At 40.5% G+C, this 284,715-nt stretch overlaps 19 protein-coding genes, 1 long non-coding RNA gene and 1 other non-coding gene across 42 annotated transcripts; 11 read left to right on the plus strand and 10 right to left on the minus strand.

The window, feature by feature from the left end:
• Positions 1-2,766: 2,766 nt before the first annotated feature.
• On the minus strand, positions 2,767-17,673 carry cers2a (ceramide synthase 2a). Its single transcript, XM_042435753.1, has 11 exons — positions 17,240-17,673; positions 11,657-11,830; positions 11,383-11,500; positions 11,107-11,225; positions 7,432-7,489; positions 7,144-7,194; positions 6,863-6,955; positions 6,033-6,161; positions 5,467-5,573; positions 4,749-4,902; positions 2,767-4,669 (listed from the first exon to the last, which is right to left on the minus strand). Exons 2-11 carry the CDS (start codon positions 11,827-11,829, stop codon positions 4,523-4,525), a joined length of 1,149 nt encoding a protein of 382 aa, XP_042291687.1. The 5' UTR covers position 11,830; positions 17,240-17,673; the 3' UTR covers positions 2,767-4,522.
• On the plus strand, positions 15,710-25,373 carry LOC121913089. Its single transcript, XR_006100207.1, has 3 exons — positions 15,710-17,031; positions 23,979-24,063; positions 25,290-25,373. It is a non-coding gene; the product is annotated as an uncharacterized LOC121913089 (long non-coding RNA).
• Positions 19,082-53,465, minus strand: celf3a (cugbp, Elav-like family member 3a). 3 transcript variants are annotated; one of them, XM_042435751.1, is made up of 17 exons: positions 53,378-53,465; positions 50,229-50,426; positions 49,956-49,996; positions 46,664-47,239; positions 45,672-45,824; positions 43,451-43,533; positions 34,175-34,223; positions 32,173-32,301; positions 31,469-31,548; positions 30,599-30,742; positions 29,475-29,619; positions 28,074-28,223; positions 27,735-27,794; positions 27,064-27,168; positions 25,626-25,769; positions 25,352-25,484; positions 19,082-22,546 (listed from the first exon to the last, which is right to left on the minus strand). In XM_042435751.1, the coding sequence occupies exons 5-16, from the start codon at positions 45,814-45,816 to the stop codon at positions 25,357-25,359; spliced, it is 1,362 nt and encodes a 453-aa protein (XP_042291685.1). In that variant the 5' UTR covers positions 45,817-45,824; positions 46,664-47,239; positions 49,956-49,996; positions 50,229-50,426; positions 53,378-53,465; the 3' UTR covers positions 19,082-22,546; positions 25,352-25,356. The 3 variants fall into 3 exon arrangements, with proteins under 3 accessions (XP_042291685.1, XP_042291686.1, XP_042291684.1); XM_042435752.1 differs by lacking the exon at positions 46,664-47,239 and having other exon boundaries at positions 32,173-32,298; XM_042435750.1 differs by lacking the exon at positions 46,664-47,239.
• Positions 52,645-69,292, minus strand: rprd2a (regulation of nuclear pre-mRNA domain containing 2a). The gene is made up of 10 exons (XM_042435749.1): positions 68,823-69,292; positions 61,165-61,294; positions 60,725-60,876; positions 60,497-60,549; positions 60,169-60,295; positions 59,876-60,051; positions 58,879-59,221; positions 57,209-57,409; positions 55,582-55,770; positions 52,645-55,463 (listed from the first exon to the last, which is right to left on the minus strand). Exons 1-10 carry the CDS (start codon positions 68,977-68,979, stop codon positions 53,728-53,730), a joined length of 3,264 nt encoding a protein of 1,087 aa, XP_042291683.1. The 5' UTR covers positions 68,980-69,292; the 3' UTR covers positions 52,645-53,727.
• Positions 69,293-71,773: 2,481 nt separating this feature from the next.
• ciarta (circadian associated repressor of transcription a) lies at positions 71,774-78,780 on the minus strand. The gene is made up of 6 exons (XM_042436580.1): positions 78,525-78,780; positions 74,773-75,123; positions 74,595-74,670; positions 74,390-74,468; positions 74,125-74,278; positions 71,774-73,763 (listed from the first exon to the last, which is right to left on the minus strand). Exons 2-6 carry the CDS (start codon positions 75,121-75,123, stop codon positions 73,386-73,388), a joined length of 1,038 nt encoding a protein of 345 aa, XP_042292514.1. The 5' UTR covers positions 78,525-78,780; the 3' UTR covers positions 71,774-73,385.
• A 2,753-nt stretch (positions 78,781-81,533) lies between these two features.
• mrps21 (mitochondrial ribosomal protein S21) lies at positions 81,534-83,739 on the minus strand. The gene is made up of 2 exons (XM_042434486.1): positions 83,606-83,739; positions 81,534-82,191 (listed from the first exon to the last, which is right to left on the minus strand). Exons 1-2 carry the CDS (start codon positions 83,686-83,688, stop codon positions 82,011-82,013), a joined length of 264 nt encoding a protein of 87 aa, XP_042290420.1. The 5' UTR covers positions 83,689-83,739; the 3' UTR covers positions 81,534-82,010.
• A 3,978-nt stretch (positions 83,740-87,717) lies between these two features.
• crabp2b (cellular retinoic acid binding protein 2, b) lies at positions 87,718-91,602 on the plus strand. The gene is made up of 4 exons (XM_042434485.1): positions 87,718-87,973; positions 90,544-90,722; positions 91,049-91,165; positions 91,291-91,602. The coding sequence occupies exons 1-4, from the start codon at positions 87,748-87,750 to the stop codon at positions 91,339-91,341; spliced, it is 573 nt and encodes a 190-aa protein (XP_042290419.1). The 5' UTR covers positions 87,718-87,747; the 3' UTR covers positions 91,342-91,602.
• Positions 91,603-97,054: 5,452 nt separating this feature from the next.
• Positions 97,055-107,702, plus strand: scamp3 (secretory carrier membrane protein 3). The gene is made up of 9 exons (XM_042436579.1): positions 97,055-97,544; positions 97,837-97,926; positions 101,697-101,810; positions 102,206-102,326; positions 102,420-102,548; positions 103,299-103,458; positions 104,419-104,520; positions 105,115-105,232; positions 106,734-107,702. The coding sequence occupies exons 1-9, from the start codon at positions 97,491-97,493 to the stop codon at positions 106,869-106,871; spliced, it is 1,026 nt and encodes a 341-aa protein (XP_042292513.1). The 5' UTR covers positions 97,055-97,490; the 3' UTR covers positions 106,872-107,702.
• A 642-nt stretch (positions 107,703-108,344) lies between these two features.
• Positions 108,345-114,260, plus strand: rnf115b (ring finger protein 115b). 3 transcript variants are annotated; one of them, XM_042434905.1, is made up of 10 exons: positions 108,345-108,587; positions 108,668-108,870; positions 110,320-110,378; positions 110,498-110,555; positions 110,641-110,852; positions 111,650-111,718; positions 111,851-111,929; positions 112,192-112,285; positions 113,236-113,351; positions 113,582-114,260. In XM_042434905.1, exons 2-10 carry the CDS (start codon positions 108,793-108,795, stop codon positions 113,702-113,704), a joined length of 888 nt encoding a protein of 295 aa, XP_042290839.1. In that variant the 5' UTR covers positions 108,345-108,587; positions 108,668-108,792; the 3' UTR covers positions 113,705-114,260. The 3 variants fall into 3 exon arrangements, with proteins under 3 accessions (XP_042290839.1, XP_042290836.1, XP_042290837.1); XM_042434902.1 differs by having other exon boundaries at positions 108,739-108,870; XM_042434903.1 differs by having other exon boundaries at positions 108,345-108,870.
• A 634-nt stretch (positions 114,261-114,894) lies between these two features.
• ash1l (ash1 (absent, small, or homeotic)-like (Drosophila)) lies at positions 114,895-147,265 on the plus strand. 6 transcript variants are annotated; one of them, XM_042434896.1, is made up of 27 exons: positions 114,895-115,735; positions 116,780-116,872; positions 119,952-120,755; positions 121,576-125,977; positions 128,973-129,642; positions 129,817-129,990; positions 130,134-130,228; positions 130,672-130,745; positions 130,915-130,960; positions 131,234-131,342; positions 131,588-131,794; positions 131,964-132,110; positions 134,670-134,778; positions 134,918-135,067; positions 135,513-135,580; positions 136,264-136,430; positions 136,648-136,800; positions 137,775-137,829; positions 138,220-138,352; positions 140,103-140,369; positions 140,841-140,927; positions 141,097-141,187; positions 141,549-141,687; positions 141,859-142,031; positions 142,231-142,397; positions 142,888-143,374; positions 144,708-147,265. In XM_042434896.1, exons 3-27 carry the CDS (start codon positions 120,147-120,149, stop codon positions 144,797-144,799), a joined length of 8,871 nt encoding a protein of 2,956 aa, XP_042290830.1. In that variant the 5' UTR covers positions 114,895-115,735; positions 116,780-116,872; positions 119,952-120,146; the 3' UTR covers positions 144,800-147,265. The 6 variants fall into 6 exon arrangements, with proteins under 6 accessions (XP_042290830.1, XP_042290835.1, XP_042290831.1 ...); XM_042434901.1 differs by having other exon boundaries at positions 142,888-143,347; XM_042434897.1 differs by lacking the exon at positions 114,895-115,735 and adding an exon at positions 115,766-115,835.
• Positions 147,266-148,148: 883 nt separating this feature from the next.
• On the plus strand, positions 148,149-154,108 carry lrrc71 (leucine rich repeat containing 71). Of its 5 annotated transcripts, none has more exons than XM_042436431.1 (17): positions 148,149-148,369; positions 150,096-150,131; positions 150,230-150,364; positions 150,633-150,740; positions 150,973-151,048; positions 151,135-151,209; positions 151,391-151,459; positions 151,579-151,738; positions 151,826-151,909; positions 152,033-152,107; positions 152,185-152,301; positions 152,406-152,469; positions 152,566-152,639; positions 152,758-152,784; positions 152,900-153,008; positions 153,531-153,622; positions 153,739-154,108. In XM_042436431.1, exons 1-17 carry the CDS (start codon positions 148,291-148,293, stop codon positions 153,856-153,858), a joined length of 1,500 nt encoding a protein of 499 aa, XP_042292365.1. In that variant the 5' UTR covers positions 148,149-148,290; the 3' UTR covers positions 153,859-154,108. The 5 variants fall into 5 exon arrangements, with proteins under 5 accessions (XP_042292365.1, XP_042292364.1, XP_042292362.1 ...); XM_042436430.1 differs by having other exon boundaries at positions 148,150-148,369; positions 152,897-153,008; positions 153,739-154,107; XM_042436428.1 differs by having other exon boundaries at positions 148,151-148,369; positions 152,755-152,784; positions 152,897-153,008; positions 153,739-154,107.
• Positions 154,109-154,974: 866 nt separating this feature from the next.
• rps27.1 (ribosomal protein S27) lies at positions 154,975-157,663 on the plus strand. The gene is made up of 4 exons (XM_042436434.1): positions 154,975-155,082; positions 155,722-155,830; positions 155,966-156,076; positions 157,433-157,663. The coding sequence occupies exons 1-4, from the start codon at positions 155,077-155,079 to the stop codon at positions 157,459-157,461; spliced, it is 255 nt and encodes an 84-aa protein (XP_042292368.1). The 5' UTR covers positions 154,975-155,076; the 3' UTR covers positions 157,462-157,663.
• LOC121913867 lies at positions 156,973-157,102 on the plus strand. Its single transcript, XR_006100397.1, has one exon. It is a non-coding gene; the product is annotated as a small nucleolar RNA SNORA35 (small nucleolar RNA).
• A 494-nt stretch (positions 157,664-158,157) lies between the features above and the next one.
• LOC121912456 (small conductance calcium-activated potassium channel protein 1-like) lies at positions 158,158-164,509 on the minus strand. Its single transcript, XM_042434558.1, has 9 exons — positions 163,640-164,509; positions 162,985-163,080; positions 162,164-162,451; positions 161,355-161,476; positions 160,976-161,117; positions 160,761-160,871; positions 160,148-160,275; positions 158,899-158,968; positions 158,158-158,752 (listed from the first exon to the last, which is right to left on the minus strand). Exons 1-9 carry the CDS (start codon positions 164,507-164,509, stop codon positions 158,516-158,518), a joined length of 2,064 nt encoding a protein of 687 aa, XP_042290492.1. The 3' UTR covers positions 158,158-158,515.
• Positions 164,510-164,512: 3 nt separating this feature from the next.
• Positions 164,513-212,714, minus strand: snx27a (sorting nexin 27a). Of its 5 annotated transcripts, XM_042434561.1 has the most exons (14): positions 212,279-212,714; positions 209,071-209,296; positions 208,668-208,860; positions 208,202-208,266; positions 207,302-207,406; positions 206,953-207,031; positions 206,458-206,621; positions 204,759-204,848; positions 203,740-203,889; positions 203,496-203,624; positions 203,125-203,184; positions 202,897-202,945; positions 189,125-189,192; positions 187,978-188,287 (listed from the first exon to the last, which is right to left on the minus strand). In XM_042434561.1, the coding sequence occupies exons 1-13, from the start codon at positions 212,587-212,589 to the stop codon at positions 189,128-189,130; spliced, it is 1,686 nt and encodes a 561-aa protein (XP_042290495.1). In that variant the 5' UTR covers positions 212,590-212,714; the 3' UTR covers positions 187,978-188,287; positions 189,125-189,127. The 5 variants fall into 5 exon arrangements, with proteins under 5 accessions (XP_042290496.1, XP_042290497.1, XP_042290495.1 ...); XM_042434562.1 differs by lacking the exons at positions 187,978-188,287; positions 189,125-189,192 and adding an exon at positions 164,513-164,561 and having other exon boundaries at positions 212,279-212,713; XM_042434563.1 differs by lacking the exons at positions 187,978-188,287; positions 189,125-189,192 and adding an exon at positions 184,131-184,171 and having other exon boundaries at positions 212,279-212,713.
• Positions 169,464-184,168, plus strand: chrna11 (cholinergic receptor, nicotinic, alpha 11). The gene is made up of 9 exons (XM_042434564.1): positions 169,464-169,562; positions 171,433-171,572; positions 172,009-172,053; positions 172,396-172,505; positions 172,608-172,687; positions 175,723-176,199; positions 178,897-178,983; positions 181,698-181,807; positions 183,431-184,168. The coding sequence occupies exons 1-9, from the start codon at positions 169,511-169,513 to the stop codon at positions 184,166-184,168; spliced, it is 1,839 nt and encodes a 612-aa protein (XP_042290498.1). The 5' UTR covers positions 169,464-169,510.
• A 2,574-nt stretch (positions 212,715-215,288) lies between the features above and the next one.
• Positions 215,289-217,558, minus strand: LOC121913116 (ictacalcin-like). The gene is made up of 3 exons (XM_042435790.1): positions 217,486-217,558; positions 215,921-216,066; positions 215,289-215,612 (listed from the first exon to the last, which is right to left on the minus strand). The coding sequence occupies exons 2-3, from the start codon at positions 216,056-216,058 to the stop codon at positions 215,469-215,471; spliced, it is 282 nt and encodes a 93-aa protein (XP_042291724.1). The 5' UTR covers positions 216,059-216,066; positions 217,486-217,558; the 3' UTR covers positions 215,289-215,468.
• Positions 217,559-222,645: 5,087 nt separating this feature from the next.
• s100a10a (S100 calcium binding protein A10a) lies at positions 222,646-224,502 on the minus strand. The gene is made up of 3 exons (XM_042435700.1): positions 224,368-224,502; positions 223,030-223,191; positions 222,646-222,900 (listed from the first exon to the last, which is right to left on the minus strand). Exons 2-3 carry the CDS (start codon positions 223,168-223,170, stop codon positions 222,739-222,741), a joined length of 303 nt encoding a protein of 100 aa, XP_042291634.1. The 5' UTR covers positions 223,171-223,191; positions 224,368-224,502; the 3' UTR covers positions 222,646-222,738.
• Positions 224,503-227,494: 2,992 nt separating this feature from the next.
• Positions 227,495-242,724, plus strand: trim46b (tripartite motif containing 46b). Of its 3 annotated transcripts, none has more exons than XM_042436657.1 (12): positions 227,495-227,791; positions 230,819-231,080; positions 231,197-231,386; positions 232,462-232,660; positions 233,596-233,742; positions 234,276-234,371; positions 235,069-235,322; positions 235,785-235,906; positions 236,112-236,450; positions 239,399-239,628; positions 241,626-241,693; positions 241,819-242,724. In XM_042436657.1, the coding sequence occupies exons 1-12, from the start codon at positions 227,732-227,734 to the stop codon at positions 242,282-242,284; spliced, it is 2,433 nt and encodes an 810-aa protein (XP_042292591.1). In that variant the 5' UTR covers positions 227,495-227,731; the 3' UTR covers positions 242,285-242,724. The 3 variants fall into 3 exon arrangements, with proteins under 3 accessions (XP_042292591.1, XP_042292593.1, XP_042292592.1); XM_042436658.1 differs by lacking the exon at positions 227,495-227,791 and adding an exon at positions 228,233-228,672; XM_042436659.1 differs by lacking the exons at positions 241,626-241,693; positions 241,819-242,724 and adding an exon at positions 238,579-238,643 and having other exon boundaries at positions 239,399-239,622.
• Positions 242,725-253,958: 11,234 nt separating this feature from the next.
• dpm3 (dolichyl-phosphate mannosyltransferase subunit 3, regulatory) lies at positions 253,959-255,538 on the plus strand. 2 transcript variants are annotated; one of them, XM_042435680.1, is made up of 2 exons: positions 253,959-254,038; positions 254,276-255,538. In XM_042435680.1, exon 2 carries the CDS (start codon positions 254,314-254,316, stop codon positions 254,590-254,592), a length of 279 nt encoding a protein of 92 aa, XP_042291614.1. In that variant the 5' UTR covers positions 253,959-254,038; positions 254,276-254,313; the 3' UTR covers positions 254,593-255,538. The 2 variants fall into 2 exon arrangements, with proteins under 2 accessions (XP_042291614.1, XP_042291613.1); XM_042435679.1 differs by lacking the exon at positions 253,959-254,038 and adding an exon at positions 254,045-254,177.
• A 7,022-nt stretch (positions 255,539-262,560) lies between these two features.
• On the minus strand, positions 262,561-276,483 carry efna1a (ephrin-A1a). Of its 2 annotated transcripts, none has more exons than XM_042434510.1 (5): positions 276,127-276,483; positions 265,028-265,323; positions 264,457-264,522; positions 264,237-264,338; positions 262,561-264,117 (listed from the first exon to the last, which is right to left on the minus strand). In XM_042434510.1, the coding sequence occupies exons 1-5, from the start codon at positions 276,222-276,224 to the stop codon at positions 263,993-263,995; spliced, it is 687 nt and encodes a 228-aa protein (XP_042290444.1). In that variant the 5' UTR covers positions 276,225-276,483; the 3' UTR covers positions 262,561-263,992. The 2 variants fall into 2 exon arrangements, with proteins under 2 accessions (XP_042290444.1, XP_042290443.1); XM_042434509.1 differs by having other exon boundaries at positions 262,561-264,120.
• Between the last annotated feature and the right edge of the window lie 8,232 nt (positions 276,484-284,715).

A 284,715-nucleotide genomic window follows, 5' to 3' on the forward strand; every position in this document is an offset into this window, starting at 1 on the left:
CTTCAAACTCACCATTCTTCCTGCATTGCAACAACACTACAGTCTTTGTAGCTGCCGCAGAGTCTTTCCGCCACGTGTCCAAAGCTTTGAAAAGCTTTAATAGCATCTCCGTCTTGGTTCCTTATAACTCACGTTACATAAGACAGTCATCAGTTACCAAAGTCTTTACTGTCCCCCTCTTCTCATCATTATCACGGGAAAAATGAGCAGCCCACAAATTATCTCCTGCACTTACACACACACATGCATACACATGCAAGATACACAAGCATATACTTGCACCTTGCGACCTCCCCTGGCGTGTAAAGCCTTTATTAATACTTAAGCAGGAATTGAATAACGGTCTACACAGTTCACAAGTGAATCAAACACCCCACAGCTTTTGTGCTCCTGTCAGAAGGACCTTCACCGCTGTCACCAATTAGACTTCGCACCACCATAACTCACGCACCTTAGGCGACACTGGGCTTATTCATTACACAAGGGTGAATAGGCAACGGAGGAAGGAGGAGAAACTTAATGTGAAAGGAAGGCAAAGATTTAGGGAGGAGGAGTAAGACTGGAAACAGAAGGGGGGCAGGGGGGGTGGTGGGTGAGGGGGGCATGGAGAGGAAAGCCCAGACGTTGGAGCAGGAGAAACAGGAGATGCATTAGCAATTAAATTGTGAAGCCAGATGCGAGCGCAGGGTGGAAATTGACCCTGCCGCTTTAAAATGGAGATTGTTACAGTGAGGCTGCCAGTGACAAGAACAGTGCGGAGGCTGAACCGCCAGGCACGGATGTAAAGTGATCTCACTCAATATGCAATTAGCCAAGGAGGCCTTTTAGGCTGCAGCGAAAACTAGGGAGAGTGGTCTAGGAGGGAGGAAAAGACAAGAACCGGCTTCTATTAATGATGGACCCTGGTTGACCTACTCAGACTGGAAGATTGGGGGAGATTTTTCTCAATAAACTAGCAGATAATTATAAAAACATGAGACATTTTGACACTATTGGCAACAGTCTGCATCCTAAAAAGTGTGCCAGCCAGGAGCTGCTCAGTATGTCACTACTAGACTGTGCCAACTGGTATTGTAATAGCTGCACGGTACCTTCCGGTACACACTACACCAGCGGAATCAATGACTGATGGACGATGTGCGTGCCAGACTGTGTTTATCCCACTTCCACAGCGACAGATCGTCTCCAAGACTGTGTTTATATGTCAGTATGAGAATTATAAGGTCGGATTTCTCAAGCCGTTCAGAGCCGTGCTGCTGAATTGTGGCTTTATTATTGAGTAGATCTGTCCAAAGAAAGCACTGCACACTCTCTGAATAACAATGTCCTCAAAATGTCACAGGGAATGAAGACAATCACATTCCTTGCACGACGTCTTAAGAGTTTAAGAACAAGTGAAGAATGAGAAAAGATAAAAAAGAAAGAACCTGCAGCTACTTTTACTGCAGTTTTATGATGAGGTTGGATGAGGATGATGAGAGTATCTTGGAATATTATGAGTTTAACGAAGTGGAAAATTCATTTTATTTTCTACTATCTGTATATATTAATTTGCTACAAATGCTTAAAAAAAAGATCAAGTTACAGACTCACAGTTTAGTAAAACTGAAGACGTAGTTTTTATTGAATTCCTCTCTGACATTTTTGCGTTTCTGGGATGTATTTCCAAAGCGTAGAATACAGGTGGAAAGTTATTTACAACAGCCTCATGTGGATTACAGACTATACGTTATTTATTTATGTATGAACCCAATCAGGCTCACAATGTGTTTACTGACATGAATTAGTGCAAAGATACATTTGATTTTACATTAAGTTTAGGTTATGTTTGTTTACTTTTGTATATTATATTTATATCTGTATTTATGTGAAGTTGTGTGCGTATATTATTTCCATTGTTGGATGTCTCCTGGTACGCTACACAATATGTTGGCTGTTCAAATTTATATGAAGTCAATATGCAGTGTTACATATATCAGAACGTTTGTTTTTTCTGTTGACTGTGAATAATCCCATGAGTGATGGGTTGTATAAAGGACCACATTCGAAATGATAAAACTATTCACTCGTTTGTTGACATTTTAGCTGGGGACATACTGCTTTTCACACATCACCACAACACTGGACAATTAATAGACTATCTGACTACCAGTGATGTTGACTTTTTTGTTTTATTTAAAAGATTTAGTTGATTAAACGCATTTATTATTGATTAATCATTTAAGTCATTTATCCAGCTAAATGCCAAACATTCTGTAAATCCAGCTTCTCAATTCTTGTGAGGATTTGCCGCTTTTGTGTTTTATATGACTGTAAATTTAAATTTTTTGGATTTTGGACCGTTGGTTGGACAAACAAGCAATATGTAGACTACATGAAGATTACTTTTCACAATTTTCTGATATTTTATAGTCTTAACTATTAATCAAATATTTAAAAAAATGACATAAAGATGAACTGATAATGAAAGTAATCATCAGTTGTGGCTGTAAGGTTGCTGAAAGACTCTCTCCTTAATTTTTTTGAGAGAAATAAACACTGTATGAAACTGTATGTATTTCTGATGGGTAAACTTCAGAGAGCTCTTCACCAGTTATCGTTCATAGTAATTTTCTTTCTTCTTTGTGCTTTGCGTTTATTTTGCATATGATTTGTTAAAGAAAAAAAAAACTTTGCATGTTAAACATCTGAAACCACACCTTTATCTTCCTGTCAGATGAACATTTTAGATTCAAACCAAAAGAAGGAACAACGAGGGACACAGAGTAGTTATCCACAATTATCTTTATCATCATCGTCATCATTATGATTTTTTAAATCTCAGCAACACATAATGCAGGATAAAAACACTTTGATAGAAGCGAAGCTCTGTGGAGGGAGCTGCGGGCGATTGGTCGTCGTGAGCCGAGGCATTAAGGAAAGTGAGGTAAGGAGAGGCCCAGAGCGTTACAGTGCAGAGTGGTGGATGTGTTGGGGCACAACAATGGCAAAAAATAAGACAAAGGGACAGAAATGTATGCGTTTTTTTGTCTTTTTTCTTTCTTTTTTTTTTTTTTTTTTTTTTTTTTTACAATTAATTCTTGAAATGATGAAGGCACTTGCAAATGACGGGTAAATGGTAATAGAAAATGTAAACCATACTTTGGTGTTTCATTCATTTGACTTCTTTTAAGATTTCATTAAATTCTTCTTGTACGTTTCTTTTTTCTTTTTTTTTTTACAAAATGATCCAAAACACTGACAAAGAGGAAGATCTTGGGTAGATAACAGTGAATAAATATGAAACAAAAATCAAATAATCCAAACCTTTCTAAAACAGAAAAAAAAAAAAAAAAAAAAAAAAATCAGGTTCGGATCCAAATATAATACTATCACTACGTTTGTTTACTAAATATATAGTCAATGCTGATCTATAGAAGGACCCATAAAGTGCATCTTTGGATGGATGGGAAAAACAACACTGAATGGAAATGCTATTGACTCTTCCAGCCCATAAATAATTAATAAACAGTTACTGATTGGTTTGGGTTACACTCAACAAATTGCTCCCAAATTTAAATCGTCGACTGGACTGAAAACAAATAAAAACAGAAAGTAAATAAAATCATACAACTAAAAAGATATTAAGCATCAACGAAAAAACAAAACATTTAAAAATGATCCGGACTCCTGCGCATTCTGCATTCCCAAACAGGTAAACAAACAAAACAAACAAACAAAGGCACATTTCAACACGCGTGACAGATGTAGCACCTTCTCTCGCTGTCTCGAACTGTTAAAAAAAAAAATTATTATTTACCACCAATTATTTTTGCTTTAAACATTATTGGAACAAATATATTTTAGCAACATTTTGGCTCAAAACCGTTTACAAGAACCTAAGTGACAACAATTTCAGTGTCACCAAGAAATTGGCAGCTGCAAAAACTAACTTACAGATTCATTATTACCTCTGGACGTCAGTAAACAGACTTAAATCAGGTCATGGTCCATGGAAAGACAGCGTCTCATTCCCCCCCCCTCCCTCCCTCCCCCCTTGTGTCGCTGACTTCAGTGTGGTTAAGTTGAGCAGAATTCAACAGTCAGGTTTAAAGGCAGTACTACTTAGAAGAGTGTTAACCGACTGTGCAGGAGAGGAAATGCCCGCCCTAACCACAGCACCTCTTAAAACACTTCCAGTAACAAGACATAAAGCTACAAGCAGGCAGATTTGGCATGTGGCAACTCGGGTCAACAGAGCAAAAATCTGTTGGAGGGGAGAGAAAGAGGAGAGGGGTGTTCCTTGTTCTTCCTCTCCTCGTTTAATTTAGTGTGGATTTTAAATTATCCGCATTGGACTACCAGGGTTTCAGAAATTAGTGTATGGATATATATATATATTTGTGTGTGTGTGTGTGTGTGCGCTGCCTGTTGCCTCTTTCTAACATGCCACGCTCCCGTTCTTTGGCTTTCAGGTGACGGCCGCGTGCGAGGGCCCGTGTTCACTCCTCACGCTGCCTCATCTCCAGCTCTCGCTGTCCAATCAGTCCGTCTTACTGCGGTTGTTGTTGAGGAGAGTGTGGCCGTTCTGCACGTGGCCGTTTTTAGATTTGTCCCTCTTCTCGCGATCGTTGTCTTCATCCTCGGACTCTGTTTCCTCTTTATCGCTCCGCTCGTCCTCAACGATGTCCTGTCAGGTTAAAAAAAAAGAGTTTTTACAGCTGTTTTGAGGCGATACTGTTAACATGACTAAAAGCTGCGGTTCTTACGTTGCCTGGTAGGAACTTGATGACCATGCGCAAGATGAGTCCGGCCCAGAAGATGTGCAGAGCCAGGAGCACCAGCATCAGCCCGTTGAAGAAGTAGAACCCGAAGAAGGGGGGGTAGAGGGTCAGGGGGTACACCCACGTCGTGTGCATGATCCTGCACAGGGGACAAAGACAGAACAGAGAGTCTAGTCAGAGCCACCTACACTCGACCATCAAAAGCCCATTGAGCGGGGGCCAGGACCGTAGACAATGTGTCTGTTGTTGTTATGTTTCCATCACAAAAGTTTTGAACAGATTTCTGACATTTCTGCAAAAATAAATCATAAATCAGTGCTTCCATCGTCTACCTGTGTGCTAAAACACTCAAGAGGATGTGACAAGATTATATAATTAAAACTGAGCACCAGTCACTCTGATACATGATGGCAGCTGCTTCCCACATACGATGACATTTGAGCTTTTGTGATGCATGAATTTGTCTCTTCTGATCAACATGTACTCAGCCGCTACAAACGCCCTCACGCTCTTTTTCCTTTGTTCTGTTTTCGGGGGGCTTTCTGGTGGAGTGGAGGCATGTCGCTGTGACTGGCAGCATAACACACTGTAACATGAGTGTTTTGCGTATAGTAGTAGAAGCAGAGGAGGGTACTACAAAGTTGAGTTGTGTTTGGAAAAAAAACAACAGTAAGTCTGATGTAAAAATGTTTTTGTTTTTTACCAGAAGGGGAGGATTATGAGACGAGTGATGATGAAAACCGCAGCGAACAGGGTGAAGATGAAGTTGCAGGTTCTCCTCCAACCTGCGTAGTTGAACATCTTGGCTGACTGGAATGAAAGACAGTAAAGGTCACAATGTAACATTTTCACGTATTCCCCTCTAGAGGGCAGACAGTGAACTGTGAGAGGAGCGCGATGCTCTGACCTAAATATTGCCATCGCTAAGCTAAACACCAATGTGAACTGTTGGAGGCTACACTGGAATGGAGGGCTGTACTATTGATACTTTAATGATGTTTTAATGATAATGATACTGCTGTGTGATGATATTTGAATTCTTAAAAAGCCAGATAACCTGTACTGGGGTAACAATTATCAACTTGGAGAATATATTTTCTCTTTCTTTCTTCACAACAAGCTAACAAAGCTGGAGTGTGGTGGTTTAGTTAACGGAGAAAAAAAAATCTCTGACTCTTTCAACCCAAACAAAAAGAGTTTAAGATCAAATTTTAATCAGTGAAATCCTCCTTTTTTTCGCCTTCCTGCCATGTTAGCATGATGTCATACCTCCATTAGATAGTCTGAGGCATCATGCACCAACATGATCAAAGTCCCTCCCCGGATGTAGTTGACAAGCCAGGAGAAACTGATGAGGAAAATGGTGGCTACGTGGTGAACTATCTGCTCTTTGAAATCCTGGAGAGAAAAAAAAAAGAAGAGACAGAGAGAGATGGTGTAAAAACAACATCCAACATTGTTTGGTCACTTATTGATCAAGCTGTAAAGATTGGTCACTAATCGACAGCGTGTGTCTCATTGATGTTTTGTTTTTTTAAATGATTAACGCTCCGCACAGAGCAGATTATACAGCTTTACAGCTATAAAAGGAAGCAAAATCCATACACAAGGGGGGCAAAAAGCGACTTACAAAACAAATCCTCCAAATCAGAGATCAATTTCAACACAACGGCTGTCTGGAAAAGTCCAGAAAACTGTTGTTTTGGTTTTAAAGTTCTGTGCAATATAAGTTTTATAACTGCAGTTATAAAACAAGTGTTGGCACCGAGGTGAAGCAAGTTGCTGACAGGCTTAAAGGTCTGCCAGCTTTCACAACAATGTTTAGACCTGTGGATAAAATGGTCAATCCGTCTCTCTACAGCGAGAGCGCCAGTCATACATTAACTTGAGAAATTCATCCCTGATCGGAGAGACGGTTTTTGTTTGTTGTACGACGACTTCACCAAACTGACAAATTGGAAGGGATGAGGGGAACTGAACATGGGTATTATCACTACACCCAACTACCAACCCAACTGATTATTGTAAATTATTTGGAGCACTCAGTGGCATCTGCTCAGATCTCTGTAAAAGTTTAGGAGACAACGTGCATCACTTACCTTACGTTTGATATCTGATGCTACGCTAAAAACCAGCGAGAGATAGAAGCCTAGTTCGATCATGTAGTACCAGTACTGAGAAGGCAACAATGGCTGGAAAAAAAAAGAGGAAGACACATATCTTTTAGAATAACAGGTTGCAGTTTAGTAATTTGATAAACAAATAGAATAAAAATAGAAGCCAGGTGTGCATTTTGAATATTTGAGCTATAAACATCTGTAGAAAATGAGAAAATTATGAACATATTCAAATATGTCATTCATTGGAAGCACTGGCATACCATTTTCGGGAAGTCTTCCCACATCTGCTTCATATCGTAGAGCCATGGTTTCTGAAGTGAGATAGATATTCAAAATTAATGATTGTGTTTACAACACAACACTACCAGAACTTCTGTGCACAAACACCAAGCAAAAACCACAAAGGAAAACAATGTTTGTGGGTGGCATTTCAAAGAATTTCAACTATGTTTCAGTTGGTAGATCGATACAGATGTTTCCCAGTTATGAGGAGAGTCTATCTGCTAAAACTTATTACATTAAAAACCAGATTCTGAAGGAGTACTCACGTCAATAAGTGCCGCCAGGCCAGCAAAGAAAGCAAGAAGGTAAAAGGTAAATCTCCAACTGTAAGAGAATGTACAGTTATCTCATAAAACCATTCTAGTGGAGCAGAATTTCACACAACACATGAAAAACCATTAAAACCAGTTATTTGAACATTGTTAGTGCCCTCATCAACCTGTACAAACCTCTTGTTACTTCAAATCACAAGTAACAAATAATAATTCCCCTTATCACAACACACATAAAAAAGTCTGATCACTAAAACATACTTCACTGTAATTTATACCTAAAAAAAAACACTCAGCACTGAACCACACTGGGCAGAACTCTGCCTCTGCGAGCTGATGGAAACTTCTGGTCACGTTCACTGTGGAAACATTTTGCACTGGTTTGCAGCATTTTTCTGTCTGAAGCGGTCAGTACGTGTCCTCCCATCACTGAGGATTGTTTGGCAACGACTTTTGAGAAATGCTCGCTCCCACTTTTTGGGTGTGTCTGTTGAAAACCGATATACTGATGATGAAATAGCCCTCAACGCACAATAGAGCACTTTTTTCTTTTTCTTTTTCAGATTGTACAACAAGAACTGTGACAACAGGATAAAACAGCTGCCAAGGCCCATCACCACCACCACATACACTCCTCCATCTCTGGACTCACTTCCTCATTCAAGTGAGAGGGAGGGTGTGTCGGGATCTTTAATAACTGGTTCTGTGTATATAAACTTGTCGCTGATGTTACTTGTTAAACATTAGCAGTTGTTTTGCATCACATTTGGATATCATCTAAGTCTGTGTAAAATGTCTTGAAGTGAGTTAACTGGACGCTCTTCAGTTAAGGAGTAGAGGTGTTTTGATGGTTTTGTTCAAAAATGTGTATATTACCAGAACTGTGTTTGTGGATGCAGACTACAGCCTAAAGAAACGTTCTAAATAATATAATAAATGTCACATGTCCCAATTTGATAATGTAGATCCTCCGTGGGTAGGCTGAGGCATAAATTGACCCTTTAACTGCACCAGAATAACCTGAAACTAGCAGCTGGTACGTAGAGAGTAGAGTCCGTCATTTAGACAGTTACACATTTAGGTTGTTTTGGCTTTGGTATGTTTGATTTGAAATGAAACCATGACTGAAGTATTTTCGGTGAGTGACGGACCTGCTCAGCTGGACTGAGGTCAGGTGAGGGACACTGACAGTCAAGAACATCCAACTGCTGGGGTCAGAAATAACTCCGCTGTATATTTAGGACCCTCATTACATTAATACCTGCGTTGTCCTAAAATTGTCTTCTTGAAAAAGGAGGCTTCTCTGTTCACAGTATCAGTACGGATGTGATCAAAGTACAACTACTGAAAAAACCAAGTCAGCGCTTTAATTTCATTGTATCAAATGCTTCTTTTACTTAGTTTCAACTCCAAAGCGTGTTAAAGAAAAATGAGCTGAAGCGTCATCACACAAGTATCGATCTACCACTTAATGGAAAGCAACAACAGCAGCAAAGCATATTTACAGTTCCTGCACAGCCAGCATTAGTGCTATGAACTGGGCAGTGTCTTTATGCATTGACGTCGTTTGAATGTGTAAGTGGTTCACAGAAAAGCATCGAAAGAGCGCAAAAGATGTTTTACCCAATATACTAGATGATCTATCTCACATGAATTATGCCTCGTACTCACTGACCTCGATGGCTGTAACCGCTACGGAAAAAGTTCAGCTGTGCTGCAGTGGAAAAAGTAAACAACCTTTCTGTTTCTTGCAAGGAGTCAGAATACCTGCTGACAGCTGTTTTATGATGATTTATGGTTGTTTACAAGTGGTTCTTAGGGTGGCTGTCTGATTACTTTGGAAATCAAATGGGTTTATAGCTGTTTTGATTGACTTCACTCAAACGCGCAGTGAAGAGTTAACCGTCACAGAGAGCGGAGGGGGACGGGGGAGATGCGATATTGTTTAAATACTAGATAACGGTGCATATTTTCAGGCAGTCTCTCCCGGAAGGTACAGTGTGTCAAAGTGTTGCACTCGCTCAATGTCATGGGAGCCTCCGCTTCTGTTTGTCTCACAGTGCTCATGTAGTATAACATTGTTTGTTTTCCAGCTGTGAAGGATATTCACACCATCTGTGGATATCTGATGCCTCTTTAGTTTGATTGAGACAGACCTAGCTTGTCACACAAGTGATTGGTGGTTCGATTACACCTTGGCCAGGTTAGCAAATCAGATGCTGTTTTTTTTTTTTTAAAATATGCATTATTTATTTTTCTATTGGCGTCATCTTTTTTTTCATTTTCATTGACCATCCATTATATAGTGTTTTTAATGGACTCAGAAGCTCATTCAGTGAACGACTAGTGACGCCTCAGTGCTCCACTGAATGACTCAGAAGGTCTTTTGTTCCAGCAGCGGTCAGATTTCTTAATGAACACTTTTAGATATGGTTTAGATCCATAGTACCTTTCAGCTGTCAATCATGTCTCAAATGGCTTTTTATGGTGTTATTTATTTATTGTGTACTGTGAACGCATTGTTTATATTGTTTGCTGTCTGTATGAGTTGATTTGGTGGCAAATGAGTTTCCACTTTGGGGATTAATAAAGCTGTCTAATCTAATTAGTCTAATCTAAATCAACATATTTAATAATTTTATAGCTACATATAAACATTCATTTTTCTCCTAATATAGAAATATTCTTTTTGCCAATTGCCAGCTAAGAGATTCTTTGCCTGATTTTCTTCTGTTGCGTTTTCCACCTCTGACTCGTCCTTGTTTCATTGTCTTCATGGAGTGCAGTGTTCTCGGTAAATAAACGGATAGTAGTCTAGACTACACGACAGATGCTGTGTGGATTCAGGACCTACAGTGGTATAATCGTAGTTTCTGCTTTCTTGCTATATAACCTGTTTACTAGAGCAGTGCAATGATAAGTGGCTTCATTATTAAATAGTGCTTTTATCCACAGTGCTTTACAATTTGACCCTCATTCGTCTATTAATACACATACACATTCACACAATGATGGCAGTGTGCTATAATGACAGGTGGTGTCTGATCATGGGGATAAATTTGAGGTTCAATGTCTTGCCCAAGGACACTTTGACATGTGGACAAAAGTAGCTGAGGATCAAATTGCGTCCTCAATCACCTTGGGTCGGTGAAGTTCTGGGTCTAAACTGCATCAGGGTTCGTTGACCCCTTTATACTTGCCTGCAAGTCTAGTTTTATTTGTATTTATTACTTTTAGTTCTTATCGGTTTGATTGTTTCCTGCACTGATGTAACATGTGAATTTCCTCTCTGGGGATCAATAAAGTCTTATCTTATCTTCTTCCATCATTAAACAGTATTGTAAACAGTATATTTAAAGGGTTCCTGTTAATATTCTGAAGTAGCAAATAGTGCTAAAGTGCAACATGTTGAAGGTCTGCAGCAATGCAGCAGCAGCAGGTTTCTACTCTGTGTAAGATCTGCCCTTGAAATAATCTGAAATTTGCCCCTCTATAAATCCTCTGAACTCGAAATACACCAAATTACAGCATTAAGACGCCATCAAAACTTGTGACTGTATTTCTGATTAATAATGGAAAATCAATCTTCTACATGTCCTTTATGATGCGAGGCAGACAGTTAAAAACAGGGAGATTAGTATTTCGTTTGTGCTGTAGACTTATAGCTACCTGGCTTCCCGAAACTTCTTGAGCTTGCTGGGTCGGTCCTGGTTTCTCCGCCGCCTGAACCACCTCTGCACCTGTCGCACCGAACAGCCCGTCTGCTTACTTAACCTCTCTATGGAGCTCTGACAACAAACACAGGACAAGGAGAGAAGAGTCAGAGCTGTCTTTAATGTCTGGAGTCATGAAATACCTCAACTACCAACATCAGGTTACTGCCAAAGGATGCACAGTATGTATGAAGCTGTGTGTGTAGTTTCTTAAAGTATGCAGAGTGATCACCTGTGTGGGATGCTTTGATGTGCTGCAGAAATGGGACTCCAGTATGGGATTTGGAGGAGCATGAACACGCTGCTTGTCCCTCACTCCCAGCAGAGAGGCCAGAGGAATCGCTACCGTCCTGAAAAGAGAGAAAACACACAGCGTTGGAGAACACTGCTTAAGCATCACCTCTCATCTTTATCAAACTTCTAAGAAAGAAAGATGCAAACATGGGACGGGCAGACAGGTAGATTAACAGGCAAATGACACACAAATGATATAAGCAATGACTCACCGCTCGAATATCTGTCTGATGACCAGGAAGCAGAGAGCGATGGGGACGGTAGCCCAGAGATCCTGCGGTTTAGGGAAGACTTTGCCATCGTGGTCCTTCAGGTCAGCCCAGCCGTGGCCTTCGGGAAACCAGAGCCAGTCCGCCCATATAAGCTCATAAAGCCGAGACAACATCCTAAAGATTAAAAGGGGGAGAGAGAGAGAGAGAGAAAAAAAAGGGGATTTCATGGGTATTTTCTATCTTGCAGAAGGAAATTGAGAAAAAAAAAAACGAGCGTTTGTCTCCTCTGCGATCTCCATTCATGTTCTCCATCAGATAAATATAGCAACTCACTCAGCCGTGACAATATCCTGGGAGGAAGGAGAGGAAACAAGAGAAAGCTGAGAGGAACGAGTATTGATTGGAGGTGATTAATCTCACCGGGCATCTGAAACAGGCGCCGTGCTCGGGCACTTCCTGTTCCAGATGAAGGGTACGATGAGGGCAGGATTTGTTGTCTAACACACAATGCAACCAGAAAACCTGTGAGAATTCATTTTGGCACTAATTCACTAGTTCTCGAGAAACGTTAGCTAGTTTTTGCAGCTGGATGACAGATTTACAATAGTGTCATTTCACACAGCTGCCATGTCGAACATCTAAACTATCAAGATACTGGCATTAGTATTGTGTCTAATAATAATTTTTATGCAATTTAACAATTTCTTAAACATCAGTTATCGTATATGACTTAAGCAACGCAAATTGCACAATGAGTAGACCATGTGCTGATAATGTCTTGAGTAAGGTGATGACTCATCGTACTCGCTGTGTGTTAGTCATTTCCATTATAACCTCTGTAATAAAAAAAAGGAGGCAAAACAGTCACCGCTCTGACAAACATATCAAACAATTAAACAATAATTCTGCTGTGATTTGTCATTCATATAAAAATCTGACATGTGATAAAAGCAGTCTAAGAGAGATTAACCTACTTCAGGTTTGCACTTTGTCCTAAATAAGAGAACTATTGTTCTAGGATCTTTATAAACATATCGAACCCTGTTTTAATAATTCAGGGTAATGATTAGTCGATAAATCGATGGACAGAAAAATAATCGCTGACTATTTTGATAATTTATTAATCGTTTTGAGTCAAAGACAGTTTTACTGATTCCAGCTACTTAAATGTGAATATTTTCTGGTTTCTTTAGTCGTCTGTGATAGTAAACTGAAGATCTTTGGTTTGTGAACAGTTGGTCGGGGAGAAAAAGACATTTTAGTTTAGTATCTGTTGAGGTCGATATCAAAACAATAATCAATAATACTCTTGAAATTGACAAACATGTAAAGGCTTTTCTAAGATTGACCAGTGACCAAACTTTTCCTGTGTGTGAAACAATATAACCGTTTGTTTTGTGAATATGTAGGCTTATTAACGCCAGACCTTTCCTACTTCTCACCTTGACAAGCATAGACTACAAAAAAAAACAAAAGTAAAAAACAAACAAACAAACTAAAAGCTGCAGCGATTAGTCAATTAATCGATTAGTTGATTGACAGAGAATCATTTGGCAACTATTTTGTTTGAATCGAATAATCGTTTAAGTCATTGTTTAAGCAAAAATGCCAAATATTTAATGCTTTTCTTTATCAAACAAGATCATAAACTCAATATCTTTGGGTTTGGGACTTTGAATATGAGAAATTATATTGAGAAAAACAATTTGATTGAAATGATAATGAAAATAATCGTTAGTTGCACCCCTAAAAACACATTTAAGAACTGACGTAATTATCAGCTCAAATTCTGTATTGTGTATCCTTTACATAATATTACATAATCTTGACACTAAACTACAAAGGAACTAACATCTAATATCTGAAAACAGGCTGTTACTGCTTTGTTATTATAGTGCAGAGTCAGCAAACAGGATCTCCTGTCAAACCACCAGGGACACTTAGTCATCTGTTGACTTGATTAGTCAGATCAGCAGATTTTGTGATAGAGTCCAATAATCATAAAACAACTGCACCTTGTTTTTTTTTTGTTTTTTTACTGCAGCCACAAGGACGGAAAGGTTCATGTCAAAGTATGAGTGTCTTTCTGAAGCAGATCATAACGAGGGGAAAATCTTAACAGTTTTTAAGTCAAGAAAAGTGAAGTCAGCGAGTAAACGAATGTGCTCGATATAAAGCAAACTAAGCTGGGGGTAGCTAGTCACACACCTCCCGACAGATCTGTTAATAAGGACTCCGGGTGTGGACTTTAACCTGTTATAAGCCTACTATGGATTAACAATAACTCTTGCAGGCTGCCTTTGTTGGTCGAGGTGTTTCACTTCAACAGGGCCGCTGTTTTAAAGAGAAATCTCACCTCGGAACAACAGAAATCTCTTAAACAGTAATTAAAGTGAGTTCAAGAAGTTCAACCACTATGTTCAGCTGACGGCCGAAGTGCAATCTGACAAGTCTTTTAAGTTTGCCAAAGTCAAACTTTTACTACGTGTGTGTGTGAACAAACGAGAGAACACAGAGTGAGCTCTCTGTGGATTCTGTTAAAATATGTTAATGAGTGCAAGCATGTTTGTATTCTGTCCTGGGCCAATTATGGGATTTGGGTTGAACACACACACACACACACACACACACACACACACACACACACACACACACACACACAGTTCTTCTGTCTAACAGGGGGAACTGGAAACCAACCTTGGGGCTGCAGCAGCTCTCAGGTGTACATCCTCCTTAAATGCAAAATAGCTATTCTGCCTGAAATAATCTGATTCACCAAGAGAGTACATGAGGATAAATTCCCAAACTAGCAACGTTACAAGCAACCAATAGCTGAGGACACGCAACTCCCATGCAGTGAAGCGTCTCCAGATGTTAATGCACGACAGTTACAGCACGTGCACGTGTTTTAGAGCTGTTAACAGTATGGTGTCTGCTCCTGCTGGTGTGTGATTTTCTTAAAAGGGTTTACAGACTTTCTTTGGCCAAAGAACAGGTCTGGCACCGATGGCTTAGCAGGTGCAATTGCTGTGAGCTAAAATAAACTTGCATTTCATTTTGTGGCCAAGCTGTGTTGACAAATCACCAGGTACAAAGTTGAACAAACAAGCAACACTGGCCAGTACACTGGTGTATACAGCTTAGGCTTTTATAAGTTTCAAATGAAAGATATTTTTGGTTTCTAAAAAAAAAAAGCTTATTCTGGACCATATTTATGATATTCCCATAACTTTTTCTTCTCAAACTGGAAACTACAGGCATCTGCCAACTGTATTTTTGAATCGATCACTGAAGATGCTTTCTGTATTAACTAGTTTGTCGTATCATCACCATCTGATCAGGTTCTTTTATTTGTAGCATGCATTTTTTTTTTTTACCTAATCAAGACAGTTTTTGGAAAGACTTATGGCATAAAACACCAATGATTTGGTGTTGAGGAACAGAGGTGGTGTTTTTTTCCAACGAGTACCCAGAAGAGTAACTTCATCACTTTTTTATTTTCATTCACATCACTCCTCTAAGCTCAGAAACATTCCTGTACTAGAAAGACAGTAACTCTCTTCACAGCTGTCTGACTAGCTACAGTTTGCCATTGTTTATAAGTTCTTACATCATGAGTCGCCAGCAATGAACGGCTTCATCCTTCTCTTAGCATCTCTTGCCTCTTTCCCCCTCTGTGTGAATGGTGTTCTTTCCTCTTGTGTGTAAGTGTCATCTATCGTCTTCCCATTGAAAAGTTGTCTTCCTTGATTCATATTCTTCAACTTTTTGTTTTTCTTTTTGGTGTACTCTCCATGTATAACATCTATTTCATATCTTCTTTACCCAGTTAAAAAGGACACTATTTCCTAGAGCTGCCATGATTAGTCAATTAGTCGAAGGACAGAAGATTAATTGGCAACTATGTTGATAATTTAAATAATCATTTTAGTAATTTTTTAAGGAAAAATGCATAACATATTCTGGTTGCAGCTTTTCAAATGTGATAATTTGGAGTTTTTCTTTGTAATACATGATATTAAACTGAATATCTTTGGATTCTGGACTGTTCTGACAAAACAAGACGTTTAAAGACGACACCCTGGGCGCTAAGAAATGATAACATGCATTTTCCGATATTTTCTGCCATTTTATTAAGAAATGAATCAATTCATTGGGAAAATAATTGTCAGATTACTCGATAATGAAAATGATCAGTAGTCGTGGCCCTACTACTTGGTTGGTGCTATTTGAGCAGCCAGAGAGACGATTTGCGAAACTCTCGCGAGATTTGTACGCTTACCCTAACTTTAAACTCAAGCCTTAACCCTAACCGCACTCACAAGAGTTTGTCCCTCCAGCTAATCCAATCTAGCATTTACCCTACTTCTTCCATGAAGCTGGAGGCCTAACAAGAGATGTACTATCCTAACTTTTAGTCAGTAGTATGGGTTAAGCTCTACACACACTGGATCCTACACTACCCATAATGCAACTCCACAGCATCTTTCTTTAATTCCCTCCTTAACCGAACAACATGTGTAATATCGTTGGAATGCCCCTTAAAAGGCAATTTTTGTGATGTATTTCTTAACCAAATCAAGAGTGCTCTTGTGTATTGTACAGATTGTTAAACTCTTGGAGGCAAATGTGTGATATTGAGGTAGATAAATAAGATTGATTTGCCTACAGTACACAAGGATAACTCACATCTAAAATTCTCTAAAACACTCCGAGTTTCTCAGTCTTGTGTGGAGCTGGAGCCTCCAGTATAACTTCAACTGTAGGATTACTCATCGCTTCTACTTTTAAGTGTGTGCCAGTCACCGCTCTCTACGCCGTTTGCGTAAACTCTCTTCTACAGGGAGTGGCTGATTGCGTACACATGGCGCAAGCGGGGAGTCTCCCGGACATAGCGGAACAGAAGGCTCGACTCAGTGAGATGGAGCTTCAAACAAGTTTCCAAAACCCCAAATTACTTCATGCTGAACGCTTATTACTCATGGCCACACACGTTTAATAGCTTCAATCGCCCTAAAGTCCAATAATAACAAAAAAGAAGAGAGGAGCAACTTTGCTTGGCGACATCTCAGATTACGTTAGAAAACTTTTTTGCGCATTCATAATCTGCACCATAAACGGTATAAATGGCGTTTTTTCCCCTCAGCAAACAACTTCTATATTTCCTCAGAGGTGGTTATATGCTTTGTAGCTCAGACATGAATGTTTTAATGACCTTCTCTTATCGCGGTGTCCCTGAACAAACATCGCCGACAACAGTACACTCAAGGGCCTGTTCTCACTAGCTAAACTTTGATGTGCGGGGCGCCTTTAACGGCTTCCAACGACTGAATCCGAGAAGCTTTCAGTTTGAGAGTGTCAGCAAAGTTTGATGGGTAAGTTACCCTCCGGTTAAAACTTCACATAAATCCTCCTGGGAGAATGACTCTCCCATATCTTTCTAAAAATAGCAGCCCAAGGTGTGTGTGTGCCTGAGGAACTATGATTTAAAGCTTTGAAAGGAGCCCGCATCGAGTTTTTTTTTTTTTTTTTACATTCTCCACGTTTAACTGACGTATCGTCCACCATGTAACGGTAACTTACCTCTGTTCAGTTCACTTTCGGCAGACAGGTAATGTAATCTTAAAATGTACGGCGGCGTTGCCGTGCAGCTGCTCTTCCTCGGTTCCTGTTGTAAACTGAGGGGATTTCATGTAGAGCTCGCCATCAAAGACACTCCAACTTGTTGATCGTTCAGTGAGCTGCAATCCGCCTTTTTCTTCTCTCTTCTCTATAGCCTCAGGTTCGCCACATTCTCAGGAGGAAAAAAAAAACTGTGTCGCACTTTATCTTCCCCCCCCCAAACTCTCCCTTGTGGTCGTGATTTTAGGCTGGTCCAAAGTGGAAAAAATATGTTTACTTTTTCACTTTTCCGTCTGGTTAAAGTAGACCGGGTGGGCCTCGGTTTGTTACCGATTAGCTGGGCTGTTCAATTGGTTGGATGTAGTGAACATTATGGTAGTATGTTAAAACAGGGCCGAGGGCGGGGCGGGAAGCAGTCTATTTAAAGTGACGTGAGCCGCTATTCAGTATGAGGTGTGGTTAATGCCATAGGTAGCTTTAGTGGAAAGAGCGGGACACAAATATCCGGTGATCATGTTGTATACAATATAGTGAATATTGTGCTAGTAATATTTACTCATGTTTTCAAAAACTTACACAGGAAGTATATGGAATGTATGAACAGGGGGAACTGGAAATCAAGCATACCTAGCTCTTAAGTGTACATCCAAGCGGGAAGCTCTGGGTTTGAAAAATTAGGGTAATGCGGTTCCAGCAGGGGGCGACATCACTGGTTGCAAAAAGAAGTCAAATTGTATGAAAGTCTATGAGAAAATAACCCTACTTCTCACCTGATTTATTACCTCAGTAAACCCTAATGAGTTTATGGTCTCAATCGCTAGTTTAAAGTCTTCCTTAATACAGCATGATGTTCATTTTGTAAATTATGGTCCCATTTAGAGTAAAACAGACAATCAAGCACGGTATGCTTTAGGGCATGGCTGCCTTGTGATTGACAAGTTGCTACCACAGCAAAACATTGGTTACGTACGTTACGTAACGTAACCCCAGATTAGAATAGGAGTATAAGTATAGTTGTTGCTATTTTTGTGTGTTTTCAGTTCATAACAGTTAATTGTAACATTTTGGTTGACTAAAGTCTTGTTCAGCGTTTGGTTGTACTAAATGACCCTCTAAGGAGTCATCTGTTCAGTTTTTCCAGTAAGTGCATTTTGTTTTAAGTCTGTTTTTCGCTATCCAAAATTAACATTAGCATGAGCATTATCACAGTCACCCATAGACTGTAAATGCACCATGCTAACCAAGCTAGCAGCTAACATTAGCGTGAGGGTCAGCTCCACCCTTCCGTCCAAATATGGTCACTTCTGGCTCCAAAAAACCAAGATGGCAACAGTCAAAATGCCAAACTTGAGGTTTCAAAACGGAAGTCCACCAACCAATGGGTGATGTCACAGTGAATACATCCATTATTTTTTTTACAGTCTATGTGTACATCTTACTCCTTAAAGGTGCAGTGTGTAGGATTTAGTGGCATCTAGCGGTGAGGTTGTAGATTGCAACAAACTGAATACCCCTTCCCCTTCGAAGCATGTAGGTGAACCAATGGTGGCCGCAAAATTTGCGAAAAACTCGAAAGGCCCTCTCTAGAACCAGTGTTTGGTTTGTCTGTTCTGGGCTTCTGTAGAAACGTGGCGGTGCAACATGGTGGGCTCTGTGGAAGAAGACCTGCTCCCTATGTAGATATAAAGGGCTCATTCTAAGGTAACGAGAACACAACAATTCTTATTTTCAGGTGATTATACTCATTAATTTATTAAAACATACTTATGAATATTATATTCTATTTCTTTCAGGTCTGTTTCTCTAGATGCCACTAAATTCTACACACTGCACCTTTAAACACAAAATAGGTATTGTGCCTAAAATAAACCGATGGCCAAGAGAGTAGATGAGGCTGAATTCCTAAACTCGCAACATTACAAGCAACCAAAAGCTAAGAATATACAAGTTCAATGCAGAACAGTGTTTCCAGGTGTTAATGTATGACAGGTACAGTACGTGCTCTGTTTTATAGCAGAAAGACTTTAACAGTATGATGTCTGCTTCTGCTGGTGTATGATGATTTCCTCAGAGGGTATACTGACTGGAGGAGTCAAGAGTTGGCTGAAAAACAGGTGTGGCACCAACAGTTTAGCAGGTGCAATTGCTGCGGGCTAAAATAAACTTGCATTTAATTTTGTGGCTAAGTTGTGTTGACACATCAGCTACAACGTTTAACAAACAAATGAGACTTGGAGCTGGTATGTATGAGCTTCTTGCTTGTATATCACGATTCAAGTTGCAACTCCAACTTCTTATCCTTTACCTATGAAAATAACTAGTCAAGTAATGATGATATGACTGATATGATTAATTCAAATGAAACAAACAAACTATTTTTTGTGTTATTTTTGTTTTGCTATTTCTTACTGGTGTACTGGTTGTTAACCTTGACAGTTTTAGCTGTTGTTCTGCTGCCTTCTGTAGGCCTTGGTGAGGTCGTGTTCACGTTGACATAAGCTCTGCATAAAAAAACAGAGCCTCCTCATTAACTTCAAAGAAACCACTGTGTTGACAAAGTGGGTATGACACGAAGGGCTCCAGTAAAATATGCAGGGTCAGTTGGCAAAAAGTTTAACCTGTCACAACTTCTTCATCCAGGTACACACTGCATTGGTCAATCAAATAAGTGCAGGTGGACATTTCTGACTGATTACTTAATAACATGAACAGCATATTTCTACGGTTTAACTCATGATCATCATGATGTAGGATTAAAGGACTGTCACTGTGATAGCTAGTTTCTAGAGTTGTAAAATCCTGTCTCATGTTATAAACTGTGCTGCAGTGTCTTGACGTCTGATAAGCCTTTTAACTCAGAGATTTACTAAGCAAAATTGGCCTCTTCATTCATTGACACAGTGATGCTGACGCCACAGGCCTCATTATCCTGGTTTTGCTGTCCATTATGCCCATTTCCAGAAGTCCAAATAAATGCTAATGCTAAGTCCAAATAAGTGTGCATCTTGTGCTTGGGTGAATTTATCTTTAGGTGGGAAATTAACTAAGTCAAAACTGTCTTTAGTCTGCTTCACCAGTTATTATTTTTTAATCATTGCTCATCTGAACATCTTTGTGATAGTATGCAACAGTACTACTTCATAGTAAACCATCCTGAAGTGTTAAGGTGTCTGCAGATAAAAGCAAATTTTTACCTTGCTCCATTCACGCAAATTTGACCACTGGACCTTTTATGCAGCCTGTATCGATTCACCCCAAATAGCCCACATACAGACTATACAGACATTAGCTGTAAGCTTTTTCACTCGTCTCTGTATGTTTATGAAGCAGATTCATAAAACCTGGGATAAGCAATAATTTTATGCTCTCGTTGAAACGTTTTCTACTCATGCAGTTGCATCTTTTCCTTTTCTAAAATTTACTTTGCATTCTGTTTTAACACAGAGTTGTCAACAGGGGTGACCTACTATGTGTTGCTATTTTCACAATGGTGCAAAAATATGGTCTGATGACCCCTTTTTTTATGCACACATATTATTTATGTCATTTCTAATCTAAAGTACCTTTGGTTGAATTGTTTCAAAAGTATTATTTGTACTCTTACTTACTGCATGTTTTCCAACCCCAGACATGGTCATGCATTGGCTAATATTTTCCATAATTAGTTAGTTAGTTGTATATTTATTAAGTCTTCATTGATGTTGTCTTCCTCAGATTGCAACAGGATACAAACCCTTTCCCTCATCCCATTACTGCTATGTGACATTAATTGCCCCTCATACACTAAGCATGCCAAAGAAGGCCAAGGCGTGTTTGGACGCATCAGAGCAAGCCCAGAATGCTGTGGCAGTCAGACAAACTCTGCACACCCCAGCTGTGGTTATGGACACCTCAGCCTTTTGCATCATCTGCATATCTGAGCTGTATATTCAGGCATGCAGTGTCATCAATAACTCATGCTGGGAACTCGCTGAGTGACTTTACCACAGAACTCTACAGACTCATGTCCAATTATAGTTAAGAGAGACTTCAGCTCCCTTGTTGCTGCATTCAAGCAACCCAGAAGAAAAATCCTTTTATACATTTTCATCTAGAGATTTCTTATTTTATAATCTTATATAATCACTAGCATGCTGAGTTTGCTCTGTTGTATCTTTCTTAAGAGAAGTCCAGATGTTTTCTACTTCCCTCAGTACTTCTTTAGGCCTACAGAGAGCAGCAAACCCTCCTGAATTGCTCATTTATGGTCAAACACTGAGACAACCTTTATCTTGTGTGTTGCCTGTTTAAACAAGTGAAACAAAATAAACCCCTGTAATTTATGGGTAAATCAAATGACGATAAGCAGACAGTTCACACGTTTTTTTTTTCTAAATTGTACTTTATTTTCTTTTAAAGACATATGTTTTAAAACAGCGATTGTAGAGAATAAATAAAGAAACATTATGTTGTTGTTTTTTTTTTTTTACTTCCATAGGTACATTTATGTAATTAAAAACTCTATAATAAGTGTGTTCATTGTCTTGGAGACCACAGGAATCCTCTTTTTTTCTTTTCTTAAATTAAAAAAGGAATTGTCACATCTCTCCCCGTCATCAAATTGATTACCAAATAAATTAAACGTAAAAAATCAAGATAGAAAAATTCCCAGCCCTTCCTTCCGCTTTGTTAATTTGAAAAGTAGTGGCAGCAGAGAATCTTTAACTCGTGAAGTTTTGTAGTCCTTTTAACTCCATTTTTAAAACCAAGGTATGTACAGTGAGAGGAAATCCATTTCTCTTCCAGTTTAATTACCCCATGTTTTTTAATTTACGTATAAATAATAAAACTAACTCTACATAACAATATTACCAATGGTAATCATACAGAATATTTTCTTTTCCCTCCACCTGTGTAGACTGGCCTTCTGTTAACGCCATAGACCACAAATCACACTATACAGTAGAACCCTGTTCAGTAGAATAACATCAGTGATATGCTTTTTCTTAACATGTAGATCTTGTTGCCGACAATAGAATATGTACATAATATAAATGAATCCAGCTGTGGAATGATAGGAACTCTGGAGCACTTCTGATATTGCAGGTGCTGATTCTGTTGATGTATTTGTTGTTGATATTACTGCTGTTGCTGCTGTTAAGTTAAGCGCATACATGTGATTGCTGCTTTTTGTGAAGTGTTGCTCCTGTGCTATGCGGTTGGTCAAACAACCAAAAAAGGCTGGGGACATCCCAAGTGGTTTTCTTGATTGAACTCTTAGGTTTTTTCCTGGAGGTAAAGAAGAGGAGAAGAGAGAGAGAGAGAGAAAGAGAGAGGAAAAAAAGAACACAGCACATTTTTAAACCAAATTAGAGAAATAAAACATTCATACATTTCAGTCTTTGGAAGTGGAGTGGTGTCTGTAATACACACTGCTTGCACTGATGCCTCAGGGGAGTCTCAGTAATCAACTAGTGTCCATGCAACTCAAACAGTGACAGTCATACTGCTGAAAGTGTATGCACGTTCTTAGAAAATAGTTTGTCATCTCTTTTTGACAGGCAAATTAATTCAGAACATGCACAGTAGGAATTCTGGTGGGGGATCAACTCTCCACATTTTGGAGATTATGTTACATTTATTCTAATAATATTCAAATCATGTCATTCACCAAACTGTAGTTTCTCAGGAAGGTACAATTTCAGATTCAGCATTTTTTTTTTTAAAGTGAACTCTAATCATCCATCAAATAGTTTAACTGTGATGCAGGTTGCTACAAACAGGGCATCTGCAGATACCAGAAAAAAATGTAGACTTTTTCAGACCTTTTTTTTATTTTCAGTTTTAGCTTAATTTAAGATCAATTTTGTGTCAGAGTAGAGAATGTGAATCCTCTGTCCCTTATAAATATTGACTATGTTAAAAGCCCCTTAACATGCAGCGGCCTGCTGAAAGCCAAGTCATTACAAAGTCACGCTGTGCAGCAAAAACTTTGCTCAAACCCACAAATACTAGCTCTAATTTTAGATACCGAAATTTCCAGACATGTCAGGGTGGATTTAAGGTAAACTTGTGTAACATTGATGTGCAAAAAAAAATCCACAATATTCCCATTTGATGTGGCATAAAAAACATAACCTTAACAGAAAACAACATATTGCTTCGATGTTACGTAATGAATGAACGTGTGAATGAATGGATCACTTAATTACTTATTTTCGTGTCATACCATAAAAATGTGCCATCGCACATGGGATTACATGACATGGGATTTACTTAATTACTATATCACTTTAATGCTACATAACAGGGCAAACTGTATGTTAAGGGGTTTTAAAGTCAAATGAAACATATTGCTTTGCTGCAGCAGAGTTTTTGGTTATTGTGGTGCAGAAAAAGCTAGTCTAGGTAGTTTTGAGACTGAAATTGATTCAAACTTTGTATATTTGTGCTTTTTTCAGGACCAGAAACATCTTCAAATGTTAGATATTTATTGGAAGCAAAACATTTAATCTCAGATTTTTTTTAAAGCCTTCATTTTTGTTTTATTTGAACTGATTTCTTACTATTTCAGACTTGTAAATGACCTGCAGATACCCTGAGCCCCTGTGCATTAGACACATTTCAAATTATTATGAATATGAACTGAATATTTTTGGGTATGTTATTTCAATACTATGAGTATTTTTTGGTTATTATTGATATGTTTTTTGTTTCCCAGAATTTCTACAGAGGAATGCAGTTCCTCAGCCAGCAGCACGTGTCACAGGAACCAAACAGCTTTACCCAAAACCTTCTAGATTGAGGTTAGTGTCTCAGTTGGTACAACACACACACACACACACACACACATACATTCACTTACAACACAATTTCCACATCTACTCAATGCAAAACACTCGCACAAATATAAATGCAGCACACACCGTGTCTTCGTCTCCCACTCTGGGCATACAGACAAAAAACATACACAGTCAGTCGTACACAAATACTATCTCGTCAACATTTTACGGGGACACGTTCAAGTACATTTTCAGTCTCACAAAAACCAAACAAAGTTCAGGCACAAAGTCACTTGGAATTGAGTTACAACCAAACAAAAACCCCGCACTCACCGAAAACTACCACACCAACCAACTAAACAAAGGGAATATGTAAGAATGATAATCATGACAGACAACAAAAAGGAAACTAATCAAAACCAAAAAGCCTAAAAGGAAAAAATTCTAATATATCCATATTTGATGGACTAATTTAGCTCTTAGTATTGAGGCTTTTAGAGGACTTAAAAAAAAAAACCAGCATGTCATGATAATCAATTACTTACAGATGCTGAGGTAAAGTGACAGTTATTGATCAGTGTTTGCAAGGATTAAAACCAGGACAAAATAATAAGAGGAAACTCACAACGCACCAAACACAGTTCATGGTCGCCACAGTAACCCGCCATGCAGTTGAGCATGGTGAATCAAGGCAACGGCCCAAAATAAAAATTGCTAATGGCAACCATCACAGGCAATATCGCCACAGCAACCAACACAGGCCAATTAACTTACAACGCAGTGAGAAGGAAGGGGGAGGTTTTAGCGGTTGCTAGGCAACCGTAGCCATAGCGACGCACGTCTCCACGATATATGTATGGACGGGACAGTCTTGAGAGTGGTGTGATGTTTTTTTCAGGAAAAATGGCACATATGGCACAGCACAAAAACAATAAATGAAAAGTAAAACAAAAATTAATGACGGACAGTAGTTGCATTCAACCCTGCGACAGAACACTGGTTAGACAGAACATTTGAACTTCTCGATAAAACTACTTGCTGAACAAAAAAAACAGGAGGAGCCACTTTTATACAACATAGGTATCTTCTGATCCTTGTAATGTATTTCAGACTGATGGTATTTTCAGAGTGCTGCCACCTCATTAAAGTTAATCTACTGCAGGGTTATTGACTTCTTCAGTTCCACATGAAAGACAGCCATTTAAGTACTGAGCTCCCAATTACATCCACTCTGTCTCTTTAACTTCCAGACTCTTTTCAGCTGTCTATCAATCCCTCCCTCAAGCCGATGCAATGCGTCGATACAACTCACCTCCTTCAGTATGGTCTGTTGGCATCCTTGGGCCTCTTCAGCTGCACCTTCAGTCTCTTCATGCCGATTTGGAAGCCATTCATGGCCTGGATGGCAGTCTGGGCGCTGGATGGGTTGTCAAAACTCACAAAACCTGAGTAGAAAAATGACAAAATGAAAGGAAAGAGAGAGAAAATGAAAAAAAAGCCCTTCTGGTAGGGTGGGGCTGTAAAGATGGTGGAGAAAAAAAAGTCCCTAAAAAACCACAGACATTTTTTTCTTCGTTGTCACTCACCGAAGCATTTGCTCTGGTTGGTGGCGCGGTCGACAAAGACCTTGGCAGAGATGACGTTTCCGAAGGGCAGGAACATCTGCAGTATCTCAGAGTCGGTGAACTCCTGTGGCAGGTGGTAGATGAAGATGTTACAGCCCTCAGGTCCTGTATGCAAACAGAAGAGAGTCACACACACAGATATGACATGACGAGACGAGACAAGACAAGACAAGACAGGACAGGACAGGACAGGCAATTGGTGAAATCTGAAGTGTTGAGGAAGATGTGAAAAATTGCTTAGTTAATGCAAGTATCATTACGTGCAACAATAATAATAATTATACATTTTATATATACTGAGTTCTTTTCCAAATACAAAGATGCTTTACATGATAACTTATTAGAAAAATTGAAAACCACAAGCACAGAAATACCAGAAAACAGCAGCAAACTAACAAAGAGAAACAGAACTCAAATCTATTTTCTTCAAAATTACACCTCAGAATTTGTGTTTAATGCACATATTTGTGAGGGAAAATATCTTTCAGACCGCTGAAGGTCATACTGAAGCTAACAGTTTTATAGACTGGATCTTCTGCGTGCCTTAAAGGACTGCACCACTATGTATATAAGTTCAAGTTTACTTCTTAACTACAAATCATATACTGTACTTGACACTTTTTGCTGACCATTTTCAAATGCATGCAGTACAGGTTTAGTTTTTTGGGTGTTTTTTCATACTACAGACTACTACATCAAGTCTGAATCCATTCTTGTTAGTGTTGCCTGGCAGTCAAATACATAATGATTGGAAAAGTCTGCTCTGCATTAGGAGAATATTGGCATGACAATAATGTCATTTTGCCCTGGAGGTCAAATTTAATTAGTCAAATTGGTTGAATAATCGAATAAATTGTTTAAAGTCGTTCTTCAAAGGAAATACACTCTCAGGTTTCAGCTTCTCCGATGTGAGGATTTGCTGATTTTCTTTGTTTAATATCGTTGTAAAATGAATATCTTTAGTGGGTCGGACAAACCAAGAAATATAAAGATGTCATCTTAGGCTCTGAGAGATTGTGATGGACATTTTTTTTTATTATTTTCTGACATTTTATAGACCAAAGAATCAAATAATCAACAATCAAAAAAAAATGGATAGACAGATTTGATGTTTACTGTGATAGATTATATAATTGAAGCAAGTTCCAAAAGTCACTAATACATTTTCGTATCATATACAAATCAATGGAAACTAAAGGAAGCCGCCTAGAAAGGTAGAAAAAAAAACACACTCAGCTTTTTAAGCACAGCAGCTTTGTTTGCAAAATGATTATCTTTGATGTAAAGGTGTGTGTGTGATTCGTGACAAATGGGGCTGAAACCTGCAAAACCACCGGTATGTTGCTTTTAAGATATGGCAGCGATTACCCCACATTTGTACACAGCTCTTTGAGTTTACCTTCTCGTTGCTGCAGCTGCTGCGGCTGCTGCGGCTGCTGAGCCACCAGTGTGGGCTGGTGGGGGAATGGCTGTCCCACCAGGCCGTAGGCAGCAGGGTAGGTGGCTGAGTGAGAGGAGGAACAGGTGAGCAGAGAGCAGCGCTGAGGCAGGCAGAGCACTGCTAACTAATCATTTTTTTTCCTTTAAAACAACATCTAACAGAGCTGCATTCCCACCTACTGATTTGCTAAAACTGGGAAGTGTTTTGCATACAGTTTGTCGTGTATGACTCATTCTATAAGTGCTGCAGGTTATTTACATTTTGTAATATGCGCATGTTTTGACTCTGTATGTATAGTAATTGTATATATGTATGTCTGTATGTACATTTCTACTTTACACATGCGGTGTTGGGTAGTTGGGGGAGTGCAAAGGTGATGTAGCTATATTCCATTATGTTACGTAAAAGTCCAGCTTTCTAATACTTATCAGAGGTGGCAGAAATTAATATTTGTAAGATTTTTTTGTTTGTATGCACATCTTTGAAATCAATTTCAATTTTCTCCTATAAACATTGATACCTTCAATTGCCTCTGCAGCATTATTATCAGTAGTAGCAGTGCAATCCTATGAATACATTTATGTCAAAATCTAGAGCTTCTCTGTAGGACATCTGAAACTGAGCCTCACCTGTGTAGTGCTGCATGCCTGTATAAGCTTGCTGCAGGGGATCCAGGACAGGACTCTGAGCTGTGACACAGTAAACACATCATCACTGACTGCTATATGCATGGAGGGGGGGGGGGGGGGGGGGGGAAATTCCTAAATGCTATTTGGGGCACATCAGCACGCTCCAAATAACATTTAATGCTTTAGTTTCATTTCATTTCCTCTTAATTAGACTCTCGCTGTTGCACATCAAAGAAGGAAGCCTGGGAATCTGTGGAGAAATGTTTCATGACAAAAAGAAAAAAAAAGCCATTCTTTGCTGTCTGGTGTAGATGCTTGTGCGGGATGTTGTGGTTGTACCTTGATAGGCATGAGCCCCATTGGTGTACAGGGCCTCAGTTGCTGATTGGCCGTTGGGTGGAGCTGGCACAGAGGGATAGCTGTTCACTGCGATTGGCGGAGGGAGAGCAGGGACAGGTGTGGCTGCGATGGAGGGCGGAGTGCTGGTACCTGTGGGAGTTCAGACGGCATAAAATACTAAATTCGCAGCAAGAAAAGAGTCAATTCTTGTCATTTATCAGATAAAAATATGAAACATTTGCTGCTCTTTGTTTCACTTTAAGTTAAAGTACTGAATACTGAGTGTTTTGGCTGCCTTGTCAGAGTATGTAAGCAATTTTCAGACAAAACTTAAGTAATTCTGACAACAATTGTTATTTATGACATTATATAGTAAAGACTTTAAGATTTAGCAGTGAATTGGTTCCAAATATGGACCCAACAAGGCCAGGCCAATAAATCTGATTGCTTATTGCAGATACAATACCGTGCAAACATTTTAGGCACTTTAGATGTTTAGATTCTTATCCGTAATGCAATACCATCAGAATGGCATCTGACCAGTCCCAAATATATTCTGCAGCATGACAAACATCCAGCCAGAGTCATAAAGAACTATCTTCAGCCACAAGAGGGACAAGGAGTCCTGCAACAGATGGTCTGGCTTCCACAGAGCCCTGATCTCAACATCATGGAGTCAGTCTGGGATTATATGAAGAGACAAAAGCAACTGAGACGCCTAAATCCACAGAATAACTGTGACAACTTCTCCAACATGCTTGGAACAACCGAACTGTGTGCAGGTGCACTGAGGAAAACTGCTGCTGATTTAAAGGCAAAGCATGCTCACACCAAATACTGATTTAATTTAGATTTCATCTGTTTATTGAACTTTGTATGAAGTTAATTGATAAATAAAAACTATTCATGGTATTATTTTTGAAAGCAGTGCCTAAAACTTTTGCACAATACGGTATATTCAAATGTCAAATATATGTTTGAGGTAGTTCATCCACCAGAGAACAAGTTTATTTTTTTTACTGTAAAATGTCTTGCTCACATATCTTGATCAAAATTCTTTAAAAAAAGTAATTTAAGAGACTCTTTAAGAGATCCTTTTGTCGGCCAATATATTATCTTATTTTTAAACTCTCAATATTGGTATCAGCCTCAAAAATACAGTATTAGCTGAGCTATACAATCAAGCAGGGTACAGAAACTCTAACTCACTCTCCATATTACTGTCATTTCTGCCTTAGATGTAAAAGCTAACATGGCTAACATAATGACAGACTGAGAAAAAAAAATAGATGTTTGTTATTTTGTCCTCTTAGGTCCACCTCTCATTGTGTATCTGTCCTCATATTTCAAGCAGAAATCTAATCAAAGCAGGCCGGGCCAGACATCTCAGCCTCTCATTACCTGAGGAGGGGGTGATGGATGCGATCGGCGTGGCAATGATGCTGCTGGGGTTGAGTGCGGCGAGCTGCTGCATCTGAACCGCCGCCACCGTGGCAACAGGAGAGAGGTAGGCCGACTGCGCCACCAGGGCCTGCTGCTGCATCAGCTGGAGGATGAAGAGGTTGAGAGAAGAGGAGACAGGAGGAGGAAGGAAGGAAGGAAGGAAGGAGTCAGAAGATGGGGAGAGATGGGGGGGAACGAACAAAGTCACATTCACATCGGTCCAGATTCTAGTCATAAAAATCGAATATGCTTAATAGAATTGCAATGGCTCCGGTCTGAGCCTCAATCAGGAGTCAATATGTATGAAGGCCACATCTCTGGATACTGCAACATGACACAGGCCAACTGTCCTTGATGACCTGTTCTGTTTTTGCAGACCACTGCAGACACTTTATCATCTTCATAGTCAGTCATTAAAGCCAAATCAGGCTAATAATTGCTCTTTAAATCATGTATTCCTGGTCTAAGCTGCAAGGTGAGAGCAACAACATTTAATCCTGCCTCTGCTTTTATGTAGTTTTTTAAGTATAGTTACACTTTGGTGATGATTCCTTTTTTTTTTTAAGTCAGCAATTTATTTATTCATTTTTTTAGTTTTTGATGAGGTTTAGTACACATCCATTACACAGTAAAAATGTTGTCAGACCTCCTTTAGCATCACAAATTGAATATATATAAATGAGCCATATCTGAAACCATTTGTACTGAACGGTCAATTAGCAAAGACGAGAGCGGTAATCTGACTTTATTTTAAAATGTAATTTATAATTTTTCTAATTAAAATAATGACGTTTGACATTAAAACTCTTCTATTAGAATCACATGAGTAAGGTTTACGTTTCCAAAAAGTTAAAGGTGAGTACATTTTGAAACAAATATTTTTGGTTTGATTTTCTTTTCTTTTCTTTTTCCTCATGCTTCGTATATGTATTACTGGAAGATGCATGTTTTGTAAAATAGCAGTGTCTTGTAATCTCATGTGGGATGGGTTAGATGTAAAAATAACTAACTAACTAACTAACTGTACTCTTTCTAAACTGAAAAGTAGTGTGTGTGTGTGTGTGTGTGTGTGTGATCCTCACGGCCTGTGTGTAGGCGTTGTAAGCCCCGAGGTGCAGGGTCATGGGACTGATGACTCCCAGCTGAGAGGCCACCTGCTGCATCCGCCGGAGCCCTCGCTCCTTCTCCGAATCAGCAAACTTCACTACCAGACTGGACGAGGCGCCCTGCAGAGGAAATGAGGAAAGAACTCCGTCTGTCTGACACTTTCTCACATCGCCACATCAGAAAAAATATCACCATATAACAGGTAATAGTGTTCTTGTGGTCTCTGGATCTTATACGCTGAACATGTAATCGCTACGTCCCTGGTTCGAGTCTGGTCAGGGACCTTTGTTGTAAGGTATCCCTCCTCTCTCCACTTCTTTATTGTCAGCTCTATACTGTCACTATCAAATCATGGCACAATATCTGAAAAATATTTTTTAAAAAACAGGTTATAGTGCAAAAATCTGTTGCTGATTTGACATTTTTTGTAGGTTACCAAACAACAATAAAACCTACATTTAAAAAAACAAATAAAATATCATAAAAAAGAGTTAAATATATATTTGTGACATAAAGGTAGTTGTTCTTTTAATTTAGTCGACCTGCACCTACAGCAGAAAAAGAGAGATGAGCACATTTTACAAAAACGTGGTCCTCACAGTGTGTGTGTGTTCATGCATGTGTGTGTGTGTGTGTGAGTGTGTGGAGGAGGGGGGGGGACAGAAGTGGTGACTGTTAGCTGAGTCACCATGTTGAGTGTCTTAAATAGCTGGATTTGGAGCATCTGAGTGTGTTTTTGAGTATATGTGTGACCGTGTGTGTAAGTGCAACTGGGTGTAGCTTCATAGTTTCTGTGTGTGTGTGTGTGTGTGCGTGTGTGCGTGTGTGTGTTAACGTGGACTCACCGGTAAAGTACGGCTCCCATGCAGAGCGTTGATGGCGGCCTGGGCCTCTGCGTTGCTCTGGAACTTTACAAATGCACACCCTACATGAAATGACACACCATTAAATGTGGCCTCACACACCCACACCCCCCAACCACACACACACGCACACCGGCACACACACACACACACACACACACACACTCACTGTATACAGAAATTACTTCCCTTTAAAAATACATTAGGAGCCATCTTACATCTAGTGCTTCATCAGTTACTGTGGCATCATTAAACATGGTCCACAAAACATTCATTGCTTCATGAATCACAGCCCGTAAACCACCAAACGCATCATTAGCCATGACCCATAAAACCTATTGCGCCATTAGTCATGCCTCATGCAACAAACGCAGAAAAATCTCACATCTGTGTTTGAACTGTCACCGTACTTTGATTTACATGGCAAATATCATTAGCATTGTTGTTGCTGACAATAGTCATTTACATTCACGTGATGGCAATGTGCTGAAAGGCTTAATGCTCAGGGCTGGATAAAAATCTGAACAGTAAAACAAAGTCAATGTGACTTTTACAGTCATGATCTGGCCCCAGTTGCAATAATTATCTGTGTTTTGGACACTGTGGTGGGTTAAGTTTAGTTACCCTGTTTATTTTTTCCCCCCCTGGTGGAGTGTGTGTCCTTCTCAGACATGATTTGACATTACCTTTGCTGGTGCCATCAGGCCCGCGGAGCACCGTGCACTCCTCTATGCTGCCGAAAGGCTCGAACATCTTTCTCACATCGGTGTCCGTCTGCTGTTTTCCCAGCATACCCACAAATAGCTTCCTGTCTTCTAAGGGGAAGGAGATCGCCAAGATGGGAGAAGGGAGAAAAAACAGGATAATGTGCGGATAGTACAAGATTAAAGAAGGAAAAATGTGGGAGTAGATGTTTTATGAGAGAGGTAATACAAGCAATGAAAAAGCAGGAGTCAACATGCGTACATGCATGAATAATAAAGAAATGGAAGTATGATAAGCAGTTTTCTACAAATCCACAAACCATGCCTGGCCTGCTATACTCGAGAGCGCCACCAGAGTGCAGTAGCATGAACATGACAACAAACAAACAGCATCTGGCGGTGACTCAAATGTTTGTCACCCTCTGTTTTGTCAGAGAAGCTGCTCCGTCTGTCCCCGTCTGTGAAGGATCAGACTCGTGTTTCTGCATGTTTCAGCTCATTCACTACAAATCACGTACACCTTACATTATCGCAGACTACTCCGTGAAGCATATAGTTTTACAATTTTTTTTATTTATTTTTCCTGTCACCCAGGCAGCCATTTCTTTCCCCATTTATTTTAGTAAGGTATGAAAATCATCTGTTGTAGCTCGAGATAGAAAATCGATCACATGGCATTGCCTTTGTTGTTTTGTTACATGATATTGCAGTTGAAAACGTGGACTGGTAAGAAAAGTCTGCCTGTATGGTGTGTTAATGAGGTGGATTTAAGAGCCACCTGCTAAAAGGGTACTGAGTTCACAAGCTATGTTGTCAGAAACTACAAGCCTTTTTCCACAGCAGACATTTTGACTCGTCTTAGTAGAAAAAGCACAGGCGCTACTACTAACATTAACGATGGCTCAGTTCTATTTAAGTGTCCCAGTAAGCCATGACAGTGAGAAAATGAGACTGTAGCAGCTAAATGGAATTTAGCCATCATTAATTTAATTTTTTTTACACCTGTGCTCTTCCTACTGTGACACAGCTGTGGTTCAGGAGGTTAGAGCGGGTCGTCCACTTATCGGAAGATCGGCAGTTCGATTTCTGGCTCCTCCAGTCCGTGTGTGGAAGTGTCCTTGGGCAAGATACTGAACTCTCTGATTGGCAGGTTGGGACCTTGAATGGTACCCCCTGTACCCATTCAGCATATAAAATGTGTGTGAATGGGTGAATGTGACTCGTAATGTAAAAAGTGCTTTGAGTGGTCGGACGACTAGAAAGGCGCTATACGAGTACAGTCCATTTACCATTTACGTCAAAAATGTCCTCTGTGAATAAAGGTCTATTAGAAATCATGGAGGCTGTGAAAGGGAGAATTTTCTCATTACTTATGTGCCAACTCTTAGAGCTCAGATATCACAGCTTTTCCACTACCTACCATCTAAAGCCAGTTTTAAGTGTGCGCAAGTTGATTTTTAAATGAAAGTACACTATGAGTTGTAGAAAATGTGGGAAAAAAACCCTGCAGAAACACGATCCTTTAAGTATTTGAAAAATCTAATTTTTCAATCTTATTTCTAGTCTAAATTAGATTTTGTGCTCACAAATGTTGAAAATGATTAAGTGACTGACTGAACATTTAAAAAAAAATCATCTTAACAGGTGACTAAATAAATCTGAAATCATAGTTTTGTTAACACAATAATCTGCCAGTGGGATGATAAAATCTTGCATGTTTCATATATAAATCAGCCAGTTTCTAGATATTTCTTTTCTTTAATCAAGTGATATTAATTCTGATGACGTGACAAGATATTGTCATGTTCTTAGAAACTGCACTCAGTAACCCGTAAAAGTAGTTTAAGTGAAAACAAGTCCTTAAGCGTGGATGCCAAACTAAATGGCTTGTTAAAATGGACAGTTTGGTGGTTTGCACAGTGAAGCTGTTCTTGTTTGGACAGGTGTTGTGTTCCTGAGTTTGGGGGACAGGTGTGTCTCTTACCCCCTCTGCTCTCGCTGTCTGCCGGCTTCACCTGGATCGGGCGGTTCATCTGGAAAGAAAGAGGCCATGAAGCATTTGCACAAGAAATATAAGAGAAATAAATGAATTTATATGCAAAAAAAAAAAAAAAAGACTTGAAAAAAGACAATACTAAATGGCAATTAATCAAAATGTGGCCACTAAATTACAAAACATGACATTCATATCTACAGACTTCATATAAATGCTTTATTTGTGTAATATGACGTAATAATGACACGTGTTCATGTATGGATGTTTGTGTCATGTGCACCAGCCTCCAACATTCACCCACTAATTTCCCTCCTTCCCTTTTTTTTTTTTTTTTTTTTTTTTGCCAACTCTACTCCAGCTGACACTGATATGTGTGATATTACATTCACGCAGCGTTGTACTCTCTCTCTCTCTCTCTGTCTCTCCCAACCTCCTCTTCTCTCTGAGTCTCTCTCAGAATCTGCTCTAATCCTGCCGTCTATCGCTCCTTCTCCCCCCCTATCACACAAAACCAGGAAAAGCACACACCCACGTGGGATTGGGGAAGTGATAAGATTAAGAACAGTCGCCGGCTAATCTGGATTACAGGAGCACACAGCATCAGAATAGTGAGAGATTCTGAGCCTGACGGAGAGGCAGAGACAGAGAGACAGAGAGAAAGAGAGAGAGACGAGGGGGGTTATAGAGGAAGGAATAATATCTAGGAGGGAAAAAAAACAAGGAATAAAAGAATGACAAGGAAAAAGGAGAGCACACACAACACAGAGAGGGATTAGGCGACCTTTTCATAATTCATCAAAAGACATGCCGCTGAAACGCCATTTTTTTTTCTTCATTTCTCCACAATTGTCGTCCCCATTATTTATCAGAAACCTCCTATATAAAACTGTGCACACACCAGTGCCTCAGAGCCTTGTCTTTCAAATGTATAGAGCAGGAAAAAAAAAAGGTGAAAGGACGTATTGAATGAAATGAAGAAAAGAAGGAACAAGAGGGGCCAAAAGGGAGAAGGGTGGGATTGAGAGGGATTGAGGAGCATATGGAGGAAAGGATGGACGTGGGGGATGTGTGTGTGTGTGTGTGTGTGTGTGTGTGTGTGTGTGTGTGTGTGTGTGTGTGAAGGGGAGGGGAGGGGCGGGTGATGTTGGTGAGGAGTTAGGGTGAGAGCAGCAGAGTGACACTCTGTTAACTGTGGCTTAATGAAGGTCTTAATTATGGAGCTGGTGACATTTCAGCCAGTCACTGATCCTGTGTCACTGATTAATCCGTTGTGATCAGTCACCAGGAGACACTATTGATTGGCGAAGCTGTCGCGCTCAGCCGCCATGACGCGCATGCCGCCAGCATCCGCACCACCGGCTGAAACACCTGCTGCAAAGGGCCCCCGTGTCTCCTCATTGAGAACGTCCAATTGATTGCACCAATTAATAGGACGACGGAGTAGACGGAGGGGGAAAAGTCTCCAAACCATCTTCTAATCAGTCAAGCAAATGCAGTCAGTGAATAGTAATTTATGTTTAAAGTATATTCTACTACATTTCATCTACTTAAAATGATAACATCTTCACTACTCACTAGTCCCACGTGAGAAAAAAAATCATGTACTTGTGGTGTTGTAAGGTGCTTTGGATAAAAGCTCTCAACAAATATCACTTATGTTCTTATAAAAGCCTCCATTCATTGTCTCTTGCCCACTATTTACCACTGTACCAATCTCTTCTCATGCTGTGCACTAATGCATTGAGTGCAACAACTAGTGTGCAGCACTACTTGCTACTGTCAGCCACTAAACTGACATATATGAGACACTCTTATACTGAGATAACGTTTGGACTGTCTGTTGTGTTTTTAATATTAAACTACACTTTGCTCTGTTCTTACTCTTCATTTATACTCTTTTATGTTGCTGTGTGTTTTTGAACATGCAGGACTGCAGAAACAGATATTTTAGACTTTTATACTGAATTAATGAGTCACCCATTCCCTGTTAATACATATTTCTAGCTAGTCTAAGGAACCTAGTAGACTTGTGGTTACTACATGATATTTTTTTTTCATTGTCTGTCTCTCTTTGTGTCACATTTATTTAATCCACAATGCTCTCTGCTTGTTCGTTTGTTTTATTTGTAGGTGCATTCTGTATTTTATGGAAAGAAAAGGTGAGAAAAGTGCCTTGAAGTATTTTTTAAATATAAATATATCAAAAAGAGAATGTGTATGAAAGCAAAGAAGGCAACTTTAAATCCATATTAATAGGTAATTGATAGTTAAATATACATGAGCAATTTTATTTTAATGATGAGGTATGAACCTTTTTAGCCAATTTTCTTTCCACCACACCAAAAAAAACATACATGCACATACATCATACTGTTTGGATCATATAGGCCTACATTACTAAATACTTGCTAATGTTTGCTAGCAAGCTCCACAGCCTATATCCACCAAAATTGGAATTGATATTTAATCAAGGTTGGTAAAAACCCTGGGGCCTTCATAACTAATACTGAAGACAGAATCTAGTTGTGCTCAGTGTTTGGGTCCTGAGAGACCAACATGAGTAGACAATTTTTATTTTCTGAGAAAAAAAATACTGTCCAGCTACAGAAGGAGACTCACAATGCAAAGATGAGAGATAATTTATAGTGAAATATCTCACTGAATTGTAGAAATCAGAGCTGAGTATGGCGACGACCTCATGGCGGTAGTCTAATGTGACATGTTTGAATGATAACATGTTTGAATGTTGGCCCATATTTCAGTGCAGGAAGACAAACAGTGAAGGCCGGCCGTGGTGGCGGTGATAAGGAGGAGCGCGGCAGATGGCTCAGGAGATTGGAATTAGAATATACAAGAGGGGAAAAAACAGTGAGAAGTGGAGGCCATCAAGGCTGTGCCACTTCAGATCGGCACAGCAACCGGCCCCGCTGCTCTGACGAAGACCAAGCTCGCATGGCCATCGTCATGACAACCCCTGCGATGAGCACACACACACACATACACACCCTTACACACACACACACACACACACACACACATCAGGTAAACAAGGTTGCCCTGAACTACGTGCGTAAGAGACAAGTGGAAAAAAAAAAAACAAATGAGGAGGACAAAGGGTGCTTCTAGGTCGGGAGATAGAGGGATTAGATGTACACGTGTGAGAGAGGAAGAGGAGGAGGAGGAGGAGGGAGACGAGAAGGAAAAATGAAAGACATCGGAAAAAAAAAAAAGGATGATGGAGGGATGGAGGGAGGGTTTGTGCCTGTTGAATGTTGGTGCTGCCTCGAGAGCAGATGCAGAAGCAGGGAGAAAAATATCTCCCTCTAAGCCTAAACCACTAACACACACTTTACAGTAATTTGCTCTCTCCCCTCCTCCTCCTCCTCCTCCTCCTCCTCCTCCTCCTCCTCCTGTTGCTCCCCCCCCCCTCCATCCACTCCCCTTTCTCTCTTAGGCTTGTTTACAAAAACAGTCCCATGCTGTGCACAGACAACACACAGGCAAAAACCTGCCTGATCAACAGCCCATTTCGCCAGTGTGTTTTTTTTTGCTATTTGCTATCCCCCCCACATGCACTCTCCGTCTCCAAACACGCGGCGATATCATACACAATCATCCTCCGACTAAAGACACACACATTGTTCCCACACACACACACACACAGTCCTGTCTTCTCCTGGCTGCCTCTCGCTGTCGGTCACAGCAACATGAGCACACATACTTAATCTTTTTCGCTCTGTGATGCCCTGGGGGATTTCTCTTAGGATTATGAGATATTAAATCCATAGATTATCCAATCAAATCACAGTTCGACCCCTTTGCTATAATGCATGACCCCCCCCCCACCACCACCACCACCACCATGCCTTCGATAGGCACCGAGGAGTGGCACTCGCTCCCCGTGTAAATACATTTTCTTCTACTACGGCAGCCTAAATGTGTTTTAGATAGAGGATCGTTTACAGTCGGAGTGAGTAAAGCGTATTGATGATGACATTTTTCCTCCCCTTTCTATTATGAGCCACAAAGTAGATGATAATCTGTATTCCCTCAGATCAACCCGGCCAGTGTTGTTAAGTCTATATAGCGGGGCTGCTGCTGGGTGAGGGTGACACATTTTCTGTCGCCGGTTTTCTCTCCAATTTCAATCCATTTTGCCTTGTCTGCCTTGAGAAGCAGCCGCTCTGAATGGTAAATATATCAGCGGAGACCATCTCCTGTGCTCTTTCAAGAACATTTACAGCAGGGAGGCAGGAGTTGGAGGTGGGTGGGGGGGAGGGAGGGGAGGTGTGGGGAGGAGGGGGTGGGGGGTGGGGGGTAGTATAGCTGGGTGGGGCGGGGGGCACAAAGACAATTTTCCATCTTCGCCTCCCCTCCGCTCCATCACACAGCGCTGGTCATTGCATCGCGCCGGTCGCCTAGCAACCTGGCATCCCTCGTACCAGCCGTCTCCAGGCAACGAGACCTGCGACCGTAATCAACCTGCCACCTCCCGCCTCCCCCCCCCCCTCCCTCCCCTCCCCTCCCCCCCTTCCTCCCTCCCCGTTCTGTTCCTCTTCTCGTCTCTGCTGCTTTCACTCCCTCACTTCTCCATCGTCCTCGTTGCAAATGCACTTACGCTGGGACGCACTTGTGAAACCACCCGGGGGGAAAGAAGAAGCACAGGTGGAAATTGGTATATTCACAGGCAAAAAAAAAAAAATAAAAAAAAGGGGGGGGGGGGATATTAATAGATGCAGATGATTGTGAGCTCGCACACAAAAGAGTTGGAACAAAGCAAAAGAGGCAGGGACAAAAAAAAAAGCATAGATGCACAAGTACGCTCTGATAATGTTTCCATGCGTGGATGCACACACAGATGCGCACACACACACATGGGCGGGCAGGCACACAAAGCGGGCCTCAGAGAGAGAGAAAGTCTCCTGAATTCAGCCAGTCGCTAAATCAATCAAACACAAAAGAGACTGACAGCACAACGCTTGTACAGTTCAATAATATTTAATCAATGATCCGGTCTACAGTGTCAAAGCCGCTTCCCCAGTGTCGTCTCCCTTCTCCTGCAGGGTTCACTAGTCTTGTCCAGGATCAAGCTGACAGTTCTTGAAGCCGACGTTCAGCCTTTTTTTGTCAGACAGCCAACAAAACTCCTTCAAAGTGGAGAAACTGAATATCAAAGAGTAAATTTCTAACAACACTGGAGTTGACTCTCAATTGTTTTGTCTCTTCTGACTGTTAAATATTCATGTCAAGTGTTGTTTGACTCGACTCAGTGGAGCAGAGGGGGAAAAGAACTGAATCATGGACAGATTTCTGTGTGTGTGAGTGTGTGTGAGTACAGATACGGTCCATGTCCTACTTTTCTCTTTTTTTTCTTCTTCTTCTTCTTTTAATTCGGACATGGTTTACACACTTTCACTCCACCGTGGCGCAGCGTGTATGCAGATGCACGCATGCACACTCATTAGATTACCAGCCCTATGCCAGAGTTTAAAGAGCCTAATGAGTTTTGTGACAACAACCCCTTTCCACTTCTGTGTGTGTGTGTGTGTTCCCTTAGCGCACACACAATCACACACACGCTCCCCCAACCCCCCGAAACATACTATTTCTCAGTAACAGATGTCTGTATTTAAGCTGATAAACACACTGCCTCAGTGCACCTCCAACCCCCTCCAACCTTACTGCCACCCACTGTTCATTATGTCAAACTTTCATTCATTTCTTCCTCCCCTCCCCCCACCTCCTTTATTGTCCCCCCTCCCTCCTTCATTTATCCAATTTCTCTCTAATTCACACCCATTTACCACCTCTAAAAATCCAATCTGCATCCATCATTACAGTCGCCCTGGAGTGACGTACAGAGGACGGGCCCCCCTTTTTTTTTTGTTGTTGTTGTTGTTGTTGTCGTCAGCCTTGTCCTGCACATAGAGGTCCTGCATCGTCCCCCGTTGCTCATTGATATGCATGCGTATGTAAATGAATCGACGCATGAATGCACACTTAACTCCAGATAGATTCATCAAGTGAACATATTCGCTCTGAGGCGCGCTAATTGCTATCATCATCATCATCATCCCCGCGACTCGCTGACATGCAAGATATAGGCTACATATGGAGGCGCTGCACTATCTGCTTATTGTCAGATACATGAAATAACATGTTAAAGGGTTACATGCTCATGGTCACATATCATAACAGCTCGTGTTCGGGGACGCAGTGAGCCAAATCTGAACATTTACCTTCTCTACCTTTCTGTATTCTTCTACATTAATTGCCTTCACTATAAAATATTGTCTATAATAGAAAGATTGAATGATGCATCTACAATGCTAACAGGTATATAAGAGACAGTTAGCATCACCCTGCAACCGTTCAAGGCCTGTGTGTATCTACAGCAGAACATTTGTTCAGATATTAAGGCCACAAATTACAGCTTTCTGGAACTACATCCGCCTATCTCATATCCTGCGTAAAAAGCCTGCGCTATATTTAGCATAAGCATTTATTTCAGACTATTGATAAAACCCCTCTGTCTGCTCCGAGTCCTTATGGCTGAGTAAATGTCAGGCTTAGTCAGATGTTCCACTCAAAGAAGGCTCTCTCCTCTCGTATGGACAGCTTAAACAGAGAGAGGGCCCTCGCAGCACAGATTTTACTCTCGCAGATAGTGAATGAAGAAACCTGAGAGGAGCCCGTAATAAACCCAGCAACTTCCATCCATCCATATCTCTGGATGTGTACTCTCCACAGGCACGGGAGAGGGGGGGGGGGGGAGACATGGGCATGAAAAAAAAAACACAAAAGCAAACAGACATTTACACACAGCCGCACACAGTTAGTGCAAACACCTGCCCTCCCTTCCCCCGCTGCACATGAACACACACACACACACACAGCTACTTCCTCACTAGGGCGAGATATTAAATAGTTATTGCATTTAAAATGAACAGTGTGGCATTGTTGCAAATATTAATTCAACTAAGTGAGTGTTGATGAGGGGCAATATATTGTGTCTCTACTGGAGCAGATAGGAGCTTTTAATGGCAAACAGCAACGCGGCTCATTCAACAGTTATAGATGTAGGTTTTGCTTCTTTTTTTTTAATGTGGCATAACTGGACGTTTCTGTCTCCATGAGCCTCACAGCAGCCGACAAGCCAAACAAACTAGTGTCCGCCTGGGACAGTAGAGCGATAAAGCGATAAGAACAGAGGGGACATGAGCACAAGATGTCCAAGCAGGACAGAATGAGACTACAGCTCAGGAGCAAATTCTCTTCCCCAACCTCCATTTCCACACATCCTCTCAGAGTGAGTCTGTGTTATTACTCCTGTCTTTTTTTTCCTCTCCACCTTTCTTTCACTTTTTCTTTTCTTGCTCTCGGCTCAATGTGCTTTTGACACTCTTCCTCCCCCTCTCACTTACAGACGGACTCTCTCACCTGAAATTAAACACAAGGCCAGGTGCCACTCCGATACAACCATCTGTTCGCCCCTGCCTGACTTCTTTCTTTCTTTCTTTCTCTCTTTCTTTCTTTCCATTGTTAGCAGAGAATAGCAAAGAAAGGAAAAAAGCAGTTACTTTCCAGAGAGGAGAAATGCTTAAAAAAAAAAAAAAAAAAAAAAAAAAAAGCAAGAAGTGTTAATGACATCCTTCAGCTTTCTCCACATTCAGGTGTGCTTTCAGTTGAGCTCCCTCCTCACAGTCCTGTAATTGCTTTCATGTTATTTCTTTTGTATCGCCCCGGCCATGAGATGCCAAAGTTAATTATTCTTTGGCAGTGCAGGTGCAATTAGATGACAATTACACCACAGCTGGTAGCAGGGGTGGGAAGCGGTTCTTGTCCGTGTGGGCGTGTATGGAGCTAATAAGATGGTTTTCGTCTTTTTCTTTTTTTCTTTTTTTTTTTTTAGCAAGGGGGGAGGTTGGGGGGGGATTGCGAGAGAACACAGGAGGGTTTAGCTTGTTCCACACGGCTTAGAGGTAAAGAGGTTGTGAGGAGGAGAGCCGCTGGGGTAGAAACACAGGGGGGAGAAGGCTTTTAGCCAAGGGGCATTGGGCCTGCTGATCCCCCCAACGAGAGGTCAGGAAGGTCATGCTACTGTCACGCTAACAATGGGATTTCTTTTGTTGCCAACCCAATACCAGCCTGCTCCTTTAAACTGTCTCTAGGTCCCCTTCTCCCAAAAAAAAAACCCCTTCCTGCCATTACAACAAAATACTAGTACTGAAATGATTAGTCAATCAACAGAAAATGTATTGTAAAAAACAACAAATCAAGAAATCATTTCAAGTCATTTATCAGGAAAAATTAAAAATATTTGCTGGTTCAAGCTTTTTAAATGTGAGGATTAGCTTTTTTGTGGTTTTATATCCTTGTAAATTGATTATCTTCCGGTTGTGGACAAAAAAAACAAACAATCTAACAATGTCAGCTTTGAGAATTAATCAAAAAATATGAAAACAATCATTTGTTGCAGCCATGTGCTTGTTCACCTGCTTCCTCATTCTTCTCTCAAAAACTATGGCCATGAGCTGCCATTCAGTAGAGGAAGAAAAAAAAAAAAAACAGAAAAAAAAAAAGAAGTGAATGATGTAGATTTCAACAAAAATAACCAAAAGGAAACAGGGGTGAAGCCTTGTTAGTAAAAGAGGAAGCAGCAGCAAGTCTGGGAGCACACTCTGTCTTAGTAATTCCTTGCCTTGTCGCCTTGTCTCTCATACAGTCGGTTATTATAGAGACGCGGCTGTCATGTCATATTTAGCTCTGGAAATGTCATTTGGCAGCACACCTGCTGCCTGGCTATGCTAATAAAGCTAGGTATAACTTTGATTAGAATTCAGAGAGAGAGATGGATAGAAACAGAGGAGGGTGACGGAGAACACGGAAAGGGAGAGCGAATGGGAGAGAGACATCAGAGAGAATACGAACTGGCAAAGTCACTCCAGCAGCGAGCCTCATAGCTGTCTCTCTCGACCCGTGACATGTAGCAAGATGACTCATGCCTTAACTGGATGGATATGTCTGGATGCATCACATATGAAACATAAGAGGGAGAGCAGCCTCTGACCTTTATTGGAACATATCAGCTAAAGGGGAAGTTTGGCCCGCGTGTCAAACTCGGTTAATTTTTCTGTGTCACTCTTTGTCTATGTGTTTGTCCGTGTGGTGCGTTCACATAGCCCGGCTTTCCAGTTATTCTGCTCCCTTTACATACATACATGTGAGCCACTGAGGGCTCTGAGAAGACAACGACACACTCACCCCTGGTAGTGTCTTCTGCTCATGCAGTGCATTCTGGGCTTTGAGGGCGGACTCACGTGCACAATATGTCAGGAAGGCACATCCTAGAGACAAAGACGAGCGGTAGAAGATCAGCGAACTATAATTTTATGTCATTTTAATGTCAAATACATATGCTACTGTATATACAGTATAATGTCACTGTTATTGTTAATCTAAGTGGCCATTTGCCCTCAATGCCTGGAGGCAGAAACATGCTGCTGGAGTTTATTGTCCTTTTTTATGAATCTGCCATTTGAACATTTGTACTTTGGTTTAATTTAACAACAGTTCCGGCTCAGCATTTGTTTAAATATGCTAAAAAATGTCTCTCGCCTCTAACCAGGCCATCATTGTTAATATGTATTTAAGGTTAACAGGTGAAACAGAGGTAAAACATAAAATAAAAACAACTCTCATTTTGTTAAATAGCACAGGAGATCTGTGGGATTATTAAATCATAATACCTGGAAACCATTCGCAGACAAGCAGTCTGAATGAGTATTTAATATCACGCTGTTCAAGCAAAATGTATGCAGTCCCACATAATAGAGAAAGGCCTTCATTAACCTTTAGGGCTCCCACAAATCATGAATATGTAAATGTATGCAGAGTAGGTGTTATAGGTGTTAGAGGACTGATACCACCTGGCCTATATGTCTCCCAAATGACTGATGGTTTCATGTGGATTTATAAAAGCCTTTGTTTTCTGTGCTCAGATTTGCATTAGAAATGACAGCGGGGATCATTGTTTAGCTTAGATCACTTTACCAGCTTTAGTCCATCTGTCAAACAGGATATTAAACATGTTGGGAGTTTTCTTCTAAAATGTGAGAAGCCTGTTCGCCATGTGACATACAGTGGTGGTAGTAGTAGTAGGTGACACTCAAATTGATTGATGGGACTACATGAAACCAATTATGTACTGACAAAACACTGGTTTTAGTCTGATTTTTGCCTTTCTTGTAATGACAATTTACCACAGTTGATTTTACACTGAAAAAATGATATTACTCTTATAGTCTGAGATTTTTAATTTTAGAGTTTGACTAAAGTGTTATTTCATAAATGGTTTAAATTAAGTTGGCAGTGGAGGACAAATATTGAACATTTTTATTGGTTTGTTTGAGTTTATATTGTAGCATCCAAGTAGGCTTAGAGGGAAACATCCCAGCATGCACCGGGGGCGACAGACTCATATATGTAGTTTTAGTAGTTTTATGTGTTTTAAAGATTGCTGATTGATTGACTTTATTTGCTACTTTGAAAAGAAAACATTCAGAAGCCAGCTTGTTATACAGATATTCTTACAATGTTATCAAGATAAAACACAATAAAGCTAGAAAGCTTATTTCTATTATGGTCCTTAACTGGGGGAGAAGTGGGGCGGGGGGGGTACACTGAGCAGCATGCTACTGCTGGCGTTGTGTTTTATATTGTGTTCAACAATGTCTCTGCTGTTTTTTTTTATAGTTCCACTGTTAGCTTCCCAATCTGAGTGCTAATACATTGACTAAGTTTCAAGAGTTCATTGGAAATCCATTAATGGAGTGGGTGGCAGAAAACCATGACTCTTTCTACTGTTTTCAGTCAAAACGCTGAACTTTAAATGGCTCACGATGAACAGGCCAGAGCTTGCAAAACACGGCAATGTGAAAATACAACACTGCATTCTCATCTGTGGTCATATTTCTAATAAATAAGATTAAAATGTTTGCCCAATTCTACTAAAATGGTTGGCCTCGACTTAAACAACTGAGTTTCAGTGAGATGAATGGAATTATGTTGATTCAGCTTGAGGACATTGAGTGTGAGTCATTATCTTTTTTTAAAAAAAAGTTGAGTCATGGTTACAATTTTTTTTTTTTTTAGTGTAAGGCTACAAAACAGAATCCAAAATCCAAACTCTCCACCAACTGTGGTGATCTGATTCCTCTTTTAGATCAGTGGTGGTAAATTTTGGGTCTATGGCCTCCCAGGGGTCTTTAAAGAGGCTCCAGAGGGGCAAATGAGGAATAGTTCGACCTCACTGATATTTACTGGGATCCAAACTGGATGATATATTAATACAAAAGCCCTTGCTCTGACCACTATCTTCCCACAAGATAATAAATATGTATCAACATTGTTTTCCATATTGGGCTCCTTGTGATAAAAGCTCAACTAATGAGAGTCCTTGGCCTGATCTGGATGCCTCCCTTACCTTTGTGCATCCCTGTGTACTTGTCCTTTATCACCGTCAACTCATAGATCTTGCCAAACTGCTCAAAGATGGGCTTCAGGTCCTTCTCCTCCAGGTTTCGGGGTATCTGCCCGATGAAGAGCTTGATTGCGTCAGGCTCCTTCATTGAGAAGTCTGGGGAGGAATAATAACACACAGAGTGGAGGCGGTCAGGAGGAGCAGACAGGAGCCTGCGGGCTTAAATTCACACTGCACAGGAGGTGCAAACAGGAGGCCCGAGGATGGAGGTGCAGATGGGAGCGTTCGGTGAAATAATAGTTTCTACTCCCCTGGAGATATGGTAGTCCTAATCCTGTGGTAGATTTTAGGAGCATGTAACACATACATCACAGTAGATGACAGAAGACTATATAGATTATGGGTAAAACGCTTACTAAGTGATGTAAGACCACTACGAGCTCACTGTTGACTATCAGACACATTATAAGATCCATAAATATTATAAATTCTGTGGGATTTATTATGTGATGTTACTTTAAAAGGGTTAGAATGCAATAACACACATTTTAAACACAATTTCAAGCAGTTACGAGCATTATTTTGTGTTTTATTTGCATAAAACACAGAATAAAATACAAATAAATTACAGAACATCAAATTACAATGCCACAAATTTCATATTCTTGGCATGACATGAACGCCAGGGATTGAGAATCATGCTTCACAGCTCAAGAGATCAGATATATTGTCTTTGCCAAACATAAAAATCATTAAAAAAAAATGACAAGTTATATAAATAACAGTGAACACAATCCTTCCCTAATTCGCGTCTGCATGGGCCGCCTGTATTCAATCCCCTACAGAAACATAACAGTGTGTCTGTCAACACAGCTGGAGACCTGCGCTCTCTTTGTCAAGACAGGGTGACAACAACAATGACCTGAGCATGATTTTACACATTTGAACAAATACACACAACAACAAAGAGTTAATTAAAAAAAACAACATCATACCTGTGGTGCTTGTTCGTGGCAAAGAATCGGCGTAATCAGCGGATGCCTTTCTTCTTTCCCGCCCGCTATTATTTAGTTATCAAATCTCAGTTATTCAGTTCATTTGTCTGTAAGAGCGTCTTTGAATCCTGTAACAAGTTAGGCCTGCACCCCCCCTATAACAACACAAGTAACATCCAGCGACGGTCCTTTATTCGGCATGAGCGTGTTTTTCTTGATCTGCTTGTTTTTTCCCCCTTCTTCTCTTTCCTGAGAGATGCTCCGTATTTTTTTTTCTTCTTCAGATACAGTTAAATAAAAAAATAAACAAATCTCTCACTGGCTTTGCTGAATGAAGAGTGTTGTGATAGATGGATATTTAGGCTTCCTTCAGTAGACCGTAGGGAATTGGCAGTCTGCTTGGTTGTCCTCTCCTCTCTCTCTGTGTGTGTGTGTGCGTGTGTGTGTGTGTGTGTGAGTGTGTGTCTGTACTCCTTTGACGTCGTAAGCCGGTGTCTCCCTCCCTGTCCATCCCAGCTCCATCCCTCCCCTGGGCTGTACGAGGCGTGATGTCTGCCGCCAGGGACCGTCGCGAAACTACCAGCCCGGTGTCAGGCAGGAGGGGGAAAAAAATGGAAAACCAGAGTATAATCACTGTGCTTTGCTCTATTTCTTTCTTTTCAATACATCCCAGTACTTTGATCTGCTTCTGTTTATTTAGTTGATGTTATTTTCATTCATTCTTTAAGCCTTCTTTCCAAAAACATGGTGTATATTTTCCTCTTTGAGACTTGTCAAACAATGTTCTTGAATGTTGTTTCTATTTATCACGTTAAATTAAATTTGGAGCTATTCATATATTAATAATTAATATTAATCCATGAATGTGTCTTTTTATATTGCCTTAGAGTTATAATGCCTTTGTATGTCATATGAAAATGACTTTGAATTGCCTTGTTGTTTAAAGTTGCTACACAAACTTGCCTTTCCTTTATGTTTAGGGAAAGATGGTAAATGTGCTGCATTTATATAGCTCCTTTCTAGTCTTCCGACCACTCAAAACGCTTTACACTACATGCCAGCATTCACCCATTCACACACACATTCATACATTGATGGCAGAGGCTGCCATGCAAGGTGCCAACCTACTCATCAGGAGGAGTTTCTAATCATTCACACACACTCACACATCGATCGCACAGTCTTCAGGAGCAATTTAGGGTTCAGAGACTTCAACATGTGGTCTGGGGGAGCCGGGGATCAAACCGCAATTCTTCCGATTAGATCCACTCTACCGCTGAGCCACAGCCTCCCAAAGACCACTTTGTTAAGGTTAGAGAAACATGTGGTGTGGGTTAAAGGCGACCTTCGTCGTCATGGCTACAATAATAACCACTGGGTTAAGGTTAAGGGTTGATTATAGTTATGTTTAGAAAAAAAAAAAACTCTCCCAACTCGCATTTGGAAATGTAACACACAGGAAATGAACCGCGGTATCCTGTGGCAAAGTTCACTGCCAAGTCCAGTGAATTTATTTATAGAGCAGTGGTTCTCAAAGTGGGGTCCTTGAAGGGGTTCCAGGGGGTCCCCCATCAAAAAGGGGAATCATTTTTCACTGTAATTCCATCAATAAGTAACACAATGACAGAATGTATGACTATTTTAGTCATGGATATCATACATTTTCTGTACTAACACATCTAAAAGCAAAAATTTAATCAGATAGATCTAATAAATGGGGGTCCGTGGTCTAATTTGTGTCAGTTTAGGGGTCCTTGATGTGAAAAAATTGAGAACCACTGTTATAGAGCATATTTCCAAACAACAAATGTGTTTATGTTAGACAACAGGGAGTCAAATATTAACAAAGCCTGTTTCCCTAATAGTGACAATAATACAAGATATAAAGAGAGCAGGAGACATTTACTCTGAGGGATTTACTACATTTTTCGTTTTTCATGCTGACAGATAAAAAGCAGACGGTCCCTGACATCAAGAGATGCAAATCCGCCTTTTGTTCTCGCCGTGGAGCTGACCGTGGTCCTGAAATGGTTCCACGTAACTCGTGTCTCACATTACCAGACCTACAATATCATACATGTATTATATAATATCTGAGTGGAAAATAAATGATCTCCAAGGGTGTATTCGTATATACGGAGACGTAATTTCACAGCACACACACGCCCTATCTGAGAGCTCGGCAGCATGTAAACAATGAGCCCACATGACAGCAGGCTGCACACACCCGACATGCGCACACCGACACTTCAAAGAGTCACGATCTGGACCTGCTTGGCTTAAGCAATGACAGCAATATTAGGCCTGTAGTGTTTATTTAGCAACCCTCCAAGGCACAGATCTCTCTACGGCTTCACCATTAATTCCTTTTATTTCCAACAGCAGAATATCTCCTCGGCTTGCCTCTAATGTTAAGACTTGCCATCTGTCCCTAAATCCTATCTGCTTTCCGCCCTTCAACCCCAATATAAGCCTACAGTGCAGGCGTGGCAGAGACTTTAGTTCATCTGGCTTTGTTCAGGTACAGATGGATATACGTGTAACTGCGCTTCAGAAACGTGATTTCTGTCATTTTCACAATGGATGTCATTTTCTTTTCTTTTCTTTTTTTTATTTGTGAGTGTGACCAACGACGACATCTGGTGACGAGCTGCACACATGTAAAGCCAGTAGTGGTGATGTTTAAGTTGCTCTGTGCTCTTTTAAGTATGATTTCGTGACCTTGTCCACAGATATCTGGGGGGGATTTGAATGTGCTGTAAATTAATGGGAAACATGTTTCCAGAGGTACTGAAATGCACCACAAACAGCCTGATCCAACTCAGAAAGAGGGCAAAGGTCATCAGGGTTGTTTGCTTTGACTTAAGTGGAAAACATGCTTCTCCATGTTTGGTGATTTTTTAAAAATTTTCATATTAACTTAAGTATTAACTGTTTCAACATGTGTTTAGGAAGTTCTCTTACTTTTCTGGCGAACAAAACTATTTTAATACAACCGGATTGTCACAAAGTTTTTCTGAGCCCCATGAAAATAGGAGATTTTGGAGAGGCATGGTTCTCACATGACATCAAATAGCTAATTCACATGACTGGTTGTAATTAAATAAACACACAACACAACATTGTTTCATTTTGATGTGAGCAATAATCCTTTATTTCACAAAAATAAATGCATTTAATTTTAACATTTTTACATATTAAGTTGCTTGTGTTAAGTGAGATTGTTGTGATGTATTTGTATGAATAATATAATATGTTTAAAAAGGTATTAAATGATCCTATCTGTACTTACTCGAGCTGGTCTGTCAACCATTCTGCTCTCCTGCGATTCCTCTAAAACACACACACACACACACACACACACACACACACACACACACACACACACACACACACACACACACACACACACACACACACACACAGAAAGAGAGAGAGAGAGAGAGAGAGAGAGAAAGAAAAACAATTTCAACATTTTCTGTTCTCCCACCCTTGTATTGATCGTTTTTGATTTCCTGCTGGTGGCAGTCTGTTCAGTTTCTGATGCATTAAACTGGAGGCTTACTGGGCTGCTGCAGCGCATGTCAGACCGTGAAGAAGAGCCATCAACTGGGAGCGGTGCAGGTTTCAAAGAGGAGAGCCACCACAGCATCAGCCTCTCTCCCCTCCTCCTCCTCTTCCTCCTCCTCCTCCTCTCTGCATCAGTTAACATGTGGAAAAGGTTCCCATCACATCAGAAACATCAAAGTGTGGCTCTGGATCCCTGAGGAGGAAAACAGGAGGAGGGATGAAACAGGAAATAGGTTTCATTCAAGAGGGAAAACAAATAAATATGTTGCGGGATAACATTAAAGAAAGCTTACATAATTTCTCACACAGCATGGAAGACACATAAACAATATAAAATATTGATAAATAAAGCGAACTAAAAGCTTTCGAGCGCGATAAACGACATCAATAATCTCTCGGACAAAAACGCACAGAATCTGGATGTGGAAATATCTTACTTTTTTTAAAAAAAAAGCAGCCTAATAGAAGTCAAATTGCTCCCGAGAAGATCCACTGACATCTGGCGACAGCTGGCTCACCTGAGCTGACTGTAACTGTGTACAGGAACATGTCATCTGTCTGCCTCACTGTCCACTCCTCATAAAATCCGCATAATAATTCCGCCCTACTTTATTACGCATAAAAAAAACACAACGAGTAAAACTAAAATGTGCTGATTTGGCTTTTTTTGCTTCACTTTCTCTTTCAATAATTTAATCTAACATCGCATTTTGAGCTACAGGAGCTTTCTTTTTTTTTTTTTTTTTTTTTTAAACCTGGTTAAAATGGGGACACTTTTCCCTAAAAGTTGGCTGCAATGATGAAAAAAGGGATTTTTTTTATTTCATCCGGGCGGATTTAATCAGCGAGAACTTTATCCAAATTGATGTTTTTGCTAAAGCATTCAGAGCTAAAATGTGAATTGAAAACATATATTCCTGTAAGTTTGAGTTGATCCATATCAATGAGACTTTGGGGGTATAAGCTTCAATTAGTACTATTTGGGTATAAAAAAAAAAAGGCTTACTAAAGAACTCAAAGTAAAAAAACAAACGCATTTTCGATTTTGATAAAGAAGTCTGATTGATAGATGATTATCAAAGAAAATAATTTAAATCGTGATATTTAAGGCCAAACGCCTAATTAACTACATTTGCTATTTAGCAGATGGATTAATCAAGAGTATTTTTAAGACTTGTTGTTTTTTTTTTAAATGACCTAATTAATCTTAGGGATAATCACGTCGTTTTGCAAACTTGTCCTCACATTAAAACCTGAGATTAAGTGGCCCTCACAGTCTCCTCTTGGATTAAGGAGGCAGGGATGTTTCTGTGCGATGAAGGAAACAAACAGACACCTGACCACGAATCATCGACCAGCAGTTTGTTCATCACATCTCCCAACAATGAGGAGGATGTGAGAAAAGGTTTGAAGGATTTTAAGTTGAACCACAACGACAGCATTTGTGCTCAAAGTTGTCAGACTGCGTGAAGGAAAAGTACAATAAATGATTTTAAAACTTTAGCTCTATGATTTGTTAACTATTAAGTCCATAGGGGGAATGAATTTCACCTACAATATCAGAGTCTCAGGCAAACTGAAATCACTCAACATACATATTCTGTATTATTTACTACACTAAGTAACCTAAACAGACTTTTAGGTTTAGTTGAGGTAGCAGAGCTGCTGTCCCTGTGAGATTTTCAAGACAACTAAGGTCTGAGAAGCCACATTAACATATTGTTTAATTCATTAAACAAACACACTGATATTAAATAATGGGAATGTCCACACAGGTTGAGGCATGCAACCTCAGTGTGGACATTACCTATAGGTGATAAGTGTAATTTCCTACCTTACAAATATATATATATCTTAATTAATTCATTTTAAAAAACTCATTTATTGACAATTTATCAAGAGCAAAAACAACTTTCAATTTTTTTTTTGGAGGATTTTGACTTGACCTGTTTAAACATTTTCTTTCCATTAGAAATGGTCATGTCTTCTTTGCAAGACCAGCAAGTACGTAATTGGCACAAAAATGTATTTTTAAACGCACATTATTCAAATACTAGTTAGTATTTAAATATGTCATCAAGTTAGAGGAGTTTGACCCATTTCTGCCTCTGTGTGCAATGATACAGTGAGGCCAACCTATTTTAAACCTTATTGGAAACTTTGGTGGATCAAACACAGATTTATGACTTCTACAAAATTATTTCTCTAATTATTCAAATATTAAATATTGCGTTGACTCGCATGTCAATGCATAATTCTATGGAAATGCATTAGACTGGGTGTAATTTGTACTCACTTTGATCAACATTTTAATTTATCTGTTAATGACTGAAATGATCATGTTTTAGTTTCGGCACACTCAAATGTTGTTTATAGTTGATGGCTGATGGCTTCAAGCATGGGGCAACACTCCAAGGATCAGAGGAAAGAAAAAACAACACCATTTTTCAAACTCAGATTTTTATTTGTCAGTACAATAAAAACGTAACTGAAGACTGAAGAGTATCTTCATCCCCTCCAAAAAAAATGCTGCTTCTGCGACGGTGTCGGGAGGCTGAAAAAAAATATCTCTCACACCTCTCGCTCCCTTCAAGTAGACTTGTGCCGCTCTCCTTAATAAGGAACTTAACGAGACGTGGAAACTACCGCCGAAGGGATGTTACGCACTAGTGGAGAAAGCATTGCTTCACAAATATAACATTCGGAGTTGGAACAATGAAAAATAATTTCCCAATATGCTAACGTGTATAGTAGAAGGAACAGAAATTCTATAACAAACACTCCCCCCCCACCCCACCCCCCCAAAAAAGTTAAATTTAAATTGATGTTTTACCAAAAGCTGCTGGGATATTGCTGATATGGAAGAGAAGTAGTCAAAACTGCTCACTGAAAAACTAAATGACAGCAGAAACATTGCACCAACTACATTCTTTTGTTACTCGCTTAGCAAAAATAACTATCTTCGGAATTAACTTGGAAAAAAATGAGGAACGGTCTGTGACTATTTGACATACACTTGACCGCATGCACACGCGCATACCATGCACACACTCTGACCTATATCAAACTGATGCTCAATTACATATTTAATGAAATGCTTCATACTGGAGCAAATAACACAAAAAGTGAATTATATATATCCACCTCTTATTTTCTTTAATCTTCTGTCTTCACTTTTCAGCCCAGCAGCGTTCTCAGAGCCCCCGGGTTTCTTTTACATCTCTCGGTGTTCTTCCTCAGCCTTCTAAACATCTTTTATTCTTCGCCATTTTTAGAAGATGTGGTATCTGCTTTCCGTCAGGTAGCTGTTGATTTCTTTCTTCTTCAATATAGTATAATATACTCTGATGCCCACCTCAGTCTCTGCATGTTTATGCACCCCTTTTTATATTTCAGATCTCTCTTCCAATGCCAGGATGTGGATCTCAACACAGTCCTGCTTCAGCCTTCATGACACCCACAGCGGTTTTCAGAGCTCAAAGCTATATGTTCAGTCAGTACCGTGGGGGTGGAAAAGGTCTTTTCGGGGGGAACATTGGTCCAGCGTTTCCCCTTCCTCCTTGAACTGGACGTTTGCCTCTTAACCTTGGATCGGGCCCATGGAAGCGAGGAAATGGTGCCCGTGGTGGTCCTCTGGGGTGTGGGTGGTGTGCTGGGTGCGGAGGCCGATGTGGAGGCCGCATGCCAGGATGACGGATTTCAAGATGAGGTGGTGGTCTCCTAGGAGTGTAGTGAGGAGGAGGGGGGCTATGCTGTTGGTAGTCAGGGGCATAGTAAGCGTCTTCTGAGGGTGAGAGTGGGGGAGTGAAGCGCCCTCGATCTCGGGGGTAGTGGTGTGAAGGGCTGCCTGGCCTGTAGTATGGATCCTCTGGGTGGCCGTAAGGATCGTCTTGAAAGAAAGCGCCATCACGATGGCGCAACTCATCATGGTACCTCTCGAGGTCTTCCTGGTAATGCAAGTCGTCTGGGTGAGGGTGTAAATCCGCAGGGTGATGCCGTTGTCGGTCAAGGTCATACGGCGGATCGCCTGGATGAAACATGGATTTGTGTTGATGGTCGTGGATCACCATCCCACTGATGACGCTGTCACCTCTGGTCCTAAGCATCTCCCCTGTGTCGGCGTTGGGTGCTTGCTGCTGCTCTGGGAGAATCATTGCACTGCTGCTTGCGGAAGTTGGGTCGTCAAAGCCAAGGGGAGGGGGAGGTAACTTAGGGACAGGAGGAAGGGTGTTTCTGTAGAAACCAGAGGATGAGACGGAGCCCTGCTGGGAGGCCAACTCTTGAGGTCCCTGAGGTTGTTCTGCTTGGTACGGATAGTGTCCTGATATTTTGTTTTCTCCAGCCCCTCCAGGCATTATCACATTGTAGCCTGCGGGTTGCTGAGAGCTCCCCTCTGGGTAAGTGTCACCATACCAACCCCTTTCACTCACCCCCTGAAAACCCCCAACTGTCTGTGTACAATTGGCACTGCCTGGGGCTCTTTCTCCAGGCACAGGCCCTCCACTTTGTGCAGAAATCGGTTGGTACCGTGCAACAGGTGTTGTAATCCCATGCTCTGACATCTCCTGTTCACTATATGGGTATGGCTGGTAGAGCTTCCCATTCTGAGCCACACCCGGCTGCAAGTGGGCTTGCTGATGGGGATTGTTGGGGTTCTGCTGAGTGCTGTTCTGATAGGCAATGGGAACTGTTTTTACAGTTTCTCCAATAGATGATGGCTTTGAGCTGGAAGTGAACGGGAGCCCCACTGGCTTGTCCATGATCTCATCTTGAGTTGGGGTGCCTCCACCCTCATCCCGCACTGGGGTCCCATCCTGAGTATCTGTTCCAGGTACCGGGCTCAGGTTATCCCCTCCACCAGCTGGGTTTGCGGAGAAACCCAAGTCAAAGGTACTGAAAGCAGGGTTACCGTGCAGAAAGCTGTGGATTTTAGACTCTAAACTCTTAGAGGACAAGGAGGGTTCTGTCTCTGTTGTCAAATCCATGTCTCTATGGAGAGCTTGTACCAGAGCAGAGGCTGGGTTGGTAGTCTGAGGGGGAGCTTGGGAGCTTGGGGTCTGCCTTACAGTGGAGCTGGGTGAAGAAGGCACAGGTGGAACAGAGGAGAGAGACAGGCTCTGAGAGGGTACTGCGGATGCAGATGTGGATGCAGAAGAGGGAGGAATCTTGCCTGTACTTGAAGAGTCTGAAGAGACATTTGTAGTTGAGCTGCTCAGAAGAGAATTGATGCCTGAGTGAAGAAAGCGGAAATACAGAAATACATTTTAAGCAATGTATGATATAAAATAGATATATAATCTAAAATCTAAAGTTGTCGTCAAACTAAACAAATGACTCTTTATTCTCACCCTCAAGGCTGCCTTGGCTTTGGCCTTGGACTTTGGACAGAGCACCAAGAAGCTCTGCAGGACTCACGTCCACCTTGGAAAGGATGTTGACCAGAGAACTGGCATCTTGAGAGGCCACAGAGGCAGCAGGCTTGGTCTTCACTGAGGAGCCAGTGAGGGCAACTGCAGAAGGATTCTCCACTAATGGCCCTGCATGTCAGAGAGGGACACTCACTTTAATTATGAATCCCCACAAGTTATCATTTAGATGTTAGGATTTAAAACAGTGATGGCACTTGGAAGTTTCAAAGAAAATAGGGTTAACTTTTTTTTTTTTGGTAGGGTAAGTTGAGTCAAATTCAGTCTCATCCAGTTCATTCCGGTTCTGTTCCCACCACACGTTACATTTGCAATGTTGGTTAATTAAAAAAAGTTAATTTTAGATTTGTTTTTTTAGCCACATAGTCAGTAAAACTCTAGGGATTGCAACATCGGTTGGTCCACCACATTGGTCAAGACTGAAATATCTAGATGGATTGCCATGAAATTCTGTACAGACATAAATTGTACCCAGAGGATAAATCCTACTTATTTTGGTAATCCCCTAACTTTTTGTCTCGTGCCACAATGACGTTGACATTTGTGGTTTTGAGTGGAATGTCTCAACTGGCATTTGATAGACGTTCCTGTTTTCCTAAGGATGAATTGTAGTAACTTTGGAAATCCCTTAACGTTTAATGTATGCCATCATCAGGTCAAATTTTTTATCATTTAAGAATTTATTAACAAATACCTGCAAAACTACTTCCCATGAGCACTTGCTTGTGTTTAGTGCCAATTAGCAAATGTTAGCATGCTAATTTAAGAACATGGTAAACACTATACATACAAACATCAGCATGTTAACATTGTCATTTTGAACATGCTAGCACGCTGACATTAGCATTAAGCTCAAACACAGCCTCACTGAGCCGTTAGTGTGGCTGTGTACTCTTAAGTCTGGTTTCTTGGTACACGCCATAATAAATACAGTCCATAATGGTGTTGCACCTTTATACAAGTTATTTTATTTTTAAAGAATAAAGTATTATGACATCAGAGAAGTGCATGAAGGCATTCTGTGTAATGCCACGGACACACTACATGACTTACAAAGTCGTCAGATCACTGTACTGTTCACACTACACAACTTTCTGTCTTGTAATCAGGAATCTTGAAGTCGTGGTTTAGACAGTACACGACTCATTGCCATTCACAACACTTTTCACACCACAGGATTTGGACTTCCCAACAGGTCTAGATATTTAGCCTGATTGATATCTTTCCAGCATCTGCGAGGCATCGGTGAGCTCTCGGATCGCATCTTTGAACAGTTCACACATAGCAATCGAGCACTGATTTGCGAGCCCTGATTTACCTCTAATCTGGGGCTTTTGTCAGCAATCTCCAAAAACTGTCAGTGAGTGGAAAATCAGGTCTAAAATCGTGTAGTGTGAACTCGACACAAGACGTCTCTATGAACATGGCTGTGAGGTAAAGACAACGGAACGAGTGCAACATCAGAACAGTTCAGGTTTTTGTTAAGTTTTATTATGATCTCATAACTTCCAGCAGGTTTTACGATGTCAGAGTAGACACCAGCACTCACCTGGGTTCTTTATGACCGAATTTAAACTGTTGAGGATGGAGCCAATTTTACTCAGGTCAACACCTTCCACACCCGCTGCAGGAGCTGCTTCAGGGGTCGTGGCCTGTGGGACTGGGTGCTCTGTTGCTACTGATGGCTCAGTGTTTGCAGAGACTGGAATGGAGACCTGTGTGTTGGCGGGGCGTTCAACCTGCTCCTCGACTGAGGAAGAAAATATGGCGATGAGAACAGTGTTTGGATGTTTTCATATAAGCAATCTTATGTTATTAGAATAGACAACTGTTATTATACATTTGTTGTCAGGCAACACAAATAACTACTTTTGAAGCTCTTTATAAGCCCAGAGACATCGCTGCTTATGAATGAATGGAAAATAATCTTAAAGGGGACGTATCATGCACATTTCCAGGTCTATATTCATATTATGGAATGTTTATATACTGGAATATCTTTTCATGATTTACAGTTAAAAAAACTTCTTATTTTATCTTATATTGGCCTTTTATGCAGCCCCTCTGTTCAGCCTCTGTCTGAAACAGGTTGTTTTAGCTCCCGTCTTTTTATGGCTCCCTTCCCAATGAGCCCACTCTGTTCTGATTGGACAGCTAGTGGAAGCTGCCCCTCGGCAGACTTCTGGTAATTTCGGAGGCTACGTAAACAAATAGCAGTAGGATTTCGCTCCTTTTTCTCATTCTTGTCTCAAAATGGAAACTTCCCAACTACATCTGTACATGTTCAAGCCGGAATCTGATTGGAAATATGCAAGTAGACAACACAAACAACCTTCGCAACGAAGGCTACAGAACGGACGGCTGTTTGTGGGCATGTGCAAACAATCTGACGTCATCACAAGGAGCAAGTAGAGGTAACTTTGCAAACAGAGTGTTCAGAGCAGGCTGAAGCCCTGGATTTTAACTTGCAGGGAGGATTCGATAACATCGACATCTGACATCATAAGTATAAAAATAATCACAAAAAGCAAAAAGCTATTACTGTTTGATATTGAACTCATATTCATATTATGACTTGGGCATGAAAAACAAATAAACTTTTGTGGTATTCAACAATACACAAGAAACAGTTCACCAGAGCACACCCATATAAATTACAAACTCCATCCACTGATGAGGAGCAAGAGATACGGTTGAAAGTCCCAGAAAAAGCTAGTAAGTTAATCTTGAGTTAATTTTGTCAAAATATAAATCATTTTTACATGTGATTATTGTGAGCAAGTCAAAGGTGCAAAAACAAATTTAAGTACAATAAACAGTTGCACTCCCGGCAATAATAACAACAGTGTTGTATGTATGGCAAACTGTGCCAATAGAAAGTAAACTGGACAAAAAAAAAAACCCTGACACATTTATGGCAGCCTGTAGTTGTTAAAATGTGCCTAATTTTGGTTGGATGGCTCTACGGGTGGTGAAAAGTGTTGCAGGGAAACTGGCTGGAACCCAGATTTGAAGAGAAATGCTTTGATTTTCTTCACTAATATGTGGAGGTTGTGATAAGGATTGATTCAGTATCTTGCCTCTGTAGTGTTCCTAGTTTTTTATTACGTGAGCACATTTTCATCATAACTCTGCTACAGAAAACCAGGAAGAATAATCATAAATATCTTTAAGAAGCTCTCAGCCATTAAGTCATTTTTCAACAGCACACTGGCTCACCTATAATGCCCCCACTGTCCATTTCTTCGTCGGAGAGCTCCATGTCCTCCACCTCACGATTATCATTCTCCCCGAGCGTCACGGTGTGTTTGGGGGATCCTCCAGGTGAGGACAGAGGGCTCGGAGCCGGTGGCTCCGCTTCATCATCCATCGCGGAGCCATCAAGATCTGGATCAGGGCTGGTCAATCCTAGACCGTGGAAAGGGGACTCAGAGCCCGTTGGAGACGGTGCGTCTGCAGAGGGTGAAGGAATGGGTGACTCATCCAGGTCTGGTAAGGTGGCCTTCAGGCTGTCCAGCTTGCGCTTCAGGTGGGACACCCGGTTAGCAAATGTTTGGTAGGCCTTGAGGGGAAAGGTAATAAGAGAATCAATAAATTAACAGAACAATAAAAAATACGATCTGCCAACAGCTTTTATAGCCAGCTTACAATTCCCACCAACCCATTCTAATTAATTGTGAGTGCAATATTTATATCTGTATATTTGTTACATCATGTATGACAACTTTCCTGTAATTTTTAAAAGTTGTCATGTTTGTGTGTCATCTACTGTATGTAAACCATAGATTATTTTCATTTTTTTAACTTACTTGTCCACTGAGACCTTTTACACTTGAACTTTGCACATTACATCGCATCTTAAATTTAATTTATGTCCATACTGCCAGTTTGTCAACACATATCATTCTCATGTTTGTTCTGGATGTATCCACGGGTCCAAAGTGATTATCTGCATGTTAAGGCCGATTAGAATGACTGCAAACAGAGCCTGAACAATTTTTTGCCAGGTTAGACTAACAACCAAAGCTTGCATAATTTAATTTCAATCAGTGTGTTTCATGTTTAAGTATGTAGCACAGTAAACAAACCTATAGTAGCAAAGGTTTTATTCAAGTTAGAACCATCAAAAACTAAAGAACTAGACTAAAGATTCAGGCAAAAACTAAAACTAATATAATACACCAAATGGCTGACTACAAACCCATCTGTCACTTACATTAGCAACAATCTTGACCTCCTTGTACTGCGTCTCATAGAAGATATCTGCGTTGCATAAAGCCTCCAGGAGAGGAGGTCCTGTTTTGCTTTTTTTGTCAAAGAACTTAACAAATTCCTGTAGCTGTGCGCTTCCTTCCTCAAAATCCCTTGAAAACTTCTTTCCTCCTGCCTTATCTGTAAGAATCAAGAATGTAAGGATTATTATTTCAGAGGGTTTGTTAGAAAGAGAAAAAGACAATAATGATAACCATGTGTTGGAGTTGCTTAGATGAAGATGATTCAATCAGGCACCTTTGAGTTTCTTGAGGGCTTCAGAACTGCAGATGTCAACCCTCATAGCTGTCAACTGTTTTTCTCTCAGGTCCACCTCCTCCAGAGATCTCTTGTACTTGGTCAGATGGTCTATTAATGCCTGGGGCTGAAGCAGAGGAAGCACCAACCAATATTTGAGTGAAGGGGGGAAAAGGACAATGTCAAACAACATTTTTTTTTAACACTGTAGCAGCACTGTGTTGACATAAAAATAGGTGTTTTGTAGAAACTGAATGAACTAAAAATGACAAAATATACTAAAATTTGATTGGCATTATTTGTAAATTAATAAAATTTTCTTGCTTACCACAAACTCGGCAACAATCTTGGACCGGAGATCTGCTTTGCACTCAACTGGAGCTTTAGAAAATAAAAATAAAAATTAGAGATCACACCAAATAACAACAGAATTTGCATAACAGTCAGACAATTTAAAAAAAGGGTTACATAAGAATAAAACAGGCTAATACAACAACATACTGTAACAAATAAAGCTCAAATAAAGGCAGACACTGTGTATGAAATGTGAACGTACTTTTTTGCTCCACAGGTGTCTCAGGAGGAGACTCTTCTTTGACTAAGCTGCTTCTGAGCTCAGCAATAAGTGCCCCTGAATATACACTCCTTTCCTCCCAGATGGACAGTATCCTCTCCACTGATTTTATCACCTTGGCGTCACCTTCATAGCTGGTCGAGTGAGAGAGAAGACAGAAAGTGAGACCAGAGATTTATGCGTTTGGTGCAGTGACAGTTGTTTGATTTATTTGTGAGACATTTATTTGAATGAATTAAAAAAAAAAAAAAACAGCAAGGACAAATGAAGGAAGGGAGAGAGGGAAAACAAGGCAATACACAAACAACAAAGCTTTTAATATACATTACATCAGGACTGTCTTGACATAATAGAATAATAAGGACAGTGATTTTTGATGGAGGTGACCCCTCTATTAAACCACATCCCTATAAACTACTTACTTGACCTGCACGAAGGCCTCAGGGAGCACCTCAGCAAACGCAGTGCGGTAAACAATGGCATTTTTCCTTTTACAGTTCTGAATGACATCGTTGGCGAGGTAAAACAGGTTGAGTCTGTGTGCGGCATCAGCTGTTAGAGGAAAGAGAGATAATAACATCAGTTTGACTGGAAATGCAGAGGTTCTGATCTAAGAGGAGTTAGGTCCAAATATCTTGAATACAGGCTCAATCAGAAAGGGATCATGATGAGAAACATCCATATTTGTCAATTAAAAACAGTATACCACTTTAGATGGTTTTCAAACATTGCAACTGCAACTATGCACTTATTTTAATCAGTGGCCTCTTTCACACATAGTTCCCGGTAAATTACTGGGATAACCTCTCAGGCACCGCTATTGATTTTCACTATTCACACAAGGAGCTACATTCAGGAACGTTTCCGTCTTGTGCCTTTTCACACATGCCATGGCAATGCCAGAATAGATAGAGCAAAGGACAGTCCAGCAGATGGCGGACATGCAACACTTATGGATGCCAAACGCCATAAAACTCAACAAACGAAGTAAACGTCTCTTATTATTTTATGGGACATGGTGGGCGAGGAGCTGTTTTTGACTGGTGCTAATGGTCTTGTAATGTATTTAATATTCAACAAGTTTGCGAGACACGAAATTGTTTGCAGACAAAAGAACTTGTGTTGCTTGTTAGTTATCAAATCACCCACATAAGCATAAGCAAACCGTAAACAAGTCGCAGATTCAAGTACATCATCAGCGCAAAGCGTCTTTCGTCAGGCAGACGTAACCCTTTACGTGTTTGTCCCGGCAATGTTACTGCCTCATTCACATCACAGCCGTACTGACATTTTCCCTGAAATGTTACCAAGGTGGGATATTATATCCCTCGTTCACACGTGACCCCATGCAGGAAATGTTCCTGATCGACTGCATGTGTGAAAGGGGATAGTGATAAATGTATCGATTATTTTTTATATCAATTAATCATTTACTCTAAAAATTTAAAAATGACAAACATCCATCATTGATGAGTAGATCCTTAAAACTGCTAACTTTGTCTGACATCAAATGAGCTGTTAAACTTAACATTAAAGTTTGCTTGATAAATTATTATAACGATAAATTACGAAAATTCTGACTCAATGTGAATTTACTTGTTTCAATGAAAATAACAAATGACAAATACATAGTTTAGCTCTTAATCAATTGACTTGTTTCATCAATAATCATCAGAGAGCCAAAGTGATGATTAGGGCCAAGAAACAGCAATTAAACATGAAAGTCAACGGCTACACCATATTTTATGACCCTATGTGACATAAAATTACACCATAATCAAACTTCCAGCTGCCATTTGCATTGTTAAAAATGACGTGCAGGGTGCTAAACAACCATCCTGTAGCTTCAGCAAAATGAGATAAAAGACTGTTGTTGTTGACTCAAGTTTTGAAAATTCAATTTTACAGCATTAACAACACATAACGTCGTTTCTCTGGTGTTTTTTGTGAGGAAAACAGAGCTTTCAAGAAGGAAAGTGAATTAACAGCCTATTACACACACACACACACACACACACAGTGCTGGGTGTCGTTCAAAATTGTTTGATACTGGTGCCAATTTATTACCTACAAATAAATGGTACAAATCACAACTTTTACACACACAGTTTTGTTTAAATTTACTAAAAGAAACCTCACTTCTTAACTGAGTAATGTAATTATCTCATCAAAGAATAAGTAAACAACAACACTAAGAATTGTACAAAGCATTCTGTGCCAACTTATTCTACCTGGCAGTTTTTCAAAATGTGGTGCCATGGACACAGTTTTGTCTGTACTGAAGAAAAGATGCCTCTGGAGACTAATTATCTTGTTTAAAAATCAGTTAAAAACACCTGGATTCAACTCACAGCCATTTAAATTAAATTCAAGAGAACAAAAACATTGAGTATTCTACTGCCGCAACCGGTCTCACTCAAATCTTCAGGAGTTACAACTCTGTGACTGTAACAGGATGAACAAAAAACCTATGTCTCCTTTTTAAGGGTTACAACTGGGTCAACCATAAAAAAAAAAAACCTTAAAGGCACTCATGCACTCATACTGTCAGCCAGTCGGCCACTAAAATAACATCACCAGAAAAATGCTCACATCAGTGCTGAAACAATCCATTTCGATAAACCAAAAAAAATTAGCAAAAACCAGTTTGATAATCAATTAATTATTTAAGTCATTTAACAAGCAAGAAATGCCAAACATTCTCTGGTTGCAGCCTCTATAATGTGAAAATTTGCAGCTTTTCTCAGTTTTATATGATGTGAATATTTGGGTTTTGGACAAAACAAGCAATTTGAAGATATCACAAGTTCTGGGAAAGTGTGACATGCATTTTTTAAAACTATTTTCTCATATTTTAGCAACTGTGCAATTCATATATTAATTGATAAAAATAACTAGCAGCTTTATCATTAATGAAAATAATCGTTAGTTGCTGCCCTTGCAAGACAAACGAGAGGGGTCTGCCTGCAGGTCTCCTCTGTGGGGACGCTTCCGGTGCAGGCTTCTCTCTCAGGGCAGCTCCACTGTCAGGGCAGGAAATAACACTTTTTTCCCCCACCCCACCCACATTAGCAACCATAGAAGAAGATGCAACACATGCCCACAGCTGTTTTCAAGATCCAGTCATAGCAGTGACTGTGACTTGTCTGGTTTAAAGATATTTAATATGGAAATTCATATTTAGCTGTTTCAATAGTAGCTACATCAAAGAAATGTTACAAACGTAGTGTAACGAACTGTTGCTGTGAGTTGCGCTCTATGTGACTTTCCGTAGTTGGTCCTCTGTGTATTCAGTTGCTGTGCTGCATCATTATCAGCAGAGAGTTAGCGGTAGGCTAAGTGATATTGTGACTCAGCTTTTAGTCCTGGGAGACACTGCCTACCTCTACCTGAGCAGCATGTGTGCATCACTGAACTGCTGCAGCGTCCACACAGACAGCATTACTGCTGCTGCGCTGCCAGCCCTATCTTTCTACATGGAGTTTGACTCTAATGCCCATAAATAATAAAACATTTCATATCATTTCATTATAAATTAATTTATATTTAGTTTAGACAGAAAAAGGTTAAGAAGCGTGTGCTTAATGCATGGTGGGGTGTGGTTGGGGTTACCTCGGTGTCAGCCGCTTACACTCCTCACACAGGATGGGTTTTTATTATTGATTTTATTCATTATTCTACCAGTTAAACCCCCACTGTCACCGCTCAAAATGAAGAAAATCCCTCCACGACGACACCAAGTTCCCCAAACGAGCTAAAAACACACTCCGACAAACAAACCTCCAAACTATCTGTCAGGAGGGAAACTGACAACAAATAAGGAAAATAACAACACTAAATCATTGTCTGGAAGCGGGTAAAACAACAGGCAGGAGTCCCGGTTTGAAGTAATATCACAGAGAGCACGCAGGAGTCGAGAAAAGAAGATCCGTGTGTCACCGGCTCTGCATCCACAGTGGTGACATGATATCTTCTTCTTGTCTGTGACATATTCTACAGATATAGACATTGAAACTATGGTGACAGATGTAATTGCTGGAATGATGTTAACATGACTATCAATAGATCATTTTCACTGTCTATTTTCCGCACGTCACGCGGAAAGAACAGGTGGGACGCCGAATCTCCAGATGACGAGCTGCTGCAGCTGCGCGTGGGGCTTTGTGGCTGCTCTAATCTCTTAACATGGGCCCCAAAATAAAAAAGCTAGAGGTTTTGAGACGCACATGTGCCGCTCACGTAGGCAGCATGTCCCAGGACTAACTCTGACTCTGTCTTCTCTCACACACTCAGTATCTTACGCGTAGTATTTACAGAAAATGAGAAATTTTATGGGAAAACTGGTAGTTATTTATTCAGTATAACTATTGACAAGATACTTAAAATACATTGTTTCGAGTTACATACAGAGATGCTTTTATTTTAAAGTTTCAAGGAAGTAATCCACCCTCTGCTTTGTGGCAGCTTTATTTACTTTCTTTGCTGTAAAACTGCAGCATATTGATGACTAAAATGTTCAGTTTGAGCGACTTAAACTGGACTGGTCATTACTTAAAGCTTCCTCTACACAACAGTGACTAGCAAACTGGCATCCAAAACATCAGATAGTCAGAATGCTTTGCTCTGTACTAGTTGTCTTATGTAAATCTAAACTACCGCATGTCATCTAGTCAGGATATCTATTACTCTAACAGTGACATTAGCATTAAGTCAAATTCAAACACACAAAGTAAACTTTTCCTATATTAATATAAAACTCGTTTTGGTGGATTTCTCATATATCAATAGATGTATGTAGGGTAGAGTCTTTAAAGGATGTAAATACAATCAAAACCAACTGTCAGCTTTTCATATTAAATTCACCTGATCACAGTTAAATAGTCTGTCTGCAAAGAGAAATGATGACTCAGACATTGCGAATAAAAGGAGAACAGTGCATGTGTCTGTGTCTGAGACAACTGAAGAGAGGCTTCAAGCAATGAGAAGTGTTTGATGAATCAATGAGCTACTATATTTGTTTGTGAATCAATCAATAAACATATATATTGACAGTGTTATCACTATGTGCCACATTGACAGAATAAATCAATTCATTTAATATTTTAATAATACTGCTACGTTGATAGCCTACAATTATTGAATCTATATGTATTGTTGCATAAGCATTCAATCACTTTACATGGTATGTTGACAGATATATATCACTACATTTAAAGAATTCATGAGATACTATAATGCTACTGTGTTGGCAGAATTATTCAATATATATCATTGACAAAATCATGTTAAAAAGCAACATGTATTTGCTGTGACAGCAGATAGTTCTGTGATCTTCTTTCCTGACAGCGGAGGTATCGTCTTGTGCGTTTTGTTTTAATTTGGTGGCGTTTCCTGTCCTGACAGCAGAGCCTGCATCACAAGCGTCCTCACAGAGGAGCCCTGCAGGCAGACTGCTTTGAGACAAACTGACAATTACATTTACGTAATGTATGACACTAATATTAGAGTTTAAATGTGTGATTCATACAGCAGTAAAAAAAAAAAAACAAGCCTTACTTTGAACTGTTCTTAGTCAAATTTGGATTTTATGTAACTGCGACACAATGTCTGAGGACATTCACAACCCGCTGATGAAAGAGAGAAGAAGCAGGCAATAGTGAGCCATAATGAAAAACTGAATAATAAATGAATAATAAAAACAATGCTGCCAAACAATAGTCAACCTTGACATAAAAGTCCATGAAAAATCTCTCATCTCATGCCACAATGAATGTGAATAATAAAAAATTGCCTTTGAATGTCAAAAACAGAAACAAGTCAAATACACAAACTTATTTGCATCCCACAGAGAAATATTGTAGAACTTTAGTTACATTTTGTTTTGTGTTTATCAAATTACTACAGGTGAGAGAACATTTCCAGCATTAATTACAATATGTGCACATGTTGAGAACTGAATGGGAAATGGAAATTACATTACCAGTTAATCAGTTTCTCATTTATTTAATTTCATTGGAAACAGACACCTGCTTCTATAGGAGAAACCAGACAAATCACCATTTTTTCAAAAATAAGGACCTCCCCAGGCTGGAATAATAGCTTATGCAATAAATGAACAATAAACTTTTCTAGAAACAACCAAACGTAGTTGTCTGTTCAGTGTGTCTTGACTGCTATTGCAAGCAGCTGTACATGAATGGAAAAGGACGACTACTAAAACCATGAGCTCACAGTCTTTTCCATGTTGACATCTACATTATCTTTCTGTCAAATGAAAGATAGGAGATGGACAAGGTTCCAGTGAAAATAATTTACATATCAACGTAAACGTGTCAGTATTATCAATACATTTGAATAAATGCAAAATCCAAACAGATCTGTGGGGTTGGTTATCATGGCCGACTCATTTCAGAACTAACAGATATATCTTTCACCATATTTATTAATTTTGTGTCAAAGACTATTGCCTATCAACATTTCGAATGAAATTAAATGTTGAACAGAGAGATTTATACTTTAGTCCCAAACTGGACCAGACCGGTGACACACTTTATGGCAAATTTACAGAAAACTCAGTGTCCTAGTCACATATTGTACGATCTTGTAGCAAAGGCTCCAACTATGTGTTACAGAGTAAATATATTAATTCAATCTTATAAATACAGATCACGCAACTAAGTCCGACATAAAGACATGGAGTGTTTCAAAAGACGACACCATACTGTAGCTGTGGACTGAGGAGTACAAGGTGATGTGTTAATGTTTATAAATTTACATGCTGACTGCAGTGGGATGGCACGCCTTGCTGCCTCGCTCAGCAAAAGACCAGCGACAAACTGTGTGATGAGCGCACAAAGCCAAACAGAAGCAAAAACACAGCCAGTCATTGCCTCAAGACCTCAACGGAAACAATGCATGGAAATGTCATAAAAGGGGCTGAGTAAAGCTGTATATTGATATCATCTTCTATCGTCATCTTCAGAGAAATTTTAGACATTTCCTTCTGTTAAACCAGAATTCAATTTTCTAACTAATCACACTAAAACCACCAAAGCACCAACAGTCACACAAAAATTCTGTTATACTTTACATCCCAGATCTGCCATAGTTTCCACGCACCTGTCATATAACCATGCAGGTATTTTGAATTTTGCTAGCAACTGCAAATTCTCTCTTTATTATCAACTGTTGTATCTTTTAACCACTCTGTAAAATGATACAATAGTGAAACAAGCAGGTAAGCAGTGAATAGATCAACCAACAGTCTGCAAACATTTTATTATAACTGTTTAGTGTTTAACCAGCTGAATCATTGAGTGTCACAGGTTAAGACTCATGCAACACACAATTTATCAACCTGCAATTAAAGATGCAAAAGTATGAATGAAGTGATGAAAGTGTTGATATCTTTACACGTAAACTTAAAACCTACCTCTTTCTACTGGTTTTTCATTAGGATATGTTATGGCCATGATTTAGTCTGTTTCATCAGTCATTGTATTGTACTACTCATATTTTAAAATGTTTTGTATCCTTGTATCCATTTTATTTGTCATTGTCATTTCTCTGTTTAAAAAAAAAAGCTTTTTTAGTGTGCTTTACTCTCAAATGGTTTTTACTGTTTACATATGTTCAGTTCTATTATTAGCTTGTCAGTTATCTATAAAGCAGTTTGAAATGCACTAACCTGTTTGAAAGGTGTTACACAAATACAGTTTGGTTGACTGTGTTTTACTTGTAAAAACAAACAAGGGAGTATGAGTTTTGCTACATTAGCCTTAGAAAGTGTTATATCTTTGACCTATTTTTATTTTATTTCTATTCAACGAGGTTTTCTGTTAACTAAAGCTATATAGTATTAGTTAAATGTCAGCTACCTACTTCGCTTTAAACCAACCCCCAGTAAACTGGAACATCTCTCGGTTGGCGGTAACTTTGACAATCTCTCGGTTAGTGGTTGCACCTTAAACAGTTAAATATAATTTCATACTTATTTTAGCCATCGTAAGGACCACGATCGTTGAGTTAACCCCCCACGTCACCCACTGAAGCAGCAAGCTGGAAAAGCAAAGCTACTTACATTTCTTCAAGCACTTGGACCAGTGTCGCACGATCAGGCTGTGGTATTTCTTGTTGTCGATGCACCACGTTGACAGTCCTTGAATCGACTCCATCGTGTTTGTCACATTTTGAAACTTCCTGTCTAACGTCGACTCCATAGAGCCGCCAGCTGCCATGTCTGGAGGAGCTCGCGCTGCTCTGTACCATTCCAAACACCAACTGAAAATTAGCCGCGGCTAGCACGTAGCTTAGCCTGCTCAGCTTGACGTAACGCAGACATAGTCGCATTCAGCTGCCATTGTAATGTTACAAAAGCGTAAATTTTGAGTAAGCTGCTTCCAATCACTTCCTGCGTTTAGAAATGACCCACCGCGAGCTTCTGTATTAATGCTAATCGTTTGTATCATTGAATATTTAATGCTAAAACTTAGCGCCTAGCGACATCCTGGAGGTCTGTTTACCCGCTGCTGCTGCTGCTGGAGTGAAGGACACTTCCGCAAACACGACCCGATTATGGCGCCACCTAGTGCCGCGGAAGCTTCATTGACATCCAATTTACCCGGTAAAATAAGTGTTGGAAAGATTTAGGCTATATATGTTTCCCTTTTTTACAACACAAAAAACAAAAACCAACAAATAATGATGACAAAGTTGAACGAAATAAAATAAACAAACTGCCAGCTCACAGATAAAGTGCACATGTCAATGCGTACAATGACTGAAATGTCCACAAGTTGATTGAGGGTTAGAAGGTCGAGGAAGAAGGCCCAAGATGAAGGCTAGAAAACTAAAATCCTGGATCAATCAAAGCACAATACAGTACAGTCAGAATCATCTTTATTGGCCAAGTGTGTTTACACATACAAGGAATTTGACTCTGGTTTAGTGGCTCTCAATGTACTTATACAAAATAACAACACAACAATCTTCAGAAAGATACACAAGGTCAAGGAATGACTATATAGCCCATACAGGTGAAACTGAAACTGTTTCTGTGGACTGTAAACAGGATACATATAGTGCAAAGAAGTGAAGAGTGAAAGGAGTACTGAGATAAATATTAAATAGTAAAAAAATGACATGTTACATAATAGGTGGTTATGTACAGTGTATACAGTCTGTTCAGATACACAGTAATGAGTGAAATGTATTGCACATTTTGTATTTTAAACTAAATAAATATGTATAATTTGTAGGTACAGTGGATATTATAGTGTTAATGTTATTGCACAGTGATTGTGCTCGTGCAGTTATCCTAGTCTTAATATAGACTATGCTTCTGTTATTTGCAATTCAGATGGGAAAACAATATTTAATTTATTTTTTTCCACTGTGCTCATTCAAATGTATTTTGGTTAGATATGCAAAACTTTATAAATAAGAAACAGACTAATGTATTTGATGTTATATTTTGTGTTCAGTGGGTTGGATAGCAATATTACCTACAAAATTCAGCTGCTGATCATTTTTGGTAAATCCCACATCCACAAATCTAAAAGGTCTGGCTCCAAACTTGCTTTCATTGCTTTATTGTTGAACTCAAGCAGTATGGTACCTTACTCGAAAATGTGAAAAACACAAAAGCTAAGAAGACTTTCAATATTTTAAAGGAAGTACATTTTATTTGAACCCTGAAAGGCCTTACAATGAATGGACATTGGACTCCTCTGGCTTGTACAAAGTTTTTTTGTTTTTTTGTTGTTGTAGTTGTTTTTGGGTTTTTTTGTTTTTTTACAGTTTTTGTGTTATACAATTATTATTGTATTTCTGTTGTAAATAAAGAAAGATTTAAGGGAAAAAGAAAACAAAAAAAAGCTTCTTTTGATAGCGCCACCTGCTGCATGTTATCTGTAACACAGGGAAACAGTGGTGAAAGAAGTATTAAGATGTTTTACTTAAGTCAAGCGATACAACAATGTTAAAATAATCAATAACAAGTAAAATCCCTGCATTCCTAATTTTACTTAAGTAGAAAGTACAGAAGTGTTATCAACAAAACATAGCCTACTTTAAGTATATCAAAAGTATTATTATTAGTATAGTATAGTATAGTATTATTAGTATAAGTATTCTGGCCCTTTTCAGTGTTATTCAATCGTATACAAGCTACCATTTGATTATTAATACTAAATAATGTTACTATCTACAGAGATGTATCACGTTTTGTAAGCAGATTTGTTTTGTATGTAAAATCTTTTTTGTCGAGTAGACATAAAAAGTAGCAAAAAACTGAAATACTAAAGTCTTATGTCTTATTAAGTCTTATGGAGCTTAACAATTATAGATTTTTACAGTGTTTATTATTAAGGTATTAAGGTGATTAATGACATTGCATTTCAATTATGCAAAGTAAATAGTAAATTATAACTCAAACTTTGGTTTATATAATGCATAATAATAATCTGTCAGTGTATTTCATTCCAGAAATCAACAAACACAGGGTATTTTAATTAACACATCACTCATTTAATATATAAAAACATGTGCTGTTGTCAATCAATCAACAACAGCGATTTCATTAAAAGAAACATAGCAGAAACAACAAGAAAGAGGAGACACATGACTCGCAAGTAAAATTTTTACTCTACTGTAAGTTTTTCTCCTATTCACAAATAAAAGATGTGAAACACGTTGCCTGTATTGTATTGTAGAGTGCAACATTTTGTATGCCCAAACAACATAAGCATAACTCTACACTGAAGAATTGTTCTCCACCACATGAATACAATTTCCATTTTAAACTCAGTGCTAGTGACGATGAACGGCGAAGCACGAGGAACGTCTATGCAGCAGCACATTTTGTTTGCGGTGTCATATGTGGCTGAGGTCGCAATTTTACTATTGTTACCAAAATAATAACTTTTTGCATGACTGATGATATATTTATTTCTCAGACAAATTTATGATTACCTCTCTATATGTCATATATGTAAGGCTGACTGGTGACAAAACACCGGAGACGAAACGCCATTCAACATGAATGATATTTAATTTAAAACATGGTGGTACAAAAATCAAATGCTATCAGGAAGAAACTGTGTGCTCAGGAATGGAAATATCATTTATCATGTCTCCATGTTATCCCATGTTTCATAATCAATAGTAAAGCACTTTGAGCGATACTTATAAAATTTTTAAGAGCAAGTCAGTAATCCATTTTTATGGTACACTGAAGCTGCTCTTTCCCCTCGTAATGACACAGATCTCATTTGGAGCGTTTTGAAGCTAAAATATTTGATGTGAACAACACCTCCCATATGAAGTGCCAAAATTATACATTTACAAATAAAAAAAAATGATCAAATATACACGTTTTGCCTATAAAATCCGTGAGTCAAACAACTGTGAAGCACTCATCTCAGCTGTCACACATGCTTGACTCCATAAATCTGCCGTTGAAAATCACGGTTTTCAAGTACTGATCCTCTTAAACGGATATAAATATCACAACTCTTTAGTGTTGCTAGATATGTAACATTTCCTCATAGTCATCCAAAGTGCAGATACATCTACCTGTATTCCAATTTACACAGGACCAAACATATTTCGCCCATTTTATATATTTATTTTTTTAAAAAGCAGTTACTAAAAAGTCATGTCTTTAATAAAATAAAGAATATGTGTTTTCAAGTCTTTCTATACAAAACAAGTTCACTCACTGGCTACTTGAAGGACTAACTTACAGTTTAACGTCCAGCTGAGCAGCTTCCATTTTCCTAACCATCTCAAACATTATCTATTAAACAGGTTGTGGTATTTTCTGTGCAGTGTTTTGCTGCTTTATCAGAAGTGCAACTACATATATTCTTATTTATTGAATCAAATAAGTTGTGTTTGTTTAGCGCTCTACGATACAGAATCAGTGACTGTGAATTCTGGTGGGAATGGAAATGCAAAATGGTTTTGTTTGGCACTTTTTGGCAGCGGATACATATCCTTGCCACACTATATGTTACAATCACTAAGGTGGCAATTTTTTCCCTAACTGCCCTTTTGATCATGTGATATTAAGATTTTTTGTAACTGTACCAAGGCTGCAACTAAGGATTATTTTGATTTTCGATTAATAAGCCAATTATTTTCTCAATTCATCATTTGGTCAACAAAATTGTAAAAAAAAAAAAAAGGTGACATTTTCAAATTACCTTTTTTATCTGACTAATAGTCATTTCTGTTCTTCAATAATGCCATGAAATCTTGTACTTTGTGCTGTAATCCATGATATGAAAAAATATAAAACAGAGCTCTGATTGTATTAACAAACAACATAAGTACTTCCAACATTTTCTTTTTTTAACTTAGTGAATACAAAACCGATACTCTTACAAACAATATACGTACAATTCATGGTAAAATAGTGCAATACCTCCAGTGTAATTGGAAGCCACACTGGGTAGTTAGGGGTTAATGAATGTGTCTCTCTGCATTTCCCCTCCTCCTCTTCTGTTTTATGTGCCTTGCAGCCATCACAGACTGGCTAAACGTCTAAATTCATGCTTATGTAATCTATTCCACCCTTTACCCTCACTCTGGCTGGCATACTGTGGCACCTCCATGTGGTAGCAAGGTCAGCTAAGGCCAGCTAAAGTGAGTCAGCTGTAGTAATGGCGGCACTTGTGGATACTGAGCTGTCCTGTGTCGCAGTTAGGTTGGCGCACGGGGAGGCTGGATCAATCTCAGGCTGCTTCGAATTCTTATTCTCTTTCTTGCTGCAAAAATACGACGGTCTCCTTAAAGTGCCGGTGCTCTCTATAAACTCGTGTCGTGCTGCCCAGCAGGCCACAGGTGGTTCAGCTGTTCCTTCCTTGGGAGTTTTCTGTTTTTTAGGTGCTCCAGGTAAACATGTGATGTCAAGTGATGTTTCAGCCTCGCAGCTCCCATGTGTTCCATGTTGATGGTGCGTATGCCTGGGTGGGTCTGTGCCAGTATCGTCAGGTTCTGTCCAGTTCAGCTTTCGCTTCTGGAATGGGAACCAAAAATAACAACCATAACAAATCAAGGTCTTACACACATTATAATAGCTATCAGAGAAACAACAGGCCTGAGGAGTTTGAGCCTACAGACTCAGTATAATTTGTTGAATGAAGTCTTTAAACCCTGTTACTAGCATGCTCGATATAGTTCCTCCTATTGTTTTGCTCTCTCATTTCATCTTGTTATGTTTTGGTACCTTCTTATGTTTAATTATACCAATATATTTCACATGGATGATTTGTTGATAAAGCAATTTGGTTTAAATAAAAGATAATGATATTTGGGTTGATTAATACACACTTGTGAAGGCACTATCAGATGGAATCAACATCAAGTATGAAACTCACCTTAACTGGCATGTGGAGCTGATTTTGGCGCCAGCGTGGTAAGAGTCTGGGAGTCATGGTTTGGGTTAATGTAACTGTGGGCTGAACTGCCACCTGAGGGAACCAAATTTTGAGCATCATCTCTATCTGCAGCAGGTTGTGCAGGTATCTCTCACTGTAGAAAAAATAGGAAGTGAAGGACAAAGCATTAATGAGAATGCTGGATATTAGTGACAATGATAATAGCCCAATTTTCACTACTAATAGGCTTGCTTCTTGGTCTTACCCCATTTCAGGCCTCTGTAAAATTCCCAGAATCCTATGCAGTCTGTCAACGGCAACACTCTGCTGGAAACTGGTTAAACCTGCCACAAGATAGCGTCCAAATGTCAAGTCAAATAGACACTTAGGGGGTTTAATTGCAGGATGGTATGCACTAAAACTTAAGAAAAAGAGATGATAATACTGTTGGATATTGCTCAACCACATACCTTTGTCAAATCGCCCAGCCTTAAGTCCATGTAGAAGCTCAAGCAAAGGGCAGATAAACCTGCGCAAATCTGCACACTGGGAAAATAAGGAAAAGGAATATTATTATATATTACTACTACAACTGATCAGCTATTTGTCTGACAAAAAGACTAAAACAAAGTCATAGATTTTGCCCACCTTCTGAGCAAAGGCCAGGTCTCCAGGTGTAGCTGATGATGAACCGATTGTGGCGATGCCAGGAGAAGGAGCTGAGTCGGGATGCTTAGTTTGGCCAGGACAGTGTCCAGACTGTTCATTCGTAGACCCAGAGTACAACTTAGCTGAATGATTTGGGTAATCACTGTGACTTCCAGAAAGTATCATTCCTTCATCAACTGAGAAAGACTTGTTTGTCCCGCTGTCCCCCTCTCCCTCGGAGAAGATGTCTGCTTCATCCTCAGTGTGCTCACTCTCGCTGAGGAAAACGCTTGAGGTGGAGGGAAGCGAGTCGTAAGATGGCCATTTGGAAGAACTGCCCAGTGAATTCATCTGTGGACAAGAATAGAGAAAAAGAGCAGATTGAGACTCAGACAGTGCTATTAGGTCAATGATGACGATACTGGCAAAATGAAAAGTCACAATATTTTTGAGCAAATATCTCTATATTGATAGTCAGTGTTTTGGGGATGACTGCTAGTACTTTTGGAAATTATTTAAACAGAAGAAAATAACAAGACAAGATTATAATAGTAATATGGATATTAGGAAACATGTAAAGGCAGTCATTGTTATTGGCATTTATGTATATTTGGATTTTTTCTTAATTCAAGTTTAATATGTATGTACATGTTTTTTTTGTTTTGAGTTTTTTTTAATATTTATGTATAATTATTAAATTAAACTGTAACATATCATTCCTCCATTACATATCTTTGTCACAAGTGTTGGATAATCACATTTGAGGGATCATTGCAAAAAATGTGCGTTTATGTGTATATTCTGTATATACAAGATTATCGGCCGATATATCGATATCAAAAATTGCCATTGGTCCCAGCATCCAATCAGTCATCAATAGATACCTCACTCCTTAATTATTATATGCCAATTTCCAAACTCCCCTTTCTTTCTAAAATCTGAGAGTGACCCAGGTAACTGCTCTATCCTCTTGACTTCAGACCTGAGTGCAGCCATTGATGGTTTTATCACTTTTATTTATATATATTATTATTATCCTCTTCACTCTATATTTATTTTCTCTTTTTTTATTGCTGTAAAGCACTTTGGATCTACTGTGTTGTGTGCCTCAGGAAGTACAGTAGAATCAAGACAAGAAAAGGCAAATGATCATCACATTGATAGTTCATCACATAGGGAGAAGGCACATAAAATACCGATACGGCTATCACAAGTTGACTCATGCTGTGTCATGCATAACAGTGCAATGATTTGCTGGTATTCGCTCTAAAAATAAAAAAATAACAACAAATAAACAATCCATACCATAGTTCATTAAGTTTATCTTTATAATTGTATAAACTTCATATCATATCCATACAGCGACTTGGAACATATAGGGTTTAGTCCAACTTCACATCAATATAATATTTTTAAAATATAAATGTTGTCAGTATTGTATTTAGTGACTTTATCTAATATTATCTTATTTTTAATGTAACATATAGTAACATATGTTTTGTTGTAGGAACTCAACAGTGAGGTAATGATATTTAGTGAGTACATTCTCCTTTCTCTTCTATCTTGTGTATTTGTGCAGGATGATTTTGCTGCTAAAAAGAGCATAAACATATTTTTAAGACTCTAGCTGCCTCTGTCTGTTTGTATGTCACTTTCCAAGGTGCTGATCCTGGGCTAATTTAAAGGCCCTGAAAACTTATTTTTTCCCAACAAGATAAGTGTTGGTGTCTTATGAACACACACTCACGTGAGAGATTTCTACATTTCCTGTTTTATCTGTGCCCTTCTCACTGGTTTGAAGTGGGTGGGGCTCTGCTGAAAAAAGGTTGTCACACATATGTCTATGCACCAATGAGAACTTATTGCAACATTTGAATCACCATCTGATGACAGTTGTCACGTTGTTGCCAGGCCTCTGTCAATCAAATCTGATCAAACCACACCCACACAGTCCTGATAAAGCAGGTTAACTATTTTTTTTAATGTTCAACTCATAATAATAATTATAATAACTTGAACTTTGATTATTGTGTGCTTAGTCAAGAGTGTTATAGAGAAATGTTTCAGATTTCAAATCAAGTATTCAGGGGCTTTTAGACTACTGAGAGAAAAATGAACTCACTGTCAAGAAACAAGCAAAAAAAGGAATATTTTACTATAGGATAAAAATAGTGAACTGCTTTTTCATGCATCACAAGGGAATATGTTTGGCATAATCAGTAACATATTTCACATTTAGCCTCGCTTTTTTTTACACACACAGAATTAGAATTGGTTTAACAAGCCATTTAATAAATTGGATACTAAGACGGCATAGTGGACACATTTCCCAAGGTCCGGGTCACAGTTTACACAGGTGACATGTCAAGTAGCAGTCACTAACTATATTATCATAGTGCAGACATGGTGTTGCATTGGCAGTGTGCATGAAAACAAAATCTGATCTGGAATCAAACAGACTCTCTAAATTAATAAACAAAACACTCTATGCACTCAATGCAATGTCCTAACAAGGATAGCTGCACAAAATATGTGTGTGTGCACGTGTAGCCTACTGTCGAGGACACATTTCAGACTAAAGACCAGTAAATTGGGGACGGCTTGTCCAATTGGGGACAAACACATGTCCCCAATTGGGAAAAAGCTGATTATTGGGACAGTGGTTAAATGTTAGGGTTAGGATAGGGTGGGTCTCCAGGATATGAATGTAAGTCTATGTCCTCAAAAGTGACCCAAGTGCACACACTCCAGTGGAAACTTGTTGGGTCATCTGAGAACAGATGTTTATATTCACTATTGACTGGTGGTTACCTTGTGTGACCGCAACAGCAATAATAAACCATTAACATGATAGTTTCACATGAAAAGTCTTGTTTTCAACACAGTTGTGGTGAATTGTATAATTTCTAGAACCAAATTTCACACATTAAGAAAATACTTCTCTAACTAGGGCCCCACTGATACTGAATTTTTGATATCGATATATCGGCCGATAATCTTGTATATACAGAATATACACATAAACGCACATTTTTTGCAATGATCCCTCAAATGTGATTATTAAACACTTGTGACAAAGATATGTAATGGAGGCATGATATGTTACAGTTTAATTTAATAATTATGCATAACTATTTAAAAAAACCAAAACAAAAAAACATGTACATACATATTAAACTTGAATTAAGAAAAAAATCCAAATATACATAGAATGCTGCCTATACAACTTTAAAAAATAAAAAATATGTGTATACAAATAAGCTGATACCAATATAGCTGTGATAGGCAAATATCGGCTGATAATATCGGCTTACCGATATATCGGTCAGGCTGTATCTCTACCTAACTATCGTCCAACATCCATGAAAACAGGAGCAGTTTGATACTGTAGATTCCTGAATCCAACTCGTCAGAAAATGAATAATGTAGTCAGGCAATGTGACAACGTGACAGAAATGTCCCTAGTCTCTGTTAAAAAAGGACCAAAAATCTTTTTATTCAGGAAGGCTTTTTCATCCTCTTAATTTTCTTTGTGCTGTTTGTTGTGTGTTATTAATATTGTAGCACTTTGACTTGCATCATGAATAAAGAGTGCGGAACAATGTATAAATGTATTATTATCATTATTATAACGCTACCGCTTTCTGTTTAACGGGAAAACAATGTAGCACCTATTAGTCTAACGTTATAATCTTAAAAAAAACAGATGACTTTCCCTGAAGACAGAATAAATGTCAGTTGAGAGCTCTTACCTTCTAGACGAATCAGGCGTGGATCCACTAAAACAAAAACAAAACGGCGAAGATTAAGAAGGCACGTAAACGCTGCTTGAACAAATTAATAAAAATTCAAGTCCGTCAGAAGCTACTGCAGCAAAGCTAACGGCATTGGACATAGGCGTCAACGCTTATTAGTCTGTTTACGGTGGGTCCCTCTTTGCTTCTTGTCTCCCCTGTTTAGTTTACTTTTTGTCAGCTCTCCCCAGCCCGCACAGAAAGTACCCACGGAGCGCAACGGGCGATACACGTGCGCAAAACGGTCCAGCGCTACGATTGGCTGACCAGCAATTCGATGTTTTCTCATTGGCCAGGGGGCTTGGCCAATCAGCGGCATCCAGAACGCCGGTTGGCTGGTAAATTCGTGGATCCCGCTGCGCCTGTATAAGCAGCACGTGTTGATGGTGTGGCTGGAGAACAAGACGAGCTGCACGCGGCAGCTGCTGGCATCTGTTGCGGTGAAAATATGGGAATGTCACATTTAGCTCTCTATATCAGACCTGATGCAATAATATTTAAGGGGGGCAGGGGGAATTACAGCATATTTACAGATATTTGTTTCCCACACCATAGCTTTATCCCAACATAAAAACAAACATGTTTTTAATCAATTCATGGCTACACGCTTTTAAGGATAGTGGGCACCTTCAGCAAATGGAGCCGCATGTGACTTAGGTTTCCTCATCGCACACGTTATTATGAAGCAGTTTTTTTGTTTGTGCTCTGGAAACTCCAATCTCTTGTTCATGCTCAAGTAGATAGAACAGACAAAGTTAATGAGATATGGCATCGTAGACATATTAAAGCCAGAGACAGAGAGCTCTGAACACATGCAGTCTTACATAATTACATAATAAGATTGCTATATCCTACAGGAGTGAATCACTTGTTTTGTCACATGCAAAAAATATAATGCTGCCACCTGCAGGAGGATGTGATAATTATCCACTGAGAAGGCTGTTTACAGGGGTGATAATGATGATGTTGATAATAATAATCATTATTATTACCTGTTTAAGTTTAGGAAGCAAGTGGTATAGCAGAATAAAGAAAAAGCTACTGTAAGTGAATGCAAGACATGAAACAAATAAGATGCTGCCACAAATACTGGGTGTGGAGGAGAGTGTCAGTTTCAGTTTGACTCTTAGCCAGGTGGTGAAACATCTTTCAAGACTTAGATACATGTTCAAAAATTGCCACAAATGACTTAATGATTTAAATAAAAGACAGAAGTCCAGACCTCCAGACAATCTAAACTGGGTCCTCCACACCCTACCACAGGGCCTATATGTAATGTTCTTTATATGGTGGATTGTTTTTAGCGTTCTTGTCAGAGTTTCCTTGGTACCTTGCAAAAACAAGCTCAGAGTGTGCTCCTTAAGTTTGCATAGGGACATTTGGATCTAGATTTATTTTTGATTGTAATATAGATACCATTCAACTTATTTATCGCACCAAGGTAACATGTCAAGCACCACTGCTCTTCAGTCCGATGAAGAGCAGTGGTGCTCGAAAAGTCACCTTGGTGCAATAAATAAGTTAAGTGGATATTTGGAGCCCTGTCACGTGCAAGCTGTTTATTTCATTTATTTCTTGATTTTGCTCACTTGCAGCCAAGCACCTGCCCTCTCTGGTTTGGCTGTGCATGCATACTCCTATCTAATATAGATACCATTACCATGCAAACAGTCAACACTATCAGCTCAAAGAGATACTATACAAACAGTAGTGGCCAATACCAATAGCTATCTGTGCAGAACAGTGAACACTTTTTAAACAGTTAAGGGCTGGTTCTGCTGCATGATTGTGCAGATGCTTAACTACATGTGTCTACTGCTGTTAGTCAGCTTATGCACTGAGTATCTGGCTGCAAGTCTGCAGCCAAAATGGTATTGTTGCAGATGATATCTATAGGAAAGTAAACAAAAAAGGGAAAAACTCTAGATATTGATTGGTAGTAACAGGTGGCCTGATAAATGTTTGTAATTTTGTCCACCCTGTGGTAGATATTCTTACTATTTCATCAGTGATAAGGAGGGTGTGTGTGCATGTTGGAAAGGAGCCAACAAAAACATTTGCACGTTTCAAAATATTACTGCTCTTTGACAGCAACAGCACAAACTGAATCAGAAACCTTCTGTGCAACATTCCCTCTTAAAAACCTACTGGTGAACAGAAATAATTGATATCACTTTTTCCAGGTGAGCCCATCCCATTTCAACTCTTAAAGGGTTCAGTTCACCAAAGTTACAGAAAGACATATTTTATCCTTTAACTGCCAGTATGTAACCATGCAGATTGTTTTGGTTTTATTTGCCTATAGTTTTTGAGATAACCTATAACCCAATAACATAGAGATGAATGGAACTTTGGTTGTTAAATATCAACAGTGATATCTCCCCCCCAAAAAATATCTTTGTTGCTGTGATTAAACCACAGAACACACAGTGAACAGTTTACATAGGGATTATTCCTTTGTCAGAAAGTAGTTCCCATGAAAACTGTTCTCAGGGGCTCTGAGGTCTGTGAATGGAAAGACACATTACTGTATACATTTTTTTTTAAATGTATACATTTCACATTTTTCAATGCTGTAAGCAACAAGAATGATCTATCAACCTGCACAAATGAGACCAAAATTAGCTGCACAGCAACAAACCACTGGGGGTAAATGAGAAAATGTTTCCTTCTAATTTGTGTGAACTGGCCCTTTAAAAAGAGGCACCACAGACAGCAGCAGTCATTCTCTTTCAGTGTAAAATATTGCTCATCTACCGTACTGTTCCCTCACCCGCTGACTGAAGCCTCAGGACAGGATATCAACATGACCTGCTAACCTCTCTGACAAGTGAGTGTGGTGCAAATGTTTAACTTCCCCCGTGGGAGAGAAGAGACAACAAGACAGGCCCTCTGAGATGAAAGCTTTGGCTGATATGGGAATTTGCGGGAGTTGGCTGAAATCTTTAGTGGACATTAACACCACACTGGGGAGGAGTGACCTTTAATTGATTTACACCAAGCTCCTGCTGAGCTGAGACCACATTCACACAAAAACATGTCTGACATTAAAGGCATCCACAGCTACCTTTGTTTAATTAACAGTTCAATTGGTATAAATATTTCTTCACCAACTACAGTTCTGTCAGAAAATGTTACACATTTATTAGCTTCTTTACTATTAAGATGGTGTGGGAAGACAAGATTCAAAACACAAAATGTAATAAATCAAGTGTTCATTAACGAAGCGTGAATATTTCTCTTCAAGCACAAGAACTGCACTTTTCAATGTGGAATGAAAAAAAAACAAAATGTGAAAATATGAAAGTCACTTTCCTCAGTATTTCTCTTTTCATTTAGACGTAATAGTGACATTGTGTTGATTTTGTTTGATTCTTCCACTTTGCTGGCCCCCAACTTAACCAGTCCACTGATAGCATCCCTCTTTCATCACAGTCTATTTCACTAGCAACCAACCCAGGGATCATCTCTGTTTGTCCTGGAGATGAAGGCAATTTTCCTCGCCATTTCAGTGTGGTAGATTCGTCTGCAGTTCTCAAAGTTCTTCCGCTGGCGCTCTTGGCAGGGCTTCTCGAAGTAGCGCTTGCGCTTCACTGTTTCAATAATCCCATCCTGGGACAAGAGCCTGGAATATGTGAAAAAAATGGGTGAATAGCTGGAATTTGGGCTGTGAATAAGACTGTCAATTCAACAGGTAAATAAATAATACCAAATAAATGACATAGTGTTCCTCCTAAATGTTTTCTCCTCCTAAATTATTTTCATTTTTAAGCATAAAAGACATAAACCTGCTTCAATTACCAGATATAAAATGGACGTATCTCCAGCCATGCAGAGGCTAATTGCATAAATTGATTGTATCATAATGTTTATCTACATTTACAGAAGCAATATACCACCAGTGGTGTTTTAAAGCTTCATGCAGTGAACTGGAAGTTAAAATTATATTAACAAAGGAGGACACACTTCCTCATCTGCATGGGACTGGTACAATCAGACATCCAGGACACTTTGAACTCTAAATAAAAAGTAACACAAGTGTAGCAGAAAACCCTTGTAACTAGTTCCTCAAATTACCTGACAGTATACATGACTCTCTGAACTACGACTCTTTAGAGAAACCCAAACAAAGATTTATATTCTTATACACTTATAAATAAGGTTTAGACATCAGAAGCTATTTCTTTTCTCAAATCATAAGGTTTGCAACTTTACTTACCAACACATCATAATCAAAATCTAGAAAGCACTCTGCGAGTTTTTACATCAACATAACAAGGCTTTACAGTCTTTTATTTTAATTAGAAATTTTAATGGATTGTGACAAACCATGTGCCATTTTTTTTAACTCAAAAGTGAAATGGTTAGTGAGTAAATGTTCAAAACTATCTTGTGAAAATTACTGGTTCTGCACTTGGATCTGGACCCACAGCGAAAACCCTATGGAGGCATGAGGTATCCTCTTATCAACAGATGGAAAACAACCTTCTTAACAAAGACAATCATTTCCAAAGGACTCTGAAGTGACTATACTGTAAAATAAAGATGGGTGATATTTATATAACGTTATGTCTGTGCTGTCTCCACTTGTTTGGTCCATGTCGTCATGAATTTCTTCCTTCACATACTAACGATTTGGATTTTTTTTAAAAATATGCATTTCAGGTACACAGTAGCTGGCGTCTTTGAACTGTGTTAGTGGAAGCATAAAAATCATCCAACTGAAGGTTGTCAGACTTTTATAACTTGACAACTGCTGCTAGTGCAACACTACTGGTAGCAGTTATGATGTTACTGTAGATAAATTTTCCTTTAACATTTTAAATAGTGCTTATGTTATTTTCTTTTATAGACTCCTGTAAATATCAGACGAAACCGACTAAATCACTAAAACGTCAAAATTAAACACCACTGCGCAGACGCAGCTCTGTGACATTGAGCGGAAGGATAACATAGCTAACATTAGCTAATATTAGCTTGTAAACAACACATTTGACCTTATTTAGCTACTTTAATAAGAATAAAAACAAACGTTTCACCTGTTTAGAGTTGAGTACGCTGCATCGACGTCGCCCTCTCGAACCATTACTGTCCGCGCTACGAAGCGGAGGTGCCTCGCCATGATGGGACCGGTGCTAACGGAAATGCTGGCCGTCTGGAAACACCCAAGTGTAAAAGGTTCCGCATACAAGAAACACTACATAAATCAACGCTAGGTGACGCTTCACTCAACTGTTCTCTTAAATGAACTCGGTGCTGTTTTGGAGTTGTCTTTATAGCAGTTTTTTTTTAGAGATTTCGCTACATATATATTCGTTGTAACGTTTATGTTATTTTTTATTGTTATTTAGAGATGTGCTTTTTAAGATTTACAACTCAGAACAAAATAAATAGCCTACTTTATAAATCTTTTGGTAACCTTGCCAACATTTCAGGTTCATAAAAGTAGATACTGGATTACAATACTTAATCCAAATCATTTAGCACTTTATTATCCCTTAAAGACTCTACTGTAGCCTATGTAACATAATCTTAAAGCCCCCCTCCACTCAAAAATGTGTTTTTGTTCTTATTCCTACAGTTGGATGTTTAAGCCCCACTGTGCAGAATGATGTATGTGTAAGCTTGTTTTCACATTCATCTGCTGAAAGTGGAAATTTCTGTGTCCACTGAAAATCCGATTTTTAGGGGTGGGCCTACAAGCGTGATTTGTGACATCACTACTAGTATTGAAGCCAATGCTGGTCCAATATTCAACTTACACAAATGTGATGTGAAAACTTGAAGCCTCCAGAGAGTGTTTTGATATGTCTCAGTACATGTCTCGATACATGTTTCTATGCTAGAAAATAAGTAATAGCATACATCTCCTGAAGAAGACACACATTTTGAGGTTCAAATTAAGTTTCTACACCCAACGGTGCAGCAATCTCACTAATAAAGAGCGAAGATAACAACAGTGTGATTAACAGAAAGGCAAATAAAAATTCAGGTCCTTACAGCACAGTGAACCAAACAGCAGTTATAATAGTCTCTGTAAAGGGAGATAGCTTTCAGGGGAATCACAGCTTTATTAAACTGTTGTCATAGCAACAGGGACAGAAGTGTCCAGTGTTATCCTTTCATTGGGGTCATTCTCTTCTTCTTCTCATCCCTGGGCTGCTGTTGTCCTTGCCCTCTCTCCATCTGAGGTCAGCCAGCGGTGAATGCTGCCCTGGATGGTATTTCTAATTTGCATTAAAAAGTGCCTTTAAATGTCCTTTCTCTGTATGAAATACCAGGTGAGGTGAACTGCCATGTTGTTGTAACTCTATAGCGTACTGTACCTGCATGGTGCCACAGGGAGGAAGGCTGAGACAACCTGCGCAGATAACATCACACCTCCTTTTGTTGGATGAATGCACTGCATCATGTTTCCAGAGACAAACCTTCTGATCCAGACCTGATGAGATATTCTTGGCAATGTGTGAGTGTGTGAGAAAGAAAGAAAGAATGAAAGAAAGAAAGAAAGAAAGAAAGAAAGAAAGAAAGAAAGGAAGGAAGAAAGGAGAGAAGAGAAGAGAAGAGAAGAGAAGAGAAGAGAAGAGAAGAGAAGAGAAGAGAAGAGAAGAGAAGAGAAGAGAAGAGAAGGAGAGACTAGAAGTTAAAGAAAATTAAGTTTTATTCCATTTGGGGATCAAAATTTCTCCCTGACATACTTAGAGAGAGTTCAAAAAATGTATTTATTAATTTATTTTAACTTTATTTGTTCCTATGTATTTATTTTGTTTGTTATTCCCATTTGGCCTTCTACTATAGTTAGTGATAGTATCATTAAGTCTTGATAAGAAATGAGTGATTGACCTATTTTTTATACCATTACAACACATGTACAGTAGGAGGGGTCACTTGAGGTAATGGAATAGAGACCTACTGGTGGCTTTAAGTAGGTTTTGTTTTTGTTTTTTTAATTATTTATGAACTTTAAAGTTGAGTTTGTTCAATTGAGCAACATTTGAAAAAAAATATTTATTTTGTTGTGTCAAATCTTAAATTTTCATCATACTCTAAATGTCCACTCTACTTTTACATCAACATCAGGTGACGCTAATTAAGCAGAGAGAGATTCACTTTGAGTTCTGTATCAATCAGTTAATTAACAATATTTTGATCCATGTCATTTTGATCCAGGTCAATTCAATTCAACCTCTCTCAGCTTGACTTTGTACAGTAACACAGTACAAAAAAGGGGTGTGTGTATATATATATATATGTACACACATAGCATTTGTATAGCACACACACACACACACGCACACACACACACACACACACACACACACACACACACACACACACACACACATATATATATATATATATATATATATATATATATACACACACACATATGCTGGCCATTTCTTACATGTATTCATTTCATTCATGCACTCATTTATAATTACATTATTAGTGCTACAATATAAGATATATTCAATTAATGTATACTTTTGCCTATACGGTATATACATCATTCATGTCAGAACTGAATGATTTCAGCATTAGCATGATCTGTTCTTTAGAGATGCATTAATCGATTAGTCGATCAATTTAGTTTATCAAGTTTATCCCCAGCTATTTTGATAATTGATTAATTTTGGTTCCAGCTTTTTAAATGTGAATATGTTTTGGTTTCTGTAGTCCTCTATGATAGCCAACTGAATATATTTGGGTTGTGGACAAATCAAGACATTTGAGGTCGTATCTTGGACTTTGGGAAACAGTGATCAACATTTTTCTGACATTTTATAGACCAAACAATAAATCGATTAATCAAGAAAGTAACTGACAAATCAATTGATAATAAAAATAATCATAGTTACAGCCTATTCTTGTATAAATTAAGATGAATTCTGAGTTATACAACGGGATGCAAGTTAAGTGACTCAGAAGGCCTTAGACAGGAAGTAACATGTCTCATATCTCTGTTTGTTTACAAACATAACATGTCGCCCTAAAGATATGAAACTTGCATTGTCCAATTCAGACAGAGACAAAGATGGCGGCAGGAGTCAGCATGTGGCAAATAAAACTGTTTGATTATGTTCCTCCTCTGTCTTGATTTCTCAATTCTTTTGTTTAATTGTTTAGTAAAAAAAATGGTGATTTTCCTGGATAGATGCCTCCAGCTGGATTCCTTATCTTTTGCTCTTTCATTATCAGCTTTCCAACCCCCCACTCTGGACCTGAAAACATGAACCTGCTATCTGATTTCACATTCCAAATGTTTGAAAACTGAACAGATGGCTTCAGATTAAAAAGAAATGTTAAAAGGACAGTTTCACAACTTCTCAAATCTGTCTTAAACAGTCGGGTATCCATATGACCACTGAAAGAAGTTTTCAATCCTCCTGTTCATACTCGGTATTAAAATGCATTTAAAAGGTTTTTTTGAAGCTTATATGAGGCTTCAGCGGTTTGAGGTAGTCATATGAAGTGGATATCTGCCACATTTACAGTCTTTTTAGCATCAAATTCCCTCTTTGTGTTTCCCCAGTGTTTCCCTGTTGAGCTGCGGTGGGAGTATAATAACAAAAAGAGGGACTTTGGCACTAAAAAGACTGTAACTTTGAAAGATATTTATTTGATTTGGGTAATGTGGACGGCTGAAGCTTCACATTAGCCTCAGATAAACTTTTAAATACATTTTTGCGCAGAAGGAGGACTGTGGATTTTGTCTCCATCACTTACATTAATAAATACATTATGAATGGATTCTAATGGTCAGTATGAACAAAAAGAATGATAATGGCAAGAAAAACTTATTATAATGTTCATTTGGGCACCTGACTGTTAAGACAGGCTTGAGAAACTGTGAACAAGTCCTTTAATTATCTACTTTATCTACTCTCTTATTTACTCTCTGCACCTCTTGACAAGTAATCATGACTGACATGACACCATGCAAGAGAAAAAAAACAATTAACACTTTTCCTTAATATCCGAGGCGGCTGCTCATCAACATCAAAGGACTTACGGGAAGTGCATTTTTCCATCTCGTATCCAAATCTTTCACCGTGCCGACAGAGGCGGAGGGTGCAGTAGATTCTGGGGGGGAAAGTCCCTCCCTGCCAGGGCTCTCTGCATTGGCTGGACCTGCATCGGATCCAGGCGAGCTGTCAGCCAATGAGAGGAGGCGCAGATGCAGGCAGAGCGGAGACCGACTTCACAGACCGGTCCGGTTAACGGTGGAGGAAAGACAGGACACGGAGAGGGAGTCTGCAGCCAGAGTCTTCTGCAGAAATTTAAAAAAAAAAAAAAAAAATCTTTAAGTGTTTGCATCAAAATGGAGAAGAAAATCGCAGACTTTTCAGGAAAATGGAAGATGAAGTCTTCGGAAAATTTCGAGGAACTTTTGAAAGCGCTTGGTGAGTAATAAAACATTTAGGGTTTAGATATATATTCTTTCATTTGCATGGTGAAAATGCCAAATATGGTTTCCAAAACAAGACAATGTTGCATTCTTTCTTTTCCTTCTATGAATAAAAAAAATGCTTTACATGCAAAACTCCTCTAACTTGCATGCAAGTTGGCACTCAAACAGCATATTGTTATCTGGTTTACCATCAACCATTCAATCTTTTGTTAAAATGCAAAAAAAAAGGAAAGTGAAGCATCCTCTTTACAAAGACCTGTCAATCATTTTGTCAGCTGCATTATCAGATGGAAATCCAGTTGGCTTAGGGGTCAAATGGGGTGCAGCAGTGTCCTGAAGTGGCTCTCCCTGTGCCTTTCCCTGCTAACTCATGTCACTGGGAATATTAAACTACATGAGGCTGTAAAGGCTCAAGTCCTTTTTGGGGAGAGCAGGAGAGAAAGAGAGAGAGAGAGAGAGGGGTCAGGTGAGGGCCAACCAGTGGCATCCATTAAAAATCTGAAGACAAATAGCCTGTGGAGGAATGTTAGATTAGACTCATCTGAAGCAGGGTCCTCCTCATGCGGTTGTAATTAGAGCCAGTGTAAACGGAACTAAGCCTCGACATGGGCCCCTGTAGCCAGCCAGCTCTGAGACTGACTTTCCTTCACCGCCCTGGGCCTCCCTGACCCAATCTGGAGCTCTGTGTGTGTGTATCTGTGTGTGAGTGTGTGAGTGTGTGTGTGTGTGTTACCTCCTTTAGTACCGCTACATGAGCAAATATGGTCAAATGAGATTTGTGGGTTAGTTCTGATCTCTCTGAAGCCAGTGAATAATGCTATGAATAATGGCAAAAAAAACTCCCCAGGCAGTTTACATTTGTTTTACATTTATCAAACATCACATCATCTCTACTGACCCAGCACATAGATGTTGATATAAGACGTTTATTCCATGTTTCAACCTGCACTATCCTGTTTATCTTGCTGCATAAATCCCATGTTCTGTAACTGCCTTATGTCACATCCATTTAAAGGTTTTTTGATCAATATCCTTTCACCTCAATGTAAGAGAAACCTCACTGAAGCTTCTATCAAACACAAATCAAGTTGTCATTGTTCCATAAGCTATCGTCTTTACATATTGTGTTGTATTTATTGGGACCATGTACAGTGTTAAACATAAATGTTAACATTTGATGTACTGCACCAGATTTAGCTTAAAGCTAATTTTCAGTCCTTTACAATTAAAACATGTAACAGCACAATAACAAACAGTACAAAGCAAAAAACACACAGGACACATTATACAACATACATCACATACACCCACAATGTCAACTAGAAATTAATAATTTAAGTTTGTCAAAATAAAAGTGAGATTATTTGTGTTCTTTACTAGACTCATCTCTTCACAGCTCCAAACAAAACAAAAACATCTTTGCAGTTGTGGAAAGATGACACTTGAAATATGGAGGGCTAACAAACAACATACCAGCCTCAGTCGAGTTGTGACTGACACAGAGCTGTGTGAATGATGACTGAATCATTCTGGAGTGAACTAACACTTTAACAATGTCACAGTCATAAGTCGTTTAACGATCATACCAGTGGTTTTGCATGTTGTAAAACCACATATGCTCCACTGGCAACCATTTTCCGAAGCATCCCACATATTTTAAGATTGATTTCCTCGGTTTCAGCTCACTCAGTGCAGCATTAAGGTGCAGAGACTAGGTAATTAATCATGGTGAACATTTCTTTACCTTTTTTTTTTTTTTTCCATCATGTCATCATTGTGTGGCGATACAGCAGCGCAGACATTTTTGGCAACTTCTCCTTGGTGTTGCATTCAAGTAAGATGTGACATTAAATTTTAATGTTGACATTTAACAGCTGCCAAAAAAAGCTTCACATTCACAAGCTACATTGTTAAAAAGGTAGTGACAGACAATAAGCAGTAGTTTCATTAAACACCAGGGGTGAAAAACTTTTCCAAATGTTCCCTGCTCATAACTGCATTAGCACTAGAGCTGCAATGATTAGCTGATAAATCAGATTAGTCGATCAACAGGAAATCAATCAGCAACTATTTTGATAATTGATTAATCGTTTTCGAGTCATTTTTTAAAAAGAAACACACCCAAATTATCTGATTTTAGCCTCGAAAATGTGAATATTTTCTGGTTTCTTTAGTTGTCTATGACAGCAAACTCTTTGGTCGGGACAAAAGAAGACATTTAAGGACGTTACTTTGGTATTTGGAGAACAGTGACGACATTCTTTTAGCATTTTCTGACATTTTATAGAGCAAACGACTAATCGATTAATCAAGAAAATAATCGTCAGATTAATTGACAATGAAAATAGTCGTTAGTTGCAGCTCTGATTACCACACTGTGATAATGTAACATCCTAATAAAAGTAAATGTGAAAAAATTTTCACTGTGATGGGTCACCTATCTAAAGAAAATATAACATTTCTGCACGTTGGGAAGTGGGAAATTTTGGGGCAATAATGCAAAGCGTACCGCAGCTGCCAGTTTGATATTACTTGTGTTTTTCTTTGGTCCCCTGTGTTCAGGTGTGAATGTGTTCCTGAGGAAGATTGCAGTGACGGCGGCCTCCAGCCCAGCGGTGGAAATCACCCAGCAGGAAGAGAGCCTGTCCATTAAGACGTCCACCAGCGTCCGCACCACCAACGTCTCCTTCACTGTGGGTCAGTCCTTCAATGAGACCACAGTGGATGGGCGTCCCTGCACGGTACACATCACTGTAACATTCCTATATAATGTCAATGCATGCGTACTAGTGGGCTGCCTGGCCAAGCACAGCAGCTACAGTTCTTCTGCACAGAAAAAAAAACATATGGAAATCATTTCAGTGCAACTCGATTCTTGATGATAATACAAGGATCTGTTCTTCGTTTTTTTTTTTTATTCTAAGTGAGTGGTGAAGGACATTGCTTCTGACAGGCCATTAAAATGTTGTAACAGGCAGTTATCGGCCAAGCTTTACTAGCCCTAGCAGTGTCCAGAGCACTTCAATGATGTCAGTTATTCACATTCTTCTTATATGAATCCCTGCAGAGTTTTCCTAAGTGGGAAACAGACAGCAAGATCAGCTGCGAACAGACTTTACAGAAAGGTGAGGGACCCAAGACAGCGTGGACCCGAGAACTGACCAACGATGGAGAACTCATACTGGTAATAAGATTTTCTGGAGAGTGAATTTACATATGAGGTCAAAAAGACACTTAAACTAAACTTAAACTGTTTAGTCTGAGAGCTTCACCATTTTAGAAACAAAAAATCTGTCCCTTTTCTTTCAGACAATGACGGCCGGAGATGTTGTCTGCACCAGAGTTTACGAAAGGGAATGAGGAAATTTCAAGACTGTCATACAATACTCCTGTTTTGTGCCTTACGCATGGTTTACATTTACTCTCCTTTGTTTGTCTTTGGCTCCCCTAGTCAGTCAGATTTCAGATTGTCAAATCTTGCTCAAACAGTGAAAAGCTTCAACCAAAGCTGAATTTACTCTTCATGTATAATATAGAAATGTCATACATTCCTTTTTTTAAAAAGCTTTATTGCAGTGTCTAAATCCTTTCTCACGTTGTTAATAAACTGTTTTATATGAATTAACTCCATGATTTGATTTTTTTTTCTTGAAAAGCTATATGTATTTTCCATTTCAAACAGGCTCCCTTTACGCCGCCTCCTCCCATTCCCTTGTCTTCCCTCTACATATCACTTTACATCGCTGTCTGCTATTTGTACTCTCCTGATTATTCCACACCCTCTCCCCTCCATCTTTCCAATCCACCTTGTCCTCTGTGTGCTCCCTCGTCATCATAGCTCACTACAATATGTGCTCAATTAGCCTGAAAACTCCCAAAGACAATTTTGTACATTTCATATGAGGGCCACTGTGAGACACATTTTGGCAAAGACAAGGAGGAAACAGGGAGTGGAAAGGAAATGAGTGAGGGAAAGAGAAGGGAGACTATTTCATAGCATCAGGAGAAAGTCTGCTTCTTTTTCTCCCTTTTCCCAGCTGTACCTACTTACACAATGAGCTCAATAAAAAAGTCCTTCTCCTCTTTTTCTGGCTTTGCACCCAGGTATTAAGTGGCTTTCTTTTTACCATCCACTTTTCAACATAATGTATACAAAAAAAAAGTAGAAAACCAGTCTTGAAATGTGAGAAGACATGATTATGAGCTAAAAATGATAGATTCAACAGTCTTCAGAATCATTTACTCGCCTAAAAACTCAAGATGATGGTTCAATCTGGGGTGGACTTCACCTTCACCTTGTGAAAAATGAACCTTCAGGGGTCTCTCAGGCACTTCCTGAGGAGAGTGCTGCAACGGTTCACTAGCAGTGATGGTTTTTCCAGGTTTTCAAACAGTGTGCAGACAAGCGACCCTATGAAGTGCTTCCCAGTGTATACACACACACACAGCGCAGAGCAGGCAGCAGAACGACTGGGCCTCCTCCAGGATGAATGTTCTCAATAACCTCATCGTGTAAATGTCCGCACACAGTTTATATGTGTCTATATGAGTGTGAGAGAGGAAGAAGAGAGTGGAAATATTATGTGTGACCAAGTATGCAAGGCTTACACAACTTCCCTCATACATTCTTTTTTGTCTCACAGGCAGAAAAGTATGTTTTCAATGGCCTCAGTGAAGCCAATGTTATTGTGTAAGCGCTTGTCGAAACCGCAGCGCCTTAACTGCACTCTGGGGTGGATGGAAAGTTCTCTGCTATTTGCTCAATCAGAAAATTGAGCATTACACACACACACATTTACACACATACATCCATGTGCACTGTATTCTGTATAAATGACCCCTTTGACTTATGGTTGTTATCCTCGCAGGAGCGGGCCAAACCGCCCGGTCCCTCCTTGTTAGTCGGGTCACTTTCCACACACAACTGTTATGCCAGTTCATTCCTCAGGCAGTGATGTCATTGGAGCCTTGCGTTGCTCGATTGGTCGAGGAATGCTGCGGTTTTTTGGAACCAGGAGACACCCAAGTCCGGCTTTTTTGGTCCGGGGCCATCTGGACCAATCGTGACATGGCCGTGAGAGGAAATGATGAGTCACAGGAGTCAGCTGCCAAACACAGATGCTGCTAAAGAAGGTCATGAGGATAAACGACGTGAAGCCGGCAAGCCAAGCACGTCGAGGCAGACAACACAAGCGATGATACATGCAGAAGCTTTTGTCATTATTTATACGATCTGTTTAAGGTGTCAAAATGGCTTCTCATTCTTTGGTATCTGTTTGGTATGCATGTCACCGCTATTTCCACCCCAGCTTCCACATGTGGGCTTTGTTTCTTTATGGCTGCCCATTAAGTAATCTCATTGGTTGCATTCCTAAATTAAAGTTTCACTTTGACTTGGCGTTACCACTTAGGCCAGTATTAGAAACACCAATTAGACACGTCTTTTAGTTCTTTTGTTTTGCCATCATATCTTGACCCCTGCCAGGACCCCAAAATCAGGGAACCCAAATTGGGGGAACCAGCAAACACACAACCTTTACTCTGCTACTCCTTCCACTACACACTTAATGTACACATTCTTTCCGTAAAGTGTTTTTAACATCTCTTGCACACAGTTTAAGAGTACTGGTAAGGTCAGTAAATATGAGTTTTCCTAGTTTTATTTAAATTTTAAACCTTCTATTTATACCTTTTCTTTCGTAGGACAAAGAGTACTAATTGCACATTTTGTACTTGTACTTGGACTTACTGTATTTTCTTTATATTGCAGATTTGTTTTTGTTATACTTATTGGATTTCGTTGTTTTTTGCACAGTCTTATGATGCTTGTTGCCCCTTCACTTGTCAGAGTACATTCTGTGGTGCGATGAATACAAATCCTTGAATCCTTGAATATTGAGTATTGATAAGTGGTTCCTCACATATTTGGCTTGTGATCTTTTAAATGCAAAACAATGGCTACACTGGACCCCTTCTCATGGGTTACATATATGTGTGTGAGTGAGCATTTCAACATAAGAATTATTTTCCTTTTCAGATTGTGTGCTACGCCCAAAAGGTAAAGATATGCATTATTTTACAAGAAAATTATGAGAAAAAGTGTAGACACGTAGCTATTAAGTTTGTGTAGCATAAATATGTTTTTCTTCTTTCACATCCCATTAAATAATCCACAATTTCTCAGTTTTATCATTTTCAACATCACACATGCTGTGCAGTCAAAAATTATTCAACCCCACAGAACTTTAATTAAGACTCTAGTGGAGATCCTAAAGTTTTAAAGAGATATCAAATATGTCAGGCTGAACCTTGATGTTCAGTGATGCATAAGACATCAAGAACATTCCCAATTAATGGTGCTGCCACAAAAAAACATGGAGTCTTGTGTTTGAATATTTCACTCAAGGTAAACACATAAATCCAGACCTGGAACAAGCTGATAAAGAATATAAATGTGAGACAATGAGGAGTAAGATTTTTTTTTAAGATATATGTTTTAAAAGTTAATTTACAATAATTAAAAAAAACTGGATGTTACAGCATTATGAATATCATTGGTTAGATGATGTAGGTCCTCTGGTTATAGCCCCAGTTTACAAATACTGTATTCATTGTGAGTTAATATGTGAATATTCATGCATAAATACACCGTTCATATGTGTGCAGATGTGTTCATGGATAATCGGGGGTACAGTAACAGGGAATGTACAGTATGTGCACTAACAAGCCTGTATTTGTACTGTATGTGTGCATGACAGGCTGTCCGGCCTATGTGTTTATAATTGAATCATATGACTGCCCTCACCCATGTGACCCCATGTGACTTGTAGGGGAGAAGAATTTTTTTAAAAAGTTCTGCCTGGATTGTACGAAGGCATTAGGCCATGAAATAAGTATAAAGCAGTGAAACTAAAGGTGTAATCCTTCCTGCTGCGGCTCGACCTGTGACTGCCAGGTCAGAGAAGTACAAAGAGAAACCTATCAAGTGGTCCTATTAGCAGGTATTTTGTATATAAGCCACAGCCATAAGGAAACAAGAGAGGTGTGCTTTCCACAATATTAATTCTAGATAAGTCACATTTAATAACTCTTTTAGGTAAAGACAGGATTAAGTATGAGTAGCAAATGTAACAAAACATGAAAAAAGGATCTACTTTTTCACCTGAGTTGCTGCATCTCTAAGTTACCTGAGGTTTAAAATCTTATTTCTGGATTTCAGAGGTCAAAGCAGTGGGAAAATATTCCTTCAAGGCAAAAGAGTGACATCTACTGGAAGAGGAGGTAAATATTTTTATATTATCAAAACAGCGTTATGTGATAATTATCTAACAGTTATATAAACAAAGCCACACAAAGACTAAGATTTAGTCCACAGCAAAATGTTGCTTGCTCATGTTTTCAGTGAGACTTTGGAGTTAGGTGCCTAAATCAGGATTTGTGTGTTGAGTTTTAACCTAAATTATTAGGCTAATTCATTTTCCTAAGTCATTGTTATTGTGACAAATCTTGACACCTGTTGGCAGTAAATTACTCAAATTTAAAATATTACATATTACATTTTCATTCAGAAATATAATGATCTGGACGGTAAAACAATCTTGAAACAGGGTTCACTTGCTATTTCTAAACATAATGTGTTTAAAGTAAAAATGTAAAATATATACAATTATGGCCATTTGGAAATTCTTCTAATAGGGGAAAATGATAATATCTTTGCACAGAATTTCTGACACTGGATTGCAGTGTCTGCACAGTCTATATCTCATATTGTCTCAGAGCTTAAATGACAGTTTCCTTGTCTCACATCCCGTTTATGTCATGTGCATTTTTAATAGAAAAAAAGAGGAACTGTGATTGTGGGCTACTGATTAAACCTGTGTCTCCAGCCCTGACTTCTAATTTGCATAACTGACTGACATACGGGGGGCCGTTGTAAAATAACTGATAAGCACACACACAACATGCATAATGGCCCCTTTAGAGTGTTAAAGTACGGAGTCCATGAAGTGTCCAAAACATGTTTTTTTACCCTGTGTGCACAAGACTACAACTTATCTCGTTTTCAGGGACTTTGGTGGCTCTATATTAAATATATGACATTAGTTGATTATTATTATTATTGTTATGTTACTGTTGGGTTAAAGAACCTGCTAACCTGTGCTCCAACCCCCACAGGTGTCACTTGGTTAAATAACTGTACAGACTGGGCTTGACTGACATGTCAGCCACTCTCCTGTTTGTTTTGCGGTGGGACAAGATGCAACTTCATCAATTTTATTTGTACATGGAGTTTGAACACGTAAATCCCTGTATACTTATTTCTCAAGTATTGTACTTAAGTAGAATTTTGAGGTACTTGTACTTTACTTGAGTATTTCCATTTTATGCTACTTTATACTTCCACTCCACCACATTGCAGTCGGGGTCACATTTCAGATGTCTATGAGTTGTTAACAGCTCCACCAAATAGTGATTTTTCCACCTAAACTTCTCACATGGTTTCATTTCAATAAATGATCCAATATTTCACCAAAAATCATAGATTAGAGAAAAACTCCAAAAACTAAAAATATATTTGTGTATCAGAACTTTGTTTTTTCTTCTTTTTTCTCTCATCAATCATCTCACGACCCCTAAAATTTATTGGGTGACCTTTGGGAAGGGCACGACCCCTAGGTTGGGAACCACTGGACTAAACTAGCTAACTGTATATAAAGTAGTTCAAACTAGCTCCACCTCCAGCAGCTACAACAGTAACATGCTGCTCTAACACTGATACTTCCGTATTAATAATCTATTGATGTCATATATAATAATGTATCAGTCAGGAACAAACCACTACTTTTACTGCAATACTTAAAGTATGTGTTGCTTCTAATACTTATGTACTTTTACTTAGGTAGACTTTTATTTGTAGTGGAGTATTTTACATTGCTGTATTGGTACTTTTACTTAAGTAAAGGATCTGGATACTTCTTCCATCACTGTTCATTATTTTTCTTCACAGACAGCATGCAGGTGTGGCCCCGCCCCCCTCAGTTTCCCACGTGTTCCTCTGCCGCAGCAGCAGTCACATGACCGCGTCTTTGGCTCGTTACTTCCTGTACCACGGTTGTTTTCCTGCGGGAGAAAAAAAAATAACGGAGCTGCGAGCCAGCCAGCCAGACAGACCCCTGACGGTCAGAGCTGAGGAGGGGGCGTGAAAAAAAACCTCAACCTGTCTGTAACGTTTTAATCGTCGCTCACCTGTTAATTTACTAAATTGCGGAGAAATGAACACCGGAGGTTGCGGGTAGCTGTAAGCTGACCACACATCCGACACGTCCTTTCGTTTTCTGAAGAGAAACAAACGCAAGATTTAATCAGCAAGAAGGAGGCCAACTGCTGTTTTTTTTCTCCTTCCCCTCTGTGATAACCGTTAACAGTAGCAGCAAGTGGTGGCTACTTGACGTTAGCTCCGTTTTTACCCCCCCTCCCCAACAACAACCAGCGCTTTCTCTATCAACAATATGTCAAAATATACGAGCTTTCCTGAGCCCACGGACGACCACAACCCTTTCCAGGTGGGTGATATATAACAGCAAGCTAATATTAGCCTCTGTCAGGTCTGTAGTTACGGTGTTGGGTGACGATGAAAGGCACTGATGTTGGATCTGTGTAATAACCGGCGTGTTGTTGCTCATGTGACGTGTGTGGCTTTTTCTGGGCCTGTCTAATCTTTGCCCACTTGTAGCACTTATTTAACAATGAACACATGATTTAAAAAAAAAACTATTTTGTCAAATGAGGATTAATGTTTCTTTATTGCTGTGCTGATTTAATAACTGTTTTGTTTGTCTTGTGTTATCCTTCCAGGACCCTGCAGTGACTCAACACAGCAGCAACACAGGATATGCCACACTGGACCTTTACAACCCATTTGATAATACGACTGGAGTGACTGGGGTGAGCAACATTTGTGCCTTATCTGTCAGATAATAGGAGGGTAATTGTTGCTAATGCACAGATAATGTAAGACACAACTTTCTCTTATAGGGTCATGTAGGGCTGCAACTAACCTTTATTTTCTTTATCAGCTATGAGTGATGAATTATTCATGTGGTCTGTAAAATGTCAGCAAATTGTGAAAAATGTTCCAGGAACAAATGGTTACTCAGAATGTCCTGTTTTATCCGACCCTAGTGCAAAATCCAAAGATAATCAGGAGTAGGAGTATAAATTATAGGGTAGGCATGCATGATAATATCATCACGTCATCAGTATCGACCAATAAAAGCTTTAAAATTAAATATCAGCATTGGCTCCGAAATGAACATTTCTGCTGATATGACAGGCCTTCTCCTCCTCCGCCTGGCTGTCCTTCTCACCCTGGCAATCCTGGTGCTTCCTCGGCTGACAGGATGTATCACTCTGTTTGGAAAAAAAAACTTTTTTTTTTATAATGGTGGTTGGCAACCAGCCTTATTAGGTGCATTGCCACCTTCTGCTTCACAGTGTGGTTCAGAAATAAAAGCCTAGCCATTAATCCTGTCTGTCTAATAAACTCAAAGAAAACTCTACTGCTCGACACACTTGGCAGGTTCATTAAAGTTTTAATACTGAGCTCCTGAACTCCAGTTTTGCTAAGTTCTTCCTTCATACATTGTCTCTCTTGATCATACTTAGTACAATCTATGATTGCATGTGTAATAGTCTTCTCAGCCAGGTGGAAAAAAATACGTGCATAAATTGGCATCCGCAGTCAGCCAGAATATATTGGAAAATATTGGAAATCGGCAAAAAAATTCAATATCATGCATCCCTACTACAGGGTAACCTGACATGCCAGATGGTTTATTACACAGAACTATCTGAGATGTCGTCCTTGGAAACTGTTTGGAAAAGGGTAGGCACTTTCAAAAACTACTCGGCAGGTGATTGGATGAACCATCTGTCTGTCATCGTCTTACCTTGCGAGGCAGCTGGATTCGTGACGCTGATTGCTCCGAACTACCGGTGGTTAAGACACATGCGCATAACTTAAAGCCTGACAAGATGTATTCTCGTGTGATTTTGTGATGTCGTGGCCTTGTGAATCCAGCTGCCTCACAAGGTAAACTATAGGGTGCAACTAATGATTATATACGTTATCGATTAATCTGTCGATTATTAGTTGTTTGGCTATAAAATGTCTAACAATGTCGATCACTGTTTCCCAAAGCCCAATGTGAGTCAAAAAAGTCTTTTGTTGTCCCGACCAACAGTCCACAACCTAAAAATACTCAGTTTACTTTCAGAGACAACTAAAGAAACCAGGAAATATTTACATTTAAGGAGCTGGAATCAGAGAATTTGGGCTCTTTTTCTTAAAAAATGACTCAAAACAATTGATCAGTGATCAAAATAGTTGGCAGCTTCTGGGGAACTGGAACCAATGAATCTAAGCCATTTTTGCTTGAAAATGAGCTTAAATGATTATTTGATGATCCAAATTGTTAGGCAGGCTAATTTTCTGTCCATTGAATGGATTAATCAACTAATTGTTGCAGCTCTAGGAATATGCGACATGCAAGCACAAAAAATGTAGCTCAATTATTGGACTGGATTGGAGTTTTGTATCCTGTCTATTCTTCAGCTCACTGTTGTGTTTGAAGTGTCCACTCAGCTGTAAACTTGGCTGCAGGCTAATAAAGGTTACCTGATGTAAAAATAAATCAATAAATGAGTGGAGTGGTGAATGTTAGAGCACAAAAACACACACCTTTTAAAGATGTGTGTTTAAAGATTTGAAATTCACTTGAAATGTGTGAAAATTATCTTACACAAAGGGCGTTTGTTCTATTTGGGATAGAAATAAACGAAAGGAGCTGACTGCTTTTAACTGTGCAAGTCACAGCAGAGCTTTATTAACCTGATAATCCGACTGAATCTCCATTTTGTTTCACTTCATTCACTTATTCTATTTCAGTTGCTGAACAAATCAGAGATGCGAACAGTGATTCAGAGGTCAGGAACCAGGGAAGAAAAAAAAAAAAGAATGTCTTCTATAATACCTCAAGACTGAATAATAGAGCAGGACCCACCTTAACCCACATTTTGTGTCAGTTGATCTTGTTCGTTTGTGGTGCACAAGATCAACTGACAGAAATTTTAAATTAAATTAGCCCAAATGAGTTGACACACAGTAAAAAGCTGTCAGGGCAGCTGGTGGTTGCCTGGTTGCCTTGAATATAAAGACTCGATTGTACTTGAATGTACATGTCACTTAAATGCAAACAAATCTAAGACCAGTTGCCATGAAAGCAGAGAGCAGACACAAAAGCTGACATATACGCATTGTTATGTGCAGTACACCTCAGTTGCATGTCATATATTACATTGAGTGTAGTCTTTGTTGTTGCTAGGAAACAGCTTAGATCCGTGAGTACTTCCTGTCAGCTGTTTTTAGTATTGCCAAATACTGCAGCGACAGGAAATAAGCTCAGACTTGCTTGGGATGTTTGACTCAAATTGAACTCGTCTGCAGTCATTATGAAACTGTGTACATGAACAGAAGCCGCACGTCCACTCCCAAAATGATCCACAGTTAACGCAGTTGGAACACACCCTTTTGTAACCTTGTTTTGACACAACACAGACTCACTTGCAGCTTCTGTTCTCTGTCTGGTACTGTCACTGTCCTTTAGCAAATACGGACATCCATTATTTACAATGATGTGTCGTGGCTGTGAGCCAAAACAGCGTAATGACTTACGACCCATGATTAAGGCAAATTTATGATCGGATGACACTCTAGAGAGGAAACAATACATAGGCATATACTATAGGTATTTACATATGTTAGAAAGTTAAGTCACACAAATTTAAATGTTATTGCTTTGGACTTTAAGAGTCAGAAATGTCTAACTCTGAAGTATTCTGGTGTAGAGATGAAAGCTCTTCTCTCAAAAGCCTGGAAAAGAAGGCAAACTGGATTATTTATTTAGTATTTTTTCTGATTTCTCAGTTTTCTCCCCCATGATTGATGAAATTTGTTGTGGACATAAAAGGCTAAAAATGATGAAATGTGAAAATTATTCACATTGGTTTTCTTTATTTTTTTAGACTTTTTGCAGTAGTGTAAGTTGATGGGAGATCCATTGTATAAGCCTATGCATATGTGTGCAAATCTGAATATTGTTTGAAAATGCCACATTAGTCTAGCTAAAATGCTTCCTTCATGTGAAGTTACTCATATTTGTCAGCGCGTGTGGATAGCGGTGCATGCTAGGGATGCACTGATCCGACTTTTTCGGTCCTGATACTCGGCAGATACCGAGTACTGATCTGATACCAGTGTTTAATTAATAAGCTGCACGCCTCACTGTGTGGAAGAGACTGGGATCATTCTATTATGTGCAAGGCAAAATCAGGCTTGACTTAAACATTGCTTTCCTAAATTTGCAAAACAAAATGTAACAAATAAATACATACATTTACTGAATTGTTATTTATTAAAATAATAGTATCTAATACCAGATCAGCCCATTGTCACCGATACCCGATCCAGTTATTTGAGTTAGTATTGGATCGTTATCTGATATCAGTATTGGTATCATTGCATCTCTAGTGCATGCATCCCTTTTCTAGCCCCTGACACGATGCTCGACCAAATAAATCCAGGTTTAGCTAAAAGCTTCTGCCACACGACGCCAAATCGGATGTATGATGTTTGTCTTTTGCTAAATATTTTCTAGCCTCCACCACCGTATGAAGCCACCTCTCCTTCTGCACCGTCTGTGCCTGCGCAGACCCCACCCAGCAGGACGACACCCACCGAGCCTCGCAACTATGGCTCCTATAACTCCCAGGTACACATCCTCCAGTGTAAAGACACTTGTTGCTGCACATGTTGTCACTTTAGACCAAGACTCAAGATCCTTGTACCTCAGTGTCATGGAAGTGTTTTTATGGATATGATAATGACTAACACGCTTACAGTAGCCCCACTTCTACTCTAGATGTAAGATCTTCGAAAACAAAAATCCTCAGCAGGACAGACATCCATTTGAATGATTTATTACTGCAAGATTTTTCATGTTTCCCACCAGGATTATAGGAAGAGACAGAAAGATATCCCTGGCACCTTCACCCTGACCTCACTCACATGATCATTTTCATGCTTTTTGACACAAACAGAAGCTTCCTCTTTAAGACGTGACATGCAGTTCTGATACATTAATTTCTTTGCGTCTTACTGTGTTAGACTGCAGTAAATGCTACCACAGCGGAGCTCTTGAAGAAGCAGGAGGAACTCGAGAAGAAAGCCCGGGAGCTGGAGAGGAGAGAGCGGGAGCTCGAGTCACACAGCTTGGGACCTGGAGCCTGTAAGAGAGGGAGGAGGGGAAGTTTCAGCTGAGCATTATGGATTAACGATGGATTTTTGATTGTAAAAATTTCCCCTTTGTTTTCTGTTTCAGCCCGTCAGAATAACTGGCCCCCGCTGCCTTCATTCTGCCCTGTGGGCCCCTGCTTCTACCAGGACATCAATGTGGAGATCAGCCAGCGCTTCCAGCGTACCGTCACCGTCATGTACTACTTCTGGATGTGTGAGTTCCTGTAATTCCTACTATGCGAATTCCCAGCATTACATATTAATGAGTCTTAGCATCAGTGTCATGATGTAATATTATTAATGAAGTGTTCCTCTCTGTGTTTGTGTTGGAGGGAAGTTATGTGGAGTGAAACCTTACGAATGATAAAATCTGTACCTGTTAACACTGAAGATCTATGAGTGGTTGGTGGTGTTGTTTTAAAGCAAGAGAAGCACTTGTGCAGGCGAACCAAGAGCCTACTCACATCTGTGTATCCTCTACTGTACTGTCTGGAGTTGTAATGTTTGTGCAGACTCTGACACTTAACTGCGAGATTGAGGACTCTGGCAAGTACCAACTGTAATCAGTCTCCACTAAAGGTTGAACTCAGACATTTGCACAAGAACCATTTCAAATTGTTATGAATTAATAACTTGCTCTTAATAAAAATGTGTAGTTTTTTGCACTTGAAGAAAAAGAGGCCTCTGAAAATAACTGATATTTGACAGTTATTTTCATGCTTCCTGTCAACATTTTGTGTGTTCTGCAATATGTTTTAGTTCTATATCACTGTTTTTGGATAACTGAGCCTCTTCCTGTCGAGGTTTCAGCTTATGTAGGCAAGCAATTGACCGTCCTGACAACTTCTTAGGAGTTCCAGTTTTCTTCTTGAGAGGGGAAAGGGCAGGTTGGATTTGTGTTTTTATTCTACCGTTCTCATTCATCTCTCTGTGCACTTTTTATTCCTTTTTTATCAATGTCCAGTCTGCACTTGCACGCTGCTCTTCAACCTGATCTCCTCCCTGGCTATGTTCTGCGTGGACCCCTCTGGTGGTGTTGGCCTGGGCCTCGCCATCCTCTGGGCCCTCCTCTTCACCCCCTGCTCCTTCGTCTGTTGGTATCGACCTGTGTACAAAGCCTTTAGGTGAGTACCACCGTCTTTAGGGGAAAAAGTCATTGACCGAAAGTTTTGTGTTGAGCAAAACTTGTAACTTTTAACATTTATTAACTTTAATTCTTCAAAAAGGTGCATTTTTAAGGGTCACCTCAGACCTTGTTCAGGCAAGGTCTTGGGTTCACTTGCTTAGACTAAAGTAGTTACATCTTTAACGGAGACCCTTAAAGGATATGCTCACAATTTTTCAAATCTGTCTTAACATTGAAACAGGTTTTTCTTGCTGCGATCATTCCTCCTGTTCATACTGATTCATTCATCTCATTAGAAGACCAAAGTGTAAGTGATGGGGGACAAAAATTCACAGTCCTTGCTTTGAGCAAAAAACGATTTAAAAGTTTATCTACATATTAATATGAGGCTTCAGCCGTCTGAGTTAGTTAAATAAAGTTGTATAAAATAAACTGTCTTCTGCAGTTACCATCTTTTTAGTACAAATTTCAGTGTTTTACTGTTCAGTTGAGTGGAAGGATCGTAACAAAAAGAGGGAATTTGGCATTAAAAAGACAGAAACTTTGAAAGATATTCTTGATTTAACTAATTTGGACGACTGAAGCTTCATATTGGCTTCAAATAAACTTTTAAATACATTTTTATATGGAAGGAGGCTTGTGGATTTCATCCCCCATCATTTACATCGAAAGTGCATTATGAAGGGATCCTCTAATGGTCTGTATGAACAAGAGGAATGATTATGGCAAGAAAAACATGTCAATGATCATTTGGGCTTCTGACTGATGTTTTAAGACGGACTTAAAAAACATGTAAAGAGAAGCAAACACAATTGCTTTATGTAATAGAGATGCCAGCTTTATTTAACTTTTCATTGAAAGTTTTGATTTCTCATGAGTGCATAAGCTTGTGACTATAAAGCATAACTAGAATTAAGTTGTTGCCTCATGAGTAATGCTTATGTTTTCCCCTCTCTAGGAGTGACAGCTCCTTCAACTTCTTTGCCTTCTTCTTCATCTTCTTTGCCCAAGTGGTTGTCTTCGTCATCATGACCATCGGTATCCCTGGATGGGGTTTCAGGTACGACCAGTGAGAGAAGATTAGCAGGAAAAGCACAGGTGTAACTAATAACCTTAATGATGGCTTTGTCCCATTTAAGTGTCCTAGTTATTCCAGTGAACCAGCATGCACAAGACCAGATCCCCGAAACTAAACGCGGCCATCATTAATGCTATTAATAATACCTGTGCTTTTCCTGCTGTGACATGTCAGCGTCATGGAAAAATAGCAGCGATCAGATCCTCCAGGCTTCAGGTGGAGGTGGTCAGCCTCCACAGTCAGTGAGGGAGGTGTAAATGCCATCAGTACAGCTTGCTTGCATTCTGCAGAAAATATCCACAAGTGGAAAATGGCAGTTAAATGTTATTTGTCACCTGACAGCTGATTTTGTAAACCCGGCCTACCTTCAGTGTCTATGAATACGAAGATAATGAGAGCACGTAATTAATACCAGCTTTAAATGTCATTGTCTAGATAACTTTATTCACACCTACTGTAGACTGTCTTTTTTTTATTTCCAGGTGTAAATGAGGATATTAATTGACTTTTTTTCCCTTCATATCTTTTTAAATCTCTCCATATTTCTGTCTCGCTGTCCGTTTCCACCTCCGTCAGCGGGTGGATTGTGAGCCTGGCTGCTCTGAAGACCAGTGTCCCAGTTGGTGCGATCATGATGATGAATGCCGTCCTCTTCACCGCCCAAACTGCCATGGGAGTTTTCATGCTGAAGAAGGTGAACGCTGAATAGATTTGTTTACATAAAAGGGCCCAGATGAATTTGTCAAAGATACTGGATATTTAGAGTATGACCATAGATTTAGAAATTCCACAGAGCATACATGCAAGTAAATTGGGACAGATTATGAGCCTTGTATAGTGTGACTGAGTACATTTACATGCACGTTAGGTCCCGATTTTGAGTTTTATCCTGGTTTTGATCTACCGGTATTCAGGATGTGACATTTAGATGGAACATAAGAAACCTCTTTATTCTTATCCCTGTTTTCATGATCACAAGGTTTCTGATCATCTGGCAGCAGGTCTGTCTTACATCCTCAACGTATCTCCTACTGATTTCTGAAACACTTTGGTTTCTGAACATCAGTAAACAGAACACGAGAGCATCAGTGCAACTTACAGTCTTCCTTTACCTTCATATTTTTAGTTTTACTGACTAACTACTATATAACTTGAGTTGATAATGTAGCCGCACACATTACACAGAATGATCGGAAACCTGGATACGATGTTTTACATACCAAAGTATCCTGGTTTCTATCTAGTACTTCAGCCAGCATATCCAAGTTTCTGAAACCAGGATATGATGATTACATTTGCAGCACAATATCAGGATAAAAACCCTAAAAACCCTGCATAGTTCAGGAGAGTCTGGGAGAAGATAGAAACTGGATTCAGTTAATGTAGTATTCAAAATGAAGGCAATCGCAAAAAAGGCAGGGGAAAAAAAAATCATAATTGTTGATCCAATCAAGAAGTGAAGTAGAGCTACAACGATTAATCGATTAGTCAACTGACAGAAAACTAATTGCCAAATATTTTGATAATCAAACTGTTTTGAGTACTTTTTTTTCAAGAGAAAATGCCAAAAATTCACTGATTCCAGCTTCTAAATTGTGAATATTTTCTGGTTTCTTTGGTCATTTATGATAGCAAACTGAATATCTTTGAGTCGTGGACTGTTGATCAGGACAAAACAAGACATTTCAGGTTGCATGTTGGGCTTTGGGAAACAGTGATCACCATTTGTCACCATTTTCTGACATTTTATAGACCAAACAATTAATCAATTAATTGAGAAAGTAATCATCAGATTAATGGATAATGAAAATAATTATCAGTTGCAGCCCTAAAGCGGGGACTGACTAGTAGGTCATTAACGTGCATTGTACTTATAAATGTGTTCAGTAACTTTAAATAGTAAATGATAGCAAATACTTTGACATGATCTAGTAGGTCAAATTTTCTAAAATAAGTGAAAAGAAGTGTGGGAAAGCAAAATTATCGAGCTCTGTTTGCGCTTTCCGCCTGCTCTGTGCACCCGCTGTGCCCACAGCTGGTACACCTACCATGAAGCGAATAGATAACATAACGGTCTGAAGAATAGCCTTGATATCAGGTTCTGGGTATCCTTTCCATCCTCACAATGCACATTATAAGATGATGAATTGGTACGTGTATCGAGTGTCAACGCGCTCTGCTCTTCCTCTTTCCAGGTCCACAGTCTGTACAGGCAGACCGATGCCAGCTTTCAGAAGGCCCAGGCCGAGTTCGCCACCGGAGTCATGTCCAATCAGGCTGTACGCCAGGCCGCCACCAACGCTGCCCAGGGGGCCTTCACCGCACCCCGATAGAGAGGGACGAGAGGGGTTGGGAGGGTAAGAAGGGGAGGATGGAGGGCCCTTTCAGCCTGATAGAGGATCTGTTTGATATTTATTTCCCCACTGGTGATTAGAATTTGAAAAGGGGGAGGGTGGGGGGGGGGCGGAAACTGAGTCTATATAATTACCCCGGGGCAACTTAACACCAGGGCACGTGCATGAGACAGAAGTGGGGTTGTGTATTATGTAAAGGTGTACAGGACAAGTTAGCTACATTGCCAAACCAGGAGTCAACATATCATAAGTGTTGATTCGAGGCACGGAACGATGGTGTGAGATGTGAAAACAATAAGCTGTGTGACATTTAGTGCAGTTAAACCAAGTGTCAGTGAATGCAGGGAAAAAGCTTTTTATATCAAAAGAAAAGCTATGTGCCAAGTCGAACATGTTTGGACAGTACTAGCCTGGATATCTCCCTTTTTTTTTTTTTTTTTTGTTAAAATGACTTGGATGTACATTCTGTTTACGAGGAGCCATGTTTAAGACAAAGAGTAAGAGGGGCTGCTGAACACTGAATTATTGCCATTTTAACATTTGATCCATAACTGAGTGGCTCAACTTTATCCAAATGCTCCTTTTTTCTTTTTTTTTTTTTGCATTAAGTGTTAAACTAACATGTTGTTTTTGCTATTATTGCAAATGAGAATGCCTATTTACCTTATTGCCAAAACTTCTCACACTGTAATGAATATGTGTTGTTTTGGTTACACTATCTCTGTCACTGTTCTGTTGGTGCTGCTTGTGGTTATTATGATTATTACATGTCACTGTCTTGGTTTTAATAAAAATATACTGTCATGCTTACAGAGTCTGCTGCAGTCATTGCGTAGTGTTACCGATCAACGACAAGGTACTTTGACAAAACATTTACCTAAAGGTCTTCTCAGCTGTTCTGGAGCTTTGGACTGTATCACCCATTTGTCATGTAAATGTAAATGTCAAATTTGTTTTCTGAGCACTTTCAGGACTTCTAGCTGTTTCTTGGGTAAAGAATAGACATTTTAATCTCAACAATATGTTTACCTAAGGTGAATTTAAGTGTGTTTTATTGTAGGGCAGCAACTGACGAGTATTGATATTTAATCTGCTGATTATTTTCTCAATTAATCGATAAGTCCATTTTGTCCATAGTCAAAAATGACATCTTCCATTGTCTTGTTTTGTCTAACCAACTGCCCAAAAACTCAAAGATGTTCAGTTTACTATCATACATGACAAAGACAAGCATTAAATCTTCACATATTTGGCATTTTTGCTTTAAAAAAATGACTAAAATGATGATTTGATTATGAAAATGGCTCTATTGTATTTATGTTTTTAACTGAGTCAAACCCATTTTAAGCAAATCAGTATCCTAACATATTGTTCGCACTGATTGTTTGGTGGCACTTTGATCAGCTGACATTTCATACAACCTTTGACTGTTATCCCGTTGCTAGGAAACAGCTTGGGTCCGGTTTTGTGCTCCGTCCTCATTTATAAGAGCTGTTCATGTGACTCGAGCATATAAATTTGAACCATATTTGGGCTTAAAAAAGAAATGATCCCCCCCCTCTTTAAGCATTTTTTATTCTCTGGCGACACCCAACACACTTGAAGGAAACTGCATCCGTGATGTCATCCTGACAACTTGTTGCTGCGGGTTTCTTCTTGCATCTTGTGACCAAAGCAAGTCAGATTTATATGCAGGTATATCCTTTTTAAACTTTATGTATAAAAAAAATGACAACGTGAGGATGATGTCTTGCCTGCTTACTGTTAAATGGCAGCATTATATTTGATATTTATGTGTCATCTGCGGCACCAAACCTTCCTGGACTGATCTGACCCGTTGGACAAGCGTCTGAGACTTTTATGGGCACACCGACGTCAGGGACTGCGCTTCACCGTGAAGATGGCGGAGGCTGCGGACAGACCACTACACCGGTTTTTCTGTCACTGCTGTAAATGTGAAACAAACCCCAAACTCCCGGTGAGTCACTTTGGAGAGTGTTTTTCTTCCACACATGCTGGACTGGGTAATGATCATATGGCCCATGGAGGGAGGAATCCAGACTTTTTCCGAGTTCTTTCTCTTTTTAGATACGCAAAAGTAACTTTGATTGGTATTTAAACTGTTTACTATTACAATATATAACTGCTGGGATCATTAAAGTCGCACACATGTGTCAGGCTGCTGCTGGCTGTTAATGTGCGCACAACATGCGCCAAGATCTGACATTAGAGAGAGAGAGAGAGAGAGAGAGAGAGGGAGAGAGAGAGAGTAAAATCTGGCGATTCACGTTGCCATATTTAGAAGCACCACTGTTGGCGACTTTTGTGTCCAGTTGTCTACTGTCAACTGCGTGTGAGAGACGTCAGAGGGGCTGGGAGGCTGTCACCACATGCACCAGCAGCACTTAACGGGGCTTCATATATGCCACACAGCCGCAAATAGATGCGTTTTAACTCCTGCAGCCCAATATCCACCCCCACCCTCCACCCCCCTTTTTTGTTTCAGTGAAGCCCAAGTGAAGGACATAACTGTTTAACTTGTACTTATTTTGCTGTACATGTGCAGTGTTTCTCCTGGGGGGGGGGGGGGGGGACGTACTGTGGAAATCACTGCTGGGGCGCATTTGTTGCGCAACTGAGACTTCTCATTGCATGCTTTACGCACCAGCGTTGTTGTATGAATAGCGCACGTGTCCGTGTGTGTAAGTGAGAGACTTGATATCACCACCATGGCCATAATTATGTAAAAGTATGCGGATACCTCTGTCCACATATTTACTACTTTTGTCCAGATAGTTGACAGTAGAGACATGAAACATGGGTGGAGGCGCTACGAGAATCAGAATTTGGACATTGAGATTACATGTTGTGCACCTTAAACCTCTATTCCACATGGATGCTCAACATTTGAGTATTTTTAGTCTGGGGCTGGTTGTCATGGTTTGAGCAAGGTCTCTTAAACTCTAACTGTAGTAACTCTTAATGTTACAGCATATGTTGATATTTTAGACAATAGTGTGCTTCCAACTTTGCGGCAACAGCTTGGGAAAGGCCCTTTCCTGTTTTGCAATGCTCCTGTGCATAAAGCAAGGCCCGTAGAGAAATGGATAAACTTGACTGGCTTGCACTAAACTCCATTCAATATTTTTGGGATGAACTGGAGCGGTGACTGGGAGCCATGTGGATACCCACCATCAGTGACTGACCTCACTGATGGTTAAATGGGAGCAAATCTTGGTAGTCAGGTTCCAAAATCTTCCCAGAATCATGGAGGCTCAGCAGCTGTTGTGACAGCAGATTAATGCCAATGTTGTTAGGATGAATTGTTCAACAATCACATGTGTGTGTGTGTGTGTGTGTGTGTGTGTGTAATGTTTGGTTTGTCCACATACTTTTGGCAATTGAGTATATTTCTTTTCTCTTCAAGGATTTCGTCTGCCCCAGGTGTGAATCTGGCTTCATTGAGGAGGTGACAGAAGACTCCAGGTCAGTTTGGGGATTTAACTTAAAGTTTAGTTTTCTTTATAAGTTAAGAAAACAGTGATACAGAGTGTCAGGCTCTTGTTTTTCATCTTACTAAAACAGATTTTTGTTTCTGTCCTCAGCCTCCTGGAGAACAACACATCAGGGGCTGGTGACGATTCAAACTCATTGTTCTCAGAAGTATGTCCTGTCAAATGGCATTTTAATAAGAACACTCCTCTTTCTCTAAAGCTTTGACACATTGCTTCTCTGGTTTCCCTCCAAGTTATGGCAGCTGCTGTTTATGGAGCGCTCTGCCCTGCTGTCTCATCCGCCCTCCTCAGAGTCCAACCCAGATGACAGTGAGCAGGTATCTGCTGGTCAGAGCCGTCGTTCACCGGTGTCACCAGAAGCTGCTGAGGTCCGAGAACCAGAGGCGTCTTCTCAACCTGAGCAGGAGAGATTGACCCGGCCAGAACAAAGGCCTCCAGTGGAAGGGTGTGTGGACACTGAGCTTAACTCTGAGAGTGTAAAAATCCCTCAGTTTGCCTTTTATTTCCATATTACTGTGCTGTGATAAACATGGACACATAAAACCACCAACATACAGTGTGAATTTAAAATAATTGGGTGTGTTTTTGCACAGGCATTAATTTATAATTATGCTGTGAACAGAAAGAACAAAACCATTTTTATTGTACCTATAGGTTTGTTACTACAAGTTTCTACAAGTTTGAAACCCCTTTTCCAAATGTATACACATTTTTACATTGGATTGATTTACTTCAAACAGTAAATATTATATTCTATTATAAATATAAAGATTACCAGCCAGTTTTTAGGGCTTTACCCTCAATATGTGTCAGTATTCAAATTTAATCAATTTATACGTTTCTGATGGCTTTTTCCTGCTCATATTTGAATAATAATAATGCATCATAATAATGTGTTTTCACAGTTATTATATTATATATTCAATAAGCTTCAATATGTAAGGATCCCTATGTAATAACTGGATATTAACTACTCAGAATCATTATTCTTTCTCTTGCACAAGTCACGAGTAGTTGTGCGGTTGGCTCAGTATCAGATTATGGTGCATATATGATGTATAACGCCCCTAAACTGTCGTGTGCTTAGCAGAGTCATTTGCAACAGCTGCAAGCACCAGTTGATTTACTGCCTGCAAATGAAAATCATACAAGCATGGCGTGAACAGAAACTGTATGTAGAGTAAAGCATGTTTTTCTGAAAGTACACTAAAGCAGTCATTTTCTGTTTCTGCACTTTCCAAGGATCGTGCAGCAGTTCTTGGCCGGCTTGTTTGCCAACAATGGAAACCCCGGTGCTGCACCAGCTGCACTGTAAACGCTTTTTACATTTTCGATTCACATCATTTACTTTTGATTCAGTTTTCGTCTCGCTTTTTGTGTGACAACCTCCTCGGTTTTTTTTTCTCTCTCTCTACTGCTCTCTTTTCTGTTTCTCTCTCTCAGATCCAACATGCTACAGTTGCACTCAAACCCTGGAGATTATGCATGGGGTCAGGGAGGTCTGGATGCTGTCATCACAGAGGTCAGTGAGGTGATGATTTGAGACATTGTGGGTGTGTTATTCATTTTCTTTTCTTCCCTCTTTTATACATTTTATAAGACAGAAACTAAAAGCAATTATTAATATATTCTGTCCCAATTTTGACACACTTCTCTCTTTGTCTTCACCCCCATAACTGTTATTATAAAGTTTATTCTTCATGCTCTTTTCATTCATTAAAGCTTCCCCCCCAGTCACTCCACCAGTATATCCATAATCTTTGTTTCTCTTCCCACTCACCTAGTTGTTAGGACAGTTAGAGAACACAGGTCCACCCCCTGCTGAAAAGGAGATGATCTCATCGCTGCCTACAGTTTGCATCTCTCAAGAACAGACAGGTGGGAATCCCATCATGACACACTGTATGACACGATCAGTCCAAAACATCTTATATTAAGGGCTTGGGTTGAGTGTTTGGTTTTCCACAGAGGGATTGTCTTTCCTTTCCTTCTTATTTTCTTTCCATCCTCCTATCATTCCCTCCTTGATCCTATCTCTCCTTCCCTTCTCTCACTTTTCCTCCTTCAACCTTCCTCCTCGTATCTCTCATTCCCTTCCCCTATCTTTCCTTCCTTCTGCCCATCCTCTTTCCCCTCCTCCTATTCTTACTTTTCTTCCCCCATCTTGCCTTACTTCTTCCTTGTTCCCTCCTCTTATCTTTCTTAACCTCTTCCTATCTTTCCAGAACTCCTATATATATATTCCCTTTTTCCTCCTCCAATGTTTCCTTACCTCCTTCTACCTTTTCCTTCCCTCATCTTAGCCTAACACTGTAGTTATGAACATTAATAAGTCATTAAAAACATTTCAAACGTTTAAAGGCAGACTGCTTGCAAAAAACTGCTGCTTAAACAGGGTCATTGATTAATAAGGATCTGCTAAAAAAACAAACCAAAGTGAAAGATGTAACTCACTTAAATGTATTGATTCATCATAATGACTTATTACTATTTTGAAAAACATGACATATTGACCATTTATAACATTAAGTGACAACTCATAAAGCCTGTAAAAAGGCCTGTAAAGCGCCATTAAAGCTGTTGAATCTTTACTCGCACGTCATCAAACTGGGTCAACAACACAAAATGACAGACGACTGCATTACAAATGTATCACTGTGTTGCACTGTGATGGCGTGTAGATCTTTCTTGCACATCTGAGGTGTAATGAATCATTAAAAAAGTCTATGACTGATCTTCTCTCTGTGTGTCTGTTTCCTGCACACACACACACACACACTCACATTCTCATATTTTCTGTTTCTGTGTCTTCTGTTTTCCTCACCCAGCCTGCAGACTGGAGTGTCCAGTTTGCAGGGAGGAGTATTCGTCAGGGGAATCGGTCAGGAAACTTCCCTGCCTCCATTACTTCCACAGTGAATGTATAGTGCCTTGGCTTGAGCTGGTAAGGATGAGGAGTGGCTGCGGTTTGCGGGTTGAGGGGTGTGAAGTCCTGTGAAATTCGTCATGAAGGTTTTGACAGTGTGTCATACATCCTGAAGATAACAGAGAAACTTTTTTGTGACTAAAATCTGTACTACCATTTTCACAGGTTGTACCATTCATCCTGTTACACCAATGAGTTCTTGCTGGTTTCTAGAGCTCATGCTTACTCAATGTCTTCCCCTCTTACAGCATGATACCTGCCCAGTTTGCCGCAAAAGCCTCGATGGCGTCGACAACAGCCTCCCGCCCGCATCAGATCCCTTAGAAGCTCGCTCCATCAGGACGGAGCAACAGGAGAGGCAGGCGATCTGAGAAACGGGCCAAGCAACTCTACCTCCTTTACTGTTTTTCAAAAGACACGCTTCTTTCTTGCCTCAGACCTCAGTTTTCCCTCCACACTGACTGCTTTTTAGATAAAAATATACATTACACGCATCACAATCACAACTTGCATCTTAAACTCTTGATTCACGCATCTCTGCTAAGGACCTTTATGTGTTTTTTTTTTTTGTTTTTTCTTTTTCTTCTCCAAAATATTCTCCATTTTCAAGCTACACTACACACTAAAGGACCCGGCAATCTGCTGACAAGATGTGGAGGCTGATGTGTCCTTCTTGCTACACTGCCCCCCTCATAGGTGGTTTTCTGAATGGCTGATTCAGATGAACTAATCACCGCTGAGCAACTGGTTGTTATCAAAAATTACGGGGATTCACAGAGTTATGAAGTATCACTTTTGTACCAAGACTGTTGGTTAGAACAATTTCTCAGTACTTCTGAACGTTGACCTTTTTCCACCCAATTTGATTCAGCGTCGTCCTCCTCTTTATGTAAAGCTGTTATTAAAGCCTAACCCTGTGATCCTCAATCTCTCCCCCTCTTTTCTTCTCCCTCGTCATGAGAGTTTCCAAGGCTTATTTGCTCTTGTCATGGACTTCTTGTTTTGGTTTCCCAACCAATCTGTTCAGTAATCAGATGGGTTAACTTTTGTTTGCACTAGGGAGACTTTTTTTTTTGCATATTTTGCACATTTGAGGCTTTTCTGTTTGGCTGTTGTATTTTGTGATCAGCAGTACACTGGTGTAACTGCTTAATAGATGACAGCTGGTTCGTTTTTTCTGTCAGACCTCAATATAATAAAATGGAATAGATAGTTTACTCAAATATGACAGTAAACGTATCATACTGCAGAATATAATTTAATAGAATAGTGTATCATAGAATAGAAAATAGGCTGCAAATCTTGATTTTAATACACAGTAGAATATAATTGTGCAGAGCAGATCACAGCAGCATAAAATATATTGCTGAAACAGTTAGGAAATATATTTGTCCATGACAGAAAATTGATTGATTGATAAGGTAAAAGTGCCAAACCTTAACTGGTTCCTCTAATGTGCTGATTTGCAATGTAGAGATGTCAGTTTGGGGTCTGGGAACTTGTGGTGGGTATTTTCTTTAAAAAAAATTTTGGACATTTTTATAAATATGCTATATTAAATGGTTCTTTTTAGGGGGAAAAGGAGTGCTGCATTTAATTATCAATTACTCTATCAATAGCTTTTGTGATTAATCTGAAATAAATTGTGAGGAAAAATTAGTCCAATGAGGTCCTCAAAATAGACAAAACCCCAGATATAAACAATTTGTTAAATATATTAAATAGAGAAACACAGGATTTGGTGTTTTTTCTTGACAAATGGTTGAAAATGATCGATTATTAGAACAGTTTAGCATTAATTTTCCGTCAACTAATTGATTAATTAACTTAGCTCTTACAGAACGGATGAACAACTGTAGCAGTAGCCGACATGATGATTTATTTATAGGTTAAAGCGACTCCAGTTGATTTGCCGGGTCTGTTTATATACTGTAACGTTATGTTGACACTGTGGCCGCTGAGACCAGGCACCGCCAGTTTGACAGTTGACTGTTGCATTCCGGCAAAAACACACCCTCCTCCAACCAACCTAAATCACAGCTTTCGGCGGCAACCGAAAATAGTGAAATAATGAAACACAGACATTTTTGTCAATGACCAGAGAACCGCAGCAACCGCGTAGCCTACAACCGACATTTGCTCTCTCCTCCTCTCTCCCTCTCCCCCCTCCGCCCTCCTCGGCTCGTCCTCCTCCCCTCCCCTCCTCTCACCTCCCTCCCTCCGTCCTCTCTCTCCGGGACTGAGAATGCCCGTGTTGTACTGACACAGTAGCGATACGGGCTGAGCAGACATGGAGGCCCGATTAACGAGAGAGGCCCGTGCTGACACATCCAGGCCCAGCTAACGGCGAGGCGAAGTGGATTTCGGAGCATCTCCGGGAGATATTACGGATACCAGTTGCTGTAAGGAAAAGGGGATTTTTTTTAGCAGCGAGGAAGAAGAAATAGAGGGAGATCCATTTCGGGTCTCTGTTGATTCAACGCAGCCGCCATTTTGTTGACAGTTAGTGTTTTTTTAATAACCTACACGGCGCTGCATTTGTTATTTTATACCACTGGAATATAATTCGCCACATCTTTTGCGTGTGTATTTCAGTCGTTTTAATTGTGCGCTTGTCTTTGAACCAACGTCGGAGGATTTTTCTGGTTTAGCTGACCTGCTAGTGCATCGTTAGCCGTCGTAGCTGAGATGTAGTAACGTTAACACGAGTGCCTACGAGAATGTGACGGAGATGTAACATTATGTACATCACTCGTCCCGGGGTTGTGTCATATTCGCTCGGTTTACACATATTGTAGAAAAGCCGTAGGCGTTTACTACTCATTTGCAGCCTACACACAGTGTAAGTTGAAGCTGTGCAGGGCGAAATGCACCTAAATCGTCCCCTCAAACAGGCTTCTGATAGATGGCTAGTTAGCCGCTGCCAGTGCCATTGATGCATAATGTAGCACAGGCTGTCTATCATTGGACGGATGGTAGCTACTAGCTTGTTAGAAAATAAACACAAATCTTTCACGATGCTTGGGTTAACGTTATATTTAACCACCAAAGCGCCGATCCTCACTAACTAACCACCTTGCCTGTTATTATCATAAAATATAATGAAAATACATTTTTTTAGGGGGGGATGCTTTACATGCTTGCACTCTGCTTACACCACTGCAACTAAGGTTAATCAATTTTTTTTTTGCAGGTAGCTAAGAGCTCTGCATTGATTTCGGGCTGAGATTTGTGTCCACGTTCAACATTATTATCTTGTTAGAACCTAGTTGGCACACTTGAAAACAGCACGCACGTTTGTTATGCGATAATAGCGTCATAATATGTAAGACAAATTACTCATGTCAGGTCAGTCACCTTAGCGCATGATGCCAACACTGATAATAATAGCTCATATCTTACCTATTTTCATGTTTTGTTTTTTTTTTTTTTTTTTGCCACTTCAGCACTTGGGGAAAAATATGTGGCCACCACGTTGATACACACCAATGGAGGACACAGCCAAATAATGTGAACACCGTTTCTGGACAATTACACAGGTGAGTGCATACCGGTATGATACATTTTGATAGATTTGCCGTTGTTGTTGACATAGTGAATCACGTTGTTCACTTGTCTTGTTCCATCAGTCTCCGAACAAGACTTTTAACAGCCTAATGTTGACGCACGAGTTAAGCGTGTGTAAAATTATTTCTCGGCTGCATGCAAAGTCAACCCCCTAAGGGCTATCGAAAACAGCAAGAGCATGCCCCAAAGGCTGGGTTTCCTCTCGAACAAGACAGGTATTATGTATATGACTATATAATGATGAATTTGCTGAGTAAATATGAGTAGTTGCAGTGAGGTTTGGGGCTGATCCGCTCGTAGACTCATGAGGGGTAGAGTTGACTGTACAGGAAACCGAAAGCAGATAACGTTATTTGGTTTGCTCAGCCCTCCGCCAGTAAACCACGTTTTTTGCATGACGGGGACAGCGTAATTAATTACAGTTTTGCGCACTGTATTTTAAGCCAGTTGACAGTACGGAATGAACTTAACGAGGCTCCTACATGCAGAAGGGATGTTTGCATGGCCGCTGATCAGACTGACACCTGTCATTCAACCGTATTCATTGATTTCCCTCCCGTTAAAATGGCTTAGGGCTCATGTTAGGCTGTGGTTAGGCATAGCAGAGTAAATAGGTTGTGTTTACGGTAAGGTTTGGGTCTGGTTTAGCATCTCAAAAGATGACTAGACGGGGGAAACAGTCTTCGACACACTACCTATCTGTCCCGATTTATTGCAGCCTTTACTGCAACAATTAGTTGCTCGTTTGTCTTCGACTTACAACCAGTATAGCAGCCTCTTTCCATTAAAGCCATGATCTGTTACAATTATGTTTGAGCACTTCCTCTGGAGGATACATATGATACAAACTAATGATAGTAGTAGTGAAGGAATTTGGCTGCTTTCCCCCAGCACTCGGCTCTGTGCTAATACCGATGGAGTAAAAGCCATGAAAGTGACACCGAGACGCCAGCCCTCATGTGAATGATGTGGGGGGTGGGTGGGTTGGATACTATTGCTATGGCCAAAGGGAAATCAGCAGTTATGAACAACGTGTGCAAAAGTGAGGAGGGAGTGAAAGGAGGGAGGGAGTAAGGGGAGGAAAGAAGTGGGAGGGGGCGCGGGAAGTTGTTTACTACGTTCCTGTCTGCACTGCCATTTCTCAGCTTGTTGGCCTGATATTGATTATTGATTCTATATTTTTCATAGTCATTTCTTGCATCTGTTCTCCTCTAATAAACCATTCTTTCCTCTTGAACTCATGGTTATGATTCAGAAAGTAAAAGCAAACAACAGACATGCATGACTAATATCTGTCTTCAAAACCAGTAGTCTTGTTATTCTGTTGTTTTGCTTTATGACTGTAATAAGCGCAATGACTGTAATGTGTCACCTGCTTTGCAAATACAAAAGTACATCAAGGCTAAACATGAAAACAATATCCTGTAGTCTTGAAGCTTATCAGTCTCAAAATAGAAAGCGCTTCAGCTTAGTATCAGATAATTTACAGGAGAACAAGTGCCAGTAAATGGTCTGGCTTAGCTTGTTAGAGGTGAGAAGAATGTTTTGACTCTCTGAGAGGCTTTTCTCTAGATTTGTGTCAGTAGCCTCTCAAAGAGTTAGGTGCTACAGTGGCTTGTTTTTGGCATAGCTGCTTTCAGGCAGCGGAAGTAGCGAGTATCACTGTGAGCATTTAGTATTAAAGAATAAGGAGAACATTTGTCACTCTGTGAGAAGGACACGGACCAGAGTTAGGGGGGATGGTGGGTGAAATGTGTTTTTGATTATAGTAGGACCACAGTGACTTTAGTTTGTGTGCTGTTACTACTGCTTTCCAAGTTTGTGAAATAGTGGAGGAAGAGGATGGAAAAGCTTAAAGAAAATGGTGAAAGAACACAGAGATTGATGGAGTGTTAAAGAAAAGTGGGAGGTGTGATTTGAGTGTGGTATGTGTAGTGAGGGGGAGTCTGCAGTTTTGAGGCGAAATGGGGTGAGTAATTGAAGTAAACACAGAAAAGAGGGCGTGGGGGAATTACAGGCCAGACTCCAAAAATCGGGCTGCCTTTACGGTGTGGTTCAACAAAAAAAAAAAAAGATCTACTACTGTTTTCCACAGTTGCAATCCAAAACAAACATCGTCTAAGACTGTGTAAGGCAGATTCTTTTTTTTTCTCTCGCTGTGACGTTTTACTGATGTGATGACTTGTATGACTTTCCTGGCGCTCCATTAAGTGGCTCCTTTAGTGCTCTCCACTAATGTAGGGCGCAGAGAAACCGCCGGCAAGTTGACGCTCTATCACTCACTCTCAGTTGCTGCTGGCGAAGGCTGGGAAAGGCGGCCGGATCCTCTGTCTAGTCCCAGAGGGCCCAAAGTGCTGAGGTCACAGTTCTGAATTGCCTCAAAATGACTTCACCCAGGGAAACCACCTGCTTGGGGGCGAATCTGCATTAAATCACTCAGTGGACATGGGGAGCTGTAGACAACTTCATTGAATAGAGCTGTCCTCTAAGGAGCACAATTAAGAAACATGCTGTTCTCTGCTGCTGCTGTGCTAACTGGGGGTATGAGCAGTTTGCCACTTTTACAGGCACCCGTTTTCACTGCAACCAATGAGTAAAGTTAAGGGATTGGTCATTTGGCATCTTATCCTGTAACACCCCGGAAGGATGTGGCAGCACTGTTGGGTTAACTATTGACTCTGAACCCTTTTGGGCTTTGTAGTTCTCAGGTGTGCAATTCAGAGTCCTTGAGCCTAAGGTTACATTTCTCAGGTAGAAGAGCCTTGGCTGTGTAAATAGGTCACAGATTGTTATGGCTGTGAGGACGAACACACCATATAAAGTCACCCAGACAGGATGAAGTACAGCCTATAACCAAATAGATAATAAAAATTGTTGCCCCTCTGTCTGCTCTTCACCATCATTCATTATAAGTCACTTTATACTTCTCAGTTGTAGGGCACCGTTTAAAGTTGATGGTCTGTGTTACGATGACTAATGTGGAATTTGTTTTGCCCCCTCCACCCTCTCTTTCCTTCCCTCTCTCTGCTCTACCTTTCTTTACTACTACAGTTGAAGGACGGAGAAAGAGGGCTGGACAGCCGAGGAAGGGAGAGAAGCCACTTCAAAACAAGGAGAGCTTCACCCTCACCGTTATCCCCCTCCCCCCTTTTCCCCCTTCACCCCTATCCCATTCCCTAACAAAAACTCTACCTGGTATCCACAGCATCCCCTCCCTTGTAAACCTGCACACTCCCTAAAGTTCTGATGGATCAGAAGATTCAGGGGGGAACCGCAACTCCACCCCCTCTCCTCTCAGGTGCTCCCGCAGGGGAGCGAGAGAAGGAGGGAGGGGGTGGAAAGAAAGAGGAGGAGGAGGAGAAGAAGAGGGACAGGGAGAAGGAGGGAGCTGCCACTGTCTCTGCTAGCGCAGGAGGTGCAGGAGCAGGTGGTCCAGGAGGTGCCGGCAGTGACCAGTCCCACTTCTCCATCAAGGAGAGCAGCCTGTCCGAGGGCAATGTCAAACTTAAGATTGGCCTTCAAGCAAAACGCATGAAGAAACCCCCTAAGATCTTGGAGAATTACGTTTGCAGACCAGCCTTCAGGGCCACCGCGAGGCATACAGGGCGTGGAGGAGGTGGTGCTCGAGGAAATCGTGCAGCAGCTACAAGTGATGGGCCAGGCAGTCAGAGCCAGAGTCCTTCACATGGCAGGGAAAAAGAGAGGGAGCAGAGTCCCAGTGTCAACAGACCAGCCCCATCATCTTCATCAACCCCCTCCGCTAAAGCTGCTACACCACCACCTCCTGCTCCTCCTCCCGCCAGCACTACCACCCTGTCACCCTCCCAAGTGAATGGGAGTGCTCCAGCAAAAAGGGTAAGGAAGGAAGACAGCAAATGTATGTATTTTGATTCAGTATTGAATTCACCTCTCTGCCAAAAGGGAACATTCAGTATTGACCGCCAGCATGTTCACCGTGTAATATTTTGTGCACATACAGTTAAAAACTGTTATCAGTCATCTGCAAGGCAGTGGTGCACAACAAGGTTAGCCTAGTAATTACCATGTTATTGCACAGATTAAGAGCAGAGTATAAATTGTTCTTTAGTTTTCTTTGTGTTCTCTGTTGGCCTGTCTCTATTCATCACACACTGCCCCCCCCCCCCCTCCGAGTCTCCCTCTGTCTGTTTCGTCTATCCTCTGTCTCTGCCTGGCCATGTCCTCTCCACCCCCCTCCCGTGCATGACCTCTCTCTGTAGCTCTCCCTCTCTGTCCCCAATATGACCCTGATAAGTGTTATTGAGTTGAGTGTAACTTCCCCCCCTGGGCAAGCTCAGGAAGAATCATTGGACAGAAAATCCTATCAATGAATTGCAGTTTGTAAAGGGTAAAGAAACATATTGCTGATTGATGAGTTTGTACTTCTGGCTGTGGCTGTTTCTGGACAGGATCAGCTGCATTAGTATCATAGCTGCTCTTAATTTCTCCACATTCCTTCCATATTTGTCATTAGATATCAGTGTATGGCTTTTGTACGGTACACCACTTAAAAATTTGTTCAAATGTTGAGAGACAAAGCTATACACATACATACATCTATGTTAGAAATTGGGCAGTGTATTTCTTAAATGTAATAGTTAATTATCAATTACCACCTATTAGCTGTCATTAATCACATCTCATCTGTTTTTTTTAGGGTCCACCAAAGATGGATTGCAAGTCTGATACAAAGCCAGACGCAAAAGCAGCCACCACCACATCTGAGAGACCCCTTAATCTTCACCGCCCTCCACCAGACAGCAAAACACATCCCTTTGGGAAGAAAACACCGACTCCACAACCCAACCCCCGGACATCTTCACCCTCTCCACCACTACCTGCATCAAAGGAACCCAGCTTTGAAGGTGTTAAACCTCCTCAGTACACCTACAGCACTGAAAGTCAGAGAGACAAGGACAAAGGTGTTCAAAGTTGGGGAGCCCCCACAGTCACTGAGAAATTAGCTCAACTCATAGCGACTTGCCCACCATCAAAGACCCCTAAACCAGCCAAACCTGCAAAGACTGACCCTGCTCCTCCTCTCCCAAACTCAGGCTTTATGGCCCCCACAGCCAAGCAACGAGACAGGGCAATGGCCAATAGGAACACATATTCAAGAATGATCCACCTTTCTCCACCACCTCCTGTGTCACGGCCGCCTGGTCGGCCCTATGGTTCTAGGAACAAAGACAATGTTATGGAAAATTTACCCACCATGATACCCCTGAGGAGGGAGGACACAGATGGGGCTGGGAAAGCTAGTAGCAGCAGCATCAACACAAACAGCAGCAACAGCAGTAGTCGCAGCAGCAGCCCAGCACTCACCTATGGCAATAACCGGCTGTCAGCCCTGTCAAAGGACAGCAACAATGACAACAGCAACGTTAGCATTTCTAAGCCACAGTCACGTCCCAGCCACTGCCTACCCCACAACACATCTTCGCCATCTTGCCCCATTTCATCCTCTTCCACCACTTCAGCTGAGCAGAGGACAGTGAGTGCAGTGAGTCACCTGGGCTCCCCTGCTCCCTCACAAGGACACCATGCACGAGAGAGTCCTGCCCTGGCAGAGGAAAGCAGTGCAAGTGAGAGGGAGCAGGACATGGACAGCCCCAGAGACTTAACCAAGTGCCCTCCTCTAACAGGAACAGGAAAGTCAGAGGGGAAAGATAAGGGGGCTAGTAATCAGTCACTGCGAGTTGAGAGGGGGAAGAGTTCTAGTCCAAGTAAGCGCAGTCCCAACCGGGATAGTAGCCGACCTGGTCGGACTAGCAGTCCCCCTGAACCTGTAAGACAAAGGGCACCTTCTCCACCAGAGCCAGATGATGAAGAAAGCCCACAATCGCCTCTTAGAGATGATTCTCCTGATTCATCCCTAGACTCTCCCGCAGAGCAGGATAGCAAACCCCTTAAAAAACGCAGGGGAAGAAAACCTCGCTGGACCCGTGTTATGAACAAGACGCAGAATCAAAGAGCAGGCCAGGACAGCCCCTTCGACCAAACCATCATGCCTTTATCTTCAAGCTTGGAAACGCCACCGCCAGTTAAAAGGCCCGTGGGCAGGCCTCCCAACCCAAATAAGGTAAAACCAAATCCTGTGCCACAAAGTCCAGTGTCACAGCTCTTCCCACCCCAGCCCAAGAAAAGAGGAAGGCCGAAGTCCAAAATGCCGAGGCTTGACGCTCCAGCCCATGGGCGCCCCCCTAATAAGTTGGCTCCTTCCAAGGTCTTTTCATCTTTATTGAAGTCCAAAGAAGAGCAGGACCCCCCTGTTCTTCACCCAGAGGTGGACCTGAATCCCCCTAAACCTATGCCTAGAAAACGTGGACGCCCTAAGCGCCTTCCCCCTACCTTACCCCAGGAGGGTCAGCCTCCCACACTGGCTCCAGAGGCAGGGGACATGGGAGACAAACGTTTTCGCAGCAAAGGAAACGGGCAGCTTATCATGAAAACTATCATAGGCAAGATCAATAAGATGAAAAGCGTGAAACGGAAGCGTATTCTTAGTCAAATCCTGTTAGGTCCGAGAACAGAAGACACCCCTAAAGTGACCACCAGTGGTGTGGTTGGCTCTGTGGAAGTTGCAACCCAATCTTTGTCCTCCCTGGCTGCTTCTTTTGGGGGAAAACTAGGGCCACAAATTAATGTCAGCAAAAAAGGCACAATATACATGGGTAAGAGGAGAGGCCGTAAACCCAAAGCAATGAGTAATGCCTCAGCTTCAACACCACCACCAGAACCCTTCCTGTCGCCAAACACCACTTCCCCTCTCCATCACCATCAATCACAGTCCCAGCAACAGCACCAGCTCTCCTCTTCGGAGGTCTTCCCTTCCCCCTCCCTCTCGCAGTCTAGTGGAGGCCACAGTCCCATCAGTGATGCCAGTTTTGTAGAGCCAGGTTCAGTGCACTTTGCAGGTCACTCTCACTATTCAAACCCCCATCATAGCCACAGCACGTTCTCCTTCCCTCCCCCAACCTTTTCGGCACCTAATCCTCGCAACCCAGGGCTGGGCTCCATGGCATCATCTATGGCCACAGCAGCTTCCCAGAAAAAGTCATCTTGCCGTGGATACCATCATCACCACCACCATTACAGACAGCACTACCACTATCATAAGCTTTCTCCTCCCAGGCCGCTGCATCCCACCTCTCCTGCCCCCCTCAGTGAGCTAAAAGAAGCCACTCCATCACCGGTCAGTGAGTCACACAGTGAGGAGACAGTGCCCAGTGACAGTGGTATAGGAACAGACAACAACAGCACCTCTGACCGTGGTGAGAAAGCTGGAGGGGCGGGTGGCTTGGGTGGAATTGGGATGCCACCCGGGATGGGAAGTGGCTTATTAATGCCAGGGGTCATCGGTTCAGCTATGGGTCCAGGGATGGGCCTCAATTCGAGAGGCAGGCGGCGACACTCCGCTGTGCTTATGGAGCATCCCTCACCCTCTCCATCACCCCACGGGGCAAGGTCATCACCTGATCCCCGGAGACCTCACCCAGCAGCTCCAGCCTCCTCCTTAATGGGACACAAGGAGAAACACAAGCACAAGTGTAAACGCCGTAGCCATGGATGCCCTGGCTATGACAAGCTAAAGAGACAGAAAAGGAAACGCAAGAAGAAGTACCTGCAGTTGCGCTCAAGGCGGCATGACCCAGACTTTCTTGCTGAGCTGGATGAGATTGTTGTGAGACTGAGTGAAATACGGATAGCACACCGCACCACAGGGCACCGCCTTGGCAGTGGAATAGGTATGGCTGCGGGAACAAGTAGAGTGCCAGGAGTGGGGAGCCGGGCCAGCAGTGGCATAGGAGGCACAGGTGGCCCTCCACCACATCATTATGTCCACAGGGACCTCCTGCCTACAATCTTCAGGGTTAACTTTGGCAGCTTCTACTCTCATCCTGCATACTCCTGTGACCCATTGCACTATGTTCGTAAACCAGACATGAAGAAGAAACGAGGGCGGCCTCCCAAACTGAGAGAGTCCATGTCTGACGTTCCCTTTGTACCTGGGCTTGGATTCCCACTCTCCAGTGGGGGCTTCTACCACCCCTCCTACAGCGTTCCTTACTCAGCGTTGAGCTATTACAGAGGCTTTCCTCCAGCTAGCGCTCTGTATCCCCACCCACACCACCAGTCACCCCACACAGCCCCATCCCACCACTCTCACCATTCACCGTCTTTCCCCCCTCCTCCCCCCACATCTTACATGCACCATCACCATCCCTCGCATCTCCTACTGAACCCTTCCAAATTTCATAAGAAAAAACATAAGCTGCTTAGGCAGGAGTACCTGGGAGGAGGAAGGTCCCCTGTCCTTTACCCACCCATGTCCTCTGAGCTTTCCTTCAACTGGCACCACAAACACAAACACAGGCACAAACACAGAGAGCGCTGTGCTGAGGAGGACAGGGAGGAAACAGCAAGAGGAGGATCAGGGAGCCGGGCTAGTGCAGGGATTTCTGAGGGTGGAGCATCAGGGAAAGGAGAGCGGGTTGGCAGTTTGGGAATGGCAGAGTCTTTACAACGATGCCGCTTTGGACGAGACACCTCCAGCAACAGTGCCAGCAAGCAAGCAGCTACCACTTCTGCCAACTCCCCTTCTTCTTCTTCATCCTCATCTGCGGAAAGGTACAAGCGCAAAGAGAGCTCAATGTCCTGTCTAGGGCCCTCCAGGCTAACACTGGGTAGCAGTTCAAAAAGCCACCACCCAGTAGAGTCCTGGTTCAGGATGGGCAACTCTGAGGCAGACTACTCTAAGCTTTCACGGAGTCATGTAGTGCCTGGCCAGGGTCCCTTCTCAGATGGACGGGCTGAAGACCCAGCGGGTTGCTCGGACAGCGAGGATGAAGAGCCACTCACGCCCACGGAGGATGTAGAGCCTAGAGCCCATGATTCTCCAAATCTTACAAATTTGTTTGCCTCTGCTCTCACCCGCACTGCCCTGAGGGGGAGTAGGAGCAGAAAGACTGAAGTAGCCCCAGAGAACTCCAGCTTCTCCCGCATGGAACGACCAGTAAGGAAGGACCGCGCAACATCAGCTGAGAGGAGAGAGTTAGGTAGGTCTAATTTGGTTGAGTTCACTTGTAAAAGGATTTATATAGATGCACACAACAGAGCATCCATTGATCAGCTGATGCATAGGTTACAACAGCATCTGAACAGTTCATTTAATACAAAGAAAAGACTGTCTCATAACCAGTAACTAGCAGAGAGCTCTTTGCATTTATTTATTCTCAGACATTTCATTCACTGCATTAATTCCCTTATCATTCATGTCACCCTCTAAGCTTTTGAGCTTGATGAGATATTCCCGCACAGAAAATCTTTTGACCTAAATTAAATTTGACATTGTGAGAGGTTATCGGAGTCAATTGTGCACCAAATTCATTTTCCAAAAATAGTTCTGACGACATTGTATCAAGAATCCTGTGGCTAAATATGATTGGCTAGTGTCTGATGAGCTTTATGGCTTGGCACAGTTATGGTGAAACTGGCACTGTACAATCAATTTTATCCAGTGCTGATTCCAGGACTATGTATTTGGGCAATAACCCCAGACATTACCATATGGCACAGCAAGTGAGCTTTGAATCCTTGTTTTAATCCTCCGCTCAGTGAAGCCTGTGTATCTCTTGAAAAGCATTCATAGAAGCTGAGAAGTCATGTAGTGGTTACCTCTAGAACCATCCATACCTCAGTTGTGGTTGGATCAAACGCTACTGTAAATAGATATGTTCTGTTTCTTTAGCCCCCTCAGCTGTGCCCCATCTGAATAAAGAAAATACAAAGTGGAACGGGCCACTTATTTTCCTTTTGAAATACATTGTCTGACATTTGGTAGCTCTTACTAGTGGTTACAGGCTTGGCAAAAAAAATGCATAATGACTTCTACTGAATCCACTGTGAATGTGGATGGCCACAGTTGATATAACATTTCTGCCAGAGCTCATCTTACTGAAGGGGTGGAGTGTTTTGTTAACACGCTATATTTAGTAGAAATTTCCCTCAAAAGCCCACAATGTGAGGCCTAGTCCTATCCCTCAGTACACCAAGCACCTGGGCTCGTCAAAAACTGCTAATGTAAGACCGCCTCAGCAATGGTCTTGCTTCATCAGTGTGACAAATGGCCCCTTACTAAGACTGATGCACTTGTGTGTCTGTGTGTGTGAGCAGTGGCAGGGTGCATGTGAGTTTTACCTAATGTTTATGTGCATGTTTTGTAATTGGGATGTGAAGCTCTAGGGTCCATGCTGAGGCAGCATGGTGCTGTTCAAACCAAGCCAGGGTAATCCTGGATTAGAGCTCAGGACTTGGGGTCAACCAACAGTCACAGACTGCACTGTGAAGGTAGAGGAGGCCATGGGTGGGGATTGGGCTGGCGCACAAGACAAGTAAGGAATGATGGAGAGGGAGAGAGATGCACATTGTGAGAGAAGAGAGAGAACGGAGAGTGGTGTGGAAAAGCAGGATTGTATGGGAGGCCAAGGATAAGGTGTAGCATGAAAAAGCAGGTGTTTCCATCCAAATGTGCAGATTTAAAGTGAATCTTCCAGTCAACAAAAGAAAATGCAAATACATGTGTGTTACATCAACTATTGTTATGTGTTACATGTTCAACCTGCTTGCCTAAACACAAGGCTGGGTTTCACACTACACATGACAACCCATCATGACCACATGTCAAACCGTTCACACATGTGAGTAGGACACGGGTCAGTCAGTAGGTGAAATTGTTGTCCGCTCAGATTAGCTAGTTAATCTGTCGTCCCACGTCGACCCTTTCTTACCTGTTAAATTGGGTTACATGTGTGCTCTCTGATCTCACAGTGGGTAGTCTACATGGGTCACTGGACAGGGGGCTACCCTTCTTTCACTAAGCCTCGACTCATTCCTGACACATACCATATGGTGTTTATAGACTTACACCAGTAATATATCTAGAATAGTATTAATGTCCAGTACCGTTCTCACATAAAACGTTCTCTTAAATGATTCAATCTGTTACAGTCACCATTTTGCACATCTTCTCGATATCAATATGCCAGCTTTCCCCTCCCAGCCAAGTGTTTAGACAATTTTGCAATATTTAGTTGAATTTTCACTGAGAATTTCTACTAAACAGATTGCATGTGCACAAAATGGCTGGATGGAAACGTTCTTAATGAGTGTCAGCAGAATAGTGAAGGAATGAGGAGTAGTTTTCAGGAATAACACTCCTTTCTTCGTCGAGTTTGAAGAAGCTACAGAAATGTAAATGTCATTAGGTCATCAAATTTGAAAATGTGGAGGAATATGTGGTGTAGGTTGGGGCTGTCTCTCAAGACAAGGATGAGAAAGGTGAAAGAAGTAGAAATAACAAAGAAAGAGGAGTCTTCTAAGGTCAGACGGGGGGGGGGGGGGGGGGCGAGAATGTTGGGGACACAAGCACAATGTTAATGAGGAAAGAACATGTGAAGAGAGTAATGTGTCAAAAGCAAAGCAGAATCTTGTAATGTCAAAGAAGGGTGGGCAGAAAGGGGGGGGGAAATGTGGAAGTTAAGGGTGAAGTATGTTTAAGATAAATCTAAATGAGGATGAAGGAGAGATTTCAAGAAAGAGATGTAAAGAAGTAGTGGCAGTGGTGATCATTATAAGTGACAGTCAGTGGAAACGAGGGATCTGATGAGTTTAGAAGAAAAGAGGAGAGTCAGAAAATGACCTACACACCTAACAGATGGTGAAAAGGTAGAATAGGCTAATCTGTCTACTTTTATTTGCTATTGAATGCTTGTTGAAAAGAGCGATTTTGCAGGGACACCATGATCTTGTTGTGTTTACTACTGATAAATGGAATATGACTCTGTGCCAAACAAATCCTACTGGATCTTACCTCCAGGTGGCTTGAATACAATACAATATTTTTTGTGCCATACAGTAGATGATCACAGAATTGTATCCAACAGTTACCTGTAATTGACCACTGTCCAAACAGTCATAAAAATGCTTCCTGAATGACTTCCTGAAGGTGTGTGCTTCATAGTCCAAAGCTAATTTTGCTATTTCTTTGACTAGGATCATCAGGTATCCAGACAAGAGGTGGCGTCCTCTCGACCCCCGAGGGACCCGATGGATCCCTGCACCACCGGCAGCAGCACCATCACCAACCTTCTCTGTTTCACTCCCACGGCTCTGCCTCCTCTGCCTGCCTCTCCCCCTCCCAGGACTGTTGCTTGGATTCCTCCCTGCCCCACCACTCCCATAGGGCACAGCCATCCAAACACAGCCTCCACCACGTCAACAAAATCCTGCGTGCAAAGAAACTGCAGAGACAAGCTCGTACAGGAAACAATGTGGTGAAGAAGAGGGGTCCCGGACGTCCCAGGAAACACCCATTACCCTCCCCGCCGCCATCCCCACCCCCTGTCGTCGAGTTAAATCAGACCCGACACAGGGACAGAGGAGGGGACCGGCCAGCAGGGAGCAGGGGGTGGGAGGGGGACACTGTTACAGATGCTATTGAGTCAGTAGTCCAGGGCCAGCGTAGGAAAGGTCAGAAGAGGAAGCACTGGGAGAGAGATGGGGATGAGGAAGAAGAGGAGGCGGAAGAGGACGGGGAGGTAGAAGAGACTGAGGAGCGATTGCAAGACAGAGGAGAGGAGAACCTGGGCAACCTGGTGGCAAGGTCCAGAGCCGGGTCTGGAAGGAGTTGGCTTACCCAGGACGAGCTGAATCACTTTCGTGGGTAAGCAGATTTTCACTACAGTGTTTTTGTTACACCTTCATACTGTAACCTTGACTGTGGGACTCAGACAAAGATTCAGAGTGAGTACTAGTGTAAGAATTTAGTGTTGTTATATATAGGAACATTTATTAAGTCCAGTCGTCACTAGAAACCGAGTCATGGTTCTAATTTTAGCTCAGTGGAGGGCAAGCCAGATGGCCACTGCTCCCCAGAACGCCCAGGAACCGTCTCCAGGGAACAAGCTCCACCCATCCCCATAACCAGCCAACGGGAGAAGAGAGCAGCCAGACCTCCAAAGAAGAAGTTCCAGAAGGCGGGGCTTTACTCTGATGTGTACAAGACTGAAGAGTGAGTCCCAAAGAAATCTTAAAACAAAATAATCTTTTTCTTTGTTTATTTCACTTACAAACACACCACCATATGCAGTTTTTCTGCACTGGCTGCTTGTGAACTGTTTTTACATTTGACTGTTTCTGTACCGTACCTTGTAGCCCCCGGAGTCAGCTTCTGCAGCTAAAGAAAGAGAAGCTAGAATACATACCCGGGGAACATGAGTATGGATTGTTTCCCGCTCCTATACATGTTGGTGAGTCTCAGTTTGGATCTTTTTTTTTTTTACCCAACACCTCCAATTTTTTAAAACACAGGATTTGAGCATGTCATGTTTTTTATAGGCAGAGTTAAAATGGGAGCCTGTCGCATTAAGTCGGATGGATAACTTTGTTGAGTAAAACCCAGAAAAGCTCTCAGCGAAGTTACTCAGATAACTCAATAAACGTGTTTTTGGGAACAGCACTTTCCTTTTTTCATTGAATACAGGCCTGTAATTTCAGCTATGACTGGATGAAAAACACACACATTTTTTCATCAAGAAGTCACACTCCTTATTTATATTTACTGAATATTCATGAATTGTGCTACACTACCACTAATATATTAGTAATTCATATGGTTTAAAATGACTTTCTTCTTCTCTTATGCTTCAATTTTATTTTCCCTCCCCAAATTTTCCTGTCTTCGTCTTTTCAGGGAAGTACCTGAGACAGAAGCGCATTGATTTCCAGTTGCCTTATGACATCTTATGGCTGTGGAAACACGATCAGGTAATCAATCATGTTGAGAACTAAGTGTTTGTTGGGTTTTTCCGTCTTTAGATTAAAGACTGATGGGTCGTTTCAAAAGTCATAGCATCAGTAGAGCCCCTCATAAGTATACTTTCTCTCTCTTTAAGTTGCTCAGTGTTTATCATTCTGTTCTTTTTTTTTGTTTCAGCTTTACAAGAGGCCTGATGTCCCCCTTTATAAAAAGATCAGATCAAGTGAGTACCTGGCTTTGCTCTAGTGATCCAGACAGAATGTAAATTGTAGACTGATCAATTTATGTACTTCCACTTCCTTGTTTAATCCATGAGTCACAGAGATACTTGCTTTATTAGTTACCTTTCGACTTTGACTGTTCTTTGTCATTAATTGTTTGCATTGTTTGCAAAACAGGAATTCAAAGTATTTGATCTTCTCATTGCGGGTCACACTTCACGAGAGAGTGTCGATGCATGTAAATGTGAAATGGTAACGCCCTGTTTGTGTCACAGATGTCTACGTGGATGTCAAGCCTCTCTCTGGTTATGAAACAACTACATGCAACTGCAGACCTCCTGTGGACCTGAATGAAAAAGGCTGCCTGGATGATTGCCTGAATAGGTAAAGAGACAGAAATGTTGGTAGTACAGCTCATAATAATGTCTTTCTGGAATCAATACTCAAGTTTAGTAATTTTATTTTTGGAAAACTTTGAAATTTATTGACAAAAATGTCTGCAAGGAGCAGCTAATACAAGTAAAAAATATACAATTTAATCACAAACACAGCTCAGTTCTTGTTATACATTTGTGGAAATTGACAAATATCTTTAAATTAATATTTTTTTCAATCGCCCATTTCCCCAGGATGAGCTTTGCTGAATGCTCTCCCAGCACCTGTCCATGTGTCGATCAGTGTGACAACCAGCACATCCAGAGACATGAATGGGTTCAGTGTCTGGAGAGGTTCCGCGCTGAGGGCAAGGGCTGGGGCATACGCACCAAGGAGTCTCTCCGCTCCGGACAGTTTATCATCGAGTACCTGGGGGAAGTGGTTAGCGAACAGGAGTTCAGGTGAGACAATCTTGGTCATGTACTGCGCAAGAAAATCTTGTGTGGTAGCTCTGCCCTTATAAGTATGTGGATGTGAGAAGACACTGCCTATCTTTATCTACATATGTAAACTAATGAAGTGCTGCCTTTTCTTTTAATCTTCCACTTCCTCTATATTACCATGTTTCAGGAGCCGTATGATGGAGCAGTACTTCTCCCACAGCGGCCACTACTGTCTGAACCTGGATAGCGGCATGGTGATTGACAGCTACAGAATGGGCAATGAGGCACGCTTCATAAACCACAGCTGTGAACCCAACTGTGAGATGCAGAAGTGGTGAGTGCCATAGCAGTTTTAAGCCAGTTCCCCCCTCTTAATGTCCTTGCGGCACTTTTGGGTTCTCACCAAAGTCCAGCTTTGGCTAAGCTTATTCAGGACAGAGTCTGAGAGGTTGCCACAACTTATCAGATAATCAAGCCAGCCTTGGCACAAACTACACTTGTTTGACTGTGATGACAAAGAAGGTGCACCGCTTTGATTCACACACGATAAGACTAGGCGCAGGATAACAGATTTGATGAAAGCCTGATGAAGAGCCAATAGGGTCGAAACGTTGCCTTTCAGTCCAGTGAAGCTCTCCATATTCCCATTAGGAGTACCAGATGAGTAGGATTTACCACATCGCAATAATTAGGAACTGTCCGGTACATCATCAGTCACATAGAATAACTTGGAGGCAGACACGTTGCTGAACAAGTGAAGCTGAGAGTGTTAGATTTTTGGGAGAGGAGAGTGGGAGATACTGATCGTAAAATGTTTAATAATTTTTGTTTCTTAATGGCAGCTGCTTCTATCACTCGGTTAACGAACTGGAAAATAGACAAGCCTATATAGTTTCCCAAATGGCTTAAATTGCTGTTTTTGTGTCTGATGATTTGGTTGAGATAGGGAATATGTTATTTGCTTTGTAATAGGCAAACTGATTATGATGAAAGTATTAGAAAGGCCAGAAAGATGTTGAGCATAGAAATAATTATTTTGGTACGGTATGATTGTAATAGAGACAAGGCCAGCCAAACCACAAAAACTCTTTTAGTAATTCCATTCATGACATTTCACATGCAATCAGAGAACAGTTTCAATCTTGTAGCTGTGTTTGTATTTTCATGCATGTAAATGTCAGATTGTTTTTCAGTTTTAGGTTCATATATATAGGTTCTTATTAAGACAGAAATTCTCAATTATATCCTTCTTTTTTTGGGTGGGGTGGGAAGGGATTTTTTCATTTATTCATTACAGTTATACAGTGAAGATACTGTAGCTAACAGTGCGGACAAGAGGTAACAGTATATGTTAATTGCTAGTTCGCTGCCCTAGTTTGGGTGTCTTACACGATACCTTTAAAAGGGACACGTGTAGCAGGTGCACTTCATTGTAAACGAGAATGCTCTGCCACTAAACCCCTGGTTGTGTGGTGGTAATCTGATGAGATCAACTCAGTCACTCTCTGCCAGTGTTCAGAGACCTAAATGGCTTAAAGGCCTTGCACCACGCCAAAACAATTCACCGGTTTCCTGGGGGATTGTTCTCACAGCATGGTTAAATCCACTGCAACCGGAGACCTGTACTGAGCAAGCCTCCCTTGTGCCTGACTTTTCCAAGTGAAATCTACTTGATTTGCGGTGGTTCGCCTGAATATGGTGAATGTGCAAAATGTGTCATCGCAGTTTAACGCTCAAAAGGATTTGATTTTGGACGGCTAATGACCTCAGAGAGACGACTATGAAATTGTAGCCTCTGCCCTCCAGCATAGACCGGCTCATAATCTAGGGCACTGGTCGGTGTGTGTGTGTGTGTGTGTGTGTGTGTAATGTAGAGTGGCTGGGCTGAAATAAAAGACTCCGCAAGGATGGAGGATTTTCAGCACAAAGCCTGACGAGTCATCCATCTTGTCACAGAAGAGAGATTACATGCAACCGGGCCTTAGATACAGCTGTAGTGCCTGAAGACAATGCGCTGAACCAGCTTTTTTACCCCTATAGAAGGAATAAATTATCAAGAGGCTGGCAAATAGAATAGTGCGCTTTATTCTTAGAAGAAAGGCGAAAAGCTGGAGCACTGCTTCGTTTGGAGAGGAGAAAAATAGGGATTACTACGTGTTGAGTGGTTGCCAAATCGAGTAAATGAAAACCAAGACAGCCCTTTTCTCTTTTTGTCCCGATTTTAAAATGTCTTAATTTAATTGTCACTCTGATAGGGATAGTTAAACAATATGTTTAAAATCAAGACAGGAACTTGACTTTAAACTTGACTTCAGGGAGAGAATATCGCTCACTTACCCCATTACCCCTTTTATACAAAGCTCCTAATAGTTTTGTTTCCCACGCTCCGGCCCATGGACGAACAATGTAGAGTATGATGTGCTTCCCTTGGTTGTTGTCAAAATCTCTCATTGGAGACCAGAAAGCTTCACCTAAAAATTACGTCATCTGACATGTTCCATTATTTATTTATTTATTTTTCTGATGTGAATTTATAACATTATTTCAAGCGTTCTGGAGCTTTTCACATGATAAGACCAAGGAATATATTTGGAAGTAACTTTATTTTGACCCCCAATCAATACATTTTACCAGAATATGATATTATTTTGAACTACTGCTTTTCAACATAGACTGTAAGATCCAGTAACCTGACTGGTCATGCGCTCATGCCAGAAAGGGAAAATATCTTTCTAAACAATCTTTCCTTTAACCTCCACTTGGCATATTTACAGTAGCTAATTTCAACAGTTGTTTATTTAAAAAAATGTCCTCGTGCTTTATGATTAAAATGATTAAAATTCATCGTGTGGATGCTGCACTCACTCATTTCTCTGTGACTTCCCTCCTTTAGGTCGGTGAACGGCGTATACAGAATCGGTCTCTTTGCTCTCAAGGAAATCACCAGCGGTACTGAGCTCACCTATGACTACAACTTCCATTCCTTCAACACAGAGGAGCAGGTGAAGCACCGTCTCTGAAAACACACATACACACATGACTGTCATAGTAGCTACGTCTATTTTTACAAAACCGTGACCTTTTTCTCACCTACTACAAATCATTGCTATTTTTGCACTTTATTTATCTGTTGCCCTACAGCAAGTTTGTAAGTGTGGCTCAGAGAGCTGCCGGGGCATCATCGGAGGGAAGAGCCAGCGTATTAATGGCCTGCCTGGGAAGACGGGAGGGACTCGGCGACTGGGTCGACTCAAGGAGAAGCGGAAGTCCAAACACCAGCTCAAAAAACGAGTGAGTGATGACTGTATATAGAAATACTGAGAAACTTGTTCAGTTGTCTTTAAGACACTTTAAGTGAAAACTACAGCCCATTGTTATCTGCCTCAGTTATTACCTGGTTGATAAAAGATTTGTCCAGCACTGTCTTGTTAAATATCAGGTGCAGTGTCTATGTAGGGCATGAATGTTTCTGTGTCTCAAAGGAACTCTTAGTGGGCCACTAGGTATCTAAAAAAGCATCTCTGAAAACCTTGAAGGGTATACTGTTGAATTGGGGCTGAATGGTATGACCTAAAACGAATATTATGGTATATTTTGAATATTGACTTTCAGCAATATACAAGTAAGAAGCTTTCAAATAAGTTGTCAAATTCTGATTGAACTTGTTGTTAGATACTTGTTAAATAGATGAGTAGTGTTTAACATTGAACTTTAATCTGACTTCCTTTATCTTCAGGAGGAAGAGTCGAGTGACAGCAACAAGTTTTACCCTCATCTCATGAAGCCCATGTCCAACAGAGAGAGGTACAAACACACACACACACACAAAGCCAACATGTAAGAGAAGCAGAACTCTTCTCAGAGCGATAGATAGAGGATGTTTGATCTAGTATACCTGATCATGCTCAGTCTGTAGGTGCCTGTGTGCAGATTTCTACAACAAAAGGCCGTTACTCAAATCCAGTGGGATGAAACGAATTACTTTTTCCCCCCATATTTTTTTGGCTGATGTCAGACTACATTTTTGCCAGCAGGTGCGAAGCAAAGATTTCCATACATACCTCAAGGGAATCTTATTTTGTTGCTTATTTGACATTTGTAATGAATGACTTCTAGACAAAAGCTCAGAAAAATGCCAGTTCCATAGTTTCCATATAGTATGCCGACATGTTAGTGCATGCTTAAACAGAGTTTTTTGACTTACTGGTGAAATATTACAGCATATGAACAACTTTTTGAATATATTTCAGTTTTACCAAATAAATCCAATGCATGCAGTCTTTGATCTCAATCTCAGTACTTCCTTTACAGAGTGGTTTAATGGTAACCAAGACTACCCCATTTAAAAGAAGAACTTCCATCAGAGAGCAAAGCACATCTGACATATAAAAGTGTGAGGTGTGAGTGTTGATAATGGATACGCGCTGTCTTTACACACAGATGTACAGACGTTAACTCTCTCCTGTCTTCTCTCCTTCAATCATCAGGAACTTTGTGCTCAAGCACCGAGTGTTTCTCCTGAGGAACTGGGAGAAGATGAGGGAGAAGCAGGAGTTGCTCAAAAGGGAGGGTGAGAGAGAGAGGGACGCCAGCAGCCTGTCCATATATACCCGCTGGGGAGGAGTCATCCGTGACGACGGCAACATCAAGTCAGGTGTGTGTGGGAGTTTTAATAATGTGAAGAGAAAGTGATTGTAAATTTTTACAAAGCAAGAAAAACCTGAGCGCAAAGACAGTTGTGAGGGAACTGTAGATTTTCTTGTTGAATGTGAAAGAACTGGACATATAACTTAACAGTAAATGATCAGAAATGAAATAAAATTGAGTAAAAATCTATCTGGTAATAAATAATATCCACTCCCCGTTTCCAGATGTGTTCCTGACGCAGTTCTCAGCCCTGCAGACGTCGCGGTCGGTGCGAACAAGGAGACTCGCTGCTGCTGAGGAAAACACAGAAGTCACACGCACTGCTCGCCTGGCGCACATCTTCAAGGAGATTTGTGACATGATCACCAGCTACAAGGGTTAGTTTTCTATGTGAAGAAATAAAGTATGCGCCTTTGTCTCTGTGTGTTTAGTCACCCAAAGAAATTCACAGCTGTGTCTGTTTGCTCTTATGCCCTCTATGGAGTTTCACATTTGTTTCATATCCTTTACTCGATCCCTGGCATGCACACACACACACACACACAAACTCAACACATATGGCGTCCAGAGCAACAGGCAGTTTTTTTTTCTCTTACTTTGAAACAAGTGGTGATTATTACAATCAGGTGCCAGATAGGGAAAGTAGATTTTTTGACTTTACATCTAAATGTAATGGAAAGACTGCTTCAGGTGGCGTCTAAACTTACATGCACACAGTTAAAATGTAAATATTGATGTAAAAAATGCGATAAGCAACATACAGAATGCTGCATTATTGACCTTGGAAGGTCCAAGCACAAGGTCCACTGAATATTAGTCGTTGATTGGGTTATTGCTCTAAAAATACATGTTTCTGAACATGCAACCTTGAAGATTCAAGATTAAGTTTATTGTCATTTTCTTGTGTATTTGCATACACAAAAAAAACGAAATGCTGTTCCTCCCAACCCACAGCAGTACAACAACAACAACAGAGAGGATAAAGATATACTGTATATCTAAAAATTCCCCTTAATATGATAAAAAACATATAAATCCCAAGAGAAAAACAACAAAAAAGAAAGAGCAGTTCACAGCACAGTGCATTAACATGCATTTAGAGAGTAAAGTACATGTCTCGATGTAGACAGCTCTTGCATGTCAATTAATGACCAGCACCTACTAGATGTTGTACTATTCTATTTTATATCCTCATTAGTGTGACCTCTAGTCTGACCTGAGGTCTTATCAGGCTTCTAAAACACATCTGTCAACGCCTCTACACACAGATCTAATATTCACTGAAGGATCAAGCTCCATGATTGAAAAATAATGACACAAGATTTTTTTTTTTTTTTTTACCTTACCTCAGATTCAGCTGGCCAGACACTTGCTGCTCCGCTGGTGAACCTCCCGTCGCGGAAGAGGTAAGAGAGTAGACCTGCATATCGCCTAGATCATTCATAATGTTTTAATGTTTTCAAGACAGCAGTGTTGCTATGTTATCTGGCCTGTCAGTGTACAGCACCCACATATTGTAACTATTTTATCTTTGCACCACACATTTCAGCCGTGACAGAGCGTGCTTTGATTCTCATCCATTGTTGATGGTTATCACACATGGTGTCAAAACAATTACAGCTCATTTACCGGAATGGGACTAATACAATGGGCTGTTCTAAAAATGTATAGACTCACAGGCTGAAAAACACCAAATGTTTTCAATTTTTGTTGATTTTGCTGTTTGAATGTTTATAAGTTCTGATAAACCAGATTTCCAGAGACTGATGTGGTTGCTTTTTTTGCGTTGCAATCAGGAACAGCCAGTACTATGAGAAGGTGTCCGACCCTCTGGACCTGAGCACCATTGAGAAGCAAATCCTCACCGGCCACTACAAGACTGTTGAAGCGTTTGACACTGACATGTTGAAAGTATTCCGCAATGCTGAGGTAGGCAGGTGTCCCATCAAGTGTTCCCATTATTTCTCCCTTTTCTATGTGACAGTGAAAACTGCAGCAGAAGCAGCTGTTAAACGAACAGCAGTGTACTTGTGCCTTTTACATCCATAATTTCATAGTTTTATTGGTTGAGCAGCGCATGAAAACCAGAAAAGCTGAGTATTTAAAAGGATGACATTCATGAGGATGATTAGTCACCAAACTAGTAGTACTTTAGTCACTTTAGCCACCAAAGCTGAACAGTTTAAAGCCCTTTGTGACCATAAAGTTACAGGAACTATGGAAGCAGAGGATCTAAACTCAGGACTTAAACTAGGAACTGAAAGTCCCCTTCGTGCATTACTCTTTGTGTTTCCACCTCATCTGAGGAACCATGAAGATGAGGCAAATTAGACCCATGACAGGCAACACTTTAAGTCCTACTTTTTAGCATTTATAAACAGTATACAAACATTTAATAAATGGTTTATAACACACTATAATGTGGTTGTTCACAGATATAAGTATAAAGCATTTATAAATGTTGGTATAATGCTCATAAATGTTAAATAGGGGACTTAAAATAAAGTGTTACCCGATGACAGATTAAAAAATGTTAGTGGTGATGGAAACCAGCTCACTTTGTTCTCTCGTCGCCGCTCCCTCTCCCTCATTCTTTTTCTAGCTCTCTCCACTGCTGCTCCCTCTCGCTCTCTCTTTGCTCTCAGCTCGTTTACAATCACTCTCTTTTGAAAACATGTTTAATGTTAATAGACGACAACAAACGTCCACCTCTCGACCTCGTAGTGATACAAGCTGTACTCAGTGCTTTCTTGTTTTATGAATGAAGCAGTACACTAAGTTGTAGTTGCCAGGGTATCTGTGTGTGACCAGTCAGCAACATTCAGCCCTGCATGGTCCCAGAGTAGGAACTCATTTGTACAACTGGAACTACCCTGAAGGACTGAAATGTAGTCCCTGGTTTCTCCGGTTGAGATGCAGGGGAAGTTCCCCTTGGTCCCTTGTGAAATTTCCTGTGGTTGACACCTCATAGCTGGTGATAAAGGGTAAACTCACTGCCACTTGAGAGCCACACCTAATTTTGAATGAATTTGTACCAACATCATTATACTAGTCTAGTGGATCATCATCCTTTATTCGAAAATATTCAGTTGCAAACTAGATGTTAAATCAGTGTCATAGATCCGTTCATTTTGTCAACAATAATCAGAAACACTAGAATTAAGGCTGAGGCTGCCGCAGCATCCAGTCTTCATCGTTTAAAACCGTTGATCACAAGAACACTTGTTACTGTGGGGCTCCACCACATTATTCCTCCCACTCAGTCGGTGCTTTTCTTTCTTCCGCTCTCAACCACAAACACCTCCCAAATGGGATATAACTTCATGACTGCTGATCCCCTGCACACGCGTTGCAGGCCCTTTTGATTTACATCTGTATAGCTTAGCAGTTTAAACAAGTGCCACTTGAAGGCTCTCAGAGGAGCTTACTCTTCCAGTCAGAAGTTTGAAGTGGACATCTAAATTAGATTCACCCTTAGGTCCCAAGGCCCTTTTTGGCTGACTGACAAAAGGGGAATGTGCTTTATTGTTGAATTGAGAGCCGTGGGGGGTAGCCTTGTCGGTAATATTTTGGCAGCTAAAAACACTGTTTGGAATGTATCTTTCTGTGTAATTGTGATTGTAATTGTACATTAAGATGATTTCCTATGAATTTATTTATGTTTTTATTTTCCTACCAGAAATATTACGGCAGGAAGTCATCGGTAGGCAGGGACGTGTGTCGGCTGCGGAAAGCCTACTACAGCGCCCGTAACGAGGCTGCTGTCCAGATCGACGAGATTGTGGGCGAGACCGCCAGCGAGGCCGACAGCTCGGATTCGCTGGAGCGGGACCACGGCCACCACTATGGAGGACCGGGGTCCCACGACAAGGACGACGACGTCATCCGTTGCATCTGTGGAATGTACAAGGACGAAGGCCTGATGATCCAGTGTGAAAAGTGCATGGTAAGAAACAAAGACGAAAAGGCATGTTACTAAAAATGTTAATGGTGATAAAATCTGTACTTTAATTAGCAAAGAAAGAGAAATGTATTTTCCATTTTATAATATATTTCTTGTCTTACTGGCTGATAGGTTACACCAGTTTTAGTGAGAGCATTTCTCACCTAACTAAGGAGTACTTTGTCAAGGATATTTTCCGAAAGAGGGTGCACAGTCAGTCCTTTGTGTATATTATTTATTTTTAGACCAAGAAAACAAGGAGGGTTACAAATATTGATGGAGCTCAAGTTCAGAAAATACCACAGTTGTGAATTAAAACCTTGTGCAGAGGAGATTGATACAAATGTGAGGTGTTCACATCACTCTTATTTTTTAAGAGTGAATCAATGTCAATACCAGCTGCGGTTATAATTGATTGGACAATCTGTTTTTTTGCTTACATGTGATTAAACATTTGTTTTTCTGTTTTTCTAGGTTTGGCAGCACTTTGACTGCATGCGGCTGGAGACTGAGGCGGAGCACTACCTGTGTGAGCAGTGTGACCCTCGGCCCGTGGACAGGGTACGTCTATTCCCTCGAAACAGCCATGAAAGCCAGAGTGTAATGTTGTATCCAAAACAGTTACTCTTCTTAGAACACTTGAGTTAATGTCACCTTTCATGGGCCTAATAATTTGCCTCCAGCCTCCTCCACCTAGCCTTACATATATGTGTTGTTGTTGTTGCTACAGGAAGTTCCCATGATACCCCAACCCAGCTACGCCCAGGCCGGTTCTGTCTACTACATCTGCCTCCTTAGAGATGACCTGCTGCTACACCAAGGTACAGAAACACTAGAAACCAGCAGTCATGTGTTTTTGAAACTGTTTAGTTAAGGCAGTTTAAGTGGACTATATTATTTTAAAGGGTAGACTTTGTCAGCTCCTTGTTGACAGCATGTCACTCAAACATAAAGTTTTATGGAAAAACAACAGGAAAGTGTATTATCCAGGTAAGTCTAGCAGAACTAAGTTTGCTATGCAATCAATCACGCCTTTAAACATTTTGACTTGTCAAAACATGACTCTCTGTAAAGATTCAGACAAAGAACTGTTACAGCCTGTCAAATGAGTTATATATGACGCGGTCAATTTCTCGTAAAATTGTACCATTGTAGACAAGTAACCTGTCAGTCTGTGTGCAGGTGACTGTGTGTATCTGATGAGAGACAGCAGACGCACACCCGAGGGCCAGCCTGTCAGACAGTCTTACCGTCTCTTGTCTCACATCAACCGAGACAAACTGGACATCTTCCGAATTGAAAAACTCTGGAAGAATGAAAAGTAAGTCAATTGGTTGCAGCTTTGTGAACAACTAGTATGATTTACATATAAATAATATGCATATAATACATATAATGTGTAATAAAACTTGTGATTATTGATGTGCTCATAAGTTTGTGTCACATTGTGTTATATTCTGGCCTTTTCTGTGTATCTATTCAAACTCTGAAGGGGTGAGCGGTTTGCCTTTGGCCACCACTACTTCCGTCCTCATGAGACGCACCATTCTCCATCACGGCGGTTCTACCAGAACGAGTTATTCCGCATGCCGCTCTACGAGATCATCCCCCTGGAGGCAGTGGTGGGAACCTGCTGTGTCCTCGATCTCTACACTTACTGCAAGGGTGAGGGGACACATGCTGATGTGGATGTGTGATTAGAGGATGACGGTTTGAATCGTCAGATCAGTTAGTGAATCCTCTCAAAAACTAGAAATTCAGATGTGTTTATATACAAACGTATATATGCATTCACAACTTGAACATTTTCTGAAGACAAATTATGGCATTTCTTGACTAATACAAAGTAAATGTCCTCCTACAGGACGGCCTAAAGGTGTGAAAGAGCAGGATGTGTACATCTGTGATTACCGCTTGGACAAGTCGGCTCACCTGTTCTACAAGATCCATCGTAACCGCTACCCAGTCTGCACCAAGCCATATGCCTTCAACCACTTCCCCAAGCGGCTGGCACCCAAGAGAGACTTCTCGGTGAGTGATGGATGTCCTGACAGCGTGGGGCTGCAGCGCCAGGATCTACCACTACCTACTGATTTATAAACACTTAAAGATATTTTAAGAGTGGATGTAGTATTACAACACAGGGCACATTTTGCCTCGACATCTTGGCTCTCAGTGTTTAGGCTTCCTCCAGCACCAAGCTAACCAGAAACAAATGAGACAAAACCACACCTGCTTGTTGTTTCTGATGCAAACCACATAGTTAGAACTTGCAGTAAACCATCAAAATACCTGTTTTGTAATTTGGTCGCTCGTGTTAGCACGTTAACAGCTTTATATTTGGTTTGGATACTTAAGCACAATATAAATTGTAACGCTTACAGACTTGAGGAGGAGGAGCAGGTCACTGATTAACCATTTGCAAACCTTAACCATCTGAAGCTTAACTTGAATACATCAAACCATGCTAAGTTTTTTCTAAATGCTCTTTGACACAATTCTGATGATGACATTTTTGCAGCCTCACTACGTTCCCGACAACTACAAGAGGAACGGCGGCCGCTCGGCCTGGAAGAGCGAACGACCCAAAGGAGCTGAAGGCTGCGAGGACGACGGCTCTTCCTGCGACCGGGGCGACGACTTCCCGCCGGAGGCCGAAGACAGGAGAGGAGTGGAGGACGAGATGGACATGGCTCCGGAGGATCCCGAACTCCTATCAGGCAAGCCCCGACAAGAGGAACGGGAAGGGGAGGGAGACAAGGACGAAGACGAAGAGGAGGAGGAAGAGGACGGACAGGAGGTTGAGGAGCGCAAGGAGCTGGAGGAGAGTTCCGCAGAGAGGATAGGAGAGATGCTTGAACTCCCGTCCTCCTCGGCCTCCTCGCCGCTACACCCACCGGTGCTGGGCAGGAGGGAGGCCCAGAGGGAACGGCTCAACAAGATTCTGTTGGATCTGCTGCACAGAACACCCAACAAGAATGGTGAGGGACCAAGCACGAAGCAGGGGGGTAGGTCAACAGATGAATAAGGGTTAAAGCTTCAGATCGCTTGCTGTGACGCATCATTTAAACATATTGGATAACATTTTTTTGTACCTTTTCTGAATGGCAAGAAACTGTCCATTAGACGGAGTTGGGGATGAAGAGGAAGCACTATCTGCACTTCAGATTTTGCTATTATTCATATTTTTGTCATACTGTTTTTTTTTTTTAAAGCAATTTTCTTAACAGATGGGAACCTCGTTTTTGTTTTTTTTGTTTTTTCATCCGCTGTTTTTCCATACTTTGTCCAAACTGCAATGAAGTCCCTTCCTCCCATGCCGTGTTTCAGTCTGTTGTTTCATTGCTTCAATCTGCTGGCAAATCTAGAATCAACTTTTAACAATAACTCTCCGTGGCTCTGCTGATATTCTGTATTTTTCTTATTGTCAACAAATTCCATGAAAAAAAAACAACAACAATTAATTGATTCTACCATCACGCACCGTCTGGGTATCCAAAGCTTGATATAGCTTATTTCTCTGTGCCATAAAAACAGTTAAAAACACCTCATGTTCCTTCATCATCATGATAGTTAAATTTGAATCAACCCCACATACTCCATCCTTCTGTCAGAATAACTCACTTGAGAACCAAATGTGTATTAATCCGCTGCTGAAAATAGTCCCCAAACAAAGGCACTACAGTGTCCAGTTGTTCTAGGAAATTACTGAGCCTTTTTTAAAAATGAAACTGTAGATGCGGTAGCTGTTTTTAAAGATTTACATGTTTAAGAGCAACAAATGGTCAGAGTATATAAAGACTAAAAGCATTGTTGGTCTTAAACTCCTTCTGCAGCTGCTTCACAGTAAAAGCCATCCAAAGGCACCATCATGCCTTGTTGTCAAGCGTGAAGCAGCTGCAGGAAGCACGGAGGAAGAGTTAAAGCATTGCAGTGGAACAGATTAAGAAACAATAGGCTTTTATTTGTAGATGATTATTAGGAACAGGAAGAAAAGGAGTGTAACAAAACTTGGAATGACAAGGACTCTAGACCGCCCTGGCCAAAATGACATCTGAACACCTGAGCACGCCTGTCAAAAGTCTGATAGGCGCTTTCAAAAAGTCACAAGACGTTTTTGGACGCAGCTCCCCAGGCTTACAGTTCGAAAGAAGTTTGCCAACTCTATCAGACTTTTTTTTTTTTTTTTTTTTGAGCACTTTGAAGATTAAAGCATCAGTAGCAGAAGAAACACCTTTGCCTACCTTTACCTTTGCTGCTTCTTTGATATGAGACCTCACCTGTCAGCTATTTCTGTCTAAGCTCCTAAGCGCTCCCCCTCTTTCTGTGTTCTTCCAACAGCCATAGATGTCACTTATCTCCTGGAGGAGGGCGCTGGGCGGAGGCTACGGCGACGGACGCTCGGATTCGGTGATTTTGTTGGCAGGAAATAAACCTTGCTACGTGCCTGGCAAGCACACTGCCTTTAACTTTTGTGAGCAAGCGGGCAGAAAATGAAGAGACAGCAAGAAAGGGAAAATGAGCATTGTTGGCTATCCAACCATTAAGGACCACAATGCATCCCTGGGGGCCTCTTCCAGCTTACCTCTTCCAAGACTGTCATCTCAACTCTGAGAGGATGGAGGGGGTTCGGAAGCGCTGACTTCATGGCAATTTCAGCTTTTTAAGAGTTCTCAAGGAGCACGAAGCGGGTGCCGACCCCAGACTTCTTGCTTATTTAAGTAGTGTGATGCAAAACCTTTTTTTTTTTTTGTTTGTTTTTTTTGTTTGTTTGTTTTTTTGGAAAAATGAACATAGGAGAGATAACCCATGCACTTAAATGCATTGAACATTACAGACATGGGTAGATGAATTCCACTAGCAAGCATCAGAAACAAGTGGTACTGAATAGGGACAGATTGAGAGAGGGATGGCTAGTCAGTTTCAGTCAGTGGGGGGGGGGATGAGATTGCTGGAGAATTGTTCCCCCTAGTGGGACCTAGCTGCAATGACAAGATGTAACAAATAAAGACAAGATCTGCGCCGGGACCGATGGGGAGGGGAGGGGATGATCAGATGATATAGGAGAAATGTAAGTTGAGCAGTGTGTGTGCTCAGATGCTGCTCATGAGAAAGAAAGGGTGGTGAACTGCACTTTTGGTACCATGGATATTGTGAAGCTCTGTGTAATGTATCTATAATGAAAAACACACTAACACTCTCACAGTATTGGATGATGCAGTCTGAAAAAAAAAAAAAAAAAAAAAGCGAGTTAAAAAGTCTATTATCTTTTTCCTGTTATACTGTAGTAACTCATTTAGGAAGAGAAGAGGCCAGGGGTGTGTTTGTTTTTTAGAGGAAAGGGAGGGGAGGGAAGATTGAGTGTGCGCTTTTTTGTCAGTCAAAGTGTCTTGTTGAGGTTTTAATTTTTAATTTTTTTTTTTTTTTCGTGAGGCAGTCAGCTTCGCCCCTCTTTTTTGAAGTAACATGATTCACCAGCTTAACTAAATCAGGCGGGCGGGGGGACACCGGCTTTAACTGTAACGCCTTACACAGCCGTGCTCTCCGACTGCCTTGCGTGAGTGTGTGCGTGCGTACACACTTACCGTGTGTGTCTGTACCAGATTTCTTGAAGATATACCTTTTTAAAAAAAAAACGGAAAAAAAAAATTAAGGGCTCGATGGCAATTAACAGTTTTAAGAAACTATGGAAAACAATACTTAACATGAAATGTATCGTGATGGTCATATTTTCTTATATTCTGTGAGACGGGTGGGGCGGTGTATACTGTATATTGGGAGGGGAAGGGACTTAAGATTTTTTCTTTTTGTCTTTCGACTATGTTCCTGGTTGCCATGGAGAATGTTTTAAAAGAAATTGTGATATTTGATGAGATTTCTTCTTCTTCTTTTTTTTTTTTTTTTCCCCCCAAATGCCTCTGCTAAAAAGGGACAGCCTGCAATGTCCCAATGCGGTAAAAACTGACAGAGAAGTGACGAGAATGAGACACTGATAGAGGGAGAGTGAGGGAACGGGAAAGCTGTACAGTGCCAAGTTATGTATATATACACACTTTACATTGAGGAGTGTCTCCAAAAGCAATATCGAAAATGGATTTTGTTTATTATTGTACTGTACAGGACTCAGCCCTAAATGTATTATGATTATTATAATAATAATAATATTATAATTTCTTCTGTTTGTATTACTATAATGAAGACACTTAAGCTCGGAGGAAAATGATTTTTTTAAATGTCCAGAAAATCCCACCATAACTGTCCTGAAGACATGATAACTTGTTGAGTTTTGTTGCCTATAAATGAAATTCATCTATGTACTGCATGAGCGAGAAGAATGTCAAACGGACACAGAAGGCATTGGGACATGACGGTGACTCAGCAACAACACCTTTGTCACTGAATATTGTTAATAATATTACTTTTAAGGAGAAACGTACTCCTTGTTTTTTGCTGCAAAGTGTTGAACACTAAAAAAACAAACCAACATAAAAATGTTATGATATTTTTAAAATGGTGACAGAAACAAAAGTAAAGCTGTCAGCCCAGTATCATGTTATTATTATTATTATTTTTTTTTTTCTTTTAAAATAGGAAATGGTTCCGTTTTGTGATAGCGGTCATTGTATGATGCTTGTACTTGTATTTGTGTGTTTTGTGTGATTCGTTTAGTTATTTTTAGACAATCACAAAATAAGATGCAAGCATTGTAAATGGCAGACTGGCGGACATTTTGTGATGTGTACAGTTTGTCAAAAAAACTTCTTCCACTCGTTAAAAGTTTGTAATTATGATTCTTAAGTCATGGAAAAAAATGCTGTTGGTTTTTACTTTTTTGTTTTATATTTGTTTTTTTGTTTGTTTGTTTTTTTAATAAAAAGCACTACATTATTGTGAATACACTTCATGTCGTTATGCTCTGAATACTCTTTAGATAGTTCACACAAATACAAAACACTGTAGCAACATGTCCAGCTCTGATTTTATTCAAATCCTAAAACTATGATCTGTGAAATGTTTTAAGATATCTATAGTGATATAAAACAAAGGAAAGCATAAAATCCACACATTAAGAGGGTGGATTATAGATGATATTTGCCATTGTTTGCTTGATAACTTACTCAAACAATATAAAAAATATAATATAATATAGAAAATAACTTCCCAGGGATTGGGTTAATTTGTTTCAGCACTAGAGTTTCTCAGAAATAACCAGACAATCAGACTAAATTACTGTTTTCACTTCTAGCACATTTTGAATCTGAGATACTGTAAATAAATAGCTTTAAAAACATCGTAGGTTTATTTTATAATGTGCAATGGTTCAGCTGATAGAGCCTGAAAGGAGAGTTTAAAGTTAGAAGTTAAATTCCTTGATTTTTTATATTGCAGTCTGGTAATTCCTGCTATATTTACTAAAACTGCAGTGCTGTAGTGTAGAAATGAAAGCCTGTAAAATAAACTTTATTTTACAGGTGGTACAGACAATATATAATATAAAAATGGATTCTCACACCAGAGTCAAAAATTAATATAAATGTAAGTTCTTGCTTCAAGTGAGCCGCAACATCCTCAGACTGAACGGAGCAATTTATGGCAACTAACGGTCAAATGACAAGTCTCGCGATATCACATAACTGTTATATTTAGGAGTACATTTATTTAGTTATGTGGGGAGTTTCAGTCTCAGCACTACTACCATCGCACTAACTACTTACATTTTAGTCTACAAATATTTACTAATGCTTACCTTAAGCCCTAAACAAGACAAGTTATGAAGAATTTGCCAGAAAGTCTCGCGTTGGTTGGACTCAGGGTTTCCATAGCAACGCCAGTGACAACCAGTACTTCATTTTGGCTATAGCTACAGCAACACAGCGGCGTTACCTGACTTCTGATGGGTTATATTTAACTTTAAGACACAACAATGTCCAGAAAGAAACACGCAAAAGACAAGACAGAGAAGACGAGTGCTGGGGTCGAGGAAGGAGCCTCGAAAAATGCAGGTTGGAAGACCAGTTATTGACCATCATCATGTCAGAAACTAGCGGTTCACTGTTAGCTGACACTGAGGAGTCAAATGTTTAAATTAACATAATCTGTAAATAAAGTAGAGCTACAGTATGGTGAGTATAAAGTAAACGTATGTAAGTATAAAGCCTTAATAGACGATTTAATATATAAAGCCATAACAATCCATACAGTGTTAAAAAATATGCCTTATTACAAAATAGTAACGTACAAAGTATTTTAATGCTTTAACTTTAATTACTTAATGCACACCTAGCAGTTTATTCTGCATCATATTTTATAGCCTAAGCTTATATGTGGGCTATAGCATGTGCAATATGAATCTGCAAAGTAACTACAAACAATGTCTGTCAATTAAAAATAGTGGATTAAAAAGAACTATGTTTCACCTTGAAATGTATTCATGCTAGTGTAGAAATATAAAGTAGCATGCAATGGAAATACTCAAGTAAAGTACAATTGCCTTAAAATATATATTTAAATACGATTTTACTTAAGCTACAGTAAATGTACATAATTACTTTCTACCACTAAAATCCAAGTAATGTGATTCCATTTTAACAGGTTTGAATGTGCAGCTTTTGAAATTTGTCAGTTTTTTTCCATTATCAAAACAAAGTCAGCTTCATAACACTATTGCATGTGTCTTTCTTCATCGTGGGATGTCATGAGTTCAAATTGTGTACATTTTATTTAGATGTCTGTCTGCAGGATAACAACTTAGGAGTAGGGCTGGGCGATAAGGACAAAATCAAATATCACAATATTTTTAACCAAATACCTCAATATCGATATTGCGAGCCAGATAGCATACGGAAGTGGGCCACTTCAGGCAATAATGCAGCACTGCTGGCCTTCTTCTGGCCTGGACAAAATAGATGTGAGCCTTAAATGGCCCACATGTAAAACAGCAAATATGGCCCAAATATCCCAAATCAAATGTGGGTCTTTTTTGGTAAAGATGCAGTGCTCCCAGGTATATGTATTTTGGATGTGGGCCAGTTCTGGTTTATCTGGTTCGTTCTTGGTTGACATACAGCATTGCTATGGTTTGCTTGTGGCCCAGATCTGGGAAACAGGAGCGGACTGCCCAAGTGCCATCGTTCCACGTGGTATGTGGGCCAGATGAAAGTGCCGAAAATGGCGGGTGTGAACCGGATCTGGGCCACAGTAATTTTGCTATCTAGGGACAATATTGTAGGGTGCTTTCATAAAATATTTACGCAATGAGATTTATGATAAATAATCATCAGTAATGTGAATATAATGACTAATTGTGTAAAGGCAAATAATAGAACAGCTAGAACAGTCTGGGAAGTTCAGAAAATTACATCACTTTACTGAAACCAGGAAAAGACAACACTTAACTGCTATATCACCGTATTACAATATCCAAAATCTAAGACAATATCTAGTCTCATATCATGATATTGATATAATATCGATATATTGCCCAGCTCTACTTAGGAGTCCCTTTTAATGACGCATTTACTCTTTAGCTTTACCCACATTATATCCACTTGGGAAATGTGGAAATTCTTGATTTTAGCATTTTAAAAATGTAGACGTAGACGTCAAAGAACGATGCTCAATCACTGGCAATTTCGTCACAACTATGATTTGGTAACTAACTTTTTTAGCTTCAGCCAAACTGCTTAAGTGGTTGGGTACTAAATATCTGGCCTCTCTGTTGTTCTACAGGACCGACTCCAAATGAAACGCCTGCTCAAACCTTTGGTAAGAAACATTATCAAGGCTGTTGTTCTCTATTTGGTCTTCTGTGACAGTCGATGTTTGTGTGGTAAAAGCTAGTATATAAACCTAATATCCTACAGATGAATATCAGTGCTCAGGCAATGTGGAGATTGACTTTCCTGGGCTTTGTGCTCTTCTGGATATGAAGGACATCCCAGCTGTCAGCACCAAGCAACCAGACTCCTCCAATACCGAAGCTGAAGGAGAGAACACAGGTAAACAAGAGCTCCTCATCATCTCAACAGCATTGAAAGAGACACAGACAGACAGATCATTGAATGCTTGTTGCATATTTTTCACCTTTGGTTTTTCAGTGACAGTTAATTGGACACTACTGGCTGTTAACTGGAGAGTTTGTTCACCAGTAGAGCTGATAAGTCCAAAACTGACATATGTGGACTTAAATTAATGCTGGTATTTTTGCTGTATAAGAAATCTGAATGCACACTAATTGTCAGTTTTATCATCTCATTGTACTTTCAGAGGACAGCCAGTCCCAGATAAAAGCAGCGCCTTCTTGGCCTAAGCCATGCCTCCAGGTGGAGCTGGAGAATGAAGACCCCTTCAACACCACGAGCATGAAGGTTTCTGGTGAGAACAAAACACAACATAGACAACACAACACAAATTTAAAGTTCTCACTGTTTACTTTCTCATTTGGCTTTCCGAGCCTTCTGCATCAGTAATCATGTCATTCAGGATTTCTGTGCTGAAATGATATAAATGTCATGCTGTGTATCATGTCAAGGATTAAGTGACACGTATTGTCGTTGGAACTTAACAGTATCTTTGTATGTTTTGGTAATTTGTCATCAATACACAGGATGGAAAGTAGAGGAGCAGATTACTCGTGTGCTGAACAAGATGCTTCCTTCCTTGAGCAAACTGCAGAGCCTTCAGTAAGTAATGAGCTACTGGAGAGAGGTGTCCTCTTGTTACAGAGTGCAGGGTGCATCTGTCACTGTTTTGTTTGTTTGCGTCGCAGGTTTTGGCAGGCCGGACTGACAGATCGAATGTTAATCTCCCTCATGAACACTATATCGTTGTGCTCCAACCTGAGGTGAGCGGATCCTCCCGTCAGTCACGCTGCAAATCCACTCGGATTCGCAGTAAATGAATCTGAGCAAAAGGATGGGAAGCTAAATTTGAGTCTAAAAATGTCATAAAGTTGCAGAGAGAGGTATACCACAGCATGTCACTGCAGGGTCACTGATGCATCCACTCTTCTGTGTTTGTGGCAGGGTTGTGACATTAGAGGGGAACCCACTTCCAGAGCAGAGCTACCACCTTCTCTTGTCTGAAGAAAGCGTGTGAGTCACATCTCACATAAAGCACAATACTCTGACACACACACACACACACACACACACACACATACATATAGATGCACAAACATGCCAGATTCATTTTGGGTGTTTCTTTGGTCAAGCCTCACTCACTTGTCCCTGCGAAATAACCGGATAGGAGATGAGGGCGCACGTCTGATCGGGTCCGCGCTCTCAACAACCAGATCTGCTAACAAGAACCTCTGCTCACTCAACCTAGCGTTCAACTGTATTGGCGATGTGGGCGCTGCACATATCGCACAGGTATAATCTAGTCTACTATATGTTCCCCCTATATGTTACATATATATGACAGCTAATGTGTTTTCTCCTTCCTGTTTTGTGTTTCAGGGCCTGCGGTTGAATCGTGCGTTGCTCTTTCTCTCACTGTCCAACAATCAGATTGGAGACTCAGGGGCTGCTCATCTGGCTGCGGTATCCATTTACATTTAAAGACTCTAACCTGGGGGATAATGCGTCTAAATCAGTGGTTAAGTTGTTTTAAATTATGTAATGTAATGTGATAAGCCTCCAACCCTTCAACGTGTCCATTTACAGATACTTGGCGAGTTTGCTCTAACTCATGAGGAAGTTGTGGAGAGGAGGAAGCTGCTTCTGGAGAGGATGCAGTCTGTAAGTGCGGCAATGTCTAATTTTAACAACTGAAAATGAATCCAGGCTATAAACACCGTTCTCACTCTGTTCTTTAGTCATCTCTTGGGATCGATGCTGATCAATCTTCTGCTGACCAACTGCCCTCCGACCTCTCAGTGCCCAGCGGCACTTCACAGAGCAAAGGGGAGAACAAAAGTACTTCCAAAAAAAGGGTAAGACGCTAAAAATCAGTGAAACGGACAGTAAAAGTGAATGTTAAAATATGAATGTGCCATAAATAGTCTAAAAAGTAATCTTGGTTTCTGTTAAATTACAGGAACCAGCCAAAAAAGACGAGAAACCGCTTGCCAGCAAAGAGAACCCAAAGTCTAACAAGAAATGTAATTGCTCCTGTTACTGATACACACTTGTTCTATTATCCTGTGACAGCAGGTGTATTCACTTTTTCATTTGTTGTCTCATCAAATGTCTTCTAGCCACTGATCTAAAGGTGCCTCAAAGTAAAGGTGGCAAGTCGGGGGGAAAACAAAAACAAATATCTACACAGGAGGTACCAGAAACATGCTCTCTCAATCTGTGCACCACATTTATATAAACACACACAGTATTGTTCATTTAATAATTTAGTCTTTTTACTATTTTTTGTATTATACTTTGTTTTGCAGCAGGATACATCAAGCACTGCCCTGAATGAGGTTTGTTTTTTGTAATTGTCTTTTAAGACAATATGTTGTTTTCGATGATGAATATGATTCCAACGTACAGCAGGCTGTCATGCACTTGTTTACCTCTCTCTTTCTCCACCAGCAGCTAGAGTCGGTGGAGATAGTGAACCCCCTGCTGGACCAGTCTGTGCAGCACAGGGACGGACAGATCTTTCTGCCTGGAAACACAACGCTCACCTCCCTCAACCTGTCGGGTCAGTAGCTATGGAGTATTTAGAAAACTGAAATCCCAAAACATTTCATATCCAAGGTATTTCAAACACAACCACAGTTAATTTTGATGGCAGGAATATTTTCAACTGTCATTAATGGTGAACATCAGTTTCTAAATGTGCAAAGGTTTCCTCAGATGGAGTTGCATTTAGGTGAATTTATATTACTTTTTTAAACATATAATGCCATCTTTCTCTTTTAATCTCTGTGTTTCGGTTCAATTATATTACTCTTTTTTACTATACTTTTAGAGAAGTGTTATATATATTTAATAATTTTACCCTTTTTATTGTAAATTATTCAGAGAAGAGATACACAAGAGGTTTATGATTTACAGGTCACATTAGGTTAATTTGATTTCTCCAGGCAAGCGGATGGCTAATTAGCAGCTACTCCTTCAGGGCTCTGCACAAATTAAATTATGAACCCTATTAAGGACATTCACAAAGCCAAAGTTTTTTTTTAAGGAAATCTGTAGTGATGCTGCGTGTTTATTTGTGTAGGAAACAGAATAACGGAGCAGTCGCTGCCCCTGTTCCTGTCGTCACTGCAGATGCAGACTGAGGGTGGAGGTCTGCTGCGTCTCTGTCTGCAGGTGGGTTTCGTCTACAGTGGACCGTTTAATAGTTCTTCCACTGGAGGAAAATTTTGAAGTTTGTATATTATGAAGATGCTCTGTATGATTATTTCTGATTTCTCTCTCTCTCTCAGAGAAACCTCTTCCCTCCAGAGTGTGAGTCCTATGTGATGATAAATGAACTGATGGAGCTCAGAGATCCACTCAACGAAAACAGTTCTGAACAGAGAGAAGAGGAGGGACAGGGGGCGTAGTGCTGGGAGAACATTCACTTTTACAGACTGTATACTAACTGACACTATACTTTATATTTTTACAGTTATTTAATAATTTTAAAAAAGTGCCTTCTTCAGTTGTTGTGGCTTTGTGAGACTTGAGATGAAGAAATTAAACTGACATTACTAACAGAGATTTTCCACCACAAACCTGCTTGTGAAAAGTTTTCTGATTCTTTATTTTGTTTGCAATACCATGACAGAAAATACAATTAAGAAAAAAAATAATTACCTCTAATTTTACTTAAGTAAAATTATAGATAAAATTAAAAAATAAAAATGTGCACAAATATCAAACATAAAAGCAGTCATAATTTCAGTGTGTCCTTTATGGTCAAACTACTCCACCAGTCAGGAGCTTGTGTGTTTTGTACATCAAACTGCAAACTAGCCAAGAAAAAAAGAAGCTACAGATGAAGTAAAAAGTTCATTAAATGTGGAGTAAAATAACATTTATGTGTAGTACTGGAATAAATGTCCATACCTTTTAAAGGATCAGCACTTTAACAACTACTGCGCATAAACTATTACGAGCATGCAGTTTGTTTTTTATTTGGTGTTAATGAGTTTTGTTAACCTGACAGTGTAGCCATTATTCTGTAAATAAACAATTGTAAACATCAACTCAAGGTCCATTTAGTACCTGTTTGCTCAGTTATAATTAAATCATAGATTGTAGAATTCCCTCTTGAAGAACATAATGGTAAAGTTTAATATAACTGAATTTACAATTGTAAACAGAGTGTATTAGAGTTATTCTGTGTAACACTTAAGTGTTTTACCAGGGAGCCTTTCTGGGGCTTTCTGGGTTCCAGGGTTCATTTTTGTCATAATTTAAGTATTTAAAAATATTTCGTGACAAAATGGGATGTGGGGTTGTCACGGCAAAGTCAGGGAGTGTTTTAATGTAACTTTGCACTTCCCTTAAGACCTTTCTATAAGTTTTTTCCGCTCTTTTTCATAAAGTACTAAACATTTAATTTTGAAACAATTTGAGGAAAATAAAAACTAATTTAAAGTTTGCTAATCCATCCATATATAAACCACGCTGAACAGGGTGGAGTTTCGACCTCACCAATATGGCCGCCGCGCCTTGTTAAATTCGTCACATCCGGCTCGTGCTCAAAGGAACAACCAATATCAACCCCTCGCTTCCGGTAATGCCTCCTTTTCGGCAGCGGCTATTTCCTCGCCAACATGCCAGTGAGTATCCGCGGACCGTTGCAAAATGACATTTTTACCATTTAACGTAGCTTTAGAGAGCCGCCACACGGCTCAATGTTTACGTAAGAATATAGCGATGCTACTGGTCCCAGTTCTGGTTGCTTTTGTTGAGTTTTGATCCCAGTTTGACACGAATAATTCTGCACATTTGAGCGCATTGCGAGCGCATTGTGACACAAGATGGCCGCGCACACACCGCAAACATGGAGCCAGTTCAACGGAAGATAAGACCGTTGACACCAAATTACACCTAAGTAGCTTTTAACTAATGCTTGTAGGTTGAAACTTGATTATTTTGCCGCTAATCGTCAATTATTTGAAGAATCGGCCTGCGTTTGTACAAAATGCGTAGCCTGCGTTACCCAACCCAAGAAATGTAGGCCATCCGAGGAGCCTTGCAACGTTACAGGCGTCTCATAAGGACAAAACGACAACATCTATGTTTAAATATAGTACTTTTAAGACAAGTAATACATTAAAAAGACTGTCACCGAGCGGGTTAACCATTTGTGTGTGCGTGTAATCGTATTTTTAAGGGATCAGAGTTGACGTGTACATCATGAGGCTCAACCAACGTTGTTTCCTTTTGTTCATTCCCCCTGTTTTTATTTTCTGCAGCTCGCAAAAGACTTGTTGCACCCATCCCCTGAGGAGGAGAAGAGGAGGCACAAGAAGAAGCGTCTTGTTCAGAGTCCCAACTCTTACTTTATGGATGTGAAATGTCCAGGTACATGACTTCAAAACTTAAAAAAAATCCACCCAAAAATGTACAGCCAGTTGCTAAAGTTTGTGGGTTCTTTTTAGAGGAAAAGTTGGCTGTGGTGTAAATATTCCCTTTTTTTTTTTGTCTTTTTGTTTTCAGGATGCTACAAGATCACGACGGTGTTCAGCCACGCTCAGACAGTCGTGCTGTGTGTGGGCTGTTCAACAGTCCTGTGTCAGCCCACTGGAGGCAAAGCACGTCTCACAGAGGGTCAGTATCACCTGCAGTATAAATCAATATTTATGGGTTGAACAGCTGGTGTCACAGAAGCTCGGTGTGCTGCGCTGGTACCTGAATGTGTTGCTGGAATGTAAAATGACTTGTAGGAACCTGAAAAACTTCCACACACTCTGATCTGTGCAAATATTCAACTATTGACACAAACTTCTGTTATGAGACTGTTTTCATGAGCAGCAACAGAACTCAACATGTTGATGCTCTTCAGAAGCTTTAGTGCCATTTTTTTGATCACCTTTAATTGGCTTCCACAAATCAACACAGCACTGACAGATTGTTTGCCCAAATCAATCCTAATTCTCTGAACCAGACTTGACTGATGTTTGAGGCGATCCTGACTTTGTTCTTAGTCCCTTTTCACCACAAGTTCTTGATAATTGGTTTAAACTGAATGAAGTCCAGGGTATCCTAAAATCCTAGGATCCTAAATTAGCTTTTTTTTCTTTGGGCTTACCTCCTTAGGACTGAAAGTGAAATCTGCCATCACTGTTATTTCATTTATTGAGCTGCCAAGTGAAAACTAAACTAATCACATTTGATGTTGCATTAAATCTAAAGTAGTATTGGTAAAATAAGAACAAGAGGAAAAACACTAATTCAGATGCAACACTTTCTTGCATGATAGCCAATCAGAAACCTGTTAAGATCCATGTTATTGATTCGACAAAGATTGACAATAGTCTACCAAATACTTAGTACAATGATGGTTCATTAAGTTATATTGTCTCATTTACTGGGTAGTGTGAAAGGCAACACTCATTAATTCATCAGAACAGGTTCACTGGTTTGTGGCATTTGACTGGTGTTTCAAACCCAGAAAAGATTATTTATATGAATTATCGTCATGTGATAAATTTAGTAGTTTTTGACCGCACTGCTAAGTGACTGGACTTCCTCTATCGTGGTCTTCCAATCTCATTCCAGTGCCAGATCGACCTCAGTTTGCAGAAGGGTTGAGCTAGACCACTGGCCCCCCCCTTTCGAAGGCTGAGAACAAACCTCTTTCATATAGCTACTGTTTAGTACAGCTGGTGGTGTAGTTAATGTATTTTTTTTAATCTCCATAATGAAATTGTTTGGTCAGTTTTGCTGTTAGAGCTGCCAGGTTGAAGCCTGGTGCTGCATTAGTGTCAACTCTCTGTATTCATAGATGTGTAGCACGTTGTTGGTGGGAGATGTTGGTCTCATCAGTCACATGTTGGGGAAAACGATGACTCTTGTATCAGCACTGTGTAGGACAATAGCGGTGTGCACCGCCTGCAGTATTTCTGTACTGTAAGGCTTCTGTTTTGTCAGCGCTTGTCTGACTGTCATTGTCTCCTCCGGCAGGGTGCTCATTCAGGAGGAAGCAGCACTAGCTGTTCTCCCCGGAGCTGAAGGGGAGAGGAGGGGATGGACCGGTTGATATCAGCGTCTTTGACCCAGCGGTCTGATCTGAAACGAGACCTGAAGATGGACTGGACGGAGATGTGCCCGTCCACTCCGGCAGATCGGTTGTTGCTGTAACTCCACCCTCCAACCCTGTCTCTCTTTAATAAAATATTGTTTTGGCTAAAGTAATGTTTTGTGTGGTTACTTTGCTACTTAAAGTAAATTATTTTTGGTTTGTTAGGATCAAACATTTAATACAACAGCATCATCTTTATTAGAAATTAACAGTTATTGTCATAAGTTACATCTTAATATTACAAACTTTATTCAAATTTCACCAGTTTTATACTACATGATGAGAAAAAAGTGCAGCATTTACTATACAGATGAAGCTACTCGCTGACGGAAGTGATCGAGTCCTCAAACAGTTTATTTGGTTGAGTTGATTTATTGAGTGGGACAGAAACTTGTGAAGATTTTATTAATCAATTAATCTGCCAATTATTTTCTCCATTAATGGATTAATTGGTCTTTAAAGCATAATAAATTAGTGAAAAGTGACATCCAGTAGCACAAGGTGATGTCATCAGATGGTTCATATGACCAACAGTGGGGAAAAAAACAAAATGCAATTTACTGATATTAAACCAAGAAAAACAGCAAATTCTCACATTTGAGAACCTAAAACCATCAGTAAAATAAAGTATTAATCAAAGTTGCTGATTATTTTTCTTTTGATCAAGTAATCAATTAAATCACTGTAGTAGTATTGATGAATATTCAATTTGTGGCAGGTTGTAACTCCACTGTCTCCTCACATCTCCACGAGGAATTTCTACAGTTTTATGGTATTTCTGCTACAGAAAACGGGGCTACCTACTTTCAATAAAATTCTACACATTTATGTACAGCCTCGCCCTTTGTATTAACACATTTGTCCACTTCTTTAAGAAAAAAACATCCTAACAAGATAATTTTAGCTGCATAATAGGCAGATAACTCCTCAAGGAGCATCTTACGAAGCCTTTTGGTTCTTCTCCATCACCTGCCTCCGGCCTCTCCGCTCACACCAGCAGTCTCTGTGTTCGCCTCCCTCTCCCTGAGCAGGTGGCGGATGGAGGAGTTCTGCGTGGACAGGGTGCTGGACAGTAGCGGCATCAGGCTCCTGAAACCCTCCCTCAACTCCTCCACGTTCTTCTCCAGGATGTGGATGTGCGTGTCCAGCTCCCCCCTGCAGCCCTGCACCTCGGACAGGACGTCGTACATCAGGCTCTGCATCTGCATCGAGGTTGACGTCCGAGGTGTTGCGAGTGGATCCGCGAATAGGGGGGAAAGAAAAGAGGTGTAAAGCGAATATTAGATGCTGCTTTGTTGAGACTTTGGCAGGATGGATATGAGATGATGCGTTCACTTGCCTCTCTCACCTTGCAGAGGTCTACAAGCGTGTTGGCCTGATCTGCCAGTATCCTCTTCTCCATCTTCACCCGCCGTAGCCTGGAGACAAAATAAAGTACTTTTAGGTGGTGCAGGAGGTTTGTATAATATTATCACTACTTTTAAAATATAAAAAAGTGATGAGAACAGAAATTTAAAAGGTCAGTTCACCCACATAACCAAATAAATAAATATATATATTAAAAAAAACCCACCCCCCAAAACAAACAATTAAAACATGACACACTTTCTTCAGTTGAAAGTAAAGTATTCATATCCTTGAGTAAAAAAAGCAATACTGCAATATAAGAATACTCCATTACAAGTAAAGCGCTGCATTATTAGAAGAAGTATAATTAGAAAAATGTACTTATAGTATCCAAAAACACTCATTATGCAAGAAAATAGCCTCTATGAGTGTTACTATATTATATTACTGTAACAACCACTGTTGTAGCTGGTTGAGGTGAAGCTTATTCTTACTGTTTTATATACTGTTGAGTAGTTTAGTCAATAACAATGCATCTTTTATAAGCTGATCATATGTTTTGTATTTAGAAGTAAGCAGTAACTGTCAGGTAAATGTAGTGGAGGAAAAAGTACAATATTTCCCTCTGAATTTATAGTTACATCCAGGTATAAAACAGCATAAAATGGGAACAATGAAGTAAAGTATCTCAAATTTGTACTACAGCACAGTAAATGTACTCAGTCACATGCTCCCACTGGTATCTATATCTCAACACCTCAGGACATAAAACTACCTACATGGCTGGGAACTGCACCACTAGAGATACGTTCATGTGTTTTTTCAGTTATTCACGTAACGGGTCCTTTCAAGTGGCTGATCATTAAATTTCAACTAAGCTCATTGCCACGACAAATTTATGCTCCTAATTTTGTCATTTGCTCAGATTACTTAAACATTATTTCCAAATACATACAATTAATGTAACTTTTACTTGTTGTATTTGGGCAGGTGATAATGTTGGAGGAAACTATAAGGAAGTAGGCGAAGGTTTTATTGGTTTAAATTTTTATTTTCACATACTGTTATTGCACAATGTTTCCCAGGAAGTAAAATGACTATAGTTTTTATAGAAAAGTACTTTCTTAGGTGTTGAGCAATGAAAAATAGCAAATTTTTTATTAAACAGCATGAACATACAGCAAACAAAGTAAAAACGTGTTCTTCTTGCACTGTGCAGAAACAGCTTTAAATGAGGTTAAGTGTCTTACTGTTGGATGGCGAGAAGCAGCTTCCTCTGGTGCATGCGGACTCTGGTGTGGTCTCTCTCTCTCGACAGCTTAGTGTGTTTGTAGATAAGCCAAGTCTCTCTCAGCACATTTGCTGCTGCAATTTTTATCTGGTGACAAAAGACGAAAAGAAAAATCACTCAGGAGAGTTATTTTATGTTTATGAACATCAACCTGAAAGCACCATTATTTACTACACATGCTGAATAACAAACATAAATTCATTTTTTTTCTTATACTCAGCTTTCAAACCTGCTTCTTTTCAGTTCTGACATTTTCTACAAATGAGCGTCAATGTCTTGAAAGAACAAAGACTCGGTTGCTGTTTCGAGTTTTATTGCCAAAAGGTAAAATTAACTCACTACACAGGCAACATTTTGTACTTTTTATGATTTTAGGTCTACAAAAGGTTAGAATTAAGATTTCTATGCCCTTACACACACAGATGTACAATTTTATGAGTAAAATGAGTTGATATGTGGTATCCAATGACTGTTATTGGTCTACAGATTCTTTAAGACTGGTTGACAACAAGCTATACTCTGTGTAGAATCTAATTAATTATTAATCAGCAAGTTGGAAATGGGTGTTTTACCATCTTGGAGATGTGGGAGTCCATCATAAAATTGTGAACATGTTTCTCTGCTCTGGTCAGCTCCAGTTTCCTGGCGACCACGGCTACCACCAGGACTGTGCAGCCTGCTCCCTGTGAGAGATTAACATTCACAATCTGATGTTTACCTGAGATTCCTCCTCGATCCATCACAGAGAAAACTTTCATCCTTATCAGTGCAGTGCGTGCTCACTTACCATTATCCCAGTGAGGAGGCAGATGCTCCGACCACAGTAGGTGTGAGGGACAACGTCTCCGTAACCGATGGACAAGAAGGTGACAGAGACCATCCACAGGGCCTCCATATAGTTGCTACTAAGGTCTCTGTAGTTGTGGTGTCTGCAGGATAAAGATAAACTAAAGTAAACAGGACTGTTCTGATATTTTCTCTTTGACTTTGATGTCATATTGATATCTTGACACGACAGTAGACATTGCTGAGGATTTTGGTTCATCATAATATTTTCATTTAGCTTATATTTGGTCTCTTTCTGGTCCTAAATTCTGCTTTACTGAACTCATCAGACTGTTGTAGCTGAATCTGATTCACCTGTAGACTGACTTTTTATCGCATACCTCTCACAAACATGTAAACCCCACGCCGCCACAATCCACAGAGAGACGCTGAAAATCATCAGCACAGTGCCGGGGTAGGTGGTCATTAGTGTTTTCCCCACAAACCGGGTGTTAAAATGTATCTGGATATCACAAAAAAAAAAAAAAAACAGGATTCATTACGTCATAATTTTGACGGTACTTAGCCAGACTATTTAGGATAGCACCTGTCAGATTATGATTTATATAATACAGAGGAGATGAGGGATAAGAAAACTTGTTCTCAATCTGGCTTGATACATGGATAGCGGGTTTGGCATTGCAGCGGGGAGACAAAGGTCATTTTCGTCACTCTTAAATAGCATCAATAAGGGAAGGGATTAGCCGGGTGGATATTATCGACTGTGGAAAAGAAAGCAGACAAACAAAGGAGAGCTAGTGAGGGACGTAATCAGCATGTGAAACCACTGGGATTCATGGGAGCGAAACTGTGATAGTCACACCTCAAGTGTCACACGTCTACAGACCTCTCGGCCCACCTAGACATAAGACATAAACAGATGTGTGTGAAATGTTCATAATAGAAGCCCAGCCCAAATCATATTCTCAAATAGACTCTTCTATCCCATGAATCAGGTCCCATAAGCAGGTTGCTGCCAACTGCCACAGTTATTAAAATCATAGAAAAGTTTATAGAGAAAATCCTCTCAAAAACTTTCATTTTCTCTCTAATTAAAAATGTTATGATTTTATCACAGTACTATCCAAGGCCGAAACCGAAGTCAAGGCCAAAGCCAGATTCTTAAGGCAGCCAGCGGGTGATCTCACACCTTGTTGAGGGCTCCGATGCTACGGGAGGCGGTGTCAGTGAAGAGGCGGCTGTGCAGCATCATGGCCCGGCCCAGCAGGTACAGCCTCAGGAACATGGGCAGAGCCAGGATGATCTCCAGCTCCGTCTCCGACAGCGACGGGCGCGTCATGGTCTGCTGGAAGTACGCCAACAGACCTACCGGGTATGGATGGATGGCCACTGCTGCCAGCTCCAGTGCTATCAGAGCCAGACGCTCAGTTGTCATGGCAATCCGCCAATCCTCTGCACCGATGTCATGAACGTAGAGCTACCAGAGAGATGGGAATAATGCATTCTAATGAAAACCAGAACCCAACCTTGGGGCCTGAGATAAATCTGTGTGTGTGTGTGTGTGTGGTGCAAATTTTTAAAGGGATGAGAAAGAAAAAAATATATTCCCGTTTCACCCAATCATGCTTTTTTTCCTGACTTTCCCCCAAGTTTTGCTTTTTTCTTGGAAATACTGGACACTTTCACCTTTTCAGGGCTTTAAAAATCCCTCAAATGAAACCAGGAATTTAAAAGGCCACAAGACAAAAAGTATGAGAACCACTGATATAGAAACTTCAGCTCAGTTTAAATGTAAATTTGCTCTTTAAAAAGAAAAGTACATTTTCAGTTCCTCTTGCAGTGACTATCCAAAAAATGAGATAATTTTAAACAAGCCATGCATGCAAAACAATGATTTTAAAAGGCAAAAAACCTTTTCCAGACACATGTATATAAATCTGACTCACTGGAGGAAAACTTCAAAACAAAAATAACCCAAATTATGTTAATTATGTTATTATGATGAGTTACCTGCACCTCACAGCAGTGGTACGCTATGATGAGGCCAAGCAGGATGACCGTAGACAAACTGATGAAAGACTTGAAAGCAAGGGAGTAGATGGAGCTCTGTGGGTGACAGAAACACACACACACGCACACACACACACACACACACACACACACACACACACACACACACACACACACACACACACACACACACACCACATCACGACATCATTGTCAGCTGATGGCTGTCATTTGTCATTACAAAGCTCAATCTATGAAATGGAAACAGTGATCCTATGTAATCTTATAATCTTACATACATTTAGATAATCCATTTGCTTGATATAATGAACATGATCTTATGGGCATACTGTGCTTTTTCCTGCATTTGGTGGTAGATCAATCAACCAGCTATCATGATTGTGTTTGTGGAAAAAAAGGGAAGTAAAACAACAACAAAAAAAACATCTACGGAGGACAACTACCACAGTACAATATGAACAATGAGTGAAAAGAAAAAGTCGAGGCTTCGGAGAAAACTAGCGATGGGTTCTTTTCACAAGATAATAACTGCAGTGGTGCGGTGTGATTTCTTTTCTTTAAAATTCTTATTTGGCTCCATTTCTCTCAAACGATTTTTCAAAGCCCTATATAGATTTTCCTTTGACTCTCTGACCTTGCTGTAGACACTCCAGGAGAGCTCTGTCTCCATCACCATCATCACCACGCCGAATATCCCCACAGCCAGAGCGCAGTCGTTCAGCCGCTGCCTCCTCAAAAACAGAGCCCTCCTGCGGACCAGCCGCCAACCAATGTTGTGGGTCTTCCAGTATGGGTCGTCCTTGGCGTCCACCTTGTGTTTTGGGCTGGGCTGTGGACTGGGACCGGTGCTCTGACAGGGACACTCGGCTCCAGGCAGCAGGCCTCTGGCCTCAGACAGGGCAGGGTCCTGACAGCACTGGGACGACTCATCGTGAGGCTGGAGGTCGTCGTCGTCTTTGCTGGTGATGATGATCTCTGGGAGGCTCGGGCGGTCAAGCATCTCCAAGGAAACGTTACCTGACTTCCGGCACCCTCTGCTCTCTGCATCCTTGAAGTCTAAGTGCGGCCTGCAGGGGTTCTTAAAGGGTGACCCGCAGGGAGAAACAGGGATGTCAGTGAAAGAGGTGACCTTCTCCTGGAGTCTGTGAGATCCTGTGTTTTTGGCTTTGCACTGATGATTATGCTCCTTGTGTCCTGGATTTTGTCTACTCCCTCCTGATCTTTTGTCACTCTTCTTCTCTTTGCCTTTGGCTTTGTCTCCCTTCCTGTTGGAGCGAGGTGAAGGCGTGACATAAAGTTGGCCGTTGTATAAAGGTGTCGTGGCCATGGCCTGGGTTCTGTCAAGCCACACGGTGTGATCAGCTGTTTGGACCATGTGGTGTATCCCACACTGCGGGGAGCACCCCTGAGGTGGAGGAACCATCCTCAGCGGGAGGAGGGGGCGCTGGTCCTCCACCTCGTCTCCATCCACCACTGATAAGTTCATAGAGGGGGAGTGCTCCATGGTGAGAGAGTTTATAGGTGAAGATTCACCAGATCTTTTTGAGAAGTTTGAGCTGAGATGGTGAGAGAATGAGAGAGAGAGAAAATAATATTAGATATTGAAATAGTTTAATCAAGTGAGAACAGCCTTGTGAGGGAAAACTGCAGCTGAAGTTTAACTCATTATTAGTAGCTTAGTCAACAGAGAAGATTATATTATACTCATAGTATGAAAAAAGGTTCATAGTAGTATTCTTAATTGTATTCTTTTGAATTAATCGGTCAATTATACAATTTTAAAATTATTTTTTTTAGATTTGCCAAATGTAAAGAGCAACAAAAATCCAAAAATTTTATCAATCACAAATGTTTTTATATGAGATAAGCAAGATTTGGTCACCACGTTTCCTGAAGTGTAACCTAAAAATGTTTAAATCTTTTCTCTGCGGGTGTATTTCCACAAAGATCATTTTTATTCTTACCTTTTGAATCAGGTTTCCTGGTCTACAAGAAATCTGCCACAAGGAGAAAAAAGGCCTGAACTCTTATGTAGACGACTGTTTTATCTGGTAACTTTCCTGAAGTATTTTAGTATTCAATCTTCTTACGGCCCTGAAGGTCACATCTGCCTGAATCTCAACGAAGATCCTCCAAATAAAATCCTGTTGCAATTTCCAAAGACTCAAGCAGACCACTTTCAATCAGAGACTGTCCAAAAAAATTAAGGTCGAACACAGTAAAAATGAATCGAGCCACAAAACCGTTCTCCGGTGTGATCAGATCAAAATATTCCAAACGGCCTCGATCTGTCTGTAAGAACTTTCCTGCAATCCATTAGCAGCTTCAACATAATGGGAGCTCCTCCCATAGATATAAGCAGAGGTTATGAACTTCTCCTGCATATGACGACATGTGAGGTAAATACCCATGGATATCCATTACATGTTCGGGCATTTATTCCCTTGTTTGGCCGCATTTCCTGCTTTACGATTGTCCATCAGGGCATCTTCCTTAAAGCTGTGTGGGGCTTAATGACGGCAAAGACTCTAAGTTGCAGATGTTACAGGGAGCAAAGGCAAAGACTGAGTCATCTGTTAAGAGTTTTTCTAGCCGGGATTGTCAGATGTGTGCGTGTTGATGTGCGTGAGGGGATGTCTGTGCCCTGTAGTCAAAAATCAGCCTGAACTGACTCTCATAGTCTGAAAAGAGTGACTATTATATTACTTTTCGTGTGTAAATTTTACCAATCGGTGTCATTACTGTCATGGGAGAATTCCAAGTGGGTTATACAAACTAAAGGAAATCTAATCTTCAAAAGAGAATAACGGTCCTCAATATCAGTTCAGCAGATTAATATTGCAGATTAATCAAGTGAGACAGAGATCTGATACTTATGAGCTTATGAAATATCAAATATGTCACCCCTTAACCAAACAATATGCACAGACTGGGGTAGAGTATTAAGCATTAAAGTCATAACAATGACATTCGCCATCATTTATTTATCTAAATCCTTGTGACAGATGGGTGTACAGATAATAGATCTCCCTCCAAATGGAAAGGCCCAAGGAGCAAAGGGTGGGCGGAGCGCATCCGGATAGTAGCAGGATAAAGAAAGGCATTATCTAATCTGAAGACAACATGTATTTAAAGATAGATTGACAGTGAAGGAGGATGGGGAGGGGACGTGACTGTGCACAGGTGGGAGAGCGAAACACACTCTGATCAGCCAGTCTGACTTTTATTTCTTGAGACGTCCCTCCAGATGTAAAATAGATTAATTATGCTAAAACTACTCTGTTCCCAGAGACTTAGCCAGATGCTGCTGCTGTCTGGCTTTTTTTTTTTGTTTTTTTTTGTTTTGATATTCTGCACACAAGAGGCTCCCAACTGTCTGTGCCTCAGTGCGTGACTGTCAACACCAAACCCATGCGGATGTTGAATACAGACTGTACCTCACATCCTTGCAGAGAACTAGATGGTAAAATATAAGCCAAAGTAAAACTGCTGTGCTGATAGAAAATGTTCTTAAATTACGTTGTCCTTAAGATGCCGAAAGGATATATGCACATCTGCAAGGCTTCAAATTAATTCAAGCCTCCAGCCAAGTGCTTGTAAATCCTGGCCGTAGCTGCCTGGTAGCTAAGTATGTCAATTCTTCTTCCCTCTGTGGCCGCTAGCCAGCACGTCTTCAATTAGCCTCTTCTATTGCAAATCATCCTTTGGCCGCTATGAAACTGAAATTAAACTGGGATATTTCGAGTCCATTAATTGCTGTGGTTGGTAAATGGCAATTTCCTGCCTCTTGCCCTGAATCTTTAGTGAGTGCAAGTTCATCTTCTGGTTGGAATATTAATTGCGTCAGTCTGATCTGTAGGGGTGCATTGGTCAAGAGCTCCTTTTGGATGAAAACAGTGGTAGGTCATTTCTACATTTCATAGGTCAAATGTCATGATAACGGTTAAAGGAATGGTTCAACCTTGCGGAAAATACACTTTTTCACTTTCTTGCTGAGAGTTAAGACTAGAAGATTGATTCCACTCTCACATAGAGTTGGATGGATCTTCTGATCTAACTCTCGGAAAGAAAGTGAATAAGTGTTTCCCACAATTAACATAAAATAACCTTAAGAAATCACACCATAACAGTTTACTTCTGTTCCAACCGCTGCAGGGTTTGCTGTGGCAGAATACAACTGTCTATTTGAAGACAAAAAAAAAAAAGGTGAGCGGATGTATGTGCTGGTTTTGTCGATAGCACCCTATTAAGTGTAGGCGACGTGTCAGCGCAGGAGGGGGTTTAATCCAATCAGCAGAGTAATTAAAACACACAGCACAGCAGCCCTGATGGCTGCGTTGTCAGAGGTGGTGTTCAGCATTTAGCACAGACGGGGGTTGTAGTCATGCCAGGTCAGAGAGATGGCCAACACTGCTGCTGCACAATTAGAGCTACAATCAGTACCAACAAAATTAGAAAAAAACAGCAAATATGCAGTAAGTGGTTTGTGGCAGCATATTATTACCCACATGATGTTCATAAGCCTCATTCTCTTCCTCCAAGTATTGTTGATGTGGCTTTAATCCACGTCCTGCTCGGTGTTTTCATTCATCTGCTGTTATTGTTTTCTAATTAGGCTTCTCTTTAAGGCATTGGCTCATCTTCTTGTTTAATTTAGCCCAGTTTCTTCCTCGTTAATTAACACCATCACCTCTTTCAAAAAAAATAAAACACTATTTGCCAGTGCTGCTGAGCTCCAGCCAAGATGCAGTTGGTTAAGAAACCACCAGATGTCACCCACGCCTCAGTACCTTCAATCTGTATTTTTATGAGGCTAGTGAATTTTTGGTGTTTGGCTCAGTGTCACACTAGTGCTTGGCGCATAACAACACAAGGAGCTTTTTTTTTTTTTTTTTTCACGCTCAGAGATGAACTCAAAGTCAATTTTTCACACATGCAGCAGCAACAGGATGCTTCCTCTGTGATGATACATTGCCGAGGCACAATCGCCTGTCCTCGCTCCACGCTTGGTGCAGTTTTCTCTGCTTTAACCGGTGACTTAGTCATCCTTCTTTTTGCCTCCGAGGACCACTCTCCATCCTCTGTGTGCAGCCGAGCATGAATCTGTAGCTCGGGACTGCTGTGGATGCCTGACAGCCTGCCTAGGAGAGGGGTAATTCCGAAGGGCAGTAGAAGTAATAGGGTAATCTATTATACAGTCCAACTCTTTCTTCCTCCTCTCTTGCTCTCCCCCCCTCCCCTCCTTCTCTCTCTCTCTCTCTCTCTCTTTTGGTTTCTCACTGCCTCTGCCCTTGCATCAGCATTTCGTGAGGACAAATGAGAAGTAGAGTTTAACTATGCACTTTCCTATTGGCCTCCTGCAGAGCCCAGCACTTTCTCAATTAAACTGGAGTCCATCTGCCCCGCTGATTCAAAGCCCACCCCCCGCTGACTGGGGGAAGCTCTAACACACACACACACACACACAAACACATTTGCAAGCACACACAGTTTCCAGTCCAGTGGTGCGTCACTATCACTGCTGTGGTGTGTTATCACATGTGTGACCAGCTGCCATATATTTTTGACACATGCCGTGCAACACAAATGCTAACTAGCCATACCACACACACACATACAAATAGAGTGAAAGACCTGTAAGGGAGTGAAAGTTAGTGAGGCTTTAAAGAGTAATTCATGTTTTACAATTTTGCTTTTCACATAAAAAAGCAGGGGAGGCAAAGATGCACAAATTGAGCAAGAAAACATGCACCAAGTATCCAAGAAAGGGTTTGGAATTAGCTTCCTTTTGCCTCTTAGAACATGTTTTTCTGCAAAAATTGGTCATATTTAAAACATTTTTTTTTTTTTTACTTCTCTGCACTTAACAGCTCCCCTCCTTTTTTTTTTCTTTGTGTAACTGCTGACCTGTTTGGGAAGCCTACTTTCCCCTTTTGTTTTTTACACTTAACCTTTTCAAATCAATTCTCTGTTAGAGTAAATATCATTTAAAATCGCGTGCATCATCTGTTTCTGTTGTGTATAATAAGGTCAATTCATGGCGACGGACCAATTAAAACCTCTCCTTCCTCCACCTCCTGCTCTTACTTCAACCCTGTCACCCTTATCCCTGACATTTCTCTCTCTCATGCTCTCCATTTTAGTCCCACCTCCCTGAGAGACAGGGAGGTAGAGAGAGAGAGGTAGAGAGAGAGAGAGAGACACAGAGAGCTCACAGCCACCATCTCCTCCTCTTGTGCTCCCTCGCCCCCCCTATTTCTCCCCCCCCCCCCTTTCTTCCAGCACATGCTCACACTCCTTCCCACTGATGCCGAGTGGATGCAGACCAGGGGATTGCCAGCAGCTTCCTGACTCTGTCCTCCCTCTCCTCTCCGAATCCCTCCCCCACCACCACCACCACCACCACCACTCCTCCTCCTCCTCCTCCTCCTCCTCCTCCTCTTCCTCCAACATCCGGAGCTTCTCCTCTTCTGCCTCCTCTCCTCTCCTGCTCCTCACCACCAGGATGTGGCACTCGGTGGCTCTGCTCCTCTCTGGATTCTCTGCTTTAATCCACGGTGAGCCCGCCCGCTTCTCTGTCTTTCATTCTATCTTCAAAAATCAGAATGCAGCAGCGGCACTTAATTTGCAAAGTGTGATTATTTTTTTTTTGTAAGAATTGGCGTCGTTGATGCTGGACTTGTGAAGTATGCAACACAATAAGAATTTAAAGTAGAAGAAAAAAGACTCCAGGAGTAGAAAAGTGAGAATTTGGCTCACCTGTTTGCTTGCCCGTTTACATTTTTGGGGGGTTTTTAAGAGATGTGTGGCTTTATTATTTTTTTCTTCTGGATACACATGCTGAGTTGACCTATGGGTTAGATCCCTCTGTATTAAATGTTTGAACAGGCAAATTGACAGACTGTGCAGCAAGGCAGATGACAGAAACAGTGTGTAAAAGGATCTGATGCAGCAGTCATAACATTTCATTGCTGTCCTCTCTTCAATCCACAAGCTTCTTTCTGTCCTATTCTCTGTGCATGTCAGGGGGGGGATCTTACTCCCACAGAAAAAAAAACAGGTCACAGATCAATCTGATTGCACGTATAGATCAGCTCTTCCATCTCGCCTCCCTTTTATGCCGTGGACGTGTTGCTGCAGCCGAGCTGACGGGGCTCCGAGCAGCAGGAAAGTCGTAGCCAACTGTAAAGGCTGACAGTGGATGACAGAGCTGAGAGGAGAGCTGGCGAACTTTCCCCTTCGGGCATGGCAGCGAGCAGATAAATGTTTGTTTGTTCGTTTTCAAGAAGAGTTTTTAAAGCAGTGAAGTGGAGCAAATAAGAGACGAGAGGCCAGAGAAAGCAAAAGTTTCAGACTATATTGCTGCAGACTGAAATTTAAAGACATTAGATATACAAAAACATAGCACTACAAGCCTTATGTTTACCTCAAATAAGCCTCAAAGTTACTGTTTGACAATGTCCCATATACCGTATCTTCTGCATCTGCTGTTTCCAGCACTTCATGAAGGTTACATAACATCAGACTGAGTGAAATCTTTTAATTACTGCACTGAGTGGGGAAATCCTAGATGTTTTTGAGCATCATTTTCTAATCATTCCCTCTGCTTCAGCATGAAATAAATAGCACATTTAGAAACCTTGAGAGCCCGAATAGGAAATAAAAGGAAATTCTACAAATCAGGATAAAACTGACGGGACAGGAAGCATTTAAGAAGCTACAGTAAAACATCTACTCACACTCCCCCCTCTAAGTCCATTTGTTTTGAAAGTCCATGAGTATCTTTATTCAATGTTCTATGTGTGTTACCTCTGAGCATTTCAAACTAACCTAATTATACATTCATTAGTGCCAATTATACCCTGATAAGGCTTCCCACTTTCTCTAATTAGATTCTGTTTACGGAGCGTTCTCCACGCTCCCGCTGATTCTTCCTCTTTGTCGATTTCCCTCGTTATTTTCAATATTAATGTGGAACTTCTCTTCTTATTCTCATCCGTATTTAATTTGCAAAGTTTAAACCGTAAAAGTCAAGATAATTGTGACTAATAGCAGTAAAAGATCTGTTTTTATTTTTGTGAATTTTATCATGATGATTTCCTGTTTCTCTCCTTTTCTTGTTAATCTTTGTCTTTTGGATGTATTTATAGATGAGACAGTCTTCTGATCTTTTGATTTGATTTAGCAAAATGCCTTTTTAAAAGAATTTCCAGCGTCCACATCTGCTTTCCCAAAGTCACATTTGATTTTAGAGACGGGTTTTCCTTGAAGATCGGTTTCATTTTCATTCGCTTCACTGGAATCATAGATTTATGTGTCATTATGAGCTTTAGTGAACTAATTATTATAGCTTGAGAGTGTGGCTTTTTTTGGAAGATTTTTTCTTTTTTTGGATTTGAATTCTCTCATATTTTTCTGCCTCTCCAGTGTCGTTACAGGGTCCTCACCAGAGGAACCTGCTGAAGAACCTCCTGAAGGATTACAACCGGATGGAGCGGCCCGTGGGCAACGACTCCCACCCTCTCACCGTCGTCTTCTCCCTCAGTTTGATACAGATCATGGATGTGGTAGGTGTCAGGCTTTCTACAACAGCAGCGGTCCCTAAACTCATGCTCATAATCCACCAGATACCTGTGAGATGTGACAAAATATATTTCTAACATTTGAATATATGATGATGTTTTGAGCCATTTTTTATTCTTGGGGATCAATGGGTATTTACAGCCTCTAGTTTTGTTTTGGTGATTAGTTTGGAAAATAAAATCGTAACATGGTGTCAAGTTAAGTATTCTGTTTATGCCTGAAACTGTGATATCAATGATAATAATGCTGATAACAACAGGCTTTTCTTTTACATTTGTTTATTTATTTATGGATTTGAAGGTGAAAATGTTTTTTTATGTAACACATAATCCTAAGATTTTACTCCTCGCCTTGTGATTTACAGAGCAAATGATTTCTAAAAAAAAGAAATGTATTAAAATTGCTTTATATGTTTTGCAGGATGAGAAGAACCAGGTGCTCACCTCAAACATGTGGCTACGGATGGTAAGGACCCCTGGGAGACCGAATGTTTTGGGTGATAATGAATTTGCTGCTATTATAGGTTGAGGTGATTTTAATGTTTTTAGTGAACTAGTTTACAAGGTGTTTGACATGTAAATGAAGTTCTTGACCTACAATTTGTGAATCCCATGATGAAATCTTATAGATGAAAGTGAGGCTGAGCAGAAAAATCTCACTTTTTGACACTAAATACATGACAGGACAGGAGTAATATTTTTCTTGAATTATATTATATCCTGTTCAGTGAATAGCAGTGTGGTTTGGAGATAACTTATCTGCAGTCCACTAGCATTCAGACTGTGTCTATGTGTGTGTGTGTTTAAGAGTTGGTTCGACCACTATCTCCAGTGGAACCAGAGCGAACATCCTGGAGTTAAAAATCTCCGCTTCACCACAGACCAGGTCTGGACACCAGATATCCTTCTTTACAACAGGTAAAACACGCAGTAACACCTACACACACACCTCATACATACACACACACGCTGCATTTCAACAAGTAGTAAGTTCCACCTTCCTCTCCTGTCCTTCCTCAGTGCAGATGATGACTTTGACTCCACCTTTAAGACCAATGTTCTGGTGAACTCCAGTGGCTACGCTGAATATCTGCCTCCAGGTGGGTCAGTCACTCGTTCACGTTCATGCTTTCACTGCCGTTCATCCCTTTCTCTCTCTTCCTATCGCTTCCTCATCTCCCAACGGCAGCCATCTCATTCTGCAATCTCTGCATGTCTCTCCTGTGTTAGTACACTTGACATTAATTTTTTATTAGTATAAAACAGCATCCCTGGTTACTCACTGGTTACAGATTCCCACTGCTGTGAGTATCACCTATAAATAGGAGATGCTCGCTTCCTCCGGTTCCTGTCTAAACCTAAACGCAAGACCCGTGTAAGCCTGTGAAAGTAACAGCTCCCCTGTGTATCCACAGGTCTTTACTTTGTACTTTCTCAGTCATTTCTTTATACACCAGATTACGGCTGTCTAAGACTGAATCCCTGGTGTTAGGGGGAGTTGAGCTGAAATGGTCCTCTGAAGTAAAAGTCGAGGATTGCAGGCTCAGAAAGCCACCCTATCATTTCTGTTCTTCAGCCATGATTATTAATAGGGTGCTGCTGGATGTAAATACAGCTCCTTAATGCTGCGATTTGGACCAGAGCCAATTAGGAGAAGAGAGAAAAAAGCTGGTGTTCCAGTTTGGTACAATGAGAGGTGGGCAGGTTTAACCACAACACATGATTAAAAAGAGAGCAGAAAGAGAACAGGAGAGATGGAGAAAAAGAGGAGAGAAAGTGAAAGAAACAGCTTTTTTATCTGTGTATTTCCCTATTCAATCCTGGTTGCAATCCCTGAGGTGTTCTGGGCTTGTTATTATCAGTAAATAAAAGGCAACAGGTCTGTGGGTGGCAGGCACAGAGCAGAAGCTTGAGACAGGGCAAGTAATTCAAAGGCGAAGGATCTCAGGTGTCTGGTGCATATCTCTCGTATCTACAGAGGTAAAGGTGTTATGTTGGGGTTTAATAGTAAAACAGGGAATGAGATGTAACAGGTTTTAGCTGAAATCTGGTTTGGGTGACATTTGCAACAAGGTAATCTCGTCTCTGGGCCTTATAATGCCTTCTTGGGAGGCGATTTTCCAGAATGATGGGAGTTTTATTTCGGGAGCTGTGCCACGAGAGAGATTGCTCCGAGCTGCAGAAAAATTCAGGTGTCTTGTTTGTGAGTGCTACTTCAAGGTTACTGCATATCTGTGAGATATAGGATACAAGAATATACCGTGCATGATGGTGCACGAGAGCAATGGACTGCAAAGGCAGAGAGAACCGCTTTTTGCTAATCAGTGTAATTTAGGGTTTAGTGCCTTAGGAGCTGATAATGGGAGTAATTATAAAGACATCATCCCAATGAAGCAAAGTTGCAAAAATGTGTAACTGAATTTTAGGGAGCAGAGAACGTATAAAATAATATCTATAGCTTCTGTTTAACTTGGTGTGATTTTTTGTGATCGACCTCTCCTTTGTAAACAGCACTGAACCTGCTAACCTCCTCTCTTCTCCAAACTCTGCTTTCATTCCTCTCTGAAGGCTGATTTGCATGTCAGCAAGCTCATAATGAATGTCTTTGAGGGCTGTAAGGCTTCATTGGCATTTGGTTGTGCGTGCGCCTGAACATCTCAACAGGCTTTATTCGTTCATCCCAGTAATTAAACACTATAGAACACAATTTTTGTTCCTGGGTAGTGAGTGTTATTTCCTAATTGCATACGTCTAAAAGGAGGAGAAAATGGCTATTAATCCCTTCAAATTTTGCTTATTTGACTTGGAAAATTATATTTTGAAACATACTTACTTACAATGAGAAAACAGGCGAATTTGCACATTTCCATTCACATAAAGTCAGAAAAAACAACATATGAATCAAAATGAACATGTATTCATACTAAAGTTATACAAAAGTGGCAGAAGCAGAGCCTATCTTGACGGGTGAAGAAGCTGGAAAAAGTTAGGTGACGTTTTCTTTGATCTGTGACTTGCACACTTTCATCTAACAAGTTTTTCACTGTTTGAGCCTAAACGTCAAAAGTTAGGCAGCGGACTTTGTGAGACATCTCCAATCAAGACCTTGAGATCTTTTTGGTTGGGGTAGTATGGGTTTCTGAACTGGTGGGCTTACTGTATTTATACTACTATTTATATTACTGGAAAGTCCTGGAAAATTCTTGAAAGTTTTACATCAGCAATGAATCTATCTGGAAAGTTTTGGAAAATAGGTCTCTAATCTCAAAATATCACTGTCCTGGTCACAAAAGCAAAGTTTGAAGGGAATAGTAGCCATTTTCTATACTTTTTAGGCATAAGAAATTAGAAAGTAACACTTACTACCCAGGAACAAAAATCAAGTAAAAATTTGAAGCTGGAGTTTTCCAGCAACTACTGCAAGGAGACATTGTGATTCTTCGTTTGGGGACGGATACAAGTGTGTCTTCATGATTTTGTGCTTCTGTGTGCCGGTGCATTATGCGTGCCAGTGCATTTATTTTACATAACAACAATGGTAATCTGATTAGAACGCTGTGCGAAATCCAATTGTTCAGTGTCACCGCTGATGTTTACTCCTGTCGTCGGGGGCTGAGCTATAACAGCTGTGTATGCATGCAGAGCGCAAAAACAGCATTCGTCTGTAGGAGAGAATATCTGAAAACTTGTGAGGTGACAATGCTGCTGCCAACTTTTTAAAAAATTATATTTCTTTGATAGGAGGTTGTTTCTGATCTAGTCTTTGCTCTCACTTCTTTGGCCTCCAAACTCAATTTGAAAGCTCTGAACTTTCTGCTGCACATTATTGATAAAAAATAGTACTGTAGTAATGCTCTGTATTGTGATCATTTCTGTTTAAAAATCTAAGGTGGTTCAGTTAAGTAGTCAGCCTTTAGGGCGGCTTAGATATGAAACGAATGAACGATTCTGTCTGCCACGCAACTTGATATTCAGGGCAGACTTTCAGCATCGCAAGAGTTCAAGTGGTCTCCTCATACTTTTTTCCCTTGTCACCTTTGTACTGAAAACTGCGGATCAATACCGTCATTAAGTCAGTTGATTGTGTAGCTTCAACTCTCTGCCTCTTGTCCTTTTACGCCTCTCTCTTTCTCAGGAATCTTCACGAGCACATGCAACGTGGACGTTCGCTGGTTCCCTTTTGACATTCAGAAGTGTGAGCTGAAGTTCGGTTCTTGGACATATGACGGCTGGCTGCTGGACCTCCAGATGAACGACGCTGACATCTCAGGCTACATGCCCAATGGAGAGTGGGACCTAATAGGTGAGTTGGGTGAACTTCTGCACCTGCATCAAAAAAATCCAGGTGTTTCTTCATCTTTATCTGCCATAACTTCATTTAGGTTGTGCCAATTTATTTCTGTTTCCGTCCTTTCAGGAGTTCCGGGCACCAGAAATGAGGTTTTCTATGATTGTTGTAAGGAGCCCTACCCAGACGTGACGTTTGTGGTGACGATACGGAGGCGAACGCTCTACTACGCCCTGAACCTGCTCATCCCCTGTGTGCTGCTGTCTTCTATGACCCTGCTAATCTTTGTGCTTCCAGCTGACTCTGGGGAGAAGATCTCACTAGGTGAGCGGATCAAAAACAGAGAAAAAGAGAGACTGGAGAAGGTAGCTCCAGTGGGGCGAAAAGACACCAGAAGTGAGCTTGTTAGTTTCACAGCTCAGTTACTGATTTTGAGAATGCGCACACAGCGAGACGCGGACCAGTGACTGTGAGCGACTCAAAATCAAAACACGTCGCTCTTCTCCAGTTTATCTGTTGTGTCTGGTTTCCTCACAGACAATTCACTCATCAATCATGTAACTGATAGATAAATGCTACTTATACAAAAACAACATGATCATTATCTTTAAAACAAAACAAACATACCACATTCACCCTTAGTGGATATAAACGTAAAAAAGAAATATAAATGAGAATAAATACAAAAATATATTTATTGTCTTTTTCTGTATGTTTTGTATTTATTGTCATTTATATTTCTGTATCCATTAAAGGTGCCACCCAAGAAGTTTTCTTGTAAACAAATTTCTGTTTACATTCAAGGTATTGTGTCCTTGAGATCCAATAGACATTTGTAGAGCTGATTTTTTGAAACATTTCAAACCTGAATTATTTATATTCATGTTTACTTGCAAGCTGTCTTTTTTATTTTCTGCCTTTGTTGTTTCTTGGTGCCAACTGCAGACCAGTGGAATAGTTTGAAACTATTTGCAGGAATGTGCATCGGGTCTCTGCACGCTCGTGTGGGTGTGCAAACAAACCCCCCCACATAAAAACAGTAAATATAGTACTTTTGAACAAAAAACAAAATATGATGTTATAGTGTAATGCAGAAGAGTTGTGTGATGGGTTTTAATTTAGTTTTTCATTTGAATCGGTTGAGAAATCTAGTCTGAAAATGCTCAACATCCCACCTGCCTACAAGGTGCCCTACAGCAAATCAAATCTCCAACTGGGGTGCTCTCATCCGCCCTGGTGTGAATGCACAAGTGTAGCGCACGACTGCCTAAAACAGAGCATTCAGAACAGGCAAAAAAAATAAAGTAGTGGCACAGAAGACTATGGGGAGGGATGAAAGAGGCAAAGGGAGAGGGTGTGGAGCTGCAAGAGGAGAGGGGATTACAGGATGAAATAGAAAGTTGAGAAATGCGAGGAGGAGGAACAGACAGATGGGTGTGGGATGGTAGTGAAAAGGAAGCACAGACAGGAGAAGAATTCGGTAAAGATGAGAGAGGACAGCACAAAGGGAGAGGGAAGAATGATGAGGGAAAGGTGGGAGACAACCAAATCGCACTATAATAAGCTGGAAGAGAGAGGAAGCAGTTCTGCGATCAAACAGCAGCTGCAAATAAATTTTAATATCTGTTTCAAACTGTTTAGAGCACAAGATGAATAATGTTCACCTCATCAAGACTAGAAAGACTCCAGACGATACGGATTCCACATCTGACCTTTCTGAGAGCGACGATTAGTCAATAAATTGAATAGTCAATCGCTAGAAGCATTTTCTATTCATAGAATTCAACTATTTCATAACTACTAATATTAATTGTTTCAATCATTTCTCAAGCAAAAATATTAAACAATCTCTGGTTCCAGCTTCTTAAACATGAGAATTTAATCCTTTTGCCTGTTTTATATCATTTTAAATGGAATATCTTTAGGTTTTGGACTGTTGTTTGGAAAAAAAAAACAAGCATTTTCACTGTTAATGACGTTTCAATTACAAAACAAATGATGCAATATGAAAATCATCAGCAGATTAACTGAAAAAGTTGCAGCTCCATTTTTGACATTACAGTATTGCATTGTCTTTGTATCAGTCAACCCTAATCATGTAAAATTCGGATAAATGCTTTTTTGTAACTTTTGTGACTCGTGTCTAAGTGGGAGGGAAGGATCAAAAGGAACAAAGGAAAGGAAACAGCGACAAATGTTGTCAAAGCATATCCTTAACCCAAATACAGGATGCATTACACAGCATTTCTCTACAGAAAAAAAAAAAAAATGCTAAGCCTTACACCCACGGCCAATTAACCTATTGATGTAATTAAGGCTAGTGAATTGATTACAGGAGAGAGCTTACACACTGCCTTCCAGGAAAATACTCTGTCCCTTTGCTTGATGGAGGAGACTCGGGGACAGAGAGGCTGGTCCTTTAGGGCTACAGGAGCATGCTTTTAAAAAGAATATGTGTCTAATCATGTCTGAGGGGGACAAAAAGCAAGACAAAAGAAGTATTTCTAATTTTCTTAATATCCTTTAAAGGCATTCATATTTTATCTCTCGGTCTAGTAGTTTAATTGAATGCTTTTGAATCGGGACAGTTATGCCAGCAAAGCACTCCTTAAAATTCTGTCTGTTGGAGAATTGAGACAGATAGTGTGGAGGTGGCTGAATGAAGATAGAGATGAATTTCAGTGCAGCGGTGTATAAGAGGTGTACCGTGTTCATATGCATGACGGAGACGGAGTCTGGACAACTTAAAAAATGACTGTTTGCTGCGCGGAAGTGCTTTTTTGCGATAGAGGTACAGCACGTCAAAAAGTAATTCACTGTATGAGCATTAGTCAGTCATTTACATAAATCGAACTTGATCTCATCTTGAGTGTGACCATTTATCAAAAATACAAAACACTCTAATGTGGTTTCTCACAGGAAAGTGCTGCTGCTGCTCAAGGGAGGAGGCTAATCCATGATATTGATTTCTTAACAAAATGTGGTTCCTGCATAAAGTTCTATCTCTCTGTTTATTTCTAGGTATCACCGTCTTGCTGTCTCTTACTGTTTTCATGTTGCTGGTCGCAGAGATCATGCCGGCCACATCTGACTCCGTCCCACTTATAGGTATGTGTGAGAGTGTGTGTGTGTGTGTGTGTGTGTGTGTGTGTGTGTGTGTGTGTGTTTTCAGGAGTGATTTACATAGTCCTGAATGGACTCATCAGGCTGCATAGAGCTGTACTAATCAATATTTTAATATTAGCAATGGATCTAATGACTATGTGTAATTTGAGAGCCAAGAGAGAATCATCACCTAACCCTGAAGTTCACTTCAGGAGCTTTTTAGCATCTTTCAGTTCATTGTTTTGGTTTTATGGTTTTGGTTAACTCTCAACACTCTCATCAACCTGTCTCCAGCCGCAGCAGGCAGCTGTTTTCCATTTAAAAAAATCTCAGACAGACAAAATTAGCAACTAGCTGGAGAGGAAAGTCAAGCATTTAGCAGCTGAAGAGTCAGATATTTCCTTCAGGAGTTGATTGAGAACAAAAGAAGATCTAAAAGAAGAGTGAATATTCATCAGCTGGCCAGAAACACGACTTCAAATGAGTGATAAAATTGCTATGTGTCTGCTGGATGTGTAAATAGGCAATTATTTGCTAATGAGTCTGTCATACAGTATTAACATTCTGGTAAATATTGGTCCTAGAGCTTGTTACACTGCCCCTGAGCACATATTCAAAAATGATTGCTTTAACATTTAAATTTATGTTGAAGATACTGAGTAAAGTTTCCAGCTGACAGCGACAATAAATATTTTATCTTTCATGTTTATCATTTTATTATTTTGTTTATTATTCAGTTTGTCCCAGAGGGCTTTAAAATCTGCACAGTGCATGGCAAAGCCTATTAGAGCCTCAATTTGAACGAGGAAAACTCACACAAAAGAGAAAGAAAACCTGAAAAATACAGACCTACAACATACCGTGATGTACTACAAAGCAGTAAAAAATATCTGAAAAATCTGTATTTATCGTCGCCATCTGCTCGACTAAAAATTTAATTGGCTAAATTGATTGTGGGGCCACTGCTCGAAATAATGTTTAGTATGCTAAGACTGCAGCCAGAGACAGATGTAAGGCCATCTTTGCCTAGAGACACAAATAATAGTCATTAAAAAACGTGATGAAAAGAATGCAGTCATAATCATCATAGTGCTGCTCTCAGCATAATTTCATTGATTAAAAATAGCTCCCCTGATGCAGTTTTAATCTATCTCCTAGGTGGTTTTACATACATACAGTAGAGGGTATGGGGGCAAGAACAGTGACAGTTAAACTTTGGCATCAAAAATAAAATTTGGCATTGAAAACAAAACCTGAGCTGAAAAAGGAAACACTGGCATTGAAACCCTTGTATTGTAAAAAGCTATATTGGCACTGAAGCAAGTACTGGCACAGAAGAAGGTTCCACTGAAAAATAAAATACGGGCATTAAAAAAATTACAATCTTATTTAATTTTATTAAGCTATACAATGGGTTGGATTTTTATTATAGCTACATTACAGACCGGATAACATTATTTACTGTATCTCTCTGTCAGGAGGGGTTTTTGTGAGAAAAAAAGTGTTAGTGTGACTTTGAGTTGAGATTATTTTATCACAGTAAAGTCAAGTAAGTGTGTTGAAGACTTGGCAAGTCCAACTTGAGAGTACAAGCTTCCAAGGATGGGAAAACAAAATTTAATATAGACTGATCTGTTTATTTTAATACATTGATATTTATTGAAATGTGGTGATATCTGTACATATAGAGACCAGTGCTCGCTGTTGTTCTGTCCACTAAACACATGAAGCTTCACTTTACATTCAAACTAATGTGGCAGCAACTATTGTTAGATTTAATCTGTCAAACCAACATTTACCTTCCAAAAAAGATTTATATCATATAATCAAAATGCTGCAGAGACATTAGAACCAGCTGTAAAATACCAAAGAGCTGCACGGATCAGTTCATCATATCACGTTCTCCCTGAGATGACGACACAGAAGTCGGGCTGCTGCTGCGAGACGACTGGCTGGTGTCACCCAGCCAGCGGCTCCTCACATGTCCGGAAACGTAGCAGCAGATCTACAAACAGCCGTTATTTGGATAAACTGACTCTATATTGGGAATGTACATGGTCACTTTCTAGCCTGAAAAAATATTAAATCTTAATACACTGAAAAAAAAAACCTCACTGAAAAAAGACTTGAAAAACACATCATAATACAAAAAATATTTAAATAAAATAAGATAACGAGAAGATAAGATTGTAACTTTTTTCAGTGCCAGTACAACTTTTTACAATACAAGTGTTTCATGCCAGTGTTTCCTTTTTCAGTTCAGGTTTTGTTTTCAATGCCAAATGTCTATTTTTGATGCCAAAATTTAACTGTCGCTGTTCTGGCCCCGTAAGCAGGCAGTAGAGTCAGTAGCAGGTCCCAGTTTGGTGTTAAGATATTTAACAAAAGATGTGTGTGTTATTCTTGAGTATCATGTGAACATGTTTCTGTGAAATAAGTTCTTCTCACTGACCTTGCAGTGACAGAAACAGAAATGAAGTATTTTACTACATAAACTACATGTAGATGTTGAGAAGATACTGCAGAATAACATGAACGTGTCTTTTTATAATAACCTTCCATCCTTTCTCTCTGTTTTTTGAAAAACAAAGAATACCTTTCTTCTCCTTTGTGACAAACCAGAATCTGCTAAAACCGCCGGTAGGAATTACAGTGCAAGTAAAACTTTGTTAAAAAAAAAAGAAACATAACACTGTTCCTCGCTCTGCTTCTCTTAGGTCAGTACTTTGCAAGTATAATGATCATCGTTGGGATGTCAGTCATCGCTACAGTAGTGGTTCTGCAGTATCATCACCACGATCCAAACGGAGGAAACATGCCTAAATGGGTGAGACTGAGCTCACACTTTTCATCATTACATGAATCACACACTCTTGTTAAACCTTGTAAACGGTCCGTCTCCATATCTCACATATCATACATTCTTTTTATTAATCTCAATTTCAGCATTAATGTCACCCCTTGACTCTGCCATTTTCAATAGCATTTTATCCGTCTGTTATTGCTACCTGTGCGCCTCCGCCGATTTCTTTTCTCTTTTTATTCTCTGACTTCCTCGGCTGTGACTCATCCGGCAGTGTCAGTGTCTGCCTGAGTGTGTTCATCAAGTGCCTCGCCAAGAACTTCAACAGGAGTGTGTTTCAAAGCGCTCTGGATATGTAGGCGGATTCGATTTGACTTTTTCCCTCTTCTTGTTTTTCCTTCTGTTTAATGCTTATAAAATGCATCACGACTTTTTACAAAAGTTTAGTTGCAAAGTGAAATATCAAAAATATGAAAAAAAAAGGAAAGGAAAGGAAAAAAAGGTCTGAAAGAAAGGCATAAAATATAAAAATCATATGCAATTAGCTAAAGGAATACCTAAGAATAATGTCTTAAAACCTGCTCTCGCCAAATAGATTTTCTTGTTAATCAACATGTGTTTGGCATTTTAAGATGTATCTATTTAATGATTTATGTTTTGACTGGAGTGCGAAATTGACAGGTCTGCATTTATCGATAAATGTACAAACAGCTCAGTTGCATGAGAGTGCAGATGCGTTATATATCGACACATTGCAAGGACATTCTGTTGATGAATGGTCTATTCAGATAGTGCGATGGCCAATTAACAAGCTAATTGATGTGGTTCAGAGGAGGGCATCGAACCAGGACAGTTCATAATTGCAGCCTGGACAAAAACAACATTAACAGCAACAGCAAAAGGCACTGTTACCTGGCCAGTAAACACACTCGGTGGAGACTAATTGAGCAGTCATCTGGACATTAGCTTCTCATTAGATGCCAGACACCCATCTGGATGCTGTTGGGCCAATATGCCCTTTCAGGGAACATTCACTCTGTTTCCAAGGGAGAATAGGGAGAGAATAGAGTAGAAAAGAACAAGGTTTGAATTTTGTTCCAACTCGTGAGCAGATAATCTTCTCTTTAGCTTAATGCGGTAGTTTACTAAAACATTACTGTAAGCTTATTACAGTCGTGAAAAAGTAATCTGACAGTCGATTTCAATAATCCCATAGTTTGAATTTAAAGCTGCCTTTGTAAGTATCATCTCTGCTGAGAATCCAGTTAAAGCAATAAAAAAAAAAAAACCTCTTTTGCCTCAGGCGCTTTCACTGGGCGTCCCTGGCGAGGATCTCATACTTCTACTTATAGTACAAGTGCAGTTGCATTTTGAAACAAAACGCAAGGTTGGAGACAGCATCAGTGTCAATCCGCAACAAATCAGACTATTAGCCAAGCTTAACTGGTGTTACGTGAAGGTCAAGATGTGTGGGTGCTTTTCAATGCGTGGCAGCTCTCAATGCTATACAGATTTCTTGTGTTTCTTTTGCTTCCTTTCATGCTTTTATGCGCTAAAATTGTTTCTCTTCTCTCTCTCTCTTCCCAAGCTAATCCTTGCTCTCATCTCTTATCTTTACATATCTCTATTCTTTTTTCCTCTCTACAGGTGCAGCTCGTCTTGCTGCAGTGGGTAGCCTGGTTTTTGCGTATGAAGCAGCCCGGGGAGAACGATGACCCAGAGCGGCCCCCGTGTGCCCCCCACCTGCGACGCTGCTCCTCAGGCTCCCAGAGCGGGAGCATTCCCAACCCTCCAGACCCCACCCTTCACCCGCTGCACCCGCAGAATCTGGCTCCTCTCCAAACAGGGCCCCTTCATGCGGGACACCCTCACCTCCATGCCCAGTCCAGCGCCAACAACAACGGGAACCTTCTTTACATGGGCTTCCAGAGTATGGAGGACCCTTCAATGCTCTCGGAGTCTGTCCAGAGGAATAACACCTCCACTGGGCTTCCGCGAGTGGCAGGGAGTCCGCCTCCGCACCTGCCATCACAGTTCTGCAGCTCCCCACCACCTCCTACCCCCAATATGGACACTGTAGGTTGTCCCAGCACTGTCTCCAGTGGTGGGGGCTTTGGAGGTGGACCGGGAGGGATAGGAGGGTGCTCAGCTGCGGGGATAGGAGATCCCCAGCTTCAGGCTATCCTGGAGGAGGTGCGTTACATGGCAGATCGTTTCCGGGAGCAGGACGAGACAGAGAGCATGGTCGACCAGTGGAAATTTGCAGGCGCTGTAATTGACCGCCTGTGTCTGGTGGCGTTCAGTGTTTTCAACATCATTTGCACCATCTCGATCCTCATGTCTGCTCCCAACTTTGTGGATGCTATTTCCAAGGACTTTGTTTGAAAGCTAAGAGGAAAAAAAGAAGGGGAGAAGCGTGAAGGAATGGATGAGGGGAATTAAATATAGGATGAAGGATGGAGTGGGCCCAGATCCAAGGAAACACAATTTCCTGTACTGTAGGCTCTGTGATTTGTGATTGCGAGGAACCGAGAAATGGAAAAAAAAAACAAATGGTTTTCTTTGCAATACATTCTGTTTTGTAACTGAAATATAAGAGGAAAACAGATGAGAAAGGCTGTGCAGAGTGAAGTTAAAATGAGATTAAGGTGAGCGGGGTGCTTTATCAGATCCTTGACAAGGAGAAATGGATTGTGGTTTATTCAGAGACTTTCACCCAAAATTGAGGGAAAGATGAGTCAGAAAAAAAGAAAGCGAAGTCCAATGCAACCTCAAGTAAGAAAGCTCGTATAGAAAGGGAGAGATTGAGAGAGTAAGAGGGGGAAAGAGACAGGCAGATAGAAAGGGCCAGATAAATAAGACAGACATTTGGCTGTTTTTTTATATCTCGAGGAGGGAAGACAGCCCCTCATTCCCACACGTTGAGAAAAGACTGCATCATTTAAAGTGATGTGAGGAGCAGAGGGCAGGAAGAGGAGAAAGAGACTTTTACAAGGAGAGACAACAAAGGGTGGTCGTGAAGGAACGAGACTTTATCCCTCGTGACTCTGGCAGAGTTAGGCGGAGTAACCAGCTCGATGCTCGGATATACAAAGTGGACTGAAGATCAAGAATACCGCAGCGGAGACGAACAGAAGAGGATCCCATCTATTATTCAATCACATTCATCTAATGACCGTCAAATTGAAAGACCTCAGATAATCTTTGAGATGAATAAGCTTTTAAAAGACGAAGAAGTCCCCCCTCTCTGCTCGCAAACCACTTTACATTTCCAGGGCCTTATCTCTTGGAGAGAATTGCCAATCTGCAACAATCAGCAGAGATCAAAAGCTCCTCAGCAAAGGGCACGGCATACTGTGCTTATCACGACCAAGAAACTGAATTAACTGGTAATCAACAACGCAATGGCCAGTAGCTTCGCCACAGTGGAACCCTGACCCAATAATAATTCATGAAGCAGTTACCTAACTGTATCTGGCAAATCCTAATACACCAACAGATCTAATTGGATTTCGTATTAAAGGTTTAATAACTTGAGATGAGAGGTCAGGTCTTTGTAAGAACACGGGAGGCACAAAGAGGGAAAGGATGATTTAAAATCCCCAAATTAATATGGAGAAGCAACATCCCATCAAATTTCTGTTAGATCTCTTCAGGGGTTTTATAGTTTCATGAGTGATTTCACATCTATCTAAAATGAGAGATGAGATTTTAATGGAACTGTATTTTCATGAAATTGACTCGAGTTGGTGAAGTGTTTTAAAAAATCAAGCTACAACCTTCAGCCAGAGATCTGTGGCCGACAGCAACCGGAAAAATACAATAAAGCTTAAATGAGTTTGGCTTTGAGGGAATTGAGCTTATTATCCTACTTACTCAGTCAGACAACCTTGAGGATGACTTTCTTTTGTCTTTTGTCTCTGCGCGCAGGCTGAATGTATGCTAAATGTAAGATTAGCCTAAATTAGCTTAATTTATAGACGTGTATGGAATCAAGTAGCTGCTCCTATCTAGGGCTGCAACTTATGATTATTTTCAATATCAATTCATCTGACGAGTATTTTCTCCATTAATCGATTAGTTGTTTGGTCTATAAAATGTCAGAAAATGGTGATAAATGGCGATTACAGTTTCCCAAGATGCAACCTGAAATGTCTTGTTTTATCCTGAACAAGACATTTATAGAGGACTGAAGAAACCAAACATGTCTATCATATAGGGAATAGTAACTGAGTTAATAGGGAAGAAATTTCTGACACAGCCCAACATTTTAAGGGAAGGGTAAGTGATTCAAAATAGCTAGAAGCATAAGAAATTTACATCAAAGAACTACAATTCAGCACAGGTAATTGCTGAGTCTCCTAGTGCTTCACTGCTTCAAAGATAGTGTCACATTAACTTCTTATCATATTAGTTTAAATGTAGATTCAGCTGCGGTGCACAGCCGCTGATGATAAATATAGATATGTCAGGAAAAATACTTCCAACTATGATTTTTCAGGTCTTTGTGAAAGCAGCACTAGTAGGTGTTGTTTATTGTGTCGTGCCAGTACACAGCCAACATATCCCACATAGTCCTTTTTGACAGAAAAGAACATCACTGGTGAGAACAGATGTTTTAGTATTGAACCGTCATTGCTGAAAGAAGTGTCTTTCCCTACATTTGAGTGGCTGCTACTTGATTCTAAAGATACACATGAACTGAATAAACTAAGCTAAGCTCAACCAAACATTCAAACTGCAAGCAGGTACATTAAAAAAGCATCCTCATCTTAGAAAAAGTCTTTGAAAACCCCAGTAATCCCATTAAACAATAAGACTGGTGTTATTTAGTATTTTTCTTTTTGTCAAAAGAGAAAATAAGAAAATAAACTGGCTCAACTTAAACTAATTAAGGTAACAATGTGCACGCATCTTTTTAAGTAATCCTCGTCCATTATTAAGTTAATCCTAAGAGTCTTTTATAATCAGACTAACTCAATTAATTTAGTACAACCAACATGATTTGCTTTGACCTCTTAAAGCTTAATTAAGTTGCTAAAACTTAATATTGACTTAATATTGATTCAATAGTGGTCAAATTACTTAATTTAAGCTATTCTTTCTTATTCATTTTACTTCCATTCTATTCAGAAATGTCCATGCAAATTGTTACCTTATTTTTTTGAGTAGTAATTTATTTCACTTTAGTCAGAATAACACATAGCAATTTCAGTTTTTATGATCAAACTGTTTATCATAAAACGTCCAAAAGTTGTTGTTTTTTTTTAAACCATTAACATATTTTATATCATCATCTGTGCACTAAATAAACACTTCTAACAATACATAAAAATACTGCACACTAAGTGCAAAGGAACATAGATTTAGTGTTGCAGGTGTCGGCAAAAACACATCTAATGGCTTCATGTACTCTCCCAGACGAATACAGAAACTACAGCATGTGTCATTTTTGTACAGAACGTGGTAAATACACCCATTTTACTTAAAATCAACGACAACAAAACAAATAGAACTAAAACAAACATCAGAAATGAATTCGAACAACATACACTCAATGGTCGGTTTATTGGGTCCACCTAGCTAAAACTATATATCAGTGAGGGTAGACTAAATAATAGAAACACCTCAGGACAACACAATACAGTTTAACAACCTTAACAGCCTCCAAACTGATAATCAAGTTGAACTAACCTCTCTAAAACTGTCTTGAAAACACTGAACATTATAACCTTGATGAGAGTAGGATTTACTGCAGGGCTGTTATATTGAACTGCATTAGTTTAGCAAGGTGGACCCAATAAACTGGAAACTAGTGTCTAAAGTACAGCTGATGTATGGTGCACAACAAACAACAACAAAACTTCACATACATAACAGTGCAACATTTAGCATCTACCTCAAATAATATCTTTTGAAATACCCCAAGCGTGTTTTTCAGCTCTTTTGGGTAGTTGAGGTTGAGTGTATATCAGCCCCGTTTGCAAGGAACAGGCTCTGGGCACATGCAGGTCTTTCAGGATCTCTCTGGCTGGATCATACATTATGACACCTATGATGACAATGATCTTCATCACCTCATCAATAATATCCCCACCATCACCATCCTGGCATAAGAAGGTCATAATCAACATTTCAGTGTTTTACGTCATATTTAAAAACAAGAGTAACACAAAGTACAGTGAGTCAAGTCAATTTTATTTGTATAGCCCGATATCACAAATCACAAATTTGCCTCAGGGGGCTTTACAATCTGTGCAGCAATACAACAACCTCTGTCCTCAGACCCTCGATTCGAATAAGGAAAAACTCCCTAAAAAAAAACCCCTCTAATGGTGAAAAAAATGGAAGAAACCTCGGAAAGAGAGAGAAAAGGGATCCCTCTCCTAGGATGTGTGTCTGAATTACATACCAAGTGTTCTTTGAAGCAATCCCCCTTTTCTCTGAGATGAGATACAGCACTAGGCAACGGATAGCAATCTCTCTCCTGTCCACTGAATCATCCTGTGTAAGAGAAAAAACATCTTACAGCTGCTCCTCCATGAGGATGGGTTTTTAATAATTACATCACTAGGAAAGAATACCGGTGGGTGAGGTTTATGAGGCCTTGAGTGTGCCAATTATTAAGATTTTAAAATAATTTTAGATTGTGTTACTATTGTTGTCTTAACGTGTTGTTGGCTAATAAATCCTTACGAATATCTGACCAAAAATGTGAAATTAAGGGAAAAAAAGCAATAAAAACACTTTAGACAGACGGTGTGATGACTAGAAACCCATTTTACTGATTGTCATCTTAACTGAAATGTGCTAGATATCGTTGCCTTCCTGTCAAACTACGCAACAGAACATTAAAGGGGGTTGTATTAAATGTTGTAATGATGTTGTAATGATGTGAAACATCTCGGATTAAATAAAATATTGTATATTTTCCACAACGTGGTGTCTGCTTCTCAGCCTGCGTTAATGCAGATTGCACCTGGACACAGACTATTCTTTTCAGCTGCGGCTCAGTTAACCAACTTTAACATGAGGCGATATTTAGTAATCTATATTTCTTACAGCTACACTCATGAATGTTAAATGTCCCAGCCCTGCAACTGTTGCTGACCAAATGTTAATCAACTAGTGCCAACTTCAAATTAGAATGAAGCATTATCCTCGCAGGCTCGTACCTTTGCAGTTTGAAAAACAAAACAAACAAGCAAAAAAAGAGACTACTTTGGAGCCATTTTTGTCAGCTAAAAGTACATTTCAAGCTATAATTTGATGCAGCACTGTGTGCTGATATAGTCAGTAGCTAGTTGTTATCAATAAAACAAAGTAAAAATAGTTACTTACCAATTAACTTTGGATATTGGATGTAAACTCCTGTGTCTCCTCCTCCTTTCTCTTGTGGTTCTCACAGTCTGGCAGCATAACAAGTCCAGGCAAATTAAGGCTTGTCCTTAGCTTTTAAAAGATGCTCACCAACTTAATATTTTTCTACTGTTAGGTGAAGGCAACAATATTTATTTAAAAAGCATGTATTATTAAGTTGTCATTTTCTTTATTTTCATTTTGACTCAACTTCTTAAATAAGTTGTCAACTGACTTAGACATGTACATGTAACAAACTTAATTTTTTATACTAGAAGAACTTCATTATTTTAAGCTTCACTCACAAACGCCATGAATCATTTCTTATGAAAAGAACAAAGCCAACAATGTTTCTTTCAATACTTTCAATATTCCCCTACAGTCTCTGTGTCACACAGTTCCATGCCCATTTGTTAATAATGAAAATATAAATGTTTAAGAAAGGGTCACAAATATAGTTTATTTTAAGAAAGAACTAATTTCCTAAAATATCCAGGCACTGTAGTGTTTAGAAAATGTTTCACAAATTAGTGTGAATAGTGCATTATTTTCTATTTTCAGCCACAGATTAATACACATTTAGTGCTCTAGAGTATTTATGGCAGCAGGATGAACTACCATGCTACAACAGTCACTATGTTCATCTTAACGCAGGAAAACATCACCAGTTTGGTTCATTGATGTGTCTTTTAAATATGTTTTTGACAATAACTGAACTTTATGGCAGAGGAAGAAGCTATATCAAGCTATTGCCACACATGAAATACTTCTTAGTAGGATCAATTCATTGTTGTTGTTTTTTTAAAATGGGATTTGTTGCCAATAAGCAAGATCTCTATTTCATTCTCTTTGGTGGCACCTATGTCGATAAACAATAATTAATGTGTTTTTGGACCAGAGATCCAAACAGTGTCACCTGTGTGATGTCATCCAGTTAGCAATTGGCACCTGGGACGCAACGCTAGCAGCACACCGCTTCACACACAAGTGAGTTAAAGAGCGAGTCTACTGTGTTAGCTCTGCCTTCCCTCTCTGACAGACCAACCACTGCTGGGTGATGGAAAATAACGTCACTAACTGTGCGCCGCTTGTGATTTTTCCCAGGGACGCCGCCGCCAACACCCAGTTCATAATACTGCAAATGCAAGGGCTTGCATCACTGGGCCATAGGCTCAATTGCCATTGTGTTACCTCATTCTGCGACAGTTAGTGACATAACAGACATTTATTTAAATGAAAATCCTCCAGATTATTACTTTAATATTTGCTTTTACACAAGGATCCAAAAGGACCAAATATGTTTACTATATTCCTGACCAACGCTGTCTGTCTCAAATGCATATACACGTGTTTTCTCATGTAAATTGATGGAGTGTAGAGGCAGTTGCACACTTTATCTCTATACCTCTCTTCATCCTCTGTCTCCTTTCTCTTCTTCTCTAAAGTCACGTCTCCTAGCAGGCAGAGAGTAAACTTCCTGCTAGGGGGTGAGCAAAAGGATGTTTTCCCTCCAGCACACACTGACACGAAACACTTGTATTTCTCATCCTGAAAATAAAGGATTCCCTCTTTTTTCTACCACCTTTGGTCTGCTCCTTATCTCTCTGTTTTGACAGTGGCTGGCCCAACACCCAAAACGAAGAGAAAAATGACAGAGGGAGGGAATAAGAGGAGGAGAGAAAGTGCTGACGCGCTCTGAGAGCTGGACAGGGGCCTTAATTGATCACTCGCTCAGGAAGAGGGAGAGAAGAGGAGGGGGGGATGGGATGGGATGGGAGGAAGAGGAGGGGAGGGTTAATGGAGGAGAGAGGGGGCATACTGGGTAATTCATCGGATTTATGAGGGACAGAGGCAGGGGAGATGGGTGCTCAGACAAGCATAACTCAGTCACAGACATCAAATGAAAGGCCAAAGCACTATATCACACCTCAAGGGAAAATATATGCTACGGAAATAAACAGAAATTAGAAACATATTTTCATGCAACTGTACGTGGTGGGGTCTGGTTGGCGTGTGGCCTTCAGTGTGTCACTCAGTCAGTGTGTCAGACAGAGTAAAGAGTCAGGGGTGTATTTATAGTAATGTGCTGGTCTTATTCAGCCCAGCCAAGGCTGCCTATTTAACGGGCTAACTCTCTTTCTCTCCGAGGTTGAAAAATGTGCAGCGCTAGCAATCTAGCAGCACTTAGATTTACTGTGTTCACTCATATGGAATAAAAGGAGAGAGAAGAAGTGAGAAGACTGCGTGTGTGTATGTCTGTGTGTCCATGGGGAGGATGAGCCTCTGGGTTTATTGTATGCAAAGAATCAATCAATTGTTGTTGTTTTTTTCGACCCCAATTCTAACTTAATAAGAGAGTGTTCTCTAAGCTTTCTCCCGGGCTTCAGCCATTTTACCAGATGGGTAATTCAAATGAATCTCATTGGAGGCACATTAGACCTCACACAGCTCTATGACTGTGTAAAAGGGGTGGCAATATGTAAGCTAAAAGGATGTCATCATTGCAAAGCATACAAATTAAACAGAAATAAACCTGCAAGTTAACCCTAAAAAAGACTAAACGCAGCAACAGATGTTATATAAGGAACACTCATTAAACGCTAATTACATACATACACTATGTGGAAATATTCAGATGCACCCACCTATGTGCATGCACACCTGCACTCTCAAAGGGTCCCCACAGTGTGTTGTGCTGCAAGATCGCATCCCAACATCTTGCGGCTGAGGCCGATCAATGCTTTTTAATTACCAAGGGCCCAAAGCACTGGTCGATACAGCTGACGAGAGGCAGGGAGAGAGGGAGAGAGATGCTCCAGATTGTGATTGATGCTCACTCCTCCCCGCAAGCCATACCTACAGATGTGTCGTTAGGCTTGATTAATCCTGCCACGCTACATTCACTCACTTTACCGACTGCCGTTTAACCAGCCCGGGCCACCGCGGTCACAAGGTTAAGTGGAGACGAGGTGTCCGCCCTGAGTAACACAGGCCTCTTAACCAATACGTCAAGGGTGGCTGGTTGCTCTCTACTAGCTAACTATCGTGCTCTGATTAGACGTTTACTGAGATATTAGGATAAAATGCATCCAACATGTCAAGGTACAGTAAGCTAAAAATAACTTTACGCATGAGGTTTTTCACAAATATCAACAATAGTCCAACCCAAGGGGATAAATTAAGTTTTATCTAAGTCATTTGCACTGTGAAGAATGAACTCATCTGTCCCTTATTTTTAGCCATGCCGGCATGGCTCTATGGATGACCTAACAATTATTGGATGGATTGCCATTAAATCTAGTACAGACATTCATGTCCCTCTCAGGATTCATTGTAATAACTTTGGTGATCCCTTAACGTTTCATCTACCGCCATCATAAGGTCAATGTTTTAATTTCTCCAATATTTTGATTTATGACTACATACCTGCAAAAATAATGACACTCCCATTAGCCTGAGATGTAACTTGTGTTTGGTGCTAATTAGCAAACAAGCTAAACTAAGATGGTGAACATGAAAAACATACCAGCTTAGCATTGTCAATGCAAGCATGTTGACATTTTCCATTAGCTCAAAGCACAGCTGTGCCGAAGTACAGCCTCACAGAGGAGCTACAGTAGCATGGCTGCAAACTCTTTGTCTTTTTTTTATTTTTATTAAACAGTGCAAAGTCTAATGGTGGAGCCAGAAGGAGAGCAAAACATCATGTGAGCTGAGCTGTTATTTGTGCCTTTATGTCATATGATGGATCCGCCTGATAGAAACCAGTGAGGTTGGGATTGTCATGCAGCCTGTCTTACCCAGACACTTATTGTTTTACACATTATTTTAGACACCTATCATCTTCTTCACCATTATAGAGCTACAGTAAATCACATCAAAAACCTGCAACTAAAAAAAGAAAGTTTTTTTTGTACTTAACAGTGAAGAATATCTGCAAATGTAATTTGAAGCTACTTCACAAATTAAAGCAGTGTTTCTGAGTAATATTAAGCATGAAATTGCATTGAGATCTCATGACACACCACTCCAATTTGTGGTACATTTATATCTTACACAACTAACCTATCTTTAGTTGCACCTCTCTGGAGAATGTTGCAATTCAGTGCAACTCAAATGAGTAGACTAAAAATGGTAAAAAACAAATAAGGATAATCCAGGGCTTCTATGCATGAAGGGTATTAGGGGTTTTGATTTGAAATTGTTATGCCTTTTAATTATACATTACGTAATTATACAATTTTTGTTATATAACGTTCTTTAAGATTCCAGATTTATCTTTTTTATTCTCAGATGCAGAGCAGGAAGAGACACAATAAAACAATTAGCTTAGAAAAGTGGATAAACACACAAGAAAAGACAGACAAAGCATAAATCTAACAGCAAAAGACCACCACAGCTGCTTCAGTGTAAAACTGAGAATGGCATGTTGGAGAGACTCCCACACTGTTTTCACTGAAGCCTCAATACAAGTGGACATTAAGTGGACTTAACACATTTTCCCTCAAGTGTGACCACTGGGTAACAACCCACTCTGTGGCAATGATGACATTATTCCAACCTGACAGTTAATATCTGTTGAATGCTCAGGAGAGGAGTGTATGTACAAAAGGGCTGAATTCTGTTTAAACTGTTCAATCAATGGCTGTTGATCCATCTTATCCAGTTTCACGTTATTAAGACTGTTCTTTGCAACTATTAATCTGCCGATTATTTTCTTGATTAATCAGTCTTTTTGTCTAAAATGTTAGAAAACTGTGAAAAATGTCTCTCAGTTTTCTGAAGCTCAAGGTCACATCTTCAAAAGTGTTGTTTTTTTCAAGCAATAGTCCAAAACCCAAAGATATTAAATTAACAATGATATAAACTGGAGAAAATGCTCAAATCCTCACATTTAAGGGGCTGGCACCAGAAAATTTGTTGAATTTCTGCTTGAAAAGAAAATCAAATGACAATTTGATAATCAAAATAGTTACTGATTAAGTTTCTGTTGATTCAATTAGTATTAATTAGGGTGCCCCAGTAATGGTGGAATTCAGATGTAAAGATGCTTCTTTACATTAGAATCAACCTACTAATCATACATTTTAAATGATCTGTAAGTTAAAGTACTTAAGAATTATCAGCAAAATTCAAATTTGCACAATGGCACCTTTGAAATATTATTTTTATATATATATAAGATATATATATTATAAATATATATATATATATATATATATTCTATTATTGGATCATAATCATTGGTGCAAAAATGTGTAATCAGCATTTTAATGTTCTAGCTGGCTAAGATTGAGCTCATTTACCTAATTTCAGGGGTAGTTAAACCTATAAAAGTGTTGCATAATGAATAACATGATTATGTATTTTTATGTGAATCCATCATCTACAAAGCAGCTGTTAAATAAATGAAGTGGAGCAAAAAGTACAGTGTTATGGACTTAAAGTATAATATAAGTAAAGCACAAGTACCTCAAATTTGTGATTAAAGGCCATATTATGAAAAACTCACTTTTTCAGTTCTTGTGTGTATATATTTGGGTCTCTGATGTGCCTACTAACACACACACTGTGAAATAAGACAACTCAGTGCATTTGGTGTGGGCTGCTTGCTCTGTACTCTTGATTCAGCAAGCAATTCAGATTTAATGCCCCGTCTTGCGTCACTTGGGGCTTCATTGAAATTGTATCGCCCCCCACATCCATGCCTCTATCTGAGTCTCCACCCACTAAATTTCCTGAGATCCGCCATGTTTTTCTCGCAAGCGCTGGCCACTACCCAGTAAACTAAGCTAAGCTAAACTAAGCTAAGCTATGGGCGAAATATTTGCGTATCGTGGGGCTGGACCGGGGGACAGAGCTGCTGTTTGCCGAAGATGGCTGCTGAGCGCCGGCCAGCTCTGGAGGAGAGAGCCGGGTAGCAGAGCCAGAGAGTCCTGTGTTACTGCTGCTCCTGATTCATCTTATCAAGGAATAAACACCCAATTCTGCTCTGATCCGGAGCAGTTTATTTTTTAAACTTTTGAGATTAAGTGGATTTATCTTCGAACTTGCTTCTCAGCCTAGCTGGAGCTAAATTAACACCGGAGTCACACACCACCTCAGATGCTGTTATCAATAATAGATATCTTAAATTCCGGTAAGTTTCTATAATTTTAAAGTTACACATTATGTAGATATCTATGTGTATAAACAATAACGTTGCTGCTGTATTTATGCCTTTAGATGTTGTTATTTTGAGTGTGGATGCAGCAGCTACAATGTTATCATAGCCCTGATTGATCTGAACTCTATTCTGAAGACGAGCATTTTAAAAGTTGTTTGCTTGTCGTCTTGCGGACAGACCTGAGCAAAGCATGAATTCAAACTTTTTACAAATCGGCATGATGATGCAGTTATTTCAACATCCTTTTGATCTCTTTATTGCAATTAAATCACAGCAAAATCTAAGTTTACTCAGGGTTCATTCAGGCTGAGCTTCAGTAACATCACTGCACTAGCAAGGGACTAGTTGGCTGCCTGCCATTGCTCGCTGGGCTGTTTGAGGCGAAAACACAAATGATTCCACGGTCAAACTCATGCAAGTAATGCAAGGCGTTTGGTGTGTTGGCTGCATCACTGTTTTGTCTGGCAGCCATGTTTCTCTAAGATTCACATTCAACAGTTGCCATGGTAGCCGACACACCCTGCAGAAGAGGGGGGTGAGGTGGACGGGACAGGCACTCAAACCAGCCGTTCTGAACATAGCTGTTTACACAGGATGAGAAGACCGCTGCAGTTCTTGTGGTATTTTGACCAAAGCATGTCAAATACATTTTATTAAGACCTCGGGGAATTGTGTTAACTTGTGGAAAAGGTGGATATGGTCCCTTTAATACCAGCATTGTGTAAATGCACTTCACAATGCCAGTAAGCACTGATTTGCTGATTTACAGTTCAAAGTATTAATACTATATATGTGATACTAAGCTAAGGATTCAGAATTAGTCAATAGTCAAACCTAATCGATCATACAGTAAGAAACTTTCAGCCTGCAACTATCTTTTCTCCTAGTTTGACATGAGAAAAATGGAAAGTGAGGAGAGGTGGTGAAGTCAGGGTGGCAGCCTGCAGTCAGCACACAGCGCCTACGTGAGACAGCGCTAATGAGATGAGTATTTTCACCTCGACTGTGCCAATGCACACAACATTTTATGGGCTTGGTTCCATAGGATGCATTAACAGGACTCGTATTTTTGGTTTGAATTATGCCTCACCTCAGTTTCCCACAATCTCCCTACGGACTGCAACAGCTTCCGCGCAGCACAGTGAACAACATAAAGATCTGTACAGCATGTGACCATCAAAATGTCACTGTGCCGGTTCATATGCTAGAATAATGTATCTGTGGACCTTTTATTAGCGCCGGTGCTCCATGCCATGGGAACTGTTATGTACCGTATGACACTATTCGCTTTCCTGCAGACCTGGGGCTGTTTTTTATGCAGGAAATATGAATATTTTAAAAGAGGTCGATTAGTAAACAATCATAACCAGTAATGCAGTGGACTAAGAGAAAGTAAAGCATATGCCACCGCCAACCATAAATGAGAAAACTACTAATCAAGCCTCAAGCACCGCTCTGTTATTTGTATAGTGCCAGACAATAGATATTATGCTTTCAATTTGTCTCAGACCTTTTTTGGTGGTGAGGGGAGATACTGAAGTCCTGCCAGCAAACTGTCACATCTATTCCTTGTCATGATCATCCATCCTTCCTTCCTTCATTTCTCATCCAGCATGCTGTACAGTGCAGTTAGACGTGTTGAGAAAAACAAAAATAGCCTTTCAAATTAGCTCCAGCCCCTTGACAGTTTTGCTCTGAGCTTAACACTACCACCAGCAACTTAATATGAACTACATTCACATAAACGCCTCCCACACACGCACAAAGACTTGTCTCTCCGAGCGGGAGGCGGTTAGAGAAGACCTTGAGACCGAAGAAGTGTTTAAAATGTGCCGTCACCTTGCTTGGCACCTCCCAAAAGAAACATTCATTAAAGCAATTTATTCAGCATGGCTGTAACATTTTGACCAATTCAAATTTAAGAAGACGTTAAAACCTTATTACCGTAGGTGCACTCATCTGGTCTTTTCAAGAAGTTAATTGGCCCCAGATGAGCGCTTCTGTTGCTTTATCACTTTATGTCATTATAGGAAGACATTTCTTGACATTGGCTTGGTCCCGCCGGACAGGAACAAAATCCATACATTGATAAACACAACCTGAGTGCTTTATCATTTAAGAGCTGGTGGAAAGCCTCCTGGAAGCTAATTCAGATTACTGCAGACATAAAAAAAAATGTTTACAGTTCACTTTATGTCCAAAAGGGAGTAAATAAATGTAGACCAACAGCATTTTTCCCAATATATAACTTTATTTAAAATATTGTTACAATTTATTACTCTACACAACATGTTCAAACCTTTTTTATCCTTTTTCTTATATTGGTTAGTAAACCTTCATTTGTTTTTGTTTTTTTAAGATATAAAACTCTCCATTTTGTAGCCTGGTTCAGCGTCAGGTGTTAATTGATGTCTTTAGACACTTAGTAAATGTGACACTGCTTCTCTTTTAAAACAGCTTGGTTCATTGTGTACGGTAGTTAGCTAATCCTCCATGTAGCCATTCACCACACACAAAATTAATGATCGACGGTGGCTCTAGTGTTGTACACCATCATTTCCCCAATCTGTATAATTTCTGCTTAAATAAATAAAAGTTTTCGAGTTGGAGAAACAAGAGTGCATTTTGTCCAAAGGATATCCTCTTTTTCTTTTTAAAACAACTATTTACAGGTTATGTAATAGACAAACAAACAAGGCTTATGTTTTTAATTAATTCATGTCACTGCCTACTTGCCATGGAAAAGCCCTGTGTGTTTCAAAGCAATGAACAGAAATTAATTACACAAAGGCTAACACTTTTTTAAACAGCACTTACATCCACCTTTCGTATTTGTCATAGGTAGGACACGTCAGCTGACACGGGGAAAGCCAGCAGCTAAGGCCCTCTGAGTGGGAGGTGTGTTCCAGAGGTCGACGAATAATCAGGTCTACACAAAAGCATTGCTGCTGAGACTAGCGTAGCGGCTCTGACTGAATCAACAGTGTCAAAAGAGAAGAGACTGACTGAGCGGCCTCATAAACACCACTTCAAACATTGGAGTCAGGAGCCTTGTGAAATGCTGTAGAAATAACATTGAAAATCTTTTAAGATATCTGCCGCTGAATTATGTTATGGAAATCAGCGCCGAATTAACACACGAGACTCCAGGAAACTGGTGTGTTACTATAGCAACACCATCATTTAAGATGAGCATTTCAGTGGCCGTCGTGATGAACACAAACTTTCTGAGCCTCACGTGCTGTCCACGCATGGATCTGTCCATCTCGTATTCTACTGCCGCCGTGTTTGTGGTGCAAACCAACATTCTTTTCATCTGTGTGAAATTCATTCTCCTTTTTATAAAGAGTCGTACACAGCACACACAGCACAGCGTACACTGACAAACGAAAAATATCAAACATGGGTCAACCCGTACAAAGACGTGCTTATTAACATTCTTGTCATCTCTCGGCTTTCACCTGAACACTGTTACTATGACATTTACCTCACTGATGGCTGAAACGGACGACAACTGACAGTACGCACACCTGCCTGTGACTGAGACTGAGCATAAGATGGCACCTGGCGCAGACGAGACAAACTGAGACACAAAAATAAACAAAACAAAACAAAAAAAAAAAAACCCAGCAGCTTTCTAAAAGCCTATTCACAGCAGCACAAACCACAGGGACAGAGAACAAACATCAAACAGTAAAAAACACTGCTTTGAATACATTATTGGGAGGAGTGAGTCCGTCGGCTGACGGGAATAAAAGGAACTGAGGCTGTACTGAGCATGTTAAGCCAATGTGGTGCTGCCACGGCAACCACATCCCCTTGTGATGATGGGAGACCAACCTGGAGAGAGTAAGAGCACAGGACAGACAAGCCAACACACACAAACACACAACCTCTATCTGCCTCTGGCTCTATAGCTTATAAAAAAACATACAAAAAACACGTCATGGTCGAGCACCTCCAATTCTTATGTCATCCATCTCTAAATTGGCTATTACTTTGGCTGTCAAAATGACCATCCTGCAATCCAATGCACATTGCACCCTTTTTTTTTTCTCAATCCAGCTATCTGTGGTGTGTGTGAGTAAAACACACAGTATGCTACTACAGTATGGTATGTATTGCTATAGGATGTTGTGTAACACAGGCAACAACTGGATGACAAATAGCAAAATATCTTGTGATGTTGCTTAACAATTTTGACAGACCACAAAGACAGAGGTGCAGGGAGACAGGGATGTGTGTGTGTGTGTGTGTGTTATGCTGAAAAAGCATGGGAGAGGCTGTGAATGTTAGCTAGACAATAGGAGACGCCTCCCATTTGTCTCCATCTGTCTGGCGTCTCCATTGTCGAACAGATATAAAACCCCATCTTCATTTGCTGCCTCGCACGCCGACAGCTCATCAGACACGTCCAATCAGAGCCTAAAAGCTTATCAGCAATGTCAATGATAAAACACAGAGGACACACACACACAAACAGCACACACACACACACACACACACAGAAAAGCATGCTCCAAGGTAACTGATTGAAAGCAAATTATGACTATATCTCAGCATGAAATAAAAATGTATTGAAGCGAAAACTAAGCTCAACTGTAAAATGAATTCAGGTGAAACTTGTACTTGAGCTCTGAAAGTCAATGTGAATAAAAAAGTGAACTAACATGACACATCAGATTCAGGTTATTGGTCGCTGCCAGAAGGCGAGCAGAACACAAGGATCAGTCAGTAATGAATCAGCCGAGATTAACTTCTAGCCCTTAGTGGGATAAACAAAACTCTATTGCATTTAGGTAAAAAAATCAATACATTTCTGCACAATGTCTCCATTTTCTGTCAGGATGTAAACCTTTACTAAACTATGTGTTCTACACATTTAAAGTGAGACAAATGAACCCTCGAATAAACCTGTTTTCTCTGTATGAAAAAAAAAGAAATGCTGCTTAAAAAAAACAACCAAAAAAAAAAAAGTAAAAACCGTAAAACTGCCATATCATCTTTTGTCATGTGCATAAACACACACAACTAATACTGTATCCATTTAGTTGCACTATGAGGCAGACATCTGCCTGCATTGCTATGTATGCTGATGGCTATGGTCACAGTCACACAACTTCATGCTCCATCCACTCTCTGTACAACACACGCACGCGCACACCATCTGTCCTCCCGACGTGGTTAATGGACAAACTGCAGAGGAGTGATACTTTGGTGGGTGACTTACAAAGCCCGAGGGAATCACTCTTTAAGAAGCTCTGAGACGATTTCTCTCTCTGCTCAAAACCTACGACTAAATCTCTCTTACACTCTGCTGCTCTCTGCTGCCTGTTCAGAAAACTGCAGCTCAATGGACGTACTCTTAAAAACTCTCTTGTTTTGTCCTTGTAGTCACAATTAGTTGGTCAGATTCCCCCGTGGGGAACGTGTGACATTTCAGAAACATCAACCCTTTAGCCTGACAACCTCTTTTTCAAGATATCCCTGCACAAAGTCGAGAAAGAGAACACCTCTTCCTCTCAACTTCCAAGCTCTGCAAAATCACCACAGTCAAAACACTTGCGAGGGGGATAAATATCCATACTGACATTAATGGTTTACTGCCAACAGACGTCGTTCTGAAGTAGTTAGACCAGAAGACGAAGTGAAACATGGAGATTAGTTGCCGCTTGAATGCAAGTGAGTTAGTATTTCATTGTGTTAGATCAAGAAACCAATTATTATAGGTCTTATATTAATCTACATTTTATCAGAAATAAGTTTGTTAAACATACACATAATTATGAACATGTCCCCCATATGTTTTCAGTTAGTTACATTTGCATCGCCTGTGTTTTCTGACAAAGACAGAATACTTCTGACCCCACAAATAGAAAACATAATTTTTCTGTTAATATCCAGCATCTGTGTAAAGCAAAAGATTTTGCTTTCTTTCGTAATCACTGCCTGTGAAAAGAGTCATGAGAACCCCATTTTCCTGTATCCCTCCCTTCTTATTTTCATCTCCATCGTCTCAGTTCTAGCTCAGCGGAGGAGGGCCAAGCTGAAGGCTTTAGACCGAGCAGATCGTGTTAAGAGAACTGACCGTCACAGTCCCATCCCGGATGTCAGCTGCCTTATCAAGTGGCGTTTCACCGAGGTGCTTCCTTTGCGCAAAAATGATGCCCGCAGTGCTGTGGTAACCTCGACCAGTCACACACTTCATGTATGTGTTACATCTCAACCACTAGCGAGACTTTGCTTGTGTCCTGCCCCACATCACGGAGCGGATGCATGGAGGAAAAACAACAGACACGCTATGGAGATCTAGTAAATGACATGAAAGTTGGCTTTTGTTTATTTTCCTTCATTGCTCTTCTTGCTGTGTGTATCCCTGGGTTTGGTTTAGTGTGACTATTCCAATTTCCCAAATTGGTCAATTCCAGTTTGTTTTTCGGGGCATGGATCGCCTCAGTCTGTCACTCAGTTCTGTGTTTTGTCGATGGGCGCTCTCTGGGGTGGCTGTGATGATGCGAGTGGACCAATTCTAGTTCGAGTGATGACCAATAGTTTTAGGAAGTCGCAATCTCCCCCCCTAGGTGGCGCCATCCCTTCTGCTGTGTCTCCAGAGGAGGCAGATACTCTGGAATACAGAGAGACGGTTCAGGGGACAAATCTGAATGATGAGCTTTTTGCATGTAATGTGACTTAAGAAAATGCAGGCAGAACACAACACAGATGTCCCTGAGTTTCTACTTTCCCTTTGTAGCAAACTGAACCCTCGTCTTGTGTCTGGACGACTCTGAAGTCCTCAACCTTCTTAGTTGTTCTTTATCTGTCTCCTTTCCTGTAACTCCAAAAGTTTGCTCACTCGTCCTCATGCCTCGCAGTTGTTTGTCGACATACTTGTATCGCTAGTCTCGTGCTGGCTCACATGGGCCAAATAGTTTCAACTTCCCTCTACTGTGTGGGTCTCTTTGAGATGGCTCTGATAGCAAGTCACATGTCTATACATGCATCTATTCTAATTGCCTTTTTCTTCCTGTATGCACAAATACACCAGTATTGTTTTCTCGCAGATATCTGACAGCACCGGAGGACAATTTACTCTCTCCTAAGGTGTTGAAAAAATACTGTGAAACTGGGGTGAACTGTCTACAAAAATGCAGCCTTTCCTCTGTTTTGTAGTTTCCCCATGACTTTGTTCAGTGCCTTGTAGGAGCCAATAGGAGCTGAACGGAAGAGATAATAAAACAATACAAGTGTATCTGAATGCAGCCCTTGTAGGTCTGCAGTGATTTAATGTCAGTGAACACAAGTTACTTATAAACGTTCACACATATTCTTTCCTTTAAACACATTGGAATAAAAGAAGGTGGCAGACTTGAAATCCTTTCCCTCCCCCTGCTGTTTTAGTTTTCGCCAGACAGGAAATGTTTGCATAATTCATGGTACCACAGTACCACATCTGAATACATATTCCTTTATGATTTCCCCTATTTGAAATCTTGCCTCAAACTCTTCAGTGCTGGTGTTGTTTTACCAAGTGTTACTAAGAATAATATTGTTTTGTATTTAGGACAAAAAATACACAAGAAAAGCTTACCAGTGTTACTGCAGTTTTTGTTGTCTTTGTCAGATGCTTCTTCCTCAACCTGAACAAACAGTTAAAAAAAAAAGAATCACACTCAAAAGCCTGAAATAACCCATAAAAAAGTTAGTGGCTTATTGCATTTGTTGAGATAAACGTAATAATAAGCTAAGTTTAGACTTTCATGACTTGGCATGGAGTCATGTGCCTTCCAGAATGAAAGAGGAAAGGAGTGGTCTGTACCTGTTTCCTCCACTTCAGCTCACAAAAGACCCGCTCAAAGCACTCATGCATGTAGTTAAACTGGGGGGAAAAAAAAGCAAAACAAAAAAAAGTTATTCAGTCTTTAGTTACAGCACCTTCGCTGTACAAAGTTAATATGACAAGGAGCCATTCACCTGCTGCCTTTGCTCCTTCTCACTACTGCTTTGATTACATTATGTTATTAATTCATGCATGTGTTATAGTGTTGATGGAATTTTATAACTTCCTCAGTGTAAAAAATCACAGTATGTCACCCTAAAACAGCAAATTCCTGACTGAACAAATGAATACATAAATATAATAGAAGTGCTAAACTCATCTTACAGTGGTGCAGATGTGTGTACACTCACGTATGGAGTGAAGATCTTGACCCAGCGAGGTTTCTTCTCTCCTCTGGCGTACTCGAAACAGAAAGCCATCCCCTCCTCGTCAGTGTCCCAGCGCTGCATCTCCCCCCACTCAAAAGCTATCACCTGGTTCTGGGGGATGGGCGGAGTTGACAGTAGGTAAGTTCTCACAATTCAGTGTTTGGTGATTGGGTTGGATCCTCTATTCTGACACACACATACACACAAGCAAAAAAAATAGACTCACCTCCAGTGTGCCATCCTCGGTGCAAGCATGCAACTTGAAGTGATGGATGCTGATAGCTGTGATGACGTGTCCCTTCCTCCTGGAGTCACAAGGGCAGTGGGGGAACGTCACCTCGTTGTACCCCTCACATGACCGCAACAGGCTCAGGTACTAACACACAGAGGTTTGATGAAGCACACACACACACACACACACATCAGTGACTATTGCACTACAAAACTCAAGCTTACTGTGAGCAATCAGATTGAGGCAGAAAATCAGATTACACGTTTATAAGACTTGATTAAAACGCCAGTTAACATGCACTTGGACACTAATCAGATTTCTTCACTAACCCTAACTACTCTTAATTCATTACCAATACTGGCATATTTGTAAGAATATTTCAGTTTATTAAAGAGATACTGCTGCTTTAAGACATTTTTGTTGTTGTGTGCTGTTAGAAAGGCACACCACAATTTTAATGTACAAAAACTGTTCAGCAGTGAGCATTCAAGAGACACAGGTAAGGGTGCATGTAGCCAAATGACAGGGTCAGTGGTTTGATCCCTTGCTCCTCCATAAGTCCAAGTGTCCTTGAGTAAGACACTCCAAATTGCTCCTGGGTGTTGTTAGGCCAGTGGCTTGAAAGGTAGCCAGCTGCCATCAGTGTGTGTGTGTGTGTGTGTGTTTATGGGTGAATGAAAGCCAAATTGTAAAGCAGTTTGGATAAAAGTGCTATATAAATGCTGTCCATTTAGTCAATTCAACATTTAGCCAGGGTGGCAACATAGCTGTGAATAGAGTTTTAACTTTATTTGCAGTGGTCCTCACACTCACTGAAGCCTTTAGCAACATCAATTTTAATTCAACAGCTTTATCTCTTTTTATACCATAGGCAGTGTTATTCTAAAATGTGAAAGGGTTTCTGCCTTTTCTGTTCATCTTTGGTAACGTTTTGGTGATGGCTCTGGTAAGCAGGCAAAGAGTGGAGTCATCCCAATCCCCTCCCTGAACAAAGACTGGTCTGTGGGACTGACCGTGGCCATCTTGCGCTGCTCTGCCAGTTTCTGCAGCTGGTAGGATTTGTCCTCTGTTTTTATGAATCCCTTCTTCACATCATCCAGTGCCTAGACAGACAGGGGGGGTGGGGTAGATGGGGGTTAGGGTGGCTTGTAGAGATACAACACCATTTATCATTTGAGGTCACAGAATAAAAATGATTATCCATTAAAAGGATTTAGCAGGAAAATATTCTGAGATCCCTGAATGGCAGCAATAATCGTGTACATTTTGAGTATTTTCATGCTTGTCAGAAATGCAGGCATCTACATATGCTGAATGTGCTGTTAGAAATTAGAGTTTTAATAGGTCACTGCTGAACCTCACATGCCTGAAATGCTTCAGGTAGTGACCTTTATTGGTCAACGCACAGCCTAGCCTGTAGGCTGCTGCTGCTGCTGCTGCTGCTGCAATGGCTATTTTTAGTGCATTTGTATTAGAGGATTAATTTTCCAGTTCACACTTTGTACTTCAAAAATTGTGAGGGAGTTTTGCTAGCTTTAATAATATTCAAGTTTCTCTGTTGTCTTAAAAAAGAACCTGGTGGAAATTCTCAACACTGATTTCAATTCTTGGTCATTTGTAAGACTTCCTGACTGGGATATTTTGTTCAGGATGTATTTTAGGGAGTATTTCAGTTACTGGCCTGGGTAAACACCAAATAATAAGCTGTTATCGTAATCAATTATTTACCTATGCACTCCAAGTCAGCAAGAATTCAACTAGTGCTAAGCCATTATTTGCTTGCGTTATGGGAAGTCCACACCAGAAGCCTCAGAGGCATTTTTGATGTTTCCCAATTCACAGAACATACAGGCCTCTATTTTATCAAATGTATCAATCCACACTGACTTCTGAGACACGCACATGTGACGCTTCTCACCACAGGACCTCGTGTTTTTTTCACTGGCAGGCTTAGTAAAGCCTTATTTCCACTAACAGACAGTTTGTATGTTGTGTACTTATTAGTGCTATATATCATTATTGATCAAGGCCCCCAGAGTTGCTGTGTGCTTTCTGATTTCACTATAGGCAAATTTCAGGCAGGGAAAATCAATGAATCAATAAATGAAACCAATCCCGTTTTCTTACAGTATACTTCCCATGGAGCCTACTTGAAAAAAAAGTAAAGTTCTGATAGTCCGCTTCACTAGACGGACTATCAGAAATGGGAATGACTGAAGCCTCAGGCGTTGTGCTGATGACAGGGCAGCTGCTTCTGAGGACAGAGACGGCCAAAAGGAGTCGGTGTGCATTGAACGGACTGGATGCTTCAGTAGCACTTATGTGCTGCTCACGGCTTGCTTTTAATGTCTATTCCCAGTTAGTGTCATAGCATGTTGGGAAAGTAACCTTTTGTTCACTGACTGGATATGTTCAAAAGGGCAGCAAAGGGTAAAGAATAAAAACATTCACAGAGGACTGATATAAATAGTAAACAGGAAAAGGGTTGTGCAAAAATCAGACAGGCTGCCAATGTGGTGTTACAGTATGTTTCCCTGGTTATGGCAGAAACTATCCATGACCAAAAAATGATGAAACATCCATGCATGTCTGAACAGTGCTTCAGCTCAGAAAGAAGTAAATAAACTCTTGAAGGAAAAAAATCCACTAGCTCTAATGTTTAGTTGAGTTCCCTTAAGTCCATGGCAAGTGGGATTCAATTGTTGTTATTACCTGGTGAAAGCAGTAGTGCAGTGCCAGCGGGTTGTCTCTGAGCAACTCCTCCTCCTGGAAGCTGAACAACCATTTGCGGAGCGCCAAGCAAGTCCCAGGCACTGCCGACGTGTAGTTCTGCACATAAAGCTTGTGGGGGAACTCATTAGGTGCCAGCTTCCGCACTGGAACAAAAAAAATAGAAAGGAGGAGAGAGATGAGGAGGGGGATGAAGGGCAGGAGGGATGTGTTTAGTTATTTGAAAAATAATGAAGTCCAGTCTGTACCAAATTACCTGCCCTTGTCCAAAAATGCACATGTAACCTTAGGCTCAATGTATTTAAACTGAGCAGTTGCATGATACAAGTCTTAATTTAGAAAAATAGTGGTCATGTGATGAACTCACCCCGGAGGGGGTGGAGAGGGCTTTGAAATGAAACACATGAAAGTATGTGAAAGTGCTCTGTGAAATCACCATGTGAAATGCTGATAAAACATCAAATACAGAGTTCTTACCAAACGAGTGGTTGATGACTTCAAAAAGGGCAAAGTAGCTGGCCATAATACTGTCCATTCCAACCTTCAACACTAATGCCTGCAGGAAGAGCAATACAGAGTCAGCGATGCAAAAAACACTCTGAGAATTTCTGATAGACCGCAACATGAACATTTATCTTTAAAACTGTCTGCCTGCATTAGTTTTACCTTAGTTTTTTCCTTATTTTACTGTTGTGTTATGTACATTTTCCCCAAATTTATATTATGCATTTAATAACAGGCAAGATTTGATTTACAGATGCACGATGCAGACGTCCAAACAATAAGGAAATATTCAAGCAGATGTGGGTAATGTATGTGGTTTTACCTGGTACACCTGGTCTGTGGTGCTGTTCTTGCGGACTCTGACAGAGATGGTGGTCTTGTCTGGCAGGGCTATTCGCAGTTCTACATCTGTTACTCCATTGTAGTTCTGCACAGAAAGCAAAATATGGTGAGAAATGTTGTAAACCCTAACCCTAACTCATGACTGGAGTAACAAGAATGTGTGCCTGCCTGTATATATGCATATGTTTGTATTGAAGTTCTTAAGGATTATCAAAACAAACAAAATACATAACTAAACCAGAACTATCTGTGAGTAGTCCTAATCCCCCATTTGTGTTTCTGCAAGTGCCAGATTAAATCAGTAGTATTGTATTTATTTTAGCTTTTGTTATTCCAGCCAGCTACTTTCAAGCAATTAAACTCAACTGCCATAACAGCTGATGCTTTTTTAATGGCAATTAGCTTATTTTTTTACACCTAAAAACTCAATGATATTAAATAGATATATTCCTAATTAAATTTTAAGTTTAGAATTCCCCCAAAATCCCCATGATTAGGATCAAATTCAGATACAGAATATCAGACAAATACATCCCTAATATCCTCAATTAGGATATCAAAAATGAACGACTGACTTTGATCTATCTATGGAAACAACACTGAGCAGTGTAATAAACAAGGCACTGTGTGCTGTGCAGTGTGCCGATTCCCTGTCTTAATAAACAAAAGTTGTACATCAGAGAAAGTTTTGAAAGATTTGCAGGAAAACTTTTTTTTCCAGTCAAAGCTACAACTTTTGAAAGGGCAGAATCATGCAGAAATAGCTCAATTTAAATCTAATACAATTCATATTACAACGACAACCATTATAGAAATGACAACATCGCATAACCCAAGAACAGTGGAATGATAATGCTACATGCACAAATGTGATGCATACCTCATCTGATTCAGAGAGAAACTCCTGCATGATGTCACTCTCACCGATCACCCGCACGGAGCAAACTAGAGATATATACAAAGAAAGAGAAAGGAGAGAAAGAGGGGAGGTCAAAGTAAATCAAATAAACAAAGGACAGCTAAATGTCATGTTGCTTCAGTCTCCTGTGTGTTCAGATTAACAGTATTGTCCATGTACAATGGAAAATTGTTTGAAAACACAAAAAAAAGAAAAACAAATTCACATCCACTGCACGCAGTCACAACTAATGCTTGGCCTATTTTGTTCTTCTTTCCATTTCTTCCCTTGGTGTGTACACGCGGATTTCAGTGGGTCTAGGTTGAAGTATGGAGCCGTAATTCCCCTTGAACAACATATTGATGGTATTTGAAAATCCTTTTGTCTTTGCCCATACAGAAAATCAATACACAAGTCGCTTGTGACCTTTAAAAGAAAAAACGCCTACCTCGCTCAAGGTATTCCTCCAGGCCTCTACGACGAGCATCTAGCTGCTGTTCAGAAAGGGAGAAGGGCCATTTGCCAGGAAGTTTTGGAAAGTTGAAGTTGGAAAACTCCCTCTTCAAGTTTTGGTGTAGGATGGCAAACTCCCTGTAGCGCTTTGAGCACAGCTGTCTGCCTGACATATACACATTGTACACCTATGGCCATTAAGAAAAAGACAGGACAGATAGGCCAGAGTGAATAGGAGTAGAAGGACAGACTAAAAAGAGTGACATTTTATTTGATACAAACACAGAAATAGCTATAAATTTCTACTTATATGAGAGATGTTTTGAGAGTAGCCACCATTGTCTTTTCATTGTTTTGAGAAAGAAAATGGCAAAGTGAACTGTAAAATCTGCACTCACCACAAACCTCTCGGAGTGCTGCTCTACATGTTTGTATGTGGGAATGGAAATGGGCACGGCCTGCTTGTCACTGTAGTCATAGTTGGGTTGGACATCCTCTCCGCCTTCCAACCCATCAGCCTCCTGGGGCGGAACAGACAGCACCGCCAGAACCAGCTCCTTCTCTCCGGCGCGGATCAGGTCCACAACCTGCTTATGAGTGGCACCCTCCACACTCACCCCATTACTGGAGGGAAGTGAAAGCAAGAGAAAAAGTGGAGGAAGAAGGGAGGGAGAGATAATTAGCTAAGAGCTGTGAAACTGTCTTTTCACAGTGTCTTTCACATGGTCAACTTATGTTAATATGTTTTTATGACCTGCGTGAGCAAACAGATCAAGCATTCAGCACTGACCACGGCAGAGCTTGAGCAGATATTTACCATGCTAGTCTGGTAGTATCTTTGGTGGGAATAATAATTAGGGGTGCACTGATCCAACTTTTTCTCTACCAATATTGATACCACAACTCAGGCTATCTGCAGATACCAAATCCGATACCAGTGCTCTCTTTTCCCACAATTAAAAGTCAATGAGTAATCATTTTTATGCAAACTACCATGAAGCCAGGGATTGCTGTGGCTGAATGAACACAGCTAATAGCAGAAACCTTAATTTTACAATCACCCCTGACAAACAAACTGTATTAAATGTGGATCTTTAATCTCATGGGCGATACCAGATAAAATATTTATGCTACGAATGTGCATCCTGTACATTGTCCTATTGTGGTGTGCGGTAATGTCAGCGTCCTCCATTGATTAACACAATGATGGGAGGGCTGAATAACCAGGTCAGCTCTAATGTCTCCCTTTCTTTTGGTGCTGTGATACACCTCCTTTCTTGGCTTTGCTGAGGCCAGATGGCACCAGCATCAGGTGTCTTTGCTAATCTTCCTATGAGAAACAGCGGGACAGACACAGGAAAGGAGGGAGTAAGCAAGAGTTGTGGGCATGGGTTTGTCAACTATAGGCCATGTTTCCTTGTATTGTTAATCAGTGTAGTATCATGCATCAAATAATCAGACAAACTGATATAAGAGGGTGGTGGAGAATAAAGTCAGCAGTTGGAGACGGGAAGAGCCGGTGTATTGTTTTGTGGGAGTAGAGATCGACGTGACGGCATTCCTCTGAGTTGTTCAACTGAACAGCGAAATTGGGGGGGGGTAGGAGGTGACCAAAAAGGTGAAGATAAAGCTCTCCCTCTCCACTACTCTGATCCCATCATCCTCTTGTTAGACAAAACAGAAACATAGCGGTGTCAGCCAGAGCGACGTCTTAGTTGGTGATCAGCAACAAAGGGAGTTGGTAGAATGTGAATTAGGTTAAGACGGAAATTAAGCAATGTTAACAGTGAAGTAGCAGTGCTCCCATTTAGTTATCAGTAATTTTTTTATTATCAATTAATGTAGTGATTATATTTTATTGAAATGTTTAGTTAATAAATGATCACAAATACTGATAAATGCCTTTCAAAAGTTACCAGAACCTAAAGTGATGTCTGACAATCATTAAAAAAAACAATCACACATAACTGAAATGGAGAAAATCAAGCAGCTCTTTACATTGTGGGTATTTTGATATTCACAGATATCATATTTAAATGTTTGATCAAAATTTAAAAAAAATAAATGATTAAAGCTGATCAACAAGGTCATTTTTAATGACAATGATAATTTCCTTCGTAGTCTGACTATGAAAAATCTGATGTTCTACAAAAACCACACTCAGACAGTAATAAGTAGAAAGAATTAAGAAATACTATACTTAAGCTGGTTATCACCATTAAAACATATTGTTCCCTTTCCATGTTCCTAAAACTTTTAAGTAAAACACTGAGTTATGACATACTTATCAGTATGATTCTTTTGTGTTTTCGCAAAATGGCCAAGCTGGTTAATAAATCACATGATATCTACAGGTCCTGTCATATGACCAGAGAGAGATTTAACAGTTGCAACTGAGAAAACACAGGCTGGAGGGGTGGGGGGTGGGGGGGGGGGACTTTTTTGATGCCTCAGCAAGTGGTATTATAACCAGTGTTCCTTGTTCTCTGTTTCTCTTCTCCCTTTCTCTGAGTTGAGCTCATCCAGTTCACAGTTTACATTAGCATGTTTTCAACGCTCAAACGTCATACTGACACTTAACCTAGGCCACAAATACACACGGTCTTCTAACAAACATATGATATATAGTAATTGTACACCACTGTTTATTAACATTTTTAGCATTTGCACACGGGGGAGTGTTTGAGGCTGTCATTATTAGAAGTCTGCAAATAGGAACTAAGGAAGGCTATATGTGGACATATCCCTTTAAAACTAATTGCCACATATCTACTGAAGGCTAAAGGCTATAAAACAAGATTGTACATTAAGTATCAAAGGCTGACTGGCTGACTGATAGCTCACTCGCTCCTTTCCTTTACTGATCTACAGAGCTCGACAAAACATAACAAAACAAAAAAACCTCTGCAAGATGTCACCGGCATCCAGCTATACATATATCAAAACCACTCAAGCATACTGAATGGGATAAAGCATAAAAACAAAGGACAGCACCTGCAACTGTCCTGTGTAACTATAACAGATCGGCTGGTCTGTCAAACGGTGTCTCGTCAAGACAAGAAGCGCACACAACCTCACAATATATGATGTTGAATTTGAGCGACAACACTGCCATCCACTGTCTTCGGGCAGGGTCATAATACACATCCCCACTATTATTCATATGACAATGCAATGTCAACAAGACTGTCACTTGAATTTCGTCCTCAAAAGCATGCTGAAACAGGCACTGCGCAAACAGGGATAGCAAACAAGACGGTAGCTACCTGGTTAGCTATCTGGCTAAAGCTAATCAACATGCACAGCCTGTTGTCCAACTTATGTAAGCTGGTTAGCTTTCTACTAACCGCTGCTCACTAGCATTAGCTTGGTGTTGCTACACTACAACATATTTAGACAGCTTTCCCTTAGTAACGTTAAAAAAATAACTTTGGTTAGACAAATAACTAGTTATCTAAGCAAACGCCTACTTGTGTTATCATAACAGACAAGTGACGCATACCTTGAAGATGGCTAATGCTTGAAAATGGATCAACAGCTAAATTGGGTAGCTAGCGTTACTTGCTAACTACCTGGCTTCAGGTGAAAAGAGAGAAGCTGACTTACACCTCCAGGATCCGGTCACCCTTCGCTATCCCGGCTCGGTCTGCCGCACCTCCGGGCAAAACAGCGCTGACATGCTGAAGGGGAGCGTACAGTTCCCCGTTGATGCTCCGAAGCTGTCCTCCTTCGCTAACTTGACCGCGAACGTTGAAACCGTAGCCCGATTCGGACTTGACAATCCTGACCATCCGTGGACCCGACGCTACCATAGCCGTGTTCTGGCCCGCGGTTCCCGCAGACAAACCGACAACCGGGCCGTTACGGGACGAAGAAGGGAGAGCCGACCGAGTTTCATCGCCTTCTACATCCGCCATCTTATCCACAGGCCCTACCCCCCTCCAGTCGGTGCTGTCTTCTAGCAAATTCAAAACAACACTCGAGCTCTGTCCGCGTTACCTCCACAGACCGACTCTGTTGTTGATAACCCGCCTCTCGGCAGCGTCACGAGACACTGACACACAACGTGACCTCCCGGAGGCGTCACCGAAATTCTGGTCTGCTGTTCTGTTTGTATCAATGTAAAGTTATATATCACTTTAGTGTTTCACCATCCCTCCAGAAACGCTTTAATATGTATATAAAACACTCTACTTTGAATAATAATTTGGGTCTGATATGATTTTTACACAAAAACCTTCAATAATCTTCTTAAAATCCTTTAAATGACATCTACTCTTTCTCCCTCATTAAAAATTCCAGCATTTATAAATATGCAAATGTATATTTGTTTCAGAAGTTTAACTGCTGAACACAAAATGTCTCCTACTACTACATTGTAAAGTCCATTTTCAATGTATGTCCACTTTGAGGCTTCAAGTTTCCACATCACACTTTGTGTAAATTAAAAATTGGACCAGGATTGGCTTCCAAATTATTTGTGATGTCAAAAATCATGCCCCTTAAAACTGGATTTTCAATGAGCACAGAGAAACTTTCCCCTTTAGGCAGCACACACATCATTATGCACAGTGAAACTCAAACATCCAGCTGTAGGAACAAGAAGAAAAACACATTTTTGAGTGGAGGGGGACTTTAAGATATTATTTGTTGACGTGAAAGTATGAGCAACAGATTTCTAGATTGTGCCACTAATTCCCTTATTATATGGAGCAATATTAACCAATAAAAACGTTGTGTTTGCACTTTTTTAAATGCAGTGCTTTTTCAAACTAAATATAAGATTATTTAAATAGCACATATATTTTAACAATGATATATTTTTTATAGAAATATACATTCTAACAGAAATGTAACTCAAGTTTTATATTAATATATAGGCTATACTATGTTTATAGTAATATACATTTTTATGGAAATTTATTTAGAAAACCCCTCTGAGGACAATTTAATTTCTCTCCTCTTACATGTGTCTTCATTATTATTATTAAAAGTCTTCTTTTTTGACATGATTTTAAATTTAAATTTAATTTCATGATTAGTCTTATTATAATTTCATTATTTTCTCTTAAAAAGGTCTAGAGTATAGACAGTTATGTAAGCCCATAAAGTGCTAGCCTAGTGTTGTTTATCTAAAGGAGAGTTGGGATTCATCATGTTAAATATTTTTATTTGAGACTTGGAAACCATGACAGATGAGTTAAAGGTGGTTTCACTGGTTGTCAAGTGCTTGTTTTAGTTTTGGTTTAACAGAAAATAATTTTCAACTGTTTTCTCGGGAACCCTCTCTCTCTTTCTCTCTCTCTCTTTCTCATTTAAAATTAAAACATAAATAAAACATTTCTGATGCCGAGCACTGATATCATTGTGCTTTGTATCAATGTTATCTTGTGCAATCCATCTACACTGCTGATGGACAACCGTGTGCAATAGAGGTGCTGGTTACTAACTTTGAAACTGGGAGCGAGAAGTAACCTTTGATGTCACCTGCTGTACTATTCGGTTGGAATGAAGACCTGCAGGTTGTCAGCCCTTCAGGCACATTATTACTCATTACTGACAAGAAGCATGTTGTTAAAAGTTTATTGGTGTTTGAGCTTATCACTGCTGGATGCTGGACCAGAGTCCAAAATATAAGCTGAAAGAACAAATGTGTACAGTAAAAGAAACTAATTACAGTTATTAAAGTAATATCAGTATCAGTGCCGCTTTGCAAAACTACTTTAAGTCTTATTCAAAATTCTACTTGAAAAATATGAGCGGAAAATGTGCTGACATGCCACAATGTTAAAACATACTTACATTTATGCGTGTGGTAATCCCTATATAGTTCAGGGCTATAACTATACATGCTATTCATCCACCCATCTACTTCTATCTTATACCTTTTCATGGCAGCCTGTTCTGACAGGAAGGGTCCAACCAGGTCAGGTCTCCAGTCTATCACAGGGCTAACACATACAGACAACTGCATTCACAGTCACACCTACAGGCAATTTAGAATTTCCAGTTCATCTAACCTGCATGTCTGTAGACAGTGTGAGGGAACTGGGGCACCCACAGGAAAACCACACATACACAGAAAAACATGCAGACCCTGCATAGAAAAGTTCCAACTGACCAGGTCAGATTTAAACCCTCAGCTGTGAGGCGTCAGCACCAATCGGTGAGCCATTGTATGGTAAATCATTAACTTATTGTCTTTTATATGGTGCATGTAAACCCTCATTCTGCAAGGTAGCCTACTTACTAAATAAACTCATCATATATGTGTAGTGGAGTCTAAAAAAAATGCAAAAAAATTCAGACAGTATCTTAAAACTACAAAATTACAGTGACGATTTTCTACATTTGCATGATACATGCAATATCAACATCCTTCTTGTCATAACTTGCAGTTGTATTTTTTCTTTCCCAAAGTTAATGCTGTAAAATTTAAGGAATGACAACCAAGTGTCAACAGAATTAAACCACTAACTGTGTTTTGGGCAAACATTACAGGTATCATGAGCTCACTTAAACTATGGTGCCTACGTGTCTGTGCAACTGTTATAAAATACTGGCAGAAATATTACAGCCATGCAGTAACACACAAATTGCGCAAGTCAATTGTTTCAAAGAAAAAAAAAGTTTATTGCATTCTGTGACACAACATAGTTTGTTATTTATTTATTTATTTTTAGTGCCTTAAAGCAGTAGTAAATATTTTGTCCTTCAGAACAGCTGTCAAGGGACACACTTTTATTTCACAAGGCAGGCGGCTCTTTTAGCTAACCCCAAGGTGGCGCTTGTAACCCTATTTTTTGTTTGTGAAGTACTCATGGCACATCTGAGTGAGGCAGGACACCAAGTTGACAAATTCACCAAAGTCCACGCTGTTGTCCTTGTTTGTGTCCAGGTCCTTGAAAATGCGGTCTAATGCTGCCTTGTCATTGGCTTTCTGCAGGTGAGAGAAGAATTTAACAAACATGTAGACTGACTATACACAAATTCCAGATATACACATTATTCAATTTTGTAGATGGTTATTTTAAATCATGTGTAGGTTAGTTCTCAGCATGACCTTCATCATAATAAAGCATAGAAGAATAGTCACAACCAGAAAGTACTACAGGCTGTAATCATGTACAAACTCTATCAGAAGCATCACCATCCTCCATACAAAGCTTCATAATACACATGTACAGTATACCGGGGTACTCATGCATCCTACAAGGGTGGGATATTGAGAGGTCAGAGGTCACTCACGCTCAGAAGCTCCGACAATTCATTCTGAAGAAGCTCTTTCAGCTCTCCCTTACTCAGGGTGTATTTGTCCCCCTCTTTGCCAGAGTATTTATTGAAGGAGGTGATGAGGAGAGCCATAGCCTGCTGGACGTCAGACATGATGATTGCTGGTTTAAGTGGACAGAAAGAAAAGAAATAGAGTTAAATATGGACAAATTGAATTTTCCGTTATATCATCAGAGCATCTTGTGATGGAATGGGTTCAGGTCAGACTGGCCAAGTATTTTCCTTACATATCTTCATAATAATAAGTGAAGAAGTTGCTCACATGATGATGATGCTCTCATTTAAACCTGCTATGACTCCATCTAGTGGCAGAGTCAAGGTCTGTTAACGTCCACTGATGCACACTATAACGAATCATGTGGTGGTGTGGTCAAATTTGGAATGTTAACAAAGGACCAAATATCTTCAACTTGAGGGAGTGGTTGAAGGGGGAAGGAAGGGCAACAGGCGACTGAGCTCATATCTAAGAAGAATGCAAGCTCCGTCTGCTAAACTGTGAACTGAACAGATTCATTTAGCTGAGGTACAAGTTATGTAATTCTTTTTTTTAAAGACTGAGCATTGCTCTTGTAAATCTTACATCCTGGTTATAAGCCAGCTAAGCAAATAAGATATACAAAACAAATGTTGATAATAATAACTAGCTTGAAACATAAAGGAATTCCAGCTTTCATTCATTAAGTGCTCGTTAGCTGCAAGCAGCTGACATCATTGCTTTTGTCTTTGTCAGTGTTTGGCTCCGGGTTTTCCATGGAGCTAGTTAAAAATAAACCCTTGGTAGTTTCCACCAGGGCCCAGCCACTCTCATTTCCCCCTGTTAACGGTCTCTAACGCAGCATTGCTGCGAGTGACACAGGACACTGTTATGACAACAACTTAATCTCTCTGGGTAACTCAGTAGAACTAAGTAAAGAAGCAGGTCAAGACTTGATTTAAGTCCCAGTAGTGTTGTCAGATGTTTGTTTTCTTAACGCTGTATATCTGAAATGTGTGTTTTCCACTGACTCCATGAACCCCAGAGAGTCAGTTTTGGTTCCATTCTCACTCTCGTGGTGCTCTTCCCTCTCTGGGGTGTGGTAGTCGGAGGAAACTGTGAGAGTTTGTAAACAGATGGGAATTGCGGAGGAAGAGAGCACAAAAAGAAGAGATAATACTGTTTGTATAACTGTTTTAGATTTTTAATTTGGTTGTAATTAAAAGTAAGAGTCAAAGCTTGATGCTAATTTCTGAATGTGCAATGCATCAGTAAAAGGATATTCCAGATTCAAATTAGCCAAATAACTGGCATCGGAGCAAAGTGAGAAATATCTTGTGCAATGTTAAGTTTCACAAGCAATGAAGAGAAGTGAAAGTTGGCACAAAACAAACACTACACTGCATGCAGAGCTGGTAACTTTGCACAGATAAAAGTTACTGAAATGGTGTGACAGTTATTGCATTTAAAATAATTTCACATCGTAAAAAGTTTTAGTGCTAATGAAACTAAACCTCAAACAACACTGTTTAGATGTTCTACTCACCAAGGCTGATTTGCTGAGATCCGAGGAGATTAAAGAGTGAAAGGGAGTCTTGAGGAGCTGTAGTGATGGAGAAACTGGATGCAAAGGATACTTTATACATCACCACACCCTTTATCCCTCCCTCAATAATGCTCCTTTCATCCCCAACCACTCCCCCCTCTCCTCTGTGTCCTGTTCCTTTTTTTTTTATTTCCCAGTGTATTATTTGTGAAACACTGAATTTATGTATTGTTACTTAGAAACAATAATCAACAAATAACTATGCTGGTTGTCAGGGGGTCTGCTCTGAACTGTTTTACACCTCATGCCAAAAAATAACAGTTTGAGCATTGTGCACATTTGCATTCAGGAACACTTAAACTTAACTTAAACTTAAATTAGCATTTGTGAGAAAAAAGTTTCTAATGTTATGATCTCAAGGGTGCATGTGAATCTACAGTTAGTGCTAATTATCCTGCAGAAAGTATAAGACATGTAGACTATGGATGGGGGTGTGCTGTATCTTTAAGAGTCTTTTCCAACACAAAATTGGATGTTATGTGCTTTTTCATGCTTGTTACTGCTAATTAAAGCCAACCTAGAGTGAGTCTTAAAAAAGATTCTGGGATTGTGTAGTCGCATTCAGCGGCTTCTTTTAGGGTTCACTTTTTTATTAACCCTTTAAAGGACAGTTTGCATGGGGTCAAGAACTTTTAATCTTCATTTCTCCAAACAACTAGCTTTTATCATAATTTTTGCACATGTGATTTAACTCATAGTTCCACTATCTTCTCACTGTTTGAGTTTACAAGTTTGTCATGCTGTGTATATCTTTTTGCAACAAATCCTAAATAAAATTTGAACATTTATCCGAAATCTCAAAAAGACAAAGAAGAGACTGCAATGCCCTTCCTGAAAAGCTTACTGCCTGGCAAAATCAGTGTGAGTTAAATGTGCATTTTGTTTTTTATCCACTCATGTGTCAGAGGACACTTTAATCACACAGTGTAATAACTAATTTCTGGGGTTTTTCTATATATAATTGACTTTTTTCTATTTCTGTTTAATTGTTTGATTATAAAATGAAAACGTTGGGCGAAGTGACTCACTGAGCGATGATTGTTATAGTCCTGAGTGGATCCACTCTTCCTTGCAATTTTGTGGTGGAGGCTGTGACTCACAGTCATGTCCCTGAAGCTAATGCGTCATACTGCAGAGACCAGAAATCAGAGACATGAAAATCAGCACTGTGGCAAATCTGCGTTTGTTTCCGTGTGGTCTGTTGGACAACTTTGAGTTAGATATCAAAGATCTTTTCGTGTCTTTCCTCTTCAGTCAGGGTACAATTGTTTAGGTCTCTAATTAGCAACTTCAATCAAAGTCCAGTAAAGCAGATTGTACAGATCATAGGCTAGAAGTCTAGTCACCATTTATTTCTTCTATAGCTGAATGTATAATGCAAACTCACTTGGAGATATTTTATTTACTGTCCTCTTTCACAACAAGGAAAACATGAGTCAAACTTTTTTCCTGCCATCTTCCTTCCCCATCTTACTCACTCAGATCTACCAAATAAGGGAGAGAATATCCATGGAAACCACATTCTGTATCATAGCCAGCTGTGATTCATATGAAATTGTTTGCATGACAGGGGGAGCTGTTTCATAACTTATCTAAGACTCATGGTCAACATTGCAGTTGTACAGTACAGTTATAATATTTTGCCATCTAGTGGTCAAGCAGAAAACATATTCCTATAATGTTCACACGCTGCCTTGTGTCTTTCTTGTAATGAAGTGGTGCCCTGACCCAACTATGTTTTATAAATTTGGTTGTGTTTTCTGTGTTTGCAGCACTTTCGTGTATTGTGTTGTATTTTCTGTTTTTGGTTGTTTGTTTTTCTTTATTTCAGCACTTCTTCTGTATTTGGTTGTGTTGATTGTGTTTTGTCTATTTGCATGTGTTTTCAAAGTTGCATTGAACTCTCAGGGCCACCGTATGAATGTCTAAATGCTGTTTCTTTAACTTTTTTTCTTTTTCTTTTTGGAACTAATTGTTTATTGGTTTACAGACAATTAGCACAGTACAATTGTACAATCAATTACAAATAGTCAGAAAATTACAGCATACGCTGTCCATGTATGACAAAGAATAGAGAAAAGGAATAAAAATAAAAATAAATAAATACACAAATAAATACATAAATAAAAAGGAAAAAACAGGGGGGTATAGGGTGGAAGGAGCAGGGATCAAAGGGGGAGAGGGGGATGTTCTCTTCATAACATGACTACCATAGCAGGGCTCCACCTTCTCAAGAATTTCTTCCACTGAAACCACAAGTTATGTGATATTTTTTCCATATTATGGAGTAGCCACAAGCACTCTTCCCATGACTGAAATGTTGGAACAGTGTGAGTTTTAACCGGTTTACAGTGATTCCCTCAATGGCTGACACTAGGAGAATCCGAAAAAGATATAACTGGCTTCTGCTTTTAATTTCTTCAGGGATAACGCCCAGTAAAGCAACCAATGGTTCTTGTGGGATTTGTATTTCCAAAATAGAATGGAGAGCTATATGAATCTCATCCCTAAATCTTTTAAGTTTGTTGCATGACCAGAAAGTGTGGCCAAAGTTGGAATCCATTTCCCCGCGATACCTCCAGCAGTTGCTGGATGATGATGACCCAATCTTCCCTGCTATATGTGGTCTTCTAAAATATCTCATTATTAGTTTCCATTTAAATTCTCTCTGGCTATTAAAGCAAGTTACTAGGTGTGGCTCAGAACAGATGTCCTTCCAAGGCTCCACAGAGATTTCTTGCTGTACTTCTTCCTCCCACTTTGTGTAAAATGAGTCATGTGATCCCATGTAATTGAGCTCTGATAGAGATTCTTAATTATATATGATAAATACTAGATTAATGCTGTTTCAGAGCATTCTCTACACTCTTGGGAGAGAAACTGAGTTTAAAAATGCTACAATATGTTTATAATATACTCATCATATGTACATTTTTAATTGTCAAATGTAAACTCTCTCCAGACTGCTAAAACTCCCCAAAGACATAACCTGTCTTCAATGGTAGATAGGGCCTTTCTTTCGGCAGTGTCCACTCTGTGTACAGTTGTGTTAGTTGTTTTACTATTGCATGGTGGGGTACAAAATCTTGGACATATCCTGACTATAACTAGCAAAACATTGGTTCACATCTAGAAAAACACAAACAAAAGTTACCTCTTCATTTATAACAAAGTAACAATAGTTTGATATCATTTCCTGTGGCATCATCAACAAACCGGATGTTGGAAGGGTTGGTGTGTTCAGAGCCTTGCCATTATTGTTTATTAAAGTGAGCACAAAGGGGGGCTGTTCTGCCTGTGTGTGTCTAAAGGTGTGGTATGCATTAGTGAATGTTTGCTAATCTCTTAAGTGACGCCAATACACACTTTGCCACAGAGTGAATTGGGAAATGTTAATACGGTGTGAGTATGTGGGATGATTCAGTTTAACAAAGGTTGAGACAAAGGTTATGATGTCATAACTTGTCTGTCTCTTTACTACAGGGAGAGGCTTTTGCCTGTTCATCGCCCTCACAGATCAGAGTCGGGTTTGTTGCTTTATGCTTTGGGACATTTTATTCATCTTCACAAATAATGATTGTATTGTTTTAGGCCACATGATAGACAGACAGCATATAAACATCTACTGTATGAATGCAGTGATAGCTCTTTTTTCCAAAAACACAGAAAATACATAACTGAACATAAAGAATATTGTGAAAACGGTGAGCAAAGTGGGGATTCCCAGCTCCTAACTCAGCTGTGGGTAACAAGGGCGTGGTGCTTCTGTAAACTGAGGAGATAAATACACAAACACACACACACAGATGGGTTTCCATAACTTCAGAGGACATTACATTGACTTATGTTCATTTCCTGGAGACTTATCATAACCTTAACCATAGCAACTACTTTTGTAACCCTAACCCTTACCATAACCTTAACATAACCCTAAACTAACCTTAACTTTAAACCAAGTCTTCACCCTAAAATTAATGACGTAAAGGGGACTTGCTTTTTGTCGCCATAAGGGAGGCAAGTCCCCACATGACTGTGTAAACAGATTTACTTCCTCACAACATGAGGAATACCTGGATCACACACACACACACACACACACACACACACACACACACACACACACACACACACACACACACACGGTGCCTTGTAACCTAGCAACCTGCGTGTTTGCCCTGTAACCATGAACAATCGTAGGCCACAGAGTCAGGCCCTGCCCAAGGAGGTGTGTGCAGGGATCAGGAGGCTCATGTGACTTTTCAGCCCTGAGTTTTGCCTTCTAGGCAGGCCTTTCTAAGGAAGTAAAAGTTCTTCCTATTTTGCCGGGATGGGCAGACCACAACCATGGCCCAAACCCTAACCCACAGTCATATCCTTCTCATTCATGACAAAAACATATGATTGGCAGAGTTTGTCAGTGCCAGCACATAGCTTGAGAAGAAGTACTGCCTGGGAGACTTTATTTTAGAGCAAAGAACTTTTACCAGACATGAAACACAATGAAAAGAATTTCATGGAAAAACAGTGATGTACTGATCTGCTGTGCCCTGTGACTCAGGACCTCTGGTTTTCTCAACATTGCCCGGGGCTGTCTTGCTTAATCAAATCAAACTGACTGGAATTCCACAAACTTTATTCTGTTATAAAACACCATATCACCTCATTTATCTGTTCATGAATGCATCATAATGAGAGTTGCAACATCAGCTTTGTGAGAGGGGTGTGTTCATGGCTGGGACATTCTGCAGATTCCTCAGGACAACGATAAGAGGTACTTTATTAAACAGAGAGGGAGTGGCTTGTCTGCCCTCTTACACCCAGGGAAGCATGAATTAAAGGTGGGAATACGTTATCACACCTAGTGTTGCTGGCGCAGTTGCCAAGACAGTAAGTACCCTGTGATCTCTGGAATGAGCTTTGCCATATTGTAAAATGAACAAACCAATGGCTGGGGAATTTGTCAATTTGATACTGAAGATAGCTATTATTTGGGGCTTTTTTAAAAAGTGAAAAAACACTCAAAAAGGCAGATTTGTATTCACTTGAAGAAAAATGCATGATCACTTTACTATGCACACAATAACCACAACACACAACTCCTTGAAATTCTTCAGTGTATTTAATGGACAAAACAAACTTTACAAAAATTGGAACGCTTTATGGTATCTTCTCTTCTCACATGCTGTCGCCTTTTTACTTCTTTGCTGTCTTCTTCATGTGCATCTGATAGCACTGCTCACAGGCAATGGAAAGTCCAACAACCAGAGAAACAAACTCCTCAAAGTCCACCTGGCCGTCGCCATTTGTGTCCAGGTCCTTCATGATCTTGTCGACAGCAGCAGGGTCCTTCTGAGACTGGTGTGAGGGGGACATCAAGAAGAAAACCTTCAGTTATACTGCATTATGTGATAAGAGATATTTTCCTTATACCCTTTACTGGTTACACATGAATTAAATTTAACAGATTTATTGGTTCTTTCTTACCCTGAGAAAGTTAGACAGCTCGTTCTCCATCAGCTCTCTGAGCTCTCGTCTGTTGAGTGTGCCGCTCTTGCCGTCCTTGGAGGCGTAACGGTGGAACACCTTGATGAGTGACTCCATGGCTGTCTCCAGTTCTGAAGGCATGTTTGCTGGATTGTGTTTAGACTGAGGGGGAAAAAAATGTTGAAAAAGATCAGAAATTGATGCATTTCAACACAGCAGAAGTTTAAAACATGACTCATAGAGCGTATTTTGGCTGTGTTAAACTCATCAAGAGATTGTGTAAGAAAATCGTGATCTAGTGATGACCATATTCAAGAGCATGAAGGGGCATGAGGGAGCTGAAAAGTCAAGGAGCTGATCCTCTGAATGTAAACAGTGGCCCTCACTTGTATAAAGAGAGCTTCAATCACAGGATTTGCTCAATTATTTGTTAGTCTTTTGGTAAACATATGATATGTCTTGGGTGACAAAAATGCAAGACACTGTTCAGTGAAAGAGGATAGCACCACAGCATTTAGGGAGGACGGGATGTAGCCCAACAAAGGGGAAGCAAAACTTTGCTCTTTGTTCCAACGCCTTGTCCACCGATGAGTAATACTCACCAGAAGTGAGAAAATGCCTGTTATTTGGCAGTTAGAAAAAGCTTAAATAACTATCCCACATAGGCTAAAACTCACACAGAACTCAAACCATTCATAGCACACTGTGCATCCTTAAACTCTTGTAGAGTTGCCACAGTTAAAAAGGAGAAGTGGGAGGAAAAACAGGCACTGTGGGTTTGTGTCAGAGGGAATGGAAAACTTGAGTTGAATGAGGGGGAAAAAAATGTGCAGAGGCCCAGAATGGAGAATTCAATGCAGCAAATGAAAGAGGTCACTAAAGCAACATAGCACATGTGTGTACATGCCCACACCCCAACCACACCCTTTAACTACAACCTATAGATTCCACTGGGTTCACAATACAAGACTACAAGAAAAAAAGAGAGAAAAAGATTTGTATTCAATGAATGAAAGCAAGATTTATCCTATTATATGAATCTTATAAGTTAGTTCTCATTTGTAAGAAAATGTGAAAGTGTGAATGCAAAACTTCGACAAAAGAAAGTAAACTTGGGACAATCACCAATACAACATACATCGTTTAAAAAAGAAATTACACCAATTCTGTAACAGAAAGAAAAAGTGAAAAAGAGATTGAAAAAACCCCTCATGAACCACTAAAAACGGCAGATTAAAAGCAAATAATCCAATGCATTCCTTCCACAGTCAACACCTGCAGGCATTGTAGGGTTTATAAAAACTCGAGGTAGACAAGAGTAGGACCGTTAATTCTTACCGTGTCGCGCTGGGACGGTGTCGACAGAGAGGAGAGGTGGGAATGTTCAGAAGTTGTAAGTGCAGCAGAGATTTTTATAGTCGGGCGCCGCCCTGAACTGTTGTATAGTGTGAGTCAAGCAGTGATTAAATGTGAAATGGACGGTGGACCCTATCCACAGTAAACTGTTGCTGGACAGACTGTGTGGGCGGTAACGTCACAGTAATAAAGTGTAGTTAAGGGGACTAGTCGGACTGACTTCCAGTTTTCTTAGGTAATAAGATTAACTTTATTTGCCACTTAAAATGGCATAAAATTCTTAACAGTGTTCTAATGGCTGTTGTTCGATTGCACAAATAACCAAGACTCATCTAAATGAGTAATGTAGGCTACAGGCAGTATAAGTCAGTTTCTGTCACTTTTTAAGTGCCTTCAGTATTTGTTGATCCACTATAGATTTTTTTTTTCTTTTTTTGTCCTACTATAGGTTTTCTTTGTAGACTGCATACTGGATGACATCATCACAAAGAGTACAAACCCAGGAGTAGCCTATAGAGGAGTTACTTAAAGCAAAGGGGAGAGCCTGAATTACTGACAACAAAACACAATGTTCATCAATGAGATTCAATTATCATCAGGTCAGCAGACCACTTCTATCCAATCAGTCACATTTTACCACAAACTGCGAGATAAAATCACTATAGTACCTCACTTACTGATTGACAATACATGCAAGCAGTTGATTAGATTTAGTTTAAACCAGCAAAAATCAGTCAACGTTTTTTATTAATGTTCCTGTGAGAGGTTCACAGTGTGTGTGGTAGTCAGTACTGAGTTTATATTATCTTCAATACACTATATATTGCTTTCAGTACTGTATATCATATAATTTTCGAACACAAAGCATTGTTTATAATACCGATTGAACTACATAAGCAAATTAATTTCCAACTCATCCTGCTCCATTTTAAAATGATTAAAAGAACATGTGCAGCACACATAATACATTTGCCATGGAGAATGTGTATGTTTATATTATTCTATAATTCCCCGGGGTTTTAGTCTTTTTTAAAATCCTAGTCTTCTTTTTATTGCTCTCCATTGAGCTTAATCAAAGTGTGCTTGGCTTTAATACAGGAGTCCTGCGCCCTCTTGTGGACAGAAGATGACATAACAAATTGACACTGTCCCCCTTATTTGTGTTTTTGTGTTCAAATTGCACATTTTCATAATAAAGCGACCCGTCTTCTCCATTGAAAAAATATTTGTTTTGCATTTTGTTTTATTAGTTATATCCTCCTCTCATGCTCAGTAACTGACTGAGCGGTATATGATTTGAACATTTTAAAATATAATCTGTAGGTGTAGGTGCACATGATTTTTTATGTCAATTCCACACCCAGAGACAGCTATTTTTGTAGTAGCCTGTAATTCCATGTGTTTGAAATGAAGCCTTAACTTGTGTGTTTTGCAGTCATGTGATAAATGTACAGTCTGTACATAATATATGTAAACTACATAAAGTCCTATGACCATATTTTTTTGGATGGTTGGATTTGAGATGTCAATGTCAAAACCCCTCCACTCAAAAATGTGTTTTTCTTCTTGTTCCTAACGGTTGGATGTTTTAGCTTCAGTGTGTTGAATGATGTATGTGCAGAATTTGACACTATAAGGCTGTTTTCACATTCATCTGCTGAAAGACGAGCATGATTTGTGACATCAAAGCTAGTTTTGAAGCCAATCCTGGTCCAATATTCAATTTACACAAGTTTGATGTGGAAACTTGAAGCCTCCAGTGCACAAACACTGAGGATGGACTTTTCAGTGACCAAGGAGACATCTTGTGTCCAGCAGTTAAACTTCTGAAATGAAATATATTTATCGATGCTGGAATTTTTAATGAGGCAGAAGAAGTAGATGCTACATTTTTTAGGATTTAATGTGGTAATTATACCTTTTTCTGAAAAAACAATAACAAAAAACAGATCAAACATTCATTATTGTTCCAAGCAGAATATTTTTGTATGTCTTAATACATTTCTGGAGAGGATCCTTGATACTCCTACTGCAACAGAGTGATGCCTGTGTAGAGCTCTATGTGCTATAGGCGCCATCTTGTGGACTTTCTCTGTAAAGCTGCCTGAAGAGCTACATACTGTAAACCATTAACTGCAGAGCTTGTAGCTAAAAACATCATGGGCATATTCTATTAGTTGTAATAGAATATGTTTACACTGTGGTGTTGCAAATGTCACTTAAGTCAAGAGTCTCAGTACTTCTTCCACAACCACTGGTCAACTCTGATTACTTTCAGAAGTGTTATTACTGACACACCTGTGTGCATGCTCCATGCCTAACTAGCCCTTCATGCATTCCATACACCCCACCCAAAAGCACACACGTTATTGTGTTTTATATAAGTGTTTCCCTGTTGAGCTGTGGTGGATGAATAGTAACAAAAAGAGGGACTTTGGCACTAAAAAGACCATAACGTTGAAAGATATCTACTTGATTTGACTCATTTGTTTACTTAGGATGAACTTTTAATTACATTTTTTGTACATTTTGTCCCCAATCACTTACATTGTAACTGCAATGTTCATTTGGGCACCTGACTATTGTTTTAAGACAGACTTGAAAAAACTGTGAACCCGTCCTTTAACTTTTATTTTTTATTTTATTAGTTTATTTAACAGGGACCAGACAGATAAACCTTGTTACATACAGATAAGCAGTGCAACACATATAATGCATAAAGGGCGTCTAGCTGGCTGATGCTAATGTGCAGCCTTCACATTCACCTGGAACATTTATGGTCTATTGGCTGTATAAAGGCGTTACACGTCGACTGTCCCCATGAATGGTTAACAATAATACGGTGTGGTATGTAGTCTACTGCAAACAATATGGGTTAATTAGAGATATACATTTGCTTCAATAAAGGATTCAGACCGGCTTTTCCCGTCCAATGACATCAAGCTCTCACCCTGCTGTGTGCACCATCATTTGAGTGGATCCGGTGCGGGATGGGAGGGTGGGGGGCGGGATGTCTGGATGAAGAATAAAGCCACAGGCATCTGATAGTATTCAGCGTGGATGTTGACATTAACAACAAATTTAGAAATCGGTTTCTTCATTTTTTATTCTCAAATGATGATATTTAGCCCTATCAGGCTGTTTGTTGTTAAAAGCGTAAAATGTCCAGATCGCTTGTCTTTTGAAAAACCGTAAAAAACGCCGAATTGACCAAACGCTCGACACCGGAACAGACTTTTTTTTTTTATCTAGAAGGCAGATATTTGAGTTGTTAATATGGCCTATGGCCCACAAACATCGCGATTTATATCTAGATGACTACAACAAGGGGTAGCTGTTCCTTAAAATGGCAGAGATGGATTTAAAAACAGCCACATCAACGATGGAAGCTTTGGTTCGTATCAGTGTGAGTATATGTGTGTGCTTGTGTTATCGGGTTTTTATTTTATTTTCATTTTTTATAAAGGCAAATAAATAATACATGAAGCACCGAATTAACGGATTATATTGCACGTCTCCATGTGTCTTTAAAATAGGCCTTTTTTTCATAGCCTGTTTCTTCTGCATTCAAACTGTGGGCCATTGAATTAAAATGATATATTGCATGTACATTTGTACATTTGCTGTCCTTATTGCTGAAAATCAATAGCCTAAGCTTAGGCGTTTTCTAGATGCTGAAACCCACATTAATGGAGGTCTAATTATGTCTCAGCACACCAGACTCGAGCTAAATTTTTCTTCAGAATTGGAAGAAAATATGCTCGTTTAAATAAGATATGAAGGTGTTTTTTTTTAAACCATCAAATGACTAAACGCATCGTGGGTTCAAGTGAAAGGACACGTTTCTTTTTTGGGCTCACTGGATGCTCGTTTCCATGGAGACGAGATGCAGGAGCTTCGGCTGCTGCTGAGGCAAAGGATGCTGCTTGTGCCGTCGCCCGCTATAGGGTTAAAATATTTTCGATATGTGCAGATACGGTAACAATAGACCGTAGTGGACCGACTAGAGGTGTGGAGGTCTCGACACCTGCACAGTTTGCGGCAGATATCACATTGCAAACAGCTCTGGAAAAGAAAGAGGCGCAGCAGCTTTTCATTACCGTCGAAACAGCCACCACGGTGATTTCCTCCAGAGCCCATCTTACCGATGCGGTGCACTCTCTGCTGGCCTAATGTAGCCTAATGTAATGCCTCAAACCCCTCCCCTTCTTTTCAAGAGACAGCGCTCTCTTGATGCTGGAAATGTTCACGTAGTCTACTGTCATGGCGCCTAGATTCCAGGTGAAGGTAAGGATGCGCTGTCGCAACGCCTGTTTATAGCCCCTCACCACGCCGGGCTGTGCGCACTATGCGTTTGAAATGGATACAGATGGCCCCCAGTTAGTCGTATTATATGCCTATACAGTAGCCTGCTGGAATTGCATTGGTATAATTTCAATAGCCTGAAAATGCGATAGACTGAATGGCTAAAGAGAGAGGGACAGGCCGGAGTTGACATTGGAGAATGACACAGAGACTGAGGTGGACCGAGAGAGAATGTGGGTTATTTTAATGAATTCAGTTAATCCAGTTTAATGCTGCAGTGAAGGTCTAGCAGCAGCCTAAATCTCTCATCTGGAAAAGTAGCTGTATTGTTGTATTTGACTAGAAAAGCCTTTTTCTGGTCAAATCTCAGGGAAGATATTACTGGCATTAGTCAACTTGTGTGTGTATGTTTTGTCATCCAGCTGTATAAATGTGTGAAGGTTCGTAGCCTTCTTTAAATCCAGTGGATATAGAGTATGTTCATCTCCAGCAAGCTGTATCCTTTTTTACTCAAACATGCAGCATCAGTGGGTTTTTTTTTATTATTGCAAAAACTGTAATTTCAGTTAGTTTACCGTGTGCTGGGATAAGCAGTTTTGGTGCTGCTACATCACACCACAATGACAAAATCCCCAATCCCCCATGCAGCAGTCAGTTTGTCTTGTCCTGGTTTTTCTGAAGTTAACTCGCAGTGTCAGTGATAAAGATGTGCTGCCACTGGCTGAAAAAAAACACTTTTGGGTGTAAATTGAGGCTGTGTGTCAAGGGCATCTGTGAAAGCAAGACAAAACAGACCATCCTGACTAGCAGAATGACCGAAAATGTAATATACTGACTGGACACAGTAGCTGAGTAATTATCACACATACCAGCAGATTAAAATGGACACCGGAGCTGATTCACAAGCTCTCTCTGACCATCCCATTCTCACTGAGACAGGGTAGTTGTAGTTAGAGTAACTGTAGCTGTGAATTCACACGTTTCTGCAACAGCCAGTGTGTCCTTTTCCGTCATATACATGTCCTTGAGCAGGACAGTGACATGCCAACTGCTCCAGAGGTGCAGATTTCCAACCCTGGCCACTTAGCTCTGAGCACTCTGGTTAAATAGACAGAATGTGCTCGGTCAGCAAGTGAGGTATACACCAAGAAATGAATCCAATAAATTGCATATTATGCGGCGAAGTTGATTAAATTACCACTCTGTATGATATGTTTAATCCACCGTGTCTTCTCAATGCATAGTAAGTTCTGTTCCCCATTGTGCCATGTGTCAGTGTGTACTGTCTGTGCTACTATCTTTACATTGTGTGAATGCTGCAGGAATAAAGGAAAGTCTCAAAAAGATGTAATAAAAACAGGAAAAATACAAGAACATATCTTAGTGTAAAAAAACGTATGTGGCTACTGGCTAAAGAACTCATGTTCATATAGAAGGCTGCAATTTAAGGGAGGGACTTTGTGCAAAGGCTGAATAATTAATGCCTGATCTTTATCCATATTTAACAAGAATGATGCCCCATGTCGCCTGTCTGGAGCAGCTTTTCACACTGGCTCCTCTGCCCTCTCTGTTTCTGTTCAGTCTATTTATTTCCAGTCATACTGTACATCCTCTTTGGTATTCTGACAAGGGAATGAAACCTCAATACTTTTTTGATGCTGACCAAAATGTGTTCATGGCACTGAGTATCAACATGCACCAAAAACTGGCTTCAAATGCACGGTCCAATTAGTAATATTCCTCAAATCTTCAAAATGTTACCAATTTTAGATTAGGATATAGACCATATCAAAAATTACGAAGTTTTTCTACTTTTGTTACATGAAAAAAAAGGTTTTGTAGAAAAAATATTTATATTTTGTAATGTAGAGTATTGAAAAGGTATTGTTTTATTACTACCAAAACTCCAAAAAAGTTATCACATTGGCACTAGTAGTGAAAATATTCAAATGATACCCAACCCCACATACAAGTCTTTTGCTTAATTTCTTCAAAGGCTAATTGTGCACAATTGTTCCTCTTGGCATGTTACATGTTCCAACATAATACAAACCAATTCTAGCCTGGAGATATGTTTGTTCAACAGCCTGTCTAGATCATAACCTCTCGCCCTGTTTGCCTCCCACAGTCTAACATGAAGAGCCTGGAGCACGAGCTGCACTGTCCTGTGTGTAAGGACATAGTCAAACAGCCCGTGGTCCTGCCGTGCCTGCACAGCATCTGCCTCATGTGTGCCTCCGAGGTCTTGGTGGCAAATGGCTACCCGCCTCCAGAGCTTCCCCCAGAGCCCAACTCCCCAGCCTCCACCCCCAACACCCGTTCACCCCGACAGGTTCGCAGGCCTACACCTAAAACTGAGCAGCGACCTATTGACCGTGTGCTGCGAGCAGGTTTGGAATAACTCTTCATTTTCCATATCAGTTTAATCCTTTGACTTAAAAAAAGACCTTTTTGTATCATTTTCTGTCTCCATCTGCTCATAACTGGCTTTCATTTCTGGTTCAAGGTCCCCACCCTCCTTCACCATCCATGCCCCGGTCTCCAGGATATGGAACGTATCCAGGGCGGCGCCGTAAGGAGGGCCCACCCCTGTCGATGATGTTTCCCTGTATCCCCTGTGGCCAAGATGTGGAGCTGGGAGAGAAGGGTCTTACTGACTGTCTGCGCAACCTCACCTTGGAGCGTATAGTGGAGAGGTGCGTACCACACACAGACACAGACACAGACACAGACACTCTTGAACCAAACTATGCAAAAATGCAAAGACATGCACACAAAAATGCACAAAGTAGTTTTTTCCCCTCAAATCTTATGATTTTTGGATCCAAATGTCAATGAACTGATGACTTGGGTCAGAAAAATACAATGTAATTATTCAGCAGCAGCTGAACTGTTGAAGAATCGTGAGGAGCGTTGCACTGCAACATATTGTAGCTACTCTGGCTGACTGTGTGTTTCCATTCTAGTAGCTTTGTGTTCAATTTATCACCTATTCAATACTGTTTGTCTCACTCTCTCACACTAGGCCTTTTGCCCTCCCATTTTATGCATTTTTACAACCTTTTTTTTATATATTTAGTTTGTTCTTTGGCCTGATCACATTTAGTCACAATGGAACAAGTCAGCAGTGCATTGCTGCCACCATGACAAAAAAATGTGCTCAGTTTCTTGTTATAACGAGAAATGTTTCTCATTTTAACAAGATACTTTTTCATGTTATTACGGGATCCTTTTCGGGTTATAACAAGATAGTTTCATGTTATAATGACGTGCTTTTCTTTTTATTACTTGATTCTAAATTATGTCGTTTTTCTTGTAATATGTCACTTTATATTGTTACATCACAAAACGTTCACATTATTTCACAAAACAAATGTATCTCATTAAAACTAACTTTTCACGTTATAACATGATAAGTTGGTAAGTTGTAACAGGTAACAGGAACCTTCCATATGTCGTTAAAACAAGAAAAAGATCCAGTCAGTGCCTATAGAGACGATATTGTAGCCTACATGGGCTAGTGACAGCGAAAATTAAATTAATTTTGTGAAATAACAAGAAAGTTTTGTGATGTAACATGATAAAGTGGCATTTTGTACCTAGTAATAACAAGACAAGTGCACCATTATAACAAGAAACTATCTTGTTATACTATGAAAAGGATCTCATAATAACGTTAAACGAGAACAGTATCATGTTATAATAAGAAACAACGCTGCCTTAAGCCAAATAACTAAAGGCTAAAACTGTCTTTCTCTACACCACCACCAGGTACAGACACACAGTGAGCCTGGGCAGCGTGGCAGTGATGTGCCAGTTTTGTAAGCCTCCTCAAGCTCTGGAGGCCACCAAGGGCTGCGCTGACTGCAGAGCCAACTTCTGTAATGAGTGTTTCAAGCTCTATCACCCGTGGGGGACGCCACGGGCACAACATGAACATATCCAGCCCACACTCAACTTCAGACCAAAGGTAAGACACAGGGACACTTGAAGTTTATCTACATATCTATTAATAAGATATGATACACTTAATTTTCATAGCACATATTTACAGAGATTAAAACAATTATTTAAAAAAAAACATTTAAATACTTGGTACCACTTTGCAACATGGCACCCTTTATAAGATATATATGAGTATATAAGTCATAACCAATGGCTTCATGAATGGTTAACAAACATTCACTAATTATTTATAGTTCCGTTATAAACCATTAATAAGAACAACATTTGGGTTGCCAAGTTGTGAAAAATCACTTTTAGTGGTTCTCTGATTTTTTCTATATATTGTTATAATACTGTTATACATTTTGGAAACCCATTAATTATTTTCACAACCTGGCAACCAAAAAAAAGATATGTAACTGACCATAAAGCATTAGTAAATGAGTTATTAACGAAACTATTAGTTATAACTTATAAACAACGTCTCATTAGGAAATGGCATCAAAGCCTTGTACAGTATGTACAGATGTAATACTGTGTTCCTGTGTTCACATTACAGGTAATCTGGCCCAAATTAGATTTTAGTGCTCTTGTGATGCGGCACACATCTTATTTTTTGATTTGGCAGTGTGAACACAAAAATGTGTGCTGCATTTTCAGATCTAATGTTATTCTATTATCTGATCTGTAGTCAAGCAAACAGGAACAAAAATACTGTGTGTGTATAATACTGTGATATGTATTTAAAACTGATACAAATACCTTTACACTTGCTTTGTTTCTGTGATTGTTTCCTCTGGCTGCTGTCAGATTTTCCTTCCTTTGCCTGAAGGGAAGACAGATGTTTTGTAAATACACACACTTCCTCACAATGCCTCTCCACACTGCTCCGCTCTCTATCCTTGAGTGAAACATGCTTCAAATAAGTGAGTTTAGATGTAATTTGATTCTTGTCCTCAGGTTTTGACCTGCCCGGAGCATGACCAGGAGAAGCTGCAGTTCTACTGTAGGTCCTGTCAGCGGCTGCTTTGTCCTCTTTGCAAACTGCGCCGCATCCACACTGGGCACAAAATCCTGCCAGTGGCCCAGGCATACCAAGCCCTGAAGGTACGACTCTTGGGGTCTGACATGGTCTGGACTGGGTTTCTGAGTCACATGGGGTTTTATTCATAGGACAGTTCTGAAAAATGTATTTTAAACATTGAACTTTTCAACCAGTGTGCATAGGAATGATGCAAAACTTTTACATTTTGAGGGATTTTTTGCTCATTATTTAATTTATACTTAAAGTGATACATTTATGTAAGTAAAGGTCAATATATCCATCTTGGAATAAAGTAAGGATAATGCTGTTTACTATGCAGTATATCTGCATATTACTTGTTTCACTACTGTTTATAGTTTAATTAGTGAGTGAATGAATTTTGATACAGTGAAATGATGAAGTGAAATTTTATGAAATTTAAAAACAAAACAAAACAAAAACTGCATTTCTCAGTATATCAGAGATAAGCACAATACCATGTACAGTAGTATAAAACAGTACAGTGAATGGGCTAATGCTGAGTGTAACAAACAAGCTGTCTTGTGTGTATTTGTTGTTTGCGTGTTTGTGTGTGTTTTCGCTGTTTATTTGACAGGAGAAGATTACGAAGGAGATGAACTACATTCTGGCTAACCAGGACACAGTTCTGTCTCAGATTACACAGCTGGAGAGTGCCATCACTCAGACTGAGGTGATTATTGCTTTGGGCAGACAAAATGTTGCTGAACATGGAATTAACACCAGTCAGCAGCTAAATACTCTAAAGACGGTTGAGTTCTCCGTCTGTTGGCTGTTTCCAGCTTCTTTGCCAGGCAGCCAACTCACAGAGTCCCCCTTTTTTTAAAAACCTGTTGTAGATTTCTCCCAGAGCTTTAAGCCACATGTTATTGCTTTCATCATGTGATCACATGATGAAGCTCAGTTGTTATCAGTTCATCCTATTCAAACTTGCAATGTTGCCTGTCATATATTATTGTCACATATTATTGTAATTAAATGCAGACAAGCAAAATAACAACTGTTTTCCTATGACAAATTTCCTTCTTTGTGTTACTAAACCCTCACCACAATTCAGCATAGAAATAAAAAAAGGGTAAATTTTGTACCAACATGACAATAACTTTGGAAGATACCCACTTAAATTATACTTACTTAAACTGCTGAATCCTCATATAAGAAGAGAAGAGATCTTTTAATGTCCAGTATAAAGAAGAGGAATAATTACAGGAAGCAAAATATCTTTCATTGTACATTTGTGCACCTGACCATTGATTTAAGACACACTTGAAAGTCTGTGAACTTGTCCTTTAAAGCTGCTGTAAGCTAGCATCAAATGGGTGTTAGTTTCCAGATGTTTGAACTTGTCTTTCTGCGTTCTTCATCACCAGGTAAACAGTGTGTCAGCCAGAGAGCAGCTGGCTCAGAGCATCAGGGATCTGACGGCTGCTCTGGCCGAACGCCACGCTTCGCTCACCCAGGCACTGGAGGGGGCGCGGCAAAAACGAGGGGAGGCGTTGGCTGCTCAAGTGGCGGAGAGACGGGGCTTGATGGAACATGCAGGGCTCATGGCGTTCACCCAGGAGCTACTGAAAGAAACAGACCAGCCCTGCTTTGTGCAGGCCGCTCGCCAGACTCATAACAGGTTGCCCATTTGTTTATCTCTGGAATCGCTTTCCGTCATGATTGAACAGATCTCAGATTAGTTCTGTCTTTCTGTGTTAGGTTCAGTTCATTTCATTTCCTGTATAAATAGAACAGGTATATATAAAGTTTATGTAGATGTTTATGCAGCTATTCTGTCTGTCTAGCTCTGGGTGTAGTGATAACTGGGTGTAGTGATAACTTGATTTGTTCTTGGCAAGTGGATCTGTGTGAAAAACGACATGATACTGTTTGCTATTTATTTTTCTTATAAGTTTATCATCCTGTCCAAGAGTTATAAATAAAGTATTTACTGTATTTATGGTATTATCATCAAGAAAAATCTAGAATAATCACAGGCTTATCTTTTAAAAATGATCATACACTCCATGGAAGCATCATGTAAACACCCATCCCCCTTTATTCCTCTAACACTGCTTTCTCCTGTTTTTCCCTGCACCAGGTTCAGTAAAGCAATTGAGAATCTCCAGCATTTCACTCTGGCTGCTGATCCATCCTTCAGACATTTCCAGCTGGACGTCTCCAAAGAATTAAAACTCCTCACAGAATTGAATTTCATCCAGGGTGAGGAGGGGAGTGATGAAAGGGAGGGAAAGGGTGGAGAATGAGATAGTAGAAGGGAACAAGATAATAAAGCAGAGATGCCATGAAATATAATAAGCAAATGGGAGCCAGTGATAGAAGTGAAGATGGTAGTACAAATGTGACATGTTAAACCTCTAGATTTGGGAATGTTATTCATGAAAACCAACAAACGTTTTTGTCACAGCTCCATTGGCTCCAGTGATTGATACCCAGCGTACCTTGGCTTATGACCAGCTCTTCCTGTGCTGGCGACTGCCCCAGGAATCTGCGCCAGCCTGGCACTTCTCTGTGGAGTATCGCCGTCGGGGTGTGGTACCGGGAGGAGCGTCAAGAGGCGGGTTTAGAGGAGGATTGGCAGCCGCTCGCTGGGGCTGGCAGCGATTGGATGAAGTGAGTGGGACCAGCGCTGTGATCGACAGGCTGGAGATGGACAGCGTGTACGTGCTGCGGGTGAGAGGCTGCAACAAGGCGGGCTACGGGGAGTACAGCGAGGAGGTGTACCTTCACACCCCGCCCGCACCAGGTGAGAGTACATGCTGACATTTTTGGCTGTCCTCATTAACAGGTAAACAGAGGGACTTTGACTTTGCCACAGGGATGCTGCACTGCAAGTTATCAATGACACAAACAAACACACCTTGATTCATGATTATACATACATGCAGTACATGAAACATGGAGAAAGGAGAAGCATAATGAAAAAGAATAGAACGATTCTTACACAGATTTGATAAGATGCTATTTTGATGATGGAATCATGTAATGCAAGTCAGGGAGTAAATCTTTTAAAAAAAGGCAAAAAGGTGGTGATCACAAAAATGTACAATCATTGCACCAGAACACAGGTCACCTCATCGAATCATACTTAATCTGGAACATGAGGTCCTGTTAACATCAAAGCAGAATTGGATATCTGTTGTAACATTTTGTTGTCTGCAGGGTTTATGCTACCTCTCATGTCTACATTATACCACCGAATGCATTTGCAGCAGGCTCAGACACATCAGCAATGGGCTCTCGATGATTTGAAAATCGTTGTGTGCTCTGATGAATCCTGGGAACAAATTTGCCACCCTCAGGATAAACTGTGGCATCAACAACATGAGGTGATTGGTCATGCGTGGTTACAACGGGCCTATCTCATTGCAGAACCTTCGGCAATCATGGATGTAACTAACATTGATAATGGCAGTACTCCATGTACTGTAGGTGTGCCAGTGCCCTGGTGTACTGGCACAGTGTCTGTCAGAAGGCAACATATCCATCATGAGAGAGTAATGGGTATTGTAGATTGATGCCGTAATGTAGAGCAAAGAGGTTCCATTGCAGATCATAGTGGAGTGACATTAAGATGCTGTCAGTGACAATCTTTAGTTCAGTTTCTGAATAAACTCAGTCTTTTACTGGTTTTAACTCTTTCTACCAGTTCCGTACAAAACTAGGCCTATATGAACACTATTTATAAGGCTAATAGGTCAACAAGCTCCTATCTGTGTCAGAGTTATCACATTATGATTGTTTCTGTGGCTCCACAATTCTTCAGCAAGTTTTTAATCAGAAAGTTAATTATTATTATCTGGCCATCACAATTCCAAAACTTGAATGCAGCATCGATTATATGAAACTATCCATAAACTAAAAGCAAAAGCAGGCTGAAAGGGATCCATTTCATTACTAAATGGGGGTTTCTATTTTTCTAGTCAGTAAGTGTGTTTTACCACAACTTATTTCAAATGATGATTCTGGTTTTCTGTCTTTCTTATTCTCATAGTTTTGGCCATCTTTTTTGCCAGTGGTTATGATAACATTGCACCGGGCCACAATAAAGTATGATGGGGCAAGAAACATGAGCAAAACACTTTGTACACAAGTCAACAGCTAGATTATCTAAACCAGTAAACCACTTTGGAAGTAAAATCGAAAGTGAGAGCCCCTGAAATGTTGTCATTGATCTGTAAACTGGATATTCAGACAGACAGTAACTGATTGCCTTATTTTTCTTTTCTAAATATTTTTTAATACCTTGGAGCAATTATTCAAAACTTGTATGGTTGTCTGACTTCATGTGTTTCTTACCCATCAGACTTCTTTTTAGCAATGTTGCCATGTTGACAGATCTCAGCTATTAACTTGGTAATTACAATAGTTTTTTTCTATTTAGAAAAGATGTCCTAAACTACAAAAATATGACCTAATTAGTATTAAGCTGGGATTATCCTTCAACTTTCCTAAGAGATTTCTAAGAAGGATGTCAGAAAGGTTGTCCACCACCTGCATGAAGAGATGAATGTGACACTTTCATAAATAACATAACTTTTTTATCTTCCACCCAACTATGCGAGAGTGTTTCTACTATTTTTGGTTAATGACTTAAATCTAGCTCATGACAAGCTACAAAAAAAACCTCATTATATCCACACAGCTGGCTGTAGTTGCTGTCATCTAGGACCCATTCATCTCCTCACACCTACTATTATTTATCAGTCACAGTAAAAGCATTAGGATGGTTACCATGGTGAGCAGTTAATAATTCATTCTCTTTCTTTTCTGCCCATTCCCATCTTCCTTTTTCTCCATTTTTTTCCACCTCTTGCTCCACTTTTCAACACATCTTCACTTTCTTACCTTCATATATTATTTCCATTTCTCAGCTTTGTACTTGTCATCCTCTTCTGCGCTACCTCCACGCCGCCAAACTACATGCCTCCTACGGAACGTAAGAAGTGCATTCATATCTCTTGACCATCCCTCTGTACCCCCATACCACATAATTATCTCCTCTTCTTTCTCTCTCTCTCTCTCTCTTTCTCTCTTTTTGTGGTCATCCCATGCATCCTCTCTTCATCCACCCCCATCTATACACCCACGTCTGCCTCCCACTCTACCTCCTCTTAATAAGATCTGTCTGAGCGCTGATGAGGTTTGCAGTTTGTTAAGACCTGAGGCTTAACAACATGGATCGGATTCCGATCCAGGGCTTTTAATGGTCGAGTTGAGTGATTGGTGAATTCCTTGTGTACCCTTAGGCTGTTTTTCCTTCCTGCTATTGCATATGTCCCCTCTGTATATTGTATTGCCTCTGGAAAAAAAACTCCACTCCCCTCTGCCAGAGTTTCTTTGCGATACCTTTTGTATTTTACTCCCTGAGTCATCGATGTATAGATCATTGTCCTTTTCTCTTCCAGTGCTGGTGGGAGGAGGTGCATGCCTGCTCTCTGTCCCTCTTTTGTAGTCTCTCCTCTCAATTCTCCTCATTTCTCTTCTCCTTGCTGCTTTCTGACTGTAAATCTGTACAACTTTCCCCCTGTTGCCTCCCAAACTTCTTCCTTTAATTCATTTTAGACTGCACCCGTCTTTGTCTATTCTTTACCCTCACGTCTACTTCTTCTGCTCTCTCCTCTCTTTCTGTCTTCCCTCTCTGTTCTTTTAACCGCTGTGTCCTCCTGGTTCTTTCTCCCTGTCTCCTCTCAGTGCTCAACTTCTACCTGGACTCCCGCTGGGGTCTCCATGCCGACCGGCTGGTGGTCAGTAAGGAGCAGCGCTGTGCCCGCAGCGTCCCCGGTCTCTCTCTGCTGCAGGCCGCTGACCATGCTCTCACTTCCTGTCACCTGACCTCAGACCTCCTGGTGGGAGATGTGGCCATCACACAGGGACGGCATTACTGGGCATGCTCAGTGGAGCCTGGGTCTTACCTAGTGAAGGCAAGTACAAGCTGTGTCACAACTTAACATACTTTACTCTGTATACAGAATACTACAAACTATATGTGCATACCACTCAGTATGTAGAATTATGTCACAATCAGCATAAAAGCTCCTGAAAAGACTTGTTTTTCTCAATAACATTAAGTGTTTATGGTATTATTATATAGTCAAAACCAATGCTCTTCTATATTTGATAGAAACTGACTGAAAAAAAAGGTTTTAGTGCCTTTAAGTGAATAACTTTCTGATCAGCTCTTTTACAGAACTAAAATGTTTTAGCTCAAAAGTATTTATATGAATTTAATCTGATGATGTTGGCTGCTGCTCCCCCTGCTTTACAGTAATATCTGCTGTGTTGCTAAAGCAAATGAACTGGTTCCTGTAGGGTTCTAGCTGGGTTCCAGCCAAATTGTCAGGTAACACCTTTTAGCTGGGTCATGCTATCATTATGCAATTTGAACATCGTGGCCCTGCTATTCCTGAGCTCTGGATTTAATCTTGTTCTTATCAAGCAGGCTTGATATTTATGACATGACACCTTTGTGTCTCTGGCCAGTAAAAATTGAGTAGTGTCTAGTGTGTGTTATCTGATTGTGCCCAGTATCATCTGAGTGCTGCTGAGAGCTTTATGCACACTATTTTTAATTTAAGTAACCATAATAAAAAGAGGACCAAATGAAGTTTAAGCTTGTTAAATTTTGCTTTCTTGCATGCCCACTCTTGCTCTGTTGTTTACTCTCACTTTTTCAAAATTGAAACTCTTTCTTCTTTCCAAAGCAGCAAATGCCCAAATGTTTCTTTGTTACCAGGGGGAAGGTAGATATAGATGTCATACCTCAACTAAAACATGCATGATTTTTTAAAAAGTAAGTGTAACCACAAGTCGATCTTGTAAGCAAGAAGTCAGCTTGTGTGCTTAATAATAAGGGAAGCACAATGAATCTGTCTGTAATATACACAAATCAAGATCTCCTGATGCACAGGAAGAATGGTAATAGATTTCCCCCCAAATTTAAGCCCCACTGCTTTTCTAAAGTACTTAAGTTAAAAAGCCTTTATTATCATGACTGCATGCTTAAAAACATGGCTAGTCCTTGTGATGTGCTACCACATGTCTACATCTTCCAATGTGGCCACTTCAATCAGGAGAGACAAGTGAATGAGGTAAAGATAATTGTTTATTGTACAGATGATATTGATAATTAGTTTTGTCAAAAGTCTTTGGTGCTTAGACTTTACCGCAGCAAGATAAATGCTCCCATGGAGTCTAGACACTGGTGGTGGTGGTGGTGGCTGATGACTTCCACTAAGACAGATAAAGCTGATGAGGTTGATGAAGTGATGAAGTGATGAATGTGCGAAGACTGGGCAGTGATGGGGAAGTGGTGGGGCGCGCATAACGGCAGCATGAAAGCACTAAGGGCAGAGAGGGAGACAAACATATTTTAAAAGACAGTCGCACGATGATAGGCTGACAATGGATGTGTGTCACTGTGTTATTGGATAGATGTGAACAGCCCCGGATGATGACAGCAAAGGAAATTATGAGTGAGCATGCATGAGAGATGTGAAAGGTATGATGGTATGAGAAATAAAACTACAGGCTTCCTGACTGAGCTCCACATCACAAGGACAGTTATGTTCAGGATAAGCGATGCCTTCAAACCAAATCTTTACAATAAGCCCTTTGGTCCTTGAAAATGTTCCCTGGCTCAGATCCATACTTAATGTCTTTTGTTTACATTGTATACATATCTTGGTAAGCATTCGTCAATACTTACATGTGGATTGTAATGTTGCACTTACTAAAATTTGTGTTTGTACTGTATTATGATGACAGGAAATTACCACCATAGAAAGGCATCATCTCGTAAAGATGCTTTTATTTTCACTTGGGAACAGAGACAACAAGATCAATACGTTAAATAAAGATTCCCTGCAAGATTAATGTTTAGTTAAATACAAATCAGTTCCTTTTTTTGTCTTTTGAACAGCTTGGAGTTGGTCTGGAATCCAAACTGCAGGAGTGGTTTCATCTTCCACAAGATATGGCCAGTCCCCGGTGAGTAGCTGGGGTATGAAAAGGAAATTAAAAAGAAATAGTGGTATGTAATAAAAGATAAAAATAAGGTCAACATAGCAGTTATCTATCTCATCATTATTTTGCAAACTGTGCTCTCTCTCCAGCTACGACCCAGACAGCGGTCATGACAGTGGAGCAGAGGACGCCCTGGACTCTGCTCCGCCTTTCTGCTTCCTCACTATGGGGATGGGTAAAATTTACCTGCCCCAGCATAACTACCACCACCACCACCACCACCACCACCACAGTAGCCATGGGAACGGTATCCGAGACCCTATCACCAACGGCAATGGCCCCTCCTCACCCACAGGCCTCACCTACCCTCTGCCACCCCGGCTCGGTGTGTGCCTTGACTTTGAGAAGGGTCGCGTCACCTTTTATGATGCCCACTCTCTGCGACCTCTGTGGGAAGGTCACGTAGATTGCTCCGGCCCTGTGTGTCCGGCTTTCTGTTTCATTGGCGGAGGGGCGCTGCAGCTGCAGGAGCTGGTAGCCAATCGCAGCGCAGATCAGACTCCGGTCAGGAGGGTAACCATCCAACCCCGTGTCTCCAATTTAAATAACAACTGACGGCTGATCTGAGGTCATATGGTAATTTGGAATGTTATTAATAATTGTGAAGTATTTACTCAGCTAGAGCGAAAAGTTAGACATCTCAGCGATTTTGTTTTGTATTTAATTTTCTTTGTATAAGAAAATGTTTCTATAGCAACAAATATGCAATGTAATTAAGTTTCTTACATTTTGGTTATATGCAGTTTTTGCAAGACTTATTGCTTCAGTAGTGTCTGGTTTATCCAACACTCACTATGTAATTATATCTTTAATGCTTGCACTTGTAGCCAGACTATATTGCATACATTTATAAAGCTAATGTAGATGCAGCACCACACAATGCCGTCCTTCCTGTAGAAACTCATCTCACGCTGTTGATGTTTAAAGCTTAATGTTTATGTTATAAAGATAAGAACATTATGTGGGTAAAAGAAAAAAAGGCCTTGACTATTTTATTGCATCTATAACAAAACTTGTGTTTAACACACCCAGCTGATGAAATTCCTTTGCTGTTGATAAATACTTTCCTATCATTCACCCATTATGATCCCAACCAAAGCTATTGTTTTTCTGGGATGTAAATGTGGTAAATTAGAGGTAGAGAGGAACAATGAGGCAATACCATAATTAGAAGCTCCAATTATACCTCTGCTGCTCAGCTAATCACTAGTTTCTGCGTTTGTGTTTGTGTTTTGTATTTCAAATACACAAATCTGTGTGTGTGTGTGTGTGTGCCTGCGTGTGTGTGTGTGTGTGTGTTTTCTTCTCTATGCGCATGGGTGCGTGTGTGGTTTGACTGATAACAGCATTGATTCATTGGCTGGTGGTAAAAAGTTGTTTTCACACAAACAATACTTTTGATTTTTTTTTTTTTAACCTTGCTTGATTGTAAGTTAATGAGCAGTGCTTCTTATGAAACGATTAGCAGATTAAATCCATAAACTTCACCTGCTGGCAGAATGTTTGCAAAAGAAAATGGATTAAGGAAATGAACACTGAATAAATACAAATTGTTTAAATTATGAAAAACGCCTTCTGTTTCCTTTTGTTGTTGTTTCCGTGTAGTCAGATTTCAATCTGCTTCAACCGGTTTTTCCAATTTATTTTAATTAAAAACTTCACTCTATGGAGAAATCCTTACTGTTGTTTCACCACTAGGGCGCAGCAAGACATAGCAGAACACCAGAGACATTTCCAACTTTTTAACTCATCTCAGACTGCAGCTACTGTAGCGATCAGAGTATTTTTATTTGGAAAGATGAATAATTGGACCCATTTTCCGTACAAATAGTCCTTTGTTACAGGATATTAGCAACAAATTTTGAAATGTGCTGTTCAGAATTGGCAACTGTAAAAACCCCAACCCTTACTGGCATCATTTTCCAAATCCCTTATAGGGATTTGCTTTTATGGGTCTCTTACTTTTATAGATCTTTTATTAATCACCTGCATTTTTTTGTTATTACATTCCCAATTAACAGTACAGTGTCTGGCTCTGTGTACTGAAAATTTTACTATTTTTTTATTTTACTCCTTTGAAAATATGCAAATATATGCTGTACAATATGCTATGCAAGGAGAAGAAGAAAAGAAGAAGAAGGAGAATAACTATTAAGAATCATTGCCAAAATACTTTTTAAAAAAACATTTATAACTATATATGCAGAGTTTGAATGGCCACCAATAGCCATGACAATAACTCATTTAACAGCAAATAAACCTTTATGCATGTTAGCTGATCTGGAAAACCATCATAAAGTCTAACGTTATGATTCATGCCAAGTTCTTGAACTTGACAGAATAGCATTTACTGCCAAATGCTCTCTTATATATATATATATATATATGGATTTGTGTGCATGAGAGTCTGTGTAGGAATTACCAGTAAATCAAACTTTATTGTTTCCACACACATACACATATAAAATACTCGTCTTTTAGTCCTACATGGCTTCTTTGTTTTTTTTAAAGTACAAAGTATGCCACCTATTGGCTTATCACAATTTAAAACTGAGTATAGACTCAGCAGACCTCCTCAGATATCTCCACATGTTGAAATTTTTGCCCTTCCTTGATTGGAAATCAAATACTTCTGGATTTGTGCGCATATCAAAAATCATGCGTGACTATGAGATTCTTGCCCAGTGAAACACCTTGAGTAAGAATAATGAATAGTGATGACCATCTGCTTTTGATAGAGATATTAACACCTCACATGTGTAGGTACTGTACTTAGCATTCCTTATGCAAATGTAATGTATTGCTTGAGTTGACCTTTTATGAGCTTCAATACGAAAATCCGCATATGTGTTTAATTGGACCCACATTCAAGGAGGAACTGCAGGGGGATTTGGGTTTGCCTCGACCACAAAGGGAAAATAAAAAAGACGAATAAAAGGAGAATTGAGAAAAAAAAAGCACATAGCCTTGACACAAGCCAAGGTTCTTTCTCAACGTCCTAATACACACAGATAAAAATACTGCCTCCAAAGGGAGGTTTAGCTCTGATCCCCCATGATATAGAAGAAGTGGAATGTACTGTAAAGCATGAATACAGCACGACAGAGCCCTCCACCCACCCTCTTGTGCATGCTGCACCTCTCTTCTTTAGTCCAAATCTGTAACAGATTGGGTTTAGTCTGACTGGAGGTATGCAGCCACAACACCACATGTAGGGGTCTGCATAATCCCTCCACTAAGAATTAAGCACACAGCATGGGCATTCTTTTAAAGACCTGGTAGGAATTACCAATGCATAATCTCCATGATCATCATTTAGTATAGTTCAGAGGGAGATGATGAGGAGGAGGGGGGGAATCATTTGAATTTATGAGGGATCTCAGAGCCATATACAATCTGTGAAAGACAGTGTGCGGTGCCATCTGGAGAACACATAGGAGAGAGTCTGTCGGAATCCGCTAACCCAACTGTCTTAAACAACATGAACCTAAACCACATGTTCAAAAGACCTGATTATTTTGTTGAGCCTGCTATGTGGTTCTATAGCCTGAAGTGGAACATTGTTTATGGGCAACCTGCTCACTAACTATTCTGCTGAGTCAAAACCATTACTCTGAAACTCTGTGACGGAGGCCTGCAGTAGGAATTAAGTAGGCAGGGGGTGACGTAAAAAAAAAGGATATTAATATAATGTGTTTGTGCTGCAAGCTCAGTTTTTGTCAGCTGCTACCTAAACTTCACAGCTGTGAAATTTTCATTTGATTGAAGAAGAAGTAAATAAATTATTCATCTTCATGAGCGCAAACTTCTACATCCCAAACACTTACAGTGACAAGTCTGATTTCCCTGATAATCTTCTCCCTCTCCATATGTAACAGGTTATTTGCTGAAGGGATTGAATCACATTCGCATCGTTCATTTCTCTTACTCAGTTTGCTCTGCCTTTAAATTCAATAACGTCGCCTTGATATTATTCTTCCGGACGTGGCCGCTGCTGAAACATTTATGTTTCTCTTTCTTGTCCATCCATCCATTCACCCGTGAGACTCAATAGCATTAATAATATACAACTTCCTGCTTTTATCACATTGATAATCTGTATCAAGGTAGAGAGAAAAAAAATCAATCAGCTAAATGTTGGCTAAGAGGATTTGAGGGGCATAGCGGGGCCATCTTCTCTCACTATAATAAATGAGGGGTGACAGTAATGCTAGATAGAGCCCATATGGCCACATACTGTAACCTCGTGCACTGCAATTGTGAGAGAAGACACAGGGCTAATTCAATCTAACATTTACACTCCAGCGGCGTATCCTAATCTATTGGATTTGTGCACCGAACTTTGTTTTCTCTGTTTAATGATGCAATGACTATTATGCAATAATAGTGTAGTTTATTGCATAAATCAAACTGCATATAGCCTACATGTGGACAATTAGAGCGCCCTGTGACATCAAAAGCCACATTACGGGAATTGTGTGACATTTTTAAGAAAACGCTTATTCACTTTCTTGCCGAGAGTGAGATGAGAAGATTTATAGCTCGCTCTAATCTGTCTGTCAAATATGAAGCTACAGCCAGCAGTGGTTAGCTTGGCTTAACATAAAGACTGAAAACAGCGAGACAGGCTCTGCCCAAAGATAACAAAATCCGCCTACGAGCACGTCTAAAGCTCACTAATCATATATGTGCATCTGTTAATGTCTGTACTTGCATTCATGTATTCTTTGTTGGTTATGACTTCCTTTTTTTTCTCTATCTTTGTTGTTGTTGTTGTTGTTGTTTGTATGATAGATTTACACACTGGGTGGAGCACCATTCACTAATTGGAAAAATATATGGATATTGTTATACTATAATTAGGCATATATCGAATTGAATAAAGAGTATTCAAATGAAAAACAACACTTTATATTGCACTTTAAAGTATATCACAGTTTGATTGTGCAAAAACGGTATAAAAATAAGTTGTGGTTTTAGTGGCCATCATGTGCCATACTTTTGCTTTGCTGGGAGCAGTGACTTAGGCAACCAATGGAGACTTCATGTTGTCCCGGGTCCTCTGTTTCCTTCATTTTCCAGTCTTTTTAAGCTAAACTAACTGGCTATTTCCCAAAATGTTGAACTATTGCTTCAACTTCAGACTGAAACCAAGTATGTGGCTATCCCATCCTTTAGAAATGGTTTCATTCTGCTCCCAAAGAAACGGTTCACTGGTTATGAAGTCTGTCTTTTGGATCAAGTGTGTGAAGTGGACCAAACCATATTGCATAGCTTTAGGCCCTGAAGGTGTAACTTTAAGGCTGGTGTAACATCATATATACGTCTTTACGTTCCACTAGGATATTATTGTTTCCATAAAAACCAAGGTGTGGAATAGCATTTTGGCGAGACTAATTACACAAAATTCTTTGTTACAAATGGTGTGAGCAGGTGTGTGACCATTGCACATGTGGTTAGAAACCAGCATTTTTTGATTGAGCTTTATGTACTGTGTGACATGTCCATTCACTCTGTCAGTCAGGCAGGATGCTGGATATTTTGAGTGGTTTTCCACCTTGGTCAAACATGCTGAGTCGGACCTCAATAGCCCCTGCACAGTTAAAATTCCAGGTTTCTGAAAAGTGAAAGGCAAGTCAAATCAGAATGTCAACAGGGGATTCGTAAACCACACGTTTCCTGGTCTGCTCTGTCAAGACCAGCTGTGCATACATCATAGCCTGCATGATCTGTGTGTATAGTTAAAGAAAGAAATGAGGGGAGGACAGAAACAAAGAAAGAGAGAGACAGAAAGAGTCTGACATAAGACAAGGGATACTCTCAGACATACACATAACATGAAGTGGAGGAGGGGGAGCTGATATTTCATCTGTGAGAAAAAGAGAAAAACAGTCTGATCATTTCTCTGAAGTCTGACAACTCCTAGTCCTATCCGTTACCATGTCAATACTTCACAACAGCCCACACCCGGCGTCCCAGTCTGTCCCTCCTCACCTTCCAGATGCTCACCCAGTGAAGGGGTGAAAGGTTGGCAGGTGCCTGGGGGGGGGGGTGAGCAGCGAGGAGCATCAGGGTCAGATTTCTGCGAGGTCAAACAGTCACGTTCTTGGGGTAAAACGAGTGGGGAGGGGACACATTATGGCTAGTGTCCAGAGCAGAAGATAGACGGGACCACAGACTAACAGTCCCGCCTAATCAACTTCATTTATTGGCAATGACAGACAGCCACGCATGCCTGAGGCGGCCACAATCAGCTTTCAGGGTATTACCCACCGTCGACCACAAATCCATAATCCTCGAATCCTTGACCTTTCGCATTTTCAACATAAAGTCAATGACAGCCACAATGGCATCGACAAATGTACAGTGCATTTGTGTGATCAGTCACATTTCAATTCCCAAAATGATCTGTAATTGCGAAATAAATAAGTGGCTGCACCCTCCAAGTGACAGTTATTGATCATACAAGACAAACTGCACAATAATTGAATTCGCGTGAGCTTATTTAAATGCAAACCACGTTGTAATTAGTCTGTAGAATCAATCGACAGCGTATTGATGCGCGCCCGGATGGCCGAATCCACGTGATTCCTCTGATCATGACTTCAGCCCTGACCACCGAACCTAATCTGGTGGAACAAGAAAAGGACATCGTTCACATAATGAGAGACCAAAGGCAATATCTTGGATGCATTCAGTGAAGCTTGTGTCCATCGACTGGACTTAATGAGTATTTGTATGTAACTTTATGTTCGGTTTGGCATGTTTGGCTCTATGATGCCCCAGTTTCTCCATAGCCACCTCATTGTATCAGTGAAATGAGTCAATAATGGTTGCATTTTCCCTATGCTGAAATCAATATGATCTTGGCAAGAGCTATGTTGTCCGCCTGACTGTTAGGTTTCATTCTCCTATAACTACCTCTATAGCAGCTACTACTCTCTGTGCAACCATCACATCTATCAAAGGAAAACAATGTAGTGAGTAGATAAGATTAGTAGACAGGATTCCTCTCTTCCCTCCATTACCATCCATTATGTAAACACAAGATGAGGTCAGTGTATTCCAGTCTAGACATGTAGCTCTACATCATCCGCCCCTTGCTGAGTACGCTGCACTGACCCACATTAATACATTTATAATCAATACCTCCTGAGGTCCCGTGCATACGCTCGCCTATCAGATGTTGAAGGAAATTGGGCAGTCCAATTTAAAATGGCCCAGGGGGAACTTTCATAACCATGTGCCAATTAGTTCCACTGTCAATAATGGTAATGCTAAAGGACATTGTGTTCTGGGGTGAGAGGAGCGGATAGATAGAGGGAGGAGGGAGACATCATCAAGCTTAGGCCCGTTGCTCATTGTTAATGGCTGTTACACTGACAAGAAGCATTTGATCAGACACACACACACATATTGCAGGGCCGTGGATGTGGTTGAGGGGGTTGTGTTATGGGGCAGAATTACACAACCCCATGAAGATAATAAGTAATGACGTCTTATAAAGGTCAACAAACAAAAGCACTAGTGGAACAAACACAGGCCGTGTGATGAGATTCATTAGGACAGCATTGAGAGCGTGGAGAGAGAGTAAGAGGGGATGAGGGGATGTGGTGGGGGAGGGGAGGGGAGGGAAGGGAAGGGGAGGGGGGTTGCATTCCTCCACTGTTTCACTGTGGCCGTCACAGCCGCAGCTGAAACAGGTGTGTTTCTTAACTCAGGGCACAGAGAGCAAGACAAGTGCTATTCTCACATGGTTCAGACTGGTCACACTTCACCACACCCTGACCTTACACCCACTTGAGTAGCCCAAGACTTCATTAAGTAAGCCCTAAGTAGCGCAGGGGTCTCACAACTATTATCTCGACAATTTAATGCAGACTCTTGCTGTCCCTAAATGATCTGGGCTCAAGGATATTTATGAGTAGTCTGCTTATCAACGTCAAAACTTTCAGGAGCTATGCTTGGCATTCGGGACCCCTGATGAGCTGTGACACCGGGCCCTCCGCCCTGATGCTTCTACTTTGATACGCAGTCACCTCACCTGTCTGAGGAGCTTCTTGTTAAACTTGCAAAGTCATCACACAAACTTTTCTTTGCTCGATGTGGTCTGACCACGTAGATAATTCATTAAGAGGATATGTGTAAATGAAGCTACCAGTTGGTTGCATGAATGCACAAATCACTGCATTTGCTTCTTTTTGGTCAGAGTTGTAGACTTGCAGCATGAGATTTGGGCTCAATTCAGACTTGAAGGACATAGCTGGCGCTATTTTTCTTATCGTCAAACAAATCTCATGCGGAGAGCCAAACCAACAATGGACTGATCCTACTTGTAAGTATTGTGTGTGTATCCAAAACCTGATATCATATTCCTCTGTGCTGGAGACCGCCGTTGTTGTCCAAAAACAGCCGTACCAGTGCACTGGGTGACATGTTCCTTCACCACAAAGAGTTTTGGGTACGGTAGTTAGTTTAGAAACGGCTCCAAAGAGTACAACAGCGATCACGTTTTCAGTCTCCAGAGAACAGTTCCTTGTGCAGCAGACGCCACTGTGCAAACGCAGGAACGTGGATACGTTTACAGTTTGGCTAGCTTGTTGTGTTACATATCACAAGCTCTTGAACCGCAAGAGTTGCTTTGATAAGATTTAAGATTTGACATGGATTTAAATTGATTGACTTAAGACTTGACTTGAACTCACCCCAAAAGATTTTAAAACAATCAATTTTAAGACAAGAAAAACATCTAAAAAAAAGTCATAAGGATAGATTGTAAAATCTCCTCTGAATTATCCATGGAAGTTAGTTTCTGGATAAATCTGTGATGAGAAATATGCTGTGCTGTTGGAAAGTAAGGCTTTCATCATAAACAATGCCTCCTGACAAGATTTAGGAGCCTGGAGAGGTTGTCTCATCACTTAAACCATTCCTCATAGTTTGCTGGCCAGCCTGGCGTTATTTGATTTGAGTTGATGCTTTCCAGACCAAAATTTCATAGCAAAAAACCTCAACTTGAAAGATTTTGGCTGGGTTTGCCACGCTCACCTCCTTTTACTTCAGTATCAGTTCTCGGTCTTCCACCAGCAGTGAACCCGGACACGGTGACGCAGTTTTAGTCACTCTTTCCTTTTCCCGAACACATCTACACACACATCTAATGACAACATAACACACTGCTATGGTCTCCAGCTCAGGAAACAGAGGGTTCCTGTTTTTGACTCCAAGCTCTATTGTTATCTTTAATAGCATTTTGACAGTACACGCTCTCTCTCTCTCCTTGTCTGGTTTTCTTTCCCTCTACAGCTCTTGCTTCACACACTCGAGATATTACACAATCATTACTGTATCAAGCCAAATCTTGATCCCCATATAGCTCTTTAGTACCACACATCCTTATCTGGACCTTTCACTCTGCTAATATTGACACAAGCAGAGAGATAGAGTCAACACAACTCTCCATTTCCACTTTTCCTGTTTTATCTATGCCTCTTATCTTTTCTCTCTGGATGGAGTCACACAGTCACTCCTCCTTCTGCAGTTGAGGATCAAGTATCTCCTTTACCGTCGCTCTGCCTCTGACAATCTCTCTAACTGTCTTCATGCTCTTTCTCATTCCCTCTGCCTGCTCACTGCATTGTGGGAACCGGCTGAGGTGCTGCATGCAGTCTATTTCGCAGTTGAAGGTGTTAGGGGGATTGGAGAAAAGTCTGGATAAGCAACAGCTGGATTTAATGCACCATTAAGGTCATTGGTTGTTCAAGCTGCACCTGCAAATCCCCTGATTTCACCCCCCTGTCTAAACCTCTCTCCTCTGTCTGTTCCCTCCCCTCCCTCCCCTCCTCTTTTCTCTGTTGCCCTCTCCTCTTTCGTCCACTTAGTCACCCCTTCTTTTCATTCCCGGCCTCTCAGCTTTCCCTCTCTCTTGCCCTGTCAGCTATGAAATCCCTCTCTCTTTTCTGGTTCTTTAACGAAAATAACTGCTGCCACCTCTTCACTCTTCTCTCACTCCGGTACCCCCACATCCCTGTCTCCTTTTTTGTCTCGCTCCGCATGTCCTTCTCTCCCTCTCTTTCTTTCTCCACCTCTACGTCTCTCTCTCATTCTCCCTGTTTCAATGCCCCACCCGCTCGCAGGCTGTTGTGTTGTGTCTGCCAGGCCTTCTCGGCTGGAGCACAGGTTTCCTGAGTACTGGAACGGAACAGGAGCTGGCAGGGAGATACACTGAGAAAAGCCAGCTCGACTGTTCCCACTGAGCGTCACACACGCTCACACTGCTGCTCACACCGATGCAACATGGTCAGGGCACAGCATACACTATGATGTATGTAATGATGCAGCATGAGATGAGTAACCCCACCTGGATTCAGTTAACAAACTATGAAATGAAACACAGGGTCTATTGATAAAAAAGTACTGTTTAATTTAATTATAATTATAAGAGAATATTTAGTGGCGTCTTTACCTTTAAATTTACAAAATAAAGACAAATTTACATATAGACATTAATACTGACACAATTAGTCAATTAAACAATCAACAGAAAGTGAAGCACAACAGTTCTAATAGTCGATCAAATCAGTTATCAAGCAAAAATGCCAAATATTCACTGCTTCCAACTCCTCAAATTTGATGATATACTGATTTTCTACATTTTATATCATTGTAAATTAAATATCTTTGGCATTTTGGACATTTGGTTGGACAAAACAAGCACATTTCGCTATATTTTGACATCTTATTTACTAAACGATGACTTGATGAATCAAAAAAAATTGTCGAGAGATAACTTGATAATGAAATTAGTCTTTAGTTGCTGCCCTAACAGGCATATGCCCCTGTTTCTTGTTGAAAAATCATATGGACAGACATTTATGGCGCTCATGATTGTTTAAAAAGCCATCTGTAAGAAAAAACATCCTCACACCACACTGCAAACTTGGATGTATAATTGTTGATTTCATGGTTTTAAAGAGTTACACTTTCTGCAGACAGACATTAACGTTGACTGTCTTCCAGCCTTGCATATTACAGTTTGCATAAACATGAAGAAACTGGCTGGCAGGCGTGCAGCTCGTCACTTACACTATTAACACTGGTGCAGACAAACATAAACACCGCCGTCCTAAGAATAACTCCCTATTTTTCCCCAAAGAATAATGTTTATTTCACAATGGCTCTTTGGTGTCCCCCCCTCCCCAGCTAAGTGAATGATGTTTACATCTCCCACTCCTCCTGATTTCACCCTGGAGAGGTCCGTGCCCTCTCCACCTGGACAGTTCACCACCCTGAAAGAACAGACGTGCCCCATAGCACCTAAAGAGACACCAAGATCTAACAACAGTGTGCTCCCAGTGGCCCCTAATGAAATTGTTGTTGGATTCCTCGCTTTAGAATGACATTAGTATTTATGGATAGCTTTAAGCTTAATGGTAATCTAATTTTCAAAATGGCTTTTCTAAATTAAGAGGATGACACAGAAAAACCGTTAGAGGTCTAATGTGTGTTAAAAGCCTGACTGGGGACCTCATTAGAGACCCAGTTGAAACAAATTGTTTTCTCTCTCTCAGCTGACAGGGCACTAGTGGTGTTAATACATCAGACAACAATCTAGTGCAGCGTTTGTTTTGTACATTAAATCATGAGGTGTTTTAATGAAAGAAAGAGACAGCAACAACATTAAGATTTATTGAGACATATAAAAAAAGTTAGATAAAGCAATTACTCTTTCTGACCTGTCACTCCTCCATTACAAACTAGTACCCAAAAAATACAACAAAACAGGCTATATACAATACAATGTGAATTCAATACATCATTGCACCAAGAATCTATTAATGATAAAATAATACATACAAATGAATAAATAAATACATACATAAAATGTAATAAAATAAATAAATAATATAAAATAAATGCAATAAAAATGTTATTTAAAAACGTTTCATTGATTGTATTTTGGATTTGAGATCTATTATCATAGAGGAATAAATCAAATAAATCAAACTTAACTACAGCTGTGAGGAATTTTACAAATAATATGGAATTTAATGAAATGTCTTTCTCTGTATGTTCCTGGTCCCACCTGCCAACAGATTTTACTCCATAATACTGTGTTTTTGTCTTGTTGAAGAGTTGAGTGTTGTTTTTTTTTACACCAAAGAGGTGTTTGTGATATGGATGCATTATCTGATTGTGTTGAAAACACTCAATGAAATAATAATAGTGACTAGAACTACATTTCCCATAAGGCGTCGCTTGTTGCCACATCATAAACCTGCGCAGAGCTGAGCTGGCGTTAGAGAGGAGGTAAACACATCGGATTGTTTCTTCTTAAAATGATTAGAGAACGAAATGCGTTTTAAACAATTTATTTATTTCATTGCGTCCGACTGTTTTAAGTCTGAGACTGTTTTATTCCTGCGACAAGCAGCTCATTGTCTTTCCCGTGTGTTTTGGCAACATAGCTGACACGGTGCTACTCTGCTGTGCTAAAGCTAAGCTAACTATATGAATTGACGTTCAAACCCTTTGTTTCTCTCTCAGGTTGTCTCCGTGAAATCTCCTCGGTGGCTCTTATCACCATGACTAAACTTCTGGAGTGGCTGTTCGCTGTGTCGGTCGTGGTCGCCGCCTGGGCTTTGGTCACTTTCGACCTGTTGGACCTGAGCCTGCCGCAGACTTATAGAGAGGTCGCCTGGCCCATGCCGCTGTATCTGCTGGTGTCATTCGGCTGTTACTCCCTGGCCACGGTGGGATACAGGGTGGCCACCTTCAATGACTGTGAAGAGGCTGCGAAGGAGCTGCAGGGCCAGATAGCAGAAGCCAAAGAGGACTTGAGGAAAAAGGGCTTGAAGATGTAGAACTATAGGGAAGGACTATGTAGAAACTTTTGAGTGACTGGCAGGGAAACTTGGACCACCATCACACTCAGTCCAGTATCTGCACTTGTACTGTTGGGTTCTTGTGTGTCTCCTATTGATGATCTTTGAATGTGTAAATGTGACTGATTGCTGAATGTACACCCTTCTTTTCATTGTTTCCAGCAGACATGATATGTACATCAATCAACATTTGGAGTAATGTTTACTTTTATAGAATCTCATTCACTGTCATGTTAAAATTAGATATTGATCAGGCGTGCTTCCGCTAATGAGAAATGTCAGGCTTAATGGATGTTTTTTGGGTCGCTCAAAAATCATAATGGAGCAGTTTTAACCTTCTTAAAACTTTTATCATTGTCACCACCACTAAAGGACCCCCCTGCCTCCACCACCACCACCACCACCACCACAACCACCACTACCTTTTTATAAAGAATGAGATTTGACTGTGTGTGCAAGTTTCTATTTAAATTACACCGTGGCAGGTTGTTTCACAAACTTAAACCAGATGAAAGAGACAGTGAAAACACATGTTGCAGTCTTTTTATTGTAAACTGCACACACGTAACCCACCGTTGGCACACTGCTAAATACCACTGAGTTCATATCACTGGTATGCTAAACCGTCATCTGTAACCAGTTGCTGATCACCGTCATCAAATGGAACCAAAAGGTCATGTTGGAAGAATCTGACTAATGTCGGTTTCTCACTGGGAATTCTCAAATGCTTTCAATCTGTGTCTGCTTCAGAATGGTCGTACACGTAGTGTGGACCTTGTTGTGTGTGTCTGGAGATTGTTGCTTGTCAGTGTAAATGGACTAGATTTTATCTGTAAAGTAGTGTACATTCCATTGTCCAATATCAGACCTGTACCCTGAAGCTATTGCTGGGACCTAATTAAATTGGAGTCTATTTTCTTCAGTTCTTCTGCCTACAAATGTGTGTGTGTGTGTGTAGGCGGGCTGGGGGTTCGGATAGGCCCAGGAGGTATGCGAGTATGTGCATGAGAGCTTGTATATATGATGCATTCCTTCTCCAAGCATATCCACATGGCCTTAGGGCTTTATATTCAACTGCTCAATGCCTCCTTCTGTGCATTAGACAGATCTCTTTTGTCCCATTTTCTAGTTAACGGCAGAAAATATACATTATGCAGCATTTCATTTTCTTCCCTCACAGAGAGTTGTTCTAATCAGAAAATGTAAGTTAAGTATGTCGTTGTTGAAGTAATCTGACGTTGGCGAGTACAGTTCTTTTGTGTGCGCCTTAAAAGGCTGCCTTTGCTCATTTTCGGCGAGTCCCTGCTGTGCATAAACAAAGCATAGCCTGGCCAAAGGCATCATTATAGGGTTTCAAAAGCTCTCATAACTTCAGAACAAATGCAAAAGAGTTGGCAGTTCTCTGTGTGCAAGCTCTGCCTGTTGTGCCGTTTGGCTGCAGCCCCATCATGCCTTGCAACGCCACCCCCCATGAATGTCTGCAAGCTGTTGCTAGAGCAGACTGGATGAAAGGCAACCTGTTATTTACCAGAAAACCTTCTACTCTGGCAATTACACCAAATGCTTTACTCAGTAGGCAGTTATGTTCTTACTCGTAGCCACATGTGAAATAGTTAATCACTTCTCTTTGTCATCACTCTCCTCAAATCTAACTTTGAAGACATCCATCTGTTCAATCTTTCTCTGCAGGATGTCAGACATAAGTATAAATCAGATTAGGCTCAACATGTTATAGGCCACACAGTGCATGTGAACAGTGCAAGCATTTTTGTGCCTTTTTCCATTTAATCCCTTATTTCAAACATACAGCACATAAGCTTCATCCCAGACATAGCCCTTAGCATTTACATAATAGTAAGTGTAAGTAAGTGTAATCTGATGCACAGAGAAAGCGGTCCCGACAGAAGTGACCTCAAACACTCAAGCTTTTTTTTTTTTTTTTTTTCCAATCTCCATGCATTTAATTTGCAGCAAACGTGATATGACTCCCACAGTCACTGCTGCTGCTGTGATGATGGGAGAGATTGCACCTGATACAGTAAGGTAACTCGAAGCACCGAGCAAAATCCATAATAATGATTGCATAGTAATTTTGTATCTCTGCCTGCATACTCTTCTGACTTGGAGGTGAGAGGTTTTTGCGCCTCTGGTGAGGAAAGCTGCAGAGAGCTGCCTTTGCATTTCAATGGACTTCTTAAAGATTCAGTGTTGTCAACTTCGAGAGCTGTTATTAGGGTGCATCATTTTAGCAGAGCAGCAGTAAAGGGCCTTGAATTGTTACCTGAGCTCTTCAGTTGCCAGATGATGAGAAGGAATAAAGCTAAGTCGAGAGCTGATTATCCTTTCTTGTCGGTTTGAATTCGTGTGACTTCAGAGTTCAGGACCATTTATTGTTCCTCTAGAGTGAGCTGTCTTGGAAGTAGAGGTGAATGAAAAGTAAATTACATAATTTCACTGCATGACCTTAGATGTAGGCGTCATACATTCATTAATTAGATGATATATGTAGATGAAAGGCAGCTCACAGCAGACATATGAAACACTAACACACATTCCAAGAGGACATCAATGTATATCAGGTATATTAAAAAAAGTAAAAAAGTTAAAACCTGCTCAGAGGAGATGCACCTGAAAATAGGACCAATATCAAACAGGCAATAAAAACCAGCAAATCTGCAAAACAAAATAAGCCCTACTAATTATGTCAAAAACTCCTCCCATATCTCATGAAACACACAAAAGTTTCACAGCTGTGGGCACAAAAGACCTTCTAAATTGTTCTGTGGAGCGTGTAACTGGTGACTCAGCACACTTTTTAGGCTAGTGAAAACACCAAACAGGGGATTCCCTTAAAGTATAATTTAAACTCCTGGTTCTTTCCTCCAAATCCAATTAAAGAACCAGCTTTTTTAAATAAACGTGTTAACCTTTTTCCCACTGGCAAGATGTGATGTTCCCCCAACTTACAACAGACACTAAACTCTTGATAGAAAAAACATTTGAAAGCTTCCCACAGTTTCAGACTTTGAAGAACTGAGGAAAAACAAGCCAGACTTTGCTTTTGTGAGCACAACATTAACATTTACTGATCCTCTCAGTTTCATATCAATATGAACTGACCAGAAGATGTCTCACAGTTCTTCATTTATCATTTACTTTAGCTGGTAAAAGTTGAAATTCAGTTGTTTTTCACACTGAAGATATGAAGCTGGTGCTGAATTATCTAAATTATTGATTCACTCTTGTATCACAAAGTAGTGAATTCTGTACACTTGTTCATGTGTCTAACTAATCTAAAACCCCTTAGTGATGTAACATGCATAAATGGTAATTTCAAAAACCTTTTGTTGCTGCTTCGGTTTTGCTGTGTGTATTCTTTTTTTGGGGGGGTTGGGGTATGAGAGTCACTTACCAGCATTTCATAATTACTTTGGCTGGTTTTGGAAAGGGAGGATTTTGACAGTAAGGGGGAGGCTGACAAAGATGACAGACGCACACAGAATATTCTTCGTCTTCTGCTTCAAAACAGGGGAGGTGAGAGGCGTCGGATAAATTGGGAAAGGAGCTGAAAAACTGAAGAAAAACCTAATGGGGATAGAGACAGTGAAAAGATCAGGCCATAGGGGTTGTGCCCACAGCATGGCCCCACTGAGACCTTGAGACACTATAAAAAAAACATTTCTAGAGACACTCAGTGACACTGCCGGGAGCAAATCCATCTCGACAGGCTGAGAACCAAGACTGAAAAATGATAGGTTATCATTTTTCTGCACAGAAAATACTTTTTTTTTCTCCCACCCACACATTTCACAGCAAAACCTCAAACCCATCTAGAGACGGACAGAGAGAGAGATGGAGTTAGTAATCGTGGCCCCAAGCTGAAAGAGATGGAGATTTGATACATTCGATACAGATACAGAAAGGGAGGAAACCAGTAATGAAAGGATGAGAGAGTGACATGAGGACAAATCAAAACAGAAGATAAGATAGATTCAGATAGAATGACTAAATTAAAGTGACAGAGTGAAAGAAATGTGTGTAGAAAGTTCATGCACCCTCAGTCCAAAACTGTCTTCAACTTGTTTGACAACAGGATAAACAAATATACAATGCATCATTTAGTTGTCAATCAATTTTTCAGTTTGTCTTTAAATCGACAATTGGAATAGAAATCAAACCAAAACCAGAAAACAACTTGGTTTTTGCTTTAATATATTTTCTGCCCCTACTGCATCTCTACAAAAACATAGTCATTGGCTATGCTTGCTATAGTCTGGATAGACAGACAGACAAACAGACAGGTAGATAGATAGATAGATAGATAGATAGATAGATAGATAGATAGATAGATAGATAGATAGATAGATAGATAGATCCCTCAGCAGAGAGATGCTGTGCGCCTTTACGCACGAGGCACAGCAGCGTAATCTCATTGATTATTTAAATTTCAAGACATGCCGACAGCATCGGTCAGGATCTAATGGTAATTCATGTTCTATCTTCTTCTGCACACCCAAAAGGTCAGCTGTTACACACACACACACACACGCATACACACACACACACACACACGCATACACACACACGCGCGCGCGGTCCAGGTTGATGCAGTGAACTTTTTTGGAGTAAAGCTGCCGTCCTCCTGATAAATCCTGAGCTCCATCAGAGCTGTCTAAAACATTTTATTTCAGAAGCTAAGGGTTTAATTCTATTTCCCCCAGGAGAGTTTTCTCTGTCCTGTCAAGATTATAACCACAGTTAAACTTTTAGCTTCTGAAATAAAATTTTTTAGACAGCTCTGATGGAGCTCAGAATTTATCAGGAGGACGGCTGCTTCACTGTATGAACCTGGACTGTGTGTGTATGTAACAGCTGACCTTTTGGATGTGTAGGCTAGAAGAACACATAACATTAATTACCATTAGATCCTGACTGATCCTGTGTCGGGAGATTTAAATAATCAATGAAGTTACGCTCATGTGCCTCGTGCGTAAATGCGCACATCTCTGCGTCTATCTATCTATCTATCTATCTATCTATCTATCTATCTATCTATCTATGGGAAAAACGGAAAAACAAAATAATACATTGCATACTTGTTTATCCTGTTATCCAACAAGTTGAAAACAACTTTGGGCGGAGGATACACGGACCGTAGAAGCGTGGATGTGAGAATGAATAAAAAAAGGAGAGAGTGACTAAGTGACACGGGCAGGAAACCAAAGCATGAGCTGGAACAAGACAGATGACCCTTGCAGTGGCGACGGCTGTGAGTGACTTTTTCGGGAAAAGGAGACCACACCCCGACCGCCGGCGATGGCAGGGGACCAAAATGTGCCCTGATTGGCTCGAAAGGCTCCAGCTTGTTCTGTGTAACCAAAGTGTTTCCTTCCCATCATCCCCGTCTGACCTTGCTGTCATTTAAAGCTTTTACAGGACTCAAGCAGGAGAGGGAATAAAGGAGCTTCCAAACATGCGGCTACATTAAAATGAAATTTAATCCGAACATGCAGTGCATCATCACTATATAAAAATGATGTGATCGCGGCTAAAAAGTCACTCAAGGGTCAGCCCATTGTTCTTTCTCTGCTCATAAACAGCTGCTTTGATACTTACGGTTCCCATTCTAGAGCAGCGTGAAAGCTTATAAATGCTACAAATAGCTACAAAAACATTAGATAACCTCCCAAAGGCCCTGTAAGACAGATACTCCTGGCTCTTCTGAGTATGTTAACATACGCTAGCAGGCAGACAGGGACTGGTCGTTATGTGTCCTGCTGATACGGAGGCCTGACGCAGTCCAGGATGCAGAACCAGCTGGCCATGTCAAGCCATCTCTGCATTGTGGATCTGTCTTGCTGCGTCTCACTGCCGCCTCCACACACATGTTGGCTCAGCTTCCCTTGATGATAAATTGGTAAATGCCCTGTTCTTCTGCTTGTTGGGAAACAGACACACACACACACACACACACACACACACACACACACACACACACACACACATAAATACATGCATAGGATATACTGTACATATATAATTAATATATATCAATCTTAACATGTTAATGTTCATATACTTGTTATTTTGAACTGTCTTAATATTGGGACAAATTGTATTTTGATGCTTTGGCAACATTGTTCTCAAATGTTTCATGCCAATAAAGCCCATAGAATTGAATTGAATTGACACTGAATTAATAAAACCCCAGTTTGCGTTGTTCATGTGTTGTGTAAAACTCGATGATGTTTGAAAACCCCAAAATGTCATTTAACAACACTGAAAGTATTTCCAGAATTCTCAAAGACTCTCCTGAGCATCTGGATGAAAAAATATTCCATCTGCTGCATAATAAAAAAAAAAAGATTTTTTAACCTATTACCCAAGTTGCACCACTGTTTCCCAACCAGCCAAACAAACAATGATGGCAGCCGGAAATGACTGTAGGCTATGTCCATGCTCAAATTGGGCAAAAAAATTTATCTATGTTGATATTACATTGTTTTATTTTATATTTTCATACAAAATAATGTGTTTATGTTTCCATGCCATGTTAAAATTAGCATGGAAATATGTCATTTCTGTCTACCCGGATAGGAAATATAGTCGAAACTTGGGAAACGGCTTAAAAATCTTTTTTTTTATTGTGCAGAGGACATCCTATATTTTCATCCAGATGATTAGATTTTATTTTGTTTTTAAACAATCTTCTGGATTTTACAAAGATCAAAGACTAGATTTACGATACACTATATTAAATGCTGTGTCGAAGCAAAGTCCACCTTCTTTGATCATATTCTCAACATGCAGATATTTGGATTCATGCTGTCCTTGCTACTAATGCTTCTGATCTATGAATGTATATTGAAATATATAGTTTTTCCTCCCATAAGCCTCTAAAGACATTGCCTTCAGGATGTTCAAGTTTTTCTCGCTCTGTGTTTGCTCTGGTTATCTCCTGACTGCCCTCAACATTTACTGCGGCGTTAAAGGTTTCACACTTGCGGTTCACATTTACTCAAGCTGGTATGCTGAACGAGTAAGTAAATAAAAAGAATTGTTCCCCCTTGACAAGATACTACTCAGTGGGGCCCTTTCTAGGGGTCGGGCGGTTAAGAGGCCTGTCCACCGGCCTTAATTTATGGCCATCCCTTTGAAAACACTGGGGAGTTGCGAGGCAGTGGCACCAGTTTTTGGTGTTACAGCTGTTTTTACTGTCACGGCCGTAAAGCTCCCCTGGGAAGGGAGAGACAAGAGTAGGGGAGATGAGAACAATGGTTTGTCATGCAACTTGCAGACGACTAAAGGACCATGGCTGGAGGAAAGTGGAGGAGTGTGTGTGTGTGTGTGTGTTGGGAGGGGGTTGTTGTAGCACAGGGTGGAGCCTCGTCAGAAGGCTAAGATTAAGACAGTACAAAGATCACACCTGTGTATTTTGTCTCCATGCCAAAAGGCTGCCCTAATGGTAATGATAAACATAGAACTCTCTCCTGTATTCCTTTATCTATTGTTGCTTTTTCCCGTCTCCAGCCACCTTGGCCTTGATTCTATTCAAGTCCTGTCACATTAGTGTGCGTGAGCCATTATCTGTGATATTGGCTCCTCTGTGGAAATCTTTCCGATGTAATGAAAAGGAGAAATGGGATGGGTTTCCTGGAGCGTTGTAGTATCAGAATCACATTAGTTTCAAGGCAAAAAAAGTGATCTTCCCTTTAGAATAATGCCGAGAAACTAACTGGATTCTTAATATATAAATATATATTCACAAGGAAGCTGTTCTGGTTTTCCAAAAATATGGTTTTTTATTTCACATGAAATTTTCACATTTAGCATATTTATCAAACAGGTCTTTTATATAATCTTCTATATATTTATATATATACATATTATACACTTATCTTACTTACACATGTACAAAAATCATGTAACAAGGATTCAGATTTTAAAAAAAAAAAGAAGACTGACTTCAGCGGTAGTCATACACTGTTGTGCTTTGTTGTTCAAGCCAGTCTGTCAGGTGAAGATGCGCTTGGCAACTCGGTTTGATGCCGTGTCCTGTCTGTTGTGAACTGATTACTAGAACATTTCCAAATAATCCAAATACTGTGATAATTATTCTGAACAGCTGATTACTTTTGCTGTGTGTTTAGAAGTGTACATTTGTTTTCTAACTGGAAACCTAAATGAAAGAACCAGGATACTCAGGGTTGGGTCCTGTTGTAATGAAAGATTTGATACCAGCTCTTCATATCGGACAGTTTATCCAATACAGGGGCAAGATCCAACAAACAGAGAAGTCCAGCCTCTCTGTGGTACACACAACATCTCAGTGTTTGCTTTTGGCAGAAATACATTTAGTCATATCGCTCTTTTAATCAATCGCTCCCTAGCTCGCGCACGTTATCTTACTCTCACCGCAACACACATATTTTCCCTTTCACACAAGTACTAACTCTACCAGGAGAGAGAAAAAGCTCTCTCCATTACCAACAGTAAACATTTCGTTTCGTGAGCACATGGTATATACAGTTAAACATCTCAGCTGCAAATGTTATAAATTATCTTCACAGAATGTACACGTAACACAGTTCAATGTAGTGTGTCTGTCATGTGTTACAGAGCGTCTGATGTCAGTGTGTGTGTTTGTGTGTATTTGTGTGCAACACTGTTGTGGAGTGTATGTTGGTGTCTTTTTACTGTGCAGTATTAGTGCTACAGTATTTAAGCACATGGTCGAGTTTGCAAAGGAATGGTAGTCATGAGAACAGCCTCCGTGTTTGTCGATGCTACATTTGAAAAAGTAATCACTTGGGACATCAATGCCACTCAATACCATTACAATAACAATACAACAAATAGTACACAATACTCAAGGGTGGAATAGTGTACAAGTTGGAGAGATGACTGATCTTTGGCTCAAAAGGTAGTAGATTACTTTTAAATGTGGATTTATTCCATTGAAATTTATATTTTATAGAATTCAACCAGAGCTTGTGTCTTTATTCTTGATTGTTCTTCGGCCAGGTTCGCTTTCTCTTCATCTTCTTCATTTTTTCTTGTGGGGGTCATCATCCAAACAGGTTTTTTTTTTTTTGAGAGAGCCCCAAAAATTACAAATCAAGGAGAGCTTGATCATTCCAAGCAAAAATACTGTCACCTTTTGAAAAATAATACGAAGCACACATACTTCGTCTCAAATGCTCAGCACATTTAGTACAAGCGAGTCCATCTGTACTTTACAGGCTTCAAAAGTCTCTCCCTGTGGCCAGCACTGGGCATGGAAAACTGTCTTTTTGAGTCAGTGGTTTCTTCCCCACGGACTGTCTTCATTGTAGTCCCTGAAAAAAAAGTCTGCGAACAGCAGTTCTTTCATGTACTCTCAGTGCAACAATAGCAGTAATGAAAACGGGACTAGCAATGAAAGGGTTGAGAGGGATGTTGCTGCAACTGCAGAATTTGTCCTCACACTCTTCTGGACCTCTGGTAGGCGCACCACCGGGTCATCTGCTTGAAGATGGGAGATAAAGAAGACACATTAGTACCGCATATTTACACCCCAACGTAAAGCTGGATTGTTTTAAGGTCAGGGATAATTAGAAAGGACACAGGGTTGGTCAACATACCTGCAGGCAGTCTGTTGGACGGGTTGTGAACCCCACCCCCACCCCCAGCTCCAACTCCAGCACCACCTGTGCCTCCTTTAGCCACTCTGGCCTCTTGAGAGCCTGAAATAAAAGAAAAAATGCCATCAATTACTCTGCTTGGGTCTTGCAATAGTCTACAATGACTGTTATTAACTGATTGTGATGTTCTCCTTTCAGCCAGGAGGATGGTAAGACTCACCGTCAGCAGCTACGACGTCCACCCTGAGCCTGAGGCACTCTTGTCCGTGGTGGTGTAAAGGTTTGGCTACAGGAAAGAGGGAAGAAACAACACAGGCGTTAACATCCTAACTAATGCACTTATCCTCTTCTGGCCACTTAATCCACCTTCATGCATGCGTGCACACAGACACATACACACACACACACACACACATACACACACACACACTTGGCAACAGACCGACACAGGGACAAAGCTTTAGGAGGCCATCTGTGACCAGGCGAAGTGTGTCTTGTCCTGCCGTTTATCTAATTACAGCCATGGTCAGGGTGACAACATTGCTTGCTCTTTGTGGTTACATTCTAGCAGAGTAAGTATGCATAAACTTGGCAAACTGACCCGACACCCCGGTTTATGTCCATGTGAGGCTTCAAAGAGCTGTCCAACAAACTCCAGCATATCAGGGTCAGCGGACAAACAAACCCGAATCGTAGCGCTATGCCCTTGTAAGTAGTTTTATTTCAAATATTTACACTACTAACTGGCAAACACAGTGACAAATCTGAAAGAAAGCTGTAGTGACACTTACAGATATAATAGTAGCTTTCTCCTTGGCGGAACTCCTTCCCGAGAGTAAACGGAGTAAAACGCTGGAACTTTTCGGAGAACTTCTCAGGGGCGTGAGGAGCAAATGGATGACCGCACTCCCAGCGCATCTGGTCGTAAGACTGGGGCTTGCAGGATTCATAGTCCTCGCGCTCCACCATATAGAGCACGTATCGCTCAGCATCCAGCAACGGCACCTCACCCTGAGGGTAATGGGGGCACACGATGTCCAGGTAGTCATTGAGCTTCACCTCCACGGCGTAGTCGTCCCATAGAAACCTGCGGGAAGAAGGCAAAAGAGGACAGTTACGTGAGTGGCAGGAGACTGATAACCATGGTTATAGCATCGGAGCAGTAATAAATATAAGCCTCAAAACCTGTGATTATATATTGATCGGCTACACGCCAGTGTACAACAGGGAAATCAGAGGAAAGACTGAGGGGCCTGGGAATGAGAGATACAGAGCAGGAGAAAGGGAGAGTGTTTCTTGTGAGAAGATATATGTGTGTGTTGGAGTGGAATGAAGGGGGAAAACGCAATAAGGGGAAGAGTGATTTGCAGTGAACATGTGCATAAATATGGATGAACGTGAGTCCAGTGTAGCTGCTACTGCTTGCAGCTGTGTTGAGAGTTAGCACTGAGTGTACATTGATCCCATGTCCCTCAGGAGTTGAATGATGTTTACAAAAAAACATTAGTAGTCAGTTAGCCCGTCAAGACAGGAGATGAGTATTGACATCTGCAGGGCTACACACACACACACACACACACACACACACACACACACACTCACACAAGCTGAATACATAATGACAAATTCACCTTAACAGGAGCAGAAACACATGCACACACACCTGGGTTTACTCAAGATAGGGACACGGATAAAAGTAAAGGTCATATATGTTTTAACCAAAACATTAACGCCTGAGAGAGAGAGAGAGGCAAATACAAAATGAGTCCGGTGACGGCCCGTAGCTGTCTCCCACCACACTCCCTCTCATTATAAATACAGAGGGAGAGGAGAGACAGTCAGACTGTCTGCCTCCCTTCCATTCCTCCCTGCATCCCTCCCTTCACTCCTCCACCCTCTTTATGATGGCCTTTAAGTATACTAAACTTCTTCCCTCTCTTCTTGGACGTAGGTCAAAGAGTGTCCGCTGAAAACTTCTCCGCATTTTAATTTGCTTCGAATGTCCACAAGAAATTCAAAGTCAATACAAGTTTCTCAACATTTAAATAACAATTCAGCGGACTCTGAGGCAGTTTAAATTGGCCTTATCTCAACTGTCCACGATTCCTTGCTCCTCCTGTTTTTCCCTTGCAGAGATATTATGACTTTATCTCCAGGGAATTGCCACTAAAGGTATTTCAGCTTTGTCCCCTTCCCCCTGACTGAGTAACTGCTCCAGGGGCGGCTCACAGCTAATGCTCTCTTCTCAGCCAAAGCCATCTATCACCAGCCCGGAGTGGTAGCTGGCCGCTAGCAATACACACAAACTCACACTCACTTCCCAGTAATTCCCATCTATCAACAACCTAAAGCAGTAGCTACCTAGTATTTGCACCCACCGAACCCACATGCGCGCACACACACACACTCACGCACACACACCTCCTCCTACTGAGTTCCCAAGCGATGCCTATCAGTTTACCGTCTCCTACTGTTCTGGATCACCAGGGGTTCCCTGAGAATGGATGAAATTTGACAGACTTAAATATTTTCACAACACACATTGAGAATGTGTGTCTAATATAGGGTTTTGTTGCTTTTGCAATGAATACATGCACGGTTCGTCAGGCTTTCAACAGTCCAAAAAGAAGCAGCCAGCCTGCCAGTGTGAGTCAAGTTACTGACTGCTATTTAATCAGATCAGCAGATCTTTTTTTTTTTTTTTAAGATAATTTTTGGGCTTTTTTTAACCTTCATTTGAGAGTCAGTGTAGCAAGACAGGAAACAAGGAAAAAGAGAGGTGTGTGACATGCAACAAAGGTCCCCCAGTCGGGAATCAAACCGTGGACGTATATTTTTCTTTGAGAACTCCGGCATTTTCTCGTAAAACACCCTAAATGTAACAAGTAGCATTTGGGGAGTTTGCGTTTGGGTGACAAGGTCCATATGTGTGACTAACGATCAAAGTGCACAGGCGCAGGCCCCTGACGCTCGTTAGCTGGTGTTGTTGTTTGTTGCCAGGGGTCTCCCCTGGTACCCCCCGGTAAAAAGACAGACGCTGTGGCTCCAAACTCCAGGCCCCCGACTTCTGCGCCCTCTCTGGCTCCCTCCCCCTCATCCCTTTACCCCTCTCCGCTTGACTGCATTCCCTCAATACTGATGACCAGATTAGCCGGCAACACCATTACAACAGCAACATGAGCCTGTTAGAAAACAAGCACCTTTTTAGTATACTGATGGAACTTCCATCTAACTGTGCTGATAATAGTGTGCTCCAGCCAACTTTGGAGGGGGAGAGTAATAATTATCATTTTGCTATGGTCCAGACAGCTTAGTGCTTATCTGCAGTTTGCCTGCCATGCTCTGTTTACCAGATTGGCGGTAAAGTGGTTTTTCCCCCTGCAACTTTCAATTCCAGTCGAATCGATAACACTATTGAACAAACACTGTTGTCTGTTTTTGCCTGACAGAGTTATCATCCCCCTGCAAATACTGAAAACACACACAAACAAAACTCCATACACCCAATCCCTCCCTCTCCCCCCGAGCCCTGATTACAAACTGGTTGTGGTATGGTCTCAATGTGTTCACCAAAAGAGGGTCGAAGGGGGGTGCAATTAAAACACAAAAAAGGGTATTAAAGTTGCCCTGGAGGGGGTTAATTATGCCCTCCTGCTCCCCACTTCCCAGCCCCTTTAGGCTGAGAGAGTTTGGGGGGGGAGACAGAGGGCATGAAAAGCGTGGGCGGGGGTAGGCAGGGGGGGTCAAAGGGCTTGAGCTGGGAATGGCTTTTGAAGTTTCTCTCAGTAAGAGTTTCTATGCGAGTGCTACAGTTGCTTTATCAATGCCACTGTTTCATACAGTGTCTCTATTCACAATCTGCCCGCGCTGATGGAATACCTCACTTAGCAGAGAGAACAGAGGCTGAATACACACCCGGGGAGGCTGGCTAGCCCCTTTTAATAATGGCAAATAGTTTTAATTATCCTGCTGCCTTTTGTTCCCCTCTAACGCCTCAGCATTGAAACGTTCCACATCATCAGCTTAATTAACTGATTGGAGTAACGCAGTTCAAAGAGAGCGTCGGTCTGTTTGTGAAAAGGTTTAGCTAACAAAGTCAAATCATGCCACCTTCACTTTGGCAGACAAAATCCTCTTTCTCTCTGTCTTTCCCAGTGTGTGTCCCTTGTTGTTTTCTCCCTTCCAGGCTGTTTCTCTCACTGTATCAATGAGCTGTCTTTATTTATTCTCATTGTTTATCCCAGGATGCTCTCTTTTAATGACAGTGACGCTTGGAGCTTCAGCAGCATGGAGGAGCTGATGTATTGTCTACTTAAAGATGATTTGTGGAACTATGGCAGATATACAGCGATGATTGTGTGCATGTGTGTTTGTCTAAGCCCGAGACATTTTAATGTGTGATTGTTTGTGTCTGTGTCACGTGTCTAGGGCTTTGAGGAATCTGGGAGTGTGTTTCAGTCATGATAAGGTGGACAATGAATGCCAGTAATGAACTGCGATGATAGGAGTGAGGGAATGTCAAGTGGTCAAATCTGTGAGTGTTTGTGTATGCGAGTGTGCAATCTGGTGAAAAATAGACTACAGACTGTTCCAAGCCACTCTTCCTCCTCTCCTAAGAAGGAATTCCTGATTTATTGGATCCTCTTCAGGAGCAGGAGTCTAATCTCTCTTCTTTAATCTCTCTGGCCAGCATTTTGCTTTCTTCTCCACCTCTACCCCCCTCCTTTCATCCATCCATCACCTTCTCATCTCTGTACTCTATCGCCCTGTGGAATGCTGGACCTCTGAGGCGAAGAGGCCGCACCCTGGATCAAAGGTCGGACAATCGCCAAGTCAGCACTGGAGAATTTTATACAAGGACAGTCAGCAAGAAGTGCATTTTTAACTTTTCTAGACAGACGCCATGACCAGAAATACTCTCTTGACAGATCAATTCAGATCTATTTTAGTCCATAAAGTCCAGTTTGTAGGACAAACTACTCATGACCAGACCAGAAGAGCTTTAGTCTACTTAACCTCTCAAACAGGCCCACACAGATACACTAAACACATGAACATGATTATTTTCATCCCATGTTTTTACACACGCCATTAATGTGACCTAAAAGGTGACCGGCCTGTGTCACGGATGAGTGAACCGGAATGTGGGGACCACCTAATCGGCTCGTCCAAGCCTGGATTACTGGGTGGAGCAGGGGCTGAGCTCGGGTCCATTCATCAGCACCAGACCCTGCTTAATACAGGGGCTTAGAGCAGGCCCAGAGCAGGGGCCGAGGGGCTGGGTACAGAGTAAGGGGTGAGACATGCAGAGTGGAGCTTCCCCCCCCTCCTATTGTTCTCACACAGAGAAGGGGTATTACTCCTTTACACTGGAGTTTTGTAGTTCAAAAAGAGACACACTGACTATGTATGTGTGTGTGTGTGTAAGTGTGTGTTCATGGTTGCAGAGGGGAAAGTGAGAGGTGTTAACAGAATAATGAAAGACACTGGGCTCCAGGGAACTGTTTCTTTTAAGATATATCTGTAAAAGCTACATGAGTCCACGAGGGAGGTGGCATATCAGAGAGAAGCGAAGCCTTTCTGAGGTGTATTATGAGCTTAGTTAAGCAGGATTGTTTAATGTTATTCCTCAAAACCCTTTTTGTTTCATCTGTCTGTCTATACATCCATCAATGTCAGCCCCTCCCACTCTCTGTCCTTCTTTCATCACTCAATAAGCAAACCAGATCCTCATGTCAACTCTGTTCCTCCCCCACCTCAGACTTGCTGAACCAATCACAACCTGTCCTGGTGGTATTCCAAATATGCAACTTTTTGACCCACGGTTCTCAGAGCCGAGCACAATACGGCGTGGGTATGCTGAGGGTCGTCATAGAAACAAATATGGTCCGACTCTTTTGACTTCCCCCCTTTTAACATAATATTCCAGCCTTCATTCTTTGTGTGACTTTCTGTCATCCATCTCAATCAGCGTTCTCTGTCTGTCATTCAACCTTTGTCTGTCCGGATCATTGGTCATTCTGCCGGCGTTCTTGGCTGAACTAGCCGAGCTCCTTTTGCCGCCGAGCAAAGCGACAAAGCTTTAAGTCCAGAAGAGAAATAATTGGCTGACTCCACTGAACTAAGGAGGCTTAGATGAATACATATGCTCTTTCCAACTGTCTCACGCCGTCCCCGGAGCTATTTGTATCTTATATGGGCCAGAACATAAAGGTCACCACTGACATCGCATTTCTCAGGGGGCAAATATCTGTACAAGAAAATCGATTTTGCTGGATTGATTTCCACAAGATAAAACTTTCAAGCTCAGTGATTTTTTTCCTCTCCTGCAAACACAGTCTGAGATTGTAGTTTAATGAATTCCATGGGGAAGTTATAATATATGAGTACAGGCCACAGTTATTAGATAGATTTTTTATGTAGTAGTAGTAGCTCTTGCTCACAGATATCTAGTGGTAATAATGAGTGATAATGTAATAATACAACTGACCTCTAGGGGGTAGCAGCATTTACTGCGGGGACTTTAAATCCAGCCATCCAACAAACAGGACAAAAAAAAAACAAAAAAAAAAAACCCAACAACCGCAAGTTACACAATGACCCTTATTTACACAACAAGACAAACACAATGGTTCATTTCCTGAGATAATATCTGTCCTTGCTGGCTAATTCTTCCTCATTCAAGCACATATACACTGAAAGTTACCAAGACTTGACAAATAAGTCTGGAGGACACACGCACACACACACTCTATCTCTCCCTCACACACACCCTGAGAAAGAAAGTGCAGGCTCTGCTCATAATTGTACCATAATCATACATCATCTGTTTACTAGTGGAGTCCTTCTTCTTCTATGTTTTTTTGTGTGGGACTGAACAGTTGTAAAGCAGTGCAGAGGAGGAGGAGGAGGAGGAGGAGCAGGGTGGGAAGGAGTAGGGGAAGTCTGCTGCGAAGATAAGGAAGAAGCATGAGGATGGGCAGGGGGCAGAGAAACATTGGTGGGGCTGACTGGGGTGACAGTGATCGGAGGAGAACCCCAAACAGAGACAGGCAGAGATTTGACAGCAGGGCGGGCGGGGGAGGCGGATCCTAAATCATCCTCAAGGCCCCCGACAGTTGCACATCCCTCATAAAATCAATTAATCACCATTTATCACTGCTAATGTAGTTATTCTCTTTGGCAGAGTAGAAACGTGTTTATTTCTCATACGAGCCTGGGAAATTCAATCAACTCCTGAGTCCAGATTTTTATGGTCTTGCGTGTGTTAAGTGTGTGAGAACTGTATTGTTTATTGTGCAGACAGGATACGCTGTTTTCCCGGGAAAAGACGTGGCCAGGAAGTACAGCACTTCACAGGGAAACACACAGCAGACAGTGTGCAGACTTTGGTAACACCAAGAAGACCGTGTGCGGGAAGTTAAAACCTTTGGCCTGATTCATTATCTAGTGCGGTCAATAAAACAAGCCCTTCTGCCACTGAGACTGCAGCAAGAAGTGGGAATATTGAACAGGATGAGAATCAGCTTTTGGAGAAAAAAAAACTCTGGCTCTTGTCAATATGGTCACTGAGGTCTTCTTACAGACGATTACAGACTGTAAAGATAGGAAATGTCAACACACTTCAATGATCATTGAGCCTATAAGAGGCGATTACCATGCGTTTGACAATCTCTCAGAGTATTTTCCCCAGATTGAATTCACCAGACAGATTACAAAGCCAGATTAAGGGTGGTAGGAGGGGAGAGGGACAGACGATGCGAGAGAAAGATGGAGATGGACTTAGGAATTTACTGAGGAGAATGCTGACCGATGGGGGGAGGGGTTGTTTGGTGGGTTTAGAGCCAAGGCTGGACTGAGAAAAGAAGTTGGAAACCTGGATGCTTTTCGAGGAAAGTAGCTCCGGTTCAGATTACTTGGAAATTGCAGAAATCCCTTATCTATTGCATCCACCTAATCATAACCACTGATGTGAATACCCAGTCTTATCTTTCATCTCTCAAACACGCATGCGCACACATGTGTGGAGTGGAGTACACATGTATACCTTCTCCTACCTTTGTTTTTTTTTTTGGCCATTTAATTCCTGTCCTTTAAAAGGCTTTCATGAGTTCTCAGACTGGCTCTACCACTTCCACTACTTCAGCAAGACACTCAAGATGGCAGAAGAATATACGGACAGACAAGTGAAAAGACCAGGAAGAGGAGAGAGAGAAAAAAAAAAGAAGCAGGTTTGCTGGGAAGACAAGAGTGGCTTTTCAGAAGGAGGTAGAAGAAGGAAGCTTTAAGGGAGAGAACTGAGAGGGGGAGAAAAAAAAAAAGCATGAAGGAAAGGGCAAAGTGCCTTGTGACGGATCGCTATGGGTGCCAAGAACGATAAAAAAATTCCACACCTCTTAGAATGCTTCCCTCCTTCCCCCGTTCTCAGAGAGCCAGAGTTGGAGGTGAGGAAATAATAGACTGAAAAGGGACAGCTTGTAAAGTTGAGATAAAAGCTGGTGAAGGAGCGAAGGGGACCCAAAAACAGGAGGGGGAAGAAAGAGAGTTTCCCAGAGGCAGAGCCACGGCCGTGTGAAGAAGGGCCGGCCTGAGTGGCAGCCAGTATTCAGGGACCACCGCCGTGACAGAATGACTGACAGATTGATAGAGGCCGTGCCACTTCATCACATAGTGAACTCTGACCCCCAATCAGTCACACCAGTTACTATTCTCTTTCTATTGCTCACCATGAAGACCATTCCCCAATTTGTATGGGAAGCACCACAAAAACACCCATATTGACTGGATAAATACCAAGAAAATCCTTCATGTGGGTGAAACATACCTTAAATAACTCTCTCATTTGAGCCAACACAGCACAAAAAAGCATATTCAGCCAAATGAATTAAACCACTGAGCCAGCAATGGTGGGCGAAAAGCAATCTGTAAGCTTATTTTGTGGTTTTTCCTAAAATTAAAAGAGCTCATTAGAAAGGCTTCAGAGTAAGAACAAATTAAGAAAAAAAATGTGTTATGATAACAGAAAAGGTGATGATGATGATGATGATAAAATAAACAGTGGCTCCAACAGATGTGTGTGTGTGCGTGTGTGTGTGTGTGTGTGAGCGAGCCATGAAACAGTTAACAGACTCACAAAAACTCGAGACCACAGAACCAAGTTGGAAAAGGGAACCTGGCCAAGAAGAGGGGGAGGGAGGTGCTGGAGAGAGGGAGAGACAGGTACAAAGCAGAGGAGGAGGAGGTAGAGGAGGACGGGGTGGTGGTGGTGGTGGTGGGTGGAGGTGGTCTACTCATGCTCTGTCAGCAGGGGAAAAAGGGAAAAAAAAGAGAGAGAGAAGTAGTGAATGAGAAGATTATTGCCTCACATTGGAGTCATAGAGTCCAGAGGGCTCTGGGGACGATGTGAACATCAATTATAACTGTTGGGCGCATGTGTGCGAGACTGGGTTAATGTGTATAAGAGTGTTTGAGTCACTCAAGTCTTGTGATTGTAGATGTGAAGACTCACACATATACTGGCAGAAGCCGGTACATGACACTCCACTCACAAAGACACGTACACACACTGGCATCCCAGGATCTGAGCTGACTGGGCACACTGGTGAGCCTCTTTCTGGGAATGAAGCCGTGTTAGTGATTAAGCTGTTGCTAATCAGACACAAAGGTTCACTCTTTTGAATGATTTTACTGACAAGTAAAGGTCAGAATGTGCTGAAAAAGACAGGAATAGATTCACTCATGCTGAAACAAAGTAGTTGTTAAAATACAGGCAGCTACGACCTTGGAAGTCAGCAGGGCCCCAAGCACACAAATGCACAAATTAGTGGTGAGCAGGGAAACAGAACAGTGCATGTATATGTATGAGTGTCTGTGTTGCTAAATCCCTCAACAAACACAAAGATTAGAGGGAAATGAGGCTGCACCACATGGACCAGAGTGATCAATCTGAGATCAATAAGATTGATGACAGCTTTCTGACCAACGGGGATGGAACAATAAACTGTGGGCCCCGAAAAAAAAATCTCATGAGAGAGATGGACGTCAACACACTGTATCAAGTAACAGGTCAAAGGGGGGGAGCAGATTGCTGGAAATAATGAAAGTACCAAATGAAAACATCTCAGAAACTCTGTACTTTTTCTGCGAATACAGGATTAAGAGTAGCCAAAGGCAGAGATTTAGCACAGTCATCCGGAAAAAAATAGCAAGTGCAAACTGACGGATTACGGAACAGGGACGACCACTGTCGTTCCGCGGCAGGGATACAACAAAACGCCTTTCCATCTGGGACTTCATTCTGATTTTCAGTGAAAGGCTTTGTCACTGTAATTATGGCCTTTCTGGGAACAGTAAATGCTGTATTTTTTACCACAGGGGGAGATCAGGAGGGAAACAGTGGAAAGCTTGTGGGAGAATATTTGAATATCTGGGTGTCTGCAAACCATAGAGTGTGAACCCAACACTGATTGATTTAGATGGCGTCGCTTGCTGTGATTGAGTGTACGGTTTTTGTGATTGAATGGTTGTCTGCCTGGAGTCTTTGTTTGTGCTTGCCCGCCTGTGTGTGTACATGGGTGTGTTTATGTGTGGGTGCATGTAGAAGTTTGTTTGCGGATGTGTAAACCTAACCCTCCTCGTACCCTGAGCCATTTCACCCCAGCCATCATCAACTATAATTCTAATTGACCCCCACTTATTCCCGAACGGCCCCTAACCTTGACAATTTGAGCTCCAATTTCTCCTCCCTGAGCAATCCATCTCTCTCCCACAGCGTGACCTACTGGGCAGGCCTCAGGTTACCTCCTCTGTCTCTTGTCATACACCATTAATACTCGTCTTACCACCTGAAATATGAACACCCCTATGTCTCCCTGACAGCCACGTAAACCCCAAGTGATATCTCTTGATTTAGGAGATAAAGTAACCTCCCACTCCACACAGAGGTTAGGACACTGTCAGATGGAGAGGATATTGCAACAGATATTTCAACACGTTCTGCTGTGAGTCAGACCTGGAAAAGCCACACAAAAATTACAACCCTTCCCAGGGAAAAGTTTAAACACTCCCCTGTAGGATTTCATCTCATGATACATACAGCACCAACCTGACAGAAAAGAACACAGATTTGCTGACTTTTAACAGTGTTGTATCACTATGCGGCTACATTTTCGCTGCAGGCACTCCTGCAAATAACTTAACTCAGAAAAATGTAGAAAAAGAACACATGTGCATAAAAAGAGTTCATAAAAGGAGATGTATTCATAAAGCACGCCTTTAAGTGTCCTAAAATGAAAAAAACTGAGCTCCACAGAAGAATATATTTCCCTGCATTTCTCTGTTCACAAAACCCCCACCTTCACCCATTTAAAGCAGCTTTCTTCCCTCCAAAGAAAGAGCTGTTTAACTAGCTCCCTGTCAGCACACAGAAAGATAAATAGATGGCATAATCTGATGTAACTAATCCCGTGGAACAGGTACACATATTGCGAAACGGATTAAATCTGAACAGGTTAGACAAAGTATTACAGGTAAAAAGCATAATAATAACAGGTTCGAGCCCAAGGGGAGATGGGGAGGTGGGGAGGTGGGGGGTGGGGGGGGTTGGACTCCCAACCCTTTTGCATTATCATGACAACAGGAGCCGGTTGCTTCCATCACAAATTCATCACAACAACCTCGTTGAATATGCATGAGTTGCAACTATTCAAAGGCATCCGAATATGGATCATAATGATCTAATCTGCGCTGAGAATTTGGATAAAAGTTTATTTACATTTAAGATGCCAAACAAAATCTGTTTTTTTCCCTTCCCCTCCTTGCATTGATTAATGAACAGAAGCACTGAGCACTGAATTAAAATCGTAAAACAAATAAGAGAGCAGATATTTACTTTGGGTTGGTGCTGTTCCAGTAGATACTGTGCCGCTCCGCTGAAGCAAACCGGGCGCAGACGCTCACAACGAAGCCCACAATCCAAACCAAATCCATGGTGGAGAGGAGTGGAGGCGTGCAGAGGGGAAAACACAACTCAGGTAGGTTGTGCAAAAAAAAAAAAAAAAAGAAGTAAAAAAGAAAAAAACTTTACCGAAAAATGGCTCGTCCGCGCACCTGGAAACTGCACGCTAAAAAAATAAGACTTTAAGCGTGCAGTAGTTCTTAAAAGCAAAAAGCAAGTAGATTCGTAGAGGAATGAAAACTGTAAGGAGATCAGGTTAACCCAACAAATCCGTAGTGAATGAAAGCTTGTGCTGCGTGGAGGCTGGTTTTGTGAAACGCCCACAGTCGCGAGCCCCGCCTCGTGTACCAGAAGAGACCAATCAGAGGGCTGTCCGAGAGACGCGAGCTCCGAGGGTTTTTCTCTAGAAATGCATTACTGTATGTTTACGTGTTGTTGTAATTGCGTCTCCAGAAGATATGATGGATGGATAAGCCTACAACGCAACATCCAAATAAATATTTTTCCTAATTTCTATAATAACATTTTGCGGTATCATACCCATAGGCACTTGTTGAATGTGTTTACAGTAACCTTATCAAACTTGATGGGATTAAGTTTTTGTAGCACACTTGCCTATACTTGTTTAACCTTCCCTGCAGGATTATAAATCTAAAAAGGTAAGCAGGTCGTGGTTTGACAATAGCTATAGTTATAAACCATAATAGAAGTCATTCCCTTTAATATTTTGCAGTTAACGTTCAAATATTTTTTAGTAAAACAGGAAATCATTTAATTTATTCACAATTTTTCCTTGTTTATTTGTAAGTAAACTAAACATTTTCAATGCATTTGCAAACACTATTTGCAAACATTGTTTAGGCTTAATCTGCATCAGTCTCCTAAAGGATTAGACAAAAAACATGGACAATAAATTGCAATCCAGTAGAATAAGACTACAGAACACAGACTCATATAATAAACAGCTCTCTGACACAGTGCCAACATATTGTATAGTGACCTGAATACAAGTGTCCCAACAGTATTAAGCACAGGGTTATTGCGTTGGGTGGCTTTACATTGTGCGTTCGTTTTAGTTGCTTTGTCTACTTTCGAATGTGATGAAACTGTAAAGTTTTTCTCCGAAGTTCTTATCTATCCATGAAGTACACCACCTACACTTGAGTACTGGTTGGGCAACATCTGATGTGTTTGCATAGAGATTTCTTGCAGTTGATACAGTTGATGAAGTTGATATTTTTATCTCGCGGCTACTCTTAAGTGACTCTTTTGTATGAGAACATTAGTGGCCACTATAACCGTGTGGGAATTTTACATTTATTCTGAGGGTGCACGTTTGTAATATGGAAGTAAAACAAATAAACTTTGAATATGATTTTTCAAAGTTTCCATCAAGCCTTTGAAATCATAAAACAGAAATGTACAAAATCAAATACGATTGTACATCTAACTGGAAGCATATGACCTCCATACTGTCAGACACATAGCATACATACATACATCCTGATTCTCATTTTCTGTTCCATTGACATGGATAATCTGGACCGTGTGCAGCTCGTTCAGCCTGGTGAGCCATATTGCCAGAGGGGGTTTTCAAGCCTGCTTCTGCTTGACATGGCACTTTATTTGCTATGCCTGCTTAGCAGTGTGTTAGCTTTCAAAGGTATCAGACCAAACAAAAAAAATGAAAAATAAGTAAAAAGAAGGGCAACCATTCTGGATAATAACAAAAATGATAAAAAATTGCACAGTTAGGAGGCTTGACACCATTTCAGGATATGGATGAGATTCGGGGATGTGATCAGTTAAACTCTGCAGGGATTTGGACCATGTTTAAAAAAAGCCATGAAGGAATGCAGAGAGTGCAGATACACTCCTGATGTAACCAGAATGTAACACCTAATCTGAAAGGTTTCCTGTTCCACTGAGTCAAATAAATGGGGGCATTCATGCACTATGCAGACCTGACATGAACCCTTTAAGATTTCATTGTTTGAATTCATCTCATCCAGACTGGGTTAGCCACATGAGAAGATAAATTCAATTTGAGGAAGTTCTGGCTTTTACAGCCTGCCTGGCAGTTTCACAAGGTAGCTAATTAAAATGTCAGGTAGACTGTTGATTGCAAATCAACATGTTACGTGACAATTTAATTGTCATGGTGCAGTTACATCCCACTCATCTGGTGCTACAAGCAAATTAAAGCAACTACTAAGATCTATTTGCATCTCCTGTTAACCCCGGTCTGTCTCTGTTCTGTATTGTCCTGATCTTTGAATAATCCCTTCTGTGAGACACCCACACTACCATTTTGTCAAGCAGTTTACATAAAGCTTTTAGTTTTTATTATTTAGTTTATGCAGCAAAAGATCCAGACTCTACACCTGTGAAGAGGAGTCCTCTATATATTAAAGGCAATATTTCATGCTCAGTGGTTCTTACACAGTTTATGCAATCTGCATTTCAAAATTCTGTCCAAACTGACAAACCATTTCAGTGTAGAAAGGCACATATACATGGTAATTGTGTGCTTTTCGGTGTCAAGCAGGTCATCCCAAGTAATGTGTTTTATATTCACGAGCGCTCATCCTGGTGGATCAATTTTTTTTAGAGTCCAATTGTTTTTTCTGGCTCGGTGGGAAGATAAGAGGGTGAGAGGGACTGCCAACATAATTGTCATCTGCATTGCAATCGAAAATTGTTGTGGAAAAGCTTTCACCATGCTGCAGATGTCAAAACTCTATCAGGAGCCAAATGAGAGGACCTTTAATTTCATACCAACCTGAAATATGGAATGAGTAAATAGAAAGATGAAGTGGAACAAAATTGCAGCTCAGGCCTGATGTAGTATACATATATATATATATATATATATATATATACAGACAGACAAATGCAAAAACACACATACATGGATCTCTGCAGGTCTGCCTATCTACATAGACATCAATGCAGGCGTGCACATACACACACACACACACACACACACACACACACACACACACACACACACACACACACACACACACACACACACACATACACACACACACACATACACACACACACGCACACACACACAAACACAACCATATCCACCTCGAATCCTGACGGAATTTGCACTGAGTCTGTTTTGCGGCATGAAAATAAGATATAGGAAAATGATAGGGAAAACCGTTTCATGTAGGCATGGGAACTTGACTGTCCATAATTAGTTTTTCTCAACCATTTCAACCAAAGTAATTAGATGATGTCATAGAATTGCACTTTTTGGGATCCTGAGAGGAGAAATCACAACATGGAGGATTTCTTCCTCTAAAATTTATGAAAACTAAAGATGTCTACCTCTGCACAGGAACAACCTAGACTCCAGGGAGGTTCTTATAAACCACTGCATGATTTTAACTTTGTTTAAAATGTTCTCAGACCATGTCTGATCTGTTATGTGCTTCCAGTCCACCTCAATAACCAGGGCAGGCCTTTTTTTGCTAGCTGTATATAACAGATATTCAGTGAGTTGCCTTCTTGTCTTCTGCCGAAGCTTGTTGCCGCTGTCTTCTTCCTTGCTCTCCAACATTGCCATTAAAGGAGAAGTGGTCTGTCCTTTCGCTGTGAATACAAATGAGGGCAAATGATGGACTGTCTTCATGTTCCTATCCCCAAACAACACTATTTACATAAGAGGACTGTGTTGGTGTGAACTGCTGAGCAGCCCAGCAACGCTCGGTCCAGTGTGTGTCTCACTACATTGGCCTCCTTGGTTTGTGTCCTCTATTGTTAGTCAATGCAGCTACTCTGCAGGAGTTGTTCCTGAACCTATGAGCTCTTTCTCTGTAAACAATGTGAATGTGAAGTGTTTCCTGTAATTAGCATTGCTCAGGTCTACCTCTTCTTATGAAATAGAGACTCTGCAAATATAGCATAAGCATCCCTCAATTGGGAGTTTGCCTATAATGAACAAGTTTGTTCATGGTCTTGTTTTTGCCTGCGCTGGCACAAATGTTGATTTTCCTTTGACTTTCCTGAGGCAATAGAAAGTAAGGCCGAGTTAATGATTAGGTGGAGCAATTTTAAAGCAAAACAAAGGTAATCAGTGAGTAACCCTAGCGTTACAGCGAAGATAGATGAAGTGGTAGGTGGCCAATTCTTAATTAGCTGTGGTTAATTATCTGAGGCACACAAAGAGGTGCTTGATTATGCGTAGCCACAACCAATGATCAGCGTGTTGGCTGATACTTCAGGTAAGATGACATCTCAGTGAATGGCCTTGCTGATAGCCAGGCAGTCACTGCGCTTAGACATTCAGAGAAGCACACACAGACACACAAAAATGTACGCCTGCAAATCTACCATACAAGCCAAACTGAGAGACAAAGAGCAGCTGAGAAGGAGGCGGATGAGGAGGAGGAGGATTGAGGAGAAATGCAAACACAATGTTAGATAACGAGAGCGTAAGACCAAAAATGAAAGTAAAAGTGAGGAGGCGTGCGAGATGAGAGTGAAGAGCTTAAAAAAGATGTACTTAAGAGGGACAATATGCAAAGTAAAAAGATATAGGAGAAATAGAGTAAAGGAGGGATAGACCACGAGGCTAAAATAAACATGTTTTCACTGATAAATGATGCAGGCAACCTTTGGGCCAGTAATTAGCAAACATGTTACCTACTGAACTGTGATTATGGCTCCTTCCTAGGGGCAAATTGAAATTTTAGAGGTGCGATGCATCATTTCCCTTAGACTGTCAAAAGCCACTAAGTGGTGTCTGAGATATTGCAGGTGACTCGCAGACAAACAAATGAACAATACAGTGCGCTCTCTCTCGTGGGAAATGCAGAGTAATTTAGGAGAAGGCTGGATGGCAGTCCACTTCATCCATCCCTTTCAGTTTCAGGCGGTGCAAAAAACATCAAAAATTCCACGTATGTGAGACTTGTAGGAGAGAGAGAGACGGAAATCTACACGAAGTTTAATAAAGAGGAGGTGATATGAGGGAGGAAGGTTTAAAATAAAGGTGAAAAGGGAGACTTAATGTGCACACATAAATATATTTGAGGCGAAAGTGAGTGCAGAGGAGAAGCGGAAGGAGAGACGGATGCCAAATGAATAAGAGGGGGCCGGCGAGAGAGTGAGAAAGATAGAAATAGACAGGAAACAAACAAGAAGGACAGAGGGAGCGAGGAGAAGCACAAGATGTAATAAGATGTTCAGATGAGGTTTAAATCAGAAACACAAAGACAGGGAAGCAGAAGGTGAGAGTGAGGCTGATAAGGTGGAATAAAATGGAAGATGAAGTAAGGATGATTTAGAGAGGCAGAAATAGATTATTATTGTATTTACTGGAGGAAATGTGGAGCAGGAATATAGAGGAGGGTTTTTGAAAGATGCATGAAAGGTATAATTTTCAAGCAAAGTTTTTAAGGAGACAGTGAGAAGAGAAATACGCTGAAATAAACATTTGGAGTGGGGAGAGAAATTGAAAGCAACAAAGCTGGAGAGGAGTGTGAGTTAAGGTAGTGAGACTTCGAGTGAGGCGCACAAGAGTTTTAATCTCCAAAACAAAAGCCAAAAAAATTTAGGCGGAGAAAAATTTGGGAGCTAAGTGGTGTGAGAAAGGGAGGGAAGTGGGCAGATGGGAGAGAGTGAGAAAAACAGAAATTGAATAGTGGAATGCAAAAGTACTTTTTTAGAGAGATACAGACAGACGCAGAGAGAGAAAAAAGAAAGAGAGGGAGAGATTGACACTCAAATGTAAATAGGGAGAGGAGGGTAGACTGGATGAAAAAGCCGCACACTGGTGGATTCCTCAAAAGCCCCTTCAATATGTATGAGGGCAGTTCCATAGACTCTGGCAGCCACAAACAAGCGACGGAACAGAAAGGAGAGGAGAGAGAAGCAGCGCAGGTTGTGTTGAAAAGAAAGAGCTCTTCTCCTCTCAGCAGACTTTACAGTGTGTCAGGGGAGTCTGAGTCCTGAGAAAGAGGACCACCCAGAGGCTCTGTTTACCATCCCCTGCTTTTCCTTGACACAACAACACAACAGCCCGGGAGTGTATGGGGGGCACATCGCGAATAACCTGCCCACTAAATTACAACGGTGCACCAAAGCACAATTACATCATTACAACACATACAAGACTGGCCCTGAAAGGGAAACCAAAATCATATCGCTTGGTAAACAACCCAGCACCGCATGACACTTATACAATGGGATTTTAAACAGAAAGCTCTAACAATCTCAGAGGGGCCAGCTGAGCACCTTTCTCCAGAGGAAATAGGTAGCGGGGAGACTGAATAGTAATGACAGTGTTTGCAGAGCCATGTTTTTTTTGGAAGAAGTTGCAAGCTAGATGCACCTGATCCCAGCGAATAGTCAGCATAACTAGATTTGAGATGGAACAGCATGTACTCACGCTGTCAGTCCCAAAGATGCTAAAGCTGTCCATGTTTGCTTATTACCCCGGTAAATATGTTGAAATGAAAGTGACAGCCTCTGCCTTCCCCCGAAGAGCAGCGATCTGTCCAAAGTGCCCAGACCTCCCCAGCACTGATAGACCCTGGGGAGCCTTGAGGGATGCCCAGAATAGTGCCATCCCGACTGTCAGGTTGACAGCAACAACAAGTGACACCATTGCTAACAAGAAGTAATACTTAACATGCACGTTTGCTCAACAGCTACAGCGACATCAGTGCTGACTCCTGCTGACAGATGGGAAGTATACTATGTAACTTTTCAACTCTGAAGTTGCTTTATGCAACTCGTTTTGCTGATAGTGTGAAAAATATACATGCACTGAGCGTTATATAATCGAAGGTACTTTGAGGCTTTGCAGCCGAAACATAGCAATAGATGGTGTGAAAAATATTCAGCAGAAAGGTCTGGATGTATACACACTGAGAGAAGGAGTGGTAAATAGATGGCTCGGGGCTTTTCAGCAGAAACAAGATAGTGTGAGAAAAAAAAAACACTGCTGCTCCAAAGTCTGGAGGAGCACAGAGATAGTGGTAAATCCAACTGACACCAATGCTGTGCCTGTGCGCATGCTGAGGATGTGTTTACATAAGTCTGCTTATGAATGAGCAAAGAGTATAGCATGTGTGGTCCACAGCTGCAAAGAAAGGAACTGTTTGTGTGCAAGTGTGCCATGCTAAAAATCAACTTAATAGCAATTACTCCACCCTCCATTCAAACAGGCACATGCTGCCTCTCTGCCTTATTACTTGAGGCAATAAGTGAAAGACTTTTACAGCCTCTGACCTCGCTTCCTTTTTTCCATATGAACAGGCGTCCCTCTGCCACGGCACACTCCGCTAGTCAAACCTCTCTCTTTCTTAAGAAAATAAGGAATAAGGACTGAGGAAATGAATTTTACTGCCCCATTTTCCCTCCCTCTGCTTACTGACAAAGGCACCACACTCACCCTCAGCGACTTCTGCTCCTCCATTACTTAAAGAGAGGAAAGGAAAATGAATGAATTTTACAGCCTTTGGTCCTATCTGTCTTCTCAGACCCCACCTCCCCATCTGAAGTGGCACACTCTGCCACTCTCCCTCTTTCTCATTACTTAACACAAAGATTGGAAATGAATTTTACTGCCTATGCCCTTTCTTCTCTCCTCAGCACCATCCTATAGTTACTCATCCACATTGCTCTTATTGTCTCTCTCCTTTGCAGCCTTAAAGAAGGAGAAAATCAATTTTACAGCACCTTCTCCCCCATAAAGTGGCACACTTCAGATTTTTCTTGTTTCTTCCTTTTCTACTTGTTCAAAAAAAGAGAGGGGCCAAAATCAATTTTTGGCCTCTGCTTCCGTTTTACAGCCCCAAGCCTTTTCCAAAGGAACGGCACACTTCATCCTTCTGTTTCTGCAGCGCTGCCCTCTCCGAAAGCCTCACAATTCATTAGCATACAGGTGGTATCTTTTGTTTCCTTCTAAGGCACACTTCTGCTCTGTATATTGCCCATGTGTCCACTTTGAACGCCCGCCAGTGGAGGCATTGTGAAAAGGCCGAGGGTATTAAAAGGTCACTTAAGATAACTGGCCCTTCTGTTGGCACACCTCCTCCGACACCTCCCATAGATAAGGCGAAGTCATTAGTCTGGGGCTGAGCTGCCCTTTCACTGCAGCCTATTCAGGAGTCCAGGGAGTGGGTAACTGAGTTTATCTGACTTTTTGATCTTGGTCGTACAACGATACAGGTCTGAGCTTAAAACGTGGGCATTCACACTTCGACCTTCCACTGAAATGTTTCAAAAAAGAAAGATTTTCATGATAATAATTAAGTAAAAATGTATTATTTGCATTGGATACATTCATCCAGTGCCTTTTCTACCAGGCAGGTCACAGAACGCACTGGCTCCAAAACAGATCTTTTGATTCCTCTCCTCCCCCAAGACGTGCACTGTTACCGCAACCTCTTTTACATGATTACACACATATCTGCTACCCAGATGCTACCCACCCCCCTGTCCTCCCTGCCTTCACCACCCCTCCCTCCTCCAGCTGCCTCGCTCCACTTGTGGCTG

The sequence above is a fragment of the Thunnus maccoyii genome, chromosome 15 (genome assembly GCF_910596095.1).
Source record: "Thunnus maccoyii chromosome 15, fThuMac1.1, whole genome shotgun sequence".
Taxonomy (NCBI): Eukaryota; Metazoa; Chordata; class Actinopteri; order Scombriformes; family Scombridae; genus Thunnus; species Thunnus maccoyii.

What these genes read in the sequence shown, in the direction of transcription:
- chrna11 (XM_042434564.1), top strand. Translation starts at nt 169,511, where the DNA reads ATGTGGCACTCGGTGGCTCTGCTCCTCTCTGGATTCTCTGCTTTAATC. An exon ending in CAAACATGTGGCTACGGATG is followed by an intron (nt 172,054 to 172,395) that starts GTAAGGACCCCT and finishes TGTGTGTTTAAG; the next exon opens with AGTTGGTTCGACCACTATCT. An exon ending in CGCTGAATATCTGCCTCCAG is followed by an intron (nt 172,688 to 175,722) that starts GTGGGTCAGTCA and finishes TCTCTTTCTCAG; the next exon opens with GAATCTTCACGAGCACATGC.
- ash1l (XM_042434896.1), top strand. Translation starts at nt 120,147, where the DNA reads ATGGATCAGAAGATTCAGGGGGGAACCGCAACTCCACCCCCTCTCCTC. An exon ending in GATGTGTACAAGACTGAAGA is followed by an intron (nt 129,991 to 130,133) that starts GTGAGTCCCAAA and finishes CGTACCTTGTAG; the next exon opens with CCCCCGGAGTCAGCTTCTGC. An exon ending in ACCAAGCACGAAGCAGGGGG is followed by an intron (nt 143,375 to 144,707) that starts GTAGGTCAACAG and finishes TTCTTCCAACAG; the next exon opens with CCATAGATGTCACTTATCTC.
- cers2a (XM_042435753.1), bottom strand. Translation starts at nt 11,829, where the DNA reads ATGTTGTCTCGGCTTTATGAGCTTATATGGGCGGACTGGCTCTGGTTT. An exon ending in ATCAGACAGATATTCGAGCG is followed by an intron (nt 11,501 to 11,656) that starts GTGAGTCATTGC and finishes CTCTCTTTTCAG; the next exon opens with GACGGTAGCGATTCCTCTGG. An exon ending in AAGAAGTTTCGGGAAGCCAG is followed by an intron (nt 7,490 to 11,106) that starts GTAGCTATAAGT and finishes ATTCTCTTACAG; the next exon opens with TTGGAGATTTACCTTTTACC.
- celf3a (XM_042435750.1), bottom strand. Translation starts at nt 45,816, where the DNA reads ATGAAGGAGCCTGACGCAATCAAGCTCTTCATCGGGCAGATACCCCGA. An exon ending in GCCTGATGGCACCAGCAAAG is followed by an intron (nt 31,549 to 32,172) that starts GTAATGTCAAAT and finishes CATTTCATGTAG; the next exon opens with GGTGTGCATTTGTAAAGTTC. An exon ending in ACAACGCCTACACACAGGCC is followed by an intron (nt 29,620 to 30,598) that starts GTGAGGATCACA and finishes TTCATCCTCCAG; the next exon opens with CTGATGCAGCAGCAGGCCCT.
- s100a10a (XM_042435700.1), bottom strand. Translation starts at nt 223,170, where the DNA reads ATGCCTTCAGAACTGGAGACAGCCATGGAGTCACTCATCAAGGTGTTC. An exon ending in AGCTGTCTAACTTTCTCAGG is followed by an intron (nt 222,901 to 223,029) that starts GTAAGAAAGAAC and finishes CCCTCACACCAG; the next exon opens with TCTCAGAAGGACCCTGCTGC.
- efna1a (XM_042434509.1), bottom strand. Translation starts at nt 276,224, where the DNA reads ATGGATTTGGTTTGGATTGTGGGCTTCGTTGTGAGCGTCTGCGCCCGG. An exon ending in TGGAACAGCACCAACCCAAA is followed by an intron (nt 265,324 to 276,126) that starts GTAAATATCTGC and finishes TTCTTCCCGCAG; the next exon opens with GTTTCTATGGGACGACTACG. An exon ending in GGACGTCGTAGCTGCTGACG is followed by an intron (nt 264,339 to 264,456) that starts GTGAGTCTTACC and finishes CTTTTATTTCAG; the next exon opens with GCTCTCAAGAGGCCAGAGTG.
- crabp2b (XM_042434485.1), top strand. Translation starts at nt 87,748, where the DNA reads ATGCAGGCAGAGCGGAGACCGACTTCACAGACCGGTCCGGTTAACGGT. An exon ending in GGAACTTTTGAAAGCGCTTG is followed by an intron (nt 87,974 to 90,543) that starts GTGAGTAATAAA and finishes CCCTGTGTTCAG; the next exon opens with GTGTGAATGTGTTCCTGAGG. An exon ending in ACGATGGAGAACTCATACTG is followed by an intron (nt 91,166 to 91,290) that starts GTAATAAGATTT and finishes CTTTTCTTTCAG; the next exon opens with ACAATGACGGCCGGAGATGT.
- rprd2a (XM_042435749.1), bottom strand. Translation starts at nt 68,979, where the DNA reads ATGGCAGCTGGCGGCTCTATGGAGTCGACGTTAGACAGGAAGTTTCAA. An exon ending in AGATTGTTGCCGAGTTTGTG is followed by an intron (nt 60,296 to 60,496) that starts GTAAGCAAGAAA and finishes CCTCTGCTTCAG; the next exon opens with CCCCAGGCATTAATAGACCA. An exon ending in AGCCCTCAAGAAACTCAAAG is followed by an intron (nt 60,052 to 60,168) that starts GTGCCTGATTGA and finishes TGATTCTTACAG; the next exon opens with ATAAGGCAGGAGGAAAGAAG.
- lrrc71 (XM_042436428.1), top strand. Translation starts at nt 148,291, where the DNA reads ATGTCCAGAAAGAAACACGCAAAAGACAAGACAGAGAAGACGAGTGCT. An exon ending in TCGTTGTGCTCCAACCTGAG is followed by an intron (nt 151,210 to 151,390) that starts GTGAGCGGATCC and finishes TGTTTGTGGCAG; the next exon opens with GGTTGTGACATTAGAGGGGA. An exon ending in CTCTTGTCTGAAGAAAGCGT is followed by an intron (nt 151,460 to 151,578) that starts GTGAGTCACATC and finishes TCTTTGGTCAAG; the next exon opens with CCTCACTCACTTGTCCCTGC.
- ciarta (XM_042436580.1), bottom strand. Translation starts at nt 75,123, where the DNA reads ATGAATTCACTGGGCAGTTCTTCCAAATGGCCATCTTACGACTCGCTT. An exon ending in ACCTGGCCTTTGCTCAGAAG is followed by an intron (nt 74,671 to 74,772) that starts GTGGGCAAAATC and finishes TTATTTTCCCAG; the next exon opens with TGTGCAGATTTGCGCAGGTT. An exon ending in AGCTCCACATGCCAGTTAAG is followed by an intron (nt 73,764 to 74,124) that starts GTGAGTTTCATA and finishes TTCCCATTCCAG; the next exon opens with AAGCGAAAGCTGAACTGGAC.
- LOC121913116 (XM_042435790.1), bottom strand. Translation starts at nt 216,058, where the DNA reads ATGTCTGACGTCCAGCAGGCTATGGCTCTCCTCATCACCTCCTTCAAT. An exon ending in AATTGTCGGAGCTTCTGAGC is followed by an intron (nt 215,613 to 215,920) that starts GTGAGTGACCTC and finishes TCTCACCTGCAG; the next exon opens with AAAGCCAATGACAAGGCAGC.
- snx27a (XM_042434559.1), bottom strand. Translation starts at nt 212,589, where the DNA reads ATGGCGGATGTAGAAGGCGATGAAACTCGGTCGGCTCTCCCTTCTTCG. An exon ending in TGCACTACTGCTTTCACCAG is followed by an intron (nt 204,849 to 206,457) that starts GTAATAACAACA and finishes CTGTCTGTCTAG; the next exon opens with GCACTGGATGATGTGAAGAA. An exon ending in TCAAGATCTTCACTCCATAC is followed by an intron (nt 203,185 to 203,495) that starts GTGAGTGTACAC and finishes TTTTCCCCCCAG; the next exon opens with TTTAACTACATGCATGAGTG.
- rnf115b (XM_042434902.1), top strand. An exon ending in CAAAGGCCTCCAGTGGAAGG is followed by an intron (nt 110,853 to 111,649) that starts GTGTGTGGACAC and finishes GCACTTTCCAAG; the next exon opens with GATCGTGCAGCAGTTCTTGG. An exon ending in TAGTGCCTTGGCTTGAGCTG is followed by an intron (nt 113,352 to 113,581) that starts GTAAGGATGAGG and finishes CCCCTCTTACAG; the next exon opens with CATGATACCTGCCCAGTTTG.
- dpm3 (XM_042435679.1), top strand. Translation starts at nt 254,084, where the DNA reads ATGCGTTTTAAACAATTTATTTATTTCATTGCGTCCGACTGTTTTAAG. An exon ending in AGCAGCTCATTGTCTTTCCC is followed by an intron (nt 254,178 to 254,275) that starts GTGTGTTTTGGC and finishes TTTCTCTCTCAG; the next exon opens with GTTGTCTCCGTGAAATCTCC.
- mrps21 (XM_042434486.1), bottom strand. Translation starts at nt 83,688, where the DNA reads ATGGCGAGGCACCTCCGCTTCGTAGCGCGGACAGTAATGGTTCGAGAG. An exon ending in GCGTACTCAACTCTAAACAG is followed by an intron (nt 82,192 to 83,605) that starts GTGAAACGTTTG and finishes CACATATTCCAG; the next exon opens with GCTCTTGTCCCAGGATGGGA.
- LOC121912456 (XM_042434558.1), bottom strand. Translation starts at nt 164,509, where the DNA reads ATGGAGCACTCCCCCTCTATGAACTTATCAGTGGTGGATGGAGACGAG. An exon ending in ACCACTGCTGTGAGGTGCAG is followed by an intron (nt 162,452 to 162,984) that starts GTAACTCATCAT and finishes TCTCTCTGGTAG; the next exon opens with CTCTACGTTCATGACATCGG. An exon ending in GCATCGGAGCCCTCAACAAG is followed by an intron (nt 161,477 to 162,163) that starts GTGTGAGATCAC and finishes TGTGATATCCAG; the next exon opens with ATACATTTTAACACCCGGTT.
- scamp3 (XM_042436579.1), top strand. Translation starts at nt 97,491, where the DNA reads ATGTCAAAATATACGAGCTTTCCTGAGCCCACGGACGACCACAACCCT. An exon ending in ACGACCACAACCCTTTCCAG is followed by an intron (nt 97,545 to 97,836) that starts GTGGGTGATATA and finishes TTATCCTTCCAG; the next exon opens with GACCCTGCAGTGACTCAACA. An exon ending in ATGGCTCCTATAACTCCCAG is followed by an intron (nt 101,811 to 102,205) that starts GTACACATCCTC and finishes TTACTGTGTTAG; the next exon opens with ACTGCAGTAAATGCTACCAC.
- trim46b (XM_042436657.1), top strand. Translation starts at nt 227,732, where the DNA reads ATGGCAGAGATGGATTTAAAAACAGCCACATCAACGATGGAAGCTTTG. An exon ending in GTGCCATCACTCAGACTGAG is followed by an intron (nt 234,372 to 235,068) that starts GTGATTATTGCT and finishes CTTCATCACCAG; the next exon opens with GTAAACAGTGTGTCAGCCAG. An exon ending in CTGGGTCTTACCTAGTGAAG is followed by an intron (nt 239,629 to 241,625) that starts GCAAGTACAAGC and finishes TCTTTTGAACAG; the next exon opens with CTTGGAGTTGGTCTGGAATC.
- rps27.1 (XM_042436434.1), top strand. An exon ending in TATGGATGTGAAATGTCCAG is followed by an intron (nt 155,831 to 155,965) that starts GTACATGACTTC and finishes TTTTGTTTTCAG; the next exon opens with GATGCTACAAGATCACGACG. An exon ending in CAAAGCACGTCTCACAGAGG is followed by an intron (nt 156,077 to 157,432) that starts GTCAGTATCACC and finishes CTCCTCCGGCAG; the next exon opens with GGTGCTCATTCAGGAGGAAG.